This window comes from Vipera berus (assembly GCF_964194415.1).
Source record: "Vipera berus genome assembly, chromosome: 2".
Taxonomy (NCBI): domain Eukaryota; kingdom Metazoa; phylum Chordata; class Lepidosauria; order Squamata; family Viperidae; genus Vipera; species Vipera berus.
In genome coordinates this window covers 108,770,712-109,014,445 of record NC_138203.1, presented here as the reverse complement: position 1 = coordinate 109,014,445, position 243,734 = coordinate 108,770,712, and the positions used below count along the sequence as shown (strand labels likewise).

The 243,734-nt window shown below is 41.0% G+C and overlaps 2 protein-coding genes across 8 annotated transcripts; both read right to left on the bottom strand.

Annotated features, from left to right (window-relative positions):
* Window positions 1-378: 378 nt before the first annotated feature.
* On the bottom strand, window positions 379-165,542 carry GSK3B (glycogen synthase kinase 3 beta). 7 transcript variants are annotated; one of them, XR_014025055.1, is made up of 14 exons: window positions 164,255-165,535; window positions 139,133-139,326; window positions 99,148-99,231; window positions 82,188-82,298; window positions 78,242-78,372; window positions 68,889-68,995; window positions 65,781-65,878; window positions 47,411-47,506; window positions 37,845-37,883; window positions 36,075-36,161; window positions 34,089-34,275; window positions 26,908-27,006; window positions 4,444-4,599; window positions 379-4,245 (listed from the first exon to the last, which is right to left on the bottom strand). XR_014025055.1 is itself a non-coding variant. In XM_081317169.1 (14 exons), the coding sequence occupies exons 4-14, from the start codon at window positions 99,211-99,213 to the stop codon at window positions 4,532-4,534; spliced, it is 1,089 nt and encodes a 362-aa protein (XP_081173295.1). In that variant the 5' UTR covers window positions 99,214-99,231; window positions 139,133-139,326; window positions 163,145-163,277; window positions 164,255-164,289; the 3' UTR covers window positions 379-4,531. The 7 variants fall into 7 exon arrangements, 6 of the variants coding, with proteins under 6 accessions (XP_081173295.1, XP_081173291.1, XP_081173294.1 ...); XM_081317169.1 differs by adding an exon at window positions 163,145-163,277 and having other exon boundaries at window positions 379-4,599; window positions 164,255-164,289; XM_081317165.1 differs by having other exon boundaries at window positions 379-4,599; window positions 164,255-165,534.
* Window positions 165,543-171,685: 6,143 nt separating this feature from the next.
* GPR156 (G protein-coupled receptor 156) lies at window positions 171,686-214,116 on the bottom strand (the record flags this gene model as incomplete). The annotated part of the gene is made up of 10 exons (XM_081318922.1): window positions 171,686-171,878; window positions 173,022-173,104; window positions 175,225-175,389; window positions 179,021-179,257; window positions 181,771-181,866; window positions 192,425-192,571; window positions 196,270-196,380; window positions 208,242-208,377; window positions 212,464-212,669; window positions 213,982-214,116. The coding sequence occupies 10 exons, from the start codon at window positions 214,114-214,116 to the stop codon at window positions 171,686-171,688; spliced, it is 1,509 nt and encodes a 502-aa protein (XP_081175048.1).
* Between the last annotated feature and the right edge of the window lie 29,618 nt (window positions 214,117-243,734).

Sequence of the window (243,734 nt, the reverse complement as noted above, 5' to 3'; positions counted from 1 at the left end):
TTAAGGACAAAAGATCGGTGCTGTTCCAGGAAAGGGTGCCTGATACGATAGGGTGCCCTCTTAGAACCAGCACCTGATCTAAAGAATGCTTTAGAAAAGCCCTTAAGCCCACCCGCTGGGTGAAGAGTTCAGTAGAGGCTATGATTTCCATGAAAGGCTTCCCTTCTTTCCCCACCAAAACAAACACAACACAGGACCTGTTTTGGCTTCTAATAATATCATCACTTAAAGAAAAGATGCCAATTCCTTGTCCTTTTATTATTATATTCTAACCCACCTTCTGAGTGGAGAAGAGGGACAGGTCTAGAAAAGAGGCCATAGCAAAGAGTGCAGGGTAATGGATAGGAAATATTTTGAAATGAAGACCACACACTGTAATTTTTAAATTTCATGACCAGGCTAACCTACATTTTATTTAATGCAAATTACAGTACCAGTTAACTATTTCCAAACCAAGTCACACAGAACATAATGTATTTACAAAGGAGCTGAAGGGAGGAGATAAAATAATGAACATTAAGCATACATACCACAAAAAAGTTTATACTTAAAATGAAAAAGTAATCAGTCACAGAGGCATTCAAGTAGTAATAACGTTATACATGTTTTGCTTCTTTGAATCAAGACAGCTTTGCGTGTGTATGCAACAGTTTGTATACAACCCACAGTCCATTATATATATATTTAGAACTCTGCTTTTAAGATGAAAGTGATCACGCTAATTGTGTGTACAAGCCCAAGTGATCAGCAACATAGTAACAAATGCAAATTTTACAAGCAAGCACATTATTTATATATATAAATGGTTTTTTGTATTTTTTTCCAAAAAACCAAGAACAAACAACACTAGAAAGAGACATATCTCAAGCTAACCCTTTAGGTACCAGTCATTTTGCTTTTATTGCCTTGTTGCAAAATGAAGCAAGGAATTAGTTCCTGTAGAAATATTAGGAATTAAAAGGAGTTCTGATGAGCACATCTGAAAAATATCAGTCATGGGCTAGACAGCAAACTGTGCTTTTTATTACTGGCTTTGATCTCTAGAGGCTAAGATATTTAATGGAGAAAAATGCTGATAACATTTTTAATTAGGGATTGTTTCAAATTAACACTAATTACAGACATCAACTATTTCTTGGCTTATTCATAGAAGGAAGCTTGTTCAAGCACCAGTTAGATGACATTAAAATAATATGTTTAAAAAATCCATAACATTGTTTGAAAGGACATACTTCAAAATTAAGATTACTAGTGCCTTTTTTCTGATTTTCAGTCAATGACACGGAGAATATCATTAATGCCATTTTAGGATTATGCACAACTGCAACACAGACAAAGGATAGATTGAGAGACTATACGGTACTTCATTTAAAAACAAAACATAAAATTTAAATTCCAAGTGGACTATCAGAAACAAAATATTTTCACTGACTTTTATGTCACCAGAAAAATGGCATCCTCTGTCTTACTGGAATGAACAGAAGATGGTTACAAAAAACTTTAAAAAAAGCAACCTTTGGTTTGATAAAAAGTTCCGCATTTTGTCATTAAAGAAAACCTCATGTAGAATATTAACAAGTTGAATATATATGAGCAGAGTTTTAAAAGCAAGGCCCTTGTGCTGAGCACAAAAATTAATGTTCATAAAAAATTGGCAAGTAAATGAGAACAGAGGTGCTAATCTATGGTATTAGACAGTTAATATCACAACTTTCTTTCTGTCCAAAAAGGCTTACAAGATTTTTAGATCTAAAATATACAGGTGTATGTATGTGATCCCATTACTTCCCTCCCCAGTTACAGCTGCTTACTTATTTTACAATCTCCAATTCTGTCTCTGAATAAGCAACATGACCAAGCAAAAGCTCTAAGCAGCAGTGATCCAACAAGACCTACCGAACAACATATTGGGCAAGAATCTGTAAAAGATAAACCTGTCATTTTGGATACCAAGGTGTTATCTATATAATGATACCAGTTATAGTGGGCATATGTTTAAAATAAGTGTGCAAAAATACTGGGAAAATGGTGGCTATCCAGATATTGTTGAGCTGTAACTCGTTGGTATCAATTCAGCAGGATGAACACAGCCATGGATGTTTGGACACATTTTCTTTTAACGCTGCTACTGACCATGAAATGGCTGAAAAAAGGGAAGCATATCTGCACATATGAGGCATCTGTTACAAAAAGGAAGAAAAAAAATCATGGAAGCAAAGGCACTCCAAACTATATAGATACACTATACATTGCTAGAGTTATTGTTACAATAATACAGGCCAGTTATCTACTGTACATAGTTAGAACTATATGGCTTTAAAAAGCTTGTCTACATTTTGTCTGATTATTAAAACAAATTAACTGCCCTGAATGGTAACATTTATTCATTAATAACAGTTCCTGTGTCCACGTATTTACATATAAAGCAATACAACTTAAAAGTTTAAGAACTAATGTACAAACTTGAATTTGGTGAGGAGCTTTTGTCAGTTTATTTACAAAAAATGAAACTGAAACACCTGGATCTAGATTTATATAAAATTTTGCTTGCAGTTCTGCCATGATCCTTAGGAAAAAAATCAGGATCCTAGTTTTTATATATATATACACACAGAGAGAGAGACACACATATTAAAAAAAGTGTTAAAGCTTTTAATTTTTCTCTCCTATTATTTAAACCAATGAAAATAATACAAAACCTCCTAAGATCTCCTCTTCCTGAATTCAGACCACAAAACGGAGCTTTGACTATGATGGCCGCATGCTCAACATGGAAGATGCCAGTGGGCTCAAGCCATGCAGCAAAAGAGTCTTCCAGGCCTCTCACCCATTGTGGATTCTTTTCTAGTTCTCTAGCTTTAGTTTTTGAAAGACAGCTTCCTGACTTGTGGCTCTTAAAAACAGTTTACATTGTGATGCGTATGGTCTTTAAAGTCATCTGATTTTTTTTAGAGAAGCCACCACTCCTTTCTGGGCATGCCCCATTCTCCATTTGAGACTCTACTTCTCTTCCCCCAATGACTTCACACCTAAGAAATGAACATAAACTACTTGCTCTCCTTGGTCCAAATCTAATTTCAAAAGGTTCACCAATGAAAGATATTGCAAGGAAAAGCAAATCTGATATAAAGCTAAATAAGTACAGCTATCAATTCAAAGAGGAAGCTAGTCACAAGAATCCATTAGTGCTTTATGCATTAGTAATGGCATTCTTTCTCAAACTGTTCAAGGCATATTGCTTTCATGTCACAGAGACCTTTGGCCACAATTTAATTATCCAGAACAAAGATGTAGCAAACAGGCATTTCTGCTTCTAGATGTAAAAAATAATAGTGCTATATATATGCATGAATGCTTGTGTGCACATATAAAACACAAAATATATACATACACACATACTTGACACCTGGAGCAAGTGAACCTTTTTTCTACAGATTAATATTCTCCATTGTGACAAAAGCAACTTCTGAAAACCAGTAAACAAAGGTTAGAAAAAGAAGAGGCTGAAAAAGGTGAATTTAAATATAAATCAGGATTTAATTCTACCCGTTAAATAAATCTATCAACTTAAAAGCCCTGTATGCTATGAAAGTAGTATGTCCATTCACATTATATCCTTGCATCTTTCCCCCCAGTGTTCTTTCTCAAGAACAGAATCAATTTAGAATCAAAAGGAATGAAAAGACTGCAGGAGGATTTTTGTATTTTCTGGCATGCAGGAACATGTACACCTAACTCCCATCTACTGAGGTGTGGGTATAGATTAGTCAGGTTTTCTTCTATGTTTTCCAGACTTTTTTTAAAAATACCCAACTCCTAAAACATTGGGATAGGTACATTCAAGCCAATAGTATAATGTCTGCAGAATTCTTCAGAGGCAAATGAAAATTTAAGGTGATTTGTTCCTTATTATGTCAAGCTTTTTTCCCCACACTGTTAACTTCCCCGCTCTCCTTCCTAGTTCCCTTTAGCAACTCAGCATAGTGTAGCACCTCATCTTGTTCTTCCTCCTCACCCAATATGAAGACATTTAATTCCAGCAAATAATACTCAAGATGAGCAACTTCTGTTAAACTCCTAACCAAATTCAAGTTGTGCACTACACCAAAAATTGAAAATCACTTAAAAATACAAGGCTTCAGCAGAATGAGGGGTTTCTTCCTTTCCTTTTTTTCTGATGATAGCAGTGATTGTTGGAGGGCATCAGATACGATTCCTGATTCTAAAGTACACAACAGCAATTATCTGAAATTAGAAGATTGTCATGGGAAGAGAAATTGGTGTTCTAAGAATCCATTTCCCTTTTCCCACCCCACTTATTCCCCTGCCCCAAACAGCCTGCAGAGTAAGTATACAATGAAACTGGTTTTTACAAGGTTAAATAAGAACAACAATTTTTAAAAATCCAACACTATAATGAACAGTTTTTCCCCTTCTTTTTACATTTTCTTTCCAAACGTGACCAGTATTGCTGAGTAAGACTCAAAATTACTGGTGATTGTTCCTGTACAAGTTGCTGCTTGAGATCATTTCAGGTGGAGTTGGAAGCTGATGTTGAAGCTACATTATTGATCTGAACTCGATCACCTGCACTGGCATCTGCAAATATAAGGAAAAAAATATGAAAGAGCTGGTTACATGTCAATAATATAAACTTTTATGGACAAGCTTCTTTTCTGCCTTTTGACTCAGGAGGAATAAATGAACTCAGGAAAGACCCAACTTGTCATCTAGAAATGGTGTATTACAGAGGGAATGGCATCGTTGGCATCAGAAGTTATAGTTCAGAATGTTTTTCATCTGCTATTGGACATGCTCCACACATTTTCTTTATTAAAGAGTAATAACAATGTTTAACATTGGGCTGGAGGCCAGTATGACAAAACTAGCAAAGCAACTACCATGACTATCTCTGTAAAGTTTTTATATAATTTAATTTAATTCTACGAATGAACTTAATATTGTCAAATGTAGAGGGAGAAATATTAGATATTAGAAACTTGCCATGCTTCCTACCTTTTTCCCAACTCCTTTTTTGGAATTGGTATTACAGACAACTACTAAATAAGGAAAATTATTCAGCAAGAGGGAAGAGGCATGGTCCTGTTTCTCGGTGACAAGACAATTTTTCAAAAGGCTCACAATGATTTTTTTAAACAAAGAGTTGAAAAAGGAAAATCTATTTGAGACACCATTAGAAGATAAACCAAAAATAATAATCAAATAGATGCCGTATATTAACCAAATAAAGTACCAGAGAAATGGTCACCAACAGTAACTTCCCCCTATGTTCATTAATTGTCTAAAGTAGATAATGAATAAGGGAGTAAAGAGGGTTTTAACAATCTGGCTAGCTGCTGGTCTGCTTGCCATCTGTGGAAAAACTGAAAAGGTAATCAACAAACTCAAGACACAAGTAAATTATACTGATTTGCATTGGGCTTTTAGTTTACTATGATAGTGAAACCACTTGAGACACCTTGATGGATTACCTCTGCTAGAGCTAGATACAGAGGAGAAAGTGTTTATCCATTTTCTCCTCAATGAGTTTCAATACCAGTTGAATCAACAGCTTCACTATCCCATTGTTTCTGGGCTCAATTCAGAGTTGCTTTTGGACTTCACAATCCTAAATGGCACTTAATATAATTGGATTTATATTTTTTTCTTGGAATTTGGGGACCCAAAAAGTTCCTATTCTTACTGGGATCTGCTATTTTATTTTTCTTGGAAAAAAGAACTTGAATTGGATAAGAACCTAGCCGGAGATCTGAAAAAGACTCTAAATGCTAACAGGGACATCTTGTGGTGAAGCTTGGTACAGCAATTTATTATTTCTGACAAAGAGACTTACTCACAGCCCAGACCTGACCTTGGTTTTATTTATGAGAGATTTAATGTTGAGAGAGCAGATGGGCAGTGAAATTGGTCTCTAGGTGAACATTTACTGACTCTTGTTTAATAAATAGCCTTCACTAGAAAGACCATTTATAACTATGTCAGAAATGGAGGAGGGTCAACAAAAAATCTTGGGTATGTTAAAATCCTTACTTGAAAGTATTCTTGCAAACACCGAGAAACTCAAAGCTAACCTGAAAGACAAAGGTGCCAGCCTAGATCTACAAAACAAAGCCTTGATTGCAATTAAAGAACTAACAATTAAAAAAAACAGGAGTGGAAGAAGTGAATACCAAGACAGAGGGCTTTAAAGATCAACAAGTACAGTTTACTGAAAATCCAGACAACAAAATAACAACTTCAAAACTGGAAATGATTTTCTACACAAACCAGAAGAAATCTGAGAAACAAGAAGACCAGACTGAATTGAAGTCAACTATATCAGAACAAATACGGGGATCTGGGTTACCAGGGCAACAACCTAATGATTATAAATGGACCAGATCTTTCAGAAAATTGGCAATTAGATGGTCTCCTTCAATCCAAGTAACATATACAAGAATGAAGGGAGATCTATTCGATGATTTAAAAGCATTGGTATGGAAGCCTGGTTGGCAAAAGAAGAAACCTAGAATTAGGTTGAAAAACTGGGGCCTTTTGATTTACTAGAGAGGACCCTAAACTGTTAATTAGTGGGCTAAAGGGAGAATTTGAGACAAGGAGAAATTTGATTATTAGATTTAGAATAGTTGGAAAATAGTAAAAAATAAGGGATTAATCTGTCTAATACTGAGGACTTAGATTTACAAGGGAAATGTAAACTATTAGGAAATAGGTTTGAATTATTGATTAGCCCAGATAATATAGATGATGGATTTGAACTAACAAAGCATACTCTATTACTAAGGTGGTGATGTATTAGGGGAGAAATAGAAAATGTTTACGAAATAGAATAAGAATATATTTAAGTAACTAATATGTGTATTTTAGACATTATAATTTGCATGAAGTGAGATAAAGGAAATTTGGGTTACCTGAAAGTCAAATACTATGGATATTTATTTATTTATTTATTTATTTTAATTCCATTTATATCCCGCCCTTCTCTGAAGACTCAGGGCGGCTTACAAGCTTAGCAGTAGCCTTCATTCTATGTATATGCCTGCTTATTAGGGCTTTCACACACACTCCAAGCGGCATTATTACAAAGTCAGCTTAATTGCCCCCAACAATCTGGGTCCTCATTTTACCTACCTCGGAAGGATGGAAGGCTGAGTCAACCTTGAGCCTGGTGGGATGCGAACCTGCACTAATTGCAGGCAGCTGGTGTTACTTAAGGAGGCATTAGCCCACTGCTCCACCAAGGCTCTTAAATTGGAATACTGTAATTAATAATTAGGTAAAACTTAATAACAGGATATGGATTGTTCATTGAGATTTATTAAGATATGTATAAGCAAAAAATGTATTCATAAATGCGATAATGAAGTTTTTACTGAGTTTGATACAATTAGAAATTTACTAGCTTAAATATGAAATAGCAAATGTTAAGGGAAACAGAGAAGAAATATTTGATGATGTAACCCGAGATGTGTAAATTTTTTGGATTGCTAAAGGGAGACTAATATAGCTATTTCAAACTTATTTGTTCTCATCAGTCAGCCACACCCTTCTGAGATTCAAACCTGCGCTGATTGCACATTAGGCAGTTGTTAGGCCGGCAAGGTGTTCAAAATACTCTCTCTCTCTCTCTCTCTCTCTCTCTCTCTCTCTCTCTCTCTCTCTCTCTCTCTCTGTGTGTGTGTGTGTGTGTGTGTGTGTGTGTGTGTGTGTAGTGTTTGTTAAGTATTTAGAATACCTTGCTAGGCCCCAAACACGGGGCAAATCTTATTTCCTGTTTCAGCCTAACCCAAGGCCATCAACAGGCTGTAGTCACACAGTGACAGCTCATATTTGTGTAAATTTTTTGGACTGCTAACAAAGAATGAAAGGGAGGCTAATATAGCTATTTCAAACTTATTTGTTCTCATCAGTCAGCCACATCCTTCTGAGATTCGAACCTGGGCTGATTGCACATTAGGCAATTCTTAGCTAACAAAGTGAGAAAGAGCCTGTGGCCTAAGGGTTAGAACAATTGCGGTGGCTCAGTGGGTTGGGACGCTGAGCTTGTCGATCAGAAGGTCGGCAGTTTGGCAGGTCAAATCCCGAGTGCCGCGTAACAGAGTGAGCGCCTGTTACTTGTCCCAGCTTCTGCCAACCTAGCAGTTCGAAAGCATGTAAAAATGCAAGTAGAAAAATAGGGACCACTACGGTGGGAAGGTAACAGTGTTCCGTGCGCCTTTGGTGTCTAGTCATGCCGGCCACATGACCACGGAGACAACCTCGGACAAGCGCTGGCTCTTCGGCTTTGAAACGGAGATGAGCACCGGCCCCTAGAGTTGGAAACGACTAGCACTTTTTTTCTCATAGAATGCTCAGAACGGTGTTCCGGAACCTTTTTTTTTTGCAAAAAAACAACAACAAACAAACAACCCAGCTCCCTTATTGGTTTTCCTAAGCCTATTGCAGGGCTAGCAATCTTGGCTCTTTTTTATGACTCGTGGACTTCAACTCCCAGAAATCCTGAGCCAGCCATGCTGAGGGGAAAGAGAAAGGTTTCCAAGCTGAGTCATACTGGCTCAGGAATTCTGGGAGTTGAAGTCCTTGAGTCATAAAAGAGCCTGCACTAGAGGAGTACATTAAAATTATTTACAGGAGTACTTCTTTAGGAACTAAACTTTTAGAATCTAAAACAGCTAATTCAGAAAAGCCAACAGGAAAGAACCTCACATTTTTCATCTGCTTCTGTCTTTTGGAAGGTAAAATCAGATAACAAAATCATCTATTTCTTATGTTAACATCTCTGCAATGAAATCAAAGGTAACAGGAAAGAAATGAGAAACATTTTTCTCAATGTAATATGTCTAATTTAGCTGATTCTAGAAAAAAATAGTATCTTTTGTACCCTCTTGAAAACTATTTTGAATCTAAACAATTCTTAAGAATGAACTATTCTTAATTTGGACTTTACTTTTACTGTTTGGACTGTTGTGTGTTTTGAAAAATAGATTATTTAGAATCTAGTTATGTTGCACTTCAGTCTTTAAATAATTAACCTAGTATATACATAACAATATATGATGTTTTCCCTGGTGAGCTTAACATCAATAACAACATTTATTTAAAAAGCTAAAATAATTTCTGGGGGTATTATCTGTATAGTAAAATTTTGGACAAGCAGTGATCATGTTACATATGTGCATAAGCGTAGTCAGTAGCATATGCCTTTTTAAAAATATCAAACATGCAAAGAAACAAAAATAAGTCCAAAATATCTGTATTACATCCAGAAATGCCAACTTTGCAACCAATATTTCTCATCCATAACTATGGCACTCTAAGGATACCTGCATACATGCAAATGTATCTCTGGGATCAGTAACGCAACAGGGATTGCTTTTTCCTTCCAGTAACATATACCTAAAACCAGTTTATTGCATTTGGCAATTGTACTAAAAAAAATCTCATTCAATTTGAAATCAAGTGAAAAATTGATTTAAATTATTTTATTAAAACAAATTAACGGCAATTCTTTTATAAAAAGTTGCCTCAAACAAAATGAGTTTGACATGCCTGCTCTAGATAGTTGAATGCTCCAAAATAAATTCTAGACCAGGCCTGTACATGCAGCCTACCAAGCACCCTTGGACAGAGCACAGACTTTTTTTTAAAGTAATAAAATCACCACCACTGCCCTGAAAGTCATGTTGCCTAGTGCCTCCATGGCTTACCATGACCACAAGCTCCAACACTGTAGATGCTCCTCTAGTCACCAAATCATTGATTAGCCCACCAGCATTCCTTTGCAGACCACAAAGATTTTTAATTTATCAGTGTGGGCCTTTCCTTTCTACAAAATAATAATAGTAATAATAATAATAATAATAATAATAATAATAATAATAATAATAATAATAATAATAATAATAAGAAGAAGAAGAAGAAGAAGAAGAAGAAGAGTTAAAAGGGACCTTGGAGGTCATCTAGTCCAACCCCCTGCTAAGGCAGGAAACCCTATACCATTTCAGACAAATGGCTGGCCAGTCTCTTCTTAAAAACTTCCAGTGTTGGAGCATTCACCACTTCTGGAGGCAGGTTGTTCCACTAGTTAGTTGTTCTAACTGTCAGGAAGTTTCTCCTTAGTTCTAGGTTGCTTCTCTCCTTGACTAGTTTCCATCCGTTGCTTCTTGTCCTGCTTTCAGGTGCTTTGGAGAACAGCTTGGCTCCCTCTTCTTTGTGGCAGCCCCTGAGATATTGGAACACTGCTATCATGTCACCCCTCACCCTTCTCTTCATTAAACTACACATACCCAATTCCAGCAACCGTTCCCTATATGTTTTAGCCTCCAGTCCCCCAATCATCTTTGTTGCTCTTCTTTGTACTCTTTCTAGAGTCTCGACATCTTTTTTACATCGTGGTGACCAAAACTGGATGCAATATTCCAGGTGTGGCCTTACCAAGGCATTGTAAAGTGGTATTAGTACTTCACGTGATCTTGATTCTATCCCTCTGTTAATGCAGCCTAGCACTGTGTTGGCTTTTTTGGCAGCTGCAGCACACTGCTGGCTCATATTTAAGTGATTGTCCACTAGGACTCCGAGATCTCTCTCACAGTTACTACTATTGAGCAAGGTACCACCTATACTATACCTGTGTATTTGATTTTTCCTGCCTAAATGTAGAACCTTACTTTTTTCACAATTGAATTTCATTTTGTTAGATAGTGCCCAGTGTTCGATCGAGTCTGTCCCGATCCTCCTGTATCTTAAGCCTATCTTCTGGAGTATTGGCTATTCCTGCCAGCTTGGTGTTGTCTGCAAATTTGATGAGTTCCCCGTCTATCCCCTCATCCAAATCGTTGATGAAAATGTTGAAGAGCTGCACAGACCTCTTCTGGATTTTCCTCTTGCCTTTCCGAGTTAACTCCTTGGTCTGTCATTGAGCAAGAATTGACTTTGTAGGGAAGCATATTATCATTTGATGTATATTTAACATATGTTCTACCTTTATTTACCAATTATATAATATTTGTATGCAATCCACATGGTGAGGTTTGGGGAAACTTACAATAGAAAAAATATATTTTTAAAATCATAACATTAAAACATCGGCTGGCCCGCACCGCCTCCGCTGCCCGCATTGCGCAGCCCCGCCATATAGCAGCCCCGCCAGCTCTGGCCCCACGGAGGGGAGCCCGCCGCCAACACCCTTCACACCTGTGACTGCAGCAGCACCGCCCCCCCACCCCCGCCAAGATGAGAGTTCCAGCACTTTTTTTAGAAAAAAAGCACTGTAATATATATATATATATATATATATATATATATATATATATATATATATATATATATATATATATATATATATATATATATATATATATATACATACATACATACACATACACACACACACACACAGAGAGAGAGAGAGAGAGAGAGAGAGAGAGAGAGAGAGAGAGAGAGAGAAAAGTGGTTTGCCGATGCCTTTTCCCAGATACGCTATTTGCCTTTTAGATTAATTCATTCAAGATAAATTGCCTTTTTACTGTTTATACTGTTAAAACAATATGACTATGCAGGCCCCTCTATTCTTTTTGCTCCCATTCCAAGTCTCACTGATGATTTTCCTTAGGCTATAAACAAGCCAGTGGGAGATCTGTTCTTTCACACTGGCAATTTCTGTTAATGTAGCCTGGCCATAAAGTACACTTAGCTCATCTGGTTGTGTTTCCTGTCTGGTCTACCTGGGAAAGCTGGCAGCTCCTCAGACTGGATGACGCTAAACATGTTACTGAGAACAGCTGAAAATTTTTCAGAATACTAATAAGAGTTTGTCAGCTCTGCCTGGTTTGGCTTGACGCCTCACAGGCATCCTGCCATCAAACAGAAGGGAGAAGAAGGATGTAAAGGAGAAGGATGAAAGGGTAACAAAGTTTTGTGTGTTCATGATAGGCTATCAGGAGGGGGGGAAATGACAGGTGACAAGGATCAGAGCAGCCAGATCCTGTTTGTACCAGCATCCCTTACACTGAGAAATATGCAGATTACCCCACAAATACTTCAAAATTCTCAAAACATCTTGGTGAGTTCCAGTTGGCTGGAAACGGACTGGTCATGGGGGGAGGGATGGGCTGGGGCCAAACCTACACTTTTTTTCAACTTAGTGAGCATGTAGATTTCAGAGCTGGCTTGACTTTACTGTAACCAACATCCTTAGTAAAAGGATCCTTTGCTTTAACCAAATGGAGTCAAAGGCTTTTCTTTCCTAAGGGGCAGATTGGGGCAGACCTGACATTAAGCCAGCTCTGCAGTTGTGGACAACCCGGAGAGGAAACTGCCTCTACCATGGGGACCATGCAAATGATGTCGGCTCAAGGAACCAACCAGGAATGGAATGGAACAGAATAGAATCTGGAAGAGACCTTGGAGGTCTTGTAGTCCAACCCCCTACTCAAGCAAGAGAACATATACCATCTCAAACAAGTGACTGTCCAGTCTCTTCTTAAAAATTTCCAGTGATGGAGCGCCCACAATTTCTGGGGGTAAGTTGTTCCATTGGTTGACTGTCCTCACTATCAGTAAGTTTCTCCTTAAGTTCCAGGTTGCTTCTCTCTTTGATCAGTTTCCAACCATTGTTTCTCGTCCTTCCATCTGGTGCTTTGGTGAAGAACCTGGCCCCCTCTGCCTTGTGGCTGCCCCTCAGATACTGGAACACTGCTATCATGTCTCCCCTATTTCTTCTTTTTTTTAGACTAGCCAAACCCAAGTCCTGTAGCCATTCTTCGTATGTTTTAGTCCCCAAGCCTTTGATCATCTTAGTTGCTCTTCTCTGAGAGCAACTAAGAGAGCAAGGCCTGGGGGAGAAGCATCTTCGAAATCCCCTCCTGGAGGGCTGGATCTATCCAGAGTGCTGGGAGAGGATGACCCATCTAGACCTCGATGGTCGGGAAAAAGAATGGAAAGAGAAATGCATGGGAGTAACATTCACCCATGGGGACCATGGCAGCTGCTGGCGAGAGACCCAAGTGGAGCTGCAGGAACTGGAGAAAGAAACGAGCGCAGACGAACTGGTGTGAGAGGACTAGATGCTGGAGCACGCCATAAGGTTCCTGGGGTGGGTTTTCGGTAGTCTCAAGGTTCGAGAAGTCCTAGCCCGAGCGGCACATCCTGCTGACCAGCCATCTCCAGCCATGGCAAGCAAGGGGGCAACTACCTCTGCCAGCTCAGCAGTGAGCCCCTTGGCAATCACAACTGTCCCAATGCCTGGCCCTGCAGCCTAGTCTGCACTGGCTGCAGGAGCACACCAGCAACACAGAGAGGGCGCAAGACACCAGCCCTGGAATAAAGTTCAACAGAGACCCTGAGCAATTGGGTTTCTTCCTGGCACAAGTTTGGACATACATGCAAGAGTATGGTCCAGAAACAGCCACCAAAGGGGCTAAGGTGCTGTGCATGACCATGGTGTTAGAGGGGGCCATAGTTGAATGGATGGTTATCCTCCACAACAATGATACCCTGGAGCTGAGAAACCGCTTCGTGGCTGCACTTCAGAAGGGCTTCAAAGACTCCTTAGCTGATCGCAAAGCCAAAGATTGCATAAAGGGCGCTGGGAGCTGGCCAAGGACACCCAGGAATTTCACGACCTGCTTGCCAACCGACTAGCCAGAAGACATCTTTTTTATTTATTTTATTTTATTTATTTTAATCCCATTTATATCCCGCCCTTCTCCGAAGACTCAGGGCGGCTTACAATCTAAGCACAAATTAAATGTGCTTAGCAATAGCCTTCATTCTATGTATATGCCTGCTTATTAGGGCTTTCGCCCCCCCCCAGCGGCATTATTACAAAGTCAGCTTATTGCCCCCAACAATCTGGGTCCTCATTTTACCTACCTCGGAAGGATGGAAGGCTGAGTCAACCTTGAGCCTGGTGGGATGCGAACCTGCAATAATTGCAGGCAGCTGGTGTTACTTAAGGAGGCATTAGCCCACTGCTCCACCAAGGCTCTTGATCAGATGCTTCTGAGATGGGCTAAGTGATGAGGTCTACAACACCTGTATTTCCAGAGGTGTATTCCCTCCCCAACCTCTGTGGCTGGTATATCCTAGCAAAGATAGTGGAAATCAACCTGGCTTGATCCAAATACCGGCTGAGCCTTGGATGGCGATGGGTGAAAAGAAAGGTCTCAAAATATGCACCTATGAGCAAAGCCCACACTGAAAAATACACTGGCTGCTTCAGGTGTGGGAAGGAATTGCTGACTGCCGAGCTGCACACCCAGCCCAGAAGGCAACTCAGGGTCCTACCCAAAAAACAGTGTATAACCAAAAAAACAGTGTAATCACAACAGCGAGCCCAAAACCGCTCTGAAGGGTGTAGAAGTCGTGGAGTTCACCTCATCTCCCAAAGATGACTGGAGACCCGGTGGGTAGTCTGGTGGAAAGCAAGTCAGACTTTGACAATGATCCCTTGATTAGTTGCCTGGTCAACCCAGTGACCATCCCCACAGAACTGGTGGTTCAATTCTTGGAGTGAAAAGGGAGCCTAGTAGTCCTCCTGGACTTGGGGTGGACCAGATGCCTGGTCAACCCTGCCCTGGTCAAGAAACTCGGCATGAGACTCAAACAGTGCCCATAGCTTTTTGCCAGCTGGGATGGCTCAGTGGCGGGGTGGGTGGGTTTCCTGGCGATACTTGTTACCAAACCAATAGAGATGAGGATGAGTGCACAAACAGAGACCCTGAGCTTCACTGTAGCCCCTGGAATGGAAAGGCTCCTTGTATTAGGACTGGCTTGGCTCCAGAAATGGAACCCCTATGTGAACTGGAGGAGAGGGCTGCTAAATATCTGGCTTGCTGGCTGTGAAGAGGGAGGGGGAAAGGGCTATCAAAAACCTATGCCAAACCTGCAGTAGGTGAAACCGAAAAGTGAGGTGGGAGTAGCTGCCAAGGTTCGCTCCCAGGGTGACCCTTGCATCCCCAAGGAGCCCTTTGACTTATTTTTATTTTATTTTTATTTTAATTCCATTTATATCCCGCCCTTCTCCGAAGACTCAGGGCGGCTTACAAGCTTAGCAGTAGCCTTCATTCTATGTATATGCCTGCTTATTAGGGCTTTCACACACACACCAAGCGGCATTATTACAAAGTCAGCTTAATTGCCCCCAACAATCTGGGTCCTCATTTTACCTACCTCGGAAGGATGGAAGGCTGAGTCAACCTTGAGCCTGGTGGGACGCGAACCTGCACTAATTGCAGGCAGCTGGTGTTACTTAAGGAGGCATTAGCCCACTGCTCCACCAAGGCTTACAGGGCATCTTCAGTGAGAAGGGGTCAGACGTGCTCCTACCCCACCGACTGTTCCATCAAAATCCTACTGGAGGCCAAACTACCCAAACCTAAACTGTATTCCATGACCCCTAGGGAACTGGAGGAATTGTGGACTTTTATAGAGAAAAACCTGAACTGTGGATTCATCCAACCCGCCAGACTGCTCCGACACTCTTTAGGGAAAAGAAGGATGGTCTCTTCGTCTATGAGTGTCTTATTGTGGGCTCAATGTGGTGTGTGTGGAAAAAGTTTACCCACTCCCCCTCAAGAAGGACATGCTAGCCCAGGGGTCCCCAACCTGTGAGCCATGGCCCACTACCGAGCCATGGCCTGTTGGCCACTGGGCCACATGAAAGGCTGGCCAGTGCACATGTACATGCACTTACCCTCCCACTCGCACTAGCACCGAGTGTTGCATAGGTGCTAGCGCTGCCGTTTGAGGCGCTCACAGCCCCGTTAGCACATGCCTGCGTAAAGGTGTCTGCCAATCCCTTTTCCACTTGGCTGCCAACCCAAAAGGTTGGGGAGGTTTGTGCTAAGGCCAAGGGAAAGGTCTTCACCGAGTTGGATTTGTGGGAGACATACTACCGAGTGAGGATCAAAGCAGGGAATGAGTGGGAAACAGCTTGCCAGTTAGGATGCTTCCAGTTCCAGGTCCTCCCTTTTGGACTGCAAGGGGCCCCTGCTGCAGCTAATAAAAGTGCTGCATGAACACCTGTATAAGGGAGCGTTAGTTTAACAATGGATGACATTTTAATTTATACTGAGACAATGGCAGAACACGAAAAACTACTCAGAGCCTGCTCACGAAGCTTCGAGCAGCCAAACTGCCAAACTGTCCAAATGCGAATTCCACCATCGTAAAATTGACTATCTGCACTACTGCATCTCCCACGAGGGGATAGAAATGGACCCCGAATCATAATATAATCTACGTTTATATTATGATGCTTGTTGTCTGGTACGGTTAAAAGATTGGATATGTCAGTACCCATTTCTTTGATGTGTGTGTGGGGGGCTTTTCCTATTCCTTTTCTTTTCCTCTCTCTGGGTTCTGCCAAACTCCTGGGGGGAGGGGGGAGGCTTTTGGGGGATTGTATGTGTAATGGCCTTTCGCTTTAATGCTACAATGTAACCTCTCCGCTCCCTCTATCTGCTTGCTCTTTGAACTATTCTCCCCTTGATGTCAACCTGGGGTGAGAAAGGAATGTGCCTTCAGCCATCTGGCTTATCTCTTGTTGCGTAAAGGAAAGTGCGAAGACCTAACATTTTCATAGCCTTGGGAAAGGAGTCTTATCAGCCTCGTTTCCACAGCGGACTTAATACCTGGGGACTGGGCCGTTTGAACTGACCGGATGAACTATTGGGGTGGGGTTTGCTTTTTGCTCCTTTAATCTATTGATTTGAGTGGGAAACCCTCAGATCCTGCCTTCTATGCCTGCTGTCAACTTCACCTAATAAAAGTTCCTTTTGGAATGGAATTGTTCCAAGTGTCCTGCTTTCCTGGGATGAGGTTTTGAAGCGGGTCCTTACAGGATAACTTTAACAAATCCAAGGCTATTAGACCTTGAAGATTTTGATTTAAGACATGGGTGACATGTCTATCTGTGGTATGACAAAGTAAAAGTTAACCCTGGTTTTAAGGTTGCATGTATATGATGGAATTGCATGTATGTGATGGAAGTATAAAAGTTTAGCTGATAAAGTGCCACTTTAGCGATCATCTCATGAACCACTACATAGAACAGAGATGATTTCAAAATGTAAATGGATGACATATTGAGAGTTATTGATATTTGAAAAAGAGGGATTTAAGATAAAGACAAGAGAACAACTAATAAGTAAAGGAGTTGGTTGTGACTGGTTTAATTATTAGAATTTTTGAAAGATTTACATTTGACTAAAAAGTTTTCTTTTCATAGGAACTAAATCTGAATTGGATGTAATTTATGTTCTGGAGATAACCACTTGATTTCTAAAGTATATGAAATATTACTTAATATGAACCTAAAAGATGAATATGTTAGAGTGTATGGTAAAATGGGTATAATATAATGCTAGAAAAATGGGGGAATATATGGGTGAAATGGACTAAAATTCACATTAATAACACATTAGCACTTAGACATATACCACTTCACAGTGCTTTGCAGCCCTTTCTAAGTGGTTTACAGAGCCAGCCTATTGTCCCCAGCAATCTGGGTCCTCATTTTACCTATCTTGGAAGGATGGAAGGCTGAGTCAACCTTGAGCCAGTGAGAATCAAACTGCCGAACTGCTGGCATCCAGGAGTCAGCAAAAGTAGCCTGCAGTACTGCATTCTAACCACTGCACTGCCATGGCTAATTAAATTATAGTATGAAAGAAAACTTTTACAAAATGATGTATCATTGGTGCTTGACCCCAGATAGACTAGTGAAAATGTATAAAGGGATTTCTAATAAGTGCTGGAAATGTAATCAAAATCCAGGTTGATTTTATCTTATGTGGTAGTCTTGAAAATATGTGAAAACATACTGGATAAACATAACAATGACAATGCAAAAATATTTAAGATACAAATATTAATAAATCCTGAAGCTTTTCTTTAGGTATGATGGATAAGTCAATTGAAAAACAACTTGGGGTACTATTGCTTCACATTGTGACAGCTGCGAGAATTGTACTTGCCAAACACTGGAAAGAAAAAGAGATGCTGACTGCTGAAGAATGGATTTTGAAATTGACAAAGGTGACAAAGTTTGCAGAGATGGCAAAATTAAACTAATCTTCAAATCCCTTTGTTAATCATATTAATGTTCAAGTTCAATTTGAAATCAACAGAACCTGCAAGCAAGATAATTTGCCTGTGGTTTGTGACTAGAATGGTCTCAGGCACAAGGAACCAGGATACCGTGAGCTGATCAAAGTTACTTCTTTATTTGTTGCACGCCTATTTATGAGAATATTGTGAGACTGACTGCATTCTCATGGGAACAGTCAGATAAAGCTTCAGGGATTCTAAGGAAGGTAAGATTTGCTGCTATTTCCTTCTATGCAAGGACTCTAAGCTTAGCCCCCTCTTCACACCTTCCCCCACTCTAGATGGAGATTCCACTATAAATGCTGAAGTTTTAAGGAGGAATCTATACTTAGGCCACGAAGCATGAAAACAGATTATCAGTTTCTGCCAATCCAATTGCTTCTTTATTGCTAATACATTCTTCAAACAATCTATTCTATATAAATGGACATCTCCAAATGGAGCATGAAAAAAATAAAATTAGGTTTAATTGGTACAAGAGTTGGAAGAGCTCAGTTACAACACCAAAATATGACTAAGAACACAACATGACTAGGAACAAATCACAAACTGTTCATATCAAGTTCCCAGTAAAGCAGAAGAACAAAGTTTACATGATTATAATCTTGAGCATATGACCTACCATTTTAAAAAGAACATCAGGAATCGCTTTGAAGTCCTGAGGGATGAATTTGAGAAAAAGACTGCCAAAAACCAAGAAACAAAAAAACCAAACTGGATACTATAACATAGACCATAGGTCTGCAACCCACGGCTCCGGAGCCACATGTGGCTCTTTCAGCCATCTCCTGCGGCTCCCAGTCCTCTGCCATGTGCAGTCCCCCCCCCAAAAAAAAAGTGGGACTAAAAAGTTCAACCAATCAATTCAAATATGCAGGGTAGGTGCATATCTCGCCTTGGCTCCACTCTTCAAACCCTGTTCTGCGCATGCGCGCATGTACGCATATGCGCACACATTTTTTGCGGCTCCCAGTTTTTCCTTTTGTGAGGGAACTGGTTCCGAGTGGCTCTTTCACTGTTTCAGGTTGCTGACCCCTGACATAGACTAACCGGGCTGGAATGAACCTTGGAGGTCCTAGTGCAACCCCAGCTCGAGGAGATCTTCTACCATTCCAGATAAGTAATTATCAAATCTCTTCTTGAAAACCTGTAGTGATGGAATGCCCACAAAGTCTGAAGACAGGCTGTTCCACTGATTAATTGATCTCACTATCAGGAAATTTCTCCTTAGTTCTAGATTGGATCTCTCTTTAATGATCTTCCATCCATTACTTCTTGTCCTGCCCTTAGGTGCTTTGGAGTACAGGTTGTGCCCCTCTTCTCTGTGGCAGCCCCTCAAGTACTGGAAAACAGCTCTCATGTCACTCCTAATCCTTCTCTTTTGATAGGCTAAACATACTTACTTCTCTTAACCATTTATCGTATGGTTTAGCCTCCAGACCCTTTATCATCTTTGTTGCTCTTTTCTGTACTCTTTCTAGGACCTCAGCATCTTTTTTGTATTATGGCAACCAGAACTGGATACAGTATTCCAAGTGTGACCTCACTGCACGCATAGAGTGATCTTTATATTATTCCTCTGTTGATACAGCTTAGGACAGCACTAGCTTTTGGGGCAATTGCAGTACACTTCTGGCTCATACTTAGGTGGTCCACTAGGACCTTGATACCTCTCACAGTTACTACTATTGAGCCACGTACCACCTATTCTATACCTATGCATTTGATTTTTCCTGTCTAAGTGTAGGACTGTACTTTTTTCACCACTGAACTAAAACTTTTTGAATAGGGCCAATGCTCAAGTTGTCAAGATCCTTCTGAATCTTAAATCTTCTAAAGTGTTAGCAATTCTCCCTGGCTAGATGGCTGCAAATTTGATGTGTTCCCCTTCTATCCACTCCTCTAGATTGTTTATGAAGATGTTCAAGAGTACTGGGCCTAAGATAGAGATCTGAGGTATCCCAATGTATGCTTCCCTCCATGTAGATGTAGTTCCATTGAAGACCTCACATTCAGTGCGACTGGTCAGCCAGTTGCAAATCCATCTGATGGTGATGCTATCTACATTTTTCTATCTTATCAAGTAGTAGGTTGTGGTCTACTTTGTCAAATGGCTTACTGAAGTTTAAGTAAACACAGCGTTTCCCCACTAATTTATTAAAAAGAAACAATGGATATTGCTAGAAATAGACAAAAAGCAAAAAATAAGGATGGTTTCAGGAAGAAACTTAACAAAGGGTTTCAAGAGAGGTTTGAAATGACAAGAACTATTACTATGACATTTCTAAAGACATTGTAGATGGAGACAGACTTGGAAAAATAATGAGTTTTTCAAAATATCTCTGAACTCAGAAGGAAGTTGCAACCTCAAATTAAATACCCTCAAGAGGGAAAGAGTATACTGAAATTCTGTACACACACCCACAGAGAGGGGGGGAGAGAGATGGGAACTGGGAGAGTGAGGTTGACACTGTGCAAATGTCCTTCACTTAAATCAAAATTATGCACTAGTCTCCTCCTCCTCCTCCTCCTCCTCCTCATCATCATCATCGCTCTTGAAAGGAGTTAAAATAAAAAAGTCCTGCAGCTATGAGTGAGTGACAAAGTACTAAGCATAAATACACTGGGAGTTGTAGTCAGGGACCTGCACACAAGCAACTCAGGTCTAATAGCCACTTTTCACTGACCAAAGCAGCACTGAAACCAGTACCTGCCTAGGTGAGTTAGCAGTCTTCTTTAGGAATGCACTGCTCACCTCCACAGTATGAGGAAGGGACTGGAATAGCTGCCCCAAACTTTGCCTGCTTTACTGCATCCTGGTCAGTTCACCACAACTAGTGGGGATCCCATCTTGGAGGTTGAACAAACATCAAAAAAACACAAGGTGATACCTCTCACCATTGTCACTTGAACATGTTTGTGCTTTTGGACAACCCTATAATAGGCAGACTAGGAGAACAGCTTTAAGTTGCCAGAGTTTGCAAGATACAGTGAGGGAAAACATTATTTGATCCCCTGCTGATTTTGTACGTTTGCCCACAGACAAAGAAATGATCAGTCTATAATTTTAATGGTAGGTTTATTTTAACAGTGAGAGACAGAATAACAAAAAAAATTCCAGAAAAATGAATTTCCAAAAAGTTGTAAGTTGATTTGCATTTTAATGAGTGAAATAAGTATTTGACCCCTTCGCAAAGCATGACTTAGTTGTTGTTGTTGTTAGCTGCGAAGTCGTGTCCGACCCATCGCGACCCTATGGACAACATTCCTCCAGGCCTTCCTGTCCTCTACCATCTTCTGGAGTCCATTTAAGCTCACGCCTACTGCTTCAGTGACTCCATCCAGCCACCTCATTCTCTGTCGTCCCCTTCTTCTATTGCCCTCGATCTTTCCCAGCATTAGGCTCTTCTCCAGTGAGTCCTTCCTTCTCATTAGGTGGCCAAAGTACTTGAGTTTTAGCTTCAGGATCTGGCCTTCTAAAGAGCAGTCAGGATTGATCTCCTCTAGGACTGACCGGTTTGATCGCCTTGCGGTCCATGGGACTCGCAGGAGTCTTCTCCAGCACCACAGTTCAAAGGCCTCAATTCTTTGGCGCTCAGCCTTTCTTATGGTCCAACTTTCACTGCCATACGTTGCAACTGGGAAGACCATAGCCTTGACTATACGCACTTTTGTTGACAGGGTGATGTCTCTGCTTTTTAGTGTGCTGTCTAGATTTGCCATGGCTTTCCTCCCCAGGAGCAAGCGTCTTTTAATTTCTTGGCTACAGTCCCCATCTGCAGTGATCTTGGAGCCCAGGAAAATAAAATCTGTCACTACCTCCATTTCTTCCCCATCTATTTGCCAGGAATTGAGAGGGCCAGATGCCATGATCTTGGTTTTCTTAATGTTAAGTTTCAACCCAAGTTTTGCACTCTCCTTCTTCACCTGCAACAAGAGGCTCTTTAGTTCTTCTTCACTTTCTGCCATTAGAGTGGTATCATCTGCGTATCTTAGGTTGTTGATATTTCTTCCGGCAATCTTAATTCCAACTTTTGATTCATCTAGCCCTGCCTTTCTCATGATGTGCTCTGCATATAAGTTAAATAGGCAGGGCGACAGTATACAGCCTTGCCGGACTCCTTTCCCAATTTTGAACCAATCAGTGGTTCCGTGTCCAGTTCTCACTGTTGCTTCTTGACCCGCATATAGGTTTCTCAAGAGACAAATAAGATGGTCTGGTACTCCCATCTCTTTAAGAACTTGCCACAGTTTGTTATGATCCACACAATCAAAGGCTTTAGCATAGTCAATGAAGCAGAAGTAGATGTTTTTCTGGAACTCCCTAGCTTTCTCCATGATCCAGCGTATGTTGGCAATTTGATCTCTAGTTCCTCTGCCTCTTCGAAATCCTGCCTGCACTTCTGGTAGTTCTCGATCCACATACTGCTGAAGTCTAGCTTGTAGGATTTTAAGCATGACTTTACTAGCATGAGAAATGAGTGCAATGGTGCGATAGTTTGAACATTCTTTGGCACTGCCTTTCTTTGGAATTGGAATGTAAACTGATCTTTTCCAATCCTGTGGCCATTGTTGAGTTTTCCAAATTTGCTGGCAAATTGAGTGTAGCACTTTTACTGCATTGTCTTTTAAGATTTTGAATAGCTCAGCTGGAATACTGTCACTTCCACTAGCTTTGTTGTTGCTCAGCTTTTCTAAGGCCCACTTCACTTCACATTCTAGGATGTCTGGCTCGAGGTCAGTGACCACTTCATTGTGATTATCAGGGACGTTAAGCTCATTCTTGTATAGTTCTTCTGTGTAATTTTGCCACCTCTTCTTAATCTCTTCTGCCTCTGTTAGGTCCCTGCCATTTTGGTCCTTTATCATGCCCATTTTTGCATTAAACGTTCCCTTCATTTCTCCAATTTTCTTGAAAAGATCTCTGGTCCTCCCTATTCTATTATTTTCTTCTATTTCTTTGCACTGTTCATTTAAGAAGGCATTCTTATCTCTTCTAGCTATTCTCTGGAATTCTGCATTCAATTGGGTGTATCTTTCTTTTTCTCCCTTGCCTTTCGCTTCCCTCCTTTCCTCAGCTATTTGCAAAGCTTCCTCAGACAGCCATTTTGCTTTCTTACATTTCTTTTTCTTTGGGATGGTTTTGGTTGCTACCTGTTGTACAATGTCGCGAACCTCTGTCCATAGTTCTTCAGGCACTCTGTCTATCAGATCTAATTCCTTAAATCTATTTGTCACCTCTACTGTATATTCAACAGGGATATGATTTAATTCATACCTGAGTGGCCTAGTGCTTTTCCCTACTTTCTTCAGTTTAAGCCTAAACTTTGCAAGGAGAAGCTCATGGTCTGAGCCACAGTCAGCTCCTGGTCTTGTTTTTACTGACTGTATAGAGCTTCTCCATCTTTGGCTGCAGAGCACATAGTCAATCTGATTTCTGTGTTGACCATCTGGTGATGTCCATGTGTAGAGCCGTCTCTTGGGTTGTTGGAAAAGAGTGTTTGCTATGACCATCGTATTCTCTTGACAGAATTCTATCAGCCTGTGCCCTGCTTCATTTTGCACTCCAAGGCCAAACTTGCCTGTTATTCCAGTTATCTTTTGGCTTCCTACTTTAGCATTCCAATCCCCCATGATGATAAGAACATCATTTTTTGGTGTTAGTTCTATAAGGTGCTGTAGTGCTTCATAGAACTGGTCAATTTCATCCTCTTCAGCACTGGTGGTTGGGGCATAGACCTGGACTACTGTGATATTGAATGGTTTGCCTTGGATTCGAACTGAGATCATTCTGTCATTTTGAGGATTGTATCCCAGTATTGCTTTTCCTACTCTTTTATTGACTATGAAGGCTACTCCATTTCTTCTGAAGGATTCTTGCCCACAGTAGTATACCTGATGGTCATCTGAATTAAATTCACCCATTCCTGTCCATTTTAGTTCGCTGATACCTAAGATGTCGATGTTCAGTCTTGTCATCTCTTGTTTGACCACGTCCAGTTTTCCTTGATTCATGGATCTTACATTCCAGGTTCCTATGGAGAAAAAATCTTTACAGCATCGGACTTTCCTTTCACCACCAGACATATCCACAGCTGAGCGTCCTTTCGGCTTTGGCCCAGTCGCTTCATTCTTTCTGGCGCTACTAGTACTAGCCCTCTGCTCTTCCCCAGTAGCATATTGGACACCTTCCGACCTGAGGGGCTCATCTTCCAGCGTCATATCGTTTTGCCTTTTGGTACTGTCCATAGGGTTTTCATGGCAAAGATACTGGAGTGGTTTGCCATTTCCTTCTCCAGTGGATCACGTTTTGTCAGAACTCTCTGCTATGACCTGTCCGTCTTGGGTGGCCCTGCACGGCATAGCTCATAGCTTCATTGAATTACGCAAGCCCCTTCGCCACGACAAGGCAGTAATCCATGAAGGGGCATGACTTAGTACTTAGTGGCAAAACCCTTGTTGGCAATCAGAGGTTAGACGTTTCTTGTAGTTGGCCACCAGGTTTGCACACATTTCAGGTGGGATTTTGTCCCTCTCTTCTTTGCAGATCTTCTCCAAGTCATTAAGGTTCTTCAGCCACTCCTTTGTTGCCTTGGCCATGTGTTTTGGATCACTGCCATGCTGGAATACCCATCCACAACCCATTTTCAATGCACTGGCTGAGGGAAGAGGTTCTCACTCAAGATTTGACAGCCCGTCCATCGCCCCTTTGATGGAGTGAAGTTGTACAGTCCCCTCAGCAGAAAAACACCCCCAAAGCATAATGTTTCCACCTCCATGTTCGACAATGGGGATGGTGTTCCTTGGGGTCATAGGCAGCATTCCTCCTCCTCCTAACATGGCGAGTTGGGTTAATGCCAAAGTGCTTGATTTTGGTCTCATCTGACCACAACACTTTCACCCAGTTCTCCTCTGAATCGTTCAGATGTTCATTGGCAAACTTCAGACGGGCCTGTATATGTGCTTTCTTGAACAGGGGGACCTAGTGGGCACTGCAGGATTTCAGTCCTTCATGGCGTAGTGTGTTACCAAATGTTTTCTTGGTGATTATGGTCCTAGCTGCCTTGAGTTCATTTACAAGATTCTCCTGTGTAGTTCAGGGCTGATTCCTCACCATTCTCATTGAAACTTCACGAGGTGAGATCTTGCATGGAGCCCCAGACTGAGGGAGATTGACAGTTATTTGTGTTTCTTCCATTTGCGAATAACCGCACCAACTGTTGTCATCTTCTCACCAAGCTCCTTGGTGACAGTCTTGTAGCCCATTCCAGCCTTGTATAGTCTTGTCCCTGACATCCTTGGATAGCTCTTTGGTCTTGACCATGGTGGAGAGTTTGGAATCTGATTGATTGATTGATTGATCGATTGCTTCTGTGAGCAGGTTTCTTTTATATAGGTAACAAACTGAGATTAGGAGCACTCCCTTTAAGAGAGTGCTCCTAATCTCAGGTCATTACCTGTATAAAAGCCACCTGGAAGCCAAAAATCTTGCTGATTGATAGGGGATCAAATACTTATTTCACTCATTAAAATGCAAATCAATTTATAATTTTGTTGAAATGCGTTTTTCTGGGTTTTGTTGTTGTTATTCTGTCTCTCATTGTTAAAATAAACCTACCATTAAAATTATAGACTGATCATTTCTTTGTCTGTGGGCGAATGTACAAAAGCAGAAGGGGTCAAATAATTTTTCCCCTCACTGTACAATGAGGCCCTGAGTGAGACTTTTCTTCTCAACAAATATCAGCTGGCTGGAACTGAAGGTGGATACACTTTTTTCTGGAGCAGAAATGGCAGTGATGAGTGTTGTGATGCTGGAGCTGGGGTGGAAGTGGTTGATAGAACTCATTTTGTTTGGAAACATTGCAGTTACCATTATAGCTAACCTGATCAGTGCCTGTGTATCTCACAATGACCAACCCTGAGACAAAAGACAGATTCTATGAAGAATTAGATGACTTGTTTGCAGTTTGCTGGGCAACTTTAATGCAATAGTAGATATGCTTCTGCAGCTTGGCAGGAAGTCCTTGTGAGACATGGAGTGAGCAACTGTAACAGTAATGGTCTACTCCTAGTGAAGACCTGAGCAGCCCACAACCTCATCACCAATAACCACTTTCTGTTTGGCTACCAGTAACCCGATCTCCTGGATGCACCTCCACTCTAAGCTTGGCATCTTACTGATTATATCATTGTCAGGAGAAAAGGAAGCCAAGATTTCAGAGTAACTAAGGTCCTGGTGCTGACTGTTGGACTGGTCCCAGACTCATTGTCTCCAAAATGAAGCTCCACATCAGACGCAAAAGATAACCAAAAGGAAGCAAGGCCATTGAAAGAATTAATGTGATTAGGTGGAAAAACCCCAGCATGGCTTCAGCACTAGCTGAAGACTTAGTAACTGAGCTTGCTGACCTACATCTTGCTAGCTGCATAAGTCTAGAGCTATCAGTGCAAGAACTCTACCTGTTTGCCCGATATGTGCCAGGATATTCCATGCCCAAATTGGCTTGACCAATTATCATTGGACATACCACACTTAATTTTAATGTAACCAATGGTGCTGAGGTCCTCATCTATGATGCTGGACAAACAATGCTAAATCTGCATGTAATTTTCTAAAACTTTACGTTAGAGATTTGTGATAAACCTGTAAAATGTATTGATTCTAGATTTAATAATGGTAACAACACTGGGATGGTCAGCATTTGTGTCATTGAAAATTGTGAGTGGTGTGCACACCAAGAAAAAATATGGTAGATATAAATATAATCTCACCTGAGGCTGCTGGAGTATTGGTAGGAGTTGAAACAGCAGCTTGATTTCGAGCATGAGCAGGTATGAGGATTGAAGCCAGAGATGGATTGCTTGACAATTCTAGAAGGAAGTTGAAGAAAGATCATTTGTAACAAAGCACAATTCGATTACCTAATTTAGTAGACCTCCTGATGAAGCCAAGAAAGTAAGGACGCTCTATGAAAAGTTCTATGATAATCATTACTGCCATGAAAGAATAGAGGAAGGTTAAATCCCACCAGTGCTCCCAAACACCATGCTGTGAAGTATTTGGGAAGGACAAAAGCATGCCAATATTGTTTTTAACAAAAAAAAATACTTTGCCTTTTTCTATTAAAATTGTAGATCATGTGCCACAATCTTTTTTCTCAAAAAACTAAAACAGACAGTCCATCATAAGCAAGAGACTAAAAATGTCCCCAGAGCCAGTTTGGTGTAGTGGTTAAGGCATCAGGCTAGAAAGAGAGACTCTGAGTTCTAGTCCCACTTTAGGCACAAAGCCAACTAGGTGACCTTGGGCCAGTCACTCTCTCTCAACGCTAAAAAAGAGGCAATTGCAAACCACCTCTGAAAAATCTTGCAAAGAAAACTGTAGCAATTTGTCCAGGCAGTTTCCAAGATTCAGAGATGGTTCAAGGGGAGGGGAAAGAATGTCAGTCAGAAATATTATTTAAAATAATAATAAATTATTGGCAACAATATAAAAGTAATGAAGTTCAAATTATTTTGGTTTGCCCTTGCTTAGTTATTATTACAAATATCTTAGTGAAGTTATGAAAAAGAGCAGTTAGCTCCTCATGACCACATGGGTAAGTCCATATTGTTTCTTGGTAACAATACAAAGGTGCTTAGCCATCATCTTCTTCTTGCATACTTACTTTTTTACTTGCCTGCAGCCCAGGCTTTTACTCATAGATTCCCAGTTTTAATCCTGCTTAAACTTTCTTGAGATCAGTCAAGACTGGCTAACATGTTCTCTGACAACAGTGACAAGATTAACTTCCTCTATCCTGTATAACTGCATCCACACAATTCTCAAGGCAGTTTCCAGAAATGGTTTGCCACTGCCATTTTCTAGGATTTTTTTTTCCAATTTTACTACTCTACCCAGTTAGATGGCATTTCAAGGTAATTTGCTATGTAGAGTGGGTTAAAATGCAAGGTTTTTGGGAGGTTAAAAAAATCAGACCAAGACAAATCATTTCAGACTTTTTTCCACCTTTACTATAGCATATAAGCTGTACAATTAAACTGAAAAACAAACCAAAATCTTTTAGCCTTTGCATGTAGAATCAAGCTTAGAGTTCTGGAAGACCTTCTCAATGACTGAAATTATCTATGCATTTGCCTCAGAATTGTACATGAACAGAAATGTCTTCTGTTGTTGACTAGTAATTAAAAAATGCTGTCAACTTTTTTTTATAACATTAGGATCACATATTATGATAATCAGCTTACAATATCTCTTAAAGAACTTAAAGGAAAAATGTTGCTTTACAAAAATTCTTTAAATGTGAAAGCAACAGAATCAAGCATCTTATAAAAGCAGATCTGATGCACCTTTTCACATTTTCTCAGCTGGAAGCAGCTCATTAAATTTTAATACTTGTGTTTTTGTATTTTTACTTTTTTCATTAAAAAATTACTGTTATTACTATTAAACAATGGTCCTCAAAAATCACTTTTAAAAACTTTGGTTTGTTCCATTTGTCTTTGTGTTGTCAGTAATTTCTTTCAGTGTTGCAAGATGCAACTTATTCACCCTCTATATTCTAACTTATTCAAAATAAATAATTATTCCCTGACCATGTTTTCATCAGTCTCAAGCTGCAATCATACTTCTTCATGTTCTCTGGAACTCCAGTGAAACTAAATCCTTCTTGTTAGGGAAGACAGGGAAATGGAACATTTTTACCATTTCTTTGCTATCCATAAGAACAGGAACATCTATAGACCAACACCTTTTCTTTTATTTGAATATATCACCTCTGCAAATATGAGCTAAGTGTGTATACCCTGCCTTAGTGATCTTTCATCCTTCCTCTTCTTATATATTCTTATGTGTCATGTTCATTTTTAAATAATTACTAGGCATTCTATGTAGTCAGTTGGCTTGTTCTGGTATCTGTTTTTTTTATTGGAAGTGCTTTTAAATGTGCCTTCCACTCCTGCTTTGCTAAGGATCCCAATCATCTTTGCTAAGGATCCCAATCATCCCAATCATTCTCCTGCAATACTTCAATATAGTCCAGTCAAGGAGGCTTGGTCAGGTTGTATTTTTCTTTATATAGAGAGTTCAAAGCTCATCTTTTTTTCCCCATACTCCGGATAGTAGCATATAAACAAGCTTACTGCTAAGCTTGTAAGCCGCCCTGAGTCTTCGGAGAAGGGCGGGATATAAATGGAATTAAAATAAAATAAAATAAAATAAATAAAAATAAACAGCAAGACTGCTGCGGAATGTCAGATACCTCCTCATAAGCTACTTTCTGAACACTTAGACTTGGAAGATTGATGCCAGCTCTATAAGGTAGACCAGAGTAAGAAACTGACGTCCTGTAGCTCTAAAGCCACTTTTATTAGCAGAGCTACAGTAACAGAATCATCCAAGTTTGAATGTGGTTCCCTTCCTCTTATCTTCCTGTGAATTGAGAGGTAGGGGATGCTACCTCAGTCATTTCCCCACAGCTCAACCACCTTCTTGGTTTGGGTTCATTTATCTGATTGTTGCCTTGGCAACAGATCTTTCCTCTATCATTCAAAGCCACACTCTATACTCAATACATTTGGGCAGACACAATGGTTGCCTCCAAATATCTGAAAGGCAGTCTCACGGAGAAGGTAGAGTGTTCCATATTTTCCAAATGGCAGAGAGTACTAATATCTCTAATTAATTATAACAAAGGTGGCCTGCAATACTGCTCACTTTATAGATTAATCACAATTGCATACTTTCAGAGGTATAAAAAACAAAAATGATTTTATAATTGTATTTGAGTGGACTTGCCTAACAAATAATAAAAAAGAACTGCTCAAAGAAGTTGCAACTATCTGCATGTATTTATTTATTTGCATCCCTCCCTTTATTCTTTTTACAAACAACTCAAGGCAACAAACATATCCAACACACTTTCTTCCTCCAACAACCCTGTGACATGAGTTACACTGAGAGAGAGTGGCCTAAGATCATGTAGCTGGATTTCATGGCTAAGGCAGGACTAAGACTCATAGCCTCCTGGTTTCTAGCCTGGTGTCTTAATCACTACACTAGACCAAACTGGGTCTTTCATGTTGCAGATCGAAGATGATAATGGTTCATCTTTGAAACCAGCTGATTAAATTCTATCACGAAGAACAAGCTGCTTTATTACTAACACTTGGCATCTCCTCTTGAAGTTTTTGGGGGAAAAATTGATCTGGAGAGCCACTGATAAGCTGCATGGATAATTCTGACAGAGACAGATCAATGATCTGACTTAGCATGGTAGCTTCTTAAAAAGCAGCTGTGCTGTTCAAGTGCTATTGGACCATGTACAAAAAAAATACTCCACAATTTCATGGGACAATAAAGAAAAATTGCTCAGAGTGAAGAATTACTTTCACTTTTTGTACAAGTAACTATTCTTCCAAATAGAAGTGCATTAATAATAGTAAAGACCTACATTTTTTGGCTAAGATCAAATGTAGAGGCAACTTATTCAAAGCTATATAGAACTTATGATTTTCCTACATTAATTAATGTAAGTCAGACATGTCAAACACAAGGCCCGGGGGCTGGATCTGGCCCGCAAAGTGGTTTCATGTGGCTCGCGAAGGCATCCTGGAAACAGTGACGGAACGGCCCCCGCTGCCTTGGCCCCAGCCCAGAGACCCTCCTTCTGCCAGAGACCCCCAGATCTGTCCCACTCCTGCCCAGGCCCCCATAGGCACCCTTGATGCAAACGATGTAGAGCTGGCCACGCCCACCCAGTAGGCCATACGCACTCTAGCCACGCCCACCCAGTAGGCCATGCCCACCCTGGCCATACCCACCCGGCCCCCTGAGGGTAACCGCAATGCTGATGCGGCCCTCAATGAAATTGAGTTTGACACCCCTGATGTAAGTAATTAAAAAGTACTGCTTTTAGAAAAAGAAGTATTATTTTAACTATTAAATGTGCACGGGAAAAATAATCTGAAAAGGGGTGGTCTCCCTTATAGTACTTATAAGACACCAGTTTTAAAATGTGTGTGCATGATGTATAAATGCATAATCTGCATGATGTATATTTATTTGGTTACTTTGGAAGGAACTATTTTGTTCACGGGTCGGCAACTCGTGGCTTTGGAGCCGCATGCGGCTCTTTCAGCCTTCTCCTGCGGCTCCCAGTCATCCTCCGCCATTTGCACAGAGAGAGAGAGACAGACAGATAGACAGAGACAGGCACTTGCGCTTCCCTTCTCTCTCTCTCTCTCTCTCTCTCTCTCTCTCTCTCTCTCTGTGTGTGTGTGTGTGTGTGTGTGTGTGTGTGTGTGTGTGTGTGTAAAAAAGAGAGTGGCTTCATGCTGTTCTTCAAGAAGCTGACAAGCTTATTGGGCGGGGCGCCTGCCTTTGCTGCGTCTCCGCAGGAAGCAGCAGTAAGCAAGGCAGGAGAGCCAGCCCAGCCCAATAAGAATGTGTGTCAGCTTGTCCGAGAACAGCATGAAGCCAGCTTGCCAGGTGAGCAGAAGATTGGAGACAGGGAGAGAGGGGGGTAGGGGAAGAGGGAGGGAGGGAAAGAGAGGGAGATCGAGGGAGAGAAAGAGAGGGGTAGAGAGAACTCATGCACAGCAGCCTCTATTTCTTTTTAATTAAACTCTTCAATCAAGTTACCCTCCTTGCATGCGTGCGCGCAAGAGTTTTGTGGCTCCCATTGTTTTTTTTTCCCCTCTGGGGTCCAAGTGGCTCTTTGAGTGTTTAAGGTTGCCGACCTGATTTAATTGGTTACTTTACCTCTTCAGAAAGTTTGGGCTACAGACATGATTCCCAAAAATATGAAACATAATTAAGGATTTTATTTAACAATATTTAGCACTATTTGAAAATATATTTAATCCCACTGTGCGTATAAGCTTACTATTTTATATTTCAAATTTGACTATTTGGTATTCTAACTTACTTATTCAAGTAATTATTATATTCATTGCTTAGTAAAAATTGCACTATGGACTATAAATTCATCTACATTCATATATTAATAATCAACTAGGAAATGACTTGCTAACTATGATAGAGATGACTTAGATCAGGGGTCAGCAACCCAAAACAGCAAAAGAGCCACTCAGAACCGGTTCCGTCATACACACACAAAAGTGGGAGCCACAAAATATGCGTGCGCATGTAGGCATGCACGTGGGCACACACGCGCATGCGCAGAACAAGCAAAAACATACACCACCCCTACACCCGCACCGCATCCTGAGCCGCACGCACCTGTCGCTGCCCAGTGCCGCCAGCTTACACGGGGGGTGGGGGGTGGGACGGACTCGCAGGCGACAGGCACTAGGTTGCTGCGGCGCCTTCAGCCCGGGCGCCGCCGGAGCCACCCGAATGCCCTGCCCCTCTCCCGGGACCTCCAAACCTCTGCGTTTGATGAATGCAGCAGCTCTCCAAACCGCCGCCGCCCCATTTGCAGAGCTGCTGCATTCCTCCGTGTTTGAAAGAAACTGAAAGAAACACGGACGAACGCAGCAGCTGTGCAAAGAGGACGGTAGCAGTTTGGAGAGGTGCGCGTGCACTCTCCAAACCGCTGCCGTCCTGTTTGCACAGCTGCCGCGTTCGTTCATGTTTGATGAGCGTGGCAGACCTCCGAACGGGAAGGCGGCGGTTTGGAGTGCGCGCGCACTCTCTCTCTCTCTCTTCCCGTCAGGCGGCTCTGGTGAGGCTGCCTGCCATCCTCTCTTTGCTCGGCTCCGCTCTGCCCAGCTCGCCTCCGCCTCCCTCGCCCGCCATTACCTCAGGCAACATCCTCGCTAGTCCGGAGGCGGCCACTGGAGCGGGGGTTTAACGCCTCGCCCCCTCCCTTATCCTTCTCTCTCTCTTCCCCGCCGCCGCCAAAGAGAGAGAGACAGAGAGAACTTCAATCTGCGCGTGCCACTTCTTCCCCGTCCCACCAAAAGCGCCCAAGCAGAGCGACGGCGCTCCGTCCCAACCACCCCAGGACTAGCGCTGGCGGAGATTCCTGCAGCGCCTCGCTTGCTCCTCCGCAGACTGAGGAGGGCCTGACTAGGCGCTCCCTGCCCAGAGCGGAGCGGAGGCGGCCATGGCGGGGATTTTAGCGCGGGGGTCCAAGCAGTCCCACGATGGTCCAAACAGCGAAGGGAGAGGCGAGACGTGGAAGCAGCAGCCCCGGCAAGCTCCTGCCGCCTCCCCTCATAGGAAGGGGAGGGCAAATTGCCCCTTCTCCCTGCCGGGGCTGCTAACCATGGCAGGGAGAAGGAAGGGGGGGACGCGCCTTCTCCCTCGCCGGGGCTGCTAGCCACGGAGAGAAGGAAGGGGGGGGGGAAATCGCCCTTTCCTTCTCCCTGCCGAGGCTGCTAGCTGCGGCAAGGAGAAGGGGGGGAAATCGCCCTTTCCTTCTCTCTGCCGAGACTGCTAGCCGCGGCAAGGAGGAGGGGGGGGAAATCACCCTTTCCTTCTCCCTGCCGAGACTGCTAGCTGCGGCAAGGAGAAGGGGGGGAAATCGCCCTTTCCTTCTCCCTGCCGAGGCTGCTAGCCGCGGCAAGGAGAAGGGGGGGAAATCGCCCTTTCCTTCTCCCTGCCGAGGCTGCTAGCCGCGGCAAGGAGAAGGGGGGGAAATCGCCCGGGAGGCCTGGGAGCCGCAGGTTGCTGACCTGTGACTTAGATTATGGATTCAATTATACTTTACATCATCTTGTCTCCATCAAGAATGAACTGGCTACAAAGAGAGAGAGAGAGAGAGAGAGAGAGAGAGAGAGAGAGAGAGAGAGAGAGAGAGAGAGAGAGAGAGAGAGAGAGAGAGAGAGACAAACACACACACACAATTTGTAACTGTTTCCTTTTGTGTTTCCATCTATGCTGTGGAAAGAGTATTTTCTTTTGAAGCACCCAACACTTTATCCATCATTTCACCCTAACTTTACTTGATAGGATGCCATATGCTGGCATAATGTTTCCAAATTACCTTGAGTAGTAAAGTTAAAGAGTGCAGGTTTCTCTCGACCACTTGGCAATTTGATGTTTGGGTCCCGTAATTCATCAAAGAAAGAATGTGCACATGCTTCCAGTGGAGTCAGGCGGGCAGTTGGGGTATATTCCAACAGGCGGCTACATAAAGCTATTGCTTCTGGTGGAGTGCGGGGTCGGAAGACCTATGGAAAAAAAAGAGGACAGGCTGACCATTTTGTTTTACACTTATTAACAAACTATGAGCCTAAACAATTAAGCACGTGTAGGTATTGTTTTATTTTGTTTTTAAAAAGCTAACATCTTTACCAACTGGCAAAGGCAAAAATGCTTATTGGAAAGGAGCTATGTTGAATAAAGTTGAATTTACAAAATCCCTGAGGATATGACAGATATACAGCACCAAGCTGAAGAAATTTGGGAAGAAAGGAAATAATACCTTTAAAAACATAAATGATGCCACTAGGTTATGCAGATGGGCTGGAAAAGAGGAAAAAAGCAAGTGATGGGATATTTTGAGGATTGAGTGTTATATAATCCCATTTAAACCTGACAAAATCCAAAACATAGATTTGGATTTACCAAACTGCTAATTTGGTAATAGGGGTTTTAATCACCTGTCTGTGATGTTGTAGGTTCTCCTGCTTAAGTGGGAGACGGGACTAGAAGACCTCCAAGGTCCCTTCCAGCTCTATTCTATTCTATTCTATTCTATTCTATTCTATTCTATTCTATTCTATTCTATTCTATTCTATTCTATTCTATTCTATTCTATTCTATTCTATTCTATTCTATTCTATTCTCAACATGCAATCATCACTTTTGCACTGCATATTTTCTTGGAGATTCAGGACTGCCTTAAATGTTAAACTTCCTGATAGTGAAAACAATTAATCAGTGGAATGGGTTGCCTCTATAGGTTGCATTCTAGTTCTAAACAGTTTTTTTTAACCTATGTGGAAGGTCTTGGGAGGGTAAACAATGGTTAAACCACTGGTCTGCAACCCGCGGCTCGAGCCGCATGCGGCTCTTTCAGCTGTCTCCTGTGGCTCCCAGTCCTCTGCCATGTGCAGTCCAAAAAAAAAAAAAGTGGGACTAAAAAAGTTCAACCAATCAATTCAAATATGCAGGGTAGGTGCATATTTCGCCTTGGCTCCACTATTCAGTCAAACCCTGTTCTGCGCATACGCGCATGTATGCACATGTGCACACATTTTTGCGGCTCCCAGTTTTTCCTTTTGTGAGGGAACCGGTTCTGAGTGGCTCTTTCACTGTTTCAGGTTGCTGACCCCTGGGTTAAACCCTTAGTGTATTGTATGATAAACTGACTTCACAGTTCCACAAAATGAACGCAATAGCATATAGACCACATGCAAAATCAAATGCAGATCTGCATAAATACATTTTTGAAAGACACATTAACTTCAACCACAAGGAAAGTGCTTCAAAGATATTCTAATCTCTAATATAGACAGGGAGAGACTGAGCCTAATTTTATATACTATAAAAATGATGAATTTTTACAAAGCAATCAAAACTTATGAGTGAGAGTCCACACACCAGATTAAAACAGAACAGAATAGAATTTAGAGTAAATGAAAACCAAAAGAACCAAAATGCTTATCAATTTTTAACTACTATATAAAAATCCCAAACTAATGCTGAAGCAGCCGTGCATTTTTTGACAAGGCAACTTTGATGTAACAGAGTGATCGGATGATGAGAGGAGAGTACAACTCTTCCTACTCCAATTCGTCACTAGAACCACCTCTCACTCACCCATATATTTAAACACCCATCCCCATATAGCTCCTTTCTTCTAAATTGCACTGAAATCCAGTTTTTTATTTGTAGGAGTAAAGTGTGTGAAAGAGAAGATGCTCCCAAATCCATACACTAGGCAATTTCCCTCTGTAAATGGACCTGAAAAAGCAGGATTTGAAATCCTGTGAATATTGTTTCATCTCACTTAGCCTTGCCTTACCTTATAACTTAAGCCAGGAGAGTGATGAGGCACTCTCAGCTGTTCTCCTAATTCTTTCATTCCAAGAGCGGCAATTGCTTTATAGACCTGATAATTTTCAGATGAAAATAATATGAGGGGAACTATTGCAATAGCAGCTTCTGAATAGAAAACACAATACAGTAGTAATTGTGCTTGGGCACACATTTTGAAAGAAAGTGAATGGATAAAAGATTGAAAAATAGTCTTACATATGTAACAATATATATGATGAGATGAACAGTGGAGGTAGAATTTAAGAGCAAAGAAATCAATGCCATTGGTTCAAACTTTTCCTCCAGATATCTAATATGGGAACTATTTTGGATTTTTATTGTAAAATGTTTTAACTGATTCATTAGATGTGCATAATTTTATGATTCTTAGATAATTTTGATAGTTATATATTAAAATGACATGGGATATTGTCACATTATTATTATTTTAATAGCAATAGACTTATATACCACTCCATAGTGCTTTAGAGCATTCTCTGGGTGGTTTACAATGTCAGCATATTGCCCCCAACAATTTTGGTCCTTGTTTTACCGACCTCGGATGGATGGAAAGCTGAGTCAATCTTAAGCCCCATCAGGATTGAACTCCAGCCTGCAATACTGAATTCTAACTACTGTGCCACCAAAACTCCCGGTTATTAAAAAAACACTGCTTCCTGCTTTACACTGTTTCCTTGTTTCAACTTGTTCTTAGGAAAGTTTTATTACTTTACTGTTATGGGCAAACACAAATACTACAGAACAAGGAAATGTAAAGTATTTTTCCACTACAAGCCCTGGGTGAATTGTATGATCTCTCTTTGAAACACAGAAGAGTATGTGGATTTGAGAATCTTCTACTGAGGATGCAATTGCTGCTTTTTGAAATCTCATCAAAAAGTGAAATTCGTATGCTTCAAATTCATGTTGGGAGTTTGTGTAGTAAGACTGACCTTTTTTTCCCTCAAGGGAAAACAAACTTCTTAGTCAGATAATTATTCTGAATGACATTTCAGTACATGATTACTACATTTTGTTCAATTTCCAAAAGTGAAACAAAACGAAAGGCAATGGATGTGATGGAAGCAAGGATGCTTTGTATGAGGACAGAAATGAATGGAAGAAGACTATGGAGAATTTTAGCTATATTCCCTTTTCTTACCTTATGCCATATTTTTTGGCATATTTCCATAGCTTTTTGTGATCTATACAATGTTCACTCATAAACACATTACACACATAGATTAGGTATTTCTGTCCCAATATGAAATTCCAAGTGCAATTCAATCTAATGATTACAGCCAAAGGGAATATTTGTAAAGAAACATACTTAATTTAGTATCCACCACATCTTTTAAAATATGATTCTTATCACCTCTAATTATGACAATTTGTAATTTGCTTTTATTTTGAGGGAGACAATTAATATAGCATTCATTAATAAGCTAATAGAAATTATTCTCATATTTCTCCTCATGTTCTATTAATTAAAATTGAAGCAGCCAACATAATTGCAAGCACTATCAGGGAGTTATTTTTCTTTGAAAACTTGAAATGAGTCATGAGATGTTTGCATAAATGTTGAAAAATGTAAACATTACTTCTATTCCCAAACATCTAATTTTACAATAGGAAGAGAATATTAGCTGACTGCTCCTTGTAGTCTAATAACTTGGTGTAAACTTTTCAATCCTAATTTTGTTTTTGTTTCCCCAGCAATTAACCTGGTGATATGGAAAAAAAATTATATACATACCCGTACTCCTGAGGTGAAATGTCCTGTTCCTGACGAGTCCTAAGGATGATAATGCAGTGAAATAATCCAAACAGGGGGAGTCAATCCAAAAGTATATAGTCCAGCAAGGAAAAATATATCCAATATTATAAGAAATCCAAAGTGATGGGGAAATATTAAATGTTTAATACAATTAGAACCTTTAAACATCAGCAAGTCCAAAAAATTAATAAAAATAATTTTGCGAAGCTGAGGCATAATATAGAAACATTTTACTTTAATGCATGTTCCAATGCCAGTGACTTTACTAAAAGGTAACAAAAATATGAAATCAAATGTCTGTGTAAAAGTAAAATTATATTGAATTTTCAAAACTAAGCTATAGATCTCCTCCCTATCTTGGAGAGAGATAGACAGGAAGGAGCATGAGACATGCAATCATGCACAGACTCATTTATTCCTGTTTATTTATCCTAAAAGCACAAGCTGAAAAGTGTTCTGATATAACACTTCTAAGAGAGAGAATCATTAAGTTTCTCATTTCTAAGATGACCACTTTAAATGTCTATAAGCTACATCAGGCCACCGCGGATTATTCTTCATCTTGGATTGACTTCCCCGCCAATGGATTTTTTTAGCGTTTAGATTTTTAGCTGATATTTCATTAGGATGCTTCAGGAACTGGACATGACACTTCAGGAGTGATGGTAGGATCTAACTTACTTTCCCCTTTGTTGTGGTTTCCTCCCTTATACCCTCAGTCATTTATAAGTGCAGGGGATTTATGTTTTTCTTTTCTAAGAGCAACTGATGATGACAGAAAGACACTGCATTCTTTAACTCTTCCCACCTCAATCTGTTCTGATGCTTTATTCACCCACTAAGAACTACTTAACAACATTCAAACAACTAACATTAAAAGCAAGGGACTGTCACAGTTACAGATCAAGCAGTCAATAATACAGTTTGCCAACACTTAAGCACAATGGGGCTACCAAAACAAGGGATGTTTTCAGCATTCTATTGTGCATAGGTGTCAAAGGACATATTGCAAGGTTCACTGTTAGCTGTGAACTGCCCTCACTATTATGTTTTGAAGAGAATAGTTACTGTTTTTCATGTAGTTTTCAGTGAGGGAATTGCTTGCATAAATAATCCGCGGATTAGTTTTTAGTCTGCGGACTAAAACTTAGCACTTGGGTCTAAAAGCCGGCCCGTCTCAAGGAAATCTATTGAAATCTGAAGCAATCTTGACCAAGGAAAGGAAAAGCTGACAACACAAAGAATAATGCAAGTTGGCAGACTAACCTTTAGTATGCAGACTAAATACGGCCAAATAAATGCACAGGAAAGCCACAAGCAGAAAACTAAAGTGACACATGTGAATGCTGACTAGAACTATATGATTTTAATTCTTAGTAAATTATAATTTACTATAATCATAGATAGTATTTTAATTAATTTGCTCAGCTTACTTATTAATATAGTATGTTAAATGACATAAAACGCCATGCTGGAAAAAACCCTATCATGAATATTGCCATGGAATATACTTCTGTTGAATGTTCCAACTTTCTCCAGGATATGCCATTTCATTTTCCTCTGCAGCCATATAGGAGTTACCATTTTGTAGCCCCTAAACATGTTCAATTTGCATTGCACTGTTATGGAGAGGAGAGTTCTATCCCTCCTCATTTATGTTCTATTTCTGCCTAGGTATTCTCATTCCCATATTGATATCTTTCATATTTGTATTTAATACATTAAACCTAGTACTGTTTGTAGGATTTTTTGCCCATCCCTTCTTTTAGCTAAAGATTCTTTTTATAGTTCTCAAAACCTTAAGATTTGATAATAGTAGTAGCATCTTCTTATTTTATGGAAAAATTTAAAAGATCATAATAAGGTTTCAACCTGAAATAATGGTTACTCCCATTTATTTTAAAAAATCTATCATAATAATTGTCCATTAAAATTTATGAATTATATATATATTCATGATTTTATTTGGACAGGATTTAACACTGTGTAGTATCTTGGAGGCAAAGTATTAGTGAACATTTATACCATTTTTAAGGTGGCACATTTTCCAAGTTCAATATAAATTTCTACAACTTTGTCCCACATGCTGTACCACCTACCAATTATGGGCCCAGCACACTGGAGTACAATTATTATGGAATTTTACTTGGTTATAATAAAAAAACGTATTCAGCAATAACACTGTACAAATGCTTTTTGAGTGAAACAGGACTTCTAGAACTACTCATTAAAGGCATGAAACAGTTATAGCCACTCAAAGGTTGTTCTTTGAAACACTGCTGGAAAATCCTAGCTGCTGTTCTGTGCTGTTGTAGTGGTGAAATGTAGTTAACTGAGACTATGAATGAGGCTACAATATGATACTGAGAAATTTTGCTTTTTTGGACAAATGTGGCCTATTCAAGTGCAATATGAAAGAATACAGCAGCTATATACCTCAACAGTCTTAACATAGAAGAGAAAAAGGAGAGAGGCAATGAATCAAGTCAAGGATTAAAGCACAATGCTACATAATTCTGCATGAATCCGATCCTTCTGATAATGGAACTGTGTTGCATTCAGAAAGTGGTTGAGAATTCTAATTTTCGTTTATATAGTGACATTTTTAAACCATGAGTTCAAAAAGTGCCAAAACAGGATTAGCTAAAGGAATTTCTTTTATCTTAAAAAAGTTTTATTTGGGGGGGGGGGGGGTTTCAATATGATTTTAACAAAAAAGGACATGTGGAAAAATGCACTATGTATTTATTAAAAAGAAGCCAAAATGGGAATTTTTAAGAATTTTAAAGAATTTCTACTGAATTCTTATAGAAAACCATATATACTTATTTTTCAGAGAATAGCTTCATAAAGTTATTGGCAGCCTAATCCTAAATTCATTTTACAATATCTTGATCCTGCTATTATTATATGACATCATTTACTTCATATATTAATTAGTGTTGACATACATTTTAAGTCTTTTCAGGCAATCGTATCTCATTCTATATTTTTTCTTTAAACTACTCTATATTCTAATATGCACTGCATATAATAAATAAGGTGCTGAATTTTAAATAAATAAATTAAAATAACTGAAAATCAATTATTATAAACTCTTGAATTGGCTACTTGTTGATATAAAAACCCTTGCAAACTCTTCAAAACTAATTTGACTCATTTATTTTTCTTGGGTTTTTCCTATGTTATGTACAAGTGAAACTCTGAAAATTTGAATATCGTACATAAGTTTATTTATTTCAGTAATGCAACTTAAAAGGGGAAACTAATATATGATAGACTCATTACATGCAAAGCAATATAGTTCAAGCCGTGATTTGTCATAATTGTGATGATTATGGCGTACAGCTCATGAAAACCCCAAATCCACAATCTCAAAAAATTAGAATATTACATGCAATCAATAAAACAAGGAGTGTACATACAATATCGGACCTCTGACAAGTATAAGCATGCATATGTTATCAGTACTTGGTTTGGGCCCCTTTTGCAGCAATTACTGCCTCAATGCGGCGTGGCATGGAAGCTATCAGCCTGTGGCACTGCTGAGGTGTTATGGAAGACCAGGATGCTTCAATAGTGGCCTTCAGCTCTTCTGCATTGTTCGGTCTCATGTCTCTCATATTTCTCTTGGCAATGCCCCATAGATTCTCTATGGGGTTCAAGTTAGGCGAGTTTGCTGGCCAATCAAGCACAGTAATCCCACGGTCATTGAACCAGGTTTTGGTGCTTTTGGCAGTGTGGGCAGGTGCCAGGTCCTGCTGGAAAATGAAGTCAGCATCCCCATAAAGCTCGTCTGTGGAAGGAAGCATGAAGTGCTCCAAAAATCTCCTGGTAGACGGCTGCGTTGACCCTGGACTTAATGAAGCACAGTGGACCAACACCAGCAGATGACATGGCTCCCCAAATCAACACAGACTGTGGAAACTTCACACTGGACTTCAAGCATCTTGCAGTGTGTGCCTCTCCATTCTTCCTCCAGACTCTGGGTCCTTGGTTTCCAAATGAGATGCAAAAGTTGCTCCCATCAGAAAAGAGGACTTTGGAACACTGAGCAACAGACCAGGTCTGTTTTTCTTTAGCCCAGGTAAGTCGCTTCTGACGTTGTTTGTTGTTCAGGAGCAGCTGAAGCCCATGTCCAGGATCCGTCTGTGTGTGGTGGCTCTTGATGCACTGACTCCAGCCTCAGTCCACTTTTTGTGAAAGTCCCCAGCACTTTTGAATGGCGTTTTCATGATAATCCTCTCCAGGCTGCAGTCATCCCTGCTGCTTGTGCACCTTTTTCTTCCACACTTTTCCCTTCCACATAACTTTCTATTAATGTGCTTTGATACAGCACTTTGGGAACATCCAACTTCTTTTGCAATTACCTTTTGCAATTATGGAGGGTGTTAATGATGGTTTTCTGCACAACTGTCAGGTCAGCAGTCTTCCCCATGATTGTGATTCCTACTGAACCAGACTGAGAGACCATATAAAGGCTCAGGAACCCTTTGCAGGTCTTATGGCTTAATTAGCTGATTAGAGTGGGACACTTTGAGCCTAGAATATTGCACCTTTTCACAATATTCTAATTTTCTGAGATTGTGGATTTGGGGTTTTCATGAGCTGTACGCCATAATCATCACAATTATGACAAATCACGGCTTGAACTATTTTGCTTTGCATGTAATGAGTCTATCTCATATATTAGTTTCCCCTTTTAAGTTGCATTACTGAAATAAATGAACTTTTGCACGATATTCTAATTTTTCAAGTTTCACCTGTATTTTTTTTCAGTTTGCTCTAACATAATTGTTCACTATATTCATCAGAACAGAACACTAATTCCTCCCATTAAAAATTGGAACTCAAATGTCCAATAAAAAAGGAATGCGTTATTAATCTGTTGTGTACATTTTTTTTCTTAACCATAACAAGCAAAATGAAGAAAACTGTTGCGAATCAAGCTAAAACTCTGGTAGAGCACAAAACATATTAAGCTCCCTTGGATCAAAAAACGAAGATACGTAAGAATAAAATCTTACCACAACTTGCTTTCCATCGAGAAATCAAGCGTCAAACCCATGGATGGTAGTGAGAAGAAAATAAATAACATGTTACAGGTCCCATTTGTGGGCTTTTAATAAAAGCCTTTGAATATTGTCCAAGGAGCATTGAGTTTTACTTATAATAAACTATCTTGTGAAAATAGAGATGCCAATGGAATGGAGCCAAGAACAGTGACACAAAAACAGTGCAAAATAGCATAGTTTTGACTGCTGAAAACAGCTTCATGAAAAATTATTCCTGCTTAGCAAAATGAATTGCTTTATTCTGAAAAACTTGTCTCTTGTTTTCTGGCAAATCAGAGAGGAAAAGGCTATATCTTCTGCCATATACAGATGCAAACACATGAACCAAAAATTGTATTTTTTAGTCAGACTTAAATGTTTGTTATGCAAAAGGGGTTCCTTGCTCTCTTCATGGCTGAAACCATAGAAATAATCTCAGTCTGGCATTTGCAAATCTTTTCAGGTTGCAGAATCTATTCGTTTTCTTAAAAAAAACACCATAAAATCCTATTGCCTGTTTCTCAGAGTGATGAATCATCATGAGCACAACTGCCTTACCTGGGGAGAGTGGGCATCTGAGTATCAACTGCTAAACCCTGTTCTTTCCAATGACAAATTGCACTCAAGTGGTTTTTTAAAAATTGTCATTAGTCTCTCATTCAACTCTGTCAAATTTGTTCAGTTAATTAATTCAGTGTAGGCACTGCCTGACTTCAACTGACTAGATGGTTCACAATAAATTTACATGCACACGCACGCACACACATATGTAAAGCAGACCTGCAATGCTGAAGTGAAATGTGATAACCAGTTTAGATTCCACTTTATATTCCACGATAAACCTCCCACAGGAAGGTGGGAAATCATATAGCTTTTTGAAATGTGAATTAACTCCAAACTAATCCATGAACAAGTTAGTTAATTTGGGACATATTCATAAATACTATCAGAGAACAAATAAAACCATATAAAAATTCTAAAAGATCACCCTCGTTCTGAAGAACATTTATGGCCTCTGAACCTTCATCTTGTTAGGTTTTGGTTAGGACTGTAAGAAAACAACTTCCAATTGGTAAAGTATATATATGGTACTGCAGAACATAAGGACAGAAATGTCTGATAAATTATTTTTAAAAAGTTTGCAACTATATTTGTATTAGGCAAAGCACCTTCAAGAATTCATAACTGTTATCCATGCAGTATTGTTTCTTTTGGCTAAAACTCCTTGCTATCATTATTGTGTAATGTAAATATTAATATAATACACAAATACATCTATCACTTATGACTGTATATATTTCAAATATTAAAAACATAATTTTAACTATTTAATATACAGTTGTATATATTAATAATACTTGCAAATGTTTGAATTTAAAATCTGTAGTTTTTCTCTAGGGCCAAGCTCATTATTGTTTCTGTTGTTTCTAGGAAAATATAACACAGTGACAAATACACTAGTAACCACTGCAGAAAGGAGCTAGTAAAGTATTAAATGGTGCAACTGGACTTCAAAGGAGTAAAGTAATTTTACTTTGTTAATATTTGGATTTAATTTTATGAATGTATATATAATTTTAAATTTGTATATATATATACACACATGTATATGTACATGTACATGTATATATATATATATACATACACACATACATACATACACTTTATAGATAATAATTTTAGAGGTGTTTTTTTTTTAAAAAAATTGAATTTCTTTCATCCTCCCAAGTTAAGTCAGACAAAGTTACCGTGCTACAATACGTCTCTGCATGTTACAGGACCTGGCCTTCCTTTTTAACATTATACCCAAAAGTCATCTTCTTTACAACCTTCAAGATTAGCTTTTATCAGGTACTCCACAGTTGTCCTTAAATTCAATTTACCCTATCATTTCCCAAACATACCAAAATTTTTGCATTAGCACCATATAAAAAGCTCTTATAATTCTTAAGTTTAAAAAATCATATTGGTCTGAAGATGAACAAGCATATATTTTTCTTCCTTCCTATGGATAAAGAGGTTACCAGGAATGGATCCAAACCAACATTCTGATTACATGTTTGTTATCTTAGAGCAATGCTGGGCAGTTTCCCCCAATATGGGCTCATATTTAACTAATTTTTCTTTGGCTCCAAAGGCTGCAGGAGACATGTTAGTGGCATGGCAAATTCTACCTACCATTTATTAACTCAAAGCCTTTTAAAAATATTTTTGAGGGGAAGGAGCTCTTCAAATAAATAAATTTATTAAACATACCAGAGAATTAAGCACACTTTAGTCTGAGCATTTTATAATGGAGGCAATCACACTACCAAAAGTTTGTCGTTTTGGTATTGTTTAAAAAAGTTTTTTATACAAGTCTATATATTCCCATGCTTCTTACTGAAGTTTATGCTGTGACTTTTCTTTAGCTTTGTTTAGAGAGTTTGCAAGTATACTTAAAATATGATAATCTTAAATGAGGAGTCTTAGAGAAGAGTCTTAGAAAAGAATCACCAGTCTTTGAAAGGAAATCTGGTGTACAGAAGGAAAGGCATGATCTAGTAAATAGCATGGAAAATTCCAAAAGGAACAATTCTTTCTATATGATTTAAAATAGTAACTGAGAAGCAGAGTTAGGGAGATGTGAAAGAAAACAGTGAAATCAACAAAATGTCTTGATTTCCAAAGCGGGACTAATTTCTAATACTAGCATATAAGCTAGTCCAAGCGCTTAACATGAAATGAACTCATTTATCAGCAAAGGAACAAATCAGGAGTAAGAGGACTGGTTCGAGTATATGTCTGATTCAGAATGCTGTCTCATAAAAAGAAGTTTCTATTTGCAATATTCCATCTTCTGCCCAGAACACTTCAGTATACTACAGCTTCACATTTTTCTGTAGACTAGTCTATAGTCTTCTACAGAGCACTATGTAGAAGAACATTCTTTTCCAATCACTAAAAATCAATTAATAAAAGGTGTATGAATGTGTTTTAGTTCAGACTGGCTGCAATATCATGTCTTAGGGTTCTGAGTTCTAGCAACTCAAAATAGAAATGTTAGAATACTGGCAAGATCTTTTTGGGATTCAGAAATATTGCTTCCAAACTATTAGATCAACAAAATAAGCTCTTCTATTCTATCTGTTCCTTTCAACAGACTACACACCACAGAGCTCTGTCCACATTGATCATTGAAATAGAAATAAAATGAGCAAGAATGAACTTTCACAGCTAGTGATCAATGGCTGCAGTGTTTTTTCACCTAGTTGATTATTCTCATATCATCCTATAGCTTCAACAATCTTTATACTATATCCCTTGCCAGCAAGTAAACTTTGTTACAATTGCAAGGTATCTGCAAATATGAGTCTACAATTGGACAAAAAGCTACTGTAAAAGCGCAAACATCACCTATCAGGAAGAACCCTGTGCGAAAGGGAAGGCCTGGCCCGATTTTTCAACAAGAGAGAAACAAACTTCATAAATATTGCTTTCTCATTCTTGTAAAAAAGAGCAGTCTGATTTAACTGTTATGGAAGAAAGAGAACTTTGTATTATACTTTTGAATGGAGATAAAACTGATAAGTTGCATGGACATGTAAATAGTTCTGGTTTCTTTTTAAATTGTTCAACTGTAAACTTTTGTAAACCTTTGGACCATAATTTTACCCTAAAATACATGTTTAACCTCTGAGGAGTATAGGGAGGGTGGAATCTTCAATATTTTCATTTTTAGGAAGAGTTTGGAAACATTATGAAACAGAAACGGGCTTAAAATTGTAACTTTATTATTTTTGGAAAACATCAAATCTTAGCAATGAAGTAGTTTTTCAAAAACTAAAATAGAAATGGAGTGTGTAACCACAGTCTGTGGATTGGCCATCCTGCTCCATTCCATTCCATTTTGATTGTCAGTTAGTATAGTTGAGCTTCACTGGACCCTTATTTTATTTGGAGGCCAGAAATTGTGCCTTCTGGTTCCCTTCAACCCGCCCCCCCCTTTTTTTCCCTTCAAACTGTGCTATCTTGGTAAAGATGTCAATACTTTCTCACTGTTTCTTACTAAATGATCTTGTTTTGGCCACAATCTGTTTGGCACTCTTTAGAAGTGATGCTGTTCAAAAAAGACCTACTCTGAAAGCTTTTTTAAAATAACTCAAGCAAAAGGCATTTTCTATGCAGAAGCATTCTGCTATTTCCCTCTCCTTCAATATGTATAGCAGCATACCCATCCCAAATTGCCATCAGTAATTCTCATAAAAATCTTCTAAATAGCTGTATGGAAATATGGAGGATTACAGATGAGAAGAAAAATCTGTGCATGTTTCAGTCATATCAACAAAAATATTACTCTGAATATAAATAATTAGATTAGCAATTTGTAGGACTATTACATAATATAGTGTGATGGTTCTCTTTATTGCTTTTGAAAATAAATATACAGACCTCAGTGTTGAATATTCCCCGCCACACATACAAACACCACCATTTTTCAAACAGACTCACCTTAGTCCATGGATGTGCTTTAATCTGAGGAAATTTAAATTCTGTGTAGTTTGGATTCATTTCCCTAATTTGTTCTCTTGTGGGAGTTCCAAGGACCTGGAAAATAAAAAGGATGAAATATTAAACATTTCTTCAAGAAAGGGATCACTACCCTTAACACACAGTAAATCTACTGCAAAAATACAAATGTATAGATCTCTATCCAGGATGATATGCATTTTAGTTTCCTTGAGCCTGTGTGAAATATCAGAATTTTTTTGGCGCAAAACAAAAGGCAAAACTGGTTTTCAAGGTAAACCAAACCAACTAACCAGTCAAACAAAGAAACAAAAAACACAGTAATCTTAAGTCATATTCAGACTTATACAGTACTGGTGAACTTTTAAGTTGCTATATGTGGATTCACAGACTTGGATTTTGTGCCTGCATAGAGCCTGTTCAAAAACTTTTATTGCTAACCGATTTTCTGACAGAAATCCTTCCGTTGCCCATATCACATATGATAAGGAAAAAGGCAGAGAAAACGTCCAGTCCCAAGTGGAATGTGTTGGAAAGGATATCTGGATGAAAGGTATTTTATCCCAATAAAGGTTAAGGAACAGTCGATCCTGGTGCAATCCATATAACTCTCCCTCTTGGCAAGCTAATATCATAGCTATTGAAAGTGTGGTATTTGCAAAGATGAATGTGAGCATTAGCCACCAGTCTGAAAAGCTCTGACACTCGTATGAGATCATAAAAAATTAAGTTTTAAATTTTTAAACTGAACAACGGGGACAGTGAGATAATTGACACAGAACATTCCTGTCTCCGGCAATCTAAAAATTATAGGGTTATCAGTGCATGTAACATAGATATGCGTGTGGACAAATATACCAACCTTGCTGTCAAGCAAAATCAAGCTTTTAATATTGAGTGCCACACAAAGTGCACTAATCAAACAGGTGGTAAGAAAATAGGGGAACTCAGATACTACACAGGTTATATAGAAAATAAACACAGGGTCAGTCATAAAGGATTCAATTGTCTATACATCAACACACAGAGCATGAGCATCAAACAGGGTGAATTAGAAATTCAGGTAAATGAGGGCAGATATGAAACCCACATATGGAACACACAGCTAGAGGGATTTAAATTATTTAAAAGAAACAGACCAAATAAAAGAGGAGGTGGAGTTGCTCTCTATATAAGAAATAACTACATCTCTACAGAAATGGAGCACAACAATGTTGAAAACTGTCTTGAATGCATTTGGGTCAATATAAAAGGTGGGGGGGAATGACATTGCCATAGGTGTATACTATAAGCCACCCAACCAAACAGAACTTTTTGCTAGTCAGTTAACTAAGGTATGTAGGAAGCACATCACAATAGTAACCAGGACTTTAATTACCCTGACATCAACTGGGAGACAAACTCTGCACCAAGTGGAAGATCAAACAGATTCCTGACAAATCTAGCAGACAACTTTGTCTCCCCAAAAGTAGAGAAGAGAACTAGGAGATCAGCCATATTGGACTTAAATCTCACTAACAGAGATGAAATGATAGAAGGTGTTGAAACCACAGGAACCTTGGGGGGGAGTGACCATGCAATATTGGAATTCAACATTATGCAAGCACAAGCAATAGAACACAGTCAAACTAGAGTCTTGGACTTTAAGAGAGCTAATTTCAACAAACTTAGAGAGCTTTGGAAGGATTCCATAGATGAGAATCCTCAAAGGGAAAACAACCCAAGAAGCTTGGAAAATTTTGAAAAGTGAGATTATAAAAGCCCAGTCTACCACAATACCAAAGAAGAAGAAAAATAACAGCTCTCAAAAGAAACCAGCATGGCTGCATAAAGAACACTCTGATAAATTGAAAGACAAAAAGGACAAGTATAAAAAAGTGCAAAGAGGGGCACATAACTAAGGCAGAATATCAGCAAATAGCCCAAGCCTGCAAAGATGAAGTGAGGAAAGCTAACGCTCAGAATGAATTAAGGCTTGCAACAAAAGTAAAAAAAAAAGCTTCTTTCAACATGTAAAAAACAAGAAAAAAGTTAAGGAAATGATTGGTCCATTAGTGGGAGAAAGTGGCAAGAAGGTGACAAGCAACAGGGAGAAATCAGAATTACTCAACTCATTTTTTGCATCCGTATTTACACTAAGGTAAAAATAGTCCAACCTATCAAAAACAGTATTGTAAAAAACAGATTAGAAATACAAGTTAAGATAGGCAAGAAAATGATAAGTGAGCACCTGTCTACCCCAGATGAGTTCCAATCACCAGGACCAGATGGACTACACCCCAAGGTTCTGAAGGAACTTGCAGATGTGATCTCAGAACCACTGAACTATATCTTTTAAAGATCCTGGAGCTCTGGGGAATTACCAGAGGACTGGAAAAGAACTGAAGTAGTTCCCATCTTTAAAAGGGGGGAGGAATGGATCCAGGAAACTACAGACCTATCAGCCTGACCTCAATACCTGGATAAATCTTGGAAAAGATAATCAAGCAATGAATCAGTGAACACCTAGAGGCAAAGTCTTTACCAAACCCAACATGAGTTTGTCAAAAACAGATCATGCCAGATAAATCTTATTGCATTCTTTGACCAAGTGACAAAATTAGTGGACCAGAGGAATGCTGTGGATATAATTTACTTTAAGGCATTTAATAAAGTAGACCACAACCCACTACTTGATAAGATAGAAAAATGTGGGTTAGACTGCATCACCACCAGATGGATTCATAGCTGGCTGACCGGCCGTACTCAGCGTGTGGTCCTCAATGGAACTGCATCTACATGGAGGGAAGTGTGTAGTGGGGTGCCCCAGGGCTCTGTTCTGGGCCTAGTGCTCTTCAACATCTTCATCAACGATTTGGACGAGGGGATAGATTGGGGAACTCATCAAATTTGCAGATGACACCAAGCTGGCAGGAATAGCCAACACTCCAGAAGATAGGCTTAAGATACAGAAGGATCTTGACAGACTTGAACACTGGGCGCTATCTAACAAAATGAAATTCAATGGTGAAAAAGTAAGGTTCTACATTTAGGCAAGAAAAACCAAATACACAGGTATAGTACTATAGGTGGTATCTTGGTCAATAGTAGCAACTGTGAGAGGGATCTTGAAGTCCTAGCGGACAATCACTTAAATATGAGCCAGCGGTATGCTGCAGCTGCCGAAAAAGCCAACACAGTGCTAGGCTACATTAACAGAGGGATAGAATCAAGATCATGTGAAGTGTTAATACCACATGTGAAGTGTTAATACCACATGTGAAGTGTTAATACCACACAATAATGCCTTGGTAAGACCACACTTGGAATACTGCATCCAGTTTTGGTCACCAAGATGTAAAAAAAAAGATGTTGAGACTCTAGAAAGAGTACAGAGAAGAGCAACAAAGATGATCAGGGGACTGGAGGCTAAAACATATAAGGAATGGTTGCTGGAATTGGGTATGTCTAGTCTAATGAAGAGAAGGACGAGGGATGACATGATAGCAGTGTTCCAATATCTAGGGGCTGCCACGAAGAAGAGGGAGTCAAGCTATTCTCCAAAGCACCTAACAGCAAGATAAGAAGCAACAGATGGAAACTAACCAGAGAGAAGCAATCCAGAACTAAGATTATAGGAATCCCATCTAAATTACTCCTAAGGAAAAATAGGACTGAATCCTCCAAAGAAGATCTAGGCATTATATCTGCCTCTGATGGAGGAATATTAACTTAGGATGCTTCAAAATGTGAGGATAATCATGTAAGCCCGTTGTAATAGTGTAGCAACTCATAGGTTCTATGGCGACCATTAGATAGGAAAGAGGCATATTTGCAAAGATTATATTCTGCAGAGGGGGATCAGTAGAAGACCATGCGGAAACCAAGACAATCTTGCCTGATGTCTGGAAATATATTTTGCCCCTGCATTGAGAAACATAGTTATTTTCCCCCAAAATACAAATGAGACAATCTTGGGCTACTCCAGACATATTTCTTGATTCTTACTGCTGAGTCATGGGAACTGCCAGAATAAAAACTGAATGTAAACACCAATGCTATTATCTGCAGACTGAAAGTAGGGTGACCACTTCATGTATACCAATCAACCACAGCATTGCCTAATACATTCCAGTTTGACTTTGGAGGATGTCCTCAAATGCTTGAATTAAATTTTCAGTTTGTTGATCCGCTATGGTGGATTTAATATAAAACAACTACTTTGGATGTGAAGGAATGAAAGTATACTTTTCTGTAACACGAAGCATTTTTTTTCCTGCAAGATCTTGGAGAAGAGGAGCCAAAACAGTTGGGAGGCATGCTGTGATAATATTCTACAGATAAAATCTATCAGCATATACTTGCTGAATATATAATTGGGATTAAAAACATACAGATAAAAACAGCAATATTCTTTTGAGATTGGAACCATAATAAAATTATTAATAATAGAGATCTATTTTGATAAACAAGGTTATTGTAACAATTCAGATCCCCTGGTTTGAAGAAGTATTCAGGTTTTCATCAACTTTCTAAAAGCCAGAAGGGAAAGGGCAGATTACACTTTGGATAAATCAGAAAGGGGAGGGAAGCACTGAAAAATACATTTATTGGGCCCCTAACGGTGCCAATCATTAACTGAGGGGATATGTAGTAAGCCTGCCCTGCTAGAACATATATCAAGGGACAGGGAAGAAGATGGTCTCACAGATACCAGGCTCTGAACATGAAGGGTTTTAAAGATAATAAGCAACATTTGAACTTATTTGTTAAATGTATAGGCTACCCTGTGTCACCCATCTCACTATCCAGAGTGACCCAGGGTGACTTACAATAGCATTAAAGCATAAATATAAACATTGGAATTAACAAGTAAATAAAAGTTTAAAACCAAGAGTACAGACAGGATGGGGCTTCACTTTTGTCTCTCACTCAATCAGCCACCATAGCACATCCCCATGAGGACCTCAAGCCAACTGAGAGAACCAGGTTTTAAGGTCCTTCCAGGAGGCCAGAAGGGTGGAAGTGGATCTGGAGGCAAGATGTTCCAGAGGGTGGGGGACACGGTAGAGAAGGTTATTCTCCTTGGCCCCACTAGCAGAAATTCCTCATCCAATGCAGTCTGAAGAAGGTCTCTTCTACTGGTGTGAGTCGGGCAGGCCTAACCAAGAGTTTCATTTGGACCCAAAAGCAAACTGGCAAGCAATGCAATTCATGTAACAGCAGTGTTACATGCACCACCCTAGGAGCCTCCAGAACTGCCCACACTGCTGCAATCTGATGGGGCATGAGTGACTGAGTGCTGGGTTTCACGATCCAGGAAAGGGTGCAATTGATATACAACACAAAGTTGCATGAAAATTCTCCCAGCCACAATTGCCACCTGCAGGAGTCATGAATCCTGAATTGCACCCAGAAGCCAAATAGCAACCAGTCCAATTCTTGGAATAAATGTATTTCATAGGTACTTTAAGGAACACTCATCACATGAGCTACTACTAGACCAGCTGCAGCTTCTAAATATTGAGTAGAAACTGAAAGAGTGTAAAGCCTAGGGCACTTCCACTTGAGGTCTACACTCAACCACTACTATCTGAAACTGTCCTTTCAGCAAGGAAGAGACCCATAATATCGGTAGTCCTCAACTTAGGACCGCTCATTTAACAACTGTTCAAAGCTACGATGGCCTTGGGAAAAATGATTTATGACCTGTACTTGCACTTATGACCACACCATCCCCATGGATACTGGATCGCAATTCAGATGCATGACAACCATCACACATTTACAACCAGTTCCAGTGTTCTGAGATCACATGATCATGATCTGTGGCTTTTTGGCAGGTTTCTGGCAAAAACACCAATTGGGGGATGTTGGATTTGTTTAATGACAATGTGATCTGCTTAACAACAAGTTATTTGCTTAATGACCACCATAAAATTGTCATAAAATCATGTTTAACTCAACTTATGCAATGATTAAAACGGAAATTACAATCCCAACTGTGGTCATAAGGACTGCCTGTAATACAGGACCTTCCCCCAACCATTAGAGATGGCCATGAAAGAGACCGTGGTTGATGGTATTGACAGTGCTGAGGTAAGAGGAACCGGAAGAGCCACCTTACTGCTAAGCTTGTCCTACCAGAGACCATCAGTAAGTGCAATCAATGTTGTTTCTGTCTGAAACCAGGATTTATTTATTTATTTATTTATTTATTTATTTTTGGGACTTATATGCTGCCCTATCTCCCAAGGGACTCAGGGCGGCTTACAACAATAAAAACAACAATACAAAAATTAAAAAACGAATTAAATAACAGCCCCTGTTCATTTTGTCCAGAGTTCTCTGTAGTTGTAGCCCAACCACTTTCTTCACAAACTTCTGCAAACTGGGTGGGGGGGGGGAGGGACAGAGACAGGCTGATAATTGTCCAATGGGTCAAACAATGGCTTTATAAGCAAGAGGCATATCACTGCCTCCTTCAAAGATAGGAGGAATATTACTTCTTTCAAAGATATATTTACCACCACCCCAACCCAGCTACCTGTCACCTCCATGGAGGCCTTCATCAACCAAGAAGGATACAGGTCCACAGTACAAGTGTTTGGGCTGATACTGCAGAGGGCTTTTCTTTTTACATACGATCATGTGAAAAAGCAAGTACGCCCTCTTTGAGTTCTATGGTTTTCCATATCAGATATAGTTAAAATCATCTGGACCGTAGCAGTTCATAAAAGTAGGTAAATACAACCTCAGAGGAACAACACATAACATATTATAACGTATCCTTGTTTACTGTACAAAAAGAAAGCCAAAATGGAGAAACCATGTGTGGAAAAACTAAATACACTTATGATTCAGTAGCTTGCAGAACCACCTTTAGCAGTAATAACTTGAAGTAATTATCAGTCTCTCACATTTGAGGAATTCTGGCCCACTCTTCTTTACAATACTGCTTCAGTTCATTGAAGTTTGTGAGATTTGTTTACACAAAGCTCTCTTGAGGTCCCACCACAGCATTTCATTTGGGCTGAGATCTGGACTTTGACTTGGCCATTGCAACATTGATTCTTTTTCAGGCATTCTGTTGTAGATTCACTGGCGTCCTTGAGATCATTGTCCTGTTACGTGACCCAATGTCAGCTAAGCTTTAGTTGTCGGACAGGTGACTTTACATTTGACTCTAGAATATTTTGGTATACAGAGGAGTTCATGGTCAATACAAGGTGCCCAGGTCCCGTGGCTGCAAAACAAGCCCAAATCATCACCCCTCTACCACAGAGCTCGACATTTGGTATGAGATGTTTGGTTTTCACCAAACATGGTACTATGTACAGGAAGTCCTTGACTTATGACCACAATTGAGCCCAAAATTTCTGTTGCTAAGTGAGACATTTGTTAAGTGAATTTAGCCCCATTTTAATGACCTTTCTTGCCAATGTTGTTAAATGAATCACTGCAGTTATTGACTTAGTGACACGGTTGCTAAGTAAATTTAGTTTCACCATTGACTTTGCTTGTCAGAAGATTGCAAAACAAGGATTCTGGTTTGCACGCGCAGCGCTTGCGGATGTGCAAGAACAGCTCGGGGCGACCACCGCAAGGAGGCCCTCCCTGTGATCACGGAAGGGCGGCAGCCCTCCACTCAAATCCAGAGCAGCTCCTTTGGCCCGAAGAAGAGATCGGCCATTAAGATGGCCGATCATTAAGCCATTCCCTGCCGAAAGCCCAAAGCACCATCTAGCACAACGAAGCAATCTGGAGGATCTGGGTGAGACCTTACCTTTCTTATTCCCCTAACTACTTTCCTGTGGGACTTTTCTGAAAATTTCCTCCCCCTATTTTGAAAGACCGGCGACTACATACTTGGGGAATAAACTTTAAAGCCTTAAAAGAAATCAAATGGCTAACCTAAAAAATTAAGCAACCTTATTTATTCCTATTAAAAAGCTTTTATTTTTGTGGGGATCTACCACCCTATTTTCTGCTTAAGCTGTGAATTAAGGGGAAAAATGGACTAATTGAATAAAAGCTTCGTATTTGATGTCATCTTGTGGTGAAACTTGGTATAGAAAGTAAACCTTTTTTTTTATTGTGAGAGCTGACTGAATAACAGAGCTGTCCTTGACATTATCTTCAAAGATAAGAATTGGGAACACCTAGCACTGAAAACAATCTATAGGAATACTGGAGGTGGACAATCATTGACTCTTATTAAAACAGCCTCCATGAAAGACCTATCTGTAAACATCAACGAAATGAAGGAATATATTCCACCACTTAACTACAAACTGATACTTGACACAATCTTGGCAATGACTGAGCAAATCAAATCCAAACTGCAAGATAAATCTAACAGCTTAAAGCTACCAAATCAAACTTTGACCTTAAATGATGAATCGACAATCCAAAAACAAACAGAAGAAATGGAAACTAACATTAAAATAGCAGACTCTAAAGAACAACAAATACAATTTACAGAGACCTTGAAGCCCAAACCTCGACTTCAACTATAAAACCTACAACTCAAAAAACAATAGTACCTGAAGAAAGCAACATCAAGAGGGAAGATATTAAAGGTCTTTAAATACAGTACGTTGAGGACCCAGCCAATCAAATGATAACCATAACACCAGTTACTACTTCCTACTTAAGCCAGATGGAATTGGAAGAAGAAAAAGACCAGACTGAACGAATAACAATTATATTACACCAAACATCGAAAATTGAGCTATTAAAGCAACACTTCAATGATTACAAAGGGGACACTTTTTTGGCAAAACTGATATTTGGATGGTCTCCCTGGATTCAAACAATGTGTGTAGGAAGGGAGACACATCTGAGAATTTAAAGGTGCCAATATGGAAGCCTGATTGGCACAAAAGGAAGGCAAGAGTTAGACTTAAAAAAATAGACTTGTCTCTTTCTTGTGATTTGTAAGGATAGAGCTTAAAAAATTTCTTTTAATGCGCTAAGGGGAATCTTATATTTTATATTTGATTTTATATTTAGGTTATATATTTTTAAGGGAAAACAAAATTAAGCTATTAGGACATAACTCTGAATTATATTATAGAATCTGGAATGATATAATAAAAGACATTATTTTAATAATTGATGAACTATTAAGATGACATATAGAATATATTTGTTGTAATCATACAGATATAAACTGATTTTATATTTAACTTTTAGGTATCTAAGGGAAAGGAAAGTTGGCTATTAGAATTTATTTATATTATAGAATTTGGAAGGATATAACAAAAGATATTTTTCTAATAATTGGTGAACTATTAACATGACAAATAGAATTTACTTGTAAAAAATAAGAATGTATTGAAATGAACAATGTAAGTTCTGTAGACAGGATAATTACTTTTTAATGAAATAGGGAAATGTGGGTTACACAAAAATTAAGCTTTCTTTTATATATCATAGGCTATTCTAGAATATACTACTGTAATTAGGTAAAACTTGAAAACAGGACATGGATATGTATAAGTGAAAATATACTGAAAATTCTTCTAATTGATTATGTTACAATTAGAAATGTATTAATTTGATTACGTTATAACTAAGGGAATCGGAGAGGAAATCTTTGTTGATGCAACTTGAGCTATTTACAAATAATTTGTTATTTGCTATTGTTTACTTTTGATTACCCAACCACCGTATTGCTTCACAAATACCTGAATGTAAAATTAAAAAATTAATAAAATGTGTACAAAAAGATTGCAAAACATGCTCATGTGATCATGGGATACTGCAACCATCATAAATGTGTTAGTTTCTAAGTGTCTGAATTTTGATCACATGGCCATGGGGATGCCGCAACAGTCATAGGTGTGAAAAATGTCATAAGTCACTTTTTCAGTGCCATTGTAACTTGAATGGTCCCCAAACAAACTGTTGTAAGTCAAGAACTTACCTGTATTATGGCCAAACATCTCCACTTTGGTCTCATGTGTCCAAAGGACAGTGTTCCAGAAGTCGTGTGATTTGTTCAGATGCAACTTTGCAAACCCAAGCCGTGCTGCCATGATCTTTTTACAGAGAAGAAGCTTTCTCCTGGCAACCCTTCCAAACAAACCATACTTTAACATGCTGAGGCCTGTAGAGTCTGAGATGTAAGTCTTGGATTTTTTTGTAATTTCTCTGAGCATTGCACCATCTGACTTTGGGATGAATTTGCTGGAGCATACACTCTTGGGAAGATTGGCAACTGTCTTGAATGTTTTCCACTTGTAAATAATCTTCCTCACTGTAGAATGATGGACTCTAAATTGTTTGGAAATGGCTTTACAACCCTTCCCAGATTGATAGGCAGCAACAATTGCTTTTCTAAGATCATTGCTGATGCCTTTACTCTTTGGCATTTTGTTAGCACACAACTCAGTGCTGGAGACTCTTAAAACATAGGCTTTATAGAGGTAGTCTGATAATCAGTTGCTGATAATCAGTTTATCAAGGACACTTGATTAGTAGCATTTAGCTAATTTACTTAGCCTCTTCATATCTAGGGAAGCAGTAAGGGTATACTTGGTTATTCACACATGGTTTCTCCATTTTGATTTTCTTTTTGTAAAATAAATGATGACGTAGTACCATGGTGGCGAACCTACAGTATAGCACATGTGCCACAGGCGGCACGCAAAGCCATTTCTGTGGGCAGGTGTGCAGCTGCTGCTGCCAGCAGCTTGCGCAGGTCCATTAGGCTTCTGCTGCCTAGAGCAGCAGCCCCGCCCAACACAAAGGAGGCGAAGCAGCCGGCTAGCAAGCCCCGCACAGAGGTGCACGCCCATGCCCAGCTGGCCACCCCGAGTGGAGAAAGCCAGATCTCCATCAGCGTCATAGCCACCCAGGCCCAGCAGAGACCGTGGGGGGGGACACACACAATCCTAGTTGGGACTGGGGGGGGCATGGCACCAAGGGGATCCGGCTTTCCCTGCTTAGGGTGGCCTTTGGCTTGCTGGGTGTGGGCGTGCTCTACCACCTCTACACGACGCTTGCTAGCTGGCCATTTTGCCTCCTTTGTGCTGGGCAGGCCAGGCCTTCAGGTGGCGGCGGCAGCCTAATGGACCTGTGGACTACGGCACGAATCCGCCTCCTGTGCACCTCACCTTGTGCTCCTCTCCTTCAGCACCCGTGCGCCCACAGCCCAACCAGGGGGACCCCAGCCGTCCATGCCATGCCACCCCGGAGCCCCAGCAGCACAGCAGCAGTCGCTTCTCGCAAGCCGGCTGGGAGCTCGCCCGCCACCTGGCCCGCCACGGGCATGGAGTCCCAGTGTGACTACTTCATGTATTTCCTGGCTGTGCCTTTCTCAGCTCGTGAGGTGCTCCTCGGGGAGCCACGCCCCTTGCCCTGGAGGAGCCATCTCTATCTGGGGGAGATGGTCTGCTTCCTAGTGGTCCTGTGCTGCTGCTCGGGAGCCGGTGGCGCTGTCTGGCTGCCCTGGAGGGAACTGGCAGGCTTGCTCTTGGCGCTGACCAGCATCAGCCCGGTGGCGTCAGATATGAGCCCCCGCTTGGTGAAGCAGCAGAGGAGGATGCGGCTGGAGCTGTAGAGGCAGCTGCCAATGGAAGCATGTTCCGGGAGTGCTGGGCGCTACTGACCCACCCTGGGAACGACGGCAGTGGCTGTCCCTCCCCCTGAGGAGCCATCGTATCCATTAACAAAGTCATCTTTCCATTGACCATTTCTCTGGACAGGCTGACCCCCAGCACCGTCAAAGCCAAAATTGTGGTGACCGTCTGGAGATGCAACCAAGAGAGAGACAACATCTGAGAGCGTGGCTACCTCAGCATCTTGCAGGATCAGGCTCCTTCTCAGATCTTCCGCAAAGAGCAGGACTCCTTCAAGGGAGGAGGCAGGCGGTGCAGCTTCTCCGTGCACGAGACTGGGATTTTTTTGCCGCTATTGGATTTTCGCTACCAGACTTTAACTTGATGCAGAAAGGGAAGGATATGCATTCTGCATCAACTTTTAAGAAGTTTTAAGAAGTTAAAGAGTCTGGCAGAGAAAATCCTTTCCCGCCACCTTGCCTCTGGTCGGCGCCGCCAGCAGCTTGCTCAGGTCCATTAGACTGCCACCGCCGAGAAGAATAGTGAGTTTTTATGCCCAGCCGGCAAGGAGTAGGTCAGGGGATGGTGGCTGGTTAGGGAGAGGGAAATCATGGCTGTTTGGAGGGGGGGATTTGCCAAGCCTCAGGGCGGCGGTATTGGCAGCTCCCCCCACCCGGCCCATTTCCCCAGCTCTGTTACTCTTTGCAAGCCTGCCTAGCCCGCATCAGCCTTGCTCTCCACAGCGCGCTGCAGTTGATCCGAGGCATGGAGAGCAAGGCTGATGGGTGAGCACATAGCAACACTGACTCCGCTGTTTTGGGTGGTGCTTCTGATCAGTTCCAGCATGCCATGGAGAGCCTGGCTGATACAGGCAAGGCAGGAGCGCGCACAGAGACTCTGCTTTTTTCCTTTGACAGCGATGGGGTTAGGGTTGCTGCAGCTGATCAGAATCACGCCAAAAACAGCAGTCTGTGTGCACGTTTGCTATGCACTCACCCGTCAGCCATGCTCTCCATGCCTCGGATCAGCTGCACAGCTGCGCTGTGCAGAGCAAGGCTGACACAGGCTAGGAAGTCTTGCAAACAGACTCTGCTTTTTTCAGCGGGACTTCAGTGCCTGGCCAGCTCGGACAATTTCCCTCTTTCTTTTCCCCATTCCTCCTCCTCCTCCTTTGACAGTGATGGGGTTTGGGGGAGTTGCTACCGGTAACAGAGCCGGGGAAATGGGCCAGGTGGGGGGAGCTGCCAATGCTGCTACCCTGAGGCTTGGCAGATTTCCCCCCCAAGCAGCCATGATTTCCCCCTCCCTAGCCAGCCAGCCACCATCCCCTGACCTACTTTTTGCCTGGCCGGCCGGCTGGCACAAACCCTCACCACTCGTCTCCTCAGCGGCAGCACCCTAATGGACCTGAGCATGCTGCTAGCAGCACCGGCCCGAGGCACAGAGGGGAGGGGGAGGGGAAAGCAGGCAGTGCAGCGGCTTGGGTACTTTGGCTCCGTTCAAGTTGAAAGCGAAGGCCCAGCAGTGGGATTGCTCTCAATAAGAGCTGGGTGTGTTGCTCGCTCATGTGCACCCACCTTATTGAGAGCAATCCTGCTGCTGCACCTCCACTTTCTTCAACTCAGATGGAGCCGAGGAGCCGCTGGTGGCCACTTGAGTGGGGAGGATGAGCTTTGCTACTGCTGCTGGGCCACACCTGGGCTACGCCCTGCCGCTGCCTCCCAAACTCCATCTTCGCTACTGGGTGTGAGCAGCGGTAGGGTGCTCTGTCCTGGGGGGAAAGCAGCGGCAGCCTAACCTTAATCCCCACCCTGCCTCCTTCCTTGCCACGCCTCACACTGCAGGATGAGCCTCCTGCCCACTGCCCCACCTGCCAGAGACCCCCCTGGATCTCCCCCAACCCTGCCCGGCCCCCACAGGCATCCCTCCCCAGGAACAACATCGAGGTGGCCACGCCCACCCAGTGGACCACGCCCACCCGGCAATACATAAGTGGGTTTTGGGTTGCAGTTTGGGCACTTGGTCTCTAAAAGGTTCGCCATCACTGACATAGTATAATATGTCATGTGATGTTAGTCATCTGAAGTTGTATTTACCTACTTTTAAAAACTGCTAAGGACCAGATGATTTTTTACTATGTCCTGATATATAAAATCATAGGACTCAGAGGGTGTACTTACTTTTTAACATAACTGTAAATTCTTTTTTTGTGATGTAGATATGTAGGCTACAAGATGCCTGCTTGACCTTTATTCTTGCTTATCAGCCAGAAAGCCCCACAGTTAAGGGGTGGGTGGATAATCAATGCTTACTTAAGGGTGGGATGAGTTCTATCTGCTTAAAGCAAGCAGTTAAAATGTTTTTAATTAAAAAAAATCCTCCCTGGATCAAGGTGACTTCTGTAAGTCAGTCTCAAATAGTTCATTCTTGGACTTCTGGAGAACTGGATAGAATGGTCAACTAAAGTTGCCTCCACAAAAAGGAGAATTAACAACTGCAAAAAAGAAAGAGCTAGTGAGTAGACCAATTCTTTAGAACCTCCCCAAGACAAGGAGAGGACTGGAGACTGCTCACAGGTATTCTAAATAGCTGTTCCTTGTGAAGAGATCACAAAACAGCAGTCTCTGGACTGTTTTCAGTACTGAAAACAACAGGAATAGCCATCTTGCTCACAACCACGATCAGCATCTTTCAAAGGACACTACGTATGCCAATTTCATTTTCTAATTACATTCGGAAATTGTTACTTTTAAATTATTAGAAACCTTTTGATTGACAAGTCTGAAAATGTCATGTGAGTTTTCTTTCAATCCTTCATGAAAAGAAAATTTAAATCAATTTAAAGGTTACTTTATGGTGTATTTGTACCAGTACTAGAGAAAGTTTAAAGTCATTTTTTTGTATGTTTTTCTTTCTTCTCTCTTGTCATTTTTTATTTTTTGTTAATTTGTATTTTATCTTTCTTTGAAACTTTCAGTTGGTTTAAAAAATAATTTTAAGAATGTAAAAAGTTTGAAATAAACAGCAAAAAGAGGAGTAAGGCTTTGATCCTAGATAGCCATAAACTTGGAAATCTGGATTAAGGTTCCAGATAACTCTGGAATAAAATTTGGGAATTAATTATACAGAACCCTTCCCATTGCAAGTAGATTTGTTTCAGCTTTCACAAGACAAATATAAGCAATTTCTAAAACTGGACACTAGAGGAAACAAAGGTTTGTAGTTAATGGAGAAAAATACACAATTAACAACTAATTAGCTAGGAGCAGTAAAATGACTTGTCATTTTAAATATTGAAGGAAACTTGAAAAATGGAATTAGAAGTTACTGTCCATGATGGCAATAGTGATGTTTGTTTATATGGATAGACTGCATCCAATAGACGTTTTGTACGAAATGGCAAATAAGGGGGTCTCGGAAGCTTCACCTGTCAGCCCCTGCCTTTTGGCCGTCCCGCGGGGGGCGGAACTTCCAAGAGATTCCCCCCCCCGGTGCCTTCCAGGCCTGCTGACCTTGGCAACAAGTCCAAGCCATTGGCACGCCTCCCCCGTTGCCATTTGTGCAGGGATCCGGAGGCGTCCGTGCCGATGCATGGGGATCCGCCTGCCCGGGGCTCGGCGGCAGCAGAGGCGGTGGTTCCTTTTGCTGCGCCATGTCAGAGGGGGCACCGTTTACCCCTCCCCTCCCCTCCCTCATGGCGATGCAGCACCTTCAGTCTCCAGATTCTGCCGCAACGTCGCCTCCGCTGCCCTTCTCTCTGCTGCCTGGCCCAAACAAAGAGGAGCTGAAGGCAGCAGCTACGCCAACCTCCGACTCCTTCTCTCCGCTGCCTGGCCCGAATGAAGAGGAGCCGAAGGCAGCAGCTACGCCAGCCACTACCGCCCTTCTCTCCACTGCCTGGCCCGAATGAAGAGGAGCCAAAGGCAGCAGCTATGCCAGCCTCCGCTGCCCCCTTCTCTCAACTGCCTGGCCCGAATGAAGAGGAGCCGAAGGCAGCAGCTATGCCAGTCTCCGCCCCCCTCTTCTCTCCGCTGCCTGGCCCGAACGAAGAGGAGCCGAAGGCAGCAGCTACGCCAGCCTCCACCGCCCCCTTCTCTTGGCGAGTGCACTAGGCCGCCCCAACAGCCTCCACCGCCGCTGGATCAATTGCCCAGCCCTTGCTGCTATGGGGGCCGGCACGGGAATTTGTTTCTGCAGGGGAGGCAGAGGCTGACAGAGATGCAGCGGACCTCCAGCGTCTCTCTCGCCACCGCCTCCACCGCTACTCTCGTCAGCTTCTGCTACGGCCGAACCCGGGCAGCCTCCTCCACCCGCAGCAGTGGTATCCGGGGCTTCTCCGGTTTCATCGGAACCAAGCAGCAAGAGGAAAAGTTAGCAGTAGCAGCACTACCAGGAGCGGTTTCAATTGTCCCCTTCATTGCCAAGCATTCCTATGGAAATCAATGGAGGTGCCGCAGCTGGCCTTTTGAGTGAATGAGAGCGAGAGAGAAGCATTTTCAAGTGAAGTGTTAGTGAGTAGAGGGAGAAGGAAGCTTTTTTAAGCACAGTGTGAGTGAATGAGAGAGCGAGAGAGAAGCTTTTTCAAACAAAACATGAGTGTATGACAGCGGAGGGGGCAGGGCGGGTGCATGTCTCGCCTTAGGCTCCACTCTTCAGTCAAACCCTGTTCTGTGCATGCGCACATTTTTTGTAGCTCCCAGTTTTTCCTTTTGTGAAGGAACTGGTTCCAAGTGGCTCTTTCACTGTTTCAGGTTGCCGACCCCTGGTGTAGCCAAATAAAGATGGAGTGCTTAAATGTAAAACCAATATGCTCAAGTGAAGGCTCTTAGCAGATAACAACACACTACGTGAATGTGGAGAGAGATAGAACCCGGCCCATCTGTTGGTATGTCGGCTACTTGTTGTTAGTTGCGAAGTTGTGTCCAACCCATTGCGACCCCATGGACAACGTTCCTCCAGGCCTTCCTGTCCTCTACCATCTTCTGGAGTCCATTTAAGCTCACGCCTACTGCTTCAGTGACTCCATCCAGCCACCTCATTCTCTGTCGTACCTTTCTTCTCTTGCCCTCAATCTTTCCCAGCATTACACTCTTCTCCAGTGAGTCCTTCCTTCTCATTAGGTGGCCAAAGTATTTGAGTTTCAACTTCAGGATCTGGCCTTCTAAAGAGCAATCAGGGTTGATCTCCTCTAGGACTGACTGGTTTGAACATGGTCCAACTTTCACAGCCATAAATTGCAAATGGGAAAACCATGGCCTTGTCTACACAGACTTTTGTTGGCAGGGTGATGTCTCTGCTTTTTAGTATGCTGTCTAGATTTGCCATTGCTTTCCTCCCTAGGAGCAAGCGTCTTTTAATTTCTTGGCTGCAGTCCCCATCTGTGGTGATCTTGGAGTCCAGGAAAATAAAATCTGTCACTACCTCCATTTCTTCCCCATCTATTTACCAGGAATTGAGAGGGCTGGATGACATGATCTTGGTTTTCTTAATGTTGAGTTTCAAGCCCACTTCTGCACTCTCCTCCTTCATCCACATCAAGAGGCTCTTTAGCTCCTCTTCACTTTCTGCCATTAGAGTGGTATTATCTGCATTTCTTAAGTTGTTGATATTTCTCCCAGCAATCTTAATTCCAACTTTTGATTCATCTAGCCCTGCCTTTCTCATGATGTGCTCTGTAATATAAGTTAAATAGGCAGGGTGACAGTATACAGCCTTGCTGGACTCCTTTCCCAATTTTGAACCAATCAGTGGTTCCGTGTCCAGTTCTTACTGTTGCTTCTTGACCCGCATATAGGTTTCTCAAGAGACAAATAAGATGGTCTGGTACTCCCATCTCTTTAAAAACCTGCCACAATTTGTTGTGATCCATATAATCAAAGGCTTTAGCATAGTCAATGAAGCAGAAGTAGATGTTTTTCTGGAACTCCCTAGCTTTCTCCATGATCCAGTGTATGTTGGCAATTTGATCTCTAGTTCCTCTACCTCTTCAAAATCCTGCCTGTACGTCTGGTAGTTCTGTCAGCTACTACAGTACCAGAAACATGGTAACAATAATGACTTATTTTTGGCCAACAACAAAGCTAAGAAAGTGGCTTCAATCTGCCAGTTTAAAGTTTAATGTAGACAAAGAAAAAGAACTGAACTTTGGCTGGATTGTTCTATGCTGTTAGTAGGCTGGTCCTAACAGATATAGCCCTCAAGGCCAGAAAGCTAAGATGAGGTGTTTAGAGAAAGAATGATCATGGGTGCTGTATCCAACATGGAGGGGCAAATACGCTAATTCAAATGGACAAATTCTCAAAACACTTGAATGATGAAACTTCAAAAGACTGTTCTGGTCATTGTAGCTGAAAACAAATTTAAGATTAGTGGGCACTGCACTGCATAAAGGAAAGGACTTCCCCATCTCCAAATCTATTGTCTCTAGAAGATTCCAAAGGTTCAGGTAGGTACATAATCTCTTTACGTATGAATCAAAAGATCACATAATAGAAACACTGTGAATATAGGTAAGAAATGGTAACCAGGTTAGAATAAAATTTTCTTTAATTTAAGATATTTTCAACTTTTTACTTTTTGATTGCTTTGTTTGTTGGTTTTTTGCCTTGAGCAATCTTCTAGTATATGGAAATTAACTTCCCCATCTTTGGAAAATCAGTTAAGATACCAGGATCGCAGTTGGTTATCTCCACAATATCTGCTCCTTATTTTAAAAGGCATCGCACTTAATTTTAACTAGAAAGAAGAAATTAGATAAGTTTGTTCTATATTTTAAAATAATGTTCAGATAATAAAAACCCTCTTACCTTAATTATTTCCACCAACTGATCTACACCACTATCTCCTGGAAAAATTGGTTGTCCTAATAATAATTCTGCCAACACACAACCTGCTGACCAAACATCTGGAGAGAAAGGCGGAGAAATAGAAAACATAGAGGAAATTTATAAGAATTGCATATCCAATTATGTCTATATCTACATCACAAACATAAGTAAATTTATACTCAAGGAAGAAGATAGCATATACATAAATCAATTATTGTTTTTCACCTTTTAAGTTCATTCTGTTAGTGAAGCAATAAGCAATCTGCTGCACATGCAGCATTTAGGGCCTTTATATTCCAATACTCTCATTTCTGCAATTAGTATATTGCTATTTAGTTCATTTTCAAAGATATGTCCTGCCTTTTTCACCCACAACAACCTTTGAGGGAGGTTGGGCTCATAAAGAGTGCTGGCTTAAAGTCATACAATGAATACTCATAGCCAGAAGGGTGGATTCCAATTTGGCGCTCCCCATTCCTAGTCCAATATCTTACACTACATTATATGGGCCATACATGATTAGAGCTTTTAAAAAATAAGAAGAGCTAATCTAAATTAGAACTAAAGATATATAACAGAACAGAATAACAGAGTTGGAAGGGACCTTGAAGGTCTTCGTCCAACCCCCTGCTCAGGCAGGAAACTCTATACCATTTGAAACAAATGGCTGTCCAATCTCTTCTTAAAAAGTTCCAGTGCTGGAGCATCCACAACTTCTGGAGGCAAGTCGTTCCACTGATTAATTGTTCCAACTGTCAGGAAATTTCTCCTTAGTTCTAGGTTGCTTCTCTTTGATTAGTTTCCATCCATTGCTTCTTGTCCTGCCTTCATGTGCTCTGGAGGATAGGATAGGATAGGATAGGATAGGATAGGATAGGATAGGATAGGATAGGATAGGATAGGATAGGATAGGATAGGATAGGACAGGACAGGACAGGACAGGACAGGACAGGACAGAATAGAATCTGGAAGGGACCTTGAAGATCTTCTAGTCCAGCCCCCTGCTCAAGCAGGAGAACCTATACCATCTCAGACAGGTGAATGACTATAGTCTCTTATTAAAAATCTCCAGTAATGGAGCGCCCACAATTTCTGGTGGTAAGCTGTTCCACTGGTTGACTGTCCTCACTATCAGGAAGTTTCTCCTTAAGTTCCAGGTTGCTTCTCTCTTTGATCAGTTTCCAACCATTGTTTCTCGTCCTTCCATCTGGTGCTTTGGTGAAGAACCTGGCCCCCTCTGCCTTGTGGCAGCTCCTCAGATACTGGAACACTGCTATCACGTCTCCCCTATTTCTTCTTTTCTTTAGACTAGCCAAACCCAAGTCTTGTAGCCGTTCTACATATGTTTTAGTCCGCAGGCCTTTGATCATCTTAGTTGCTCTTCTCTGAGAGCAACTAAGAGAGCGAGGCCTGGGGGAGAAGCATCTTTGAAATCCCCTCCTGGAGGGCTGGATCTACCCAGAGTGCTGGGAGAGGATGACCCATCTAGACCTTGATGGTCGGGGAAAAAGAATGGAGATCATGGCAGGTGCTGGTGAGAGACCCGAGTGGAGCTGCAGGAACTGGAGAAAGAAACGAGTGCAGACGAACCGGATGAGAGGACTAAATGCTGGAGCAAGCCATAAGGTTCCTGGGGTGGGCTTTTGGTAGTCTCAAGGTTCGAGAAGTCCTAGCCCGGGCAACAAGGGATGGATTTCAAAGAAAAATTTTTTTAACTTGTATTTTAAAATGGAAATAGACTTAAAGGACAAATAATTTAAAAATGTATTGTAAATTTAATAAAAACATGGCTTGCGAGGGAATCAATTTGAAACATGGTTTGCATTATTCATTGCCTGAACCAACTTTGAGTAACAGCAATATTAAAATTAAGAAAATGACAGATAAGTCATATCCAAACTGCAAGTATTGTATTCGTAAATACAATGTACTATTTTTACAAAAAACAAAAACAAAACACCAGTTGGAATATCCATTAGTACTCATCAACTAGTCCAGAAACTGAGATCTTGCTGGCCACTATTCTACAGCCCCACAGATTATTTCAATATATTTAGTATACACTCATTGATTTTTGGTAGGGAATTTTTCTATTTATTTTTTAAATAATAATAACAAAAATAAGCTTTGTAAGCTTCTAGAGTGTTAGTAGTGGTAGCACCTAGCCAAATACATCTGATGTTGGAGAGATAAGCAGGATCAGACCTGATTAATACCAGGAATCCAAAGCTGGATTGTAGTTTGAGAAAAAAAATGCAATGGCAAACTCCATATGAATTGTTACCAAGAAATGTATATTCTTATCCTAAGAATCAAATTTTACTCAAGGTACATTTTTAAAACTTTCAAGTTGTCTTAACAAACCTGCTTTATTCGAAACAAGATAAAACTCCAATCCCTTTAAAAATATGAAAATCCATTTCTTCTTGTGACTTGTCACTACCTTGCTCTTCTGCAATTCCTTGGAAGCAAAACAGTATTTTTGTCAAGACACTACTGCCCTTAGTAGCTTTCTGACATGTAGGCAGATTTTGTTTGCAACTTGGTTACAAGCTCTGGTGGGAACTTTATCTATTGAAAATTCTCCCAAAGAAAGATACCTCACTCGAGATTAGTTAATAATATCTTATCATGAAGCAGAAACAATCTAGTTTCACATCTGCCTTGGAAATGGATTATGATTGGTTGATGATCATTATCTTCCTTCACACAGGCTTGGATACCTGAAAAGAAACCCAATCTTGTTTCATGCAACATTTAAACGATCTAAAACACTAGTGTTTCCTGAATGGTACATAAAACCAGGTTCTTTACCTCCTAAAATGTAGAGGTTATATTTATAGATCAAGGAGTCCAGTTGGGAGTCTGCTACATTTCTTTTGAGGACTCTAGAGAGCCATGGTAGATCATATATAAGAGGCTTTAGTAAGCAAACAAAACAGGAAATTACCAACTGAATGGATTTCCTCTATTTTCTTCCATTCCTTAATGAGAAGAAATATGTTTATGTAATGCCGCATGTAACCTTTTGTTCTCCATTCAATATACTGATCACTTCAGTTTAAAAGTGAAAAAACAAATACATACCTATACTAGAAGTATAATCTGTGGCTCCAAAAATTAACTCTGGTGCTCTGTAATATCGAGAGCAGATGTAAGAGACATTAGGCTCTCCACGAACTAGCTGCTTTGCACTGTAAATGGAATTGTAATATAAAACAGTGTTCAGTATTCAAAATATATAATTTTCAGTAAAATAATATTTAAAGGAGTATACATGATTCCTCTAAAATTTTAAAAAAGCAGAAATGGCATTTATCATAAATGCAAGTATTTAAGATAAATATAAAAATGCAAATTTATTTAGCATTAATACTTAAGATTTATGATAGATAAACCATTTTATCGTTCAATGTTAATGAGCCAGATACTCTAGTTAAGTGAAATTTAGTGCAAGTAGGATAAAGCAACATGAACTATGTCTGCAGGTAACATCAAAAATTCAGAAATATTTTCTTCAAATCTCCCTGGATAAAATATAAATTCTTAATACAAAATCTAACTCTTCACATGTTAGTAGCCCAAATCTATCACTTTTCCAGGAAATATTTGTTAATTGATCCCAAAGGATCAGACATATTTATTTTAAAAAAATATTTTAAAATATAAAGAGTAAGCATAAAGACCCTGCTGAAGATGTATATACTGAATAATCCAATTAATTTTTTAATCAATGAACAAAATGAACAAAAATATTATCCTAAAGGAAAACAAGGATATATTTCATATTTAAAATAAATTATAAAATGAAGTGTTAAGGTCAGGGAAGGCTTTGGGGGAACAGCATGAGCCAGGAAGGGTGTGCAGGGGTTCTTTGTCCCTCCCTTCTTTCCCCCTTCTCTTCTCCTTCCAGCAGACAGGTAAGTTGCTGCTGCTGGGTGGGGGAGAGAGTGAGGCTGCTGGGTGGGGGAGAAAGAGTGAGTAAGAATGGCTGGGAAATTGATTGTTGAAAACGATTGCAGCAGCAGCAGCAGCCCACAGCAATGAAGCAGGGCTAGCTAGCTTTCCCACATTTCATTCCCTTGGAAGTCATTAGTCCTGCATTTTTGGATACATTCTATAAATTAGCCGATTTGAGATACCCTAGTTAAAAACACTGTTACCCTCTGATGCATCCTTTCACCTAGTTAAAGGACATGACAAGAGTTTTTATGGTATACAGATATCACCAGCCAATACAAGTCTGCCATTCTGGTTTTGTGCCATTTGCTGCAAATTCCAATCCTCATACAGACATAAATACAACAGACATAAATACAACAACTAGCCCCATCAACTGCAAATAAATTTAAGGAAATTCAAAACTCCAAGTATCCTTTTCACTCAACTCAAACTAAAATATCTGGAATTCTTTCAAATCTATCTAAAATATATTTATATCACTTAAATATCAAGTCTTTGTTGCCTAATGTAAAACACAAATATTCTGCTAAGTCACTTCAGAAAAGAACAAAACTACTTCTAGACATCCGACTCCTAAGATAAGCTAGTTTTGAGTACAGCTAACAAAGATCTGCCCAAGGTCCACTTAAGTCTCCTAATGCCCTTAAGGTATCATCTTCAAAGAAACTTTGGTAAAAAAAAAAGTTCCTCTAGAGACATGTAACTAAGTTGAAAAAAACAATTATCTGTTACAAATTGGAGCTGGGTGGCCAATAAATGTAAACAAACAAAGTAAGAGAATCTAAAATTAAGCATTAATACTGCATTCCCGTCACCAGCACTTGTGCCTCATAAAACAATGCTTGACTCACATGTAATCTGTATCCACATAACCAAACCCGGTCTTCTCCCCATCACTTCCAGCTTCCCTCATTAGAATAGTAGTTAAGCCAGCTCCTTGCCGTTTTATGGGACCACTTTTACTCATTCTTATCCAAATCTACTTGATCTGCCATCTAGCCTATCTTACTCTCCTGAACTATGAGATACTGTCCCTCAAACAGCTCCTGTGGAAGTGGCAAAGCATATTATTTTCTGACCATAGTGCCTTTGCATTCCAGACATAGTGCCTTTGCATTCCAGAATTCAGCAGAATTCAGCCAAGAGATGATTTCTCTGTAACTCAGATAGCCCATTCCAACTTTTACAACTCATACATATCAGCATTAGACATCAACTCAAATTGATTGCCAGATTGAATCTTATGCCCTATTCTGGGCTACACCAGGAGCCCTTCTCAATCAGATGAGTTTTGATTTCTAACCAGTCTACATTTGGAATATATTCAGCTGTCATTCCAAACAAAATGTTCCTATTTTTACAGCTCTACAATGTGACAGACAGTGTCTTCTCTACAACATGGTAGCATCTTCCTTCAGGAAATATGAGAACCAAGTTGATGACTTGGCTAACTTATTTCCCTTCTCACTATCTGCACACCAAGTCTGAAATGTATTAAGAAACATAATTTTCTCAATTTCATCCAAACTTCAAGCAACTACATCCAGTCCAATAATGTATACCTTTGTTTTGGAATTAAAATGAAAATAAAAATAAAAATGATACAGTAATAAAGTAAATACTCTGCATATACATTAACTTTGGATAAGTTTAATTTTATCTAATTAATAAAAAGATGTAGTTAAAAAATAAGATTTTTATTTGTCCTGATTTTATTATATACCAAGGAATAATTATTTATAGGTATTTTATTATATCTGCCATAGAGAAGGACAGAAGGTAATATGTTATCTCTCGCTCTAAGGAATTCTTTCTAAACGAATTGCAGTTTTTCAGGGGTTCATGGTGATGAGCATTTTGGTGATATACATGAAAAACTATGTCCATATGATTCTGGAGAAAGAGAGTATGCCCATCTTTATTGCAATTAATATAGAGAACTCTAAAAATAACATATAACATCAATCCTCCAAAGATTTCCAAGCAAAACAAGCAAGTTCTATACTAAATTATTATCAATTAATCAAATACTTCATTATAGTCAATGACCAAATATAGGTATGATTCAGTTACAATATTACAGGGGGAAAGGGGAATGGGATAAAGGTAGCTGAAAAATTATACAAAGCAGAAGAGAAATAGTAAGTAACAACTGGAATACCGGAGCATATTTAAATTATGAGACAGCAAAAACTGTAATCAATATTTAACTATTAAATAGTTCTGAAGCTAAATTGGTACATAAATTCTAGGTGAGTATTAAAATACAATTTAAAATATGGTGATAGAATGTAAAATGTATAATAATAAAATTCTATCTTGAATATTTTGGGCATAATTGATGATGCTTACTTAATACCTACTTGGTTGTGTATTATAATCGGACTATATCGGGTTATATTGGAGGAGAGAAAGAGAAAAGAAAAAAATAATAATCCAAGGATGCTGAGCTATCAAGTTGACTGAAGTTAACTGTTACCTAGTTTTAACTGCTGTAATGATAAATGTAACTATGGCGTGAGTGATGTCACAATATTAGTCTGAAAGGAGGAAGTGGGTATGCAAACCATACATTCTCCCCAACATAATTATTGGACACAATCAAGATATAACAAGGAGAGATTCCACCTATTACTGGGTTTTGGGGAAGATGTATCAACTGACCCCCACATGTGGTTTTCCCCACTTGATATGTTGTGGTGGAAGAATCTAGAGCATGGATTGAAGAGACTCTGAGGCTATGGAGGAGAAAGTCCAATGAACAGTCTGGATCTAAGCACCACAGAGTTTTATAGGTAACGATCAGCCCCTTGTATTTGCTTTCGTCTGCCTGCAAATAGGTTTCCACAGTTTGCATCAGTTGAAAATTTCATTTTACACATTTATCCATATTTAACTTTTTTAAGGGAAAATATGTCTTACTAAGAACATGTTGGTTATCCTATGAAAAAATGCAAAAAGAAATGCTTTCTTTTTTGCATAAGAAACAGCAGTTATGCACATCTCTGATAATTAACAATCCAGAATAAGGCTACAACATAAAATTTTCCTCTATTCTGTCATTCAGAATTAATTTAATCCAGAAGGCGACATGGTTTACACTGCTTTTCAATATTTAATCCAGCCATTCCAAACACCATGAATAGGGCCATGAATTAAAAATTTCTTGACATCTGCTGGGAGCCATAATCTCCCAAACACATAACTTTGAATCATAGAATATGACATTGGGAAGGCTCCGTGGAATTCCATCTGGTCTGCCATGAAACCCTCAAAACCATCTGGGGAGTCTGCAAGCAACTTATCCCTTTCAACGTTTCCTAAAGTTCCCGGTAATATTGAACCTGGGCTATTGAACAGGACTCTTAAGGCTCAGTAAGTGCAGAAAAGACAATGGTTTACCATCATATGCAGTCTAGGATGAGCTTTTACCAGTGCTCAGTCAAATTCTCTTTGGGTGTTCTGCCATGGCATTCTAAACCACTTTTCAATGGCATTATCTCTTTCAGTTCCTCAGAAAACCAGATCAGCCTATCATTTTGCTAAATAAGTGCTGTCTTGTTGTAAACGTATATAACATATCTTCAGATAATACATTTAATTATCTTTCTCCTAGAATACATGGCACAACCTTTAATCTGCCTTATTTACTGGCAAAGTAAGGGTGGCAAAAGCATGTCTGCAACATACCTTGGATAGGGTTAGGGTTAGCTTTGATAAAAAGTTGAATTCAGGAAATCCATTGGACCTAAACTTATTCTTATGGAATGGAACGGCCTTGTAGCTTGGACTACGCTAAATATCTGAAATCCTGATTAATCTTTCTTTGGCTTTATCTATTTATGGTTCAGAGATTTCAAACAAAGCTTTACAAGGAGAACAAATTTAACACAATAGCATCTGGACTGGAGCAGCTTCGGCAGCCTTGAAGTCGGCTGTGGACCCTTGGATGGACCACCTGGCGCCTAAGATTAACTGGAGGGCGCCGTTCGCAGCTACGTGGATCCCTCTGCTCCTGACTGCTACTCTGGCTTTTCAGCTTGTAAATGGCCGCGGACCATCTTTTCCCAGAGTTTGCTGTTGGGTGCAGTTTTGGTGTGGAAGTTATGGGGGAGGCTTTTTGTCGCCTTCTTTCCCCCAAACGATGATGGAGATTTGACTGCTTGAAGCTGAACATTTAACATCTATGACTGAGTTCCCGTTGCCCTAGGGATGGGTTCAGCGTGTTTGATTATCTCTGCTGCGTTACTGCTCAAGATGGGTTTGTACTTGATGCTGGTTGATGCTGGTTAGAGGCTGGAACAGGATTTGGGATGTTTTGACTTTTTCCTCTTCCTGTGACCTCCCTGTGATATTCTGGAACATGTGATATTCTGGAATGAGCCTGGGACAGGACCGTGGTGAGAGGACGGCCCTGGACTGGCTACTAACCCCCTGCTGGTGTGAGAGACTAGCAGAGGAGATTTCTGTTCACCCAGCAATGCTGCCCTTATCCATCCCAGGCTGGATCTCGTGGCTAGGTGAGAGGACAGTTATGGGCTCTTGTCTGGACCGGCTCAGGTGAGAGCAGAGCCGGATCGGCGGATTACTGGATGAAGACATGTTCCAGATTAAATGTTTTACCATCTTAATTAACACTTTAACATCTTATTAACATCTGTCCCCATTTGTGAATAACGGCTTACACGGACATGATTATTTTATGGCTCGACTACAATACTCTAGATCGGACTTGTACGCCCTCGGGGGGGCTTTCCCCTCCTGGATATGACCAGCCTCCTTTTCTATCATTTCCCTTGATGACGGGCCCAATTGTTGGGACCCCGAGAGGTGGCTGGGCTTAACTAGGGGCCTCTGGTGGAGACGCATTAAGAGGCCCCTGATACATTTTTAGCTGGGTATTTTAAAGGGTTAGGGAAGGGGATAGTAGGATGGGAAGGGAATTTTTAATTAGTATTCAGTCTGGGCCTATGAGGGGTCCCGGCAGGATAGGGTTGAGGGTAGAGGCTTGTGGTTCTGTGTGTACTGGGGTGGGGCTTCAAATCCCCACGGCGATAGGGAATGGCAGCAGATGTGTGCACAGAGGGCCGTATCGACATCCGGGATCGCGCCCCCACTGCTTGCGAGCGGTGACGCGCTCCGACCCTCCAATTAGCACCCTTTTGACCGGGGGTGAGGGTGATCAGGCCCCTGAGCTCAGGCTGGTTTACCTTAATGCCAGGTCCGTTGTTAATAAGGCTCCCCTCGTTCGAGACTTGATCAAGGAGGAATGCACGGATCTGGCATGCATTACGGAAACCTGGTTGGGCTCAGAGGGAGGGGTCCCTCTGATTGAGTTATGCCCCCCAGGTTTCCGTGTGCTACACCAGCCATGGGCTCAGGGTAGGGGCGGTAGGGTGGCGGTGGTTATCAGGGAGACTTTATGTCCGCGGGAGACCACCATTGTCCAGATTGGTGGGAGTGAGTCCCTCCTCCTGAGATGTGGTTCTCGGGTTCAGATGAGCTTGTTGCTTACATACCTGGCGCCCAGCTGTGTGGCAACAGCTCTGCCAGAGCTGCTCGACACCCTCTCAGGGTTGGTGGTGGAGTTCCCCAGGCTCATAGTGCTGGGTGACTTCAACCTGCCTTCCCTGGGAGGGTCATCGGAGCTAGCCCGGGAGTTCATGGCCTCCATGACGGCCATGGACCTGACTCAGGTAATTCAAGGCCCGACTCATGTGGGGGGTCACACTCTCGACCTGGTGTTCCTGCCTGGACTGTGGTTGGATGATTTGGGAGGGGGTTTACCAGTTGTTACTCCCCTGTCATGGTCCGACCATCATCTCCTGCGGCTGGTCTTCCGTTATGCCACCCCCCGCTGCTGGGCGGCGGAACCAACTAGATGGTTCCGCCCCAGGCGCCTAATGGACCCTGAACGGTTCCAGATGGCGCTTGGGTCTATACCTATCGCCCTCACTCACAGCCCAGCTGATGCCTTGGTGGATGCCTGGGAAAGGGCGGCCACTGAGGCACTCAACTGTGTTGTACCCTTGCGACCTCTGACCCGGCACAGATCCCGTTGGGCTCCATGGTTTTCTGTGGAGCTCCAGGAGATGAAACGTCGGAGACGGGGTCTAGAGAGTGGTTGGAGGTCCAGCCGTTCCGAATCTGACCGATTGCAGTTAAGAACCTTTATAAGGTCTTATCTTGCTGCGATGAGGACGGCGAGGGCTAATTACTTCGCCGCCCTCATCGCGTCCGCAGATAATCGCCCGGCCGCCCTGTTTAGGGTGACTCACTCCCTTCTTAACCAGGAGGTGAGGGAGGATCCCTTGCAGGGACGAGCCGAGGAGTTTAGTCATCATCTGACGGACAAAATCGCTCAGATCCGGGCCGGTTTGGACTCTGACTGGGCGGAGTCTGACGTGGAGGAATCGGACGGTCTTCAGCATGTTATCTGGACTGAGTTCGATCCTGTTTCCCCTGATGATGTGGACAGGATCATGGGGAGGCTGAGCTCCACCAGTTGTTTGTTGGATCCGTGCCCCTCCTGGCTGGTTTATGCAGCTCGGGAGGGGACACGAGGCTGGTTCCAGGCAGTAGTAACTGCTTCTTTGAAGGAGGGTGTCTTCCCCGCCGCCTTGAAGGAGGCGGTGGTGAGACCCCTCCTCAAAAAGCCTGCCCTGGACCCGGCTGTTTTAAATAACTATCGTCCAGTCTCCAACCTTCGCTTTCTGGCGAAGGTTGTTGAGAGCGTGGTGGCGCATCAGCTTCCTCTGTTCCTGGAGGAAACTGATTATCTGGACCCGTACCAATCGGGTTTCAGGCCCAGGCACAGCACGGAGACGGCATTGGTCGGGCTGGTGAATGATCTCTGGCGGGCTCGGGACAGGGGTTGCTCCTCTGTCCTAGTCCTATTAGATCTCTCAGCGGCTTTCGATACCATTGACCATGGTATCCTACTGCGGCGTCTCAGGGGGCTGGGAGTGGGAGGCACCGTTTTATGGTGGTTCTCCTATCTCCTGGGCCGCTCGCAGTCGGTGTTGACGGGAGGGCAGAGATCCACCCCGAGGCCTCTCGTTTGTGGAGTTCCTCAGGGGTCGGTTCTCTCGCCCCTCCTGTTCAACATCTATATGAAGCCGCTGGCGAGGTCATTTGTGGTTTCGGGGTGGGGTATCATCAGCACGCTGATGATACCCAACTTTTTTTCTCCACCCCGAACCAACCCAGCGATGCCCTCGCCATGATGTCCCGTTGCCTGGAGGTGGTCCAGGTCTGGATGGGGAGAAACAGGCTTCGTCTCAATCCTGCCAAGACTGAGTGGCTGTGCATATCGGCATCTCGGGCTAACCAAACTATTCCACCTTTAATGATGGGGGGTGAGGTGTTACCCCCCGTTGATAGGGCTCGCAACTTGGGCGTCCTCCTGGACTCACGGCTCAATTTTGAAGATCATATAGGAGCCGTGACCAGGGGGGCTTTTGCCCAGGTTCGCCTGGTGCGCCAGTTGCGGCCCTATCTGGACCGGGAGGCCTTGTGTACGGTCACTCATGCGCTCGTGACCTCTCGCCTAGACTACTGCAACGCTCTCTACATGGGGCTGCCCTTGAGGACCACTCAGAGGCTTCAACTGGTGCAGAATGCGGCCGCGCGAGTTGTGATGGGGGTTTCCCGATACTCCCATGTAACACCTCTACTCCGCGAGCTGCATTGGCTTCCGGTTGCCCTCCGGGTGAGATTCAAGCTGCTGGTGATGACCTATAAAGCCCTGAATGGCTTGGGTCCGGGATATTTGAGGGAACACCTGCTGCCAGCATCAAGTTCCCTTCGTCCAGTGCGCTCACACAGGGAGGGCCTTCTCTGTGGGTGCGCCTGCCCTCTGGAACCAGCTGCCCGTGGAGCTCAGGACTGCCCCTGACCTGCGTTCATTCCGCCGGGACCTGAAGACTTGGCTCTTTGAGCTCTCCGGCCCAGGCTGAGAATTTTTAACTGGGGTTTTTATTTTCAGGGATAATTTAATCTTTTTAATTGTCTTTTAACTTTTGTATTTTGTATTGGTGTGATTTTAAAATGCCCTGTAAACCGCCCTGAGTCCTTCGGGAAAGGGCGGTATATAAATCTAATAAAATTAAAAATTAAATTAAATTTAATTAATTAATTAAATCTATGAGCTCTGGCTCCTTTCTGGCATAATATAATTATTTTGTTTTTTTGCTGTTGGGAGATAAATTAGATAAAGAAGACTGATTACAGCTATTCTCAGCAATTAAACAGCTTGGATTCCAGCAAAGGTGGATTTGATTGAAGTAATTCTATACAGAACATACTATGTTCTTTCAAAAGATTAGTAAAATTTGTTCCAATATACTTCTTTTTTAAAAAAAAAATCTTGTTCATACAAAGCTTTTAGCATGTATTGCTAATCAACATGGTCCTAAGGAAGAGATAAATATACAAAGTTCTTTATGATCCTGATGAAAAGTCCTGAAAATATTTACCTTCCAAAATCACAAAGTTTTAGAACAGCTGTGTCAGGGTCCAACAAAAGATTTTGTGGTTTTATATCCCGATGACATATTCCAAAGGAATGGATATAAGCTAAACTTCGGAATAATTGATACATATACAACTGTAACATAAAAAGCAAATATTATGATAATACTTTCCATATCAAAACACTGGCAAATAGTAATTTTTATAAGATTTTTATAATACTTGAAATACTATCTCAATAAGCATTTTTTCTTTATAACATACACATTTACTTATCTTACAAAACATTTTTTCACATTTCTTTTGCTACAGCAGGTATAGTTCAGATGTTCTTCAACTGCAACTTCCAGTAAGCCACAACAAGCATGGCTAATTGTAAAAAATGCTGCATTAGGGAAATCAAAGCAGTTAGGTGCATAGAAATTATCATAATGATACAAAAATATAAAAGTTATCTAAACTCCCATCATTAATATGTTTTTCTCACATTGGACAAAATCTATTTATTATAACACAACCTTATTTGTAGAATATTAAGAACATGTCTTTATATTATTCTATATAAAAGTACATATAAGTCAGGGCTTTTCAACCAGTGGTACAGGTACCATCTGTGGTACATTGGCACCTGGCAGGTGGTACGCGACCATCCTAAGTGGTAGCAGGGGAGGGGAATAAGCTGAACTGGTGGCAGCACCACACAAGCCTGAGCAAGAGATGGCTGGAGCTGCAGGGCTGCCAGGGCTCAGTGGAAGCACTAGGATCAGTGCCAGGCTCCAGCTGGAGCTCAGTGCTGATCCTGGTGCTTCTGCTGAGCCCAGAAGAAGTGCCGATCAGCTGGAATGTTGCAGCATCTCCAGGGTCTTGTGATTTACAATCAGATGCTTGGCAACTGATTCATATTTATGGCAGTCACAGTGTCCCAGGGTCATGTGAAGTGACCAAAACCTGCTGCAACCACTCAGCAGATGGGGGAATAAAAACCAACCCCCATCCCACCCCCACTGCCACTCCTCAACAGAAATGCTCACAATAATGAAAACCTCAGACAGGAGGAAGAGTGCCATCAGGCAGGCAGGCAAGGGTCTTGCTCGGCTGTGGCTTGGGGGGCACTTTTTTCAGCGCCATTGTAACTTCGAACAGTCACTAAGTGAACTGTTGTAAGTCGAGGACTACCTGTACTTCATCACTTTTTTCTTTTTTTGGTCATCAAGTTTTTGACACCTTGGTAGGCGACTGGTGGTACTCGGATGTTGCCATATCCTAAAAGTGGTACAATGGGTGAAAAGGTTGAAAAGCCCTGATATAAGTCATCCCCTTTGGAAAAAGCTAACTAAATTTACCTGAAATGCAATCAAAAGGAACTTGGAATGTCTTATTCAGTGCAAACATAAAATAAATTATGTGTCTCCTGTTTGTTGGAATATTTTCAAACAGAAGCTTAATAGCCATTACCAAAAATAATTTAGCACACTTGTACACTAAACTTGTACAACTCCTCCATTCTATGCTGGATTAGGGAGGGAGGGAGGGAGGGAAGGGAGGGAGGGAGGAAGGAAGAAAGGAAAGAAGGAAGGAAGTTCTCATGAAGAGAGGGGTTAACACTGGGCAGTTAAAAATTAAGTGGGAACTAAGCTAGTCACTTAGCAAGGGGAGAAGTGGAAACGGAAAGCCCCTGCAAAAAGTTTGGAAGTATTAGAATGTTCTGAGCATAAAGGGCTCTGTCTCCATAAAAATATAACTCATGTATATATATCATAAAGATCACTATTAAAAAGGAGTGAATAGTCTAGTAAATAGCATCAAAAGCCATTAAATGGTCCAAGAAAAAAAGGCCCAGCATCTTTCAATCCAGGAGTAAAGGAGCACATATCAGGACGCAATGAAGCAAGCAAGGATTGCAAGAGTGGTGAGAGAAATTACAGAGAATTTCGACATAAGAAAAGGCGCAAGACAAGGATGTCCACTATCTTCATTTTTATTTATTTTAACTTTGGAAGTTTTAAATAGAAATATTAGACAAGACCCAGAAATTAAAGGAATAGAAATAAAAGGTGAAATTTATAAATTGCAAGCATTTGCAGATGACTTGCATTCATCCTAGAGGAACTTTTAGAGATGATTCCTAAATTATAGGAAAAGATAGAACAGTTAGCAGGACTGAAGATAAACAGAGAAAAAAATAAAGTTATAGTTAAAAATCTTACAGGTAAAACAAAAAAAAGTCAGAAAACATAGAATTACAAATAGTCAAAAATACTTGGGAATATACCTGACAGCAAGATGTTGAACAATAAAAGATAACTATATAAAATTACTGAATCAAATAAAACTTGACTTGGAAAAATGGAAAAACTTGCAATTGTCAATCTTAGGAAGTATTGATATGGTGAAAATTATTATATTACCAAAATATTGTTTTTATTTCAAATGATACCTAAAAAATTGGAGAATTTTTTTTAAGACTTAAATTCTCTAATTTTAAAATTTATTTGGCAAGGAAAGAAAGATAGAATTAAACTGAAAATTTTAGAAGAAGCTAAGGAAAATGGAGGTTTTGGCTTGCAATAATGGGTTTTATATTATCAAGCACCAGTACTAACATGGGTAAAAGAATGGATAAATAAATAAAAGGTTGTTGTATTTGGAGGGACATGACTTACAACTCAGTTGGCACACTTTCCTATGGTATGGGAAAAATAAAATTCATAAATATTTTCAAAACCACTATATTAGAAATGCATTATTACTAACATGGGAAAAATAAAATGTAAAATATACTTGAAAATTCCAGGATGGCTTTCAGCAATGGAAGCATTTGTACATGCAAATTTAGTCAAAAATGGACATATATTCTAAACTCTGAAGGGAATTTAAAATCTAAACAAGAGATGGAAAATCAAGGTACTGATCTATCGTGGTGGGCATATTTAGAAGTGCAAGTGAAATATGATAAAGATGTTACAATTGTACAGATTTTATAAAGTAGACCTTGTTTGATTAGATATTATTAACCTCTAATGAGAAACTAATTAAGAAAATGTTAATTTTTATTGAATTTGAAAATGGAAAATGAACAAGTAAAAGAAACAATGATAACATGGGCAAAGAATTTTGGATACAATATAGACTTGGAGAAATGGCAAAACTTGTGGGAAAGAAATTATAAATTGACAACGTCAACCTCTTACAAAGAAAACTTATATAAAATGTTTTATAGATGAGAGCTGAATGCAACAAAATTTCATTTTAATGTATGCAGATTCATATACCTTCAAAGTGACAATAAAATTATTATTTTATTCTAAATAGAGCCCCAAGTTCCACAAATCTTTCAGAAGGTGAAAAGTCAATCACCCACGGTCAGCATCAATACCAATAAAACAAATTGCAAAATGGAAAGAAGAAAAACAAAAGAAAGGGAAACAACAAGCAAATAAAATAAAATGTGAAAGTACATGGCGCCTGCCCTTTGGAATCAGCTCCCCCGAGAACTTCGGATGGCCCCAGATCTCCGGTCCTTTCGTCGCGACCTAAAGAACATACCTTTTCCAACTGGCCGACCTGGACTGAAGATGGGGTTTTAATATTGTTCTAATTTTATTGGTTTTAGTAAATAATCAATGGGGCTTTGTAAATTTAATCTTTTCTAATATTTGTATTTACTGTTTTTATTGTTGTTTTATTGTTGTTAGCCGCCCTGAGTCCTTCGGGAGATAGGGCGGCATATAAGTCCCATAATTATTATTATCCATTACGGAAGTGGTGGATATTCTGCTAATAGGGACTAAGGAGAAATAATAGGAGTTACAACGTTAGAGCATACGGACTCCAAAGATAAAAGGATGGCCTTCCTACTAAGTAAATTCACTTCCAAAACTTTCTGAGTGGTACAAATACAGACAAATAACATAACCAAGAATTACCAAGTTTTCAATTCTTTTCACTTACCTTCACAAATATCATGGGGAGTGTCTGTTTGGCTCTACTATAATGCCTTGCCACTCTGTATACTGTCTCAGGAACATAGTCCAACACCAAATTAAGATATACCTCATCTTTCTGGAAAGGAGAAAAAGCAAGAAAATAAGAAAAACAATAATAAGGTATCATAACATTCATTACTATTATAGCGTAGTATGGTTTTTCAAGCACGTATAGAAATTTTTAAAAACGTTTTGTTAAAATTTGTTATCTGATAAATGCAAATTTTACTTATGCAAATAAGGTTATATAAGGAATGCAGTGAAATTCAATCCTATCCTATTTCAACACCAAATTATCATATAGTTTTTTATTTGAAACAGAGGTATAGAGATATGAACATTATGAAGTAATCTCATCTACTACATTAAAGGGAAAGAATAAAAAAAGAGGGAAAGTGACCAAAGAGCTCATGAGGAACTAAATACTGAAATATATTATAAGTGTGTTAAACCCCCCCCCCAACATTTTAAACATTCAAAATGTAACCTAAAACAGATTCTATCTCCTGAAGGTACACTTACCTTTTGACCTATAGCAGGGGTATCAAATACGTCACGTGACATTGTGAGTTTGACACTCCTGACCTATAGTGTCATGATGTAACATTTACTTAACTATTAAGAGGAGGTCTGCTACTAGTTAGAATATCTCTTTCTCTTTATCCACTTTAATCAGCTTCTTTCTCAAAGCACAAAGATTAATGTATGAGAAATATATGTGTTGCTTTCAACTACATGTTTGTTCCACCAAAACGAGCCAGACTGCAAATATTGCTTCAAATATCCTGTCTTCTATGGGTTTTTTTTATAAATATGTCAAAGTATTGATTTAACAGCTAGCCAGCTTATGTAATGTAAGATGTAATAATGGAAATGACTCAGCAGGGTCTGTGTCTCTTTAAGAGCCTTTGAATAAAGGGAAGGCTCTGCTGATGTGTTCTTGCATACATTTATTACACATGTTAGGTCATGCAAGTTACATTACACGTTAGGTCATGCAAGTGCTGCAAAGGATGCCAGACCTAGCGGAAGGACTACACATTAAGCCAGGAGTGACAAACTGCTGGCTCATGGGCCAGATGCATCATGCCAAAACCAAGCCCACCCCATTGCCAGCAATGGAAAAGAAGTCGCAATACGTCACAACATATCATGTGATGTTGCAAGTTTGATACCCCTGCATTAAGCAATGCAACACATATTTTGATTGCGCTATTTGTAAGGAGTCAAAGTCCAGAGTGTATCCTGTAGGTAAGAAAAGCTCAAGGCAAACAAACAGAGTTTTGCAGTTAATGTATGCTAATTTAATTGGTCTTATAGTGCCCTCTCTAGAAGGGACTAGGTACATACTAGTCTTAGTAGGTGACTACACCAGATATGGGTTTTGCTATTTATTAAAGAGCAAAACAGAAATTCTGCAACAGTTCAAGCAATGGGTGAACTGTGTAGAGCATAAATATGGCCATAAAGTATACCAGCTGCAAACAGACAGGGGAACAGAGTTCATGTCTGACAATTTCCAAAGGTGGCTGAGGAACTTAGGCATAAGGCATAGAAGTACGAATCTGTACTCACCAGCAGAAAATGGAGTGGCTGAATGGAGGAATGGCGTATTACAAACTATGAAAGACTCACTGCTGACAGATGCAGGAATGACTAAACCGTACTGGGGGGACACCATGAAAACAGCCAACTAGCTAGTAAACAGGGTGTGGAGCGTTACTATCAATGAAACTCCATATTACCTGTTATATGGAAGGAAATCTTCACTGGCTCATCTAAGGACATTTGGCAGTTATGGTTTGGTGCTATTCCCAAAAGCACCAGAAGGAAGGGACAGAAAAAGGCCAGGAAATTTAGGTTTGTTGGATAAGAGCGAGGTTACAAAGAATATAGATTCACAGATGGAACAAAGAAGGTTGTGATTTCAAGGTCTGCTAGTTTTGCAGAACAAAACAATTGGGACAGGGTGTATGCTAACACCGAAGTGTTCATGCCAACACATAGCACCAGTTCTCAGGAAGGAGAGACTACACAAAGCCCAATGAAGGAAGAACAGAATAACAGATTAGAAATAGTAGAATTAGAAGATGATAGACCTGAGGTAAAGAGAGAAGTCACAGGGGTTGAGTTTCCGGTGACGTCAGTGAAGGATAGACCCGGGGGAATGATTCTCCTCTCCCAGGTCCGATTTTTGCCTGCCGGTGGGTCCAACTGGACTGAAAGTCGTCCCAGACAGGTGGCTATCAAGGGGTGACGCTTTGAAGACCGCGGGTCGGCGGTAGCCGGCTCACTGGATCCACAGAAGCCCTTGGAATCAGCAAGAGAAAAGGCTGACTGCATTTATGCAGTCCGCCATTACCAGCTATTCATCAGAGATGAAGAATCTTTTGAAAAGTTTTTTATTAGTTTTTATAAGGTTAAAGAAGAGGGTAAGGGAATGGGGGTTTGAGATAGGGTAGGGGAAAGGTTGGGGAAGAGGGTTCAATATTTGGCAAACAGCATATTGTCTGGGTAAATATACATAAAGGTAAAGGTAAAGGTTCCCCTGCACATGCGTGCTAGTCGTTTCCAACTCTAGGGGCCGGTGCTCATCTCCGTTTCAAAGCCAAAGAGCCAGCGCTTGTCTGAGGACATCTCCGTGGTCATGTGACCGGCATGACTAGACGCCAAAGGCGCACGGAACGCTGTTACCTTCCCACCATAGTGGTCCCTATTTTTCTACTTGCATTTTTACGTGCTTTTGAACTGCTAGGTTGGCAGAAGCTGGGACGAGTAGCAGGCGCTCACTCTGCTACACGGCACTCGGGATTCGACCTGCCAAACTGCCGATCTTCTGATCAACAAGCTGAGCATCCTAACCCACTGAGCCACCGTGTCCCTAAATATACATAAATAAAGGTAATAAAGCTAGTAATAACAATGATAGGTATAATAGATTATCAAAAATACTAAATTTTCAATGTATGGTATGATTCTTACTCAAATAAATTCAAAATTGCATATCACATTCCCTTCTCTCTAACTTGCTTATCTAGCCATTGATAGAATTTATTCCAAGTTCTATAGTAAACTGAAAGTTCTTTTTCTTTAGTGTCTAAAGTTATTCTATCCATTTCTGCACAATCCAATATTTTCTTAATTAATACTTCTTCAGTCAGTGACTTTTCATTTTTCCAATATTGGGCATACATAATTCTTGCTGCTGTCAATACATGTAACATCAAGTATCCACTCTCCTTGTCATAGTTGGGGCCTATCATTCCAAAGAGAAACAATTCTGGTTTAAATTCTATTTGTTTTTTAATCATCTTCTCCAATCATAAATGTATCTTAAGCCAAAACCTTTTTGCTTTAGGACATGACCACCACATATGGTAATAAGTACCTGGTCTTCGATTACATTTCCAACAAACATTTGAAGTATTTTTAAACATTTTAGCTAGTCTCACTGGTGTCATGTGCCATCTATAAAACATTTTATACAAATTTACTTTATATGATACAGCTTTGGTTAATCTAATATTTCTGTCCCATAGCTTTTCCCATTCTTCAAGCTCTATAGTATGTCCAACATTTTTGCCCATATTATCATTGTTTCTTTAACTTGTTCCTCCTCCATCTTAAGCAGTAATCTATAGAGGTTTTTAATCAACTTTTCATCTGTTTTTAGCAATGTAAGATCAAGTTCTGTCTGTTCCTTATAGAGCCCCGTTGTTTTCACATCTTTTTCATATCTTGATTGGATTTGTAAATATGGCCACCATGATAGGTTGTTGTAAGTCTTGTCTAGATTTCAATCTTCCTTCATTGTCCAATAAGTCTTCATATGTTACAAGTTTATCATAGTTAATTAAGTTTGGGCAAGCAAAGGCTTCCATTGTTGAAAGCCATTCAGGTATCTTAGTATAATTTTTTTTAATTTTTTCCCATTCCAAGAGAAGTGCATTTCTTATAGCATGGTTCTGAAAGTATCTATGCTGTTTATTCTTTCCATACCACAGAAAGGCATGCCAGCCAATCTGCAGGTCATGCCCCTCTAGGTATAGTAATCTTTTCTCTCTAAGTGTTATCCATTCTTTAATCTACGTTAAGATAGCTGCTTGGTAATATAATTTCCAGTCTGGGAGTCCAAGTCCTCCCCTTTCTCTAACGTCCTATAGCAATTTCACTTTAATTCGTGCTTTTTTCCCTTGCCAAACAAATTTCAATATTATGGTATTCAGTTCACCAAAAAAGGCTTTTTCTAATTTTACCAGAATGGTTTGAAATAAAAAAAGTATTTTCGGTAAGATATTCATTTTAATTGTAGCTATTCTCCCAGTGGCGTAGCGTGGGTTGTCAGCACCCGGGGCAATTTGCGCCCCCTAACCCGGTGACGTCATGGCACCGCCGAAAAGACGCGCCCCGCAGCGGCGTAGACTTTCCAAGAAGAGTTGCGCGCATGCGGGATGCTTCCGGGTCCCTCTCAAGGGCGGCTGGGCGGGGCTCCGACCTGCAAGAGCCGCTGCATTCAAGCTCGCACGTGAGCCCCGCTAAATAAAGCCACGCATGCGCACGAAGCTAGGCCAGCTGGCCGGCGGGTCCGTCTTCGCTCGGCCAAGCCTGCCGGGGCGCCTGCGGGGCGCTTGCGGTTGGCCTGAGCCTGGGCGGAGAGTTGGGCGCTTCTATTTATTTTATTCAGTTTATGTGGACGCCCATCTCACCTGCCGGACTCGTTTTGCTTTGCAAGAAAGAGCAGCTCGAGAGCGGAGCCAAGCCGACTCTGTGCAGCCCTTGGGGCTCCCTGAGCAGCTCAGTGCGAGCGCGCCCCCCCCAGATGTTGCGCCCGGTGCGGCCGGCCCCCCCTGCACCCCCCACGCTACGCCACTGTATTCTCCCCAATATTGACAGAGATTTTTCTACTTTTCTAAGTCCAATTTTATTTGTTTTAATAATTTTGTATAGTTGTCCTCTTTTACTGTTATACATCTTGCTGTTAAATAAATTCCCAAGTATTTAACTTTTTTAACTATTTGAAGATTTATTTTTCTTGCAAGTTGCGTTTTCTGTTTTTCTGGCTCATATTTAAGTGATTGTCCACTAGGACTCCAAGATCCCTCTCACAGTTGCTACTATTGAGCAAGGTACCCCCTATATTATACCTGTACATTTGGTTTTTCTTGCCTAAATGTGGAACCTTACTTTTTCCACCATTGAATTTCATTTTGTTAGATAGCACCCAGTGTTCAAGTATGTCCAGATCCTCCTGTATCTTAAGGCCTGTCTTCTGGAGTGTTGGCTATTCCTGCCAGCTTGGTGTCGTCTGCAAATTTGATGAGTTCCCCATTTATCCCTTCGTCCAAATCGTCGATGAAGATGTTGAAGAGCACTGGGCCCAGAACAGAGCCCTGGGGCACCCCACTACATACTTCCCTCCATGTACTTCCCACTACATATTTCCCTCCTGTACTAATTTAATTCCATTTTATTCTTTTTTGTACTGTTTTAATTGCCCTGTGAACTGCCCTGAGTCCTTCGGGAATAGGGCGGTATATAAATTCAACTAATAATAAATAAATAAATAAATAAATAAATAAATAAATAAATAAATAAATAAATAAATAAATAAATAAATAGATGCAGTTCCATTGAGGACCACACGCTGAGTACGGCCTCTCAGCCAGCTACGAATCCATCTGGTGGTGATGCTGTCTAACCTGCATTTTTCTATCTTATAAAGTAAAAGGTTGTGATCTACTTTATCAAATGCCTTACTGAAGTCCAAGTAAATTATATCCACAGCATTCCTCTGGTCCACTAATTTTGTCACTTTATCAAAGAATGCAATAAGATTTGTCTGGCATGATCTGTTTTTGACAAACCCATGTTGGCTTTTAGTAATGACTTTGTTTGCCTCTAGGTGCTCGCTGATTTGTTGTTTGATTATCTTTTCCAGAATCCTCCCAGGTATTGAGGTCAGGCTGATAGGTCTGTAATTTCCTGGATCCATTTTTTTTTCTTTTTTGAAGATGGGAACATCAGCTCTTTTCCAATCCTCTGGTAGTTTCTCAGTGCTCCAGGATCTTTGAAAAATATAGTTCAGTGGTGTTCTTCCAGTATAAAGACCAAGTCATCCATGAATGCTTGCAATTTATATGTTTCACCCTTTATCTCCAGTCCTTTGATCTCAGAGTCTTGTCTAATATTTCTGTTCAATACTTCCAAGGTTAATATGAATAGCAATGGGGATAAAGGACAACCTTGTCTTGTGTCCTTTTTAATATCAAGGTTTTCTGTGTAGTCTCCATTTACAATTATTCTAGCAGTCTGTTTATCATAAATTGCATAAATCGCATTCATAAAATTTTTCCCAAAATCCATTTCTAGAAGTTGCTGAAACATAAATTGCCAATTTAAGTTATCAAACGCCTTTTGTGCATCAAGAAATATCAAAGCCATCTGTTTGCCTGGATGGGCTTCATAATAGTCTAGAACGTCCAAGATTGTTCTTAAATTGTTTTTTATCTTTTAGGCAGAAAGCCTTTTTGATCTGTGTGTATAAATTCAATCAAAAATTTCTTAATTCTTTCTGCCATTATCAAGGCAAAAATTTTATAGTCTACATCTAGCAATGAAATTGGTCTGTAATTTTTTAAATGTATCAAATCTGTATCTTCTTTGGGTATTAAAGTGATATTAGCTTCAGTCCATGTCTTTGGTATTTTGGTTTTTAGGAGAGTTTCATTACAAAGTTCTTTCAGGATCGGAGTAAGCACATCTTGTAACGCAGTGTAATATTTTGTAGGTAGTCCATCTGGCCCTGGAGTCTTGTCCTTTTTTTGCCTTTTTATAGCTTCTATAGTCTCCATCATTGTTATTGGTTCGTTCAATATATTTCGAATATTCTGAGGAATTTTCGGTAAATTTGCTTTTATTAAATACTGGTCTACTTTTTCCTTAGAGATTTCCTTTGCTTTATAAAGTGTCTCATAATATTCTTTCACAATTTTTTTCATTGCATCGTTTTGAAACTGTATTTCTCCTTTTGTATCCTGGAGTTTCTTTATTATTTTCTTTTTTTTTTGCCTTTCTCAATCTATATGCTAGCCACCTTCCTGGCTTGTTAGCATTTTCAAAGAAATTCTGTTTAACCCGTTTAATCTTTTGAGCCATTAATTCTGTCTCAGCTAAGTTTAATTTGTGCTTTATTATTTCCATTTGTTTCTTGAGTATTACTTTATCTGGATCTATTTGTAATTCTAATTCTAGTTTTCTAAGTTCCTCCCTCAACTTTAATTGTAGTTGTTTCTTTTCTTTGTTCTTCTTAGCAATATACGTTATGGCCAGGCCTCTAAAATATGCTTTGGCAGTATCCCCAACATTTTGAAGTGATGTTTCTTCCTTCTTGTTTATTTTAAAGAAAAATTCCATTTCTTTTATTGCTAGTTGCAGGAATTCTTTGTCCTTCAGTATTGATGTATTTAGAGACCATCTAGGTTTCTTCTTAATTCCTTTCCAGATCATTTTTATTGGATTGTGGTCTGCCCAGTCATTGGTTTCAATTTCAATTTCTTGAATCATCAGTTTCAAGTCCAACGACATCTATATCATATCAATTCTTGACCATGATTTGTGTCTATTTGAGTAAAATGTATATTGTAGTTTCTCGGGGGGTGTTTCTCGCCATATATCTAGAATACTAAATTCTTCTATCATTTTTGAAAATGCTTTAGGTAGTAAATTTCCTCCTTTCTGTCCTTGTTTAGCACTTTTATAGTCCAAAGTTCTATCCACTATTGCATTAAAGTCTCCCATTATACAAAAGTTTTGGTAGTTTGAGTCTAATATTTTCTTATATAGTTCAAGATAAAATTGTTCTTGTTTGTCATTAGGTGCATATATTCCAATCATTAATATCTGCTTTTGGTCCATCATTATTTCAACCATTAAAATTCTCCCCTCATCATCTGCATAAATTTGTTTAGGCATCATCTTTTCTTTGATATAAAAAGCTACTCTTCTTTTCTTTTGAGATGATGTTGCAAAGTAAAGTTTGCTGATTTTTGGTTGTTCTAAAATTTTGGTATGTTGCCTCCTAATATGGGTTTCTTGAAGACAAATTATATCCATTTTTAATTTTTGTAAGTGTGTAAAATTTTTCCTCCTTTTGGAGGGGGAGGGACGAAGAATCTTAAAGCGGCAGCAAACAGCTGATCTGGGTGAGAATACTTTCTCCTTTCTCACTAGAAGTGGATACCAGATTGGCAAATAGCTCTTTTACAGCTTGAGAGTGATGCCTTTACTTTTAGGGAGGGGGTGGAATTCTTTCTTCTTACCCCCCACCCCCCCCCCAAACATAAGCAGCAGTTTAAGCTTTTTGGCAAATTAAAAACTTCTATATTCTAAAGCTGTCTGAGGCATAAGACAATTTGGGAAGCTCTTGCTCTTATAGATTTTTTTTGTGGTTGCTTTTTGTTTGGAAGTCACTACAATTTTTATTTTTAAAATCTTTTAAACTTTTACTTTTATTTTTACTGATTATTTAGTTTTACTGATTATTTTTTCTTTTTTTTCAAATGTACTGGGAATGGACCTCTAGTGCTACCTTGTGATGAAATTGAGAACTACGTCCAGCTTCCCTTGACTGGAGCTTACTAAGATTAAAATTTTGGCTGTATGCCCAGACATTGCTTATCTGAAAGTCCTTGAAAATGTTGCTGCAGAAAAGACTGTCTTTTTGTTTTACGGGGCTTTACAAGATAATAAAATAAAATTTGGAGCCATCTGACTTCCCTGGATTACAAATAGTGTGTCTTGGAACTATAACAAGCTGCTTTAGAAGAACTGAAAATTAAGGAATTGCTTAGAACAGAATTTGGTGGATTATAATTTTAACACTTTTGTCCCTTTTTTTCCTTTTGGAGCATTTTCCCCCTCTTTTTTCCCCCTTCTTTTTGCCCTGCTGCTATTTTTATTTTTTATTTTTCCTCCTTTTTTTCTATTTGCAACTACTTTTTTGGATTGCCTCTCCTAACTAATAGGAGCCTATTGGATTATAACATTTGGCCATTTTGGCTACCTGGTGGATTACAATATATGAAGTAAAGACAAAGATGTGTGTTTCAAATCTATCCAAACTGGGATAAAAAGGTTCCTCTGCTCCTGCCTCGACTTCTGCAAGTCCACGATACCAGAGATCAATTACGATACAGATTGGACACACCACTTAAAGCATCGAAGTTCTTCAACAATCACAGAGCACTTCTGCAAAGAGGTGATCCTGAACCCAAGAAATAAGAAGAAACTGCAGTTGAAGGAGCGGCTAATCAAACAGAGGAGGAAGAAGTCAAAAATACGTACTCAGAAGAAGGAACAAGACCAAGAGATCAGAGACAGATAAGATCTGTTTAATCAACAGATTAAACAGTCCAAACAGAATTTGTTTGAAAATGCTTATAAGCCAGGGAGATGGTTAGCATAGATTGAAAAAATAAAAAGAAAAAAGAATGATAAATAAGCTACAAGATTCAAAAGGAGAATTACAGTTCCAAAATGATGCAATGAAAAAAATCATCAAAGATTATTATGAGACACTCTACAAGGCAGAAGAAATTTCTAAAGAAAAAATACAGCTGTACTTAAAAAAAGCAGACTTGCCAAAAATTCCGGAGAATATTTGAAATATATTAAATGGAAAGATATCAATGATGGAGATCATAGAAGCCATAAAAAGGCAAAAAAAAAGGATAGGACTCCGGGTCCAGATGGACTTCCCACAGAATTTTATACATCATTACAAGATATATTAAGTCCGACTTTGAAAAAGCTGTGTAATGAAATCCTTTTGGAGGCTAAAATACCAAACTCGTGGACTGAAGCTAACATTACCTTAATGCCTAAAGAAGACACCGATCTCACACAAATAAAAAATTATAGACCAATATCGCTATTAAATGTAGATTATAAAATTTTTGCTTCGACAATGGCAGAAAGAATTAAGAAATTCTTGACGGAATTTATACACACAGATCAAAAAGGCTTTTTACCTAAAAGACAGATAAAAAATAATTTAAGAATGATCCTTGATGTGCTAGAACAGTATGAAATCCATCCAGGGAAACAAATGGCACTAATATTCCTTGATGCACAAAAAGGATTTGATAATTTAAATTGGCAATTTATGTTCCAGCAGTTGGTGGAAATGGATTTTGGGAAAAACTTCATAAATGCTAGCCATACAATTTACCATAAATAAACTGCTAGAATAATTCTAAATGGAGACTATACAGAAAATTTTAACATTAAAAAAGGTACAAGACAGGGATGTCCATTATCCCCATTGCTATTTATATTAACATATTGAGTAGAAATATTAGACAAGATGCAGAAATTAAAGGATTGGACATAAAAGATGAAAAATATAAATTACAAGCCTTTGCAGACGACTTGGTTTTTATATTGGAGGAGCCACTTGAAACAAGTACTAAATTGTTGGGAGAAAATAGAAAGCTTTGGAGAAGTGGCAGGTCTGAAAATATGAGAAAAGACTAAAGTATTGACAAAGAACTTAACAGATAAACAGAAAAGTCAACATACAAAAAAGACTAATCTGCAAATAGTTAAAAAAGTTAAGTACTTGCGAATCTATTTAACAGCAAGATGTGCAACACTAAAAGATAACTATGAAAGATTGTTAAAACAAATAAAACTGGATTTGGAAAATTGGAAAAATCTCCGTCAATGTTAGGTAGAATAGCTACAGTGAAAATGAATATCTTACCGAAAATACGCTTCTTATTCCAAACGATCCCTGTAAAATTGGGAAAAGGTGTTTTTTTTTTGATGACTTGAATGCAACAATATTGAGATTTATCTGGCAAGGAAAAAAGCACGAATTAAAGTGAAAATGTTACAAGAAGCCAGAGATAGTGGAGGATTTGGACTCCCGGACTGGAGACTATATTATCAAGGAGCTATTTTAACATAGCTTAAGGAATGGATAACGCTTAGACAGTGCTTTTTTTGTAAAAGAAAAAGGTGCCGGAACTCACACATGTCATACAACCTGCCTTGCCTACCCTACAAGGTTCCATCCAAAAAAGTTGCCGGAACTCCATTCTGAGCATTCTATAAGAAAAAAAGCCCTGCGCTTAGAAATAAAAGACTATTGTACCTAGAGGGACATGACCTACAAATTGGTTGGCATGGAATAAAACACACATATATTTTCAAAACCATTTTATAAGGAATGCACTTCTTTCAGAATGGGAAAGAATAAAAGAGAAAATTTATATTAAGTTACCTGAATGGCTTTCAACAATGGAAGCTTTAGCTTACCCAAATTTAATTAACTATGATAAAGTCGTGACTTATAAAGATATTTTGGATAATGAAGGAAAACTGAAAGATAGACAAGATTTACAACAACAAGGTATTGATCTAGCATGGTGGCCATATTTGCAAATTCAAACGAGATATGACAAAGATAAGTAAACAACAGGATTCTATAAAGAACAGACAGAATTTAATCAAATATTGCTAAAAACAAATGAATAGTTAAGAAACTTTATAAATTTCTGCTAAATTTAAAGATGGAAGAAGAACAAGTAAAAGAAACAATGATAACATGGGCAAAGAACTTTGGAAGATTGGAAAAAACTATGGGAAAGAAATATTATTGTTGTTGTTGTTGTTAGTTGCGAAGTCGTATCTGACCCATTGCGACCCTATGGACAACGTTCCTCCAGGCCTTCCTGTCCTCTACCATCTTCTGGAGTCCATTTAAGCTCACACCTACTGCTTCAGTGACTCCATCCAGCCATCTCATTCTCTGTCGTCCCCTTCTTCTCTTGCCCTCAATCTTTCCCAGCATTAGGCTCTTCTCCAGTGAGTCCTTCCTTCTCATTAGGTGGCCAAAGTGAGTTTCAGCTTCAGGATCTGGCCTTCTAAAGAGCAGTCAGGGTTGATCTCCTCTATGACTGACCGGTTTGATCACCTTGCTGTCCAAGGGACTTGCAGGAGTCTTCTCCAGCACCAGAGTTTAAAGGCCTCAATTCTTTGGCGCTCAGCCTTTCTTATGGTCCAAATTTCACAGCCATACATTGCATAGCCTTGACTATACGCACTTTTGTTGACAGGGTGGTGTCTCTGCTTTTTAGTGTGCTGTCTAAATTTGCCATGGCTTTCCTCCCTAGGAGCAAGCGTCTTTTAATTTCTTGGCTGCAGTCCCCATCTGCGTTGATCTTGAAGCCCAGGAAAATAAAATCTGTCACTATTCTATTTCTATTTAATAGAAATATTAAATTAACTAAAGCAGTGCCATATAAGGAAAACTTGTACAAAATGTTTTATAGATGGCATATGACACCAGTAAGATTAGCGAAAATGTTTAAAAATACTTCAAGTAATTGTTGGAAATGTAAACAAAGACCAGGTACTTATTACCATATCTGGTGTACATGCCCTAAAGCAAAAATGTTTTGGGTTAAGATACAGTGGGACAAAAAAGTATTTAGTCAGCCACCAATTATGCAAGTTCTCCCATTTAAAAAGATGAGAGAGGCATGTAATTTTCATCATAGTTATACCTCAACTATGAGAGACAAAATGGGGGGAAAGAATCCAGGAAATCACATTGTAGGATTTCTAACGAATTTATTTGCAAATTTTGGTGGAAAATAAATATTTGGTCAATAACAAAAGTTCATCTCAATACTTTGTTATATACCCTTTGTTGGCAATGACAGAGGTCAAACGTTTTCTGTAAGTCTTCACACTGTTGCTGGTATTTTGGCCCATTCCTCCATGCAGATCTCCTCTAGAGCAGTGATGTTTTGGGGCTGTCGCTGGGCAACACGGACTTTCAACTCCCTCCAAAGGTTTTCTATGGGGTTGAGATCTGGAGACTGGCTAGGCCCCTCCAGCACCTTGAAATACTTCTTACGAAGCCACTCCTTTGTTGCCCGGGTGGTGTGTTTGGGATCATTGTCATGCTGAAAGACCCAGCCACGTTTCATCTTCAATGCCCTTGCTGATGGAAGGTTGTTTTCACTCAAAATCTCACGATACATGGCCCCATTCATTCTTTCCTTTACACGGATCAGTCCAAATGCTCTCTAGCAAACTTCAGACGGGCCCGGACATGTACTGGCTTAAGCAGGGGGACACGTCTGGCACTCAGGATTTGAGTCCCTGGCGGCGTAGTATGTTACTGATGGTAGCCTTTGTTACTTTGGTCCCAGCTCTCTGCAGGTCATTCACTAGGTCCCCCCGTGTGGTTCTGGGATTTTTGCTCACCGTTCTTGTGATCATTTTGACCCCATGGGGTGAGATCTTGCGTGGAGCCCCAGAACGAGGGAGATTATCAGTGGTCTATGTCTTCCATTTTCTAATAATTGCTCCCACAGTTGATTTCTTCACACCAAGCTGCTTGCCTATTGCAAATTCAGTCTTCCCAGCATGGTGCAGGTCTACAATTTTGTTTCTGGTGTCCTTCGACAGCTCTTTGGTCTTGGCCATAGTGGAGTTTGGAGTGTGACTGTTTGAGGTTGTGGACTGGTGTCTTTTATACTGATAACAAGTTCAACCAGGTGCCATTCATACAGGTAACGAGTGGAGGACAGAGGAGCCTCTTAAAGAAGAAGTTACAGTTCTGTGAGAGCCAGAAATCTTACTTGTTTGTAGGTGACCAAATACTTATTTTATCGAGGAATGTACAAATTAATTCCTACAATGTGATTTCCTGGATTCTTTCCCCCCATTTTGTCTCTCATAGTTGAGGTATACCTATGATGAAAATTACATGCCTCTCTCATCTTTTTAAGTGGGAGAACTTGCACAATTGGTGGCTGACTAAATACTTTTTTGTCCCACTGTACATGTATGGTTGGAAAAGATGACTAAAAAACAGATAGAATTCAAACCAGAACTGTTTTTGTTAGGAATATTAGGAGCTAACTATGAGAAGGAGAGTGAATATTACATGTATTAACAGCAGCGAGAATTGTATTTGCCTAATATTGGAAAAATGAAAACTTACCAAATGAAGAAGTATTAATCAAGAAAATTGTAGAATGTGCAGAAATGGATAGATTGACTTTAGAGATTAAAGAGAAAGAAGATTCAGTTTACTTCAGAACACAGGTCTGCAACCCGCGGCTCCGGAGCCGCATGCGGCTCTTTCAGCCATCTCCTGCGGCTCCCAGTCCTCTGCCATGTGCAGTCCAAAAAAACAAAAAAGTGGGACTAACAATTTCAACCAATCAATTCAAATATGCAGGGTAGGTGCATATCTTGCCTTGGCTCCACTCTTCAGTGAAACCCTGTTCTGCGCATGTGTGCATGTATGCGCATGCGCACGCATTTTTTGTGGCTCCCAGTTTTTCCTTTTGTGAGGGAACCGGTTCTGAGTGGCTCTTTCACTGTTTCAGGTTGCTGACCCCTGCTTTAGAACATGGGATAATTTCTATCAATGGTTAGGAAAACGAACTAGGGAGAAAGGAATGTGATATGTTATTTTAAATACATACTAGTTAGAAGAATGTTATACATTGATTAATTAATACTGTCTATGATAACTAATCATACTACTGTTCTTTATTACTATATTAATTATTGTTAGCTAAACATATGTACCCAGACAATATTCTGTTTGCTAAATATTGAAAATGTTACTGGAGGATAATCCCAAAGTTGATCCCAACCCTGTCCTAATGCTAACCCCGATCCCAATCCCACCCTAAATCCCAACCCCAACCTCGACCCTAATTTATTCCTAATCCTATAAAACCCAATAAAATGAGAGAGAGAGAGAGAGAGAGAGAGAGAGAGAGAGAGAGAGAGAGAGAGAGAGAGAGATCACAGAAACACACAAACAGATGATACCAAGGAGGTCTGAAGGTAGCAATGAAAGTGTACCTCCTGATGGGTTCTCAGCAAGTCGGGTTAGAGTGTATAGTGGAAGGTATGAACCCCATAATTACCAAGGGATGTTATCACTGCCTAAAGTAGAACAGGACAAATGGAAGGAGGCTATGGACAGAGAAATGGAGTCTATGAATGTGCATCAGGTGTTTACCCTTATGAGATTAACAGAAGGACAAAAGGTCATGGGGTGTAAATGGGTATATAAAAAGGTTTTACACAATAATGAACTAAAGTATAAGGCACAGTTAGTTGCGCAAGGATTTACATACAGAAAAAAATGTTCATTATGATGAAGTGTTTGCACCAACAGTAAGAGGTAAGACCATAAGGCTAGCATTAGCTTTAGCAGCTGCATGCAGTTATAACATATATCATTTTGATATTAATACTGCATATTTAAATGCTGAATTAAAGGAAGATATATATATGACACAAGCTCCAGGTTATGAAACTAAGCATCCTGGATATATATATAAATTGAATAAAGCCATATATGGGTTAAAACTGTCAGCAAGAAACTGGAATCAGTGTTTAGATGCTGCTCTCAAAGAGTCAGGTTTTAGAAGCAGCAAGGCAGATCCATGTTTGTACACTGCACAGTATAAGGGCGCAGAATATTTCCTATTAACTTATGTTGATGACTTGTGTTTTATTACTAAGAATCACTCCCAGGCTGACTCCTTTGTCAAGCAACTTGAAAAGAAGTTCCAATGAAAAAGCCTGGGGGAAATAAAGAATTATCTAGGTGTGGAGATTAAGAAAACCAAAACAGGGAGGATATGTGTTAAGCCAAACATATAAAATAAAACAGCTGTTAGGAAAGTATGATATGCTAGGCTGTAATAGTGTATTAACTCCTATGACACCAAGCTTCCAGAATGATATAGCAGACAGCACAGAATGTGACCAATAAGTGTACCATTCAGCTGTAAGTAGCTTACTGTATTTATCCCAATGGTCAAGACTAGATATAGCCAATGCAGTTAGCATTTTGAGTCGGCACACTTCAGCACCCAAACAACAACACTGGTTAGCGATAAAAAGAATATTCATATATTTAAAAGGTACAATGAACCTAGGGCTAAGGATAAGGCCATCTGATGGCTTATCATTACAATGCTATGTAAACAGTGACTGGGCAAATGATATGCATGACAGAAAGTCAAACTCATGGTTTGTGATATTGTTTGCTGGCACTGTAAACAGATGGAAGTCCACAAAACAACCTTAAGCTGAATTTATAGCATTGTCTGAAGCATGTTCTGAATTAACCTGGTTATGTCCAATTACTAAGAGATGTACATATTGATGTAAAAGAAGCTGTGCCAATATTTGAGAAGAATGCTACGTGTATAAAGATGGAAATGGAAGAACATATCGGAAGCAGAAGCAAACGTGTAGATATAAAATATTGTAACGTCAGGGAGACCGTAAAAGATAAACTGATAAAGTTACAGCATTGTTCCACTGACAATATAGCCAATTTGCAGGCAAGCATCAAGAGTATGTAAAAGCATTTTGGTTGACAGCTGTTTAACTTTAAATGGGAGGAGTGTCAAGGTATTAATTTCACAGCTAACCATCTTATGTGATGTAAGATGTAACAATGGGAATGACTCAGCAGGGTTTGTATCTCTTTAACAGCCTTTTTTATAAAGGGAAGGCTCTGCTGATGTGTTCTTCCGTTTCCTGCTGTAACTGTGGTTTGTTGCATTCTGCTGTATTAGTTCATGTATTTATATTATTCCTGGTGTATGATATTGTATGTAGCGTAAGATAAACCACCATTTACTATACACCATGTTTACTGTGTTTACTCCTGGGTTATCTTGCGCAATAAGATTGCATGCCCTGACAAAATACATGCTGCTTTTGTGTACGCATTATGTGTATGCATTCAGCCACCCCCTACTTTTGTTGTCAGATAATGAATTTTCAAACAGACAGATGCTTTGTGTGTTGTTTGCATTTGTTCTACACATCTGTTGACATTCTAGAATATATTTTTTTCAACTTACCTTCTCTCCACTGGAGTAAAAGAAATAACGTAATCTGACAATGTTACAATGATCAAGCTTTCTCATGATTTGAAGCTCTCGATTCTAAAAAAAGAAAGGATATTATTTAAAAGGTCATTTTCTAAAATCTCATCACTTCATGATTTGCTATAAGGCTCATACATTTTGTCAGTCTGAAAAAAGATACAATATATTCTGCATTAACTTTTACTGAAATATTATGTAGTATGAAAATTTTAGTGCACTTAGACAATATGCTCAGTATTTTAAATCATTTAAAGTATATATTAACAAAATAGGTTCAAATAAAATTAAAGCATCATACAAATTACCAGAAAAATTGGAAAGTTTAACTCAGTATTTCTCAATTCCTAAGAAAATATGTCTTAACAATATATTAATTCCTGCAAAGAATGCTTACAGAATCAAAAAGGTGATTATGTCTGTTAAATCCAACTTCCAGTCAATGCAGGAATCTAAATTAAAGCATTCATTCTAGCAAGATTGTCTAGCTACCTCATGAATCTGCAAATGGTACTCTATTATCATTTTGGGCAATTGCTTCTACATTAAGTTTCTTCCAACATTCAGCTGGAATCTGTCTTCTTTTATTCTGTGACTTACAGACTGAGATTATACAAAACAGGACTTTACTTCCTTTCTATACTGTATCTTTATATTTTGGGTAGCCTCTTCAATATTTTCTTATCAATAAGATCTAAAATTCCTCTTCATAAGAATTAGTTTCTAATTTCCTAATTATGGTTATAACTTCTCATCTCTGATCCTGCCCCAAGTTCTCTAAATCAGGGGTCCCCAAGCCCTGGTCCATGGATCAGTACCGGGCTGTGGCATGTCAGCAACCGGTCTGCACAAACAAGCAAAGCCCCATCTGCAGGATGCAGGCAGCAGACAAAACAGCACCCACTCCAATCCATGGAAAAACCTTTCTCCATGTAACCGGTCCCTGGTCCCCAACTGCTCTAAATCCTTCTTAAAGAGTAGGGTAAAGGACTGAAGACTATTTTTGAGATTGGAGTCTCACCAAAGTAGAATAAGATAGAATGACTGTTTCCCATGATTTTCAAATTATAATTTGTTCTGAAATCTAAATTTGTATCTGCCTTGTTTGAAGCCACATGACACTCCTACTATTCCAAAATCTTGTTCTCAAGTATCAGCCCTAGTAATCCCCAGGCTACAGATATGCATTTGATTTTTGTTTCCAAAGTCATGAACTCTGCAGTCATCTGTTAACTTTTATTATTATTTTCACTGCTATTTGATGCTATAAATATGTAAAGTGTGCAAGAAAGAAAAAAGCATATGCCATAGCGATCCATACCATATTTGCATTATATCCAAAAAAGCTCAGGCCCTCCTGAAAAGAAAATGCAAATACTACCGTGATAAAATTAAATATAATTTCCAATTGATAGCAGTCAAATATTACAATGCAATCCTGCTGCCCTTTACAGAAATTAATGAAATACTTAAGTAATTTACTGTAAACATTATACAAAGCAATAGGAAATAAAAATGAAATAAATTTTAATGAAGGAATATTTTTTTCAATGGTCAGTTTAACAAAGAGGGGGGAAATAAATAGGGGAAAAGAAGAAACAGAAAGGGGGAAGTATCATAAGGGCAAAAGAAGTTACATTTTGTAAGTCCCCCTGTAACCGATCATACCAAAGTCAATATAGATATATTTTGTTAGGAGTGGAGCTGCCTCAATTGGTTTTTGCATTTGTCTTTGTAAATTATCCCTCATTATTTTAAGTTGCCCCTATTTGCTAGGACTGTTTCAGACTGCTTGAGGTTTTTCCATCCTTTTCTTTTCTTTTTAGAATAGAATAGAATTGAGCTGGATGGGACCTTGGAGGTCTTCTAGTGCAGCCCCCTGCTCAAGCAGGAGGACCTATACCATCTCAGACAAGTCACTGTCTAGTCTCTTCTTACAAATCTCCAGTGATGGGAGTTTCCGGTGATGTCGCTGAAGGATAGATCCAGGGGAATGATTCTCCTCTCCCCGGGTCTGATTTTTGCCTGCCGGTGGGTCCAATTGCACTGAAAGTCGCCCCAGAGACATGGCTACCAAGGGGTGAAGCTTTGAACGGTAGCTGGCTCGCTGGATCCAAAGGAGCCCTCAGAATCAGCAGGAGAAAAGGCTGACCGCATTTATGCGGTCCGCCATTACCAGCTGTTCGTCGAAGACGAAGTATCTTAAAGCAGGAGCAAACAGATGATCAGGGTGAGAATACTTTCTCCTTTCTCACTAGAAGTGGATACCAGTTTGGCAAATAGCTCTTTTACAGCTCGAGAGCAAAGCCTTTACTTTTAGGGAGGGGGTGGATTTTTTTCTTCTTACCCCCCCTCTCCTGAACTTAAGTGATGGTTTAAGCTTTTTGGCAAACAAAAAACTTATTGTAAAAGCTGTCTGAGGCATAAGATAGTTTGGGAAGCTTCTACTCTTATAGATTTTTTGTGTTTGCTTTTTGTTTGAAAGCCACTACAACTTTTACTTTTTAAATCTCTTAAGCTTTTTACTTTTTAACTTTTGATTTTTTTAAAATGTGCTGGGAATGGACATCTAGTGCCATCTTGTGGTGAAATTGAGAATTGTGTCCAGCTTCCCTTGACTGGAGCTTACTTTGATTAAAATTTTGGCTATATGCTCAGACATTGCTTATTTGAAAGTCCTTGAAAACTTTGCTGGAGAAAAAAAAGACTTTTTTTGTTTACCTGGTTTTACAAGATAGACTATAACCGTGGTGGTGAACCTATGGCATACGTGCCATAGGCGGCACGCAGAGTCATCTCTGTTGGCACGCATGCCATTGCCACAAACAAGAGGGATGCAGGGGCAGGCTGCTCCCCTCCCCCACTCCATGCATGCGGAGTCCAGGAACAGCTGCAAGACCTGGGCGGGGTGAGAGAAACTTATAAAAGGAGCAGGTTTTGGTGTGAGTGAGTGAGCTGCCTTTGGAAGCAACTAGTGGTGGGTTTCAAATCATTTAATAACTGGTTCTCTGCCTCCCCTTCCCTCCATCTTGGTCGGGCTGGGCTGCTCGGGGGGGGGTCGGCTGGGGGGGGACAGGAGCTCCCGGTTGCAGAATTGCTGAAGGTCCCAGCTGGGAGGGCAAAAGGATACAGTGGGGGGGCTACAAGATTCTTGGACTTAGGTGAGTGCAGGAAGGTGGCTGGGAAAAGGTGAGATCTGCTTCCTCGTCGGGCTGCCAGTGAGCAGCCAAGGTGGCTCCAGACCCACGGCTGCCCCTCCACCTCCTCCTGCTTCCCTGCATGGTTGGCTGGTTGAAGCAGCAGCAGCTGCCGCCCTTGTCAGAACTGTCGAGCCGATGGGGCCCAGGAAGGGCAAGGGCTTCCTTCTGGCCGTCCCAGGGCCATCTCCGCCCGCGCCAATGGGGCTCTGTGGCCAGTTCGCCATGATGCAGGACAGCCGGCAGGACAGCTATCTCCAAGCCAAGAGACGGATTCTTTGAAGTGTGCAGCAAGACACATACCTAATGGAATTTGAATGCGTGGAAGCTAAAAAGGCTATCCCGAAGTCTAGTGCATTGCTGAAATTGAACCCGTTCTTGGATAGTCATAACTTACTTTGAGTAGGAGGGCATCTAGATAAGGCTGAAATAGCTTCAAACATCAAGCACCCTATCATCCTTCCTGCCCATCAACATGTCACACACCTGCTGGTCCAACACTATCATGAAACCGTCCATCATGAGGAAGGCACTTCACAGAAGGTGCTATCAGAGTGGTTGGTTTCTGGATCATGGGAGCCAAAAAGATGCATCATCACCATTTTGTACAATGCCTGCATTGCCATAAACAATGAGGTGCGACACAACACCAGTTGATACCTGACCTGCCACTCAAGCACCTTATTCCAGGACCGCCATTTACCAACGTAGGCCTAGATGTATTTGGGCCTTGGTCCGTGTCTGTTCGTCAGACCAGAGGTGGTCAAGCCAACACCAAACGTTGGGTCATTCTTTTCACGTCTTAGCATTTGAGCTGTTCACACTGAAGTCATTGAATCTATGGACACTTCTTGCTTCATCAACGCTCTAAGAAGGTTTCAAGCCTAGAGAGGCCCAGTTAAAGTGCTTAGATCTGACCGTGGAACTAACTTTGTAGGAGCCTGCAAGGAACTGCAGATTAATGAAGGCATTCGCCCCGATTCAGAAATTGACAAATATCTAAGGGCCCATGCATCCCATATGGGAGGAGCATGGGAATGTATGATTGGCATAGCCCACAAAATCTTAATATTCCATGCTGGCGAAGACACCCACTCTGACACATGAGGTCCTCACTACCCTCATGGCAGAAGTAGCAGCTATCACCAATGCTCAACCTTTTGTTCCAGTTTCCTTGGATTCTGAAAATCCAACCATTCTCACCCCGGCCACCTTGCTATCCCAGAAGACAGGTGACTGGCCAGCACCATCAGGGAACTATGTTCCCAAAGATATGTATAAACAACAATGGAGACAAGTTCAACTGCTCACCAACACTTTCTGGAAGAGCTAGAAGCAAGAATACTTGTCTAGTCTTCAGGATCGCTGCAAATGGAAGACCAAAGAGCCTAACGTAGAAGAAGATCTTGTCCTGCTGAGAGACAAGGACGCCCATCGGAACTCTTGGTCCATGGGACTTGTGCACCAAGTTCTATCCAGCTCTGATGGACTATTTCGTCAAGTTGAAGTCCACATCGTGAAGCCACAAGAGTCGGGTTGCGACTCACAGACTCTCATTAAAAGGCTTTACACCAGACCAATAACTGACCTGGTCCTGTTGCTGAAAAAGGTCGAACTTGAAGATTGAACCTCGAACTATGCATAATTGTGTCTACCTCGTAATTGCATTGTTTGATGCTGTGCTTTGTTTATCCTAGTTATTAGTTGGTTAATAGTGGAAATTTATAATTCCAGGTGGGGAGTGTGCTGTTACAGCATTTAGCATTTAAGGGGTTAAGAACTGTCTGCTTAAGAGATAGTGTGCTGTTAGAGCAATTAGCATTTAAAGGGTTAAATTCTGTCTCCTTAAGAGATGGCCTCTGAGAAATGTAGCTTAGTTGTTGGTCAGTTCTATGTCTTATCTAGTCACTGGGAGGGACTTCAATGTTTATTACAGGATTTCTTGGCTACATGCCAAGGTTGTAAAAAGTCTTTTGTGTAACCAGCCACAAGCATGATATTAGCAATCACGCTTCGCTGATATGGTAATTATTCTCTTTTTACACTACGTGAATGGACATAATATGAAATGTGACTGATGTATCTACAGCAAACGTGAGTTACTGTTTAGAATTCCTGATCAGTAAATAAACACATCTGCCCACATTTCAGAATACTCCCGATGCATCATTAGCCTGTCATTTGCCCTGAGACTGGTCACCACTCTCAGGGCACTCTCCAAACTGTGAGGTTTGAGCAAGCCAATGGCTCCTTGATGGTATAGACTTTAGTTACGCAATTAACGGAACCCCTACGCCTAGAAATAGGTGAGCACTGGGAGTTTATTCGCATCCTGGTGGCTCCAAAAATGACTGAGGCTGTGATCCTAGGATTAGCATGGTTGGACAAATGGAAGCTATTTATCTGGTGGGAGAAAGGAATGAGAACTGTGAGACTACCTATAGGGCCCAATTCCCCCCATTGATTCTACAGACATTACAGGAAAATTTAGCCCACCCAATGAGTGAGCGCACATGGCTGCCTCACAGCTACCAGACGAGCCACTTATCCCCAACAAGTACCGAGACCTAGCAGAGGCATTCAGTGAGAAAGAATGTGATGCCCTGCCCCCTCAGAGACCCAATGATTGTGCTATCAAACTATTGCCAGGAGCCAAACACCCACGGCCAAAAGTGTACACTATGTCCCCCCTCGAAATGGAGATGCAGCGATATGTGAACAAAAACCTAGTGAGAGGGTTCATTGAATGGGCCTAGTCTGCTGTGGGAGCCCTTCATCTTTGCGTAGATTATAAAGTTCTTAACACGGTGAGTGTGGAAAATAAATATCCCCTCCCCCTCCTGAAAGACTTACTAACCCACCTAGCTAAAGGAAGTGTCTTCACTAAAATAGACCTTAGAGAAGCTTACTACCGGCTGAGAATAAAAGAGAGAGACGAATGGAAAACTGCCTTCAACTGCCCCATGGGGAGCTATCAATTCAGACTCATGCCATTTGGGCTACAAGGGGCCCCAGCCATATTCGTGCAATTGATTAATGAGGTCCTACATGATCACCTATACAAAGGGGTTTTGGTGTATTTTGAAGACAATCTTAATATACAGCATGAATATGACTAATCAAATAAAGCTGGTGAGAGAAGTGCTAAAGAAACTGTTGAAGGCCAAACTTTATGTCAAGTTATCAAAATGTGAATTTCACCAGACCCGATTAGATTATCTTGGTTATAGAATTTCCAACGAGGGTATTGAAATGGACCCAGCTAAAGTGAAAACCATAACTGAATGGCAACCCCCAAGGACTCACAAACAGCTCCAGAGCTACCTAGTTTGCCAACCTCTACCATCAATTTATTCCCTCGTTTGCCAAGATTGCCCTACCCCTTACAGAACTACTCAAAACAGGTAAAGGAGGGGGGAAACGGCAACCAGGCCAACCACTAGCATGGACTATGAATTGCCAAACAACTTTTGAGAATTTAAAAAGACTATTTGCTGATGAACTGGTCCTAAAGCACCCCTGCCCAGGGGAGCCCTTTGTAATTCAAGCCAATGCCAGTGACGTGGCAGTCAGGGCTGTACTACTGCAAAAGAATAAAAATGGGATCCTACAACCCTGTGCCTACACCTCTAAGAAATTTACTGAAAGCAAGAATAGATGGGCAGTTTCGGAGAAGGAGGCCTTTGCAATTAGGTGGGGACTAATTAAACTGACGACACTATCTAGAAGGGAGCAAGGTGCCTTTTGAAGTATGGACAGATCACAAAAATCTAGAGGCACTGAAAACTCCACGCAAATTGTCCCCAAAGCAAGTGCGATGGGCACAGTACTTTAACCGTTTCAACTTCACTCTAAAGCACATACCGGGAGGAAAAAACTTCTTAGCTGATGCGCTATCCCAATTATCCCAGTACAAAAGCAAACGCGAAGAGGTCAACGAGGCAATTATCCCCAGTTCACAACCTGCAGCACAACTCACACCTCGCAGAACCCCTAATCCTGATGACCCTGGAGCAAAGGACTCCCATCTGCCCAACGACTGACTAAATTGTCCCTGAAACATTATCTACCGGCTGCATGGCGCCCCTAAGCGAATAATATCAGATAGAGGAGTGCAGTTCACAGCAAAATTTTGGAGGAGTTTTCTTAAATTAATTGGATCATCTCCAGGCTTATCATCTGCTTTTCATCCAGCTACCAATGGGGCTGCACAATCTGCTAACAAAATGGTGGAGCAATAACTCAGATGCTATGTTTCCTACCAACAGACAAACTGGACTGACCTCCTCCCTTTCGCCGAGGTGGCTTACAATAATTCTGTTCACAGCAGCACAGGCTACCTGCCTTTCAGAGTAGCCAAAGGAAAAGAATTCAGCCCAATACCTGAATACCCTCAGGTGCCCTCTGCTTCCCAGACACTTGATCAATGGGTGAGTGGGTGAGAAGAAGTTTGGAGAAACACGAAAACGTTGTTAAACAAGTCTTCCAAGACCTATAAAAAGCAGGCTGATAAAAAGAGGGCTCCCCAAAGAACATTCCAAGTTGGGGAAAGGGTTTATCTGTCGACTAAATATTTACTCCTCAAATTACCTAGCAAGAAATTAGGATCAAAATTCTTGGGGCCTTTCCCCATCATAAGGATCATCAACCCCGTCACAGTAGAATTAAAACTGCCTAGGCTTTTAGGGAGAGTTCACCCTGTCTTCCATTGCAGCCTGCTGAAACCTTTTCAGGACTCCACCTTAAGACCTCCCCCCAAGAAGGCACCCAAGCCCCTCACTGTAGCAGGTCAGACTCACTATGAAGTGAAACATATACTTGACTGTAGAATTTTTAAATGGAAATTGCAGTACCTAGTACACAGGTCTGCAACCCGCGGCTCCGGAGCCGCATGCGGCTCTTTCAGCCGTCTCCTGCGGCTCCCAGTCCACTGCCATGTGCAGTCCAAAAAAAAAAGGTGGGACTAAAAAAGTTCAACCAATCAATTCAAATATGCAGGGTAGGTGCATATCTTGCCTTGGCTCCACTCTTCAGTCAAACCCTGTTCTGCACATGCGTGCATGTATGCGCATGCACACACATTTTTTACTGCTCCCAGTTTTTCCTTTTGTGAGGGAACCGGTTCCGAGTGGCTCTTTCACTGTTTCAGGTTGCTGACCCCTGACCTAGTACAATGGAAGGGGTACTCGCTGTCTGAAGCTACTTGGGTGAAATCTAGCAATGTGAAGGCTGACCGACTCATCAAAAGGTTTCATGAGAAAAACCCAACAAACCAAGAGATAACCCCTAGCATATGCTTTTGTTTACATTACAGGATCTATCCTTTTTGTAAGGGGGCCCGGATGTCAACGCTTCAAACATTGGATGTTTTTGCTTTGACAATATATAGAGGCAGCCTTTTCCTTTAAATTACTTTGCTCTTAGAATTAGATGATGCTTGGGGGGGGAGGAAGAATGTTTCCTCTGGTTGTTTTTAATAAGATAAGAAATGGTGCATTACAGAACATAAGGGGAGCTTTGCCCTTCAAACTGATTGGAGAATGTGATTTATGACTGCTAATTGGAGGAGGGAATTGTGCCAGATATTAGGTGCTGAAGGGAGGGGAATTCAAATCTTGGCATTCACCATGCTGTGCCGATGCTTTATTTTCACAATAAAAGACTTTTTGGGATAAAGTGTTTCATTAGTTGGAACCATGACAATAGCATACATTTCCTCCTGGAAAGTATTTGTCTTTTCTTGATATGTTTCTTCTGCAGACCTCTGGTGTTCCATGATAGCCAAAAATCAAAGTTTTCCTTTCTCAATAAGTATTTATAATCCAGGAAGGTCAATATTTTTTAATTTTATAGTTCTTGCTTTATAAAGGTAAAGGTTCCCCCCGCACATGCGTGCTAGTCGTTTCCTACTCTAGGGGCCGGTGCTCATCTCCGTTTCAAAGCCAAAGAGCCAGCACTTGTCCAAGGACGTCTCCGTCATGTGGCCGGCATGACTAGATGCCAAAGGCGCATGGAACGCTGTTACCTTCCCACCGTAGTGGTCCCTATTTTTCTACTTGCATTTTTTTACGTGCTTTCGAACTGCTAAGTTTGCAGAAGCTGGGACGAGTAACAGGCGCTCACTCTGTTACACGGCAATCGGGATTTGACCCGCCAAACTGTCATTTGATCGACAAACTCAGCGTCCTAACCAACTGAGCCACCATAGGGCCTAATTATTTTGGTTAGGTTTTCAGCCACATCTTTGATTTTTGCTCCAGGGAGACAACATAACTGCCTGGATTGTATGTCTGGTCTGCATATGGATGATTCCGTTCCTTTAAGGATAGTATCTCCTATTACCAACAATCACCTTCCTTTTTGGGGGGCTGTAGTCTGGGTGCTTTTGTTTATCTCTGGTGTTTTTGTTGATGTGACTTTTTTAGGGATATTTGAAGTGACTTTTTTAAGGGATATTTGAAGTTGTTTCTTTGCTAGACGTCTGCATGTTTTCTTTGAGGGGGAGGTTGTGGGTCTGCGTGTTCCCATTTAAGGGGAGAAATCGATTGCTCAGTTTTAGTGGGGCTGTTTCTGGTTGGGTTGGATTGGGCAGAAGGGGTTTGTTAGTTGTATGCTGCTTCTTTCTTTAAGTATTGTGTTTCCTTCTACATGTCACATACTTCCATTTTAACTCTTTAGAGCAGACATGTCAAACTCGCGACGTCACATGACGTCGCGGAACGTATCAGGAGTTTTGCCATTGCCGGCAATGGGGTGGGCGTGGCAGTTTGACACCTGCTTTAGAGCTCACACAAGTTTTAATCATTCAGTCATGCTATGCTATATTTCTCTGCATGTAATCAGCAAGGATCAGCAAGGCAGCAAGTACAGGTAGTCCTTGATTTGTGACCACAATCAAGTCCAAAATTTATGTTGGTAAGTAAAACATTCGTTAAGTGAGTTTTGCCATATTTTAGGACCTTTCTTGTTAAGTGAATCACTGCAGTTGTTTAGTAACATGGCTATTAAGTGAATCTGGCTTCCCCATTGACTTTGCTTGTGAAAAGGTCACAAAAGGGCATCACCTGACTCCAGTACATTGCAACCATCATAAATATGAACCAGTTGCAAAGCCTCTGAATTTTGATCACGTGACCAAGATGATGCTGCAGTGGTGGTAAGTGTGAAAAACAGCTATAAGTCACTTTTTTCAGTGCCGTTGTATCTTTGAACAATCACTAAATGAAATGTTGTAAGTCAAGGACTACCTATACAGTATATACTTTGGAACACTAGCTTTTTTCTGCTGGCTTGTACAGTCATTTCTGGAAGCATAAGTTAAATGCAACTGCTCACTGGGGAATACTTTATTCAGAAGCAAGGCAGGATGGAAATGGAAGAAGCTGCCTCTCTTCATGTAACTTTCAGGGCTGTGAAGAAATACCAGAGGCCCTGTGTGGGTGGTTGGGAGCCAAAGCAGACAAACAGGTTATACTGGATCAACTTTTTACAATGACAGAACCTGCAGATGTACTAAATCAGTCATCACTTGTTTCTGACATCCAGGAGGGCAGAGTATTTCCTATATGTTTTAATTCCAATATGCTTCACATCTACTGACTTGTCTTCTGGTTGTCTTTAATTTTAATGAAAGTTGCTTCCACTGTCACCTTCTGCTGCGAGCTGCCTTCCTTTGAAGTAATAAAGCCTTATTTATGCAGGGTTCCAATTGTTCAACATTTTCCATCAAGAACTATTATTTATTTATTTGATTTCACCACCATTACTTTGTAAGTAATTCAAAGTCCTGAATATACCTAATACTCTTTCCTCTTATTTTTCACACAACTCTTGGGCTGAGAGTGAGTGACTGGGCCAAAGTCACGCAGCCAGCTTTCATGCCTAAGGCAGAACTATACCAGAACTCACAGTAACCTGGTTTTCAGACCAGCACCTTAGCCACTACACCAAATTGGCTCTCTTCTGAAATGATTTTGAAGAGTCCTACTGTGGAAAATAATTGGAAGGAGCAAGGAGGTTTAAAAATAAAATGTAGATACATTTAGTATTATCATGTAATCATTAATTTGTTATTTTGTAATCATTATTTTATAATCAATTGCCTGAGCAGATGCTTTATGTATTTTGGGAAAAATACAAGCCTCAAGTGAGAGGAGTGGGGAAACAGCAGTTATGGTGGAGCCTGGTGTGAGTCATCATCTAGGAATTGTTTTTCTGTACCTTTTGGTTCTTGGTACCACTACTTGGTCTGGAAGGTGTGGAAGATGGAAGACATCTTTCCTCTAAGACTGATAAGTGTAAGTACATATATGGTCTTAATAAACAGGATAGGAGGGGAGGGATCTTATTAGTTTAATGTAAGCAAACAGGGGCAGAAGGCTTGGAAACGACACCAGGAGGCATGCCCCATTGAGTTTGATGGCTTGGTCTCAAACTCCAAATGCCTTAGTCTTGGACTGACAACTGGCTTCATGTACCCAAGAGTGAGTTGCAGGGGAAAAGATGGGAAATATGGGAGAGATTAGAATTTATTTATTTATTTATTTATAATTGAATTTCTATACCGCCCTTCTCCCGAAGGACTTAGGGCGGTGTACAGGGCAGTAAAAGCTTTACATACAAAAGTTAAAATGAAATTAAATTAATTAAGCCCTAACAATAAATAATTAATAATACCCCAAACCCTTAAACCAAGCCGGCCTGTTCAAATAAATAGGTTTTCAGATCCCGGCGGAAAGAGCGAAGGTCGAGAGCCATCTGGAGGTCAACCGGTAATTGATTCCAAAGGGCTGGCGCGCCCACAGAGAATGCTCTCCCCCTGGGGGCCGCAAGCCGACACTTTCTGGCCAACGGCACCCTGAGGAGGCCCTCTCTGTGGGAGCGCACAGGACGAAGGGAAGATGACGCCAGCAGCAGGTGATCCCATAAGTAGTCCGGACCCATGCCATTTAGGGCTTTATAGGTCATCACCAGCACCTTGAATCTCACCCGGAGGGCAACTGGAAGCCAATGCAGCTCGTGGAGAAGAGGTGTTACATGGGAGTACCGAGAGACCCCCATCACAACTCGCGCGGACACATTCTGCACCAGCTGAAGCCTCCGAGTGGTCCTCAAGGGCAGCCCCATGTAGAGAGCATTGCAGTAGTCTATACGAGAGGTCACGAGTGCATGAGTGACTGTACGCAAGGCATCCCGGTCCAGATAGGGTCGCAACTGGCGCACCAGGCGAACCTGGGCAAAAGCCCCCCTGGTCACAGCTCCTACATGGTCTTCCAAACTGAGCTGTGAATCCAGGAGGACACCCAAGTTGCGAGCCCTATCTACGGGGGGTAACACCTCACCCCCCATGGTTAAAGATGGAATAAACTGAAACGTACAACCACTCGGTCTTGTCGGGATTGAGCCGAAGCCTGTTCCTCCCCATCCAGACCCGAATTACTGGCCTCAGTCACTGGGCAACTCTGTGCACAGACCTAGGTAAGTTTTCTGGGGTAAACCAGAGGGAAAAACTACCTAGGCAGTCGGGTGGAGGGCTGGGTAGGACTGTTTGAGATCTGTGAGAAGTGTTTGTGAGACATCCTGAGCACCCCAGGGGTGGCAAGACGAAGTGAGTGCGAACTCCTTGGTACCTTACTTCCATACCATTGCGAGAGGATTGGTGGGGAAGAGGAGAAAGTGGCTTGAAGTGAATCGTGGTCTCATTAGATTGGTCAGGACAAGAAAACAGGACGGTAAACCAGAATGGGTAATTCTAGTAATATTCCGGAAAAGAAATGTGTGAAGAAAATTAGGAAAAATCCCAAACTGAATAGAGATAAAGAGAGTCCTTTGGGACTCTTATTAGGCAATTGGGGAAAACCACCCTATAATAAGACAATCACCAAACTTAAATTTGACTAAAGAAGATATGGTGAATTTATGTTGTTTTGTTTGGTGGGAGGATGAAAAAGTGGAATGGCTGTGAATAGGTACTAACAATTATTTTGCGTGCCAGAACTTGTATGAATATGTTAAACAAAAATCCTACAAGTCTCTTGGTAATGAGTTAGAATATGCATTAATTTGGAATCCTGATAAATGGATCGATGTGGTGGAAACTCTATCCACCATGCCGATAGAAGAAGAAGAAGAAGAAGAAGAAGAAGAAGAAGAAGAAGAAGAAGAAGAAGAAGAAGAAGAAGAAGAAGAAGAAGAAGAAGAAGAAGAAGAAGAAGAAGAAGAAGAAGAAGAAGAAGAAGAAGAAGAAGAAGAAGAAGAGGAGGAGGAGGAGGAGGAGGAGGAGGAGGAGGAGGAGGAGGAGGAGGAGGAGTTAAAAAGATCCTATTTACCCACCCACCCCTATATAATGTAGATCATTTCCCTCCACTTCCTGTAGCACCTACTGCACCAGTTAATCTGCCAGATATAGGGGCAGTAGAAGGAGAAGAGAGGGAAGATGTTCAAACAAAATTTAAAAATTTAACGAGAGAACTAGAGCAATGTAAAAAGGATATTGAAAACCTTCCATTTGTAAAAGATGAGTAAGTTCATACCTTCCCTTTAAAGGGAAGTACCAAATGGAGTAGATACTAATGGTAGGCCACGGCCCTACTCGTCCAGGAAAGTAAAAAATTAACATTTAGAGGAGCTCTTGTTGTTAATACACCACATCAGGTCCGAACAATTTTACAACAAAAAGCGGGACAATGGTTAACTGACTCAAGAATTTTAAAATATGAGGCTATTCTATTAGAACAAAGTGATTTGGTGTTAACTATTGACCACAACTTAAATCCAGCTCAGTTTATGGCAACCAATGCGCAAGTAGATCCCAAAGGGGTGGAACATTATTGCACAGAAATAATACAGTTACAAAGATTAGACCTGATTTGGAGGAAATGCCATTGGAAAAGGGAGAATCCCTATTTATAGATGGTTCCTCCAGAATGGAAGGAGAAAATAGGAATGGATATGCTATAATCAATGGAAATACAAAGGAATTAATTGAGGCGGAAGGATTACCACTAAATTGGTCCACCCAAACTTGTGAACTGTATGCCTTAAACCAAGCTTTAAAACTGTTAGAGGGAAAAGTAGGTAACATATATACGGATACTCGTTATGCCTTTGGAGTGGTACATACATTTGGGGAAATTTGGCAGGAACGAGGAATGATAAATAGGAAAGGAAAGGAACTTCTACACGAAGAACTTATAAGAGAAATATTAAAAAATTTATTAATGCTTAAAAGAATTACGGTAATACATGTAAGCGCTCATCAAAAAGGGAACACCTTTGAGGCAATAGGAAATCATATTGCACATGAGGAACCAAAAAGGGCGGGAGAAGAAGAAATAGAAATTTATTCATTAATACCAGAAATAAGAAAACTGGAGATAAATCCAGTGTTTACAGAAAAAGAGAAGTTAATTCAAATAGGACAGGAAGGAGAAAGTGGAAAATGGTTCCTACCAGATGGAAGACAAATAATAAATAAACAAATAGCCAGGGAATTATTTATTTACATGAAGGAAGTCATTGGGGAGCACAAGTGTTAGTAGATTGTATACTAAAACAATACGCCTGTGTAGGAATCCCAGTGGCCTTGGGAATCTAAAGAGGTAGATATAATTGATGAAAATATTACCAGAAATTGGACTACCTTGGAACAGGATAATCAGAAATGGGCATTGACCACATCCATAATAGGACATTATTGTTTCCAAAAGAATTGTTCTAAAAATCAAAAGGAAAGTGGTATTATGGTATGTGAAGGGGAAAGATCATATAATAAAACCCCGATCACTGACTGGGGAATAATGACGAATCTGAGTAAAAGAGGAAATCCTTTTAATGATACACTGTTAGAAGGGTATTGGACCAATGGAACAGGTCCATGGCCAGCTCCGAAAGGATATTATTGGATATGTGGTAAATTTGCATATACAATTTTACCTAAAAATGGTGCGGTTCATGGAAGACATATTTCCTCTAAGATTGATAAGTATGTACGTATATGGTCTTAATAAACAGGATAGAAGGGGAGGGATCTTATTAGTTTAATGTAAGCAAACATTAAACTAATGTTTAATGTATTCTGGTTAGGCGCTTCTGATAAGATTGTAACCTCCAAATCCTAAGCCAATGGGGCCATGGGGGAGGGAACGGAATGTCGCGATAGGGTGTATAAAATTAGGTGGCTCAACAGCGTGGCATACTGGTTATGCTGCTAGAGTCCACCACGCTTTGCAAACAGCTTTTTAAATTTTTGTTAACCAATAAACTCTTTTCTGATTGCAACTCTAACAGATTGGAAAGTGTTTTAATTTTAAAGCTAACACTACTAATGTAACATTTACATGAGTCATAATACAGTATTCAAAATAGAAAATGAGAGAGTGGTAATGTATTTATAAGTCTTGGTTAAGGGATTAGTTTCTGATTTGATTATACATGCATGGAAAAATAGCTTCCATAAATTAAATTAAACATTGCCAAAATCCCATGAGATAGCTAACTATTGCAAGCTCTATTTTCATATGAGAATTCATGTGATTGTGGCTATTTTAAGAAAAATCCATAACTTAAAACAACAGATCCTTCCAGGTAATAGTTTTTTGGAGAGTAGTAGAAGCAAATGATATCAGCTATCTTGGACATGATAGTAAATAATGGGGAAGAGGTGGGTGGAGACAGTAACCATCAAATGATGAAGCTGTGTGTCCTATCAGTATCAAATACTCATCTAGGACTTCAAGAAAATGGATTTTTATAAAAAAATGGAGTATCTAAAAACAAAATACTAACAGCACAATTGCAAACAATTCAAATGAGAAAAAAATCATGAACAGCACAACAAACCAATGTAGACAATTTGTGGAAGACTGTAGAAGACATTTCAAGACAAACTCTTATCCTTAAACTCTTGACTAATTTGCAGCATAATCAGACAGCTGGAATTTCAAAAGAGAACAATCAGCCTATTCCTGCTATGGAAACACTAATAAATGAAGTACTAATAAATGAAGTACTAACATCGCCAGAATGTTCAGAGAATGCCAAGAGTATCCCAGCTGCTCCTTTCCATATAGCTGACTGCAAACTTAATTTACGAAAGGAATTTTCAAGTTTTTTTTTTATGTAGCCCTTTTGTCCTCAAAGCATTGCGAATAAATCCTTTCATGCTTCTGTGGATGTTTTTTTCCCCTCCAGGAGCTTAATTTTCTGCTTTGGATGGTTGAAAAGTTCATTTGTTTGTTTATTTATTTATTTTCAGGATCTAATAGTTACTTTTGTACATGATTCTCACTAAAAAGAAGATAAAAGAATTTTCTATAACTTGAATTATTCTTTTAAACACATATTTTAATAAATGAACTAAAGAGAAACAAATTTTCCCTTTCTCCCTCACTGGAAATAACAATATTAGATTATTTTTAAAAGTATGACAGGCACTCTAATTTCTCTCTACGTATTCCACAGCAGATAGTCCAAAATGGCCAGTTTCAGTCTGAGCACAGTTTTATAAATGGCAGCCTCCCTCACCCACTTCTAAATGCAGCCAGGTGGCCACTATATGTGACACATGGTCCTACAGTTTTATGTAGCAGGGCTTTTATGCTTTCATTATGCTCCCCTCTCAGCTCAGGCCAAGGAGCACAAAAGTAGGATTACAGTATTTGCAAATGCTAGAGAAATTCTTCTAAAACCTAAGTAAATCATGACTTTAAAAAAAGTAAAATGATTACTAGAACTTTGGAACCACTTGTTCAAAAATGGCCTTGTTTTAAGCTTTGATTTGGCTTTGATTAAGCATTTTGTTTTAAGTTATAAAGATTGAAATTGTCAGTTTCAGATTTTTAAAGCTTGCACTTCTCCTTAGAGGAAACAAGCATACTACCTTTATTATGAGGAAGTTTTACTTATTCCCAGTGCTTTTTTTTTCTTAAAAAAAAAAAGGTGCCGGAACTCAGAGGTGCTGTCACTGGGAGCGATGCTGGTGTCTTGCTACGGCGTCACTGCCCATCCTTTGCACCCCCGCCCCTGCGGCTCGAAGCCACATGCCGTGGGGATTCCCCTCCCCACAGCCGCTGTAGGGATACCTCTCCCCTTAGTTGCCATGCCGCGGTGCGTGCTGAGCCCCCACCCGGAGCTGCTCCGAACCCTGACCCAGAGCTGTAGCAGTGGTCTCCGGCGCCAAACAGCCTCTTTCCAACCACATCCAGAAAAATTTGTAACAAACATTGAAATTCTCAAGGCCATGTTTGGTATTTCCCAGCAATCTGTTACTGGAAAGAAAAAGCAATCCCTGCTGCGTTACTGATCCCAGAGAAACATTTGCATGTATGCAGGGATGCTTAGGGTACCATAGTTATGGATGAGAAATATTGGTTGCAAAGTTGGCATTTCTGGATGTAATACAGATATTTTGGACTTATTTTTGTTTCTTTCCATGTTTGATATTTTTAAAAAGGCATATGCTACTGACTACACTTATGCACATATGTAACATCTTTTGAAAGATTGTGACTAAACAAAATTTTAATGTAGAGATAATACCACCAGAAATTATTTTAGCCTTTTTAATAAATGTTGTTGATGTTAAGCTCACCATGGAAAACATCATATATTGTTATGTATATACTAGGTTAATTATTTAAAGACTGAAGTGCAACATACCGTATTTTCCAGCGTATAAGACGACTTTTTAACCCATGAAAATCACCTCAAAATTTGGGGGGGTCGTCTTATACGCCCAGTTGTCTTATACACCGGAAAATCAGCAGCTGGCGTCTGGCGGGAGACGGCAGGGCAGTCCTGCGCACGCGCGCACTCCCCGGCTGCTCCTTAGCAGCTGGGGAGTGCGCGCGTGTGCAGGACTGCCCTGCCGGCTCCCGTCCGACGCTCTTCCCTCTTGAGGCAGCAGCTGCCTCAAGAGGGAAGAGCGTCGGACGGGAGCCGGCAGGGAAGTCCTGCACACGTCAGCCTGCCCTGCTTCCTCCACAGTGAGAGGAGAAAAATGTTTCTCATTTCTTTCCTGTTACCTTTATTGATTTCATTGCAGAGATGTTAACATAGGAAATAGATTATTTTGTTATCTAATTTTACCTTCCAAAAGACAGAAGCAGATGAAAAATGTGAGGTTCTTTCCTGTTGGCTTTTTTGAATTAGCTGTTTTAGATTCTAAAAGTTTAGTTCCTAAAGAAGTAACCTTGTAAATAATTTTAATGTCCTCCTCTAGTGCAGGGTAGGCAACCTTGGCTCTTTTATGACTCAAGGACTTCAACTCCCAGAATTCCTGAGCCAGCATGGCTCAGCTTGGAAACCTTTCTCTTTCCCCTCAGCGTGGCTGGTTCAGGATTTCTGGGAGTTGAAGTCCACGAGTCATAAAAAAGAGCCAAGATTGCCTACTCCTAAAGCCAATAGAGGGAGCTTTTTTTGCAAAAAAAAAAAAAGGGTGCCGTAACACCGTTCTGAGCATTCTATGAGAAAACAAGCCCTGCTTATTCCTTCTTTCTCTTTTTCCAAGTTACATGGGGCATGAATAAAAGGCAAGTCTTCTCAATAACAGTCTTTCTTTTATAGAACTCTTGCTTGAGAGAAGTACGTGCTACTCTTACCTTCATGGTTTTGCTTAAACAACTTAAAATGGTTTTATAATTCATCGTACCTTTGCCTCAAGCTTAATGAGGGTTCATTTATTTTTTTTCAATAAGAATGTTAAAGTATTAGTTGTTTGTAATGTTGCTATTTTATTTTTGATAGTACAGAATCAACTGTGAGTGGTCTCAAAATAAAAATAAAATAAGCTGAAGGAAAAGGCAAAATACCAAGGTCATTGGAAAAGAGCCATGCAGCAGCTGCAACTTAATTGAAGTTTGGAGAAGACTGGAACAATTTCATCTCTTTGGAAACTATTTGTGGCAACTATTGACATATGGAGGTTAGATGAAATAATACATTTTCTGTAGTTTGAAAAATACTAGATTAGAAGTTTGATCTTTGATAAGCAAGGACATCTGGTGGTCAAAAGCCGTAATACACAGAAAGCCTCAAATGGAAACCTGAGAAAAATTACAGGCAGAAACACATGCCCTCGTTTCACAAACATATTTACTTATAAAGATAGAAAGTTGGGCTGCAACAATACAAATAAAGACATGCACTTAAATTATTTTTACTTTGATGAAACTCTGTTTTGAGCTCTGTGTCTCCAGCTGCACTCCAACTTTAAGAACAATTTAGATAAATTCAAACAATTTCTGAGAAGGGCAGGCGGAACGATCAGAGGCCTAGACAATAAGTCCTACAAACAGTGATTGAAAGCTGGGCATTATTAGCACTAGAAACCAAGCTGAACAGAGATATGATAGTACATGTCAAGATGCAATATAGAACATCAAAACCTTTTCTCTAATTTTGGAATGTAGGTCAAGGAATAATTTTTGCCTACATTCCTGCTGCAAATTTATTTTTTTACTGGAATAATATTATTGTTTTATTATCAGTATAATTAGAATATAGCATTAGGAGCTACACAATAAAAATTATCCTGAGATAAGAAGTTTCTCTTTTACAGGTTATGTTCAAGTGAATCTCAGATCTGACACTTTCATCTGGATCTCCTGACTCAGCAGAGGGTCAGGAATGTCCCCTGCTAAATCTTCAGACCATAATTATCAAGAATAATTTAGAATCATCATACATACATCTGATTTTTTATAAGTAATTATTTTCCACACTAAATTCAGTGGCTAAAAATCTTGTTCTAACTACATGGCTCTATGATGAGAATACGAAAAAAAAACTAAGGGGAGAGGAATCTAAACTCCAGAGAGATAGTTTTTATCTCCATGAATAAATGTACATAAGATTTTAGCATAGGGGTGTCAAACTCACAGCCCCCGGGCCAGACGCATCATTGGGAAGCCACGGCCACCCCATTGCCGGTAATGGCGAAAAAGCTCCGAAACTTTGCGCAACGTCATGTGACATCGCAAGCTTGACATGTCTGCTTTAGCACATCTCTTTACATAAATAACACCTTCCCCAACATTGAAAAATTTCCTTAAATATGCTGAGCGCTGCACCCATTAAATATTTGATCACCCTTTTCTGAATCTATGAAACATCAGAACTGTCTAGGAAAAAAATCATTACAAATTTATCAGATATGTCTCTGGCCATCTTTTCCTGCATTACCAATCCCAGTAGTGAGTCCCAAAGGTGCTTTTTCAGGAGGCAACTGGAACTTCGCTTCTCACCCAAGGATGGTGGAGAATGGAAGGATTTATATTCCTTGCAGATGCTGGTCACTAGCATTTTTTTAGAGAGTTGTTGAGGTCATTTGGAGGTTCTCTGTGTCCTCAGGGTCACCTGAGTAGTGCAAATGTGTATGGAACCTTGGCTTGCAAGGTGTTTTCTGCACTGTGTCCCTTCACTGTTGAAGACAGGCGCACGCTGTTGGAGATGAGTCTGTGTTCTCTGCATCTCAAACGGAAGCACAAATGGTTCCTGTACAATATAGAAAACTTCCAAATGGCCTCAATGGCTCTGTAAAACATACATGTCAAACTCAAAGCCCATGGGTCAGATCAGGCCCATGATGTGTTTAGATCTGGCGCAAGGGGCTGCCCTCGAGATGGCAAGGGATTGGCCCCCTCAACTTCAGCCCACCTCAGCCTGGCCAGGCACTCTGCCTGGGCATGTGCACAGAGGGTGGTGAGAACGTGGGGGCTGGTGGTAGCTGGCAGCAGCTGCAGCTTGTTGACCCCATGGTCACTCATTGGCCAGTAACAACTGCCATCTAGATGTGAGCTGGGGTGTCCAATAAACCAGGGCTTTTCAACTGGTGGTACACGCACCACAGGTGGTACGCGAGTACCTCGCTGGTGGTACATGGTGTCGCCTTCCTCCCCCCCAGCCTCCCCCCCGGTCCTTCCCAGCTCACTTGCTGCCGGAAAACATGCTGCTTGGCGGCGGCCTGCAGGAACCTACCAAGGCGCGCAAACAGCGCAGATGCAGAGCAAGCCCCGCCTTCCCCTGGGACTCATTGTGCAGCAACTGTGTTGTCCTTCCCCCAGAAGCAAGTGCGAGCCTGAAGGGGACAGAGCCATCCACTCCCTTGGCAGGTAGGTGTTTGTGTCCGTTCGTGTCCATCTTCTTTTCCTCCCCCCCCCCCCGGCGAGCTTGCAATACCCTTCACGGCCCTCACGTTGCCTGCCTCCCAGGGCTCAAGAGTTTCCCCCCTGTACTCTTCCCGATGTGCCCGGAGGGGAAAGCAAAGCGGCCAGATGGCAAGCGCCCTCCCCGCGGCAGCAGGTGGGAATTGAGGCACAGGTTTGTTTTCCTGATGCGCGCCAGGGCAGGCGAAGCCATCAGAATGTGGGTGTGGAGGGAAAAACGTGCCCGCCTGACTCCCTCCCCCCCCCTGTTGGCGACTCCATACAGCTGGCCTCGACCTCCGGCAACTGAAACTCGTCAGCGGTCAGGGCCAGCCGTACAGACACGCCAGCTGATCCGTACGGCTGGCCCTGACCTCCGCAAGTGGAAAGCGAGGGAGATTGCCAAAAGCACGAATTGGCGTGTGCTGAGAAACGCCGATCTCACGCTCCTGCAATTTCTCGCTCAGTTTCAGCTTGCTTTCTGCAAGAGAAAGCCAGGCCACAGGGCTGACTCTGCGGGTGCTGCTCTAGTGCGGAGAGGGGGAGGCTGGTCCCCGTTTGGCCCGCCAGCCCTGGGAGAGCCCTGCACGAGTGCCTTGCTGGCCGCTGAAACCTGGCTTTCAAGCAGGAGCGGCCTTGCCCTCCTTGCCCTTGGCCAGCACAGGGAGCAGCCACCACCGCCCACCCCGCTTTTTGCAAGCCCCGCTATGCCGTTGCCACCTGCTGCAGGCTTCCAGCAGTGGGAGGCTCCAGGACAAGGGCCTGGTGGGGGTGGAGTTGAGGCTGCTCCGGCAGGCCGCTTCTGTGGCAGTGGGGCATGCTGGTGCCCTGCGCTGCACTCCGTCTGCGGGGGCCGCCCTGGGAAAGGTGGAAGCGCAGCTGTGGTCCGGGACCGTCACCCCCACCTTCACTACACTTGCCCACCTCGGGGCCGCACAGCCCAGCCACTCGCAACCCGCCTCGCCTCATGCCTGCCATGGCGGCACCAGCAGCAGCAGCCCTGTCCAGCAGGAGCCCTGCCACCCCTCCACTCTCTTCCAGCGCGGGAAGCTCACAAGCAGAGGGGAAGCCGCTATTGCAGCCCGCCAGATGAAGCAGCCACCTTGGAGTGGCACCCACAAGCCTCACCCCCCCCCCCGTCACCCTCCCATATCCACCATGAGCAACCTGGCCAAGATGAGCGAGCACAGCAGCAGCAGCCTCAAGGAGCAGGTAAATGTGGCTGGTTGCCCCCTCAGGGAAATGAGCACATGGCCATCAGCAGCCCTGTTGCCCTTTTGCTATCCCCTGGTGGTCTCCCATCCTATTGCTGAGGATGCTTTAGTTACAAAGCCAGGTCTCCTCATATGGAGAGAGCACAGGCCTCCCTCTAACTCATGGACTTTGCGCTCCTGCACCCACCATAAGCAACCTGGTCCAGGAGAGTGAGCACAGCAGCAGCAGCCTCGAGAAGGTAAGAGCAGCTGGGCGCCCTCTCAGGGAAGTGCAGCTGGGCTAGGCAGGGCTGTGGAGTCCCGATGATGTGGGAGATCAAGGGCCAGGCTGGGCACTTGACCTCCAATGCCCAGGGCTCCAGGCAGTCTGTGTCACCATCCAGGGCCCCCCTGCATGGCCTGAGAGGGACAGTGAAGCTTCTCCAGTGAACCATGCCCTGGCACTCGCCCCAATCCCACCCCCCTCCACCAGAGACCCTCGGGTCCCCCCCCCAACCTGCACAGGCACCCCTGATGCGAGTGACATTGAGCTGGCCATGCCCACCCAGTGGGACATGCTCATCCCCGGCCACGCCCACCCAGTGAGATATGCCCCTATCCCCCCAAGGGCACCGCAATGCTGATGCGACCTTAGCACTTTGCAATAAATAAGTAGGTTTTGGGTTGCGGTTTGGGCACTCAGTCTCTAAAAAGTTTGCCATCACTGATCTAGTGGTTAAGGCAGCAGGCTAAGAGTGGGAGATTGTGAGTCAAGTCCCACCTTGGCCATGAAAGACAGATGGGTGACTTGGGGCCATTCTCTCTCTCTCAACCCAACCCACCTCATAGAGTTGTTGTGGGGAAAATAAAAGGAGGAAAGTATGTTGGAAATGTTCGCTGTCTTGAGTTATTTGTAAAAATTATAAAGACTGGAGTGGATACAAATAAAATAAAATAAGTAATTGGTCAGTTTTAAGAACTATTGTTCTAAGCCAGGGATGGTGAACCTATGGCACGCGTGCCACAGCCCAAGAGAGAAGCGGGGCCAAGATGCCCCGCCCCCTCTCCACATGCTCCTGCGCTCTTGCTCTCTTTCTCTCTGCACTAAGAGTCAGGGAGCACCTGCAAGAGCTGGGCGGATCTGGGCTGGATGGTGGAGGCAGCTGCAGCATGAGTCCAGGTAAGCCTCCGGAACGATTTCGCACCCCCCCCTAAACAGACGATCAGGGCGGCAGAGGCCTGCAAAAGACCTCTGCCCCATGGATCTAGGGCACACAACGATTTTGCACCCTCCCTACTGCCGATCCAGGCTGCTGAGGCACCACAAAATTGCCCCACAGCCATGGATGCGAGCTCCAGAAGCTTCAAAGCGGCCTCTACCACCTGGATCGGCCATGGTGTGTTTGTGCAAAATCGCTGTGCAGCCCTAGATCTGTGGGGAAGAGGCCTTTTCCAAGCGGCAGCAGGGTGATCCATATGGGGGGCGGAAATGGTGGCGGCAGGACAATCCATACAGGGAAATGGCGGCAGCAGCAGGAGAATCCATAAGGGGAGGAACAGCGGTAGCGGCACGGCAATCCTTGTGATGGCTCGGCCAGGGCTTGGGGGACTGATGGGGCGCCAATCTTCCCTCCCCCCGCCATGGCAGGCTGCTACTCACTGCGCTGTGGGCCGCCAGGAGTCAAAGGCCGGCTGTGACCACCTCGCTCCTGGTCAAATCGAGCCAGCCACCTGGGCTATGGGGGCGGAAGGGGGTTCTGCTCTCTCAAAAGGCCAAGGCTGGGGCCGAGAGGAGGCATTTGCTGGTTCTTTGTCCCCGGCTGGAGGCAAAGATCCACCCCATTTACTGGCTGTTTGCCTCCAGCAGGAGGCAAAGATCCACGCCGTGCTGAAACCAAACATTTGCCATGAGGCGGCTGTTTGCCTCTGACTGGAGGCAAACAGCTGCCTTGCGCATTACGGCAAATGTCTGGTTTGGCCTGGTGTGCTTGTTTGGCTCCGGCCGGAGGCGAAAAGCCGCCCTGTGCATTGAGGCAGACGGCCAGGTTCGGGTGCATAGCGGCCACTCACTTCCCTCTGTAGGAGAACAGCTGTCAGGCGTGTCATGGCAGAGGGTTGCTTTCGGGCACATAGCGGCCACTTGCCTCCCTCCAAATTGGCTCGGGGGGGGGAATCGAAATTGCTCTGCAGCCCTAGAGGAGCTGCGTAAAGCAGGTGTAGGGGAGGCCAGGCAGATTGTGGGCGCTGGCAGTGTTGGTGCGGAGGCTGATCGCATGCACGAGCGGTACAGCCATGCAGGGCAGAGGCAAACACAAGCCTGGCCGGCCACAAAGGAAATGGGCAAAAAAGGTGAGCAGTGCGACTCAAAAAAAAAAAAAAAGAAGAGAGCGCAGGAAAAGCGACGAGCCAAGCCAGGAAAGGAAAACCAGGATCTCCCCGAACAGCCGCAGAGGGAGAGAAATTCCTCTACATGTCTGAAGATCGGGAGGATTTTCTCTGCAGCAACCCACAAAGCCTGAGGCCGGGCTGAAGGAAGAGGCAGCGGCGCTTTCTCCCTTGGGATCATGCGATTGCATCCGGAGGAAGCGCAGGAGGGTCTCCCAGAGCCCAACCAGGGTCTCTCTAGCTGCAGAGAAGGGAACCAGAGCAGAGCAGAGCAGAGCAGAGCAGGGCCTCCTTCGTCCAGCCGGCCATGGCTCAGAGCCTTCGACGGGGCTGATTTCCATGTTGCACGCAACAGCGCACCTCACTTTTCCTGCGCCGAGTGAATGCCTTTTCCTTCCCCGGGAGCCTGGCCCTGGTGTCGGTTTGCTCCCCTCACCGAGCACCCGGCCAGGGAATGGGCTGGCCAAGCTGCCCTTCACCTGGAAAGGAGCCAGAGACAAGTCCTAGAGAAGGAAGCCACAGGACGGACTTCGCTCTTTCCACCATCCCTTAATCCCGCGAGCAGGTCTTCGCCCTCCGCTCGTCGCTGCCGGCAGCTCCTCCCAAAGACGGCTGGAAGTTCTAATCCCTCCACAGATGTTTCCCGCCCCTCCGCTGCCCGCCTTCTATGAGGGTGCTAGTTAAAGTTTGGAGAAGTTTTTTCCTCTGCTTTATTTTTTTTTGGGGGGGGGGGATTTACCAGGAACGGTGCGTTTCCCAAGGATCACCAGAAGGGATCCCCTTCTTCAAAGGGAGCCCGTGAGTTTGGCTGTCCGGAGAGCCCCCCGTCCGATCCAAGCAAGCCCCTCCCAGCCCCGATCTCACTTCTTCCAAATCAAAGGATGCTTTCAGGGCGTCCCTGCGCCAAAGAGGCCAACCTCACTTCTCTTGCCCTCCACTTCAACACTCCACTCCTCCTGAACGGAGCCTTCCCGAAGTTCTCCCAGCATCGCTCTTCCCATACTCCTTGAACTCCTCACTCCATGCAGGCCTTTTATCTTCCAACACCTCTGCTTCAGCCTACAAAGGGAGAAGCTGGGCGCACGCTCTCTTTTTTCTCCAAGCTTGGACAGGGAATATCCCTTTCAATGGTGGCCTCCTGACTTTGGTTAGTCGTCTTCTCTCTCTGCTCCAGCAGCTCAGCCTCCCCTGCCCAATAGCAGAACATAATCCCCGCAATTGACTCCCACCCTACATTCCTATATCTCTCCCCCCCATCCCCGGCCATCTCTGCCCTTTGGGGGCTCTTCCCTTCGCCCCTAGACACCGGTCCACAGGAGACGGCTTCTCCCCATCCAAAGAAGGCTCCATGGTCTCATGGGAGCAGCGGCGGGGCAGGGGGAGGAGGACGCGTGTGTTTGCACTTCGGAGCAGGCAGGTGGGACGTGGCCTCCATTTGCACTTTGCAGAAGCTCACGGGGGTGGGGGAGGAGGACGCGTGTGTTTGCACTTCGGAGCAGGCAGGTGGGACATGGCCTCCATTTGCGCTTTGTAGAAGCTCGCGGGGGCGGGAGGAGGACGCATGCATTTGCACTGGAGGCAGGTGGGACGTGGCCATTTGCGCTTTGCAGAAGCTTGCAGGGGGAGGAAGACACGCACGTTTGCACCAGAGGATGCAGGTGGGACTTGGCCTCCATTTGCACTTTGCAGGAGCTTGTGGGGGTGGGGGGAGGACGAGCGCATTTGTACTTCAGAGTAGTCAGGTGGGATGTGGACTCCCTTTGTGCTTTGCAGAAGCTCATGGGGGCGGGGGGAGGACACGCGTGTTTGCACTTTGGAGAGAGGGAGAAGGAAGGAAGGAAGGAAGGAAGGAAGGAAGGAAGGAAGGAAGGAAGGAAGGAAGGAAGGAAGGAAGGAAGGAGGGAGGGAGGGAGGGAGGGAGGGAGGGAAGGAAGGAAGGAAGGAAGGAAGGAAGGAAGGAAGGAAGGAAGGAAGGAAGGAAGGAAGGAAGGAAGGAAGGAAGGAGACGGGGATGAGAAGGAGGGAGGCACATGACCCTGGGGATGCTGCAACAGTCATAAGTGAAAAATGGTCATAAGCCACTTTATTCAGTGCCTTTGTAACTTCAGTCATTAAGATAACTCTTGTAAATTGAGGACTACTGTACTTTATCACTTTTTTCCTTTTTTGGGAGGGGGTGGGTCATCAAGTTTTTGACACTTGCTAGGCGACTGGAAAAGCCCTGAGCTAGAGTACTCGGATTGCAGCTGCTTTCTTGCAGGTATGTGGAATGGCGTGGGACCCACAGGTTTTGCAAAATTAAGTGAGGAAGTTGGTTACAGCTTATTAGGAAAGATAAAATAGACAACCCAGAATGCTTCACTGACCATTCTTCGTGCAGATTTTATATCAGTTGCATCTGCTAGTACAGGAAATCTGCTTCAGATTTCTGTTATTTTCAGCATCTGGTAAAATGAACGAGTACTTTTCCAACAACCTGTAAAATCCAAGACACTGTGCTTTCATTGTTTCATTCCCCCCTTATACAGTAGTGGCCAAAATTGTGGAAACCTTTTGGGAAAAGTGTATAGTAGAAATGCCACCTTTGGTTAAGATTCCACCAATTTTTCCTCTAATTTCTTTATAACTGTAGCCTTGTTCACTTAATAATACTATTTTACATTGCTTTCTGGGCAACCAATCAACAACTCTTTACACCATTACTTTAATTTTATTACATTTTACAAGCTCACTAAATGAAAGAACACAAAAAAAACACAACCAACTTGATAGCAATCACATAACACTGACAAATGTCCTCCTCTCAGCTTCAGTACATGACAACAATAACTGAATCCTACTATGATCTGATTGGCTCATTCCCAGGATCATGCGTAAACTGAGCGCTACCACTTGTTTATTGGACCCATGTCCCTCCTGGCTGGTTTTGGCCACCTGGGAGGTGACAGGGGGCTGGCTCCAAGCAGTGGTCAACGCTTCTTTGACAGAGGGTGTCTTCCCCTCCGCCTTGAAAGAGGCGGTGGTGAGGCCCCTCCTCAAGAAGCCTGCTCTGGACCCGGCCTCGTTGAATAACTACCGTCCTGTCTCCAACCTTCGCTTTGTAGCGAAGGTTGTTGAGAGTATGGTGGCGCATTAGCTCCCGCAATTCCTGGAGGAAGCGGACTATCTGGACCCGTATCAGTCCAGTTTCAGACCTGGCTACAGCACGGAAATGGCATTGGTTGTTCTGTACCAGCCTACTACCGGCCCTGCAGATAAGGCAGGGACAACCCCTTTTACAAAAAGGTAAGAGGCTGGAACTAAGCCTGCCAAATTTATGGACACAAAAGCAAACAGAGCAAAAACAAGACACGAACCATGAAACAGGAGCTATTCAAACGGTTTCCTTCAGCAAACTAGCCCTCTATAGTCCATATAATAAGCTTTATTGATTTCCTTTTCTTCCAATAATATTCTCTTTCGCCAACCTTAAATTAATACAGTTCTTATTTAAATAAATGACAATTATATATAGACATTTTTCTCATTTTTCTGCAAATAATAAAAACATCAATATAAAGCTTCTTTTCACTGATCATCTTGATTGCCTCATCATAAATCCTGTTTACAAAATTCTTATTTAAATTTGTTTTCCCCACAATATTCAAAGTGTTCTTACTGGTTAAGATTTTCTCAAAATTAGTTACACTCAAGTATTTTTTTTCTTATACAAGTCATCCCACTTTTACATTTCTCGTATCTTAAAAGAAAAATAAGGAGAAAAAAAAGACAAAACAGAGAAAGCATTTCTTTTATATAAACCATCCCAACATTTTTATATTTCTCATGTAAAAAAACCAAACACAAAAGAAAAAAGAAAGAAGACATACTATGTTACTTGAGGGGTTCCTCCCTCTTAAACTAATCTTCACTTATATTCAAAATCTTTCTATTTCTTTAACCATATTCAAACAAATGTTTAATTTTTAAATACTCACTCTGGTAATTCCCACCATCTAATTTCTTAATTCTCACTTTAGACTTTTTTTTTTGCCCAACATCTTTCCTGCTCAATATGCTTCAATGAATCAAAGAATCTTCCCATAACCTTATAAATGTTGTTGCAGGTCCAAAAGGCAAAACAGGTAAGATGTTTTTATAGGAAGGTTTCGCCCCTTCGTATTCATTGAAAATCTTTTCCTTCCTTCCTTCCTTCCTTCCTTCCTTCCTTCCTTCCTTCCTTCCTTCCTTCCTTCCTTCCTTTCTTTTCTTTATTATTTTTGTCTCTCAAGTTCTCGTAATTTTCCTGGCAAAATCCATTTTGCCAAATCTTTTTTTCTTGTCCTCAAACTTATTTTGTAATCTTTTCTATGTCCAGAGTTTCCTCTAAATATTTTCCATCTGGGTTGTCATACTTCCTTTTGTTAAATTCCATCTTGAAATCTCTCCTCTGTCTAGTATTCAGTTGTCTGTTTTTTTCTGCTTACTCTCTATTTTTCTTTTCTGAGAATTTTTATGTTGTAAAGTTAAATTGAAGATGTTTCTCTTGAAAATTCACCGAGAACCCGTGGTCCTGGAGAGTCTTGATAGACAAAGCCAGGTCCGATTGAGCCGCCTGGACCGATAGGGACTGAATGAGAATGTCGTCCAGATAGCACTGTATGCATACTGGGACGGACCTCAAATGCACGGTCAGCGCCACCAAGATCTTGGTAAACACTCTTGGGGCTGATGAAAGGCCGAACGGTAAGGCTCTGTACTGGAAATGGTGAGTTTTGTAGCAAAACCTGAGGAACTTCCAGTGGGCGGGAAGGATGGGAATGTGAAGGTATGTTTCCGTGAGGTCAATGGATGTCAGGAAGTCTCCCCTCCTGATGCTGGCCAAGATGGACTGTAGTGTTTGCATCTTGAACTTCTTGTATGCGAGATGAGCATTCAGCCCCTTTAGATCGAGTATTGCCATCCTCCAGACGTCTTCGGAACAACGAAGAGGATGGAATAGAACCCCCTTCCTAGCTGCCCATCCGGGACTGGTTCTATGGCCCTTATTTCTAAGAGGTGCTGAATAGCCTGTGACATGAGAGCCCTCCTGACCGCATTTTCTGACAGAGGACAAGGAATGAAGCGCTCTGGAGGGACGGACATGAATTCTAGGGACAGATCACTCCTGATAGTGTTGAGGACCCAAGCGTCTGTGGTGGTGGCTTCCCATTTTTGAACAAACGCCAGTCTGCCACCAATTGAGGAGACCGCCCTGAAGTCATTTAGACTTTCTGAAGGGATGCCCCCCCTGTGCCTCGAAAGGGCTGCTTTGCTTGGAATTGCGACCTGGGTCTGTCTCTGGTCCCCGGTCAGTCAAATTGACGGTCAGACCTGGGAAGGAAGGAACGGGAGGGCTGAGCAAACTCCGATCCTGATCTGACCGGAAAAATTGCCTGCGGACGTACGGGGTGACATCACCTTACGCTTGTCCTTGCTCTCCACCAAATAAGGTGTCAAGGCCTCCCCAAAAAGCTGACCATCACAGTAAGGGGCAACTGCCAAGCACCACTTGGATTTAACATCCGCTCGCCAATGTTTGAGCCACAGGAGTCTCCGAGCGGTAACATTGGAGGCTATGGCCCTAGAAGAGAAACTGGCGGCATGTACGGATGCGTCCGCCATGTACTCCAAAGCAGCCACTAACTTGGCTAAGTCCTGGTGCATTCGGACTTCCTCCGGGGGTACTCTGGCCTGAAGTTGGCGGAGCCAGAGAAGGGAGGTTCTGGCAAAGAAAGAGGTGGATGTGGTTGCCCTCACCACCCATGCTGAGGCCTGGTGGGTCCTGCGGAAGGAAAGTTCAGATTTCCTGTCCTCCGGCTTCCAGGTCTCAGCCATATCACCGGACACCATGGAGAAGGAGAAGAGTGGAGTCAGAGGTTCAACCACAGAAGGAACCTCTAGCACTTCCGATAAGGCCGGGTCAACATTAAAGAGCTTCTTGTCTGTCTCCCCTGGAGAGGGAAAAGTGCCAGGTGTTCCCCATTGCTTCTGTACCGTGTTGAGGAAGAGAGGGGGACAGGGGATGTGACGCTCAGTGACCACATGCTCTGAAAATACCGGTCTTGTGTCTTGGCTGGTGGACGGACCAGGATGGGGAACCTGGTCAGGACCAATCTTAGCAGTAGCGCTGGCCTTATGAAGCAGAGATTTAAAGAGTGCCGGATTGAATAGACCAACAAAGGGAGGAGGGTCCGGAGTAAGATCCTCATCCTCCGAGAGGGGCATTTCCATCGGGTCGTACTCCTCAGAAAAAGATACTCCGCTGCGAGGAGACCATGTGGGAGAAATAGGGTCAGAATATTCTGGTGCTCCCAACTGGGGGAGATAAGACGGTGTCACTGAGGCCACCGATTCAGGTGCATACCTCTGTTGACATTGTAAGGCCAATCTCTGGGTGACCGCCTGGGAAATCAAACTGCTCCGGCGACCACACTCCCTGCGCCTCTGAGGGCCGAAGACCGGCTGCTGTGGGCGTAAAGGTGGCCTCGGGCCTGGACTGAGTTGCTCTGGGGACTGGAGGCGTCAGTCGGATACCTGGTCCCTAGGTAAAGGAAACCATCTCCTCTTGCTCAGCCCTGGGAAGATAAGGTTGGTCATCATCATCCCCGTCCAGAGACCAGACCCTCTGGGAAGATGAGGGAGGAGCAAGCTGTGGCCCAAATACAGAGTCCTCTGCCAGAGGAGAAGAGACCTGTTCAGCGCCCATCGTGCCCTGTTTCTGGGCCTTGGCAAACTGTCTTTCTAAGGCCAGGTGCCTCCTGCTGGCCTCTTTTCTCTGCCGCCTTTGGAGGACCTTTTGACAAAGATGGCCTTGGCCTTGAGCTTTCCAGCAGCCTCCATTTTGGAGGACTTACGCTTTGATTGCACAGGAGTGTTGGGGGGTACCATGTGAAGCCTGAGGTGCGGTGTTGTCTGCCATCACAATCTGGAGATCTCTCAGTGGAATGCTGAGAGGGATCTCAAACAGAGGAGCAGAGTACTGATCTGAGGCTGTGTGCCACTCCCAGGGATCAATAAGTACTCTATGGCAATGGTGGCTGCAGGCCCAACTTAATGGACAACTGGCACACCTGCAAAGCTCCTAATGGCCTTAAGACTAGTTGAAGCACCTTTGGAGCACAGGCCAAGTGTACTGTGGCGACAGATCACCTTGGTGATAACAGCCAGCTCACATGTAGAAACCTAGTGGTGACAGATCACCTCAGTGATAAACAGCCAGCTCACTGGTCCTAGTTGGTGGCAGCAAGGCCAAGAATGGCACGGCCAGCACACATCTTCTGTTGGAATGGACAATGAGACAGCTAGGTTGAGGCCTAGACCTACAGTTGAAGCCTCCTGTACTTGATCATCCACTTTGAAAGGTTTCGGGCAAGGCAAACAATGATTGTGCTACAGTCAGAAGGGATCTGAACTCAGAACCCTCTGCAATGATTGTGAGAGGAGGAGCCTAAAAAAGGACCCCTGCAAACTGACCAGAGGCTCAGGGACCAACTTCCCTGAGCTGGAAGGCAAGGTAAGCACCTTTGAAGCCTGTGGTGTTTTTTTTTGGGGGGGGCGGGGCTGAAATCTACCCCCCCTTCTCAAGCTAGCAAAGAGGGATGCACAAGTCTTTTCAGAGTAAAAGCAATGCGATTGTGGCACCCAAAATGGCGGCTGCTACTGTTGGTAGTGAAAAAAGAGAAGCAACCTGTCCTTCCCCCTTAATTCAGGAGAGAAGGCAGGCAGTTCTGAGAGTCTTTGCGTGCCTCTGATGCTATCAGCACGCTGAAAAAGGCAGCTTAAAAAAGGCTTTCTGATGAAGAGCCTCTTCTTGGCCAGCTGCTGGTAAGCTGGAATTCAAAACAGCAGCCGCAACAAGCTTGCCACGAAAGAACAGCCTGGAGCTTCTGAGAGAAAGATAAGATCCTGAAAGAACTACAGCAAAAGCTATCTAATTGAGAAAAACTTCCCCACAGACTTACAACAGTGAAAACAGTTGAGACCTCCGAAGGATGGAGCTCAATTAGAGCTACAAGCCAATTAGAGTTACAGCTGGAAGGAGAAAAGCAAAACTCCAATCCTAAAAAGAATGCTATGTAATTGAAGAATCCACGAAGGGGAAATACACACACACACACATATATATATACATACACACACACACACACACACACACACAGTGTGTGTGTGTGTGTGTGTGTGTGTGTATGTGTATGTGTGTGTATGTGTGTGTGTGTGTGTATATACACATATGTATATATACATATGTATATATATGTGTGTATATATACATATGTATATATATATACATATTTATATGTATATGTGTGTGTATAGACACACGTGTATATATATATATATATATATATATATATATGTATGGATATATATATGTATATGTGTATATATGTGTGTATGTGTATATGTACACACACACACACACACACACACATATATATATATGTGCGGGTGGGTGGGTGGGTGTGTAAATATATGTATATGTGTGTGTATGTGTGTGTGTAAATATGTACTGTATGTGTGTGTGTGTATATATATATACACACACATGTATATATGTATATACGTATATAAATATATATGCACACATATACACATACACATATACATATACACATGTGTGTATGTGTTTATGTATGTGTATATATGTGTATGTATATGTATATATATGTATATGTGTATACAGATACATAGATTAGATAGATTAGATAGATAGATAGATAGATAGATAGATACATACATACATACATACATATATATAGAGAGAGAGGGGGGGGGACGCGGTGGCTCAGTGGGTTAGGACGCTGACCTTGTCGATCAGAAGGTCAGCAGTCTGGCGGGTCAAATCCCGAGTGCCGCGTAACAGAGTGAGCGCCTGTTACTCGTCCCAGCTTCTGCCAACCTAGCAGTTCGAAAGCAAGTAAAAATGCAAGTAGAAAAATAGGGACCACTACAGTGGGAAGGTAACAGCGTTCCGTGCGCCTTTGGCGTCTAGTCATCAGAGCAAGGGCTGAATGATAAGGGAGTTAGTACATACACTTGTATGGCAGTTATAACGTTCAAATTGTGGAATGTGGGTGTTATATCATTCGTTGTTGCTGAACTCCAATACCACAGCCACAGGTAGAAGGACCATACTGAGTAGATTGAGGGGAAATATAATCCAGCAAATATGATTGGGCAGAGATTCCCAATTCCTCTTAAGGCAACAATAAAAAAAGAATAAAACATACTATTTTATTGAAATAAAAAATTCTGGACCAATGAGCCCTAGCAATAATCAGCAATAGTTAATAAAACAGGAAAGGCAACTGGGTCCTTCTGAAGAATCCAGTTATCTTTCCAGGGTTTCTACAAGTCCATTTTTCAAGACAAAAATCACCAGTCCATAATTTGAGATGACTCCCACTACCTTTGTTTGCATTCCCAGGTGATTAGCAGTCTATTTTCCCCCTTTCAATCCTTAGAACCTCCACTCTTCCCCCCACAAAAGGCCACATTCAATGGAGCCTCTCTGTCCCCTAAACAAAAAAACAAAAAAAAAGATTTTCCTATCCCTCCTCAGCCTGATATCTAGGAAGAAGGAAGCCCTCCCATTTGAAGCTTTCTAAACTTCCTTCATCTAGATTTGGAAAATAAACTGTGGCTGCCTTAATATTTACCCCAAACTAACCCAAATTGCAGAAATGTGGTTTTACAGCTGATCGGCTGTAGCTGTGCGTGCCGATCCTGCCCAGCTCACTTGCTCGCACTTCGCTGGAAAACATGCTGCTTGTTAATTTAGCAGAAGCGCCAGGATCAGCGCCAGGCTACATCTGATCCACGCTTCTGGGTAGCTCTGCAGAAGCGGGATCAGCTATAGCTGCGTGTGCTGATCCTGGGCTCCTGCCCAGCTCACTTGCTTGTGCTTCGCTGGAAAACATGCTGCTTGCTAATTTAGCAAAAACGCCAGGATCAGCGCCGGGCTCCAGCTGATCTGCACTTCTGGGCGGCTCCGCAAAAGCGTGGATCAGCTGTAGCTGCGCTCCTGGGCTCCTGCCCAGCTCACTTGCTCGCTAATTCAACCTTTGTCTGAAAATACGTGCTTGCTAAACACGCCACTTGCTTGCTTGCCCTTCCCCCCAAAACACGCCAGTTGTTCACTCACCCTTCTTCCAAAAACGGGCCGCTGTTACTCTGAAAACAGGCCGCTCATTCTGTCTCTCCTCATTGCTTCGGTAAGAAAAGCCTCTTCTCTTCTCAGTCTGCCCCTTTTATACCTTCTCTTCTCTCCGCCCTCCTCCTCCTCTTCTTTTCTGAGAGCACCGGAAGCTCGAATTACCATGTCACCACGTGCACAGATCCTGGAGATTCTGCCAAGCTCTGCAGCTCCAGCTCATCTCTTCCAGGTCTGTGCGGCTCCACTTTAACTAGTTCCCTCCCCCACTACAATTAGCTAGGGCTTGCGTACCACCAGCCAGGTGCTAAAGTACCACTGATGGTACACGTACCACCAGTTGTACTTTAGCACCTGGCTGGTGGTACGCAAGCGCTTTATGTTAGTACCGATGCTATGCTACTCAAATAAAGATTCTTTAAGGTAAACAATGCTAGAAGTTCTTTGAAGAGTTTCATCTGTCGGAATCATGACATATGGTGCATGTTAACTCCTGAATTGCCTATGATTCAATGTCACCCAGAGGGAGATTAAAACCCCCAAGGCCCAAGAAACCCTTGGGGATTCCACCACCAACCTAGCAACAGAATCTAGCAACTCAGGCAAGGATGTTGCTGCGAAACCAAGGCCAGTATAGCAATGTTTCCTAAAATCATCTTCAACCAGAGACTCGTATGCAACTAGGTACAGACTAGGCCCTATGAAAACATTAAGGTTTCCTGGATAACAACTACCGTATCTTCCTGTACTAGAGTGACAGTTGATGCCAGACTCCAAATCCAGATGGGCATATCTCTAAGGGGGGCACCCCTGCTGCATGCTCACCCAGGTCTGAGTTATACATGCCTGGTCAGCTGCCTCATCCATAATTAAGTTATGGATGAAGAAGGTCTTTACATACCGGTCTGGCATTCAGAAGCAGCTGCTGGAGTCCAAGGCCACCAAGGATCCAATGACCTGGCTTCCAGGATGAATGTTGAAATCTGGAACACAGGGCAGGTTTTTAACACTGGTCCTGATGCCCCTTTGAGTGACCTACCCTCAACTTCCCACTATATCTTCCTCCTTGGTCACAACAACAATGGAACTACTTGCCCACTTCCCTTCCCAGTTTTTTTCTACCCATCTCAATGCCCACCTAGAACTGGGCAACATGCTCCATGCTCATATCTAATGCCACCCCAGGACAAATATCCACAAGTTGCCCCTACCTCTAACATTCAGCAATCTGGACGAAGGCCTACTGAAGTGGATCACCAGCATCTGCTCATCACACTTCACCAAAATCCCATCTGTCCCTATCTCTAGACTCCCAGCAAAATCAGGCCAAAAAGATTGTAGTTGAAGCTGGACTACTCTCCCAAGTTGTCTGATGTAACAGTTGGAAGGTAAAGCATTCCAATCTAACAACTATCGTTGAAGCAGCAGCTAGCAATGCCTAGGGAAGAATAGGCCAGCCATAGGACTCTGGATAATAACCAGAGCCTGTTATTAGCATTATTATGTGATAATAATGTCAATAACAGTAGATGTTATGCAACATCTAAATAAAACAATTATATGGATTGCCCCAGAGATCGAGACAGTATTCCAGATCTGTGTATGCTGTATCTCCCTATTTGAAAATTAGGACAATCAAAGCAACAGGCTTTAATCTGGAAAATGCTGAGATTATAATACAATTTATATTGCTATTTTAACTACCAAGATTCTGCTATTTTACTAATAGAACAGTTCTAACTTTAGTAAAATCATAAACAAAAAGGGTATACATTTTGGTGGAAGTAGGAATAGAATGATCTGAGGTTCATGAAGAATAAAACACTAAATAAACGTTTCTTCAGCGTGAAGGAATAAAATTGAAGGTTAAGATTCACAGAAATACAATAAGGTTAATACTTCCTAACTTTTAATCAGTTTTAATCTCAAAGATCAGATTAATATATCCTAGGAACAATAATGTTTTTTGAATCTTTTTGTATTATCTCTAAGATATCTGGAGAATAAGTAAAGTACCAGATGGCAGAAAGAGGGCAATATCCATGGAGCACATCACTGAATGTGATACTTAGACCTGGAATATTCCATAGTAGATCACAAACTGAACAAATCTAAGCAACTTAACAACAATGTATAATTATTGTCAGTAAGGATTTGTCAAAAACAAATTAATCATATGAACTTTGTTCCACTGTTTTATACTTAATAAATTGCAGGAATTGTAGGAGTTCATCACATCACCTGACTTGTTAATTATAGATAGCATGCCATGACAATTAAGTGAATCAACAGTTAGCTCAAACTATCAAGCAGTCAATGGTTCCTTTAGGGAAGATCAAAGTTTGGTCCATGATGTATACTCTTGAACTCTTTTTAATGATTTGAATGAAGAAATAAAAGAAATGTTTTATCAAATTTTCTTGTGATACAAAATTGGGTGGGAGGGTAAGCTTATTATAATATACCAACAATGAACTGAAATGAGTAAAATGTCTAAAATATAAACTTCCAAATTTGGGTAAAGAAAATTAAAAGCTGTGGGAGACCTAGCTTAGTAGTAATATATATGAGAAGAATCTGGATGTCCTTGTCAACTACAAGTTAAACAAGAGCCAACAGCACTAAGGTATTACGAACAGGGCAAATGTCAACTTGGGAAGCATTAACAGGAATGCAGAATTCAGATCACAGGAAGTGATTGTTCTACTCTGCCTTATTCAAATTCCTATTTAAAGTCTACTCTGGGCACCACCATTAAAAAAATGAGAGTAGCAAACTGGAGCAAGTTCAGAAGACTACCAGGAAACTGAGAGATCAGTAAACAAACCTGATGAAGAACAGCCAAAGAATCTACCATGTGTAGCCTACAGAACAGGGGGCTCTAACCCCTGGTCCGCAGCATGTCAACAATCGGGCTGCACAAAGAAGCAAAGCCCCATCTGCGGGATGCAGGCAGCACACAAAACCACAGCTCCTCCGGTCCACAGAACCACATAACTGGTCCCTGGTGCCCAAAAGGTTGGGGACTTCTACTATAGAAAATACAACCGGAGATATGATAGCAATTTTCAATATGTTCAGAGGTTGTCACATAGAAGAGAAAGTGGGCATTCACTGTTGCCTCAAAAGGAAAGACAAAACCAATAGACTGAAAATACAAGGAAGTAAATTTAAGTTACATAGGAAGTTCCTGACTATATAAAATGTCAGTATGTGGAACAGGCTGCTGCTTAAAGTGTTGAGTTCTACTTTGCTAGAGCTCCTCAAAGAGAAGCTGAATGGTCGTCTGTTAAAGATGATCTAATAGATCCTGCAATGAATGGAAAGTTAAAGACAATAAGATTTAAGATTCCTTACAATTTTATGGTTCTACACACAAAAATAACAGAGCAAGATTTAACCAAGACAAATACAAATTTCTTCAGTCAGTAAACAGAAATGAAAGGTTTTCTTGGGGGAAACCTGGCTTGGCAACAATACTTCTGAATAACAAACATTTGGGAACAGAGGAGTAAATACCCTTCAGGTATCTAAAACAATGTCATCGGAAGACACTCAAAATTTGTTCTGTACCATTCCAGATCAATAAATTTTAATTAAAGGAAGTCAAATACTGGCAGAATGTTAGGGAAATATATTCTAATAATAAAAGCAGTACAACGATGACAAGCTCCTCTTCACTGACTGTGTTTTAACAAAGAACAGAGACAATTCTGGAGATGCTTTCATTTGGAATTCTCCATAGAGCATGACCTGTCCAGCTATATGTATATATGTAATTTCTTTTTATAATATTAAATTTAAGGAGACTTACTCAAAAATAACCAAGTATAAATTAATAAATCAACCGAACCTTAAATAACCAAATAATCAAACCTTAATTTTAAAAATATCATGCCAGATTGTTTTTTGAAAAATTAACTTCTGGGCTAAAAATTAACTTCACTATCTCGACATTTGTAGAATGAGATACAGAAATTCATGTACTTGAATAAAAATGCAATTTAAGTGCTACTTGGTGTTTGTAAACTAATAGCCATTCTAGCTGGATATAAACAAAGAACAGAAGTTTTTAAAAAGCCATTTGTAAATAAAACCGTATGTAAAATTACAAATAGAGCAGTTTATTTTCATTGTGGTCTACTGAATAACAATTGGTTATTTAGTGCATTGAGTTCTAAACCATGGTTTACAAAGTACAGTGGCTGAGGTTGTGCAGTACTTTAAACTTATACATATTAAATCACATTATAAATAGCTAGCTATTGTGGTCTATTGAATAATAATTGGTTGAGTTATTTAGTGCACTGAGTTCTAAACCATGCTTGTGCAATACTTAAAACTTATACATATTAAATCACATTACAAATAGCTAGCTATTTATATGTATGTTTCAAGTATTACACAATCTCACCCATTATACTTTGTAAACCATGGTTTAGAACTCAATGCACTAAATAACTCAACCAACTGTTATTCAATAGAGCATAATGAAAATAAACTGTGCTCTAGTGCAAAGCAAGAATTCTATAAAATAGTAACTGAACGCTTGTTGTAAAATTAATCTATTAAAATTATCCTATTAGTTTCCCTAAACAACCACATTGTTTTTTGGGGAAAATCCCTCATCTTTATGACTAAAATAAAAACAGTAAATCAGTCAATTTTTCTTTTTCTTTATTTATTGTCCATCTATCAACTTATTAAAAATACATTATATTTCAGCACAAGATTTCTGTTTTGCACCAGACTATATTTGAAATATTGGAATGTCAATGTACATGATATATTCTTTGGAGAAAAATCAATCAGAAAGGAATGAAAGAGAAGGACAGAAGTTATTCTTAAGAATATTTTTTATCTCTTTACCTTAAATCTCTTGTCTTGCAGAACTTTTTTAATGGCAACCAGCTCTCCTGAGTCACAGAGTTTGGCTTGATAAACAACACCAAAAGATCCATTCCCGATCACTTTAGTGTCTGTATAACTAACTTCTTGAGGCCTATCTGGACCTTGTCCGGGACTTGCTACTACTGTAGTCACTTTGCTGCCATCTTTGTCTCCTGGAACAACAAGAAAAAGATGAGATACTGTTAAGACTATGCTGGAGGAAAAAAATTTGCAAGGCATAATTTAATATATTGGTCATATTAATGACATAATATATTGGTCCTATCAATGATATAATAAGTCATTGGCCTCATTCGAGACAATGATGAGTCTACATACAGACAGGAGGTTGAACAACTGGTCCTGTGGTGCAGCCAGAACAATCTGGAGCTGAACACAGTTAAAAATGTAGATATGATAATGGATTTTAGGAGGAATTCTCCTATTCTACTACCTTTTACAATATTAGACAACACAGTATCAACAGACCTTCACGTTTCTGGGTTCTATAATCTCCCAGGACTTGAAATGGACACCTAATATTAGAACCATCATTAAAAAGGCACAACAAAGGATGTTTTTCCTGCATCAACTCAGAAAGCTCAGACTGCCCAAGGAGCTGCTGACATACTTCTACAGAGGAATTATTGAGTCTGCCATTTGTACTTCTTTAACTGTCTGGTTTGGTACAGCAGCCAAACAAGACAAGTACAGACTTCAACCAATAGTCAGGACTGCAGAAAAAACAACTGCAACCAGCTTGTCTTCCACTGAGAATCTATATACTGCATGACCAGAAAGAGGGCTGAGAAAATATCTACAGACCTTTCATATCCTGGATATAAACTGTTTCAATTCCTCGCCTTGGGACCCCGCTATAGGACATTGAATGCCAAAACAACTAGTCTTTTTCCCCATGCCATCACTTTGCTAAAGACTTAATTCCCACAGAACTATCTTATGCCTAAGGATATTTACCCATGTAGTAGGGCTGTATTACTATTATCCTTTTCATCTTTCCTATTACCTTCTCCTATTGGTATCTTATGATTATCATTTTGTTGTTTGTATGTACATGAGAATTTATGTACTGTAGACAAATTCCTTGTGCGTCCAACCACATTTGGCCATTACAAGAATATTCTATATTAATAAATATGTTATGAAAATAATATTTTAATGTCTATGAAAGAATGTTTAACCTTAGATACAAAAGGTATGCCCTGTAAAGTCCCCCAATTTTACCTCTGACCAATAGATTTACGTGACCTGCATTTAACAGATCACTGTTTCTTGCCACCATTAAAAATAGAAAACCAAACATTTTGACCTCATTAGCCACTGATTGTAAACTAACGGAGGACCAGATTGTTAATGTCCCATAGTAATTCACAGCTGATATCTAAGAGAAAGAATAACTAAGAAAAATGAATAATTAAAAGGGTATGTGCTTGTGAGATATGCACATGTAGGATGGGTCCAATTCTTGCATTCTATACAGTACTTGTCTTTAAAAAAACACATTCCTATTCCTCCACAAAGCCAGTCACTCCCACGTCATGTAATGCCACCAATTTTGCAACCCTCAACCCACACAAAATTTGTTATTCATTTATGTATATATGTTGAGAGTAAAATATAATACAAAAATACTGAATGTAACCCTTCCCTTTGCAAAGATTACCCATTCTCAGTGTAAAATTTAGATTCTCATAAAAAAGGAGAAAGTACAGTTCAAAAGTAATGCAGTGACTCATTTATTCATTTACAAAACTTATGTGGCCACTTATTTTATGCATGGTAATGCTAGGCAGCTCATAACAACAGTCCAGAAAAACAAAAAGAAAAAATATAATTTTCTCCCAAAAGACATCATACTTACAACCACAGCACCGCAATATCCTCTCAACTCTACATTTGCTAAACTCATTTCCAACCTAGCCCAGTGCTTGGGTAAAAAGGCAGGACTTCACAACCTTCCCACAAGGTTAAAAGGGTAGAAGCCCCCTGAATTTCAGAGAAGCTATTTCAAAAAGGACAAGGGCATCCATGGAAAAGATGCACCTCCAAGGCATTGTCAGATGGCAACACTGGAGTATGCCACTCTATCTGACCTGATGGTAGGAGCAGATATCCTGAAGGAGACATGGTTCTGCAGAGAACCTGGTCTCATGCCGTTTATGGCTTTAAAGCCACTTTAAATTGCACCTGGAAGGAACTGAAAGCCAATGCAGCTTGTGCAACAGCAATGTAACGTGGGAAAATCATGAAACACCCAGAATTGTGTGCATTGCTGAATGCTGGATAGTTGTAATGGCCAAGTGGTCTTTGAGGCCAGCCCCATGTAGAGCATATGACAGTAATCCAATAGAGGATGAGGCATGAGCACTTGAGCAAGGCCTCCTGGTCCTGGTCATAGGAAAATCAGCACACAACAAAAACTTGTGCTTATCACTGTACCTTCATCTGATCCTTAAAGCAAACTATTTCCCAGCAACAAACCATAATCAGAAATCATAATTTGATCTCTAAATAAAGGAAGCAACAAGGAGTGACAAGGAGAACATCTTCAATGGCTGATTTACTTGTGTTGCTTTTTTCTACCAAAAGAGGCCTTCCTGCTGCTATCTGCCTGGCAACAGGAGAGAGTTCCCCATCCCATTAATTCCTGATCAGAACATCTCTTACAACAGAGTATCTAGTCTGTAGTTGTTTCAATAGCAGAAAGCTGTTGACCAGTAAAGCTGTGCGAATCTTTGGATTCAAAGACAAAAATTGCATTGCACATGACAGCTGCAGAAGGCTCTTGCAGATTTGCAATCTAAACTTACTTAACAACCATTAATTCCACAACCATTCAAAGTTATGGTGATGCTGAACGAATGGTAGTTGCGCCCAGTCTCCCAAGTTACATCTTTTGGAGTGCCCCTACAGTCACAGGATACAAATTCAGGTATTTGGCAAACAGCCCTGGCACTTGCAACTGCAGAGGAGCTTCAAGTCCTCACACCCACCTATCTCCCTCCTCTCTGCCCCTTTGGGCACCCTGTATTCCACTGTCCTGCCCTCCGCTGCCCTGCACTCTGCTGCTCCCAACTGTCTTTGTTGTCTTCTTGCTCCCACTGCTGAAAAAAGCACTCCCAGCCTGGCCCTTCATGAGGCAGCTGCTTTCCCTGCAAGAGGCAAAGCCAGCAGAGTGCAGGTAGCTAAAAGGGCAAAAATGTGAGGGTGGAAGGGAATTAGTGAGAGGGGGAGTTGAAGAAGAGGTGAGCATGGAAGGCCAGGAAAGGCAGTTGCTGACCATGCCAGGCCTTCTTCTCAGAGGTTGAACATAGCACTTTCCTTACAGGGCTTTGGAAACAAGGCCTTGCATGGTCAGCAGCTGTCTCACAAAGGGCCAAAATTGCAAAAGTTGTCTGGGGGGGGGGGGGAGAGAACAAGGCCTTGGTAGTACAGGGCAGTGAGAGTACCCCACATACTGTACTGCAGAATACCATGCTGCTGGGCTGGGCTGGCTGCAGCTTAGCACCATACTGATAGGGTGGCTAGGGTGACTGTGAGACTAAGCTCACGCATGCCACTGTACAACATACCACGCAGCCTCCTGCTGCGATTGGTGGCACCAGTGCAATTGGCACAAGCCACATGGCATCCTGCTGCTAGTGGCAGCACCGGCATGATGAGCCACGTGACCTGCCATGAGCAGCAGCACTGGTGCAATGAGTCATGCAGCCTCCTGGTGCAAGCAGCTATAGCGATGCAATACACGACATGGCGTGCTGCCACAAGTGGCCGCAGAAGAACTCAGGCAGCAGCATGACTGGTGTCATGTCATGAGAGGCCTGGCTGCAGCAGTCCTAAGGTAAGCGGGTAAGACATCACCCGAAAATAAAACAAAAAAATATATAAGACCGGGTCTTATTTTTGGGGAAACACAATACTTCTTAAGAATGGCTACAGGAAAATTTGGGATTGAGCAGACCAGTTCCTTGGAACCACTATGGATAAGGAGACAGTTGGAGATAGCCCACATGCATTTTAGACAAAAAACAATTTCCAGATTCATTCTTCTTTTGGGGGTGTCAATATATCAACAATGAAACTTTGGCAGCTACGTGCCTCTTCATTTCAACTTGCCATTAGAGTAAGGAGGGGAGGCGTTGTTTTAGAATTGGTTAGATGGAGAAACAAAATCTCTACAATTCCACTGAAGACCGTGAAAGCCTGAAACCTTTCCAAGGACACTACAGTAGGTGTGGCGAGGAAGCAGACAGTTCCCATAACAATGTGAAATTGTTTACATGAACTACATGAGAGGGTAGGAGTTTGGCATTATTGTTTAATTCTATTAATTGGTATCTGGGAATTTCAGAGTTAGTTTTGCTTTGACATTACCATGCCGTGTGTTCAATAAACAGTAACAATTTTGGAAACAGAATGAACCTAGAGTTTTATTTGAATTCTCGAGATGGATATTGACAGATTTGCTATCTTGCTCACAACTGTGTAGAGACTTTTAAAAGACACTAAGTTTGCAAACCTCACTTCATAATTATTTTCAGAAATTGCTTGTTGACTACATCTCAGCTATTCGAGACCACTGGAACGATGTTGAAAACACCAGGTGAGTCTACATTCAATCCTGAATGAAAATTTTAATCATAAATTAAAGAATGTAAATAATCTGAAATAAACAGCAAAAAACCTAAACAAGATTTTGATCTCTGAGATCAAAGATATAAATAGACTAAGAAGTCAGATAAAATTGGAATACTCAATTTTTTACATTTATTACAGATTTTGAAATTAATTATAAATAATAAGCAACTTCTCATCAGAAATAGATTCTGTCTTGGTTTTTACAAGACAAAGCAAAGTTAAGTAATTTCATGTTCAAAAACTGAACACTAGAGGGGACCAAAGATTTTAGAGAAAGATTTACAAACTTGTAAAATGTTGCAAAACCTTCTAACAATGAAAATACTAAAGGAGATTTCTGAAGACTGAAATCAGAAAATAGTAGTCATAGTATCAAGAATGTCAGTAATGATGTCTGCTTCTATGTCCAAAAGATATTACTGAAGAAACAAAAGATGTAGAGCAAATTTTAGCTGATAAGATAGAGATGGTATGAATAGTGGATTTACAACTGACAGCTAAGAGAATGTCTTAAAAAAGAATGCTTCACATCTACAAAAGAAGGCTATAAAATTTAAAAGCAAAATACAAATGATAAACCAATAGAGTGACTGGGACTCAGGCTCCGACTCAATCCTGCCAAGACTGAGTGGCTGTGCGTACAGGCATCTCGAGTGAACCATTCTATTCCATCTTTAATGATGGGGGGTGAGGTGTTACCCCGTCGATAGGGCTTGCAACTTGGGTGTCCTCCTGGATTCGCGGCTCAGTTTTGAAGATCATATAGGAGCCGTGACCAGGGGGGCCTTTGCTCAGGTTCGCCTGGTGCGCCAGTTGCGGCCCTATCTGGACCGAGATGCCTTGCGCACAGTCACTCATGCGCTCGTGACCTCCCGGTTAGACTACTGCAACGCTCTCTACATGGGGCTGCCCTTGGGGACCACTCGGATGCTTCAGCTGGTACAGAATGCAGCCGCACGAGTTGTGATGGGGGCTTCCATGTAACACCTCTGCTCTGCGAGCTGCATTGGCTTCCAGTTGCCCTCCGGGTGAGATTCAAGGTGCTGGTGATGACCTATAAAGCCCTAAATGGCTTGGGTCCGGGATATCTGAGGGAACACCTGCTGCCGGCATCAAGTTCCCTTCATCCTGTGCGCTCCTACAGGGAGGGCCTTCTCAGGGTACTGCCGGCAAAAGATTGCCGGTGGGCAACACCCAGGGGGAGGGCCTTCTCTGTGGGTGCACCTGCCCTTTGGAACCAGTTACTCATAGAGCTCAGGACTGCCCCTGATTTTCGTTCGTTCCGCCGGGACCTGAAGGCCTGGGTCTTTGAGCTTTCCGGCCAGGACTGAGAATTTTAATTTTTAACTTATTGTAATTGGGTTTTAACTAGAGTTACAGAAGTTTTATATTTTACTCAAGGGTAATTTAATTATTTTAATTGTTATTAACTTTTTTGTATTGAAGTGTTATTTTTAATTGCCTTGTGAACCGCCCTGAGTCCTATGGGAGAAGGGCGGTATATAAGTTCAATCAATCAATCAATAATAAATAAATAATTTTTTTCCTACTGGATTTACAGAAGTGGCTTGTTAAAGTCTTGAAGAACTCTGTGGGATGGGACAAGGAAGAAATGAAGAGAAATCAAATCTTATGACAATATTTGAATTAACTAAAGCAGGGCTTTTCAACCTGTGGTACGCGTACCACCAGTGGTACTTTGTCACCTGGCAGGTGGTACGCAAAGTGGTAGCAGGGTGGAGAGGAATGAGTTGAACTGGCGGCAGCACTGCAGAAGCCCAAGGAAGATCCTCTGCAGAACCCTGACAGCCCTGCAGCTCCAGCTGTCTCTTCCTTGGGCTTCTGCAGTGCTGCCGCCAGTTCAACTCATTCCTCTCCACCCTGCTACCACTTTGCACAGGATCAGCACTGAGCTCCAGCTGATTGGCGGTTCCGGGAGAGGAGAGAATATAAAAGTGTTGGCCCGGCCCAGCCCCTGGACGCACAAAGATGAGGCGAAGGCCCAACATTGCTGTTGACCGTCCCTGCTGATGCTGAGAAAGGAAAAAGGTAGGAGAATGCTTCCCTTTCCCCCAAGACGCCAGCACTCGCGCGCTCACCGCCTTTTCTGTGCACCCCCAGGGCTGGAGCAGAGACGGAGAGACGGAGGGGGCTTGTTGTCTCCAGGGTTCCCCATGGATCTAAGGCTGAACACATTCCAGCTTTGATGGACCCCACTAGTAGATTAGCATCACACCTGCTCGCTGACCTCACCTCGAAGCCACCAGGCTTCCCTTTCATTGGGACCGCCTCTGCCTGCAATGCTGGCAATCTCTCCCCCTCCCGTCATCCCTTCCTGAGCGCAGAGGAAGGAAAGAGAAGCAGGGGAGGAAGGAAGGAACAAGCTGGGAAAGAGACTGCCTTCTGAGTGCTTTGCAGGTTCGTTTTGTTAAGTTGCCAGAGGCTCCGGGCAGGCAGCTTCCCATCTTGACCCCTTCCCCCCCCCCCCGTCATTGCCTCTGCCTGAAGGGCTTCTGCATGGCTCCAGCTCACCTCTCCCAGACTTGCACACGTGTGTGGGGGGCTCTCACCTCTTGCAGCCCACGCTGTGAGGAGGAAAAGAACAGGAGAGGTAAGAGAAGCTGCGATGGGAGCTTCTTGCAGCCTTCCATGGGGCTGGGGGCGGGAGCTGAGGGGCGCAGTGCATGATACAATCAGCAGCACGTTGAGAAAAAGAAACAAGGATTCCTAAAAAAAAGGTTTCAAACAGCCTGTTGCCACCTCTGCCCTAAGCCTCTGGCAGTTTTTAAAAGCAGGGGAGGGAAGGAAGGAAGGAAGGAAGGAAGGAAGGAAGGAAGGAAGGAAGGAAGGAAGGAAGGAAGGAAGGAAGGAAGGAAGGAAGGAAGGAAGGAAGGAAGGCTGCAGCTGAGCCACGCTTCTGCAGCCACAGCATGTCTTCTGAGCGTGACTCAGCTGTAGCTGCACACGCTGATCCTGCGCTTCTGTCCAGCTCACTTGCTTGAGGAAAACATGTCGCTTTCTAAGTGAAGCCCCAGAATCAGTACCAGGCTACGCTACAACTCATCCACGCTTTGGCTGTATCAGCTGGAGCCCGCTGATCCTGGGGCTTCACTTACCAAGCAGCATGTTTTCCGCAAGTGAGCTGGGCAGGAGCCCAGGATCAGCGTTTGCAGCTACAGCTGAGCCACGCTTCTGCATCCAGAGCGCGGCTTCTGAGCATAGCTCAGCTGTAGCTGCACACACCGATCCCGGGCGCTTCTTTTTCCGCAGCAGTGGAGCGTGGACGTCGCTTGGCGGAGACTTTGCGAGATGCTCCTTTACAGCAGGTTTCCCTTTCCGTTAGATATCAGAGGTCTGAAAGGCAAGCTGCTCTTGGGCCGTAAAAGTAGAGGGTCCAAAGGGCGAGAGGGACACAGCTCTCTGACTCTGTTTCAGGTTGAAACAGTCTCGAAGGTGGGGACCTCTGCCTCTGCATGCACACAGGCAGGGCTGGGATGTTGCCTGGCTGCTCCGTGTAGTGAGAATGCACTGCTGCCTGCCAAAACCAGGCTGGGGTCTGGGCAGTGTAGCACAGAACAATGGAAGGGAGGGAGGGAGGGAAGGAAGGAAAGGACAAAGAGGGAAGGAAGGAAAATGAGGGAGGGAGGGAGGGAGGGAAGGAGGAAGGGACAAAGAGGGAGGGAAGGAAGGAAGAAAGGAAGGAAAGAAAGAAGGGACAATGGGAAAGAGGGAAGGAAGGAAGGCACCCACCCCAGTCCCACCCTCCTCCACCAGAGACCCACGGATTACCTCCACAGGCACCCCGCAACCTGAGTGATGAGCTGGCCACACACCCTCGGCCATTGACTTTGCTTGTCAAAAAGTTGCAAAAGGTGATCACATGATCCTGAGACACTGTGAACGTCATAAGTATGAATCAGTTGCCAAACATCTGAATGTAAATCACATGATCCTGGGGATGCTACAACAGTCGTAAGTATGAAAAATGGTCATGTCACTTTTTTCAGTGCCGTTGTAACTTCAAACAGTCACTAAGTAATTGTTGTAAGTCGATGACTACCTGTACTTATCTTTTTTTGGGTCAGGTTTTTGACACCTTGCTGGGCGATTGGTGGTACTCGGATATTGCCTTATCCTAAAAGTGGTATAATGGGTGATAAGGTTGAAAAGCCCTGTCATAAACCATCCATGCAGTTTACGAGACAAAAGAATATTGGGTTGCAATTGCCTTCTTCCACAGTTTGTGTGTGTGTGTGTGTGTGTGTGTGTGTGTGTGTGTGTGTGTAAATTTTTTGGATTGCTAACAAAGAATTAAAGGGAGACTGATATGGCCATTTCAAACTCATTTGTTCTCATCAGTCAGCCATACCCTTCTGAGATTCGAACCTAGGCCGATTGCACATTAGGCAGTGTTTTAACCTCTAAGCCACAGGCTCTTTCTCGCTTTGTTAGCTGAGAGGCAAGGGAGATATGTGTTAAGTATTTGTTAAGTATTTCAGCTAACTAACTATATGGGGAATTCCTCTGCTGTCTTCCCATTCAAGTACAAACCAAGTAATCTTATCCAGTAGAAGTTAAAGACCTTTCTAACATTCAAGAGGTGAGACACTATAATTGACAAGGAATTAGAAAATGGTCTGAAAAATTATTTAATTAAAAGTGTAGACATCAGTAACATAAGATAAGCTGACAGTACCTTATGGCAGGGCCAAGCAGACCATATAAGTGTAACCTGGGTCTCAAACTCCTGTGGAATAAATGTATTAATCTATCAGCACAGAGTAGACGTCATCAAGATGGAATATTATGCTTCTAAATAAACTTGCCAATTCTATAACAACTGACAATAATCCAAATATTCAGAGGAAATTTTTGAACTTCTACTAGAACTTCTTCTAAGAGCTGTGGTGTCACAGTGGTTAGAATGTGGTACTGCAGGCTAACTCACTGCTCATTCCAGGAGTTCGATTCTGACTGGCTCAAGGTTGATTCAGCCTTCCACCCTTCCAAGATCAATAAAATGAGGACCCAGATTGTTGGGGGCAATATGCTGACTCTGTAAACCACTTAGAGAGGGCTGTAAAGCACTGTGAAGCGGTATATAAGTCTAAGTGCTATTGCTAATGCTATGGTGGCCACCAAAAACTAATCAAGATGCAACCTATCGCATTCCCTTATTTCTTTAATTGTATGAGAAAGGAAGTATATGAAGAGAGCCCTATCTTTGGTTCTCTAGTTGTTACAATTATAAATATCAAGAGATATCTTTGACCATTAAATACTATAACAAATTAATTAAAAGCCATGAAGATTGAGCTTGTCTCTACTGCTTATTTTGAAGAGTTAATTTCTCCTTTAAACAGCATGTATAAGATGCCATTTGAGAAAGTGACAAAACTATCACATACCACAAGTAATCGCTTATCATGCTACAAAACTCACAGAGCTCAATTGCAAACGCACCATTGTATTTCCCCAATGATGATAAAAGAAAAAAAAACTTTTGAAAATCACAGCTACCTTCTGCTAGTTATACAAATAGATTTTCATAACTGAGACAGATAGTTGCATTCCTTGGAAAATACCTAGTAAAATGACTACAGTGATATCCATGCTGGAATGTCAAAATCAGCAAGATTGCAGACCAATTATGAAGCAACTCCACCCTTTTGTATGTACATCAACAATGAAACAGGACAAGAGTTCCATCAGGATAGTTTGTCTGCCACCTGATTTTACCTCCATATTAATGGGATGCAAGGCAACCACAATATCTTAATAATCAACAAAATTGGAGTTTTTGATTATCTAAGTCAATAGTCTTCAACTTCATTCCTATGTTTAATAAGATTTGATAGTTGGACAAATGCATTTGTCAGTAAACATAATGGAAGGGTTCAGTTATCTGTTCTTTATTTTATTTTTTTTATTTTTAATTCCATTTATATCCCGCCCTTCTGTCTACTCTATTCCACCTTTTTCTTGCTTACCAAGCAGTAGATTGTAAGATAAGATGAGATGAGATAATGCAAGGCAAGGTGAGGCAAGGCAAGGCAAGATAACCTTTATTGTCATTTTTTTACTGTGGGCACAATGGCACACATCAAAAATGAAATTTAGTTCTCCCCTCTCAAAGTGAAACACATACATGACACACACCTAAACATACTATATACAACATATGTATAGAACCACATTAACCCTTTTCCAATCATCAGGTACTTCCCCAGTTCTCCAGGATTTTTGAAAGATATGCCATAATGGTTCTGAGATAACATCTGCCAGCTCCTTTAGAACTCTGGAATGAAATCTGTTGGGTCCCAGTGATTTATACTTGTCAAGGTCGGATAGGTATTCTCTTACCATTTTCTTGCTTATTTTAATTTTTGTTTTTAGTTTCTTTCACAGTAGTTTTTTTGGTATGTTATGCTATAATTTCATTTTGTGTGAAAAAAGAAATTATAGCACAACATACAAAAAAAAATGCCCCCAACAATCTGGGTCCTCGTTTTACAGACCTCTGAAAGATAGAAGGCTGAGTTAACCTTGAGCCAGTGAGAATTGAACCCCTGGCAGTCAGCAGAATTAGCATACATACTGCATTCTAACCACTGCACCACCATGGCTCTGATTATTAACCAGAGATAATTTAAAAGACCAGGGCACCTGGCATCTTAGTCAAGTTCTCTACTAAAGCCTTTGCATGTCTGGTAATGCAGAGGAGGAGACTGACCCCCAGGTTGACACTCAAAGAAGCCTAAAAATGCAAGAAATTAATAATTGAAGATATATTTTATTTTTATTTTAATCCCATTTATATCCTGCCCTTCTCCGAAGACTCAGGGCGGCTTACAATTTAAGCACAAATCAATGTGCTTAGCAATAGCCTTCATTCTATGTATATGCCTGCTTATTAGGGCTTTCGCCCCCCCCCCAGCAGCATTATATAAACTTAAACTTATTACAAAGTCAGCTTATTGCCCCCAACAATCTGGGTCCTCATTTTACCTACCTCGAAGGATGGAAGGCTGAGTCAACCTTGAGCCTGGTGGGATGCGAACCTGCAATAATTGCAGGCAGCTGGTGTTACTTAAGGAGGCATTAGCCCACTGCTCCACCAAGGCTCTATGCCAAAATTTGTTTGCTAACATTGCTTTACATTAATTCCTTGATCTAGTTCTGCCTCATTTTGTAAACTGTCCTCTTTCCATTTCTGCTTTTTTATTATGGACTCTGATATCTCTGAAGAATTCCACATGTACCATCAAGCTAAAAGGTTCTATTTCACTAAACTAACACAGACAAATAAAGATACTATAAACTCAGGCTGTTACAATCTAGTGTTTCAAATGTCATAGGAAATCATATGAAAAAAGGGATGTCTATAAGCTAATAAAGTACCTACCCATGGAAAGAAAGAAGTTTCTAAATAGATGCTATTATTTAAGTATCAATGAAAAAAATGTAAAGGTTCCTCATAAAGCACTAATTTCAAAATTACCTAACTTGGCAATTTAGACAGCCATTTCTTCAAGAGATAAATTTTACTTAGTAATTTTCTTTGGAAAATGTCACTCGTGATACTTTTAACAAATTTTTTGTCTCTCCTGTTTTCTGTACGTTTCCTTCCATACTAGAACAGATAATACTAAGAACATTACTTATGTGTATTTCTGCCAGCCTGTGGTCCCTGCCCTCAAGGGACCACTTGCAACCCTCACTGAACTGCCTGTGGACCACCACTGAACTACCCACTGAGCCCCCATTGAGCCACCCATGGCCCCTGCACACTCCCCCTCATCTGGGGACTCCCACCTCTTCCCACTTAATGGGGACTCCCCAACACTTGAGAACTGCCCCCTCTTCCTACTTAATAACCCATACGTCCTAGGGTTACAATAGCAACCAGATTTCCTAAGATTGACGTCACTATATTATGCAGTTACATGACATTGCAGTTACAACTGCATTATTTAACAACAACAATCTCGGTCTCAAATGCTGTCATAAACCAAGGATTACTTGTACTGGAGTTCTTGGGTTACAACCACTCCATTCAGTGACCAACCTTGCAATTGTACTGAATAACGGGGACTTAACTAATCCTCAGAATTTTGATTATCACAGCATCCCTACAGTCACATGATCACGATTTCAAATATTCCTTGCAAGCTTGCCATAAACAAAGTCAATGGAGAAGCCAGCAGGAAGTCTGAAGTCAGGGTCACGTAAGATCCTTGCTTAATGATGCCAATCGGTTTTTTACTAACCTGCTTTCAGCTGCATTCCATTTCTCTATTTGCTTTTCAGCCTTTGCCACACATTTATGGGACAAAAAAAAGTTCCATGAGACTTTCTAACTTTTCGTGAGATCTCGCGAGAAGTTAGAAAGTCTCATGGAACTTTTTTTTCTTTTTTACCGATAGCCCCACAAACACGTGGCGAAGGCTGAGAAGCAAACGGAGAAATGGAATGCAGCTGAAAGCAGGTTAGTAAAAAAAATGCTTGGGGGAGGCAAGGGCATCTGGGCAGGGGCAGCAACCTTACCCTGCATGGTGGTGGGAGGGTTAATGGCGGGTGTGGTAGGCCCAGGGGCTACGCCAGGCAGAGGGGAGGCAGATTGCGAGTGCCTGCAGCGGTGGCGGCCAACTGCACATGCAAGTGGGACAGCCATGCAAGGCAGAGGCGCTGCCTGGGGACAGAGGGGAGGCCGGGCAGATTGTGGGTGCCGGCACCGTGTGCAGCTACAGCTGAGTCACACTCAGAAATGCTGATCCCAGGCTCCTGCCCAGCTCACTTGCTTGTGGAAAACGTGCTGCTTGCTAAGTGAAGCCCCAGGATCAGGGGGCTACCCAGCGCTGATCCTGGGGCTTCACTTAGCAAGTAGCATGTTTTCCGCAAGTGAGTTGCGCAGAAGCCCAGGATTGGCATGTGCAGCTACAGCTGAGCCGCGTTTCTGCGCCCAGAGTGCGGCTTCCGAGTGCCCTGCGTCGGTGGCTTCCGAGTACCGGATGGCTTCCGAGCGCTGGGGGCTTCTGAGCGCCCCACACCAGCGGCTTCCCACTATCCCACGCAGGCAGCTTCTTCTTTGGTCAAGTTTTTGACACCTTGCTGGGCGACTGGTGGTACTTGGATATTGCCTTATCCTAAAAGTGGTACAATGGGTGAAAAGGTTGAAAAGCCCTGGCATAGGCAACAGAATAATTGCAGCATATTGACATTTTAAATAGCTAATATCTGTATCCAGAGTACTGCTTATTTTTTACTATGGAATATATTAAGATCCATAGATTTAATTTGTTGAATGTGAAAACACAATTATAGAATTATTATAGGATATATACTGAGCACTAATCCCTGTAGTCAATCTGGTGTAGTGGTTAAGGTAGCAGGTTGGAAACCAGGAGACCAGGATTCTAGACTCGCCTTAAGTCACTGAGCCAAATGAGTGACCCTGAGCCAGTCATTTTCATCCAGCCTTAGGAAGGAGGCAATGGCAAGCCACTTCTAAAAAAAACCTTGCCAAAAAACTGAAGACCAGTGACTGAAATTTTTCTACCATTTAACATATTTTACACACACACACAAAACTAACTTTTCTATACTATTCTCCATCACAATACCGAACAGCATAGATCCAAGTAATTACAAATCTGACAAAAGAAGAATACAGATTTTTGTCAGATGACATTTTAACCTGGCCTGAGATAATACACACAATGTATGCACTTGCTACTTTACAGTTTGCTGGTATTCCAGATTTTTTGAGAAAACTTAATAAAACTATTTTGATTACATAGTTTGCATTTTACTTTAATGGATGCTTCAAAACTAGTTGAGATTATTTCTTGTGACCCGGAAACCTATGTCTAAGACCTTTCAAGTTTACATGTAACCACAATTTTTATAGTACCTATGATAAAACGTAAACTCATAAACTGCTTTAAGTCTAATCAAATATATTAGCCATCTTCATTTTTTTAAACTTGGCCAAAATTTTACTAACCAAAATTCTACATGGATTACACATTTTAAACAATTAATTACTCTTATAAATATATAATTGATTTTTTTATCCAACATAATGTATTGTTCATTCTGTAACACTGTATCTGTTGTAAGGCTTTTCACTTTTCACAGGAGCCTTAGACTCCTGCATGTATACCATCTAGAAATGAAATCAACTTAAACAATACCTTTCCAGATTTCAACCCTTCTTCCATTTTGGCTGTAATGACAATCTGATATTATCTGGAACATGGCTTATCTTGGTTCCTAACAGGTAACTTTTCTAGTTCCTTACTCTTCTGATCATGACTGGAATTCATGCACTAATCACTTTCCTTTCCATCCTTGATGGATAGATCCATCTTTGAGGATATATGTTTTTCACTTTTATACCTTTTATATGAATCTCCCTCCATACACTCACCTCAGATTTGACACCCTCCTACATGGTGTCAGTATAATAACAGTAAAGAAAACACCACAGGTTTTACCATTATTCCAATCATCTGAACTGGAAAAAGAAATTGGTAAAACTCTTCATCAACTTCATCTGATTTTAAGAAAAGAAAGATGCACCTTTTGACCTTTCCACCAACTTAAGTGATAAAACTATTTTGTACATTATAATTGTCAGCCTCTCAAGAAAAACAGATAGGAAACACAGCAAGATGAACTAATTCTACTTGGGTATATTTAGCTTATTAGGTATGTTTAGTTTAACAAAGAGGAGACTGAGGGGAGACATGATAGTAGTCTTCTAATACTTGAAAAGCTGTGACAGAGAAGAACGTATCAATTTAGTCTCCATAGCCTGAGAGTAGGATTAGAAGCAATGGGTAGAAGCTCATCGGAGGAGATCCAACCTAGAAATAAGGAGGAATTTCCTGACAGTGAGAACAATTAATCAATGGAACAGCTCCCAGAGTTGTCTCCCAGAGTTGTGAAAACATCAGCATTGGAGGTTTACATGAAAAGATTGGACAACAATTTGTCCGAGACCTTATGATTCTATGACACTGTATTGTAAGGATACATTAAGAGAAACTTGTTGCAAGTCTGAAAGTACAAATCTCCCAACTTCTTTTACCCTCTTGTAATTCGTTCTCACATTCCATTATAGTAATGATGAAAATGTAAAATGATACACTTCATGCCAGCATTCATCAAAGAAACTTGTATAATGTATATATCAGGCTTACACGTAAAACGATTTCTTGATCCATAAATCTTAAAAATAAATTGAAAACAAGGACATGATAAAAGATGGATACCAAAAAGTATATCCAAAAAGACAGACAGCCTGGCCTAGTGGTTAAGGCACCAGGCTAAAATATGGAGACAATGAGATCCTACATTTATTATTTATTATTTATTAAATTTTTATACCGCCCTTCTCCCGAAGGACTCAGGGCGGTGTACAGGGCAATAAATATCAAAATGTAAATACAAAAGTTAAAAAAGAGATTAAAAAGAATTAAATAATTATGCCCAAGAATACAATACTAAAAATGTGTTAAGAACTTATTTAAATCCAACCCCAAACCCATCAGACCAGGCCAGATTGTTCAAATAGATAAGTTTTTAAATCACGCCGGAAGGAGCGCAGGTCGGGGGCCATCCGGAGCTCAACTGGAAGGCGGTTCCACAGGTCTGGCGCGCCCACAGAGAACGCCCTCCCCCTGGGGGCCACCAATCGACATTCTTTGATCGGAGGCACCCTGAGGAGGCCCTCTCTGTGGGAGCGCACTGGACGGAGGGAAGTTGATGCCGGCAGCAGGTGCTGCCGTAGGTAATCCGGACCCATGCCATGTAGGGCTTTGTAGGTCATAACCAGCACCTTGAATCTCACCCGGAGGGCAACCGGCAGCCAATGCAGCTCGCGGAGCAAAGGTGTAACATGGGAGTATCGGGAGACCCCCAACACAACTCGTGCGGCTGCATTCTGCACCAGTTGAAGCCTCCGGGTGGTCCTCAAGGGCAGCCCCATGTAGAGAGCGTTGCAGTAGTCCAAACGAGAGGTCACGAGCGCATGAGTGACTGTACGCAAGGCATCCCGGTCTAGATAGGGCCGCACCTGGCGCACCAGGCGAACCTGGGCGAAGGCCCCCATAGTCACAGCTCCTATATGATCTTCTAAGGAGAGCCGTGAATCTAGAAGGACCCCCAAGTTGCGAGCCCTATCTACAGGGGGTAATAGCTCACCCCCCATAGAAAGAGATGGAATATTCTGAATATCCTGAGATGCCGACACGTACAGCCACTCAGTCTTGTCAGGGTTGAGTCGAAGCCTGTTCCTCCCCATCCAGACCCGAACCGCCTCCAGGCAATGGGACATCACGTCGAGGGCATCATTGGGGTGGTTTGGGGTCGAAAGCTAGCTGGGTGACTTTGAGCCATTTGCTCGCTCTCTCAGCCCAACTTACCTCAATGGATTGTTGTTTGGGGAAAATAGGAGGAAGGAGTTATTGAGTTATTTATAAAAATAATAAAGGTGAGATTAAAATAAATAAAATCTATCACAAGAAAATTGATAAAGAAATGATGGTACAGAAATGGTACATTTCTCAGAGAGCACCAAGGACCCCACATAACTTGAAATATTAAGTGAAAGTTTGAATCATGCTATGCTTCATTAATAAGCAAATGGTTACTAAATATATAGGAATTATGCTTTATATGATTTAAAAGCATTTACGGTATTTCAAAAGTGCATTCACCTCATTTTACCTAAAACCTGAGATACTCCATTTAACTGACTGTGAAACCACTAGTGCAGACATGTCAAACACAAGGCCCGGGGGCCGGATCCGGCCCGCGAAGTGGTTTCATGTGGCCCGCTAAGCCATCCTGGAAACAGTGAGGGAACGGCCCCCACTGTCTTCGCCCTGGCCCAGAGACCCTCCTTCTGCCAGAGACCCTCAGATCTGTCCCACTCCTGCCCAGGCCCCCATAGGCACCCTTGATGCGAACAATGTAGAGCTGGCCATGCCCATCCAGTAGGCCATATGCACTCTAGCCACGCCCACCCAGTAGGCCACGCCCACCCAGGCCATACCCACCCGGCCCCCTGGGGGCAACCGCAATGCTGATGCGGCCCTCAATGAAATTGAGTGCATAGCTATTTCACATTCCAAATTTACTGAGTTCATATGCTAACTGTAAAATGCACAATAGATTTTGGCAGATTTAAAATCAACAGCATGACCTCAGGTTGAGAAATGTGTGTGTATGTATAGATTTAGCTATCCCAGATTTTCTTTTAAAAAGTATTAACAGATATAACACAACTGTTTAAATTGCAAAAGAAACAAAGTTGAGATCAGGATAACCAATCTAATACTTCAAATAAGCCTTCTCCAACTCAAGACACACTTCCATCTCCAGAATTCCCTAACTGAAACGGCCATTGCTAGTGCCCAAATTAGGAAAGGCCCCATTTTCTGGACTAAAAATTCCACAAACTACAGTAAGCAGAGCTAAGGGTTAATAGCCTAAAGTAGCGGTCCCAATCTTTCTTGTTCCACAGACCAGTGGCAGCAGTGGCAGCGGGGAAGAAGGGATGGTTTCACATGCACAACCTAGCTCCCATGCTTGTGCAAACAAAGCTTTACATGCTTGCCCATCACTTGAGCAGACTAATTCCCAACAGGCCACACAGACTGGTACTGGGCCGCAGACCAAGGGTTGGGGACACTGCTCTAATCTATCAGAAAAGGATGCAAACTTTATGTATTGATACCGGTCCGCTACCCTTTGAGAACCAGTCCACGCATGCAGTGGGCATATGCGTGGTTTCATTTGTGCATGCACGGGAGCTAGCTTATGTTGTTGGTGTTTAAATCTGTCAAAATCCAGCCTCGGGGTTGAGAGCCCTAGTCTAAAGCATGACTACTTTTAAGGCAAAACTGCCAGATTCTATTCTTTAACAAAAGATTCAATACATGCAAATTTTAATGCAAATTTTTACATTAAAATACATTATGTGTGTAAGATTTTATTGGATGCATCTGTTCCACTAATCAATTAAAAAACACTGAATAAAACAGTATTGCAGACTAATTGGACGTATTTTATTTATCTTAAGACCTGTGGATATACAAACTAGAGTTGGCATTCTTCCATTTCTCACAAATGAGAAATGATGATGCACACTTTTACTTATCAAGTGTGCTAATTTCAAATGTATTGTTGTTGTTGTTAGTTGCGAAGTTGTGTCCCACCCATCGCGACCCCATGGACAATATTCTTCCAGGTCTTCCTGTCCTCTACCATCTTCTGGAGTCCATTTAAGCTCACGCCTACTATTTCAGTGACTCCATCCAGCCACCTCATTTTCTGTCGTCCCCTTCTTCTCTTGCCCTCAATCTTTCCCAGCATTACGCTCTTCTCCAGTGAGTCCTTCCTTCTCATTAGGTGGCCAAAGTATAATCTGGCCTTCTAAAGAGCAGTCAGGGTTCATCTCCTCTAGGACTGACCGGTTTGATCACCTTGCAGTCCAAGCGACTCGCAGGAGTCTTCTCCAGCACCATAGTTCAAAGGCTTCAATTCTTTGGTGCTCAGCCTTTCTTATGGTCCAACTTTCACAGCCATACCTCGCAACTGGGAAGACCATAGCCTTGACTATACGCATTTTTGTTGACAGGGTGATGTCTCTGCTTTTTAGCGTGCTGTCTAGATTTTCCATGGCTTTCCTCCCCAGAAGCAAGCGTCTTTTAACTTCTTGGCTGCAGTCCCCATCTGCGGTGATCTTGAAGCCCAGGAAAATAAAATCTGTCACTACCTCCATTTCTTCCCCATTTGCCAGGAATTGAGAGGGCCGGATGCCATGATCTTAATGTTAAGGTTCAAGCCAACTTTTGCACTCTCCTTCTTCACCCGCAACAAGAGGCTCTTTACTTCCTCTTCACTTTCTGCCATTATCAAGTGTATTACTTATATTTAAATTTATTAATATTTCAATCAGTTAGTCAGGAATAATACATATTAGTGTTTCTCACTGAAAATGTATTTAAATGGGGTGAAACCCTACTATTAATATTTTTTCTTGAAATATTTTATGCTTATGAAAGAAACAGTATAATGGGCAGGTATAATATTGGATAACGTAAGTAAATACTGAATAATTTCCTTCATTATTAACAGCAATCGTTGTGGATATAGATTTAACAAAAATAAATATTTTATTGAAAACAAATTTAGATTCAGATTCTTTGCTTCATCACAGTTCAGAATTAAAATACTTGGTTACATTAAAATAAAAACTGCAAGTTATGTCAGAAAATTTATTCATCATTAAAGAATAAAGTGAGGCAGGAGAAAAATATCTCTATTCTACCCCAAGATAGCCAAGCTAGAATGATGGTGGAGAGAATTAAATATCCTCTTCCACCTAGATCAGGGCTTTGCAACCGGTGGTACGTGGTAGTGGGGAGGGACAGGAATGAGCTGAAGTGGTGGCAGCGTCACACAAGCCTTGAGGAAGAAACAGCTGGAACTGCAGGTCTGTCTGAGCTCAGCAGAAGCTCCAGGATCAGCACCGGGCTCCAGCTGATTGGCACTTCCAGAAGCAGCGTGTAGCTGGATGTGCACGGAAAAGGAAGGGGGAAGAGGAAAGGATATAAAAAGAGGCTTTGGCAGGAAAGTGCCAGTGAGGGGCTGCCCCCGCCGCACCCCTTGGGCACGCACACAGGAGGCGGTGGCAAGCAGCTGGCGTCCCTGCTGACCACTCAGAAAGAAAAGAGGCCAGGCCAGGCCAACTGGGTGCTGATTTATCATCAAAGCCAGAACGTGGGGCGGCCCTGGAATCAGCAACGTGCCGCCTCGCTGCCTCAGCCCCACTCCCGCCCCACCTCTTGGGCGCACGCATAGGAGGCAGCGAGCGCACTGGGCCCGGTGTCCCTAGGGACCGCATTCTGAGTGCTTTGCAGGTTCTTTTTTTTAAGCTGCCCAAGGCTCCGGACAAGAAGTTTCCCATTTTGACCCCTCCCCCCCCATGCCGTTGCTTCTGTGCCTGAAGGGCCTCTGCATGGCTCTTAGCTCACCTCTCCCAGATCCATGCATGTTTGTGTGTGTGTGTGTTTCTTTATGTGTGTGCATGGGGAGGGGGATCTTACTCCTTGCAGCCCCACACTATGACACTGGGGAAGAAAAGAACTGGAGACAAGAGAAGCTATGATGGGAGCTTCTTGCAGCCTTCCACAGGGCTGGGGACAGGAGCTGAGGGGGGCAGGGTGCAATGCGATCGGTGACATATTGAGAAGAAACAAGTACTCCAAAAAAACCAGTTTTCATTAGCTTGCAGCCTGCCATTGCAGAAGGACTCTGTTGGCGCAGGGCTGCAAGGGGCGAGAACTGCCTGCCTACCTGCGTGCACGCACACATGTGCACAGGTCTGGGAAAGGTGAGGTGAGAGCCACACAGAGGCAACAACAGGGGGGAGGAGTCAAAATGGAAAGCCTCTACCCACCGCTGCCTGCCTGTTGCCACCTCTGCCCACAACCTCTGGCAGTTTGGGTTTTGTTTTGTTTTTAAAAAAAAAGCAGGGTAGGGAGGGAGAGGCAACTTGATTAGAAATGCTCCAGTTCAAAGGAGAAAACAATTTTGTGTTCTGTTGTCACAGACAGAACTTGGTTGGCAATTGGTATTGTTAACATTGGTATTCTTTAATTGTGAGCTCTTAGGAAAGTATCCCCTCCCTGTGTGTTGCTAACAGCCATTTCCAGTGGGGAAAACAGGACAAAGCAGAGGGGGGGAAAAATATTTTACTCTGCTATATTTCCAGTCTGAATTAGACCAAAGCAGGGTCCCTACAGGAGAGTTCTTTTAAGGATTATGTATTAATAGAAAAGCAACTAAGCTACCTCTGTTCCTAAATGCTAAAGCTGCTGCACATAACAAATGATCTGTGGATGCCCCAACTAAATGCAAGCACAGGATAACCTGAGCCTGGTTTTTCTCAATCTTTAAGTGGCCACAAACTACTAGCAAAAGTGGCATTTGATCACAAGGAAAGGAGGCATCGAGAAATGTTTCCCCCTTTTGCATTTGAGCATCCAAGAAGGGACAGGAAAGGAGAAAGAGAAAGAGTAAAGAAAAAGAAAAAGAAGGAAAGAGAGCAAGTAAGGAAAAACAAGGAAAGAGGGGAAGGAAGAAAAAAGAAAAGGAAGAGGGAAGGAAAAAAAGAAATGGGAAAAAGGAAGGAAGGAAGATTATGAGAGGGAGGGAGGAAGTTCTGCCTTAGAACTTGCCCACCACAGCCCTGCTGCCCTTTTGCCATCCCCTTGCCCCCTCCTCCTGGCCTATCCTGGTGGTCTCCCATCCTATCGTAAAGGATGCTTTGATTACAAAGCTGGGTCTCCTCACATAGAGAAGAAGTGGGCATCCCTCTGACCCATGCACTTTGCCCTCCTGCACCCACCATGAGCAACCTGACCAAGGAGAGTGAGCACAGCAGCAGCAGCAACCTCAAGGAGGAGGTAAGCGCAGCTGGGCACCCCTTCAGGGAAGTGGGGCTGGAGTGGGCCGAGCTGCAGGGTCTTGGTGCCTGGGAGCTCAAGGGCCGGGCTGAGAGCTTGCCCTCCACTGCCCGTCTGGGACTCCCCCAGGACTGTGAGGCTCCTCCGGTGGACCATGCCCTGGTGCCCACCCCTTCCACTAGAGATCCCTAGATCCCCCACACAGCCCCACACACACAGGCGCGACGTTGAGCTGGCCACGCCCCCTGGCCATTGACTTTGCTTGTCAAAAGGTTGCAAAAGAGGACCACACGACCCTGGGACACTGTGACTATCAGAAATATGAATCAGTTGCCAAGCATCTGAATGTGAATCACAAGACTCTGGGGATGCTGCAACGGTCATAAGTATGAAAAATGGTCACAAGTCACATTTTTCAGTGCTGTTGTAACTTTAGTCACTAAGCGAACTGTTGTAAGTCAAGGACTACCTGTACTTTTATCACTTTTTTCCTCTTTTTTTGGTCATCAAGTTTTTGACACCTTGGTAGATGACTGGTGGTACTCCAATATTGCCATATCCTAAAAGTGGTACAATCGGTAAAAAGGTTGAAAAGCCCTAACCTAGATTACTTCCTGAAAATATCCAGTGTACACATCCTGATACAAATTCCATAAAGAAACGTTAAGTTTGCCTTGATACCATTATCAAAACTGTTTTTAGTATTGTAACCAGTTAAAGAATAGCCAATCTTTTTTATGACCAAGTGCCACATTTGATATTTTCCATGCTGTAAGATATGTGATAATCACTAAGGATTGTGCAGAAATCACTCCTTGAGGTTTTTTCTTAGGTGATACTAAAAATGGGAGCATTATTCTAATAACACACCTGTTTCATTGCACAGGTTTTTTGCAAGCTCTCTTTTTTAATGGGCCGAACTACATTGCTGTAACTGCAGTATCCCAATCTTGAAGGTCTCTGGATGCTATAGTGTATGTGACCCACTCGGATTCAAACATGTTTAAAAGAAGTGTGTGAATCAAAGCATTATGTCACAGTATGACTTGTTTGATTTTGGCGTCAGCATGAAAAATGAATTTATCCGTTATGGCTTAGTTCTGGATGCAAATCAGATACAATATTTTTTTTAAAAATCCTGACTTGTTGCAAATTGTAAATTCAGACATTATCTGACCTAGGTTTCAATTCTACCTATGATTCTCCAACCATAGCACCCTTGAAATGTACTGATTTGAAATCCCAACATTCCCAAAAATGACAATTTTGGCTGGGAAATCCCTTAATCAGTCACCTCATGACTAAACAACTCTGGACTGAGAAAGGCTTATATATAGTACTGAGGGTCATATACTGACTGCATTCACAAGCTGCATAACTTACTACACATATGGATATTTAAGTCAATACGGACTGTTTCGGAATGATTGGTTTTTATGGTAATTTCATTTGAAATAACAGTTACATACCACAAAACCTATGTCACGTTTCGTCATCATAACTGATAGAAAAAGGTACAATTTTACATTTTTTGTGGTCAGCTTTAACTTTCTCCCATCAATAAACTGACTGAACCCTTTCAGAATTGCAAACTGATATACTGTGCTATTAAGGTGATGTAGGATGTAAAGTTTTGAGAAATAAACTAACTCCTCAAGGATTCTCATCTAATATTCACAATTGACAAAATATACAATATTGTATGTTTTAAAGATATCAAAGATTGTATGATTGTCAGCAGTGCTTTTAAAAATCTGAAATATTATCTAAATTTTAAATTAGGATTGGGTAGAATTTAATCTTTAATTTAAACATGTGTAACTTGTAATTCACCAAGTCAACAGTTTACCTGAGACTTCATAAACATGTTGTTGCTACTGCATGGAACTTCAACAACAAGGAGGTAGCTGTCACACATTTTAGTTATTGATTGTCAGGCTTGTAGATTTACATATTCTTTTAGGTTTTCTGGAAGTCAGCCTCTTCAAACAAAAATAAGATTTCTCAAAAAATAAGGGAAGAATATTCAGTCACATTTTTTTCAGAAATAATAATCTTTAATAAAAGTTCTAAGGCCATTTATTCTAATAAAATAGAATATCTAGAAACATGTTGGTAATCACTGCATCGGATGGGAGAGCCACTCTCATAAAAAAGGAAGTAGCCTGTTTAAAGTTTTGTTGCACATCACTTCTTTGAAATAGAACTACAGAGATAACACAGTATCTTTAAAAACAGGTTTTGTCTACTATCCTACCTTAATTTTTCCGAGACTAGGAAAAATAGAATTATATAAAGTTGTATTAGTAAAGTATTCAGTGCCATACCCATCGTGATTTCTACACTGAAAAGTTGATTTATTCATCACAAAATCCCAATTATTTGTCAAGTATGAAACAGAGAGATCTGAAAACATGCAAAACACAGCCCTCAACTTTGGAAAGTATTGTACCACCAATCAAATGAAAATTTATATTCTAGATGAAAAATCCTTAAAATGTACATAATAAACATTTTTTCTTATTTACCATACATGAAATAGAATGAGAGAACAATGCATTCATTGCCTAATCATTTAAAAGCTTGTGACATGAATCAAATACATAGTTCCAGATACCTCTGCAAAATCCAATCTTAAAAATAGCACACAAAATGTGTACAGAATTATTCATCAAAATACACTAAACACATCTGCCACTTCTGTAAGATAAAAACCTGTAGTAACATACCATGCAATATAGATAAAATATACTGGAAGGCTTCCCTAGTTGGAAGCCATAGGATAGGCCTATGGGTGGAGGGGGGGAAAAGAAAAAGCTGCCGAAAAGACATTATGGATCTGACAATTCTGAATATACGGACACCAAAAAATAAAATATTCTTAAAAAATATAAAAACCGTCCGCTTCCTTTTGGAACAGCTTATGTAAAAAGGACCGAGGATGGAAATCAATACTCACTGCTAACTTTCATGCTGCCAAAGGCTGAAGGCTGCTGCACCGGTTTGCAGCTTTCTGCAAAGGAGGTGGTTCTCGGGCGCCCTGACATGGTTTGTTAGCTCTTAGCTTTTCCTCCCTATCGGATCGACTTTCTCCTCCTCTGGTTTCTCTTCCTTTTATCCGCTCCGTTTCGTCCTCTCACCGAAGAGAAGAAAAGCCGTGTGTGAAGATCCGGCCCCCCCACCCTTAAAGGAGGGCGCCCGCCTTCAGTCTTGCCCAGCCCCTTTTCCACTCCGCTTTATCGTCAGCAGGCCACCATCCTCTTCGTTCCTATTACCGTAGCAGTAGCAGCGGCAGCTCCAGGGCTAGCGGCCGCCTCCGCCCAGCCCTACAATCCAGTCACTCCCCGCCCCTTTCTGATGCCAGGGGCAGGAAAGAGAAGCAGCGCCGCTCGGCTCTCCGATGCGACGCCTTTCTTCCTCGCTCGCTCGCCCGCCCGCCTTCCTTCCTTCCTTCCTAGCTAGCGAGTCAGTCACGTGAGAAGGCGACGGCCAGGAGAGGCTCTTTTTTTTTCCAACGGGGTGGGGGCGCTGGGGAGACAGAGTGAAGGAACGGACTATTTGCCGGCGGAGGAATATGACGCGAGGGATGGCGCGTCCGCCGGCCCAAAGAATCTGACAGAGTGGCGGCCAAACCGCCGGGGCCGAATGAGGAGAGGCGGCGGGGGCAGGAAGGGCGCGGGGGAGGGGCGGCCTGAGGAGCGGGCTCCCGCCTTCCTGCCTACCTGCCTCGTCACTCCGTCTCTCGCTCGACAACGCGGGGGCCGACTGCCGCCGGAGTTCTCATAGCGCCCGCGGGGCGGGCAAATCGCGTCCGGAGGGGCGGCTCAGGCGGGCGGCGCTGCAGTGCAGTTGGAGGACGGCGGGGTGATCCATGGTGCTGCTGCTGCTGAAAGCGGCAGAGCTTTCCGACTCAGCCGGCTGCGGCGTTGCAGGCGACGGGTCTCGCTTGGCCCCGCCTCCTTCGCTCGGGTTCCTTTGTCCGCTACTCGCTTACGGGGCCGTTGCAGCTTCTCTCTCGGTTGCTGTTGATACGGCCACCAGGTTCTAGCGCCTTGCTCCGCTTACGCGCCCCTACGGACTACTCTTCGGGAATACGGAACCGACCGCCCCATTTCTCCGGACTCGGAAAGAGCCGCTGCGCTCTCGTCGGTATTACGCACGCGTTCCCCTCAAAGCAGAGCTACGCAGCCTTGCTAAGCGTTTCCCGTGGATGCCGAGCCGAACACCCGAACGGTTTCTGAGCCGAACGGCTTCGGAGAAAAATCCAATCAGGAGAAAGTGAACTCACAAAGCCCTCCCTTCTAGCACTACATCGGGACCAATCGCCGCCGGTGGAAAGGAAGCATGCGCGCTATATAAGCAGCCAATGACAGAAGAGCTACGAAAAGAATCGGGTAGCACATTCTTTCCTTTCTGGGATCCAATGAGAAACGTCGAGGCCTGAATTGTCACCGCTGCAGAACCAATGGAACTCACGGATACTTCCCACGGCATTTGGATGAACTCGGAGAGGAGGCTGATGCGAAATGGGCGGAGCTTCAACGGGAACTTCTTTGGGGCGCCAGAGCTCCTATTGGAGCGCCGGGGGCCTCCTCCGGTAAGCACTGCAGGCGGGACGGAGCTGCTCCGTCGCCCCGAAAGCACGGCTGTAACTGGCATTTTCTCTTGTTGGAATTTGCTGTGCTTTGATGGCCATATGTTGCCTGCTCCGGTGGGGAGGGAAACCGAGTGCAAATGTGTCGGTACCGCTTAGGGCAGGGGTCTTCAAACTTGGCCCTTTTATGACTTGTGGACTTCAACTCCCAGAATTCCTCAGCCAGCAAAGCTGGCTGAGGAATTCTGGGAATTTAAGTCCACAAGTCATAAAAGGGCCAAGTTTGAAGACCCCTGGCTTAGGGGTCGTCGCCCTGCGCGCCGATAACCAAGTTAGTCTTAGTGATGCCACGGTTTGAAGGAAGAAGGGAAGTTCCACCACGACTCCAGGTGGATCCGCTTAGCTAAGCAATTTGGTTTCCACGATTACTTGCACGATGCTGCCGAATAAGGAATGTGGACACTAGCTTTCCTATGGTTTACCTCCACTTGCCTTCGAGGGTCCGATGCCTCTAAATGTTAAATCACAAGTATTGATATATTAACTCTTGAAAAGACCGTACCAAATAGCTGCACCGTCTAATCTAAGAAATCGTTTTGTGCATTGCCCAGAAACTTCTCTTGCTAGGTCAGCATTAATTTGCCAAGAACAAGTCTTGACAGGCTAACCTTATCTCATTTTTGATCCACAGCATGACATCTAAACAATACCTCAGAAGCTTAGATGAGTAAAATACATAATTATGGCTTTAATGATGTGACTACTGTTGTTGGCTGAAGACTCTTGAAGAGTTCATTAGTTCATCAAACTGAAAGGAGATATTAAATGGTATGCTGTAGGTTTCCGTTCCATTCACATTTTTATTAATTAGAGATGAAAGGATGTCAGTGAAAACACATAACAAAAATTTAAATGGGATAACGCTTGGAATTGTGGTTGACCAGAATTTGAATCGGTCAACAGTATAACATCACTGCAAATGAACTGTAATTATACTGCATTAATATAAATATAATTGCCAAATCATTGACCATATCATGCCTTGTAGAAATCTTTCTATATTCAGCATATCGGTAGTAGAATAAGTTTACAGAATGGCAATAAGGTTGATCAAGTGGTTGGAAACTAAGCTCTATAAGAAATGAGTTAAGGCACCAGGCTAGAAACATGGAGACAGTTGTAGTTCCACCTTAGGCATCAAAGTTGGCTGGTGACTTTGAACCAGTCACTCAGCCCAATTCACCTCCCACGCATGTTGGGAAAATAGGAGGAAGGAATATTGTCACTTTGAGTTACTTATAAAAATAATAAATATGGGGTTTTTTAAAAAAAATGCAAGTTTATGTAGTCCTAATTTAGTGACTGCCTCATTTAATGACCATTTGCAGTTACGATGGTGATGAAAAAATAACTTTGCAACCAGTTCTTGTATTTACAATCTTTACAGGTCTGTAAAGCAAAGGCAAGCTAAAGTAAGTCATATAGTTGCGGTTTCACCTAGCAACCACTTTGCTTAATAACTAAGTCGCAGTCCTAATTGTGGTCACTAAAGAGGATTACTTGTATTTAAAGGGAAACACCAAACCACAGATTAAGACCTCAACACCTATCACCTTCCTACAGAAATGACAACAAAATTTCATATCTTTCTAGAAATTTATGATGGGTATGTTAATTAAAACATTGTTCTCTTCTACAACCTGATCCAAATAGCTAAGAAGGGGATTACCGGTATTACATTAGAATAAAAGGATAATACAAGGGGCAGTGTAACAAGACATGAAACTGCTGTCCAGATAGCAGTAAATGAATAAATGGATAAACTTACTAAAAAGATTGGAAAGTATTATCTTGTAATCGCCAGCACTAGTGCCTATGGCAAACTAGAAGGTAAATTCTTCTTTAAAGTTACCAATTACTGTACTGTAAAAAAGAGATCAAATTTGATTCGATTAACCTTCATCTCCTACAATTAATTATTTCATTTTTTTAAGTTGTGGGGTTATATATAAAATGATCTGCTAGAATCAGTTGGGATTCTTCAGCCATTGTTCCATTAAGTGATCCTCAAACAAGTCCTGATCATTGGTTTCAGACAAGATATGAAAGAAAATAAGAATTAACTAAAACCATTGATTCCATTTTCAAATTAATAATGCGAGGAACAGGTGATAATGAAAATGATGTATGGTTCTCTGTAAAGTCTTTCTGGGATGATAAAATCTGGCTTCAATTTTCAGAAGACCAGGATAACAAAATTGCTTCCCTTGTGGCCACTACCCTTGTGGTGCATCACTCTACTGAAAAAACGTGAAATAGCCATGTTTGACTGTAGGGAAATTGCATACCAGTTCACGGTTGGAAGGTCATCAGTTGCTGGGATCAAGTAAGAAATTGTGAATGAAATGATGGAAGCTCTGAGAGTATCAGTCCAACCAATAGGACACATATTATAGAAAACATTAAGTCATACTTTTTAGACAAGGAAAATGCTTCTGCTATATTGCCCCAGTGGACAATAGATTTATAAGTACAGAAAGTGGTGCATGCAAACTTGGAAGGTAAGAAGTTATTCAACCTTCCATGCACATGCAACAGATATCATCTTGAAGAAAATAACATTTATTTGATCTGAAGTTAATTTATCCTAGGTATTTTTTAAATACTAGGCTTAATTCTTCACATGTATTTTTCTTCACATGCAGGTAGTCCTCAACTTATAACTTAAGATTGGGATCAGAATTTCTGTTGTTAAGCAAGGTGTTAAGTGAGTTTAATCTGTTTTTAAAACCTTTTGGTGGTAGTATTGGTTCTGTAAAAGCTTTCAAAGGGTCTTCTCTGTTCATATGACTGGAGTATTTCCCATTCAGAAAATCTTTTACTAGTTCATATTCAATCAATTTGTATTTCTGAGATGCAACAACTTCCTTTAAACAAAAGAAATTTTCTATCAAATGGACAGTTTATTTTTATTAAAACACAAAAATAAACAATATACAGTTATGAAGGAAAAAACAAATAGTAGTTAAGGTGCTGGTGTAGAAACCAGAAGACTGAGTCTAGTCCCATATTAGCATGAAAAGCCAGCTGGGCGACTTTGTGTTGATCACTCTTCCTCAGCCCAACCTACCTCATAAGGTTGTTGTGAGGAAAAGCACAATAAAAAATCTAATAAATGTACCAATCCATGTTTTTTCAGCTTGGCAGGAACTCCAAAGAAACCGCAGAGGATGGATCCCTCCTGATCTAGGAGATGCATAATAGTTTTCTTCCTGGGTCATTAGGCCTGGGCCAAGATTCAGTATCTGGGGGCTTTTGACATCATTGGTCATCATTCAGATAGTTGACCTATTGTCAATGATACAGGATTCCTGGACTTCCGGTTTGCTGATGCGGCTGCTATGGACACTTGGAAGACGACTCGTCTTCCATGTCCAGTTTTGCATCGCTGGGGGGCCCTAAAAGGGTCAAAAAGTTGCCCCGAAGAGGTGACCAGCAAGGAGGGGCTTTCGCAGAAACGCAGGAGAGTGGCAACTCTCCCGTCAGTGCCTGCGTTCTCTTCAAACTGGCGGATGAAAGACCGGCCATAACTGTGGACAGCTGAAGTCACACCACCAGGCAACATTAAAGCAGCATGGAAGAGACTGGTTGAGATCTACCTCTCTTAAATTCCAACTTTTTTCCACCTAAGTAAGCTGCTAAAGTACTTTTTTCCCCTATGGAGAGGGAAGGGGAATTATAGCCCGCCCTCCAGAAACAGCGGTGATTGAATATACAGGGGAGATTTTAAAAAAACGTTGAAAAAATAATTGGATCCCAACTACAACTTTATTTTCTAAAACTTGTGGATTAAAAGTTTTTGATCATCTACTTTTTGCTCCCTATTTTTATTTGAAAGTTTGGTTTTTTTCTCCTAAAATAGAAGAAATAATTTACAGGAATTTTCTAAACTGTTGGGGGACATCTTGTGGCCAAACCTGAAATTGCAATATGCCATTTTTAAAGAAAAGAGACCAAGCTGATGTTTTAGAAAACAAGATAAAATTCATGCAACCTTGAACACCAGCTGTGAGAGTCTTAGCTGTTGCTTATTTACTGAGGAAAAAAAACCTGTAGAAGTTTTCAATTTAACTCATCACTATGGAAGACCAGGAACAGACTTTTACTATGGAAAAAATGCAAAAACAAATCTTTGCTATGATGAAAATAACTTGTCAAACTCACCAAATGCTTCTTACAGCCGGTGATGAAATAAGAGCTTTTGGAAAAAAATTAGCATCTTAGATAAGCAAACTCAAACTTTGACTACAACTAATAAACTATCTATACAGAATACAACAGAAAAAATTGAACAATCAAATATTCTGACAGAAGATCTAACCGCCCAACAAGTACAGATAAAACTCAGAAAAAAAATCTGACAAAATGGTTGGAGGAAAAAACCTGCTATATAAATCAGAAGGAATTCGAAGATCAAAACGCGAAACAGATGAAAGAAAAGATAAACAGTCCAGGACAACTACGTCAAGAGGAGAAAATAAAGAGAAGATCTAGTAGTTCTGCCAGACCCCACAACCTTCCAAAAATGGTGATTGGATGGTCATCTCAATATGATACAATAATACAAGAATTCTTTGATGATCCTGAAGCAAGGACGCCGAAGATGACTTGGCAAAGGAAAAAAAGCCAGAATAAGACTGAAGAAGAATGGAGTGTGAACATATTTAGGAGGTTTAAAATAGAATATATTTAAGTAGACAAGACCTGTATTTTGAATATGAGATATGTTTATGATGTGAAGGTAAAGAAAAATGTTGGCTAATTAAAACCTAGATGTATGAATGTCAATAGTTAAACTGAAATATTGAGTTGTTTATAAAGGATAGATAAAGGTGATTAAGATATATGTATGAGTGATGTAACGTAATTAATATGTATGGATGTAGTGATAAGAAACGATATGAGAAAGTGGACATGAAGAGAGAGGATGTATTAAATGCTGAAATGGGAGAAATCTTGGTTATTGAATCTACAATATTTGGAAATTATAATGAAAATAAGAATATTACACTGTATTACTAATCTGTTGATATGGAAGTGAGATAAGATATGTATCTGGAATATTAGATGTTGGGAATTGTGACAAAGGGATTTGAGGTCACTCAAAAATTTGGAAATGTTAAATATTAAAATTAATGCAAAATTAAAGCTGGGAAAATTTATAAGGTTATTGATGGTCCAAAAGATGGAATATCAAAATAAATAAGATATATAAAATCATTGATAAATGTAAGAAAACTACTAAGTAGCTGAAGGATGGAATAAGAAGTATATTAATTTAGATAAGAGACAGTATGTATTAAAGGAAAAAAGAGGAAATATTGGCTATAATAGTTGGAGATTTGTATTAATACATATTTGTATGTAATGGAATTATTGTAATCCAGACACCACATTGTTTTTCAAAAATATAATTGTAACACTGGAAAGTTAATAAAAAGTTGTATTTAAAAAAAGGATTCCTAGCAGAGAACACCTAGGGATGGTATGATTATGTATCACAATTAACTTGGGAACCCAGATGACTAATCTTCCGCTAAAATATGTACTGAACTTTTTGGAAGAGGTCTAGCAAATCACAAATGAAATTGGTGTTATTCTATATAGAAAATATATTACCTAGGTTTCTATGCAACTTAATTTTTACAGGCTCAAACAACTTACAGGAGAAGCCATGCTTTTGAGGATATTCTCATTTACTACCAAAAAACAGAAATGTATAGCAAACTCAAATTTTTATACATAAGTGGGTTCCAAATCTTCATTGAAATTCACAATTTGTTTAGCTTTGCTATAAAGTTTTGCATAATCTAATGTACTATATTCAGGATCTGTGTCAATCATGCAGCTGTCACTAGAAGAAGAGAGACTGCAATGGCAAATTTCACAAGCTTGTGTTTGGTGGCAATAGGCTCCCTCCCCAGAAGAACTGCCAGAATCAAAGTAAAAATGCTGGAAGGGAGAAAGACCTGGAATAGCTCTTGTCAGAAAATCTTTCTGCTGATAATGAAAATTCCTCATGTTTGTGGGATACAATGTGGATGCATAGTTCTCTACTAGATGATTGTCTAGCAGCAAGCCATAGCCTTCATTATATAATGATTCAAACCCACTGTCAGGCTTAGTTTGCAGTGGGTTCTTAAGCACCAGTGATGGCAAAGGAGGAAGCTGATGCAAAGAATCTCCATCCTTGGTGCCTCTTGGTGCTGATGAATTGTATTCTATTAATCTGCTCATTCTTTGCATTCTGCTGGCTGATTTATTCACATCACACTGAATACTGGAAGCCGTGGAACTAGAAAAATTGAAGGGGACTTTCTTTTGAATCTTCTTTGGTTGCAACATCATTCTCCTTTCATAATTGTATTTGGGTCCCCTGGAAAACGGCTGCGTTATAGTAATATGATTCTCACTCAGGTCCTGCAAGATTTCTTGAATTTTTTTATTGTCTGCAGAACTTACTTCTGGGCTTTGCTTTTGGTTCAGTGCTGAAAAATGTCGTTGCCTTGCTCCTTTGCTCAGCGTGCTGAAATTGTGTTCATGTAGCCTCTCCCTAGTAAGTAAAGTGCTGGATTGGGAAAACCATTGATCTTCATCATACTTAGCACCTGAATTCTTCTTATTCACTAGTTTGCACTTAGCAGTAATGTCTAATGATATGCTCTCTTGATCTGTATGTTCTAGGTCATCAATAGACCTTTTTTTACTAAGTAATCCTACTAAGTATTGTGAATTTGAGAGCTTAGAATTCTGCCATGGTTTCAGCTCCTGGCTAAATGAAAAGGGTAGATTTTCAGTTGCCACTGAAGAAAAATTATCTGTAGAATGAGAAGGCAAATGGGATGTAGAAAGAAATGGAGAACCAGCAACACTGTGGTAATCCTCTATAGCAGAGGTCCCCAACCTTTTGGGCACCAGGGATCGGTTATGTGGGGAGAGTTTTTTCCACAGACCGGAGGGGGCAAGGTTTTGTGTGCTGCCTGCATCCTGCAGATGGGGCTTTGCTTGTTTTTGCGGAACGGTTGTGGCATGCCACGGCCCAGTACTGGTCCACGGCCCGGGGGTTGGAGACCCTTGCTCTATAGCCACCAGTCTCATCAACTTCTCCTTAACGGTGTTCATTTGTTCTTGAAGATTTGCAATTGCTGTATCTTTCTGTTTTAAATAAACTATAATAAATATTTTGACTTAAATGCACCAAAACACAATTAAAGTTTGCATAAAAGGAATGTCTGAAAAAAACAGACAGGCCTGCTATGCAAATGAATGAGCTAGAATAAATAATAAATGTCATACTTCAACAAAAATTATCACGTTGGCTAATAATGATACACATAATAAAAGCACTTAACAAATAAGAAACACAGGAGGAGAAAAGCAGAATATTGCTTATCAATCTTATATTAAAAGCCTTTCCAAACACAAAACATTAACGTATGCACTGTTAATGAAATGCAACTATAAGATACAATGGTACCTTGGTACTCATTCTTAATTGGTTCTGGGAGGCAGGATAAGTACCAAAAGTGATGAGCGATTTTTCCCCATGTTATAATATAGTGAGTCAAAAGGCAGATGACATCAACAACTTCTAGCTTATGCACTGAATACCAAACAAATGATGAGTACTGGGACAAATTTTTCACGTCAAAATGCATTGCATACCAAATTTGATGAATTTCAAAGCAGTTGAGTAAAAAGGTACCACCATTTTGCCTTTTAACCTCAGTCTTCAAATATTTGGCATGTACTGGAAAAAAGTATTCCTTTCATCTAGACCTAATCTGAAATGCCACAAAATGGACTCTATTACTTCAGACTAAATGGCAAAGCAAATGCTGAAATCTCCACTTAATATGCGAGGCTATGATTCCTCTTTATGAAGTGCTTCATTTATTTCATAAGCCAACTAGATTTGCTTGATTAAAGTGACATAAGCATGCAAAGATTTACCTACAGTACTCAATTGTCCCAAAGGTGCTTTTTCAAAAAGCAATTGGACTTTGTTTTTCCTTGCAGACGTTTTGCTTCTCATCCAAGGGGCTCCTTCAGTTCAGAATCGGAACTGAAGAAGCTTCTTGGTTGAGAAGCGAAATCATCTTCAAGGAAAAATAAAAGTCCACTTGCCTTTTGAAAAAGCACCTTTGGAACAACTATGACCTGAATCTCAATTGATAATGACTCAATTTTTTTTTAGTATTTTAAAAAACTTTTAAAAAGGAAAACACAAGATAGGAACATCACACAGCTCATATGTAAGATCAGGTTGCATGGCTTTGGGGATTTTTCCCCACTAAAAATTACTCAAGTATTCTTCTGACATGTTTCAACCAAATGCAGCCAAAGCATATTCTAAGAATGGTTCTGCTTGCTCAGGAGAACTATCTGTTTAACCTAGGGTTCTATTCTTGGAAATGTTGCTGTAAAAATACCTTTCTACTTCTTTTATTCCAAGGATATTCTATCTTGTTTACTAAGTGAAGATAGTTGATAAAATCTTCAGTGGATTGGTTATATGCCATATCTGCCAGAGAAGTGGCTATATTTAAACCATTTCCATCTTGGGAGCAAAAAACATAGAGTATTTGCTCAATTCCTCTCATACTACTGGAATGATAATGAACTATTTTTTTCAGTATTCATTGAAAGATCCTATAAAAGGCTAACTTCTCAATTTTTCCTCCACTTAATAGGTATTGGGAAATATGAAAATAGTCCATCTCCATGCAGAGATAGGTGTGCACAGCAACTGCCTTCTTGCACAATTTCTTATTCAGCAATTTGTATCTATATCCTCTTTCAAATGAGCATGTACTTTTATGATTTATGACATCCAGATAGCATTTTTTTAATAATATAGATTTCTGGTCACCTGTACATTTTTCCTACCATTCTAAAATGTCTGACGGGGGAAAAACAAACCATGGACTATAGTAGTTTTTCCCCTTACGTTTGCCATACTTATCACTCCCGTTACTTACTCCAGCTCCTGCCCACCTAGCAGTTCGAAACAATGCAAATGCAAGTAGATAAATAGGTACCACTTTGGTGAGAAGCTAACAACGTTCCGTACACCTTTGGCATATAGCCATGCTAGCTAACCACATGGCCACAGCAATTGTCTTTGGACAAACGCTGCCTCCCTTGGCCAAGAAACGGAGATAAGCACCATGCCCTAGAGTCAGACACGACTGACAGGGAAAACTTTACCTTTTAAATCAGTAGTTTAAGGATGAGGTATTTTCATTCTTTTTACTTATTTAAGTATTTCCCACCTCTGCAAGCTGCTGCATCATAGTATTTTTTTCACCGAGCAGCTGGTATATCTCTTCATCACTATACATTGTAGAATGGAAATTCTTGTTGGAACCTGTAAAATATTTGGCCACATTGCTGGTATCAACTTCTTGTTTTTCAAAAGTCTTCCACTGTCTGATCTGCTGAACATTGAAATAGAATTTTCAGAAGTAAGAATCAAGATAGAGTACAGTACACAAAAAGTGAAAGCTATGGAGAAATAGGGGGGGCATGTCTTGAAACTGCTGGGTTGTTTTATTCTCATAATAAAGATCTCATTCCTTTGTACACATGCACACATTTCATTTGGAAGGCAAAGTTCATTTCCTTTGTCCACATCTCACTCTCTGTCTCTTGAACACACCTTTCTGGGCCAAAGTCTTTCATTGCAGGCCTTTTCACTATTTAAAGAAAGAAGGCAACAAAGCAATGGAGCAGCTTTGTCAGTTGGCAGCTATAGCATCAAAACGATTCACAGTACAATATAAAATGTTTGAATCACATATATGAAATAAACTCTTACAAGTTTTTTTAATCACTGTGGAATACGGGCATGCTATCCTAAGTTTGGGATAAGATTAATATTACTTATTTATTACCTGTGTTATATCATTTGTCAGTTATTACCACACAAATTATGGAAAGAAAAGATCTACCTGTGATCCCAGATTCAAAGATGGCCCTCAAAGCCTCTCCAGGTGTTTTGAGGTGAAAACACATCAAACTTGTTGTGAAATAATTTTACTACAAATTTTTAAGAGTATAACCCCTATGCCTCGCCTCAGTATACTCTCACAATGTGGCCTCTCACATTTTGCATCTTTGCCTCACTCACCATATCTCCCAGCCTCCTAAAACTATTTAAATCTGCTTCCTCAGCATGAGAAAATTCTAAGCTAACTCTCACTCCTAGAAGTATTTTTGCTTTAGAATCCTAAAACGCTGCTTTAGCTCTGCTTCAATTTTCAGTCCACCTACTCTAGAAAGATTGCCCAACTTTCTATAATCTGCAAGGTCCTGGAATCTCTTTTTTTCCTATTTCACAGTGGTGGTTTTCTAATAAGTAATTTGTTAAATCTAATATTTTAATTTAAAATACAAAATTCTCCTGATCATAAGGAGAAAAATAATCTGATATTCTATTGAACATGATGGTGGAACATGACACCCAGAATGTGGCTGGGTGAAGAGAGATATTTTTCTGTTGTTTTGTTTTTTGCATTATTCTGTAGTCTTAGTTTATAGGCATAGTTATTTTTAGCTGTTTTTACTCGTTTGATACTGTAAACTGCCCAGAATCTTATCTACTGGGCAGCCACAATACATTTATTAGAGTAAATATTATAACCTATCGTTTGAATAATACTAAAAGTTATATACTGTTAGGGATAAAAATTGTTTATCAAATTTTGACCACAACATAAATTATGAACAAAATACTGCTGAAACTGGGAAACAAATTCCTTAATTGCTTTCTAGAAAATGAGCTCACAAACTCATTCTAGATTTCACTGTAACCTCAAATTCAGTGGGATTCACTCATATTAAACAATCTCCTGTCTCCCAAACTTTATTGCATTTTACAGATACAGGACATAAAGCCAAATATTTAAGACATATTCAGATAAAATAGGCCACACTAAAATACATGAATATCTACACTGAAATCAACTGAGGATAGCCCATGGTTTCCATTAGGTTATCTGACAGTGAATTGGAATTGAACCTTCTTTCTGCCAAAGCTCAATGCAATTTAGTTGCTCTTAAGCAAGTAATGTCACATTTTATAAAGGTTAACGACTACTACTCACAAGTAGCATTCAAGGAATTCTGATGTTATAAGGAGGCACAGACTGCTTTGCAGTATAATCATGACTGTTGGATTTAATAGGACAGATTTCAGGTTTTAAATGATTTTTTATTATTAGCAAAACTCTAGATTTTTGCCATTGGTATCTTGAGCTGACCTGAACTTTACTTTTGCAAAATTGGTTCAACCTTATTTCCCTTTACAGTGTGGAAGCACTGAACAGAAGAGTACTGGCTCATGAATACACAGTCCAATTCAACTGGCATATTATTTCTTTCTCTTTCTGTGCTTTGTCTATCCTTATCTTACAAGTCAAGGACAGTTGCTCACAAGAGGCAAAGTGTGTGAGTTTATGTGCTCATTTAAATTGTATTTGCATTTTTTTTCAGGCTAAAAGAGATACTTCACCTGTGGAGAAATCATAATCCAAAAATGGTAATATAAAGGAACAAGAACTAGATTTAAACCATTGTAATGAAATCCTGACATTAAAATCAAAAAGGTGTATGCTATGAGGGTTTTTAATTATTCCTCTTCTTACCATTCTACAATCCTACAACTATCTATGTAGTACTAAAATAGGTTATGTGGTATGGCACCCAACCATATAAGTCCTTGAATCTGTACAGCACAGCTAAGAAAGTGTATTTGCAAGTTCCAGTATGATGAGAGTCCTGCTTATTGGAATGCGAAGCAGAATACATTTATTATGAGCTGAGGATATATAATTGCATTTTCTTGCCAAGTAAACTATAGTTATCTTACCAATGAGATTAACCATTTTTAATTAATTTGTATATTTATTTTATGTATCAGGAATTCCATTTACCCGTATATACTTGAGTATAAGCCGACTCGACTATAAGCCGAGACCCCCAATTTCACCCCCAAAAACTGGAAAAAGTTGTTGACTCGAGTATAAGCCGATCCGCCGTTCTGCAAGCCTCTGCCGCCAGCAGAGGCTCGATCCGCCATTTTGCAAGCCTGAATACACAGGAATACCCTGTGTGGCCGCGGCTCTCGGGGAAGCCCTGGCTGTCCGCTTCCTCGCTCCACGCTGCCATTCGGGGCCCGCGCGTTCCCCGGGCAAATCGCGGCGCCCAGCAGGCGAGGAAACACGCCCGCTCCAGTCGCCCCCCCCTTCCCTCAGGAGACGCGAAGCAAGTGACCGCCCGGAGCTTACCGAGGACTTGCTTCGGTGCTTCCAGGATCGCGCGCACCTCTCCCAAGCCGCCGCCGTCCGGAGACCTGCCGAAGTTTGGGGAGGTTTGGGGAGGTGCGCGCGCACCTCCCCAAACCTCCCCAAACATCGGCAGGTCTCCGGACCTCTGCGCCCTGCCTGCCTGCTTCTTTCCGCAGCGGAAAGAAGCAGGCAGGCAGGGCGCGGAGGAACAGAGACCCGGCGACGTTTGGGGAGGTTTGGGCGCCTCCCCAAACCTCCCCAAACGTCGCCGGGTCTCCGTTCCTCCGCGCCCTGCCTGCCTGCTTCTTTCCGCTGCGGAAAGAAGCAGGCAGGCAGGGCGCGGAGGAACGGAGACCCGGCGACGTTTGGGGAGGCGCCCAAACCTCCCCAAACGTCGGCAGGTCTCCGTTCCTCCGCGCCCTGCCTGCCTGCTTCTTTCCGCTGCGGAAAGAAGCAGGCAGGCAGGGCGCGGAGGTCCGGAGACCTGCCGACGTTTGGGGAGGTTTGGGGAGGTGCGCGCGCACCTCCCCAAACCTCCTCAAACTTCGGCAGGTCTCCAGACGGCGGTGGCTTGGGAGAGGTGCGTGCGATCCCGGAAGCACCAAAGCCTTGGCCGCGCACAAGTCCTCGGTAAGTTTTTTTTGTTGACTGGAGTATAAGCCGAAGTGGAATTTTTCAGCCCAAAAAGTGGGCTGAAAAATTCGGCTTATACTCAAGTATATACGGTATATGCAAAACTCTGGGGAAAAGTAATTTGCAATACTGCTCATCGCTTTCTTACCTGTGGGATAAAGATCAAACAATTTATTGAAGACATACAGACAAAGATTCCTCCTGAAGTTAATCCATATATCAAATTGTGCCACAAATAGAAAAAACTATTAATCACCAGCATAATTCCAATAAAGAGGAAAATAATGGCTACTGCACTTATGAGTGTCAGGGACTGATTAACTGGTGGGCAACTGAGATTATCTGTTAGACCTGCAAGGTAAATTCCATACATCAGTAGGATTCCCTGAAAAATAACACAGAAAAATTTTTTAGTAGGTTCAAACATGAATTAAGTCTAAAGTTCCATTTTGTTAATCTAATCCATACATTGATAAAATTTAATAAAATATCCTTACTGCTCACTTGATTCAAAATCAATGATGGAACAATAGCAGCCATACTCTAGTAATCATCCCTGGGTAATATTAGGAGGGATAGGCACCCAGTTCACGTGTGATGGAGCTGATGCTGCCCTGAACCATATCCTCTTCACTGAAATTGCCACATGGAATGACTTCCAGTTCACTTTGCAAGATTCTACTTCTGCCAGGTTCATACAAACTGCCCATACAGAGCCTAGACTAAATTTGATCCCTGTTGTGGCAAAATATTGACCAAATTTTCATAAGAACCTGTAGGCAGACCTTGCTAACTCTCAGACCCCCCAAAAAGAAGTTACTAGAAGGATGACGTAAGAGTGTTTCTCTGCCTTTTATCACCTCCAGGTAGGCATTCATACAAAGGTTTGGTCAAGTTCACTTCCAGTCTTTCTCCATCCCTCTTATTTCCCAGTGCTTCTTGTTGAACCAAGAATCCTCTCCATATTTGTGGAAGGGGATAAGCCACCCAGGAGCGTTCTCATCTTGCACCCCAGTCACAGGGATTAACTAGGTGCTTGACAGAACTGTCTGCAATTAGCAGGAAAACTCTCCAAATGCCTATCCAGGCCCTAAGGGGTCTGGAGATTTAATAGAACCTCCCAACTAGTAAGGATTCTAGGCAATCATTTGCCTCAGACTAACCAGGGAGTGATTTGAATACAGCAATGGACTCTTCATAATGTCCTCTATCTTCAAATCACATAATAGCTGCTGTAATAAAGACTAGATCTGAAATAATGCCAATTACATGCCCAACACATCTGCCTAAGATAAACTAGTTCAAACCTATGACTGCCATGAATTTCTAGATTATCCTAGAAACCTAGCAAAGAAGTTCCACAACATGGTAACTGAAGTCCCCTGGCAGTAAAAGCTGGAAGGACTCCAACACCAGCCCTGCCATGAGATTTGGACAGCCAGACAGCGACTGTTTTGCAGAAGCCAGGTGATACATGAGTAGAATTCCTAGCTTGTCTGTACTACCCAATATCACATAAAGGTATTTACAGCCCACCACCATATGATCAGTAGTACTGAATGCCACCAAACCTTTCCCCCTATCCTGGCATTCAAAGCAGATGTAAACTCCGATGTGGGCAAGCAGATTTCAGAGAGGGTGATTTTGCTGCAGTTGCTGAACCAGGTTTCAGTAATGCATGCCAGATCCATTGTTCATTAATATGGACTTGGCATTTACTAGCATCAACCAAAATCCAGGGCCTCCAGCAGTCTGGCCACCTGGCTCTTGCAATAGGTTCTTTTATTGCCACATGGAAACCACTTCTAAATTTTGTGCTTGTGATGGGAAAAAATGAAATTTTGATTGTGGGCTTTACCAATTGGATAGATTTGATGTTATTGAAATGGCTAGCTTATATTATTTTGTAAAAGTAAAAAGTTGAGGTTCGAAGTTGATACTCTATTGCACGAAAGAAAGTCGGAAGTCAATGTTTCCCCCTTTTTTTTCCTCCCTTACCTCACTTTTCTACTCCCTTTTCCCTTCCCCATCTTTTCCACTATTTACTTTGTATTTCGACTGTATCCTATATTATAAACTGATAAAACTTTGTAATAGGTTCAGCAAGTAACTAGCAGCCAACTGAAGGTAGCCTTTCCCATGACCCATGTTTTTCTGATAAAATAGCATTCTTAATGCAAAAGCAAAAGGATACTTTCCAACAACCATGATATGTGAAATAACTCTCCAATTTGATGATGGAACCTGGGTACTTTGGGTAGTAGAGGGCAGATTGGGAAGGAAATTACACTGCAGTCCCATAACTTAATGCTTTTGCATTATGAATGCTATTTTACCAGAAAAACATGGATCATTCCAAGGGAAAGGATACTTTCAGCTGGATGCTAGTTACTCACTGAACCTATTTCAAGGGCCAGGTGGCAGATTGCTGGAGGCCCTGGATTTTGGTTGATGCTGGTAAATGCCAAGTCCATATTAGTGAACAAAACACAGTTTTGTCCCTAAATTTTGGTGCTATAGTTTGGGGGGGGCTGCTTTGGTGACCTATTATTCCCCTGCCCTTTATATAACTTACGTTGTAGCTGGATGAAAAAGCTGGATGTTAGCAATTATTTTAAGCTTGTCTTATAAAGTTTCAAGATATACTACAAGTTGCTTTGAATTCAATGTCCGTATAGAAGTAGAAGGAACGAAGCATAAGAAGTGTTTCTCGTCTTGAGGAAGCAACACCTTCATCAATCAGAAGTAACTTTCACAACTGAGCATAATGAATATAAGAATATTTATACAAAAAGATTGTCCCTAAATTAAATAAATCTAATCTTTAAATATCTAGGTATAATGGACAATGAACTTGTAAGCCTTTCTTTTATCAGTGAGATACTGGAATGAATGTACCTTAAATCCCAGAAGAAGAATAAACCAAAATTCAGAATAGAGCGATTTACAGACGTATCCATAACTCAGTGTGCAACTGAAGCCTTTGTCAGTGACCTGCCGAAGATTAAAATAAATAGCTAAGAATCTCTTAGTTTGCAAAATGTTCAAAATCATTAACACTTTATTTCCATATTCTTATCATAGAATTTAATTCTAAGATATTGTTTTTAAAGAAAGAAATTAAAAACTTGGGAAGGAGGACTTCCCGTTTGCCATCGCCGCAGCACAGACGCTAGAAGATGTATCATAAAAACTTTGGACTTAAAAAACTTTAAATGGCATCAGTGACATCTTGTGGTGATGTATGGTATTACAACTTGCTATTGCGTAAAAGAGACTTGGCTTGAAGCCCAGACTCTAGGGGAAAAAAACTACTCTGACTGACAGCTACCACCTGTGAAAAACTCAGTTGCAAAGAAGGAACTGGTTATTTTCACATTCAGTCTTTATAGACAATCAATGTCCTAATTAGTTTTCCCCAATTTTTAGTTTTCCGTTAATATTTAACGGAAGTTTTAAGTAACCAAAGTTCCCTTTATCACAATTCATCACAAAGTCTAATAGGATACACGTCTTATCTATTTGAATATATTCTATTTCTCACCATCTTACATTATCTAATTAATAATATAGTATTTTCTACTAAGTTCCAAATGTCTTAAATTTAGTAACCAAAATTTCCCTTGTTTCAACATCAAATACTTTCTCTCTTTCTCTCTTAATGTCTACTATCTCATATTTAAGCTAGTACAGTTATTATATTAGCTAAGTAAAAACATGTTTATTACATTTTTCAATAGTTTTTTAGCTTATATATCTTACTTTTACATATTCTATTTTAATACTCACTAATGTCAAAACCCCAATTTTCTTCAGCCTTATTCTAGCTTTCTTTGTCAACTCGCCATCGATATCTGTGCTTTTAAGTCATCAAATAGATATTCCTCTGCTATTATATATATTATTTGAGATAAAAAAGGCCGTCCAGTTGCCATTTTTTGGGAGGGCTAACAAATCTTCTAATATTCAATCTCGACATAGTTGTCCTGAAATGTTTATTTTCCCTTCAGTCTGTTCTTCTTAATCCTCAGGTTTCTTCTGGTTTATATAGAAAGTCTTTTCCATTTTCAGTGTTGTCAGTCCCTTTTCTGGGTTTTCTGGTTTTGTTGATCAGTTGAATCTTCTGTCATAGTATTTGATTGATCCACTTCTTCTATTATATTCTGAATAGTTGATTCTTTGGTTGTAATCAAAGTTTGGGTTCGTATATCTAGGCTGACATCTTGTTCTTTTCTGTAATATCTTATTTCATCAGAAGCTGTAAGAATAGTTTCATAAATTGCTTTCAACACAGAGAGAATCTGTTCCTGATCTTCATCCATGTTCTCTTAGTGGTGTGTTAAATTAAAAGCTTTACAATCAAGAGAATGAAAATATTTTTGTCACTGAGTATAGAACACAGCTGAACTTCTCACAGCTGATATCTGCCAAGGTTGCAAAAGCCTTATCTATAGTCTGGGCTTCAAGCCAAGTCTCTTTTAGACAATAACAAGTTGTAAAATCAGGTTTAGCCACAAGATGTCACTCATACCGTGTTTTTTTTTTAAAAAAAATTCAAGTCCAAAATTTTTATAATCCTTTTTCCAATTTTACTTTTTTGTAAGTAAAAACCCAAATCTTCAATAAGAATAAAATATCTTTTAGTCCTCAAATTTTAAAAAGATAGAAATCCAGTTAAAATCAGGTTATTCTTTCAGCGTTTTAAACTCCCCTGGATAGTCAGTCGCCGCTGTTTATCGAGGGTGGGATAATATTTCCCTTCCCTCTCTCCACGGGGGGGGAGGAATACTTTGGGCAGCTTATACAGGTAGAAAAAATAGTTAGGATTGAAGAGAGGTTCAAATCTCACCCAGTTTTATCCGCACTGCTTTATAGGTGCCTGGTGGTAAGTTTGACTTCAGCTGTCTGCAGCCTAGTGACGGGCAATATTTCTATGGCCAGTCTTTCATCTGCCAGTTTGGAGAGCTGCCCCAGATTGAGCGGAAGGGCTACTACTCTCCCGCAATCAAGCGGGGATCCCCTCCTTGCTTGTCACCCCTATAGGGCGACTTTCGACCCTTTCCAGGGTCCCCCAGTGGTGCGAAATCGGACGTGGAAGACAGAGCTTGCTTTGCAGCAGCTGCGGCAGCAAACTAGAAGTCCTGAAATTCTAGTCTTTCCTGCTTCCCTTTCAAGTCAATCGACTCCTAGTCATTCTTGTCCTGTTAAGTATTGAACTGATCTTAGGCCGCTCAGATTTAAGACCATATAACATGGCTGACAGATGGCTCACCAAAAAGGTAGAGGTGACCCAAAATAAAAGGTTAATTTGGGCCAAAGTTGATACTAAGGCAATATTAGAATGCCTTAAAACAGAGAATGCTACTAAGTGGGCTAGAACAATACAGTCATCTACTACTGACTGGATGTCAGCCTTCAATGCATTTTCCAATCTTTGTAACATACTGAAGAAACACCTAACAGCTAAATCTACTACAAAAAGAGCCCAAGTGGGTAGACCTCGCTGGTTTGATCCTGATTGCCAGCGACAGAAAAAGAAATTGAAGGCAGCCATGAGGCTTGCCCAGAGGAATCCTACTGCCCATATACAAGCTAAGATGCTGCACACAAGAAGGGAATATAAAAAAAACTATAACATTAAAGAAAAAACGTTTTGCCATTTCAATCTGGTCAGAACTTGAGTTGGCTGCCAGAAGTCATAATTCAGTATTATTTTGGCACTCTGTAGCAGGTATTCTGAAGGAACGGAGATTTGCATTTGACATACCAATCTCTGCTGCAGACTGGGAGAATTATTATCAGTGCTTGTTTGCCCCCACCGAACCGGTAAAGAAATTATTTTTAAACAGTGATTTGGTAAATCCTAGAACTCTCCCCCCTTGGTCACCAGTCTCAGAAAAGGAGATACAGTCCATCATTAAAAGCTTAAAGAACAATAAAGCCCCAGGCAAGGATTTTTTACCAGCAGAATTATTTAAGAAATTTCCCAACTGGTGGGGCCCTGTATTAGCAGGTCTTTTTACACACATAAATAACACCTGCCATATACCAGACGGGTGGAAGATGGCAATAGTTGTCCCCATATATAAAAAAGGGAATAAAAAGGATCCTAGTAATTATAGGCCCATCAGCCTGATTGACATTGTAGCAAAAATATATGCTAGGTACCTTTTGAACAGAATTGAAATCTGGGTAGAGGAAAACAACATCCTCACAGAAGAACAAGCACGTTTTAGACAGAACAGATCTACTATTGATAACTGCTTTGTTTTGAACCATCTAATTGCCAAATATGCCTATAAGAGGAGACCCCTGTTTGCTGCTTTTATAGACCTTACAGCAGCATTTGATATGGTAAATAGAGACGTACTATGGAGTAAATTGACATCTCTTAAAATAGAACCCAGACTTCTGGCTTTGATTAAAGCCCTTTACACAAGTACCTGTTTGAGGGTGCGGTATGGGGTTAATGGGGCCCTGACTAACAGGATTCACACAAAGGGATAAGGCAAGGGTGTATCCTGGCCCCATTATTATTTAATTTATACATCAATGACTTGCCAGGGTTACTGAAGGATACCATGGTACACATGCCGATGATCCTAAATACTTACTGTAACAGCTTGCTTTATGCTGATGATATGATTTTATTATCATACTCACAAGTAGGATTACGTAGGCTATTAAGAAGATTCAGCTCTTATTGCCAGGATAACTCCCTAATTATTAGCAAATCCAAATCGAAAATAATGGCGTTTGGAAGAAACCATCAGAGACATAAGTGGCAATTAGATGGTGAACCAATTGAGCAGGTTAATACCTTTGTATATTTGGGAGGAACTTTTTCCAAGACTGGATCTTGGGCCTGCCATCATCAACGAAGTACATTTAGAGCAAAAGCCTGTTTGAATTTATTGCTCAAACTAAAGAACCATAGTTACCCAGGGTCCCTAGCTCCACTACTCAATGTTTATAAGGCTAAGGTTACAACAATGCTCTTGTATGGTGCAGAAATTTGGGGTCTTTATTCAACCACAGCTTTAGAACAAACACAGTCCCAGCATCTGAGATGTATTTTGGGTGTAGATCCAAGAACATCTGCTGCAGCAGTTAGAGCTGAATTGGGAATTCATACAATTCAGGCATTATCTAAAATTAGAGCTTATAACTACTGGTGCAAAGTTAATGAAATGGAGACTGATAGACTCCCCAAATTATGCCTACTAGAGCAAATAAAACTGCAATCACAAATCTTCTGGATCACCAAACTAACAAATTTTGTAAGAAGCTGTGGCCTTCCTGTTTCTTGCGTAACAGGAGAACAATGTAAAAAAAGAGTTGCCCAAAGAATTAGAAGCACAAATTGATATAGCTATCCTTAGTAAGGTGGGTAACTTGAAATGGCTGAGTAAATACAAATGTACTTTTCAAGTGGACAGTTATTTGAAGTTACAACTCCCAAAACATCTTAGGAAGATATTTACGAGAGCGAGATTCGAACAGCTTGATACAATGGTCAGATATGGGAGATTTCATGCTATACCGTATAATGAGCGTCTCTGCATTTGCGGAGCGGCAGAGGTAGAGGACCTGGCTCACATCCTATTTGACTGTTGTTTGTATAAGAGGGTGAGAGACAGGTATCTTGGTCTATATACCAAACGAATGACCCATTGGGATCCCCATATCAAAATAACTTACCTTATGTCCGGCCAGAACTTGAAAATAACATTCAATGTAGCACAGTATTTAAACAAAATGATCCAGTTAAGATCTGCATATGTGGGACTGATTGGTGTAGATTGTAAGGGTGACTCCGAAATATAATGTTACCATATTTTATCTATATAAAATAAGAGCCTTGGTGGAGCAGTGGGCTAATGCCTCCTTAAGTAACACCAGCTGCCTGCAATTAGTGCAGGTTCGAGTCCCACCAGGCTCAAGGTTGACTCAGCCTTCCATCCTTCCCAGGTAGGTAAAATGAGGACCCAGATTGTTGGGGGCAATAAGCTGACTTTGTAATAATGCCGCTTGGGGTGTGTGTGTGAAAGCCCTAACAAGCAGGCATATACATAGAATGAAGGCTACTGCTAAGCTTGTAAGCCGCCCTGAGTCTTCGGAGAAGGGCGGGATATAAATGGAATTAAAATAAAAAAAATAAAAATATCTTAAATTTGTATTTTATTACTATTTTAACTTAAATTGTATTTTAATTCCATTTTAAATTGTATTTTATCAAATTCCATTTTGGATTGCTTTTATCTAGTTTTGGTGACGGTTTGTTGCTGGAACTTTGTACTTTGATATGGCCCAAGGGCTAATCAATAAAGTTGTTGTTGAACTGATCTTGCTTCATGTTTACCTAACAGTTCTGTCTAATCTGAAAATACCTAATCCCTACTTCACAAGTTTTACATGTCTATGTAAACTATGTAAACTACAGGCTTTTGTAACATGTTGTAACCTTCTTTTCACTCTTTTCCAAGCAGCTTTCACATCCTCTTTCATCAGTCTTCCATTCATTCTGCTGAATATGAAAGATCTTTTATTCCTTTTCTATACACAACACGCTCTTTCTGTCATTCATTCATTTTTAAATCATAAAAAATCAATTGAGGCAACTTTATTCCAGTCACTGATCAACATTTTGTAAAATTACTGTCAGTTGTTACAAAACTGATTAAAAAGCAAAGTATTTCTAAAATCTTAGAAATGAGTAAAATCTATAAAATCAAATGTAGTATTAATACCATAACACTATATATGCAGACATATGATACTAAGAAATATAAATATTAAAGATATTTTGTGAATAAAAGATTGATATGTGTACTAAATACTGAGCTACTGAGCATATGTTGAGGCAGAGGGTTAGTAGGAGAGAACTTGCATAGCATGTTATAGAATTTAGTTTCTGGCTGAGCTATCAAGTTGATTGAAGTGCTTGAAATTATTTTCCAGAAAAGGGGTGGCATTTCTATCCTTTGTAGCTTGAAAAAGTCATTCCTATTTATGTGTATGTAGCACATAAAATTTTGATTCTTTTTATTTGGTTTTGTAACCTGTTTTAAGATCAAATAGCTGATTCCTGAGTGGGACAGTTACTGAATTTGTAATGTTTGAAAGTTATCACCAGATCTACCATAACTTGCAGACAGTTCTAGTCTAGGGTTTCTGCCTAAGACAAAAGCTCACAAGATGCAAATATGTTAATAATGAACTTCAGAGGTTGTATATCAGAACGTTATATTAGCTAAGTCATCATGCTGTAAGAGATAACTGGTTCCTTTTCAAAAGGACCAAGCAATATTTTCTTTGTGTTAGTGAAACATTTATCTATACTTCCTGCTGTCAAGGTCAGAGATAAGGCAAAAGAAATCTGACAACTGTCCAAAGTAGAGAAGGCATCTTGAAGTGTATGAGCTGATCTAATGTTATTTAAAAAGGTTCTCGCATTTTGATCTTAAGGACCCAAACGGGGATAATTTCAAAAATCTTCAGAAAGATCCTCATTTTTAAACGACGGATGATGATGGTAATGTTAGATTTCTAAAAAAACCCATCTGAATCATTTGCCAATTATAGTTCAGTTTAATATAAACAAAGGTCAATGGCTATGAAATACTTGGCTTAGAAAAAAAGGACAAAGTCTTTGGATATTCATCTTCTTAAAGGTAAAGGTAAAGGTTCCCCCGCACATGCGTGCTAGTCGTTTCCGACTCTAGGGGCCGGTGCTCATCTCCGTTTCAAAGCCGAAGAGCCAGCGCTTGTCCGAGGACGTCTCCGTGGTCATGTGGCTGGCATGACTAGATGCCAAAGGCGCACGGAACGCTGTTACCTTCCCACCGGAGTGGTCCCTATTTTTCTACTTGCATTTTTACGTGCTTTCGAACTGCTAGGTTGGCAGAAGCTGGGACGAGTAACAGGCGCTTACTCTGCTACACGGCACTCGGGATTCGACCCGCCAAACTGCCGACCTTCTGATCGACAAGCTCAGCATCCTAACCCACTGAGCCACCGCGTCATCTTCTTAGTTATACCATTATTACAAAAAGGCAGAACTTAATTTTATTGTAGTGTAAATTCGTTTAGGTGAGATGGGTGGTGTAGAAATTTAATAAATAAATAAATGTTTATATTGATATATGAGGTTCCTTTTATTATACGAGCTTAAGAGAACACAACATTTGGTGTTTACTGGCTGCTTATTAATTAAAGGGTTGGGAATAGTTTGCTTGTATTTTTCTTGAGAGTATCCTCTAAAGACATCAAAGATTTTCTTTAGATTCTCTCCCCCCACACACACACTCAAGCAGGAGACCCTGTATCATTTCAGACAAGTGGCTGTCCAGTCTCTTCTTAAAAACCTCCAGTGATGAAGCACACACAACATCTGAAGACAAGCTGTTCCACTGGTTAATTGCTCTCACTGTTAGGAAGTTTCTCCTTAATTCCAGGTTATTTTGTTGCTTTGACTGGTTTCAAATGTCCAGAGCTGGTTCTTTGTTTCTTTTTCCTACCCATAGTGTCAGATGCTTTTAAGTTGCAGGTCAGGAATGAGAAAACAATAACAGAAGCTGAATAAAATGAAAATATCTCCAGAGCTAGGTAAAGAAGCTGCTAGTCCAACACTATTTTAAGGGGGGGGGACCAATACTTTCCACCTCATTCCTTGTCCAAATGTATGCATGAGATTTTTGTTTAAATCATGTATTCAAAACCAAAAGCCCTTTTTCTAAGTTTTGCCAGTCACAATTCTCATTTATTCTTGGGTCTACAAATGGCCTAATGACTTTATTTTTGTATTATCTAGTTTTGTTGTATCATTCATTCGTATCTTCTGAGTACTTTTTGATTCTTTCATTATCATTCATTGGAGTACAGCAATACAACTATGACCAACCAATAGATTCCTTCTGTCTAATACTCACAAGAACCTAGATGACACCAATTTATTATTTCAAGCATATGTTTAGCCCTTTCATTCATAATTAAAACTAAACCTACTCTTTCCTACATGTATTCAATCTCACTCCTTAAGACCAGACTACCTACATTGAGATTTATTATATTCTCTCCCATTCTTTTAGATCCACAAACACTATTTTTCATTCATACTCCTTATCATTTACTTGCCTCATTATATGATAGTGATTTCTGTAATTTGTTATTAAATGTTCAGCCAGAGAAAAACAAAACTAAGTACTGCACCTTTCATTTCAAAATGAAGCATTCTAAGGAAGAAGTATTGTATCTTTTCTAGGCCAATTATCTTTAATAGTTATATAATGTTGTTAAAATCCTTCATTGGATTTTACTGTGCTCAAAACGTTGTTTTTTTTTGTTTTGTTTTTTGGCTTTCTGTTTGCCACTGGAAATCCTCAAAAATAGCTTTTGTGATTTACCAATTCTTAGCCCAGAAACAGGTATCTAAGTGTGTTCCTTGGGTTCTTCCTCACTACATTCAAGAATGCAACTAGTCTGATAATTCCCTCATCAAGCAAGATCACAAGGCTGCTACTGAGTTTTTTGAGCTTGGTTCAAATAGTGCACAGCACAATTTGTTCTTGCAGTTGGAGGGGATTCCTTGGGATTACGCAATAGTGATTGTGTACTACCAAGCCAGGTTTAACTCTTAGTGACCTTATAGATATTCTCCATGAACTCAGTAATGACAGAAAAATCAATATAAACATTAAGATCCAGAAATTTTAAACAGGGCATTTTCTTATAGAACTGCTTCACAGATTCTAAAATTTAAGCTTAACATTCAAATTATTTTTCTCACGGCTCAAATGTTCTGCAAATCTTGGTTTACAACTGGGAGAAACTACATTTCATAATTAAAAATTAATTTATTCTTGACATGTGCAAAGGCATTCAGTTTACTATACATATAACAACATTCAGTCCTAACAATTGAATTTCTTCACAATCCCAAGTTTAAGAACGCAGAGACCCATCATCATTAAAAGAAAGTCTAGCTGTGAACTTTCTCCTTGAGCATTTGATGGGACAATGTAACTTTAAAATGTTCGCTTCCTGGCAAATGCGGAGTCTGCTGGTCAACTAGTTTTGTAATTGTTCTGGGGAAGGGTATTTTCTAATCGGGGATAATTGATCCAAAGGATTCATATCCCTCACCTCTCTGTAGATATGCAAAAAGCAGATCTGTAAGGTAAAGGTAAAGGTTCCCCCGCACGTGCGTGCTAGTCATTTCCAACTCTAGGGGCCGGTGCTCATCTCCGTTTCAAAGCCGAAGAGCCAGCGCTTGTCCGAGGACGTCTCTGTGGTCATGTGGCCGGCATGACTAGATGCCAAAGGCGCACAGAACGCTGTTACCTTCCCACCGTAGTGGTCCCTATTTTTCTACTTGCATTTTTACGTGCTTTCGAACTGCTAGGTTGGCAGAAGCTGGGACGAGTAACAGGCGCTCACTCTGTTACGCAGCACTCGGGATTCAACCCGCCAAACTGCCGACCTTCTGATCAACAAGCTCAGCATCCTAACCCACTGAGCCACTGCGTCCCTTTTCCCTGTACTATTTCAAATGTTTTTCCCCCTGAGATTAGTAATGATCTATAGGCCTTTTTAAAATCTCAGTGCCTTTTATACTGCTTAAAACTGAATTCCGATGAACTTATATTTCTTTGAATGGGGCTTCCAGGGTGATGTAGCAAACTGAGGAAGGTTCTGCAAGGGCAGAGCAGACAACTATGGCAAAGACTGGTGAGTAGACAAGTTTCTTGGAACCTTCCAATAAAGACTGCCCACATGTGCTCTAGACAGCTGTTCCTTGTGAGGTTTTCCACACGTTTGAGCACCAGGAGATGATAAGACCAGTAATCTTTCTGACAATCGCAGTGGAGCTTTTTAAAGGCAAGTTTAAGTTCAAACCTTACTTTCTAATCAATTTTGGAATTGCCTATTAATTGTCTTAAAGCTATCAGAAACCTTTGGAATGACAAGTTTGAAAAGTCTTCATCAGGTAAATTTACCTTCAACTCTGAACCAAAAAAATTAATTAAAATTAAGCTTGCGAACTTAAAAGCGTTTAAAATAAACAACAAAAATCTACATACTTTTTTGGTCTAGGAAAGTTATAAATGGATTAAGGCTCCAAATAAATTTGGGATATTTTTAGTCTAAACTTTTGGAATTTACTATAAAAATTAACTCCTGGGAAACAGTCTTATTTTGGCTATTCTAGTATTGCAAGTTGTAACGAAATGTGATGATTTTAGAAACTGGACACCAAAGGGTACTAAAGAGTTTAAGCAGAATACAAGCCTGATGTTAGCTAATACATAGAATAAATAAAATGGTATATTCTTTACTGTGTGTATGTGTACATGTCTTACAGATAATCTCTAGTTTGCCTTGTCAACTTTTAACTCAGAAATTATCCATGAATAACTTATGTTCATAGAAGCTTCTCAGACACATGGGGAACAGAAATATCCCTTTTTTATAGTAACAGGGCAATTTGTACATTTCACATCATGATCCAAACAAAAAGACTAATATTTATTATTTGCTATTCAATCCTCTAATTTGAATCTTTCTGTCTTACCTTCACATCTGCATTAAGATTTTGGAGACACTGGACTGGGTCCAAGGAGATCCATATGAACAGCAGGATAATATCAGCCATAACTAACAGTGATAACATTACCAGCAGCTGAAAATCTTTGATAATCTGCAATGCAAGTATTCAATATGCCCATTTCATGATGTGTTCATAATTTATTTACAAAATACTGTATTTTTCTTTAGATTTTACAACCATTAGTCTGATTGGTTTTTTAGCAATTCAGTCTGCTTAAGGATCAATGTGAATTGTTCATCTCCTTGAAGCCCTCCTTCCAAATTCAGTTTTTTTGCATAGAATTACAGAAGTTAGAAATATAGAGTGATGTGGTATAGTGGAATAAAATATAATTCACACATACAAAATATAGGATTAATAACAATAGCAACAATAGCAAAAACTGATACAAGCATAGCTACTCTCTTTTAAGGGACAAAATATCATAGTTTTATCAATAATAGTTTTATTTATCCTTTTTGCAAAGGAACAATGAAGTAAAGGAAACATTGGATATTTGCTGAAACAGACCACACCATTATATAAACTAAAGATCAAAACAACAAGATATGTCCAAAATAAGAGAGAAGTGGAACATCAATCTAAGATTAGATTGTAAGAAACAATTCTTGTTGACTTTTACTAGAAATAGTTTTTAAAATATTTTTTATTAAAATTATTACAAAGAACATAAAAACCATCACAAGCAAATAAAAAGAAAAACTAGAAAAGAAAAATACAAGTGCAAAAAGAAAGAACAAAAAGAAATAGAAAGATAAAACTTTGTATTGCCTTTCCAGCAAATATAAGCACAATTACTAAATTATCTCTTGCTTTATAATCACAAAAGAAAGCACACTCTTTTCTATTATCCCATTTTTTCTAATCAAAACTACAAATTATGTTATTTTTCCACTTTATGCAAACATTCTATAAAGGGGACCTAGATGTGACTTACTAGAAATGTTGATGATAATCACACATATATGAATAATATGGGGTATAATAAATAAAAATAAATTTAGAAATTAATTCCAATAAGGTTTATCATTACCCAGTTAGACCATAAAATTGTAAGATATAAAACAGATGAAACCTGTCATGATTTGCTATTCGGTTGGCATGCATACCTATTGTATGATAAGAAGGTGGATAATGTGTTCAAGGTGCATATTTTAAGACATGCTCTGTTGCGAGTTTGGAAAAAGTATAGACATAAGCTAAATTATAAGATACCTTTATGGGTAATACCGAAACACGCAATAGAAAATATAAGTGTTGGGTTTAAACATGATGTGACTACATATAAGGAAATTTTAAGTTTGGAAAGGAATGTATGGCATTTGAAGCCGTATAATTTTTTACGAGAAGGAAAGATTGTTCAAACTTGGTTTCAGTATGGGCAATTACAGGCCAAGTGGAAAGAAGATCAGAAAATTGGTTTCTCAATGACTGATGAAAATTTGGTAAAGCAAATTAGAAATCAAGGTCAAGCACATATCAAACGGATATATCTTGCGCTGATAGAAATTGATTCAGAGACAGAACTTGTTAAAGACTGTATGATAAAGTGGGCTCAGAATTTTCAAGAAGTCATTACAATGGATACTTGGGAAAAGATTTGGGTGAGAAATGTAAAATTTACGCAAGCTCAAAATTTAAGAGAGAATTTTTATAAAATGTTTTATAGGTGGCATTTAGATCCTAAAAAATTTGCAAGTATGTATCCGAACTGCCAGCCTAAATGTTGGAGGTGTGGTGGTGAAGATGCAACGTATTTTCATATATGGTGGACCTGTAAGAAGATTAAAGCATTTTGGATTAAAATTTGGTGGAACATGCAGAAGATATTTAAGAAAAGGATAAAGTTTTGTCCGCAATTGTTTTTACTGGGTATTATTACAGACACTACTGTTGTGGACACTAAGTTGATGTTGAATTTAATTACGGCAGCAAGACTTTTAGTAGGGCAATATTGGAAGAAGGAAGAACTGCCGACTATAGAAGAATGGACTTTAAAACTTTCCAACTTGGCGGAAATGGCAAAGATTTCAGCGTATTTGAAAGACCATTCGCAACAGAGATATATTGTGGAGTGGAAAAAATGGATTGATTACATCCAGAATAAATATGGGACTAAAAAGTTTCATTTAGCATTTGAATAAGTACTGATGTGATATTTATATTGCTTGTAGTCATTTTATAAGAGTTAAAGTGCGATAGATTTAATAGTCTATTGTTGTTTGCATATGGTAGATTATGATTGTTTCTACTTTTATACCTTGTATTTAGCTCTGGGAAGTCGGGGAGGGGGGAGGGGGAGGGAGGGAGGTGTTGGGGAGGGTTGGGAAGAGGGGAGGGGGTTGGGAGGGGTTTTGTTTTGTTTTTTTATAAATAAAATGTACTGTAAAACTTTTCAATAAAAAATAACAGATGAAACTTATCAAGGGACCATACTCCTTAGACATTGATCTAACTTTTTGCGACTGGCGAGCAAAGGAATCTATTTCTATAAGTTAGTGCTGGCATTTGATGCAGACTGTAAATAATGTCACTGAGATAAACTGGAATTCACCACTAATATGCCTCAAACTGTATGATTCAACACAGTGCTAACAAATAGTTTTCCCTTAGGATGACAGTAGAGGAGTTCTAAAAGTCAGTTTCACAAGGCATCTTGCTCTCTCAAATGCCACAACTCCTGGACTAACAAATTTTCTCCCCTCCTTTCCACAGAAAATTAAAATAAATTGCTAACAACTCCATTCTTATTCAGTGTATTTTGTGTCCATTTATCTGTTCATTTGTCAACATAGTATGAAAGCACATCTTCCTTCCTCTGTCCTTACCACTTTCTACAGAGGGATGATCAAGACCATCCTGTCATATTGCATTACTGTCTGGTTTGGAAGTACCATTGCTTCAGACAGGAAGGCGGTGCAGAGAGTGGTGAGGATACCACAAAAGATTATTGGTAATTCACTTCCTTCTATCCAGGACATAGCATATAAGCGATGTTTGAGCAAGGTCCACAGGAATGTCTGGGACATTACACATCCTCTTCATGACCTATTTTCCTTGTTATCTTCTGGGAGGAGGCTTCATGATATCTGAAGCAGAACATCCAAATTCAGCCACAGTTTTGATCCATATAGCGTTAACCTGATGAACTCTCAATTTTCCTCTTTCCACTATGTATTCAAAATGGACAGTGATTAATATTTATGTGGATATGCATGTATGCGGGTATATACATACATATGTATATGTATATAGTATGTATATATGTCTGTTGTGTATGGGTAGATACATATTTTCTTTTGAGAGCAGGCAACAGAATTTCATTTTTAATGTGGGCCAGTGTTCTCATAGTAAAAAATGACAATAAAGATTATCTTATCTCTTATCTTATTGTGGCAGGAAACCATTCTGCTGGGCAAAGCGCTATTGTTGCTTCTTTTAGGCTTTCAACCAGGTATCTTTTGTTTTTTGTAACTACTCCAGTTTTGAATAACATGATAGAGCCTTCCTACTTATGAGGGGAAGGAAAGTAATGGCTTGCTTGAACCAGTGACTGGGAGGAAGGATGAAGCAAAAATTGAATATTAAAACCACGATGTCTAATCAAGCCTGGTTTCTCTGTGTTTAAATAGAAACAGGTTGCAGTAGATGCTGATCAAGTTTGGGCCCAGAAGTGTGCTCAAGCAAGAGCAATTAAAAAAAACACAGCCTGCACACAAACCTCAGCAGGGCAAGAAAAATACCACCAAAAGTTCAGCTTTGCTCCTCTTTCTGTGTGCAAGACTTACCACTCTTTTGTCTGGCATCTTTTGAGTGAACACTCTGTATAAACGCCAACTCTTTCCCAGGATAGGGCCCAAAGCCAAGGAACCACTTATGTACAATATACAAATTCTCACCTGTTGGCATGGGAAAGATCCATCAGTCTAAATGTAAAATTACATGGTAGGGGAGATTTGTAATATTCCTGGATGAGTGATATGCAACCTATTCTAGAAGACACAGCACATTTTCAAAAGGGCAAGTACAGTATACAAACAGAAGATAACTGACCCAGCAAATTCATAATTAAAGCTTCAAGTTTTTCTAAAATTCAAACTGTAACCATAGCTCGATAGACAGTTACTGTAATCTGTTATAGAGAAAGCCACATTTAAAAACTTGTTTTAAAAACATGTACACCTAAGTCTGAAATGGTATAGGGCAGGGGTAGGCAACCTTGGCTCTTTTATGACTCATGGACTTCAACTCCTAGAATTCCTGAGCCAGCCATGCTCAGGTTGCCTACCCCTGGTATAGGGTTTCCTGCCTGAGCACAGGGTTGGACTAGAACAGGACTTTTCAAACCTGTGGTACGCGTACCACCTGTGGTACATTAGCACATGGCAGGTGGTACGTGGCCCTGCCCAGCCAAGTGTATTGGGGGAGGGAACGAGCCAGCACAGCACAGGACGTACTGTGAGAGAGTCCTCCGGAGCTGCAGAGTGGCTGGGGCAAGGCAAAAGCCCCAAGATTGGCACTTCCAGCTCACCCAGAAGAGAAAGGAGGAGGAGAGGGGTGGAGACAGGAGAGGCTATAAAAGGAGGCAGCTTGGGCGCGACAGGGAGAGAGAGAAAAAGAGGCAGAGTCAGCTCTAGTTGCACCAAAGGGAAAGAAGAAGGAGAGTGGGGGGAGAAGAGAGGAGATCAAGCAGGCCGGCCATGAGCCGATCTACAATTTCTGTGGCAGCCACCTGTGCTGGCAGCAACAAACAGGCAAGAAACTCAGCGGGTGAGGGGGTCACCCTTCACAAGGAATGAAGAAAGGCAGCAATGAAGAAAGGCAGCATCGGCTGGAGGTGAGGCATGGAGGAGCTGAGGCATGGAGGGAGGGAGGGAGGGAGATGGAGAATGGAAGGATTCTTTTGTGTTTTTGTGACTTTGAAATTCTGGGACGTGCAATGTGGATTTTATGTTCTTAAAGAGTGTTTGGCAATTTCTATTTGGCTGATGTCTCGTGTTAGCTTCTATTGCTCTGCTATTGTTAGCTGCAAGGGATTTTAAAGTATTTTTCTCCTGAATGGATTTTGCCTGTAGTATTCCTTTACTTTTGAATGGAGCCATTTGGGAAGGCTCCTTAGCCAGCAACCAGTACTTACTACATTTCTTTTTCTTCCTTAAGTGCTGGCTTTTGGCTCCTTAACTTTCCTTTCTAGCCAGTAGCTAATTCTTAAAGGGGAATGCGCCTTTTTAAGCTAGTTCTCTCAGTGGCTTGTCTTTTCTGTCTCTGGAGGGTTTTCCTTGTTTGATGAATATATGGAAAAGGGGGGGGAAAATTTGGGGGGGGTGTTCAAATTCTTCCTTCAGAAGGAGATGGGAGTGAGAAAGAGGGAGGCAGGGAAGGAAGTCCTGCCTTAGCACTTGGCCACCAGCAGCCCTGCCATTGATTTTGCTTTTCAGAAGGTTGCAGAAGGGGATAACATGACCCTGGGATACTGACCATCATAAATATGAATCAGTTGCCAAGCATCCAAATATAAATCACATGACCCTGGGCATGCTGCAATGGTCATAAGTGTGAAAAATGGTCATAAGTCATTTCAGTGCAATTACAACTTTGAACAGGTTTTTTTTTTGGTCAAGTTTTTGACACCTTGCTAGGTGGTACTCGAATATTGCCATATCCTAAAGGTGGTACAATCGGTGAAAAGGTTGAAAAGCCCTGGAGTAGAAGACCTGCAAGGTCCCTTCCAACATCATCATCATCATCATCATCATCATCATCATCATCATCATCATCATTATTATTATTATTATTATTATTATTATTATTATTATTATTATTATTATTATTATTATTATTATTATTATTATTATTATTTTCACGAGGGAGGGTTAGGGACAAGGGATAAAACAGGAACCATAACTGTGAGTCACCTATTTGCATCAGAACCTAAGTATGAGGTGAGGGGCTGCAGCACAATATATCTCTGTTATCATCTGACTGCCTGAATGTTTATTCCTAAAGCTTCTTGGGATGAAGAACCTACTGGACTATGTTCACCCAAATATTAAACTTCCATTTACTAAACAAAACCAGAATGACTGGATTCACATCAATTATAAATTATCATTACAAACTATAGTGGCTATAATTATGTAACACCAAAATTTAGTTTGTTTGCTTGTGGCCTAGTAAATTATCTGAGCCTAGCCAATGATTTAACAGATGACCAGGCATAGGAAGTGGCAGTCCTATATAAACCTGTTTCATCTGATCACTTGCTAGGACAGGAATTCTCCAATTATGAATCTGAACTCCCTCCCAGGAGACACAAGCAATTTCAGCAAAGGGTTACAATTTTTAAAAATCAGATGAGGCTTGCCCAGGCAGAGTGGGAGTCGCTCAAACCTTGCTCTGAACTTTGTCCATTACTTCACTTATGCAAATTTGAAGTAGGCAGATGCAATATTGCAAATTTGAAGAACTGGGATACACAGATTAAAGATTAAAAATAAATGGTATGTTTGATTCTCATCCAACCCCATCTCCAAAAAGATCATTAACTTTATTCAGGGGGTGTACAAAGCCATTTATTATTTTAGCAGTTTACAGTACTGTGAAGTTTAGGCTAAATTAATATTTCCCTTGTTCTTACATTATGGACTGTTCATATACTGTAAATATGAAGCTTTAATTTGTGCACCACCTGCACCTGACTATGGCATAAACACACCATAGCACCACCATTTTCCTGCTGTGTCCCAGTTACTTCATCTCATCCCCAACCCACAAGTGGCAGAATCTTACATTCTCTTTTTGTTTAAAGCCTCAAGCTATATAAAATGTGCAGACTTTGTTACCCATTTCTTCAATGGGTTGAGGGAAAGCTTTCTGCCATCCTCTCACAAGTGTCTGCACCAAAAAACTGAGAACAGCTATGTGATATATTGCCGTATATCTACCCACATTCTGGATAGAGAGGGCCATTAGTTTGAAAGAAAAGAGGTCGTTTTAACATCAAGCAGCCCTCTCGCAACAGAGGGAGAGGGATAAGACACATCTTCTGTCTACAATGCCATCCTTTCAGGAGTTCCAAAAGATTTCACCTCATTTTCACTCTGATACAGATGACCCTGAGGGCACAGATAAATCCCCTAGTGCAGGGTTTTTCAACCAGTGGTACAGGTACCACCTGTGGTACATTGGCACCTGGCAGGTGGTACGTGACCATCCTAGAAAAGTGATAGCAGGGGAGGGGAATGAGCTGAACCGGTGGCAGCACCACACAAGCCTGAGCGAGAGATGGCTGGAGCTGCAGGGCTGTCAGGGCTCAGCGGAAGCGCCAGGATCAGCGCCAGGCTTCAGCTGGAGCTCGGCGCTGATCCTGGTGCTTCTGCTGAGCCCAGAAGAAGTGCCAATCAGATGGAATGTTGCAGCATCCCCAGGGTCTTGTGATTTACATTCAGATGCTTGGCAACTGATTCATATTTCTTGTGGGAACGGCCAGAATTTGGTCTCCCAAGAATTTGGCTTTTCACCTTTCAGCCTTTCCGTTCTTTCCTAGTTGGGCCTCTCTGTAGCTTCAGTGCAGAGAACACTCTCCTGGCTGGGAGGGGGGCCTGGCATGTGGGAGGTTTGGGAAACGCTATGATAAAGACTTCACATACATCTTATGCTACCTTGTTTTTGTGTGATCTCATAAGCACCTGAGTATCCAATTATTTCTATGTATCCTATTTGGTATGAGACTGATGTAATTTTTTGTAAGATTGGAGGTGAATAAAAGTTCAGCGGGCAGTGCTCGGGAGAGTTCTTTTTCTGGAGATGAGGCTGCCTGGCTGGTTAAAAGCTCTCTATCGACTCAGGTCTGAATTCTTTTTCCTTCGTCTGAATTCCTGTCCCTACATCTGAATTTCTTTCCCCTTCATCTGGTGACCCCGACGTGATGCCTGTGCCCGACGTTATGCCTGTGAGGGTGTGATACATGTGCGGCTGTGAGGCAAACTGTAACTTCTGGCTTACCTCCGCTCGGCAGGAGCTAAACGAACGCGTTCAACTAATTCATCCCGTTTTAAGGGGTCCACATGGTAAGACCAACTTATTCATTCCGTTTAAGGAGTCAACGAAGTCAGTTCAACAATTCATTCCGTTTAAGGAGTCAACGGGGTAAATATGGGGACTTCTCTTTCAACAGGACAGGAAAAACAGGTATCTGACCTTTGCAATTTGTTGACAAGGACTAAGCAAACAGTTAAAGTTTATAAAGAGGATGTAGAAGAGCTGGTTAAGATTATTGGTAAATTATGCCCTTGGTATCCTGCAGATGGATCTCTTAATCCCTATGATTGGCAAGAAATTGGGAAAAATCTGCATCAGGCTGTGACCACTCCAGTATCAGTACTACACACTTGGCAACTCTGCTATAAAGCTATTACTGAGTGGTCCAATCCTCTCTTGTACCCTCCAAAATTAATAACTCCTGAGGCACCAATCTTGTACCCTCCAAAATTAATAACTCCTGAGGCACCAATCTTGTATCCTCCAAAATTAATAATTCCTGAGGCACCAATCCTGTATCCCCCAGACCCTCAGCCACCACTGTCTTATCATAATTCTTCACGGCAGTGGAGCTCTGAGAGTCAGCAAAATTTGGACTTTCAACAGCCTCAAACACAGACAGCTATTCAACAAATAGTGCAGTCTGCATTGGTCTCTGAAAATTCAGAGGACATCCAGGAGGCATTGCCATTAATGGCTGTCTGCCCTGTGGTCCAAAACGCTCAAAATCAGCAAGTCCATGAGTCTGTCCCATCTGCAGTTCACAAAGAGCTGAAAGGAAGTGTTACAGACAATGGGTTGCAAAGCAATTTCACCCGGGAGCTTTTCCCTGAAAAGGTTCAAAATGAAGGTGCTGTTGATGTTCTGATGAAACAATTGGCATTTGAAAATACTAATCAGAACTGCAAAACAGCCCTGAAAGCAATTGATTCCAAACCTGAGACAACTATTGCTCCGATGATTGATTTGTGTCAGAACATTGAAACTGAATCTCATAAGACAGAACTTTTACCTACAGCTCTTGCAGCTGTATTTCATCCAGCCAAAGACAAAAAATGCTTTGCTTACCATTTTATGGATGATTTCTTGCTTGCTAGAAAGCCTTTACCTGTTAATTGTTTCCTAACCTTACAGGAAATCTTGACTAAATCGGGACTTGTCATTGCCCCTGAGAAGGTTCAAAATAAACCTCCCTTTCTATATTTAGGTGATCGGATGCTTCAATCTTCTTTTTCTCCTTTTGTTTCAACTCTGTGCATTCCATCTCATTTTACTCTGGTACAATTGCAAAACTTTTTAGGAGATCTTAATTGGGCTAGACCATTTTTAGGGTTAACTACTGCTTTGTTGCGTCCACTTTTTATTGCCTTGCAAGGTCATTTAACCCCTGACACGCAGATTCCAGTCTCCACAGCGAAGCAACATTGCCTTCATCAAATCAATTCTGCCTTTCGTAAAGTTATGGTTAACAGAGCTTCTCTTTTAGGATTGTTACAGCCAACTGCTATCTTATTTTTTCCTGAAACGCTTAAATCTATCTGCATTGTAGAATGGTTGTATTTGACACACACACCAGCTAAAAATGTATTTCCCATTGAGGTGTTATATTCTGGCTTTCATCCTTTAGTCTTTCATTTGCCTTGCACCAAGGATCAGCATGATTTCTTTCTGCAAATGTTTACTGCTTATGCGATTGCTTTTGTAGATTATGTGAGAGCTGTGTTGTTTAACCCCCCCAAGGACCAACGTTTGATTTTCTTACAGGAATTACCTTTTGTTTTTCAATCTGCACAGGTTTTTACCCTTCTTCCTAATGCTATTACTTTATTTACAGATGGATCTCATACCCGTGAGGTGGTTGTTTGGCAAATTAATGGAAAATGGCAAACTAAGTTCACAGCTTCTCAAACCTCAGCCCAGCGTGCTGAACTTTCTGCAGTGATTTTAGCCTTTAAATTACATGATTTGATTCCTTTTAATCTTATTGTGGACAATCTTTTTAATCATATGGCATTTGCTTACCTGTCTCCACTTTTGGATCGTAATTTGCTTTCTTTATTCCTTACTTTTCAAACTTTCCTGCGTGATACTATTCCTGATGGCAACCATAGAACCGATGTGGTTTTCCATTTTCTTAAGGAGGCTTACCCTTTGACTAACCATTCCTATTTTCACCAGAATGCTAAATCTCTTCGTGCTACCTTTAACATTCCACTTTCTCAGGCTGGTGATATTATCTCAGCCTGTCCTCCTTGCTCCTCTTCCCCCCTCTCTTTTCCCTTTGATGCTATTAATCCAAGAGGAACAGATGTGTGGGTTACCCCCCTTCGCAGCAAAACTGCCTCTCCTATTATTCAGCACCTTCTCGCTGCCATGGCTGTCATGGGACGACCACTTGTTTTAAAGACTGACAACGTTCCTGCGTATACTTCTGTTTTTTTTTTCAATTTTGCAGCACTTGGGATATTGCTCTCCGACATGGCATTCCATACAATAGCTCAGGCCAAGCTATAGTGGAACGTGCACATGGTACATTTAAAGCTTTGTTGTTTAACCATTTTAAAGAAAGGGGAATTACTCCCTCAGATCTTAAATCCTTGATTCCAGTATTGCTATTTACTTTGAATCATTTAACTATCACTAATCAAGCTTATACTCCTGCAGAGAGACATTTTAGGAAGGAGCTTTCCCTGGAACGACGAGTGCTATATAAGGAGATGCCCGAGCCAACCTGGAAGGGACCAGCTGAATTGATTACTTGGGGAAGGGGTTTTGCATCTATTCCTACTCCTACAGGACCGGTGTGGGTGCCTGCCAGGTGTGTGAAGCCATTCCGAGCCAAACATGAGCTGGCACCAGAGGCTAAGCAGTCCGCTCCCAGAATTCAATCCAGCCCTGACATTCAACCCGAACCCGGTGGGTGAAACACCACGAAGGCGTAAAAGACCTTCCCGGCCAGCAGGAACTCAGCCACCAGTAACATGGGGAATGTTATAAACACTCAGCGGAAATGCCCTTTGTGACCTTACAACTATTCCTGTCGGCATTTATTGCTCAACTTAACACCAATTCAGCACTTGGACTGTTGCTGTGTTTTTTTTGGTTTTTATTTTTTTATTTTTTCATCTGTAGGAATTCATGAAGTTTTAGCAAATAGAGGACAATTCAATTTGTAGCTACAACTGACCAATATTTCTAGTCAGAGAATTTTTGCTTATAAAAATGTCTGCTTCTGCTCATGAAGTTATTAGCTTTTGCATTGTTCCTGTCTGTGCTCCAGCTACTATTATTCAAAATTATACTCTTTTTACCAATTTTAATATATCCACCACCTATATACTATGTATTCTTGGGGCTTTCCAACTTATAGACTTAGGAAAATGCTTTTTCTATGGCTACCAGATTTAGCTTCGCTTAAACATTTATTTGTTTATGGTATTTTAACTATAGTTATATTGATTAGTTTGTGTTGCTGTATTCAATGTATTCCCTCTTTGCTGGCATTGTGCCATTCGCTTTTTGTTAAACGATCTCACACCTCTACCTTCAATGCCAAAGATTTACATGTTATGCAAGCTTATCTCAAGCATTCTGCTTCTGTCATTACACAAAAAAAGGGGACATGTGGGAACGGCCAGAATTTGGTCTCCCAAGAATTTGGCTTTTCACCTTTCTGTTCTTTCCTAGTTGGGCCTCTCTGTAGCTTCAGTGCAGAGAACACTCTCCTGGCTGGGAGGGGGGCCTGGCATGTGGGAGGTTTGGGAAACGCTATGATAAAGACTTCACATACATCTTATGCTACCTTGTTTTTGTGTGATCTCATAAGCACCTGAGTATCCAATTATTTCTATGTATCCTATTTGGTATGAGACTGATGTAATTTTTTGTAAGATTGGAGGTGAATAAAAGTTCAGCGGGCAGTGCTCGGGAGAGTTCTTTTTCTGGAGATGAGGCTGCCTGGCTGGTTAAAAGCTCTCTATCGACTCAGGTCTGAATTCTTTTTCCTTCGTCTGAATTCCTGTCCCTACATCTGAATTTCTTTCCCCTTCATTTATGACGGTCACAGTGTCCCAGGGTCATGTGAAGTGACCAAAACCTGCTGCAACCACCCAGCAGACAGGGTGAATAAAAACCAAACACCCCCCCCCCACCTCACCCCCACTGCCAATTCTCAACAGAAATGCTCACAACAATCGAAACTTTGGACAGGAGGAAGAACGCCGCCAGGTGGGCAGACAAGTGTCTTGCTCAACTGTGGCTTGGGGGGCACTTTTTTCAGGGCCATTGTAACAGTCCTTTTTTTTGGTCATCATGTTTTTGACACCTTGCTAGGCGACTGGTGGTACTCGGATATTGCCATATCCTAAAAGTGGTACAATGGGTGAAAGGTTGAAAAGCCCTGCCCTAGTACAGAGGTATGAGCTTCTTGTTGCAAAGTTTAAGCTTAAACTGAAGAAAGTAGGGAAAAGCACTAAGCCAGTCAGGTATGAATTAAATCATATCCCTGTTGAATATACAGTAGAGGTGACAAATAGATTTAAGGAATTAGATCTGATAGACAGGGTGCCTGAAGAACTATGGACAGAGGTTCGCAACATTGTACAAGAGGTAGCAACCAAAACCATCCCAAAGAAAAAGAAATGCAAGAAAGCAAAATGGCTGTCTGAGGAAGCTTTGCAAATAGCTGAGGAAAGGAGGGAAGCAAAAGGCAAGGGAGAAAAAGAAAGATACGTCCAATTGAATGCAGAATTCCAGAGAATAGCTAGAAGAGATAAGAATGACTTCTTAAATGAACAGTGCAAAGAAATAGAAGAAAACAATAGAATAGGGAGGAGCAGAGATCTTTTCAAGAAAATTGGAGAGATGAAGGGAACGTTCAATGCAAAAATGGGCATGATAAAGGACCAAAATGGCAGGGACCTAACAGAGGCAGAAGAGATTAAGAAGAGATGGCAAAATTACACAGAAGAACTATACAAGAATGAGCTTAACGTCCCTGATAATCACAATGAGGTGGTCACTGACCTCGAGCCAGACATCCTAGAATGTGAAGTGAAGTGGGCCTTAGAAAAGCTGAGCAACAACAAAGCTAGTGGAGGTGACAGTATTCCAGCTGAGCTATTCAAAAACTTAAAAGACGATGCAGTAAAAGTGCTACACTCAATTTGCCAGCAAATTTGGAAAACTCAACAGTGGCCACAGGATTGGAAAAGATCAGTTTACATTCCAATTCCAAAGAAAGGCAGTGCCAAAGAATGTTCAAACTATCGCACCATTGCACTCATTTCTCATGCTAGTAAAGTTATGCTTAAAATCCTACAAGCTAGACTCCAGCAGTATGTGGATCGAGAACTACCAGAAGTACAGGCAGGATTTCGAAGAGGCAGAGGAACTAGAGATCAAATTGCCAACATACGCTGGATCATGGAAAAAGCTAGAGAGTTCCAGAAAAACATCTACTTCTGCTTCATTGACTATGCTAAAGCCTTTGATTGTGTGGATCATAACAAACTGTGGCAAGTTCTTAAAGAGATGGGAGTACCAGAACATCTTATTTGTCTCTTGAGAAACCTATATGCGGGCCAAGAAGCAACAGTGAGAACTGGACACGGAACCACTGATTGGTTCAAAATTGGGAAAGGAGTCCGGCAAGGCTGTATACTGTCGCCTTGCCTATTTAACTTATATGCAGAGCACATCATGAGAAAGGCAGGGCTAGATGAATCAAAAGTTGGAATTAAGATTGCTGGAAGAAATATCAACAACCTAAGATATGCAGATGATACCACTCTAATGGCAGAAAGTGAAGAGGAACTGAAGAGTCTCTTGTTGCGAGTGAAGAAGGAGAGTGCAAAAGTTGGGTTGAAACTAAACATTAAGAAAACTAAGATCATGGCATCCGGCCCTCTTAATTCCTGGCAAATAGATGGGGAAGTGACAGATTTTATTTTCCTGGGCTCCAAGATCACTGCAGATGGGGACTGTAGTCAAGAAATTAAAAGACGCTTGCTCCTAGGGAGGAAAGCCATGGCAAATCTAGACAGCACACTAAAAAGCAGAGACATCACCCTGTCAACAAAAGTGCGTATAGTCAAGGCTATGGTCTTCCCAGTTGCAATGTATGGCAGTGAAAGTTGGACCATAAGAAAGGCTGAGCGCCAAAGAATTGAGGCCTTTGAACTCTGGTGCTGGAGAAGACTCCTGCGAGTCCCTTGGACTGCAAGGCGATCAAACCGGTCAGTCCTAGAGGAGATCAACCCTGACTGCTCTTTAGAAGGCCAGATCCTGAAGCTAAAACTCAAATACTTTGGCCACCTAATGAGGAGGAAGGACTCACTGGAGAAGAGCCTAATGCTGGGAAAGATTGAGGGCAATAGAAGAAGGGGACGACAGAGAATGAGGTGGCTGGATGGAGTCACTGAAGCAGTAGGCGTGAGCTTAACTGGACTCCAGAAGATGGTAGAGGACAGGAAGGCCTGGAGGAACATTGTCCATAGGGTCGCGATGGGTCGGAAACGACTTCGCAACTAACAACAACAACAAAGTACAGAGGTCCCCAATCTTCCCCAGTTCCGTGGAAAGAGGTTTTTTCATGGACTGGATGTGGCATGGTTTTGCATGCTGCCTGCATCCTGCAGATGGGGCTTCACTTGTTTGCATGGACTGATTTCTGGCCGTGGATTGGTGCCAGTGGCCTCAAGAGCTCTCACGGAGAATGCTAACAACCAGATGACTCTAAAGAAATATGATCCTTCCACCCCCACCCATCCTGTCAGAATTAATCCTATCGCCCCCACCATCCTGCCAGAACTGATGAACCTTCTTGGATGAGAAGAGAGACTTCTTCTTCCTCAGGGAAAAAACAGTCCAGTTGCCTTTTGAAAAAGCATCTTTGAGACAACTATGACCTGAATAAACTGAGAATCTCCATTATCTAGGATTAGCATACTTGAGCTGCAACATTGCAGATAAACACCAGATGGCAGCAGAAGATACAGAAAACTAAACGGAGCTAAACTGTGAAGGGTCTATTGCAGAGGTCCCAAACCTTTTGGGCACCAGGGACCCGTTACGTGTAGAGGTTTTTTTGCGGACCAGAGGGGGCGTGGTTTTGTGTGCTGCCTGCATCACGCAGATGGGGCTTTGGTTGTTTATGTCTTGTTTATGGTCTATTGGCATAACAGTACAAATACAAAGAAAACACTAGGCAGGCCTGAAGAAAATGGGGGGAGGGTTCTCTGTATACTCCCAAATGTGGCTCTTGACCCGGTTGCTGTGATTATGTGCTGTCAGATTGAAAGGTAAGGAACTACTCGGGTTAATATTAAGCATATTTTACAAACCCAAGCATGATTTTTGTGTTGAAATTCAACATTAATTTAACAGGAGTCTCTCACCTTAACTCACTAGACACAATCTACTTAGCTTTTGGAAAGGCTTTTTTCTTTTCTTTTTCTCTTTTCATTTTTTAAAAAATTCTTTTTTTTTCTTTTTGCTTATGTGCTAATAGACAAGAACTTGGAATTTTAAATGTTAGAAACTTAGAAAAAATGTTTAAAGGGCTTCAGAAAGGTTGCTTCTGAAAGGAAAATACTGAAAAATAAAATCTTATTCATTTCCACATATTCCTCTGTATATCAATAATCTGCTATGTAACTATATCACTAAGATCAATACATAGTAAATCTCACAATTGTTCTCAAAATATACATTCACCTACTTGAATCAGCATCTCTAAGGATGGTCTGCTCAGTGGATTCTGTTTTTCAATTCCAAAGAGATACACACTGCCGTAAGTCAAGCCACTGCCCAGGAGAGTCACAACATTCAAGTTTGGACTAGACATTTTCACAATCCTGCAGGAGATAATGGATAAAGGAGAAAACATGAGAAAAGGAGTTATTGAAAGAAGTAACTGTATTTTCTTTATCCTTTCCTTTCCTTCCAACATGTGCTACAACAGTTTGTTTCTTGACACACTGAACCTGGATTTCACTATTCTGATTTTCTTCCTGACTAAAAAAGTATCAGCCAGAACCAAAATGCTCCATCCTTCCAAGTTAATTATATTCCCTGAAGTATCATCCTAAAAATGACACTCTTCCACTAGGAATAGAATTCTGAAGCATAGTGTCCCTAATCCCCACCTCTAATTCTGGTGCAGAAGGGTCCTATTGTCAAAGGTTTCTAAAGTTGTCAAGAAATTCAGGATAATTAACTATTGTACTTAGTAATTGTTTCCTCAAGCTTAAATGATCTTTTATGTCAAGAATGATTCTCTTTTCACCTAGTTTCTTCTCTGCTCTCAACTTGACAACAATAGGAAGGTGGGTGGTTGAATTGTCTGGGGTGGGAATGGAATGCTAAGAATCCATCTGCAGATCATGAGGTCCTGCTCCGCCCTTCAAGGACACGCTGCACAGGTGTTTGAATGATCCAGACAGTTCCCATAACAAATGGAGTGTAGGTGATTGGACAATGCAATGGACTAAGGTGAGCAGCCAAATGAGAAATTCATGTTTAATTATATGGACCTTTGAGCAGGAAATTCAGAGCTGGTTTTGCTTCATTTAAGCCAATGTAGTGTATTCAATAAAAATATTACTTTTGGGAAGAACAATGTTCCAGGAGTTTCTTTCTTGGATTCGCTAGCTGGACATCTGACATTTTAGAGCAATGATGCAAAAACTGTAAACCTTGTGCAGCCTACCAGCATCTCTTTTTCATTCCCAAAATGGACAGGGGGAAAAATGCAGCACCTTTTTTGTATTTTGGTGGCATTTTATGGGGCAAAATGTTCTTAACTCTTGCATAAGCTCACATTATCCATGTTAATCTTTGAAAAACTCATCCCACTAAGCATAAGTTAGATGTTTTGCTACTTGAGGAAATAGGAGGCTCCTCACATGCAACAGCTGATTAGATTGGCAGCTGAGTTTTTCTTCAGCAGCAGTAAGGAGACAATCTTGTCATTCAAATTTGAACACAATACCCAGGCTCTAAGGATACAGGTCAACACATCAAATACCTGCTACCACTATTCAGCATTTGGCCTGTGGAGTGATTGGCTCATTCTGCTTTCAATTACTTCATATAATAATTTATTCTGAATCTTTCAAGCCATTTCTTTGTCTGGGACTATCTTGGAAATTATTTTCTGCTATATATGCAATTCAGAAATGTAAGAATTAATGAAATAAACATATTGTAATATTTTCTCTAGGGCAGAGATTCCCAACCTTTTCTGCACCAGGTACCGGTTCTGTGGAGACAGGTTTTATCACAGACTTGAGAATGCGTGGTTTTGTGTGCTCCTGCATCCCACGAACGGGGCTTTGCTTGTTTGCGCAGACCAGTTGCTGGCATGCTTACGGCCCAGTACCGGTCCACGGACTGGGGGTTGGAGACCCCTGCTCTAGGGAGAATAGGCAGAACAATAAATATAAAAACCTACTAATTCCTTAGATTTAAATTTTTGGACGGTCTTGAGCATATTATCTGGACTGAGTTCGATCCTGTTTCCCCTGATGATGTGGACAGGATCATGGGGAGGCTGAGCTCCACCACCTGTTTGTTGGATCCGTGCCCCTCCTGGCTGGTTTATGTGGCCCATGAGGAGACACAAGGCTGGTTCCAGGCAGTAATAACTGCTTCTTTGAAGGAGGGTGTCTTCCCCGCTGCCTTGAAGGAGGCGGTGGTGAGACCCCTCCTCAAAAAGCCTGTCCTGAACCCAGCTGTTTTAAATAATTATTGTCCAGTCTCCAACCTTCGCTTTTTGTCTAAGGTTGTTGAGAGTGTGGTGGCGCATCAGCTTCCTCTGTTCCTGGAGGAAACTGAGTATCTGGACCTGTACCAATCGGGTTTCAGGCCCGGACACAGCACGGAGACGGCATTGGTCACGCTGGTGAATGATCTCTGGCGGGCTCGGGACAGGGGTTGTTCCTCTGTCCTAGTCCTATTAGATCTCTCAGCGGCTTTTGATACCATCGACCATGGTATCCTACTGCGGCGTCTCAGGGGGTTGGGAGTGGGAGGCACCGTTTTACGGTGGTTCTCCTATCTCCTAGGCCGCTCACAGTCGGTGTTGACGGGAGGGCAGAGGTCCACCCCAAGGCCTCTCGTTTGTGGAGTTCCTCAGGGGTCTGTTCTCTCGCCCCTCCTGTTCAACATCTACATGAAGCCGCTGGGTGAGATCATTCGTGGTTTCGGGGTGGGGTATCATCAGTACGCTGATGATACCCAACTTTTTCTTTCCACCCCGAACCAACCCAGCAATGCCCTCGCCGTGATGTTCTGTTGCCTGGAGGCGGTTCAGGTCTGGATGGGGAGAAACAGGCTTCGTCTCAATCCCGCCAAGACTGAGTGGCTGTGCATATCGGCATCTTGGGCTAACCAGATTATTCCACCTTTAACGATGGGGGGTGAGATGTTACCCCCCGTTGATAGGGCTTGCAACTTGGGCGTCCTCCTGGATTCACGGTTCAATTTTGAAGATCATATAGGAGCCGTGACCAGGGGGGCTTTTGCCCAGGTACACCTGGTGTGCCAGTTGTGACCCTACCTGGACCGAGATGCCCTACGCACAGTCACTCATGTGCTCGTGACCTCCCGTTTAGACTACTGCAACGCTCTCTACATGGGGCTGCCCTTGTGTTGTGACTCAGGGCCAGCCTGTGGGTCCGGCAGCCGGCTCAGATGTCTCGGATGACTCAGATGAGGGGGAGGAGGAGAATGTGGAAGACGAACTGGTTGATGATGGCTTGGAGGCTTCGCAGAGCCCCCAGCCGGGGCCCTCTTCTCAGCTGCGTGAGCCCGATAGTGCGGAGGATGATGACCCACAGCTGGCCCTGTTCAAGGACGCCCGACGCAGGAGGCAGTCGAGCAGGAACAAACAGAGAAAGGCTGTGGGACTCCTCGGGAGGAGGCACAGGGAGGCCACGCCCTGAACTCTAAATAAAAGGAGTGTTTGGGGAAGGGCTGGTTGCTGAAAGCAACCCTTCCGTTTGAGGATTCAAGTTCCAGTGTTTTTGTTTCTTGTTCTGTTATTTGAGTAATAAATCTTGGCAGACGCTTTTCAGCCTCAGACGCTCTCCAGTCTCTACTGTTTGAACAGGGGTTTGCCTTATTGCAAGGCCGGTAGCAGGCTGGTTCAGAACACCTTGAGGACCACTCGGAGGCTTCAGCTGGTGCAGAATGCGGCCGCGCGAGTTGTGATGGGGGTTTCCCGATACTCCCATGTAACACCTCTACTCCGGGTGAGATTCAAGGTGCTGGTGATGACCTATAAAGCCCTAAATGGCTTGGGTCCGGGATATCTGAGGGAACACCTGCTGCCAGCATCAAGTTCCCTTCGTCCAGTGCGCTCACACAGGGAGGGCCTTCTCTGTGGGTGCGCCTGCCCTCTGGAACCAGCTCCCCGGGGAGCTCAGGACTGCCCCCGACCTCCGTTCATTCCGCCGGGACCTGAAGACCTGGCTCTTCGAGCTCTCTGGCCCGGGCTGAGAATTTTAATTTTAATTTAATTGGGGTTTTTACTTTTTTCAGGGATTGATGTAATTTTTTAAATTGTTTTTAACTTTTGTATTTCTTGTTTTAAATACCCTGTAAACCGCCCTGAGTCCTTCGGGAAAGGGCGGTATATAAATCAAAATAAAATAAATAAAAATAAATAAAAAATTATGTGAGCATTTATAGAAAATCTGGCCCTTAAAACTTCCAGAGCCTTATCAAGGCCCATTTATTGCCCTCTCCATGTTTGGGAGGTTTGACCTCACCCTCACGAATGACAATAAGGAATCCACAGCCATGCAGACCCTGAAAGTCTAAAATGTATAAAACTGCTGTAAACAAAAACAAGATTCTTCTCTTGAGAAATTCTTGAATGACAAAGAATCAGAAGATCTTGCCCAGAGAGCAAAAACATAGGACTGACATGGCCTTACCTATTTTTTCTGAAGCGAATTGTGAAGACGATGAGGAAAAAACTGAGCAGAACTCCACTGGTGTTAAAGGCCCAGACAATTGCCAAGAGGGCCACTGAAAAAGAAGAGGTGCTCTTACAGCGGGTTTCTGGAAATGGCTGAAGAAAAAGTAAGGTAAAAGAAGTAAAAACTCTTTGGAAATTTCTCTCCAAAAAAGGTGGGGCGGCCTGCCTCATAAGAATTCATTGTGAATCCACTGTAATAGTTTATATCTCATTTACCAAGAAGTGCCTTTGTCATAGCCATTTCTGGGTAAAAGAAAAAAATATACTTCAGTGTGGGAAAACTTATGTTTTCTACTTTTAAAGATTACGTATTTTATAACTGAGTCAACAATTTGTATTATTTCTATAATACTGGATATGTTTCACGCAACTCTTGCATTTGTTTACAATGTAGACTAAGCATGATGTTACACCACAATTAAGCCAATCTCTAAATTGACCTGGTGAAAAACAGAGGCAACATGATTCAAGTCTTACAAAACAAAACATGTCTTGAAGTTTTTAGGGCTTGATTATATGGAGAAAATGCTGCATATTAATTCTTTATCTCATTTCCCTGTGTAGTTTGATGAAAGGCTGATATAAAAAGTCCACAGTGCCTGTGAAGAAATTAATAACTCTAAATATAAAAAAAAATATAAAAATCACACTGAAAGGATTTTGGTGGAATTAAAAAAAATAAAAATAGGAATTTACTACTACCACCTACCTAAGCAAAGGATAATATGTTCCTGAATCAATTTGTCAAATTCTCAAGAAACCAACGTGTAATGCTAACAGAAGATTTTAGCTGCAACAGTTACTTTATCTAGAAGCAGGAGGTCCAACAGATTTCAGACCTATCTTGCTGGGAGATTACAATGAACAGACGCTCCAAAAGCTCCATATGTGGCCCAGTGCTGCTTAACAACTTTATCAACAAGAGAAAACTGTGTCACATTTCATGCTGCATTTTTCTTCTGGATGTTCTTACATTTTTCATCGTATGTCTATACAGTATACACTGACTTAACGGTTAGATTTTTTAACTTGTTTGAATGATGTTATATAATTACCATTCTATTTTGTCAGAAATGGCTTGTACCCAAACAGGAAAAATCAAGAGAAAACCATCAGTATTATAACTCCAGAGACGGCAGCCAATACAGCTGATATTTTCCTGTTATTTTTAAATTATATAGCTTAAGATCCTGCAAGAATGTTTTATTGTTCTATGCAGTGCTTTTTTTGTAAAAGAAAAAGGTGCCGGAACTCACACATGTCATACAACCCGCCTTGCCTACTCTACAAGGTTCCATCCAAAAAAAGGTGCCGGAACTCCGTTCTGAGCACTCTATGACAAAAAAAAGCCCTGGTTCTATGAGTACTGCAAATTACTTGCACGCACATACATACACACACACACAATCTGAATGAGCCAATTACACAGTCTGTGTGTGTTTGGCTTTATAGTTCATTATTCATAGATACTTACAATTGTTGAAGTACAGAGATCCTTCAGAATCAGTTGTTGTCGATCTTGGCTCTCATAGTCAAAGTTATTCTCATATAACTTGGAATAATTGAACCCCATCTCCATAGCACATTCTAAGCCTTGATTCAACCACATGATCTGAGCAGAGCTTAGTTACGCCTGGCATAGGAAGCAAGGTTGATCTCAAAAACTGAGACTCAGATATATGCAGCAACAGATGAGAATTACTTGACAGAAATTTCTCTACCCTTAAAAGTCCTGAGTTGACTGATAGGAATCATGAGCAAAATTATTAGACTGTAATAATTTAACTCACATTGTCTCATTTAGTATCTATCTATCTATCTATCTATCTATCTATCTATCTATCTATCTATCTATCTATCTATCTATCTAATTATCTATCTCATAAATTATAACATAGGCATATGAAAAGAATGAAAATAGCTGAAGGAAGTCTTTGTTCACCCACATGCCACAGCTATATCCAAAATACAGCTATTGTACACATGTATTTTAAAAAATACTGATTTTTGCAAAAGTGTGAAAAATGAACTACAAAAATCAGATATTTTGAAACTGAAAACTAATTATTTGCTGTACTGTCAAATGACATAAAATAAAAATGATGCCTGAGTAATGCCAGTCAGGAATCCAGCCTGGCCTAGGAATGGAGATTAAATGTGACAGAAATTGTGCACACACTTAAACCAATACAATTGTCCTTAATCTTGAGTGTTATTAATGAGTAAGTAAGCTAGAAATTGTGTAAACATATTTGTAAAAATTATTCAGCCTACCACAGCATGAGAGAGAGAAAAAGAAAAAGCTGGTTTTACCTTCTATAGCTGTACACACTCTCCCCGGGTTCAAGTTAAGTTTTGGTCACAGCAGTCCTTGTCGGACATGCGAAGCTCCCTATGTAATCCTTAGCGCTGCTCCCTGCTGCAGACGTTTGTCGTGCAATTGAGGGCCAAGGCAGGAGAGCTCAGGTGGAGGAGGGCCGTTTGGGCAAGCCCGTTCCTACTCCCTCTCCTCACCCTGCAGTCACCAAAAGGGTCTCTGGCGTTGGAAGGCACCAGCCCAAGCTTTTCTCAGGGCAGGGGCGTGTAACAAAACTGGAGAACTGCTCCTATTGGTCCCTACAACTGTATAGCTGACGTTGAGAATGCTGCTTATAAGTGAAGATGTCGTTATCAGAAAGAAACTTTTTTTTCCTGCTGTAATTTGCCCTGACTTGATATGCGAGAATGGAGGGTATTCAGACAAAGTATTTTAATTGATATCACGCTACCAGAAGGAACAAAAGAGAGTCCAGCCATGACAACGAACTTTGTTGCCGATTAATCCAGCGTTTCCCAACCTTAGGAACTTGAAGATGCGTGGACTTCAACTCCCAGAATTCCCCAGCCAGCTATGCTGGCTGGGGAATTCTGGGAGTTGAAGTCCACGCATCTTCAAGTTCCTAAGGTTGGAAAACGCTGGCATATTTGGAGGTTTGAAGGAAGACGGTCTCTGCAACATTGCAAAACTCAGGAAAGACGGGTCTCCGCCATCGCTTAAGTGTTTATTCCATTCTCCACCCCGTCCGATTTCATTTTCTTTAGCTCGCTCGCCTGAAATTTGCAACGACTTCGTGGAACGTCCCCTCCTCCGCCTTACAGCAGAATCGCCTCTTTGCATTAACTTTCTCTTCTAGCAATCTGGCTCCCCTCGCTTTGCGTTTGTCTGATATAATATCGGATCGATAAAAAGGGGAAAGGGCACGGACACCTCTTCCTCGTCTTCTTTTTAAATGGGAAAAAAATCATGCTGACGCGGAGGGCAAGATTGGGCTGAGTCTATTGCTCTCACCCACGCGATCTGACCAAGCTAGGCAAACGCAGGCAAGCGGTCCCCTCCTGCCGCTGTGCTGCGTCTTCTTGCCGGTTCTTCTCAAGGTGGCTGGCCCGGGACTGGAAGACGGGTGCTCCGACCCAGATTGTTGGGGGCAATTAAGCTGACTTTGTAATAATGCCGCTTGGGGGTGTGTGTGTGAAAGCCCTAATAAGCAGGCATATACATAGAATGAAGGCTACCGCTAAGCTTGTAAGCCGCCCTGAGTCTTCGGAGAAGGGCGGGATATAAATGGAATTAAAATTAAAAAAAAATCCTTCTGTGCGCGAAGCTGAGTGCGCGCTTCGGCGAATCCGATTCGGCGACGATATTGCGGGCAGAAGCATCAACTGAACGAGAGGGGCTTGACTCAAGCTGCTCGGAAGTGGCTGGCCGCTTCTTTAGGGGAAACCAAAGGCTTCAAAAGGGGGCTGGGGGAGTCAAGCTGGAACATCAAGCCTGAAGCTGGGTTGCTATTCGAAGAGAAACGAGCAGCTTCAATAATGAATGGAAGTTTTTTAGATATACGTGACCTACAGAAAGAATCGCGTTTGCCTCTCGTGTATTTTTATGACTAATGGCTGCCCCGTTTAGGCTCCACAAGACTTCTCTCCAAATAAAGTGATTGGTTTTGTACATATTCTTTCCTATAGAGTGATGCATGAGACGGAATGGAATTCGGGATTAATTAAATCATGCCTTAAATCCCTCCGTGGGTTCTTTCCTTACAAAACACTTTTAAGAGCACACAGCATTTAGCCAAATACTAGATGTGTGTGCAAGACATTGACCTGCCTCAACTAGATCTCCCAAGAAAGCAGAACTCTTGAAACAGGCATTGTCCCAGAAGGAACTTTTTATTGAGTGATGGCAAGAGAGCAAAGCAAGGTCTAAAGATTTAGCATGTAAAGGATTACATAAAAAAGGCAATATAGGATTCCTCTCCCTCCCCCCACCCCATGTCCAACTGCCCGGATGAAATCCAATCACTTCACAGGTGCCAAATTGTTATGTGAATCTGGAGATTTAGCCAGCTTCTCAACGTCTCTCTCGGTTTCATTTCCCAATGGTCCCAGGTTCAGTTGTCTGGAGATAAGGCATATGTTGTCAGGTCATATTCCTCTCATCCAGAGGGAGGGCACCCTGTGCAGAGCAGAGCAAAACAGATAATATTCCCCCTCCCCATGCAAATACCCCGCCCCAACAGAATGGCAGGTCCCGAAAATGAATACATAAGCTCAAGCAGGGAAGGAATAAATGAAAGAGGTGAGGTGGAGACAAATACATTTGAGGGGTCCTGACAAGTGGTGAAGCACTTCCAGAGGGTCTCTGATGATCAACTGTACCCAGCAATACCATTTTTCATAATTGTAGTCTTACTCCTAGTATTAGCTGAATTGTGAATTGGAATTGCTATTTTAATTAACTCTTATTCTGGAGAGGGAAGGAGAGAAAGAGAGAGATCCTCAATGGAACTGCATCTACATGGAGGGAAGTGAGTAGTGGGGTGCCCCAGGGCTCTGTTCTGGGCCCAGTGCTCTTCAACATCTTCATCAACAATTTGAATGAGGGGATAGATGGGGAACTCATCAAATTTGCAGATGACACCAAGCTGGCAGGAATAGCCAATACTCCAGAAGATAGGCTTAAGATACAGGAGGATCTGGACAGACTTGAACACTGGGCACTATCTAACAAAATGAAATTCAATTGTGAAAAAGTAAGGTTCTACATTTAGGCAGGAAAAATCAAATGTACAGGTATAGTATAGGTGGTACCTTGCTCAATAGTAGCAACTGTGAGAGGTATCTCAGAGTCCTAGTGGACAGTCACTTAGATATGAGCCAGCAGTGTGCTGCAGCTGCCAAAAAAGCCAACACAGTGTTAGGCTGCATTAACAGAGGGATAGAATCAAGATCAGGGACGTGGTGGCTCAGTGGGTTAGGACGCTGAGCTTGTGGATCAGAAGGTCGGCAGTTTGGCGGGTCGAATCCCAAGTGCCGCATAACAGAGTGAGCACCTGTTACTCGTCCCAGCTTCTGCCAACCTAGCAGTTTGAAAGCACGTAAAAATGCAAGTAGAAAAATAGGGACCACTACGGTGGGAAGGTAACAGCGTTCCGTGCGCCTTTGGCGTCTAGTCATGCCGGCCACATGACCACGGAGATGTCCTCGGACAAAGCGCTGGCTCTTCGGCTTTGAAACGGAGATGAGCACTGGCCCCTAGAGTCAGAAACGACTAGCACGCATGTGCGGGGGAACCTTTACCTTCACCTAGAATCAAGATCATGTGAAGTATTAATACCACTTTACAATGCCTTGGTAAGGCCACACTTGGAATACTGCATCCAGTTTTGGTCACCACAATGTAAAAAAGATGTTGAGAATCCAGAAAGAGTACAGAGAAGAGCAACAGATGATTAGAGGTCTGGAGGCTAAAACATATAAGGAATGGTTGCTGGAATTGGGTATGTCTAGTCGGAAACGACTAGCACACAGTGGCATAGCGTGGGGGGTGCAGGGGGGGCCGTCTGCACCGGGCGCAACATCTGGGGGGGGCTCTCGCACTCGCAGCTCTCTGCCCCTGCCTGGCTCACTCACTCTCTCTCAATGCAGTGCTGGCTGTGCGAATCCGATCCGAGCCGCCGGGTCGCCGCCCACTGTGGAGGGGGTGTGTGCCAGGCGTGCGGTGCGGTGCGGAGAGAGAGCGAGGGACTAACTAATCTAGTGGAAGAGACTCGAGTGCTAAAATCCACGGGTTAGGGGGCGCAAATTACTTGCCTTGCCCCGGGTGCTGACAACCCACGCTACGCCACTGCTAGCACACATGTGTGGGGGTACCTTTACCTTTTTAATTTAATGAAGAGAAGGACAAGGGGGGACATGATAGCAGTGTTCCAATATCTCAGGGGCTGCCACAAAGAAGAGGGAGTCAAGCTATTCTCCAAAGCACCTGAAGGCAGGACAAGAAGCAATGGATGGAAACTATTCAAGGAGAGAAGCAACCTAGAACTAAGGAGAAACTTCCAGATAGTTACAACAATTAACCAAGTGTTACAACCTGCCTCCAGAAGTGGTGAATGCTCCAACAACACTGGAAGTTTTTAAGAAGAGACTGGACAGCCATTTGTCTGAAATGGTATAGGGTTTCCTGCCTGAGCAGGGGGTTGGACTAGATGACCTCCAAGGTCCCTTCCAACTTTATTATTAGTATTGATCATCGCACAGTCAGCCAGATGTTCAGACTGGATTTGGCATTTTTGTCTACCTCTCGAGTCCTTACCAAGGACCTGGGATAGGCAGATGTGGATGTTTGATGGTATTACAGATATCGTCGCAGGATGGAAGCAGTTCGTAGTAAGGCCGCCTTTTGCAATTGACTAATGGTGAATTTGTCAATGCCAATGGTGGTGCTCTACTGTAGTTGTTTTGGGATTGCACCCAAGGTACCTATTACTACTACTACCCTTGCTTGCCTTTGCCACAGTCTTTCTATTTCTATTTGTAGGTCTTTGTATTCTGTTATCTTCTCCAGTTCTTTCTCGTCTATTCTGCTGTCTCCAGGCACTGCCATGTCCACTATCCAGACTTTTTTGTCTTTCTTATCGACAATTGTTAAGTCCGGGGTGTTATGTTGCAAGTGCTTGTCTGTTTGAATTCTGAAGTCCCAGAGCAGTTTAACTTTATCATTTTCTATGACTTTTCTCTATTTTATGATCCCACAAGTTCTTGCTTACAGGCAAATGCTATTTCTTGCAAATCTTCCAATGCACCATTGTTGCTACTTTGTCATGCCACTGCTTGCAGTCAGTCTGTGCGATCTTCTTCCAGCAGCTTACCAGGTGGTCCACTGTTTCTTCAGCTTCTTTGCATAGGCAGCACTTACTGTCTGTTGCTGTTTTCTCAATTTTGACTTTGTATGCATTTGTCCTTAAGGCTTGGTCTTGTGCAGCCAGAATTAGTCTCTCGGTCTCTTTCTTCAACTTTCCTGCTCTTAGCCATTGCCAGGTCTTCTTATTATCTGCTTTCCCAGCTATTTTTTTAATGTACTGGCCATGTAGTGCTTTGTCTTCCCATGTTCTTCATTTAGTCTTTTAAAAAAAATATTGCAAATTTTATTATTTAAAACTTTGGACAAGGTGTTAACGGTCTGACATTCCTTCTTGTCTTACATCATTTTTGTGTTTTATATACATATATACATTTTATGTACATATCATTCGTATACAGTTATACAATATTCAATATTATCAACCACCTTATTCTGGTAATATGTGAAATCAGCATCCTGTATATTTCTATTGAGACCTTCCTTTCTGTTCCCACCATAGGTAAAACCTATTCCAAAGTTTGTAGTAATCTGACTGATCTTTATTTTTAATTTCGAAAGTTAACTTGTCCATTTCTGTGCACGCCCAAATTTTATTTATCACTTCACTCTTGTCCGGTATTTTACTATTTTTCCATTTCTGGGCGAACATTGTTCTCGATGCTGTGATGATGTGTATCATTATATATAACTCTTCTTTGGTATGCTTCTCTGTTGTTATGCCGAGTAGGAAAAATTCTGGTCTATAATCTACTCTCCCTCCTGATATTTCTTCTAACCATATCCATATCCTTTGCCAATACTTTTGCGTCTTACTACAGGACCACCAAACATGAAAATAAGTACCTAATTCTTCAGAACATTTCCAACAACTAGGGGATATTGTCTTGTACATTTTGGCTAATTGTGCTGGGGGGAGATGCCACCAGTAAAACATTTTATATACATTTTCTTTATAAACTGAGGCCAGCATTATCTTTTTATTTCTATCCCAGAGAGTTTGCCATATATCAAGATCAATGCCATGTCCCAAATTTTTAGCCCATATCAGCATTGGTTCTTTAACTTGTTCCACAATCATTTTATACCCCAATAGCAAACTATACAATTTCCTTATTTGTTTCTCATCTGGCCCCAATAAAATTTTATCCAATGCAGTTTCTTGAATATTTATCCCCCACTCTTTCTTATCTTTCCCATAAAGGTAAAGGTAAAGGTTCCCCCGCACATGCATGCTAGTAGTTTCCAACTCTAGGGGCCGGTGCTCATCTCCGTTTCAAAGCCGAAGAGCCAGCGCTTGTCCGAGGACGTCTCCGTGGTCATGTGGCCGGCATGACTAGACGCCAAAGGCGCACGGAACGCTGTTACCTTCCCACCGTAGTGGTACCTATTTTTCTACTTGCATTTTTACGTGCTTTCGAACTGCTAGGTTGGCAGAAGCTGGGACGAGTAACAGGCGCTCACTCTGTTACGCGGCACTCGGGATTCAACCCGCCAAACTGCCAACCTTCTGATCGACAGGCTCAGCGTCCTAACCCACTGAGCCACCGCGTCCCTTACATCTTTCCCATATCGCATTCCAATTTTATGCCTTGTTGGTCTAGTTCCTGTCTAGATTTCAATTCTCCCACTTCATTCGTAATATCTTTGTATGTAGTGCTGTTTTCCAAATTAAACAAATTTGAGTAAACTATTGCTAATTTTGTTTTCTAATTTTATTCCAAATTTTAAATAGCGCTTGTCTAATCCGATGGTTTTGAAAATGTTGATATAGCTCTTGTTTCTCATTCCATAGGAATGCGTGCCAGCCTAATTGCAGATCATGGCCTTCTAAAGTTAATAATCTTTTATTCTTTAAAATTATCCATTCTCTAATCCAGGTTAATGTTGCTGCATGATAATATGTTACCCAGTCCGGTAGTCCAAAATCCCCATTTTTTTTAACATTCTGCAGATGTTTCATTTTAATCCTCAGTTTTTTCCCTTGCCATCCATATAAAATTTAGTGTCAATTTGTTCAGGTTCCCAAAATTTTTTTGATCAAGTTGTATAGGAATATTTTGGAACAAGAATAAGATTTTAGGTAGTACATTCATTTTTACGACAGCAATTCTCCCTAACAGTGAAAGGCTCAAGTTTCCCCATCTTTCCAGGTCTTCTTTTATTTGTTTCACTATTTTGTTATAATTGTCTTCGACTGAAGTGCATCTGGCCATAATAGTAATTCCTAGATATTATATCTTTTTAACTATTTGTATATCCATAATCCTAGCCAAGTTTTCTTTCTGTTTATTCGTCATATTTTTAACAATCATTTTAGTTTTACCCTTATTTATTTTCAGCCCAGCGGCTTCTCCATATTTATCTAGTTCTTCCAACAGTTTCGCTCCTGATTGTTGTGGATCCTCCATGATAAAGACCAAATCGTCTGCAAAAGCTTGAAGTTTAAAAAATTCTTTTTTAATTTCTAATCTTTTTATATGCAGTTCATTTTTAATTATCCTTGTTAGGACCTCTAGAGTAAGTATAAATAGTAATGGGGATAAAGGGCATCCTTGTCGTGTTCCTTTTTGTATTTGAAATTTCCTGGTTGCTTCCCCATTTATTATTATTTTAGCTTCCTGATTAGTATATATTGCCCTTATTATATTTATAAATTTTTCACCCATATCTATATACCTAAGTTGTTGATGTATAAATGGCCACTTAACGTTATCAAAGGCCTTCTGGGCATCTAAGAATAATAACGCCATTTGTTGTCCACTATGTATTTCATAATATTCTAGCGTGTCCAATATTATCCTAATGTTGTGCTTAATTTGTCTTTTGGCTAGAAATCCATTCTGATCCAGATGTATAAAATTATTTAAAAACCTTTATAATCGCTCGGCTATAATTGTTGTGAATATCTTATAGTCAGAATTAAGTAAAGATATTGGTCTATAGCAGGGGTTGGCAACCTGAAACAGTGAAAGAGACACTCGGAACCAGTTCCCTCACAAAAGGAAAAACTTGGTGCTGCAAAAAATTGTGTGCATGCGCGCTCATGCATGCATGTGCACAACAGGGTTTGACTGAAGAGTGGAGCCTAAGGCGAGACATGCACCCACCCTGCCCCCTCTGCTCTCATTCACTCACATTTTGTTTGCAAAAGCTCTTTCGCTCTCTCATTCACTCACTTTGCTCAAAAAAGCTTCCGTCTCCCTCTATTTACTCACACTTCGCTTGAAAATGCTTCTCTCTCACTCTCATTCACTCAAAAGGCCAGCCACGGCACCACCATTGACTTCCATGGGGACGCTTGGCAATGAAGGGAACGATTGAAACCGCTCCCAGTAGTGCTGCTACTGCTAATTTTTCCACTTGCTGATTGGTTCTGATGAAACCGGAGAACCCCCGGATGCCACTGCTGGGGGTGGAGGAGGCTGCCCGGGTTCGGCCATAGCGAAAACTGATGACAGTAGTGGTGGAATCGACGGCGAGACAGACACTGGAGGTCTGCCACATCTCCGTCAGCCTCTGCCTCCCCGCACAAACCAATTCCTGTGCCAGCCCCAATGGCAGCAGCGGGCTGCGCAATCGCTCCGGTGGTGGTGGCTGCTGTTGGGGCAGCCTAGTGTGCTCACTGAGAGACACTGGAGGTGCTCCAGGCTCGGCATGGGGCCGCCACACTTGCCGTCTTTGGCAGCTATGGCAGCACCACCTGCCTGCCGGGCATAAGCAACAGGAAAGTGGGGATGGCTGCTGTTGCAGCAGCCTAGTGTGCTTGGCAAGAGATGCTGGAGGTGCTTCGGCTATAGCAGAAGCCAACGACACTAGCGGTGGAGGTGGCAGTGAGAGAGACGCTGGAGGTCTGCCGCATCTCTGTCAGCCTCCGACTCCCAAGAAGCAGGTTGTGGTCTACTTTGTCAAATGCCTTACTGAAGTCTAAGTAAGCTATGTCCACAGTATTTCCCTGATTCACTAATTTACTCAGCTTTGTCTGGCATGATGTTTTTGACAAACCTATGATGGCTTCTGTTAACAGCTTTGCTTGTTTCTAAGTGTTCACAGATCTGTTACTTGATTAACTTTTCCAAGATCTTCCCAGGTATTGTTGTCAGGCTGATTGGTCTGTAGCTTCCTAGATCCATTTTTTCCCCTTTGAACAGCTCCAGGATCTTTGAAAGATATGGTTCAGTGGTTCCAAGATGACATCTGCCAGCTCCTTCAGAACTCTGGAATGTAATCCATCTGGTCCTGGTCATTTGAGCTTGCCTAGAGTAAACAGGTGTTCTCTTACCATTTTCTTGCCTATTTTAACTTGTATTCCTATTTTGTCTTCTGTGGGATTGCTTTTGATAGGTTGATCTGTTTTTCCTTTTGTCTAAAGACACATACAAAGAATGAATTAGCAGTTCCACTTTCTCCCTGCTACCCATCACCTCTTGCTATCTTCTGCCATCTGTGGACCAATCATTTTCTTGACTTTTTTTCTTGTTTGTTACATGTTGAAAGATCCTTCTTTTTTATTATTTTTGACATTTGTTGCAAATCTTAGTTCATTTTGAACCTTAGCTTTCCTGACTTCCAATCTTCCCCCAGATCATTCCCCAGTCTTTTTTTCTATAGGCTAAACATACCCAGTACCTTTAAGATGTACTATAAAGGACTTGATTTTCAGACTTCTAATCATTTTAGCAACTGTCCTTTGAACTTGGAACTCACTTCATTCTGTTAATGTATTTTTTAGGCTATGGTGCCCAGAACAGAGCTCACTGTTAATTTACCTGGTAAAAGAGGAATATACAGAATTAAAACTTTCTTTGATTTCTATACTACCTCCTCCTTCCCAGACTCTGTGAATACCAAAACTTTACCCCTTCATCTAGTTTATTAATAAAAACATTGAACAGCCCAGAACTGAGAACAAAGTCTATAGCTATCCACTTAATTATATTCTCAAAGCTGATATGCAGTCATTTATGAGTACTCTGAGGAATATCATCTAGCCATAATTTAATATTTTAATGAGAATTTCATTGGAATTCATGAAACTCCTTTGGTCTGTTAAGCCAATAACTCTTATATGAAATAAGATTTCTGTTTGTGTTTTAGTGCCTCTGAGTCAGTGCTGACTCTTGGCAACTTCCTGGGCTAGTCCCTGCAGTTTTCTTGGCAGCATTTTTGGGAGTCCTGTGCCACTGCCTTCTTCTTAGGGCTGAGAGAGACTGTCCTAGGTCACCCTCCTGTCTTTGTTCCTAATGTGAGACTACAAACTCACATTTGTTTAACTACTCTGTTTAACCATTATGCCAAATTGGCTCTTGAGGTAAGGTTAGACTGATATACCGGTAATTTATTTATAAATAAGCCATGCTGGCTTTTCCAATTCTTATCCAAGTACTCACAAATATGCTGTTTAATAATCTGCTCAAGGATATCAAGCTGATACATCTATAATCACCTAGGTTCTCCTCCCCTCCCTTCAGTTTTTTAAAAATAGGAACAACTTCTGCTCTCCTACAGTCTTGTGGGAGCTCACCAATTTGCCGGCAATTCTTGAAGATTACTGAGAGCAGTTCTGCAATCATTTTGCTAGCTCCTTTAGTACTCTAGAATGTACAGGGCCAGTACTACATCTGGCCCTGGAGACTGAGCTCATTAAAACTAATCCTCAGATTCCATCAACTGCTGCTAAATTACAGTTTATATGTAAAAAAGGAGAAATTATTAAAAATATAGAGAACAATCATGTAGAAATGTGATTAAGCTTATATTTAATTCCTCATATCAACTTTTTAATCAGTCATCTTTACTTTTTGGAATACAGCACCGCTTTTCATGGAAGTGCTTATAGTAACTGCTAGAGCAAATCAGATATTGATAAAAAAAGAAACAAGAGTCTTGTGACACTTGAAGACTAGCTAATTTATTATTTATCAACTTTCATGGATCACATTCCACGTCATCAGGTGTATAGAGGATGGTTTTGAAAGGAAAAATAAGAGTCAGAATAAATTATTACTATTAACAGAAATGTGATAGTTTGGCAGGAAAGAGATACTCTTGCACTGATGAGCTAGTGTTTACATTTTCTAATGAATTCTAGCTCAATTTAATTATTTTCCTGAAGGATGTTTTCCTTGAGAGCAGTAATGGAGCATTGTAAGAATTGGAAGCCAACATACTTATCAAGCATCACATTGACAAAAGCTTCAAATGCCTGAGGTCCAGATATATAAAGGATATAACTTACTCTTACTATACCCTAATGTGACATTTGTATTCTCTAAATCCCAGTGCCACAACTACAGATATAAGAAACTTTCCAATCTAAATATGGTGCACATTTCTATAGAACAACAACAAAAAATAACAATCAGGGTGCACCCTTCATGTTGCTCTAAAATAATGTGAGTAGGTTAACTCATTGTTCTGCTTTGTTCTGAGTAGAGCAGACCAATAAATATTTCAATAAACCACTTAAGGGGATCAGAAAGGAAAATATTATATTTTCTATTAATGAATGGGTGATTCAAGTTGCTATGAGAGCAAGAAAATGTTTTTACCCAGCCCTTAGTAAATAAATGTTAATAAAATTATTTTGAATAGTGGGGTATCAGTATGGATAGATTATATCAGGAGGAATATTTTTGGGAAAGTATGTTTCTTTATAATTAATACTATGACAAACATAATTAGAAGAACTGTTTGAGAGAAGTTGATACTGGGTAAAGTGTGCAAAATGTATCAATAAAAATAAAGATGGGATTAAAACATTAAAAAGTAGCGCTGGGTTTTTAATTTATAGTGATACATAATATAGTACTACATTGATAGCACTACATAATATTATGTATGGTATAAAATGTGGATAAAGAAAACCTTTATCCTGTTTTCACAGTATCACATCTTAGGCCTTTAAAACCACAGTAATTGTTCAAAGTATCCCAATCATTTATAATTTCAAAACAAGTTGTATTTGGGCAACCAAAAGAATCCCTTATTCAAAGTTCTTAAGGTATTCTTATTTCCCTTTTCATACCAAGATAAAATATTCTGATTATAAACCCTAGCTATCTAGTTATAAAAATGCTTCTATTTCTAACAATCTATTCTTAACCATATTCAAACCTCTAATCCACAGGTCTGCAACCCGCGGCTCCGGAGCCGCATGTGGCTCTTTCAGCCGTCTCCTGCAGCTCCCAGTCCTCTGCCATGTGCAGTCCCAAAAAAAAAGTGGGACTAAAAAAGTTCAACCAATCAATTCAAATATGCAGGGTAGGTGCATATCTCGCCTTGGCTCCACTCTTCAGTCAAAGCCTGTTCTGTGCATGTGCGCATGTATGCGCATGTGCACACATTTTTTTGCGGCTCCCAGTTTTTCCTTTTGTGAGGGAACCGGTTCCGAGTGGCTCTTTCACTGTTTCAGGTTGCTGACCCCTGCTCTAATCAATAATATAGCATCCCCTCTATTAGGTCAAAGCTCTGTTTCTTTCAATCTTACTCTAGCTTTCTTTGCCAACTAACTTTCCAAGCCAGTGCATTTGGATCATCAAATAATTCTTCCTCTATTTTTATGTATATTATTTGGAACGAGAAAACAATTTGGTTATCCAATATTATTGTTATATCTTCTGAGTTTTCATTTATCTGAGTCTGGTCATTTGTTTCCTCCTTTGGATCATCAATGTTTGTGTCAGCATTCTCTAGTTTTCCTTCTGTTTTCTGGGTTGCTGGTTCCTTCTCTGTAGTTGTCTTCTGAGTTTGTAGATTTGAATTAGAAAATTGTTCTTTCATCTCCTTTGTGTTTTTAGTAACCTGCTCACAAGCTAGAATAATTGTTTTTCTATTAATTTCAGCATGGGGAGACTTTCATCAGTATTTTCTTGATGATATGGCAAGTTAAGGCTGCTGGAAACAGATGTTAAAGATGATGTTTTACTATTTAACGCTGAGTATGTAACATCTATTTTATTTTATTTTATTATTTTATTATTTTATTTTTTTTATTTTTTTATTATTTTATTTTATTATATTATTTTATTTCATTTTATTATTTTATTTTATTTTATTTCATTTCATTTCATTTTATTTTATTATAAGTAGCTTTATAGATTTATCCAACCGACTGTCCGTTCCTGAATCTCCCCTAAGCAGATATGAGTAAAGTTCAATTTTTTCTGTCCAATAAAAAATATATCCTTTCTGTCCAGGGAGAGAGAAGAATCTTTAAGGGTTGTTTAACAATCAAGATTTATAATCCAAAGTGCTCCCCAAAAAAATCCACAATGCAGATCTGAAAGTCAGTATTTATGTTCAAAATTCAGACAGGCCAAATTTAAAATGTTTATCATCTCTGCCACATAGATAAGCAGCCCCCAAGCCTGTTCCTTTTTTTTCTCTCAACTGTAACTCTCAATAATAAAAGAGTTCCAAGGCCAGCCAAAATCTTATCTAGGTCTGGGCTTCAAAGCCAGGTTTCTTTTAGGCATAAATAAGTTGTAGTGCTGTAATTCACCACTAGATGTCATCAATGCCACTTTCCAATTTTTAGATCCCAAATTTATATTGTTAACTTTCACGTCTTTTTCTTTAGAAAAATAAAAAAATAAAAAGATCTTAAAAACACTTTTGGTCCCGGACTTCTGGTTTGGCGTTTGACAAGACGAGTGGAAGAAGCTGGGGCTCCGGTTTGTTAGCCAGATTTCTTTCAGCCCAGCAATCCCAAGGGATCAGAAAGTTGCCCTGGAGGGGCAACGAAGAAGGAGGGATGCTTCAGGAGTCTGGACCAGGCAGCGGTCAGTCCAGACGGACTGAAGAAACCCTCCAAAAGGACGGAAGAAAGGCACCTGGTAAGCCCAGACAGCCCAAGTCATGGCCAGCCAGAAGGAAAGTGAGGAGCCATGGCACTCCGCTAAACTGCTGTTTGTCAACAGCATACTGAAACTGGATGAGGCTGTTCTTTTATTCCTTATGGACTTAGAAAAGTTGATCCCCTGATTGGGAAGAAGCTATAAAGTAAAGACCCCAGAAGGACTAGGGGAAAAAAGAGTTAAAAGGGGCGAGCAATTACAGGAGGGAAAAGAATTTTAAGGAAGACAAAAGAATTCTTAAAACTCGAACTCAGATTGATTCAAAGAAAGACTGCTTAACTTACAGGATGTGGACATTTTTTTCTTTTTTAGATTTAATTTCTAGGGTAAATAAATTATAAAGAACTTTAAAAACTTTGTAACAGACTTTTAAAACCAGATACTGACAAAACAGTGTATGACAACACCTGGTGTAAGCAAGGTGCCTTTATGAGAGAAAAGACTTTCTACAATTATATCTGTTGACTCTGGATATAACCAAAACAGGAATTATTTGGAGACAGCGGGCGTTTCACATCTGTAATTTGACTGGAGGATTGGATCTGACCTAAAGTAGTTGGCTTGATTTTTTTGGTTGGATTTTAGCCTAAGATAGTTGGCTTTTTTCCTTTTTTCTTCTTGCTTTTTTTACCTTGTTTTCTCTCCTGGAGAATTTGGATTTAGCCTAAAGTAGTTAGCTCTTTTTATGGTTTGGATTTTAGCCTAAGATGGTTTGAAAAATGAGTGCATCAAATCTCACCAGACTTATGAAAAAGACTTCCTCTGCACTCTCTATTGGAACATCCAGCCCAACAAGCCAGTGATCTATTGAAACAATGTTGCAGCGTGAGAAAATAAGCACTGCTCAAAACGAGATGCAAACTATATTAAAATTAATTCAAGAATTAATACAAAAAAACATGAAGAGACAAAAAGTAATTTTGATAAATTAAACAAACAAATGTTGTATATAAAGACACAATTTGAAGTCCACCAACAAATGATTGTTAAAAATGAACAAAGAATTCAGAAAATGGAAAATAAATCAGATGATATTGACAAAAAATGGAAGTACTGTTAGAGATTAAACTTGATTTGGGTGACAATATTATATAATGGAGTAAAAGCACCTTTAAGGAGTTAAACGGTCTAAGGGTGTGGCTGTAATTATTCCACATAAAAGAGAGTTAGATGTTACACGTAGTTGCTCTTGTATATGTGTTTGATGATAGTGTTTGGATACCTCTTGTTCTCTTGTTTGCTAACTTGATATTTATTCTCTCAAGAATCAACTGCTTGCTACAGTGTATATTGTTTTTGATATTGGTAAGCAGCTTTTGTATTTTGATACTATGTTTTTTATGGACTGACTTTTATGTGCATGATACTGGATTGATACTTGGACTATTTCTTACTGTGTTTCTTTTTGTTGTCTGAGTAAAAATAAGTTATAAAACTCGTGTTAGTGCATTACTGTTTGCCTAAAAGTCCCAGTACAACTTCCACTGTGTATTAATAATACTCTGTTAAACAAACCATTTTTTCAACAACATATTCTAACAATGGTTATGGGCCCAGATCCAGTGTGGTGCTGAGGACAGGCACAGTATTGTATTTATATTTCCTAACTGAGTTTTTGAATTCAGACAATGGCACAAGGACTATTCAATCCATTCTGCATTACCCGGCTTAATGGGTCAAACTACGTATCCTGGTCTACACAATGTAGTTTGCTATTACAAAATCAAGGTCTTTGGAAAATAGTCCATAATCCTCCTGATGTAACTGCCTGGGATCCAACTAATGAAGAAGATAACAAGAAGATTATAGACTTCAATAAAGACAATGATAAGGCTCTATCTATCATTGGGCTAACATTAGGAGACCAACAGCTAGTCCATGTGCGTGGAGAAGAATCTGCTGCTAAATGTTGGGCTAAGTTGAAAAAGATTTTTGTTCGGGACAGTGTTGGTGCTCATATAAATCTTACCAGAAAGCTATTTAGAGCTAGACTGGAAAAGAATGGCGATATGTTAGCTCACCTTAACTTTATAAAAGCAACTTTGTTGGAACTGCAAGAAAAAGAACTTATTTTCTCAGAGCTTCACCAGGTTTACATCATTTTATCATCATTGGATGAGAGCTACGATGCCTTTGTATCGTCCTTGGAGGTTTTGTCCAAAGAAGACCTAACTGTTTCTTCAATAACTGGAAGGTTGTTGGAAGAATCAAGATGTCGTATGGAGAGAAAACAGTTGAGAGAGCCATTGCAACAAGAAATAAAGAAGACTGAATCTGCTTATATTTTAAGGAAATGCTTTAATTGTGGGTTAAAGGGACATATTGCTAAGTTTTGTCAGAATAGTAATTGTCAGAGAAATGAAAGCCATAGAAAGAATAAAAAGCTGATTAATGTAGCTGTAGCTAATAGAACTACTAATAACCACGATTGGTGGGTGGTAGATAGTGGAGCTACACACTGTATTTCAAAAATAAAAAGGGATTTTGAGAATATAAGGTCTAGTAAAAAATATATTTCTATGGCTAATGGCTGGAGAGTCAAGGTTTCTGGAGAGGGTAAGGTTTACTGTTCATTTTTAAAACAAAATTTGGAAATGCTATATGTTCCCAGATGTGATTATAATCTATTATCAGTTAAGGCATTATTGGAAGCAGGTTTTAAAGTTACTTTCCAAGGGGAGGAATGTCTTATTCAAAAGAATGAAGTGAACTTAATAGCTAATATGAAAGACGGTTTGTTTGTAATTAGCAATGATCCTATTATAATGGCTACTACTTGTACAAATCAAAAACCACATGATGAATGTATTCATTTATTACATAGAAGATTGGGTCATGTGAATTTTAATACACTAAAAAGAACTGTAGCTTTGTCTAATGAGTTTAAGTTAAAGGCTTGTAAGAAATATCTGCAGTGTAACGTATGTGGTAGAGAAAAGAGTAGGGCAGCACCAGCTAATAGGTTAGATGGATTTAAAACCACAACTCCATTAGAACTGGTATTTATGGATTTGATAGGTCCTATGAAACCCAGTTTAGGGGGTGCTTGCTACATATTAAATATTCTAGACCATTATAGCAGATATGGGTTCTGTTATCTCCTTACGTCAAAAACTGAAACTATACAAACAATATCTAATTGGCTCAAGTTTGTACAAAGGAAAACTCAGTTAAATGTAAAAACCATAGTAACAGACAATGGAACTGAGTTTGTTAATAAACAGTTCAATGAGCTGTTAGTTTCAGAGGGAATAGAGCATAGACGTACAGCTCCTTATAGACCTCAGCATAATGCATTTGTTGAACGGAGGGGCCAAACATTGCAAGCTATGATTAGATCTATGATTGAAGATTCTGGTTTACCTGATAGCTTATGGGGAGAAGCAGCAAAATGTGCTAATCATATTTTAAACAATGTGGTTAGTTCAGCTACAGGTAAAATTCCTTATACCTTATGGTATAAGAGAAAACCAAATCTTAGTTATATTCACACATTTGGGACACCTGCTTGGGTACATATTCCAAGTTCAATAAGAAATAAAGGAGAACATAGAGCTAAACAATTATTTTTTGTTGGCTATGAGTTAAACCATAAGTCTTATCGGTTCTGGGAGAAAGGTACTAAAAACATTTATTGTAGTTCTAGCGCTGTTTTTCAAGAACAGTCAGGCTGGGAAAGGGTAGAAGATATTGTATATATTCCTCAACAAGATTTAACTAACTCCTCAAATGAAAGTGATAAAGAAGAGGAGGAACCTGCTAGAGAGATCAAACAAGAACCACTGATAGTGGAGACAGGAGAGGAAGAAGATAATAATGTAAATGTACCTATAAGTCCAATAATTCTCAGAAGGTCTAACAGGGAAAGACGACAGCCTGATCGTTTCGAGGCAGGTTTAATTTGTCAAATAGACATTGAACCTTCTAATGTTGAAGAAATAAAAATGTATCCTGAGAATGAAAGAAAGAATTGGAAAGTAGCTATGGATAAAGAAATAAAGTCTTTGCAAGATCTTAATGTTTATCAAGAGGTTAAAATACCTAAAACAGAAAAGTTAATTGGATGTAAATGGGTTTTTAAACTGAAAGAAAGTGTTACAGGAGAGGTAATACATAAAGCAAGATTAGTTGCTCAAGGATTTGCACAGAATAATAGTGATTATGATGAAGTATTTTCCCCAACGTTAAGAGCTTCCACTCTTAGGGCTGCTTTAGTTTGGGCAGCAAATAAGAATTATAGTATAAAACATGTAGATATTGAAACTGCTTATTTGCATGCAACATTAAACCATGATATATATATGAAAGTTCCATCAGGAATAGAAAGTAAGGTAGGGTACTGTTGGAAACTGAATAAGAGTTTGTATGGTTTAAAACAGTCAGGTTATGAGTGGAATAGATGTTTAGTAAAAGAGTTAAATAGTTTGGGATTTAAAGCTAGTATTGCAGATCCTTGTTTATTTATAAAACAGCAAAATAGTGAATTATCATTGTTATTATTATTCACTGATGATATTGCTATTATAGCAAAAGATGAAACAGAAACTGAAAGAATAATTTCAGGGTTAAAAAGAAAATTTAGAGTAAAAGATCTAGGAGCTATTAGTCATTATCTAGGGCTGGATATTGTCAGGACTAGTAAAGGATTTAAACTGTCTCAAGCTAAGAAAATTAATGGTTTGCTGAAACGTTATAATATGGAAAACTGTAAACCAGTAAAAACACCTATGGTTCAAGGTTTTGAGAGTTCAGCAGATAACAGCAATGTCTTTGATAAAAAGATATATCAATCATTAATAGGTAGCTTGATGTATTTATGTAACTGGTCAAGACCTGACATAGCATTTACAGTTAATCATTTAGCTAGATATTGTGAGAATCCTACAACCAGATGTTGGCAAGGTGCGAAAAGAGTTTTAAGATATTTGAAACACACCATACATTATTCTCTATATCTAGAGCCAACAAAGGAATTGGAACTAAAAGCATTTGCAGATGCTAGTTTTGCATCTGATACTGTAACCAGGAAATCCACTTCAGGATTGGTTGTATTATTGGGAAACGCTTTAGTAGGATGGAGGTCTAACAGACAGAAGCATATAAGCTTATCAACAACTGAATCCGAATTTTCTTGTTTATCTTTATTATGTACTGAGCTATTGGTATGGAAACAATTATTGTTTGATATGGGTTTAAATTGTAATGAACCAATAAAAGTGTATGAAGACAATCAAGCAGCTATAAAATTAGCAACTAATGCTGCAGTGAAAACTAGATCAAAACATACGGATCTACGGTATCTAAATGTCAGACAATGTGTTAAAGATAATTTGATTAAACTGGAATATTGTGCAACTGAAGATAATATTGCTGACCAGTTTACTAAAGCTCAGGGTGCTATAAAGCATAAATCTGTTTGTGATATGTGTAATTTGAGATTGTAAAAATATATGTATAATATGCCACCCAAAAGGGGAGATTGTTAGAGATTAAACTTGATTTGGGTGACAATATTATATAATGGAGTAAAAGCACCTTTAAGGAGTTAAACGGTCTAAGGGTGTGGCTGTAATTATTCCACATAAAAGAGAGTTAGATGTTACACGTAGTTGCTCTTGTATATGTGTTTGATGATAGTGTTTGGATACCTCTTGTTCTCTTGTTTGCTAACTTGATATTTATTCTCTCAAGAATCAACTGCTTGCTACAGTGTATATTGTTTTTGATATTGGTAAGCAGCTTTTGTATTTTGATACTATGTTTTTTATGGACTGACTTTTATGTGCATGATACTGGATTGATACTTGGACTATTTCTTACTGTGTTTCTTTTTGTTGTCTGAGTAAAAATAAGTTATAAAACTCGTGTTAGTGCATTACTGTTTGCCTAAAAGTCCCAGTACAACTTCCACTGTGTATTAATAATACTCTGTTAAACAAACCATTTTTTCAACAACATATTCTAACAAGTACTAATACAAGAAAATGAAAAATTAGAACAAGCAAATCAAAATATAGAAGGAGCGGTGGCAATCTTAGAAATGGAGAAAGTGGAACACTATTTAAGATTTCGAATCATTCCTGAAGACAGAGAAGAAAATATAGCAGTTGTGATTATTGATCTTCTGGCAGAGGCTTTGAAAGCAGACCCAGCAGACATTCAAATGGAGATAGATGAAATTGTTTGAATGAATTCAAGCTACACAAGGAAATATAAACTACCCAGAGAAGTTCATGTAAGATTTATAAAGAAAACAACAAGAGATGAAATATTGAGAAAAGTTAGAGATGAGCCATTACAGTACAGGAATAAATAAATTGTGGTGTTAAAGCAGATCCCCAAGAGAGTAAGAGATACCTGAAGACAATATCACTTCCTAACTACAAAGCTAATTGCAAAAGGCATAAATTTCAGATAGTTAATGCCAGAAGGGATCTTAATCAACTGGAATCATACAAGATACCAATTGGGCTCAGTTTGGAAAGCAGAAGACTTTGATGAAAGAAATCGAGCATTTTTAGATGAAGGAGTCCAAAATTGACAAAAGGAGAGAAAAGATCAGAAACAAATAGAAGAAACAACTGAAGAAGCAACTATACAAACAGTAGAATAAAAAGAGAAATTTGACCAAGAGAGTGAAGGAACTGCCAGAGAACAGAGGACCATGAGATCAACAAGACCTAAATATCAATAATTGAAATGGAGAAAGAAAATGGAATTTTTTCAGTGAATATAAATGGACTAAACTTTCCATCAAAAAGAAACAAACGTTTTAGAAAGCTACAGAAATTAAATACAGATATACTGTGTTTGCAAGAGACGCATATAAAAAGACAATATTGTAAGCTATTGGAATACCCAAAAATTGGGAAATTTTACCATGCATCAGCACAACAGAAAAAAAGAGATGTAGCTCTTCTCTGTACCCTTTCTAGTCTCGACATCTTTTTTACATCGTGGTGACCAAAACTGGATGCAGTATTCCAGGTGTGGCCTTACCAAAGCATTGTAAAGTGGTATTAGTACTTCACTTGATCTTGATTCTATCCCTCTGTTAATGCAGCCTAGCACTGTGTTGGCTTTTTTGGCAGCTGCAGCACACTGCTGGCTCATATTGAAGTGATTGTCTACTAGGACTAAGCTTGTAAGCCGCCCTGAGTCTTTGGAGAAGGGCGGGATATAAATGGAATTTTTTAAAATATATATATATAAACACTATTTTTTCTTGCTGTGGGCTACCTGTGACAAAAAACCTCCACCCGCCCTGCATATAAAACAAGATCTTTATAGTGACCCTTAAATTTGAATTTGAATTTTTTTGAATTTTATTGAATTTATATACCGCCCTTTCCCATAGGACTCAGGGTGGTTTACAGGGTACTTAAAACAACAATACAAAAATTAAAAACAGTTAAAAAGATTAAATTAAATCCCTGAAGAAATAAAAAACTCCAGTTAAAACTCTCAGCCTGGGCCGGAAAGCTCGAAGAGCCAGGTCTTCGGGTCCCGGTGAAATGAATGAAGGTCGGGGGCAGTCCTAAGCTCCACAGGCAGCTGGTTCCAGAGGGCAGGTGCACCCACAGAGAATGCCCTCCCCCTGGGTGTTATCCGCCGGCAATCTTTTACCGGCGGCACCCTGAGAAGGCCCTCCCTGTGGGAGCGCACAGGACGAAGGGAACTTGATGCCGGCAGCAGGTGTTCCCTCAGATATCCCAGACCCAAGCCATTTAGGGCAACCGGAAGCCAATGCAGCTCGTGGAGTAGAGGTGTTACATGGGAGTATCGGGGAACCCCCATCACAACTCGCGCAGCCGCATTCTGAACCAGCTGAAGCCTCCAAGTGGTCCTCAAGGGCAGCCCCTTCAAAGAGGTGTATCTGAGAAAAGTCAATCCTGTTTTCTGTGGAAACACCCAGCCTGCTGTGAAGTTCCCTGGCCCTGGTAATAATTTCTTGATTTCTATCATCCACACCAATCAGATAGAGCAAACAGCTTGCAAAACACAGAAATTCACCTTCCACATTGAAATCTACTAGGTGTTGTCTTTTTTTCTTCAGCACTCAGGTGAGCAGTACAGTGTTTAACTTCCTAAGCCCACCCTCATCCCTGCTCTTCACAATAGTAACCACTAATAGTAAATTATCCCCCCACAATATCTCTGCCTTGCTTTGAAGCAGATTTTCAACACTGGTCAGAAAATCATCAGCATTTAAATCATTCACACGCCTCCTAAGAGAAAAGAGAGGATGATTTAGCCCCTCTGCATCCAACCGAAGTTGAACAAAATCGTTTGGACCTATGTCCCTGGAAACATTATTCAAAAGAGTCTGTACCACATTATGAATAGCCTCTATAGCATCTACAAAAGACTGGATTTGGTCAAGATTAGCAAATCTATATCGATGATAGTGTTCCACAGCCCTGAAATTTCGGATAGGCTTCTCCCATGCCTACACCATATCCAGATAAACATCGTGCATATTCTGAGAGTTTGCAGAGTTAGGGGCTTGTAGCGGGGGCATAGAATGACATATCTCCTCTTCCGGTTGAGATACAGGCATAGATTCACAACTATCACTGCCTGCTGGGGATGCGGGAAGTTCACCTCCATGCATTTTTGCTTTTTTGCAGACCGGCTCTGGTTAAACAAACAAACAAACAAAAGGCTATCACCAACATTCCTAATAATGTGATACCACCCCTCCTCCCTTTAGTTTCTAAAAAATAATACTAATGGTTTTGTAGATAAAATGCTAGATATTATACCTCCTAACAGCATTCGTGCTGCGTAGCTTGTGGAAGGCTTTTGGCTGTCACCCTGGACTCCTTGGCACTCTGTTGGAATTGGGAAATCCACAAATGGCTGGTCATCCTCCCATTCTGAAGAAAAAGAAAAACCCCCTACATTCAGAATTATTGTTACAGAAATGTTTATAAGAATCTAAATGTATGAAAGTATGAAAGACAAATACCTTCATATACCCTCAAACATTCTGAGTCTGTCAATTCATTCTAGTGAAAGAAAACAAGCAATCAGACAAACAAGCAAGCATACAAGAATGCTACAAACTCCATTTTGCATCTAAGTGTTTCAAAAATTAGGCATAAACTACTTACATTAGTAGGATTCATTCTGAAAAGGTTCACACAACTATTGCTGCCTGCTGGGGATGCGGGAAGTTCACCTCCATGCATTTTTGCTTTTTTGCAGGCCGGCTCTGGTTAAACAAACAAACAAACAAAAGGCTATCACCAACATTCCTAATAATGTAATACCACCCCTCCTCCCTTTAGTTTCTAAAAAATAATACTAATGGTTTTGTAGTTGGATAAAATGCTAGATATTATACCTCCTAACAGCATTCGTGCTGCGTAGCTTGTGGAAGGCTTTTGGCTGTCACCCTGGACTCCTTGGCACTCTGTTGGAATTGTGAAATCCACAAATGGCTGGTTGTCCTCTCATTCTGAAGGAAAAGAAAAACCCCAACATTCAGAATTGCTGCAGAAATGTTTATAAGAATCTAAATGTATGAAAGTATGAAAGACAAATACCTTCATATACCCTCAAACATTCTGAGTCTGTCAATTCATTCTAGTGAAAGAAAACAAGCAATCAGACAAACAAGCAAGCATACAAGAATGCTACAAACTCCATTTTGCATCTAAGTGTTTCAAAAATTAGGCATAAACTACTTACATTAGTAACTTCCATTCTGAAAAGATTCTTCTTAGCAGATTAAATTGCTCTGGGTATGACAGAAACCATCAAACGTGACTGCCCCAGTAAGGACCATGCTTTTATACAGGCTGTTGATGTCATAAATTAATCCCATCAGAGTTAGTGAGTTCTTCTCACCTTTTGCAAAACTGCCTCCCCTGCCTCATCAGGAAAACCTGATTGGATAATATCACATGAGCTTTGATTAAATTGTATCTCTGTGTTTAACACCTAACAAGGTTAAACAGAGGGCCACCAAAAGAAAAAACATAATACATCTTTCATGTGATTTGTAAAGCACATTTTATTATAAATTTCATAGCGTTAGCAGTTTCTTGTAATCAATTTCTGTTACATTCTGGCATATGAACCTCTTCAGAGACAATGGCAATTCAGCTTCAATTTTTTACATTAATGACAGTGGTTTACGCTTCATCGCGATATGATGTATGAATCTCTTGAGCTCACCAAGGGAATCCCTGGTGAAATATAAGTTATTCACTTTGTCAGAAATACTGATGATGACCCAGAGAACATAAGGCATAGAAAGTCTAAAGCATAAGCTGTTAATAAGCTCTGTTTCACTGGTACCATCCGCATGGTCTTCATCTGATTGTAGACACCCCATTAAACAATGGTGTAATATTTTAATAATACACGCTTTCAGAATCTGAGGCATGCTGACATTTTGAGATTCCACCGTTTCTAAAACAGGAAATAAGGTAGAATTAGTCTAGCTGTTTCAACTAATCAAAATACTGTTTTCTTAATTTTTATATTTACCTACCATTTGATGTTTTGCAGAATCTGCAACAACAAGGCTTTATAAGTTTGTTGTCTTCAATGAAGCCATATAGCTCAGGTCCTTTTCTTTTTCTACGCCCACGCTTGGGAGGTTTGGGGGTCAAATTTACATCAAACAAATCTCCATCAGTATTTGCCATCTTCAAAAGACTGCTGGAATTAAATCGCTAGCTGTTCAGACCTGCCTGTACAATCTCCCCCACGCATGCTATGACACGTCCTTGAGCCTTGCACCTGTCCAGAATCACGGGTTATGACATGCCCAGGCATGTCCCAAACAAGGCCTAACCCCCTTTTTTACTATCAGGCACAAACACGGGTGCCCGGATTCGCAGCCCTAACATGCCCAAACAAGTCTACTTCCCACCTGGCTGGTTGCCCTTTGTGAGCATTTTAATTCCTGTTAATATTCCTTGTCTTTTTGCTGTAGGGGGGGGGCAGAATAAATTTTATTAAGGCCATGCTTCGTATGGTTACATGTACATGTGGATTTGAGGGCTCAATTGACAAAATATGTGTCTTTAGATTTTTACAAAGGTAAAAACCAGCTGCGGGTTTTAAATGGGTTTTTTTCCCCACCATGCATTCGAGAAAATGATTTTTAAAAATCCTAGAAATAAATACCTTTTAGAAAAAAGGGGGTTAAATGCAAGCCCTGGCTGCCTTTTAGGGCCTCCTTTTTTCCCCTGCTTTTGAGGCGCTGATTTTTAAAACTCCACAAAAATTAAAAGCATCATTAGGCTAGAATGATTAGAAATAAAAAGCATTTTTTATTACACAGCTCCCCAAAGTAGGGCTTGTTTCCCAAAAACACAGGACTCTGTTAATTATTTACTTTATTTAGCTTACTCTATTTCTTTTGAATGTCCATAGAATTAGTCTAGGGTTAAGCTAATCATGTACCCAGAGGCTTGATTGCCTTGACTTATTGATGGGGGATAGATTTAAGATGCCTTATCTGAAAATAGGGTGGTTACTTCCGCATAGGGCCATGATCTGCTGACGTAATCAACACCATGTGGGTTCGTTTACTTTGATGATGTCACTGATCAAAAGTTCTGATAATTTTCATTAAAAAATGTATACACTATTACTATTGTTACAATACCAAATACATGGTCAGAAGTAACATCACTTTAATATCTAAAGAAGACTCAGACCTGATGCAAATAAAGAATTATAGACCAATATCTCTATTAAACATGGATTACAAAAATTTTGCCTCAATAATAGCAGAAAGATTAAAGAAATTTTTGACTGAATTCATACATACAGACCAAAACGGAGTCCTACCTAAAAGACAAATAAAAAATAACTTAAGAATTATCTTAGACATTTTGGAATACTATGAAATCCACCCAGGGAAGCAGATGGCGTTAATATTTCTAGATGCCCAGAAGGCTTTTGACAACATAAATTGGCAATTTATGATTCAACAATTAGATGAAATGGATTTTGAGAAAACTTCATAAATATAATTAAAACAATTTAATAATAATAATAATAAAGTTCGAAGGGACCTTGGAGGTCATCTAGTCCAACCCGCTGCTCAGGGAGGAAACTCTATACCATTTCAGACAAATGGCTGTCCAGTCTCTTCTTAAAAACTTCCAGTGTTGGAGCATTCACCGCTTCTGGAGGCAGGTTGTAACACTGCTATCATGTCCCCCCTCGTCCTTCTCTTCTTAAACTAGACATGCCCAATTCCAGCAACTGTTCCTTATATGTTTTAGTCTCCAGACCACTAATCATCTGTGTTGCTCTTCTCTGTACTCTTTCTGGAGTCCCAACATCTTTTTTTACATTGTGGTGACCAAAACTGGATGGAGTATTCCAAGTGTGGCCTTACCAAGGCATTGTAAAGTGGTATTAATACTTCACATGATCTTGATTCTATCCCTCTGTTAATGCAGCCTAACACTGTGTTGGCTTTTTTGGCAGCTGCAGCACACTGCTGGCTCATATCTAAGTGACTGTCCACTAGGACTCTGAGATACCTCTCACAGTTGCTACTATTCAGCAAGGTACCACCTATACTATACCTGTACATTTGGTTTTTCTTGCCTAAATGTAGAACCTTACTTTTTTCACCATTGAATTTCATTTTGTTAGATAGCGCCCAGTGTTCAAGTCTGTCCAGATCCTCCTGTATCTTAAGCCTGTCTTCTGGAGTGTTGGCTATTCCTGCCAGCTTGGTGTCCGCAAATTTGATGAGTTCCCCATCTATCCCCTCATCCAAATCGTTGATGAAGATGTTGAAGAGCACTGGGCCTAGAACAGAGCCCTGGGGTACCCCACTACACACTTCCCTCCATATAGATGCAGTTCCATTGAGGACCACACACTGAGTATGGCCGGTCAGCCAGCTACGAATCCATCTGTTGTTGTTGTTTTCTTTATTCTTTTTAGCGGTATAGGTTACAGCCAACCCTCTGAAATATGCTTTAGCCGTATCCCACAGATTTTGAAGCGATGTTTCTTGTTTATTTTGAAAAAAAATCCATTCCCTTTGTTGCTAGTTGTATAAATTCTTTTTCTTTCAGTATAGATTTGTTCAAAGACCATCTTAATTTTTTTCTTGGTTCCTCTCCAAGTCATCTTTTATCGGGTTAGGATCTGCCCAAATATTAATTTCTATCTCAATTTCTTGTATCATTGTATTACGTTCCAAAGATGTCCATATCATATCAATTTATGATATGTCTACTTCAGTAAAATGTATATTGTAAGGTCTTTGGATTTTTTTCTCTCCATATATATTGGATACAGAGTTCTTCTGCCATTTTTAAAAAAACTTTAGGTAATATATTTCCTCCTTTTCTCCCTTGTTTTAGCACTTTTTTTATTGAAAAGTTTTACAATACATTTTATTTTTAACAAAACACAACCCCTCCCAACCCCCTTCCCACTCCCCAGCACTTTTATAGTCCAAAGTTCCATCTGCTATTGCATTGAAGTCTCCTATTATAGAGATTTCGATAATTCAATTCTAATATTTTTTAATGTAATTTTTGGTAAAATTTGGTGCATATATTGCTACCATGTGTCTGTTTTTGATCCATCATTATTTCCACCATTAATATTCTCCCCTCTTCATCCACATAAATTAGTTTAGGGTTCATTGTTTCTTTAATGTATAGAGCTATTCCTCTTTTCTTTTGAAGTGCTAATGCAAAGTGAAGTTTACCAATTTTGGGTTTTTCTAACAACTTATAGTGTTGTCTGTTAATATGTGTTTCTTGGAGACAAATTATATCCATTTTTAATTTTTGTAGCTGTGTAAAGAATTTTTTCCTTTTTGTAGGAGAATTTAGTCCATTTGTATTCATTGACAAAATCCCACTTTCCTTCTCCATCTCTTTCAATTATATCTAGGTCTTAATCTTCTAGTCAATCTTACCTGTCTCTGATCTCTTGGTCTTGCTCCTTTTTCTGTGTATGTGTTTTTAACTTCTTCCTCCTCTCTTGGCAATTGGCGTGTGTTTACAAGAGTTGCAGCATCCTGGGGTCATGTCATCGTCATTTATGAACTTCCAGAGGTTTCCAGCATGCAAAGTTAATGGGGTGTCAGAATCCATGTATATTTCATTTTTAACTATCTCCTCTGAGCTAAACCCAAATCTCATCTTCCCCTGGATTCTGCCATTCCCAAGGGGGAGAGGGAACAGGCATGGGACTTTATGGCTTTCACTTCCTTCCTTAATTGTAACCTTTGTTTATTCCGCCTGCCTGCTATCCATCACAATATAATCAATTGCTTTCTCACTATGCATTCCCTCTCAACTTACGGGCAACTAGGAAAGGGGGTGGGAAGAGGAGAAATGCAACCCTCCAGAATCTGGTTTGTTTCTCTGAATGAAGTGTGAGGAGGGTGGAAATGATCCTGCTGCAAACGGACTGTTCTCTCTCCTTTCCCACGATGGGCTTACCACCTGGAGCTTGGCTGATCTGGAACTGACCGAATGAACTGTGGGGTGGGGTTTGCTTGGGGACACTTTAAAAATATCGATCTGTGAGGGAATTCCTCAGATCCTGTCTCTTATGCCTGCTATCTCCTATTTCTTAGTAAAAGTTCCTGCTTGGAAAATCTTGTCTCCAAGAGTCCTACTTTCTTAAGATGTGGGCTGAAGTGGGTTCTGACATGGGAGAAGCTGGATTTGCTTAATGGCCACAATTACTTAATGATTTACTTAATCACCATGCCCCAAAAGATGGTAAGATCAGGTACAACTCTTAAGCACACCATTTAGCATGGGGGTCCCAAACCCCAGGTCGTGGCCTGGTACCAGGTTGCAACTCATTGGGAACCAGGCCTTGGAAGTGGCAGGCGAGCATGCGAAGCTGCGTTTGCACAAGCAGCGTGAATAGATGAAACCATCCCCTTTCCCTCACAGCTGCTGCCACCGGTCCAGAGAGCTGGAAAGGTTGTGGATTGCTTATTTAGCAACAGAAATTCAATCCCAAGTGTGGTTATAAGTTGATGACTACCTATAAATTGTTCCATGTTTTGCTAGCATGTGTCAAGCTAGTCTACCATTTACATTTTCCCCCTTTCCACATTTGCACTTCTCAGTTCTTCAGGCACTATAGTGTTATCCATAACTACAGAAAGGGGCTCCAAGATGACATCACAAGCCCCTTCATGTTTCTGTAATTGACCTGTAACTGATT

Excerpts from the sequence above, each read along its gene's own strand:
- GSK3B (XM_081317165.1), bottom strand. The coding sequence starts at position 164,342 with ATGTCAGGGCGCCCGAGAACCACCTCCTTTGCAGAAAGCTGCAAACCG. Across the intron at positions 99,232-139,132 it reads TGCAAGACAAGAGATTTAAG|AATCGAGAGCTTCAAATCAT; the intron begins GTAAAGAGATAA and ends TTCTTTTTTTAG. Across the intron at positions 82,299-99,147 it reads TTTACTCCAGTGGAGAGAAG|AAAGATGAGGTATATCTTAA; the intron begins GTAAGTTGAAAA and ends TCTCCTTTCCAG.